Below are 276,019 nucleotides of genomic sequence, written 5' to 3' on the forward strand. Positions count from 1 at the left end.
TTTTTATCCGCTACTGGTTTGCAACATACACCTTAGACTTAGGGTCTCCCCACACAAAGTAATCGCATACTGAATGATCAGATGACATGGGTTGCCAACTAGGGCCATGCCCAGCCTGACCTCTGCCAACATCTCTGTCAGATATGGAGATGTAAATGTGCTACAAGGCTCGGCCAGCTGTATGGGCAGTTGTTCTAACCTGTTGGAAGTAACTGTAGGTCTTTTCTGCCTCTATTAATGCTCCCACAAATGGCTTCAATGGTTGTGTAACGCACCAAAGTCAGCGTCTGGTGGAAGTTGGGACCAATAACGTGGCATGCAGGCACTGCACATCAGACCCCAACCTTCTGATCCTGCAATGGTGTTTCTTGGAAGTTATGTGGATTCTCCACTGCCCAGAACCTGTGACTCTATGAGCTGACACAATCACTCAGATTTAAAGAACATATCGATGTCCAAGCTATTCATTGTTATCTCAGTGAATAGCCATTCACAAAACTAAAGGCCATTCACAAAACTGCAGGATCTGAGGAGCGCCTGCTAGTTTTAATGCATGAACAACATACATTCACTATGTACGCATATGCAGGTTCAGGTGGAATATTCATCTGTATGAGTGATGTGATATGCTATTCTCTCGTAACAGCCAAAGTTAATTTGGTATAACTCTGGAGAATTTTCTGGTGCTCTGAAGCACGTTTTCTAGTGTGTGGGCACGTTTCAGAGCACTTTTTGACTTGTTTGAAACAGTTCCTGCCTGATACCTTTTTCACATGAAGTGTTGCATGGCACTCTTTCTGGCACTTTGACACAATTAAACTTCTCAGAAAACAACTAACCACACCGTTTCCACGACATTGTTGTTATGTAACTTTCCACAACGTACACCCACTGTGCCACAATGAGTACCATCATCCTCCTTGCACTGCTCTGCCTCTCTCACATCGACACAGCCCACACTACCGTCTGACCCAGTGTGGATCATGAGGCGTGCGTACATGTGGTGTGAATGCCATGGTATGTGATTATATGCATATGTCCAATCGTATCCACTGATCCAGGTGACTTTTAGTTGCACCACCATGTATTTTATTGTTAGATAACGCATTGTAGAAATCTTTTAACACAGGAATCGACGTATTTTGCTACAATAACAAGCTGTGGTAATTTTTATAGCAATGTGTTCTACGTGTACATACGTGGATTTTTTCAACGTTATTTACGAGTCTTATAGTGACGTCACATATTAACAATGTAGGAGGCAGAAAGAGTTTATTTGTTTAAATACTATGTTGTGCTAGGTTAGTTGTAATTACGTGTCTCCTTACTCTTTCTTTATTCTGCCTGGGAACACTGACAGATTTCGAATGACACCACCCAAGATCAGCAAGCTTGCAGGTAGAACATGCAGAGATGTATTTATCGTTACATTTTTCCTGATACCCCTATTGCTGATAATATATTATTCACGTGTAGTATAATATGGTAGTTTCGTCTCTAGAACTGCACTATGCCACTTCTGCCCACGCTGAAGAAAACTGCTAGGTGTTCCTTCCAGGCTAACCTTATCAATGTTAAGGGCACACACTTCGCCTTGAGCAGTGCATTGACTAACATATTCCATCATGTTTGCAAAGACACCTAACAATTCATAAGAATCAAATTTAGAAACACTACCATGCTTGGTAATGTGTGTGTTTGAATCTTCCAACTTACTGGACAATTTTTTAAAAGTTTTCTCCGATTTTGCAGAATAAGCTGTGATGACATAACATTATGTAACTCAGCACATTGCATTGTCAAAGTTTCTTATATCGTTAATTATGTTGATGTTTACACCATTTTTCATAATATACCGTGATATCATTAATTTATAATGTCAAAGTATCTTACACTAACACTTACTACCATTTTTCCATAATATGCCGTGACATCTTTAATTTATATACACATGTAATATCAAAGTGTCTTACTTCATAATATTTACCACTTTTATCTACGATGGTGCTGCTTTTGGTGTTGATGGAGTACTCATTACATTGCAGAGAGCTCAAATGACGAACCTCGCGAAATTGGAATACTAATAAAATTAAATTGTTATTTATAACAAATAACCACAACCTGATCCTCTCACTACAAAGCACATACTTCGAATAGAGAGCAACAACTGAAGTGTAACACAACATTTTACAAAAAGTGATGGATTATGCTTTCTGTCCTTCTGAACGACGAAAGATAATCATGTTTAATAATTTTGTTATTAATAGCTATGTTCAGAGAGCGTATTACTGGAGAAATGGTCCATCCTTATGTGCAGATAATACAAGGCACATGGACATTGCATATCTGCAAGATGGGATGACGAGTTTAGGGACTCGACCTGCTAAGGGCCACTTCTTCTTAGACGTCACTGCTTGGAGGTGTGTGCCCACAGTAACAACAATGATGTTGTAGAAGCAAAACCAAAAGAAGGTTATTGACGATTTTACTGCATGCCTGTGGTTACCTGTAGCACGGTGAGCAATTTACAGGAAATATTTAGAAGATTGGAAGAGTTAATAGGCCAGAGCAATACAGACATGAAAAATGAATTAAGTACTAGCACAGAAACTAGTAAAGACTAGAAACAGCTATAAGTATGTATATTTAATAATTACCTAACAATTTATGTTGTACAAACTGCAACATTCGAATATATTTTCTACATAAGAGTTATCACAGTTGGATTGTATCGCTATCAATAAAACTTTGTGAATTGTTGAAATGTAATATCTCTGTTTCAATTTACGTTCTGCATTCGGGCTGGCTGGGTCGCAATGGTTGCTGCCAAACATCGGGCAAGAAATAATTTTATAGCTCATATGACGCGTTTTGGAATTTGTTCATCATTTTGATTGCATTGATTTAGAAGATAACGTTTATTATACTGCCAAGTGAATATACACCTTTGTACGTGACTTAAACTTCAACTTGATACATCTACGCGTTTCTGAGAGAAAGGGGTCTTAATAGACGAACGAACAGACAGACATTCAGATAAAAAATTACAAAAAAACTCGTGTGATGCAATTTCAGATTTACACTTTTCGGATTTTTTTCCCTTCAGTTGTTCTGTGAAACCTTACTTATTGCCAGACTTCATGATTCTAGGCCAACGGGAAGTACCCTATAAGTTTTGATGAGTGAATTTACGAGTATCAAAAAATGTGGCATAAACGACGTATCTGTTGACTGCATTGACTGAGATGCGTTCCTTTCTTACACCGCCAAGGGACCATAGACCTTAGCATGCTACATAAATGTCAACTTGCTACTTCCACCCGTTCCTGAGAAAAGGATCCTAAACAACGGGACAGGCAGACGAAAAGAAAGCGATCCTATAAGGGTTTTGGTTTTACCGACTGAGGCACGGAACCTTGAAAATTATTGAGGGTAAATAAAGCTTATCTGTAGCAAGCAGATTCAAACGGACGTAGGTTGCAATAGTTATGCAGAGACAACAACAACAGCTGTTGTTGTTGTATTAAATTTCATTTCATTTGCGACAAACCTGTTCGAAGTGCCATTATTTTTGCGTTTTTTTGCTTGATTCACAGAAACTGGAGAACACAATGTGGATTGCGAGCTGACGTAACATTTCTGTAAGGTTAGGACGACGCTACGAACCTGAGCCTGGCACGATTTTCTTCTAGCTGCTCCCTAGTGATCTGCCACAACGTTTGAAGTTTATCTCTTTCAAGCTGAAAGTAATTACGTTCTTCTCTCTCTCGCTCCATTTCTTCTCTTAATAAATGCACAAACTCTTCCAGTTTCTCTCTTGTCATTATTGTTATGTCAACCCCATTTATAATTATGGGATCTGGCTTTTTCTTAGGAGGCTGCAACAATTAGAAAACCAAATAAATGTTTGATAAAATATTACATGTAATAAGAGAATATAATGTAATTCTGAAATGCTGGCCGGAATAATGGAAACCGACAGCATGTGACAGCTAAAATAATACTATTAATAATAAAAACATTTAAAAATGTTACATTTTTGCAAGCGCGCCCGATTATTAAATTATTAACTGTTACCACGTAACATCCTGTCTCCTTTATAGCGTTACATCAGGAAACGAGATGGAGAGGAGCTTGGGTTATGCTCATAGAGGTATGATAGCATTTCATTACTTCGCTTAACTGTTACCACGTAACATCCTGTCTCCTTTATAGCGTTACATCAGGAAACGAGATGGAGAGGAGCTTGGGTTGTGCTCATAGAGGTATGATAGCATTTCATTACTTCGCTTGTTACGCTAGGCATAGTATTTACGTTGTGACATTCACGAGAGGTGCTATTGAAATTCGTACCTATGAGCAGAAATAACGAGAAAATACTCTTTATTTTACATAATTAATAGAACGCCGTATTCAAGTTCACACCATTTCCTCAACGAGAACGACCTGTTGTCTGCTCTTATGGACAGAAGCCCACCACTTGACTCAGAGGTGGGACACTGGTCAAGGCGGCAGACCTGTACCGAATGTGTGTGAGGTCTGTAGCGACCACGCCATGAAGGAAGTTAAACCCTGAGCTCCGTCCTTACTTTATCGGACACGGGATTCTGCACCTTAATAGATTGCTCAGTCTGGAGACAAGAGTTCCACTTGGTAATTTTTCAATCGACGAAGGACGAAGTTTTTTAGTTCGGCATCTGACAGTGGGAATTAGTTGCTCTAATAAAGGACTGCAGCTGCTTTGATGAAGCAAGAAAGGCTAACTGTTGTAGAAGATTCACTCACATCTTCCACCGGCTTTTCCGCTTTGCGGTAACTTAGTCGTTAGATTTTACATCGTCGGAGTGGTTTTCTTATAAAAAGTGATCCTTAATCTCCGCCCTCTCTCATGTTCAGAAGACATAACTGCCTCGGCGCTGTGTAAATCTGAATCAGCCTTCCAGACAGAGCTACAGACCATCATACATATCGCTTCCAGCAATGGCTGTAGCTCTGTCCTGATTGGTAAAACACTAGGAAAAAAAGAAAATACATAAAATTACACCACTTTTGTACGCAGACCAACGACAAACAATCAGTACATAAAAGCTTGGTGCAAAATGCCTTACATTGGCGACATTTCAGATAAAGCAAAGCACTCCGTCTTCAGGCCACAAGTGGCCCATCGGGACAATCCGAAAGCCGTGGCATCCTCAGTTGAGGATGCGGATAGGAGGGGCGTGTGGTCAGCATACCACTCTCCCGGTCGTTACGATGATTTTCTTTGACCGGAGCCGCTACTATTCGGTCGAGTAGCTCCTCAATTGGCATCACGAGGCTGAGTGCACCCCGAAAAATGGCAACAGCGCATGGCGGCCTGGATGGTCACTCATCCAAGTGCCAGCCACACCCGACAGCGCTTAACTTCGGTGATCTCACGGGAACTGGTGTATCCACTGCGGCAAGGCCGTTGCCCAACATTTCAGATAAGATTGCAGGAAAGTTAAAGTCTCACAGCTACAGACCTGCATTTTATAATACCAACAGCATATCAAAATTTTTATTCTATAGTAAAGAAAAAGTACTGTTCTTGGAACAGAGTGATGTGTCCTACATCATGTGAAATCAGTGTGAGAATGTATATATTAGTCAGTCAGGCACCGTTCTGGCCATCAGGTCATCTGGACATGAGAGAAGCTGGAGTTTCAGGAAGAAAGATTCAACCTTTGCTGACCATGCTTTAAAGGAAAACTATACATATGATGTAGGCCTTTGATGTAAAGTTTTACATTCAGCTAAGAGGGGTCAAACTGGAAATCCATGAACATGAGACAGAATGCCAGGTTAGTGTTAAATGATCAGACTCTACTTCCTTTATTCCGTTCGTTAAATTAAGATTTCATTACAAATACTAAATTCAGATTGTAAATTGATCTTATTTCTCGTCAGCTGTTAAACATATCTCCACATAAAAACTTTGTTTCCCCCATTTTTAGCTAACATAATTATTTCTATGTAATAAAAAATGAAATTTTTCTGTAAATACATCTAGGTCACTTCTGTATTTCTGGACAAATAACATATGTGTAAGTCACAAATCATTTTTATCTCTGTTCGTGACATTCAGTTGTCACATAAAGATGGTCTGGTCTAACTGTAAGAAGCACAAAGTTAGTTCACGTCCAAAGAAATATATTTTTGCTGAATATTAGAAGCTGTTTCCCTGTTTAAAATTATAATTTTATAATTTATTTATTTTGCCTGATCAGATTAAGGCCGTCACCACACCAGGATTTGATAAATATTAATCTTTTTCAATTACAGTTTAATTAAATTATGAAACAGAAGAGGAAGCACTTTAACAGATGTGTTTGTGAAGGGTGTGCACTCATTCGCGGTTTGAGATGTCTTGGTGATGGTTCCTATTTGCGCTAGAAACATGGGGTAAAAAGTTTTTGGCTTAGGCCGGACCAGCGCCAATTTGCATGGCCATTCGAACAGCTATCTGACTGCAGCTATGTCACAGTATATTAAGCAAGGTTTGAACGACGAACCAAAGCTGGTTCGCAGGCAGATTGTGCGAATTGATTAATTCCTTTTACAAAACATGTTAATTGTTCTGAAATTAGTGCTCAGCTAATGGCAACATTTGTGCGTGCACAGTTGGGATATTACGTGCAATTAACACGTTTTTCTGGGAGGTTTTTGAGGCACGCCACTTAACTTGTACAAATCGGCTCAAATTTTGCACTAAGGTAATTAAATAGGCAAAGTCAAAATTACATTTTTATCAATAATCTTTATCGGTTGTGTATTGTAATTAAGAGTAACTGCTCAAGTACTTGTTGGAATACAAAGTTAGCGTTTGCGACTTCTGGTTGGCTATTTTTCGTTAAAATGGGCTGTGATCTAGCACTGGTGACAGATTTTTTCGTGCTAAAATGTCATGATTAAGAAGGGGACACAGTATTCTCTAGTAAGACGTCGCTATTTCGTCACATACGTTTAGCATCGCTGATGATCATTTTATAGAAGATGATGTGAACATACCACAATTTCGGTACTTTAATTGGATGTGAATTTCGCACACAGTTGCTATTAACACTTTCGGGAATGTACAACTGGGTTGTGTCAGACAGAATCAATGTTGTATTTGGCGTCCAAAGTAGTAATTTCACCCTCTTAAAGTTAGCGGCCGTAGTGTCTGAAATTGTAATTTAGGTGTACGTTTAAGGACTGTTGTATGGCGTTAAAACACCATCGACATTTTCGTATTGAGTATCTTCTGCTCTACCACTTGCTCGCAGACATCAGATTCAGAAAAAAGACGAAAAAATGGTCTACCGATTCAAAAGTTGCACTGCTCGTCAGAAATGTGTATGCAAAATTCAACTTCCGACTTGTGGTTTCCGGTCTGTGGTAGAATTGTGAAAGCCTTACCGGGATAATACAATGGATGATATTGCTATATGCTAGAACTACACCTATGCCGTGAGTCTGAAATTATAGTAGAAATATAGAATGTACTGTGCGAAATATCACCGAGTTGATTCATGCAACCAAAGGTCTATATCACTAGTTCTAGCCGGCTGCTCAGGTTTGGAGAACGTCTTATGCCGTTTCTGGAGACAAACAACAACATGTATTCCTTCGCTTTCAGCCTATCAAGAGCTTGTTTAATCCATGTAATGCAGAATAGCAACACTGAAAAGAGTCCAAGACGTAACAAAATGAGGAAAACAAAGAATGCCTATGCGGGAATTTTAAATGAACTAATGAGCTCCTAGCAAATACCAAGCTGTTCTTAAAGGTGGGAGGATGATTCTGATCACTCACGACCCTGGATAGCGTCACTTTCGACACGTTATTTGTTGATTTTTACCATTAAATTTATATAAATATTCAATGACATATATGACACCTATCGCCATTTATAGATCCTATGCAAGCGGCTGATGTTATGTATGATCCATAAAAGTTCCGTGGCATGGCAGCAAATTCAAATGGCTGTTTCATCTTGGTGTGAGTGAGCTGGTCGTCAGCGCTACTGTTTGCTGGTTCGACCGTCTGTGGACCGAAGGTACACTATGTGATCTAAAGCATCTGGACATCCCCAAAAAGATACTTTTTCATATTAGGTGCACTGTGCTGCCACCTACTGCCAGGTACTCCATATCAGAGACCTCAACAGTCATTAGACATCGTGAGAGAGCAGAATGGGGTGTGCTGTGGAACTCACGGACTTCGAACGTGGTCATGTGATTGGGTGTCACTTGCGTCATACATCTGTATGCGAGATTTCCACGCTCCTAAACATCTTTGGTCCACTGTTTCCTATGTGATAGTGAAGTGAAAACGTAAAGGGACATGTACATCACAAAAGCATACAGGGCGACCTCGTCTGTTGACTGCCAGAGACTGCTGACAGTTGAAGAGGGTCGTAATGTATAATAAGCAGACATCTATCCAGACAATCATACAGTAATTCCAAACTGCATCAGGATCTAATGTAAATGCTATGACAGTTCTGGGGGGGTGGGGGTGTTAAGAAACTTGGATTTCATGGTCGAGCAGCTGCTCATAAGCCACACATAACGCCAGTAAATGCCAAACGAAGCCACGCTTGGTGTTAGGAGTGCATACATTGGACGATTGAACAGTAGATAAACGTTGTATGGAGTAGACGAATCACGATACACAATGTGGCAATCCGATGGCAGGGTGTGGGTATGACGAATACCTGCTGAACGTGAACTGCCAACGTGTGTAGTGCCGGCAGTAAAATTCAGAGGCGGTGGTGTTATGGTGTGGTCGGTTTTTTCATCGAGAGTGCTTGTACCCCTTGTTGTTTTGCGTGTCACAATCACAGTACAGGCCTACACTGATGCTTTAAGCACCTTGTTGCTTCCCACTGTTGAAGAGAAATTCGGAGATAGCGACTGCATCTTTCAACACGATCGAGCACCTGTTCATAATGCACGGCCTGTGGCGGAGTGGTTACATGACTGTAACATCCCTGTAATGGACTGGCCTGCACAGAGTCCTGACCTGAATCCTATAGGACATCTTTAGGATGTTTTGGAACGCCGATGTCGTGCCAAGCCTCACCGACCGCCATTGGTACCTTTCCTCAGTGCAGCACACCGTGAAGAATGGACTGACAATCCCCAAGAAGCCTTCCAGCACCCGATTGAACGTATGCCTTCGAGAGTGGAAACTGTCATCAAGGCTAAGGATAGGCCAATAACATTTTGAATTCTAGCATTATCGATGGAGGGCGCCACGAACTTGTAAGTCATTTTCAGCCAGGTGTCCGGATACGTTTGATCACTTAGTGCATTATAGAGCACTGTCGCTCAAAACGCTTACAGCATACTCGACTTATTGCGTTCATATTCGCTGCTTCCGATGTAGAGATCAAAATGTGTTGTGTCGCTGGGAGATGTTACAGTCATCTATCACCAATTGGTACTCACTCAGCTGTTGATGGCATTTCAGTTTCTCCTCATGAAATGTCATGCACGAGTATTACGTAAGCCATTACCCCCGAAAGTTGTCACTGTTTTCCTTTGCCTATATTTATCGCGTTTTTGATAGTATGATTCAAATTGTAATGTTTCACTCTCAAATGTCGATGGCTTCCATGTTTACTTTCGCGTGTTTGTCTTCTGTGTGATGTTGGTGATGTCATTACTGATAAATCGCCTCAGCCCACTTCACACCGAATTAATTTTTGGTGTGAATTTTACAACCACAGTACCCGAATCTTTTCTTTTCCACTTCAGAGCCTGTCTACTATGTCAGGAGACGAATGTGCATCTCTTGACGTTCAGTTTCCCTCTTGAATGTATATAAGTGTACAGAGTGCGGCGCTTCAATCCGTACAAATTTCAGTTTGAATTTCCCGCCGCATCATAATTCCACGGGAGGTCGCGATTGGAGTCCTTGAAAGCCATAGGCCCATAGGAAACAGGCAGAACCTCAAAGTCGCCGAGATGTTACGGACAAGTTCGGAGTACAACCAAAGAGTTGCTATTATCGCTAGTCTTCAAGTTGGGCATTCGCTCACTGAAATAGTTCGATTCTTCGGGTACCCGAGATCAACCTGCTTACGATATTGTGGGCAAGTATAAAGTTTCGGAGAAGTCTAGGGAAGGTTCCGCTAACCCGGCGAGAAACCCCATTCGAGGAAACTCTGGTCACGAACTGTGGCAGTCATCAAAAAGGCTCAGGCACTGATTTCCGAGGACCCGGGCCAATAGCTGAGGAAATTGGCGTCAATATTGAATGTCAGCAAGCGAACAATGTGTCGGATGGCAGAGGAGCACCTCATACGAGCCATTTTGTCCAAAACTGGCTCTTGGATATTAGTAGGACAAAGTTCGTACAGCACCACTCTGCACTGTTGTCAAATTTATTCAAGATAGCAAATCAATTATGGCGGCGATAGATGTGGCAACGTCGCAATGAAGCCATCGCAATGACGTCACAGCGGGAAATTCAAATTTTGGCGGGAAAACAGGTCAATTGGCCTACCTCCACTAACCTAACCCCCCCTCTTTCCACTCCTCCCATCCCAAAGAAAATGTCGGGACAATTTTGGCGGAAAGTTCAAATTTTGGCGGGAAAATGAGTCAATTGGGCTACCTTCACTAACCTAAGTCATCAAACCACCACCTCTTCCCTGGAATTGACAGGAAAAGAGCTCAGCCTGTACTGGGATGCTGGACAGGATGGACATAAGTCCTTATTTTGCAGACATTGTTAATTTAAACAATTTGAGTTGTCATAGACAGTAGCTCCATTCAGTGTGTTCACCATGAGCTCCGGAGTCCATCCAACCTAGTAGACAGTACCTCCACCAGGTGGCGCTGTCATCCCTCCCATGATATGATCCAAGATGGCGGTCTGGAAAAAATGTGAGGACCAATAGGAGCACTGAATCTGGTCATGTGTTAGATTTCAGCCAGTAGGATGGCAGTGCCTAGTAACATCATTGGAGGGAGTATTGGACAGGCTCAGCAGATCTGCAACGTCAGTCTCGCACAGTCAGCCAGCAGTAGCAGAAGAAGAAACATGAAGCATCAGCTGTTGTCACAATCCATAACAGCCCTGCAGAACAGGAATAAACAGAGAAGTAAGTGCCCCATATCACATTTTTGTCTGCTGATAGCAGTATTATTATTGGCTGTTTTCGTGTCTTGGTCTGTATGTAATATTTCCTCCTCTTTCTTCAGCAGTAGTCCTCGACACATCCACACCTGCAAGGGCCAGCACCAATATGCCGATATCTGCCACCTCTAGACCCGCAGCAACCTCAGCTGCCATCTTGTCGAAAACTGCACCGATCATTGGCCTGGGGCAGCGATGACGTCCAACATGTCTGAACCTGTAGCGACTGTGTGGAATCCTGTAGTGCACATAGCCCACTTGCTGGAGCAGGACAAGGAGCTGTTATTGTCTCTCCTGCTCATTGATTTGTGTGATGAGGACATGCTGTCTGCTCACAATATGTCGAACGCTGCTGGTGGTCTTAAACAACAGCAAGGTTGAGGACAGTATTGGACACCAACATACGACTCATCCCAGAAAACCATCCCTGAGCTAATGCAGGTGCAGAGTGTCAATGTTGTGGATAAGAAGGATCAAGTATACCCATGCATTTCAGTTTTACATACAATTTAACTCACGGTGGAACGAAACATGTAGACATGGGTATAGAAGCACTTCAGGACTGGGGCTTGCATGTGAGAATAGAAACTCAAAATGCATCGAACGGTGTTGAAGCGTCTATTTCTGAGTTCGACTGGAACACATATGTCGTGCAGAGTGCTACATCAATCAGCAGATGACTACAGTGTATTATCCGACTTCTATCCCCCTCCCCCCAGTCATTCGCCTTAATGGTGTGACACTATCTATTACAACAGTGCATGACGACTCTGCACTGTGTGTGAAATCAGGTGAGAAGTGTGTTTATCTATGGCACGCCTCAGTTATGAACTTATACGATCTGGATACTGTGCTACACTTTGCATTAGGGAGATTGAGTAGTTGGTTGCCGAGCATAGGCTCTGCATACAATCATGTGGTAAACCTCCAATGTGTGCATATTGTATATGTTGATGATTTGAAGCAGTATCTTTTTTTGAACATTAACACAGAATCAAACGAGAAATAGGTTAAATGTACTTGTGAAAAACTGAAGTACTGTGAGGCACCCACTGACTTGAAGTAGATACGTGTCCATGGGAAATACTGCACAACTGTGAAGAAGAAGATAAAGAAAGAGTCTTATGATTTTTTTGAAATATTGCATCCGATGTATGGTATTTAAATAAATAATGTATGTATATATAATCTCAATGTAATGTATGTATATATAATCTCAATTTCATATCTCCCGTTATGGTCCATAATATAATCTACACTGGTTGAAAATGTTAAAATTTTTATGTTCATTACTTCAAGATCTAATAAAGTCAGTAATTTTTTTATGGAGAAGGCTGTGGATTGCTGTTTTATAATAAAGGTTAAATTACATGTTTGTATTGGTAGCACTGTCAAAAACAACACTGAATCGTTTCATAGTATAAACACGCATTGTATGTCGAAGTACTAACGTTTTTTCAAGGAAAAGTGACGAATAGATTGGTAAATCTCTCAAGGAGTAAAGTATGACGTCAAAACGGAGTGTTTAAAAAAACGTGGCTTTCATGGTAATAGATTTTCGAATAAAGGGAAACATTGTGTTCAACATGTGGCATGTAAAGTTACAGACAATGAAATGCAGGCAAACTCATCAGTATCTGGAGAAACACCCATTAGTGCTTCGAAGATTAAAATAAAACGTTGTGGTACACAGTTTTCTCAAAACGTAAGTGATGTAAATGGTAGGCTCGGTTATATTATGATAGATTTACACATCCTAACGAGGGTGTTAGCTGAATGTGTGTGTTGCAAAATATGTGGAGGGCCAGTTAGTTTTCATGAAGACAGTGGAGTATCAAATGGATTAACCAGGAAAGTTACCATTAATTGTGCCAGTTGTAAATATACTCATTCATTTTGGAATTCTGATTAGTGTAAAGATAATCATTTTGAAGTAAATGTACCGTGGTTTTATGGATTGAGAGCTATTGGCAAAGAACACACTGTAGCAGAAACAATGTATGCCATGCCTACCTTGTAAAATCTACAAGTATCAAGGATTTATTGGAGCTGCTGTGGAATCTGTTGCATATGAGTCAATGAAGGGTGCTACAAACGAAGCTGTTGAAATAAATGATGGTATGACTGACATACCAGTAGCTTTTGATGGCACTAGGCAGCTGTAAAAATTCTGTTGCTATGGTGACCAATGTGGGTACTGGAAAGGTAATAGATTTCCAGATTTTACCAAACATTCTTATAAGTGTAAATCAGGGAACGAAGAAGGGCATATCTGTGGCAGAAATCATGAAGGAACAAGTGGTGGTATGGAAGCCTCTGCAGCTATTGAAATTTTGAGTCGAGCTGTGAATGAAAGGAGAGTGTGTTACACTAAGTTTTTAGAAGACTCAAAAGCATATAACAGTGCAGTAGCTGCTCAGCCTTATGGTGAGAAGATCATCAAAAAACTGGAATGTGTTGATCATGTCCAGAAGAGGATGGGCACCAGGTTGAAGAAGTTAACACACGGTTTCAGAGAGAAGAAACTTTCTGATGGTAAAACCATGAGAGGCAGGCTGACAGACAAAATGATTGATGAACTACAGCAGTATAATGGGATGCCCATTAGAAATAATACTGCGGATTTGTTGAAAATGAAGCACACAGTATGGGCTATCATCTTCCCCAGACTGTCAACTGATAAAAAATCAGTGCACCACCTTTACCCTCCTGGATCTGATTCGTGGTGCAATTACTGCAATGCCCAGTACTCAAACAGTTCATACAAGCATAAACATTCCATCCCAGCAGCAGTCATGGATATCATAAAATCTATTAATAGATACCTGGCACCTCCTGTGTTATTGAAGAAGTGTCCATATGGTCAGACTCAAAATCCCAATGAGTCATTCAGTAATCTTATATGGACTCATATACCAAAAAATGTTTTTGTTGGGATGAAGACACTAAAGTGGGGGGGGGGGAGTCAGTGATGCAGCTATTGCCTTTAATGATAGCAACATTAGTAGGATGAAATTGCTACAGCATATGGCAATTAATCCTGGAGGAAACTGCATCAGAGAACTTGAACAGATGGACTAGGTTTGCATTGATAAAGTAGATTATGCAGCACTGTTGTTCACTAAGGAGCCCAGAAAGAAGAAAAGAAGAAAAAATTTGGTAAAAGATCAAGAGGATGATATACAGTATGGTGCACAGTGCTTCTGAGTGACTAAAAATAAAAAAAAATAAGCATATATTGAGTTACAATGTTTTAAACTTCAGAAGCCATTCCTGAAAATTTACATTTTCTCTTGCATTTTTCCCTAAATCTCAGAAACCACTTCAGGTAGTGTATTCAAATTTTCAGGGAGTAATAACATACATATCCTGTGTCTACTGAGCTAAAAGAAGAACATAATGTTATGTATAATTAAAATGATTTAGGACAACATACAAAAAAGTACCCAAAATTTAACCAAGTAATTAAAAAATTGTATTTGAGAAAGCAGCGGCTGAAATGCAATTATTGTAGTTCAGTAGACTCAGAACATACAGTTAAATGTCCTGTAAAAGTTTCATGTCCATGGCTACAGTGGTTCCTGAAATACAGGGAAGCCAAGTCACTAAATTTAACATTGTCAGGATAGGTTGAGGCTATCGAGGGGAAAATAGATGTAGAGTTCCTTGTCGTTGAGAGGGGTGAGCAGGCGGATAATAACAGGAAGAAGAAGAGTGGATATTTAAAGCCTCATGCTACAGAGACGTCTGATTAGTATACACCGAGATGTCAATGAAGCAGAAAGTCATTCAAGCGCAGAAAGGGGTTCGAGAGAAATTATGGTTGCTAAGGTTAGTGCATAAGGATCAACGCTAAGAAAGACCTTTAAGCCAGTTACTGAATCTCTCAGGTAGCTCTCAGCAAAACCAAAACCACAGGATAATGGCGTTGCTGTTGACAAATCCATTATCTGTCACGCCCCTGGTCAGACAGATAGAACATTTGGTGTTATAGGGGGGGGGGGGGGGGGCTTTGAGTGCATGTTCAGTTTGCATCCCAGAAATGTAACTAAATGACCCAATACAGATTGGTGATATGCGGTTTGAGAGAACACCTGGCTTCATGAATCTTATTTTCCTAAGACCTACTTTAAAACAAATAAATCAGTGAGTTAATGATAGGGAAATGTACCGTGAAATACTACATTTGACTGATGCACATAAGTCGCAAAAATCCTGAGCAACAAGGAATATAAAATCGTCATAAAACCAATATTTGGAAGGCAAAAACAACACCAACAGCAGCAGCAGCGGCGATGGTATTGACTTTGAGCATAAAGCAGTGAACAACCGAATCCTGCAACATATACACTACGGGCCATTAAAATTGCTACACCAAGAAGAAATGCAGATGATAAATGGGTATTCATTGGACAAATATATTATACTAGAACGACATGTGATTACATTTTCAACAATTTGAGTGCATAGATCGTAAGAAATGAGTACCCAGAACAACCACCTCTGGCCGTAATAACGGTCTTGATATGCCTGGGCATTGATTGTGAGTCAAACAGAGCTTGGATGTCGTGTACAGGTATAGCTGCCCTTGCAGCTTCAACACGATACCGCAGTTCTTCAAGAATAGTGACTGGCATATTGTGACGAGCCAGTTGCTCAGCCACCATTGACCAGACGTTTTCAATTGGTGAGAGATCTGGAGAATGTGCTGGCCAGGGCAGCACATTTTCTATGTCCAGAAAGGCCCGTACAGGACCTGCAACATGCGGTCATGCATTATCCTGCTGAAATGTAGGGTTTCGCAGGGATCGAATGTAGGGTAGAGCCACGGGTCGTAACACATCTGAAATGTAACGTCCACTGTTCAAAGTGCCGTCAATGCGAAAAAGAGGTAACCGAGACGTGTAACCAATGGCACCCCAAACCATCATGCCGGGTGATACGCCAGAATGGTGATGACGAATACATGCTTCCAATGTGCGCTCAACACGCCAAACACAGATGCGACCATCATGATACTGTAAACGGAACCTGGATTCATCCGAAAAAATGTTTTGCTATTCGTGCACCCAAATTCGTCGTTGAGTACACCATCGCAGGCGCTCCTGTCTGTGATCCAGCGTCAAGGGTAACCGCAGCCATGGTCTCCGAGCTGATAGTCCAAGCTGCTGCAAACGTCGTCGAATCGTTCGTACAGATGGTTGTTGTCTTGCAAACGTCCCCATCTGTTGGCTCAGGGATCGGGACGTGGCTGCATGACACGTCACAGCCTTGCGGATAATATGATTGTCATCTCGACTGCTAGTGATACGAGGCCGTTGGTATCCAGCACGGCGTTCCGTATTACCCTCCCGAACCCATCGATTCAATATTCTGCTAACAGTCATTGGATCTCGACCAACGCGAGCAGCAATGTCGCGATACGATAAACCACAATCCCGATAGGCTACAATCCGACCTTCAACAAAGTCGAAAAGGTGATGGTACGCATTTCTCCTCGTTACATGAGGCATCACATCAACTTTTCACCAGGCAACGGCGGTCAACTGCTGTTTGTGTATGAAAAATCGGTTGGAAACGTTCCTCATGCCAGCATGTTGTAGGTGTCGCCACCGGCGCCAGCTTTGTGTGAATGTTCTGAAAAGGTAATCATTTCCATATCACAGCATCTTCTTTCTGCCGGTTAAATATCGCGTCTGCAGCACGTCATCTTCGTGGTGTAGCAATTTTAATGGCCAGTAATGTATATTATGACGACCGAACTGGTCAACTGAGATATTTACTGTTTCAAGGGTACAAAGAAAGAATACTAGAACTTACATCTTGAAGGATAGTAAAGGTGAAGAAATTGCAGGTCGCTGCTACACTGAGGACTTGCAGAAAAGCTCGTCACATTGCAGATAGGATTTTAGCTGTCAAGTCTGAGGCGATATGCAGAAGAATGGGTATTGGTATAGGTCAATGCATTCCAGCATTTACAGTTGATAAAACCATGCGTGGAAAAATTGAGTTGGGTTTAGGAGTGATGAATATCAAGTGAGTTATGAATGCTGCATGTTGTGCACTATACAAGAAGAAGGAGAATGGTGGGGAGCAGAGCCATTTGAAGAACTGTATCCTGTCACCGATGTATGCAACTGCAGCTGCTGGAAAGTTTCTTGGGGAATGGAAGCCCATTCTTCACGGAGTCCTGCACTGAGGAGAGGTACCGACGTCTGTCGGTGAGGCCTGGCACTATATCGGCTTTCCAAAACATCCCAAGGTATTCTATAGGATTCAGGTCGTGACTCTGTGCAGGTCAGTCCATTACAGGGATGTTATTGTGGTGTAACCAATCTGCCACAGGCCATGCATTATGAACAGGTGCTCGATTGTGTTGAAAGATGCAATCGTCATCCCAGAATTGCTCCTCAGCAGTGGGAAGCAAAAAGGTGCTTAAAACATTAGTGTAGGCCTTTGCTGTGATAGTGACACACAAAAATACGACCACATCATAGCACGACCGCCTCTGAATTTCACTGTTGGCCTACATATGCTGGCAGTTCATGTTCAGCGGACATTCGCCATATCCACACTCTGCCATCGGATTGCTACATTGTGTACCGTGATTCGCCACTCCATACAACGTTTATCCACTGTTCAATCGTCCAATGTTTACACTTCTTACACCAAGCGTGGCGTCGTTTGGCATTTACTGGCGTGATGTGTGGCTTATGAGCAGCTGCTCGACCATGAAATCCAAGTTTCTTAACACCCCCCCCCCCCCAGAACTGTCATAGCACTTGCATTAGATCCTGATGCAGTTTGGAGTTCCTGTATGATTGTCTGGATAGATGTCTGCTTATTATACATTACGACCCTCTTCAACTGTCAGCAGTCTCTGGCAGTCAACAGACGAGGTCGGCCTGTATGCTTTTGTGATGTACATGTCCCTTTACGTTTCCACTTCACTATCACATAGGAAACAGTGGACCAAGGATGTTTAGTAGCGTGGAAATCTCGCATACAGACGTATGACGCAAGTGACACCCAATCACATGACCACGTTCGAAGTCCGTGAGTTCCACAGCACACCCCATTCTGCTCTCTCACGATGTCTAATGACTGTTGAGGTCTCTGATACGGAGTACCTGGCAGTAGGTGGCAGCACAATGCACCTAATATGAAAAAGTATACTTTTGTGGATGTGTGGATACTTTTGATCACATAGTGTATGTCAAGAATACTTCTCTCATAAATCTTATGCTTCAACTACATTTAAGAACGATGATGAAATTAGGATTGTCATCCAGCACCAAGACGCACTGATACTTGCATACAAGTGTTTCATATACACTCCTGGAAATGGAAAAAAGAACACATTGACACCGGTGTGTCAGACCCACCATACTTGCTCCGGACACTGCGAGAGGGCTGTACAAGCAATGATCACACGCACGGCACAGCGGACACACCAGGAACCGCGGTGTTGGCCGTCGAATGGCGCTAGCTGCGCAGCATTTGTCCATCGCCGCCGTCAGTGTCAGCCAGTTTGCCGTGGCATACGGAGCTCCATCGCAGTCTTTAACACTGGTAGCATGCCGCGACAGCGTGGACGTGAACCATATGTGCAGTTGACGGACTTTGAGCGAGGGCGTATAGTGGGCATGCGGGAGGCCGGGTGGACGTACCGTCGAATTGCTCAACACGTGGGGCGTGAGGTCTCCACAGTACATCGATGTTGTCGCCAGTGGTTGGTGGAAGGTGCACGTGACCGTCGACCTGGAACCGGACCGCAGCGACGCACGGATGCAAGCCAAGACCGTAGGATCCTACGCAGTGCCGTAGGGGACCGCACCGCCACTTCCCAGCAAATTAGGGACACTGTTGCTCCTGGGGTATCGGCGAGGACCTTTCGCAACCGTCTCCATGAAGCTGGGCTACTGTCCCGCACACCGTTAGGACGTCTTCCGCTCACGCCCCAACATCGTGCAGCCCACCTCCAGTGGTGTCGCGACAGGCGTGAATGGAGGGACGAATGGAGACGTGTCGTCTTCAGCGATGAGAGTCGCTTCTGCCTTGGTGCCAATCATGGTCGTATGCGTGTTTGGCGCCGTGCAGGTGAGCGCCACAATCAGGACTGCATACGACCGAGGCACACAGGGCCAACACCCGGCATCATGGTGTGGGGAGCGATCTCCTACACTGGCCGTACACCTCTGGTGATCGTCGAGGGGACACTGAATAGTGCACGGTACATCCAAACCGTCATCGAACCCATCGTTCTACCATTCCTAGACCGGCAAGGGAACTTGCTGTTCCAACAGGACAATGCACGTCCGCATGTATCCCGTGCCACCCAACGTGCTCTAGAAGGTGTAAGTCAACTACCCTGGCCAGCAACATCTCCGGATCTGTCCCCCATTGAGCATGTTTGGGACTGGATGAAGTGTCGTCTCACGTGGTCTGCACTTCCAGCACGAACGCTGGTCCAACTGAGGCGCCAGGTGGAAATGGCATGGCAAGCCGTTCCACAGCACTACATCCAGCATCTCTGCGATCGTCTCCTTGGGAGAATAGCAGCGTGCATTGCTGCGAAAGGTGGATATACACTGTACTAGTGCCGACATTGTGCATGCTCTGTTGCCTGTGTCTATGTGCCTGTGGTTCTGTTAGTGTGATCATGTGGTGTATCTGACCCAAGGAATGTGTCAATAAAGTTTCCCCTTCCTGGGACAATGAATTCACGGTGTTCTTATTTCAATTTCCAGGAGTGTATTTCGAGCGGTCATTCAAGAAAACTGACTGCAGTGATACAATGGGATCCAAACTTACACGTCGGCTGGAGTGGCCCTGCGGTTCTAGGAGCTACAGTCTGGAGCCGAGCGTCCTCTACGGTCGCAGGTTTGAATCCTGCCTCGGGCATGGATGTGTGTGATGTCCTTAGGTTAGTTAGGTTTAATTAGTTCTAAGTTCTAGGCGACTGATGACCTCCGAAGTTAAGTCGCATAGTGCTCAGAGCCATTTGAACCAAACTTACATGTAATGCTGCAGCATTCCAGTTTCGAGAGATATGGTATGAAATCAATGGGTTTGAGATCGACCATACACGCAGTGTCAGCATAACATCAACCCTTAAAATATACGTCTCTGCATCACCCATGGATTTGAATGGTTTACGAAGTGTAGGATAGTTCATAGACGATCTGGAGGGTAGAACAGTTGCAGAGTACAAGCGATTTACTGCAAGCTTACCTCTAAAAATGCTTGTGTGCTACTTTGAGAACATGAGGCAGGTTATTATGAATACAAAATAGGAACTCATTCTGGTACAGAGTGCAATTTATAACAATTCATACATTTAAGGAGCTCAAGAGGAGAATATGATAACAATCAGCAAATTAATATGGAAAATGCCTCATGTCAGTGTATCAGATGAGGAGCATTTGAAGCTTTTAAAAGTCCTGAACTCTAGTATATTTCTATCACTAACATTTCGCTCATGGGATGTTTTCGAGTACCCAGTGGTACCGACTGCAATCAGACAAATATGGGCTTTGCAGTTAGACACACCTAGATTTGTCATACTTGCTCTTCAGACTGGTAGAAGAGGTAATATAGCAAATGATTCCATTGTGTTTGACAACTGCAAGTTAACTAAAACCAAAATCTACCTGAATTCAGTATTTTACCCCAATGACAATTTACACCTGCAGTGGGATAAAAATGGATACAGTCCAGTATATGACATGTATGCAAGGTTTCGTGCTTCATACTATGACTGTGCGGCAGATTAACAAAAAGGATGTCTACTCAGTCCACGGAAGTTCAAGAGGCTATCACCGACCATCGTAATAGACTGCTCAAAACAGAACGAGATAATTATGTCTGGACCCATAGATGTGCGAATTGAATCTGAAAATTCGACAAATTTCCCAGAACACACTGCCGTGTATGCTCTACTTCTACATGACCATGTGAGGAACTACTGCCTGCTCACTGGTGTTGTGCAACGAGCTGTATAAATGAACTAGTGCTGTGCTATACCTAGAGCATTCATCAATGGCATCTCATGGTGTGAAAATTATTGCAGACGCTCAGGGTTTCTATGATGGTGAGTGTAGACAGTTCATATTCAAAGATGTTGCATATGTAGTGTACATAGAAGATTCAGAAATAGTAGAGATATTCTCAGCGAACATTTCATCATCGAGGTCTTTAAAGTATGTGACATGTGCTAAGACACAGAAGAGTGCAAAGTGGTCAACACACTTCTACCATGGAATTCACTGGGATGATCCTAGCATACTCTATAAAGATATGGTGACTTTGCTTCCATTATTTGACCACACGGATACCACCATCTACATGAAGGGGAAGGAGAAGATCTCATGGATTCATCGAATCTTCAAGTTTGGTGCTATTCGAGACCTGGAATTCTACAGGTGTGCTGCTCTCCATCGACTCAAGAAGAACAAGAAGCTGTATGAAAATAGTGTTGTTGTGTCTGCTTATGAAAATGTAAAATTACTATTAAGTAGGATGAGAAATAAATGAATTTTTACCTCAAAACCTGTGTTCTTTCTCTCAGCCCTGTTCCTGCTTTGTCAGTGTCCAGTTTTCACCAGATACTACCTCTGTGGCTTTTTTTCAAGCACAGGAGATATACACTCCTGGAAATTGAAATAAGAACACCGTGAATTCATTGTCCCAAGAAGGGGAACTTTATTGACACATTCCTGGGGTCAGATACATCACATGATCACACTGACAGAACCACAGGCACATAGACACAGGCAACAGAGCATGCACAATGTCGGCACTAGTACAGTGTATATCCACCTTTCGCAGCAATGCACGCTGCTATTCTCCCATGGAGACGATCGTAGAGATGCTGGATGTAGTCCTGTGGAACGGCTTGCCATGCCATTTCCACCTGGCGCCTCAGTTGGACCAGCGTTCGTGCTGGACATGCAGACCACGTGAGACGACACTTCATCCAGTCCCAAACATGCTCAATGGGGGACAGATCCAGAGATGTTGCTGGCCAGGGCAGTTGACTTACACCTTCTAGAGCACGTTGGGTGGCACGGGATACATGCGGACGTGCATTGTCCTGTTGGAACAGCAAGTTCCCTTGCCGGTCTAGGAATGGTAGAACGATGGGTTCGATGACGGTTTGGATGTACCGTGCACTATTCAGTGTCCCCTCGACGATCACCAGAGGTGTACGGCCAGTGTAGGAGATCGCTCCCCACACCATGATGCCGGGTGTTGGCCCTGTGTGCCTCGGTCGTATGCAGTCCTGATTGTGGCGCTCACCTGCACGGCGCCAAACACGCATACGACCATGATTGGCACCAAGGCAGAAGCGACTCTCATCGCTGAAGACGACACGTCTCCATTCGTCCCTCCATTCACGCCTGTCGCGACACCACTGGAGGTGGGCTGCACGATGTTGGGGCGTGAGCGGAAGACGTCCTAACGGTGTGCGGGACAGTAGCCCAGCTTCATGGAGACGGTTGCGAAAGGTCCTCGCCGATACCCCAGGAGCAACAGTGTCCCTAATTTGCTGGGAAGTGGCGGTGCGGTCCCCTACGGCACTGCGTAGGATCCTATGGTCTTGGCGTGCATCCGTGCGTCGCTGCAGTCCGGTCCCAGGTCGACGGGCACGTGCACCTTCCGCCGACCACTGGCGACAACATCGATGTACTGTGGAGACCTCACGCCCCACGTGTTGAGCAATTCGACGGTACGTCCACCCGGCCTCCCGCATGCCCACTATACGCCCTCGCTCAAAGTCTGTCAACTGCACATATGGTTCACGTCCACGCTGTCGCGGCATGCAACCAGTGTTAAAGACTGCGATGGAGCTCCGTATGCCACGGCAAACTGGCCGACACTGACGGCGGCGGTGCACAAATGCTGCACAGCTAGCGCCATTCGACGGCCAACACCGCGGTTCCTGGTGTGTCCGCTGTGCCGTGCGTGTGATCATTGCCTGTACAGCCCTCTCGCAGTGTCCGGAGCAAGTATGGTGGGTCTATCACACCGGTGTCAATGTGTTCTTTTTTCCATTTCCAGGAGTGTAATTTGAGGCATGTCTGCTGTATATATTTGGAAGAGGACACTGCCATGCGCCTCCTGCTCCCATAACCCAATTTGTGCTGCACGGTAGGCGTAATTCCATGCAACCATTCTGTATACTTTGTTACTTTCCATCTTAAACTACCCCTCGTTAATGTCACATATCTTCAGCAAAACTAATGTCATTTGTGACCTTTCTCTGTTTGTGTGTGTGTGTGTGTGTGTGTGTGTGTGTGTGTGTGTGTGTGGCATAATTCTATTAACCATTCTATATACTTTGTTCCATCTTAAACTTCACCTTGTTAGTGGCACTCATCTTCAGTAAAACAAAAGTCATTTGTGTCCTGTGTGTGTGTGTGTGTGTGTGTGTGTGTGTGTGTGTGTGTGTGTGTGTGTGTACATAATGCATTAGAGGATAGGTTTTTTTTATAAATAACAACAACAAAGATGTATGGTGACAAATATTTTTTCTTCATTTATTCAGTTCACACAAATACAATATAGTCAATATAATTCTTGAGGTACAATGTGGTTTTTGAGGTACAAGAAGCCTTATAGACATATATACACTTAAAAACTATTCTGACTTGGATGGCTAGCAGCAGGTGAGAAATTACAAGCTACAAATACATTGCATATGAACAAATAAATAGATATACAATTTTTTCTGTTTGTGCTTTTTGATATTTTTTTGTTTATGCTTTATTAAACCTTTTTTCTTTCACACAGATGGTGTGCATATATAGACTTTTTTCTTTTTCTTATCCTGTTTTTCCACACATCCTCTATGTGTATGTGTATACATACATACACAGTACACAGTACACAAATATTTGCATCACACACACACACACACACACAAAATTACTTACACTATGATAAAAGAGTCATACTACTACTCTGCAGACACACTCTCTCTCCCTCTCTCTCTCATTCTCTCACTCTCACTCAGAGTACCTCACCCATTCCGTCCAGTCAGTACAAATGTCCCTTTTATCATCATGAAGCGACAGGTGATTTTAAGTTGCACCACAGTGTACACCTTATGTCCTCTCGATGGAATAACCATATGTGGTGGCTGCAGTGCAGCACCGTGAACACCACTGAACAGGCACCAGAAATAGCCTTGGATAGAGAGGGCTCTCAATGCCATACAATGCACACCTTTAGCCCACCTCTGGGTGGCACCTTCCAGTATGCGATACTCATACATTTTTGGTGGCAGACCTACAAACTCCACAATCAGAAATCCATTCAACTTATCTTTCATAAGAATGATAACCTTCTTGTTCTGTGGAACAATACCATAAGAATTATTGCCCATGTATGAGCATGTGTTGGAGTCATTAGTGTGGTACCTCATTACTTCATATGGATCACAGTTCTTCACCCAATAGATAAAGCTACAGTATCTGCATCTAAATAAAATAATTTAGGATCTGAGAAATGAGTGTTCGCAAACTCATAATGAAATTGGTACATGTGGAGCTTGGATAGGTCTACTATCCACATCCCCACATAAATAGGTTTCGTAAACTCTACTGCAGTCTAAGCCATCTCCACATCAACAAATTTCTTATTGAATATAGTGATCAATTAAAATTTGGTCTGAAAATGCATTTTCTTACGCCATAATGCCTATCCTATTGGCTTCTAATCAAAATTTCACGTCCTTTCCTCAAATTCTCCAGTGTTTTACCGAAAATTGAATTATTCAATAATTTGTAAAAATCTTTCACAAAGACGCACAACGTGGAAGCTCTTGCATTCAAATCAATATACTCCTTTAACCTGGGGACTGCTTGAAGGATATAGTGTGGGTGATTTTAACCAGCTCCAAACCCAAGCTGAGACACTGTTGGAGATTATGATAATGAGTAATGTATCTCTGCTTATTTCCCAGTACTGTCATCAGTTTCAGCATGGAGCCTCCTCGCAAAACTAGTTGCTCTGGACACAGTGGCAAATCGGTGTGCGCATCATAAAAACTAATAGGGTATGCTAGTTCTGCCTCCAGCACATAAGCTACATCAGAGTCAGCTGCTATGCCCTCCCTGATTTTTCCACCTAATCCCTTGCATTTTTCATCTGACACCATCGAAACTCACCAATCGGCAGTGATTGCTGCATTACATGCCCATATAAGTTATTTACATCCAGGTACATTATGTAACTCGAATCAAGGGATGCAATTAACCTGTCACCCATCCACGGGCTATTTACCTTCACATACCTATGGACACTTTGGCAAAGTCCCCCACGGATCCCTCACTCAAAGCAAAGATGTGTGTCAGTGTCAGTCAATATTTTAATGCTGCACATTGTTTTCTTGAGCACTGTATCCCAAGACAAGCCAGAAGCCATGTAATAAAAGGTGGGATCCAGAGAATACATGGCCATGCATAGACTGGAATTGCTCGAAAACATCCACAAGCAATCGCGAGTCTGTGTCCATGTAAAGAGGTGCATACTCTCCTAAAGTGGAGATGTTGAATTCCCACCAGACATTCAAGGCATGTTTATACTCTGCATCCATTATGGCATTGCCTGTAAGATTGCTGGAGAATGCAGTTATGTGGGGTAACCTGGTTTCATTGAGTTTTGCCATACTATCTACATACTCATTTAGGAAAACCCCCTCCCAGTCACAAATTGAAACTTCTCGTCATCGGGAAATACAACTCGAGTGATATGCATATCCCCCCGAGGTAGTGTTTCATTGGGTTTCTGGAGTGGTGTCTGCATAAAACGAAGTGTATCAAGGAAGCAGAACGTAATTCTTGGCACATTCGTTTGGAGAATGGAATGTATTTCTTGACTGAACTGATCTTTCTCCCAACCGAAATCAACAAACAGCTCAACTAGAAAGTGAGCATCATATCTACTTAAATTATGAAAGAAAACGGGTATGTGCCTTGGTAGCTGGTACTTCAAAGACACATATTGAGAACTGCGCCACAGAACTTCCTCATAAGATGACAGTGGTTCCTATGAGGGCTTTCTGCTTTGCTGTCTAATGGCAGCCCACAACTATGTCAGTCAACTGCGTTATTGTACAAATCTTCATTCTCCTTTGATTTGGTTGTGAGAATGTTGTCGTTGTAAAGCTTATCAACTTCCCACGAAAGTTTTTCGAATTCAGTGAGAAGCCAAACCACAGGATTATCTCCGACATAAGATTTGTAGCAGTTAAGACTGGAATCATCAGACAGCACAATTTGGTATGCTGCCATATGTGATACATGTTTTTCTGTAAAGTTGGTATGTTATGCCACAGGATCACCTTCACAGCGGATCACTGAAGCAAGAAAGCATTCAGAGTCGACATACACTACAAACGGGCTTTGCTCCTGGTGGTGAGCATTCTTAAACTTTATTAATCTGTTTTCCTAAGTAGGCATAATAACACATGCCGGGTCCTTGGAAGTACAGTTTACTAATTGCATCACTAGAAATTGTCTGAGGAGAAATAACTCCAGCACCTTAAGCAAATATGCTTTACACAATGATTAGTTGATAGTTGGGAGGTAAAGAGTCAGGATATGCCTTTGATCCAAACATAGTGATAACTATCACACTCAGAGGAGAGCAGCATGTTTAAATGCAACTCACACTCACCAACAAATTTTTAGAAATGAAGTCGGCTGACGACAATATGCTTTTCTTGCTCATCTGAATTGCTTTTCTGGGCTATAAGCGTGAACCAATATTCTGGTATTCTGCACCTCAAATTTAGGTATGTCCTGGATCTTGATGGGGAGCTCGATGCCATCAAAGCTATACACCCGCGAATATTATCACCTACATGGTATGTACTGGGATGCTCAGGATGATCCCTACGATTGTAATTTCTCTTGCAAGCCAAAACTGACCATGCAAAACAAGCCTAATAGTTTCTATTTTCGACATTAATGAATGCCTGCTTTTAGCTATATCTTTAGGGAGCTTGATATAGCTAGACCTTCCATTTACTGGATCACAGACATATGGATGAATGTCCAGGTGTAGTATTTGGCTGAGTGCTTTAGCTGACCCTCTGACCTGCATCTGAGAAAACAGGGCCTCTATAGCAGTCAAGGTGGATCTACGAAACCACTCGGAGATTGATGGTCTCCACGTTATCACGCCATCTTCCCCCCAAAGATAATGAAGAGATGTCTCTTCAACACCAGAATCAGCTTTGGCGGGGTGTGATAGTTTGATGCAGAGCACCACACTACTTTAAATAGCGGGATACCACAGACCACTGACTACTTAGAGAAACTCCGTTTCAACGACGGGAAGGTACAGCCTTAGAAAACTAGCAGGGTTGTGATACCCTCCTGCTGAGTTCTCGATTCACGTGAACAAGAATCGCTCCTCAAAGTCGTCTACAATCACTGAACATTCTAATTGTAGTATGGTATCACTGACCTGGTGTCCTTCACTAAAAGAATGGGAGCCAGAATTGCCACTAGCTGCAGGATCTTCTATATTACTATTAATGCTATTCTCCGTCCACCCCATTGATGATGGTGCTGGGGAGAAGCAAATCGGTATCCGCCGAGGCACATATACCTTGCATTTACAGCGATTCTGGTGAGGATGATATGATGACGATAGTTATGATGGAGGAGGATGCTGCGGTACTACTGGGTCAGACCTATGGGAATGGCTAGGCTGCAGTGATGGTTCCTTATGCTGTTGTTGTTGAAGCTGCTGCTGCTTCAGACCTGACCCAGTAACTTGAGGAGTGGTAGCTCATCACTCAGCCTTTAGACCCCAGAGCAGCGGTGACGGCGGCGGTGGTGGTGGCGGCGGCTGCTTCCCACATGGCAACTAGCGGCGTCATCATAGGTGATGCGTGCCTATCCAAGCACCGCTTGTTGAGGAAGAAGGTTTAGCCACCACCGATATGCACAACCACACTGTGTTGTGAGTCCATTGACGTGACCACTGTAGAAGAAGAAAGATAGTTAAGTACACTGCTTACCACTGCTGGCGCAGTGGAAGAAGGAATACTGATGATTACAAGGTTATAAGCAGAGTGAGTAATTACTTTTTTCACTCTGGCTCCCAGTCATTAACATTTCATAGAGCAACTCCAACACACCCTCAAATAAGTCATTATCATCATCATCATCATCATCATCAAACAGGGTCTATTTCAGTGGCCCTTTGTCTGATCCATTCAGGCATATCATTGTGCTCGTCAGAATCGACATATGGCAATTGGTCAGTATCGCCTACAACAACAACAAACAAGATACATAAACGGAAAAAGCAAGTATGAAGTAAGAAAATTTCGAATTGCTGCTATACAAGGACCAATTACAATGTGAACCCACCTCAGGAAGCTGCACTTTGAGAGTCTACCACAGTCCAGCCCCCTCCTATCTCTCCTCACACTCTAAGATAAGATCGTAGAGTTGTACTATAACAAGGAGACGGAATTAATAAGGCGAATTTAACATACACACGAAAATTTACACTCAAAGTACAAATTATTTACTCACTTGGTAATTCTGCCTTCAGAACTCTACACACCTCTTGCCACTATACTCTGAATCGTTGCTGCTGTTACCTCTCTTAATCTTGGACAGAAAAAAAGCACACACATACAGATAAAGATATGCACAACGAGGTGGACAGCAATGGACTGAGGACAATGGAGGTTGGTGGTGGGTTCACATATAGACTGAGACAACCAATGAGACAGCTTCATTTGAATGGACAGCCAATGAAAAGCCTGTATGGAACGTCACTATTTCCTAAAAGGGCTTGATGTGACCATCATCTCTCTTTCCAAATAAAAAGAATGCTTTCATGATTAATGGTGTTTTCATAAGCATGCACAGACACAATGAAGATTTTTAGCAGCGAGAATGTTTACCGTTTCTGAGATGTATGTTGATAGCAGGACTTTGTGATTTCCGGTAAGGGTAACAAGTGATGGATGGGATACTTCCTTAGGACCATCAGGAAGAATGCTTCCCATGTTATTCTGGGATATTTCCGCAAACGGGTCCTGTTAGGACAATAATTTCAATCCAGACAAGATGAGACATCACGAAAGCTTCTACAAAAGCGACTGTTAACTATTTCTGTAACACTTTAAGATTTCCAGGAAGGGACTGATATGTAATGGATGGGCTGTCCTATTAGGATCGCTAGGAAGAATGCATCCTATGTTATTCTGGGATACTTTCTACAGTGCATCCAGAGGGAGACTTAGCTGTAATTTACATAGATATGATGTGTCAGTATAACACTGACAACCTTTTAGCTGTGCCTGCTAGGTTGAGTCACAATGCAAATATCTCGTAGCTAACCATCAGCTACACTGGGCAGGTAAACTCGTGCACACGACCCAGCATATCTTGCATGTGGGACAGGCTTTCCCATTAGGATTGCTAGGAAGAATGCATCTTGTGTTATTCTGGGATGTTATCGTCAACAGCTTCTGAAAGCACTGGAACAGATTTCTATAGTGCATCCAGAGGGAGACTTGCTGTTATTTACATCTACATGAGATGTCAGTATACAATGACAACCTTTTAGCTGCACCTACGAGGGTGGGTCGCTAGGCAAACATCTTGCAGCTATGCATCAGCCACACTGGGGAGGTAAACACATGTGTGGCCAGACACTTTTTGCATGTGGGCCAGATTGGACCTGTGTACACACCTTGGGATCTCTGTAGGGAACAGTTTGCTGATACATCATGGTCGAATTGCTTAACGATAGTTCAAAAGTTTTTTGTATGGAGTAAGTGTTTGTGCGCTGCATTATTTTCGGCTGTTTAAGCGTTGTGAGTGTGTGTTCACAGAGCATTATACCAGCATTATTTTTTGACAGTTTTACATTTAGTGAATATATATGTACATCAGTGAACTGAATTATTTCAGTAATTTACGAGTAGTCTGCAGGTCTGTAGGCTGTGCAATGCATTATTTCAACATTTTACAATTAGTGACGGTCTTTGTAGAGCGTTATACATGCATCATTTTGCCAATTTTATGTGTAGTGAACGTGTCTGTACATCAGTGTACTGCATTATTTTGTTAAATTACGAGTAGTTTGCAGGTCTGTAGGCTACATATTATGACCCCAAGCACATCAGGCCAAGTGTTTTGTATCAGCACAACAAATAAACTATGTGAAGTCCATCCCTAAATAAATTGTTCCATCTTCCCACTGGAAATAAATAAAGTACACTCCTTCCTTTCTCCAGCAGCTAGACACAGCTAGACACAGACTGAGTCCTTTTCCCGCCATTTTCCCCAGACTGCCATTGGAATTATGTCATCGGATGACAGCGCCCTCTGTTGGTGGTACTGTGGTATACTAGGTTAGTTGGACTTTGGACTTCATGGTGAACACAATGGATGGAACTGCTGCCTATGACAACTCAAATTGTTTAAGTATACAATGCATGCAAATTAAAAGACTTACATCCATCCTATCCAGCATAGACTGAATCCTTTTCCCGCTAATCCCAAGGAAGAAGTCGTGGTTGGATGACTTAGGTTAGTGGAAGTAACCCAATTGACCTATTTTCCTGCTAAAACTTTCCTATCATATTCTTAGGTTAGTGGAGGTAGCCCAAGTAATATTTCTTCTCCACCAAAATTTCACACCATTTTCTTGGGAAGGGAAGAGGGAGGGGAGGGGGAGACGAGAGGGTTAGGCTAGTAGAGGTAGCACAATTGACAAATTTTCCCGCCAAAACTTGAACTTCGCGCCATGAAGTCATTGCGACATCGCCACATCTATCGCCGTAATCCTGGATCCGACATTTAGAACCAATCCTGCAACAACGCAGAGTGGTAGCATACGAACTTCGGATAATTTTGACATGTTCTGATCGAACGAGTTGTAGCCCCCGAATACCCCACATTTGAACCATCTCGACTATTATGTTTGGAGTGTAGTCGAAAGGGTTACCAGTATAATTCTTGCATCTCTACACACCGGTATCGAAGCAGCATTCATGAATATAGACAGCACTGTTTTAAAGAGTGTGCACGATCGCTCAGGACAAGATTAGAGGGCGTCACTGCGGCTGAAGGGGGTTACATTAAGTAATGTTACTCTTGAAAGATACCACTACTTACATGCAGAAGGATTTTCATTTTAACTGTATTTTGTTTTAATAAATTTTCTTCAAAAAAGTTTCATCTGTCCGAATTTAAGTGCTGCATCCTGTATGTATGTATGTTTGGGTTATAGATTTTTGGTCTACATTCCTACATTCCTCTCTCATTAACTATTGGACAAACTTGGCTGGAGCAACTTTTTAGCGCTTCTCAGTAGTAACCATCCCAACACATTCTCAATTGACTAAACTTGGCTGGACCAACTCTCTGTAGTGCTTCTCAATCTCAGCATTCCTCTCATTCCTACTGCTGTTACTCTTCAACTATCATTTGGGTTAAAGTATAAGTAAGGGATTTCTGTCAGAAAGCCCACTAGTCAGAAAATCACAATTTTGGGTAAATGAAAAACAACGCGTATCTTCACCCCATAAGTAGCTAATTTGTTTTTATTTTGTCTAAATACACTGTAGAAATAAGGGTTCAGAAATAAGGGTTCAGAAATAACTGAGGGATACCAAATAATATTTTCTGGGTGTGGAGGAGGAAAATGGATTGGACTACCGGAGTTCTTATGGAAACCAATAAAGATGCCACTAATGTTATGCATAACAGCATTATAGTTGTTCACTATATAGACGTTATTGTCTGAATGAAGTAATATCACACCGTTTTTATATTACTTAAACAATTATTTATTACAAAAAGAGGATGAAAAATGTAATTAACAGCATTACATTATTTTCACATCCATCACTGCCTGTCTCATAGTCACAACTGGTTGTAGTTGAATCCACTGATGCAGTTGTACCAAACAGTCTTGAGTAGTACTCTTTGCTTGCAGGATTTTCGAGGCATTTAGCAAGTTTTAATATGTTCTTAGCCTTCACAGGTCTCTCTCCAGGAGGGGACGTGGAAGCTCCTGGTAAGTTGATTGTGTCAGGAGTTTTGTACTTCAGAACTGTGATGATGTGACTGCGGTACATATGTTGTAAATATACAGCTTTGTTTTTCAAGTCAAACAGCATAGATTGAGGAATGCCTGAATGCTGTCTTTTTGAAATAAAAACTGTCGGTTGCTCTTTTGAAAACCTTGAAAACATGGTGGGTAAATATCTCAAAATCAAATAGACATGGACGTTTTCGCGCTTTCAGAATACTTTCATCCCAGGTTCTGGGAAGCTCAGCAATGGTAGTCATCCTGTGTTGGGCACACACAAGTAAAAAGTCCTCATCATTTGGTAGGTAGCTATGTCCACAAACGGGAACAAAGTGACGTATTTAAAACTTTTGAGAATGTAAACTAGAGAGAAGAGGAAATAAACCACTGTTTTAGTTTTGTTTTGCCCAGGACAACTGCCACTTATGAAATCCATCTCATCCAATAACTTCGAATGTGGGATGTAGTTTATGAAATGTAGCGCCAGTGACATAACCTCATTGGGCCATTTCATTCCCTCATTTTCTAAACATCTCTATATTTTGACATTCCCCTTTCCCAAATCGTGTATCCCATATATGAGGACTCGTTGGTAAATGAGAAGAGGTAAGTTCTGCATAAAATCGAGATGTAACTAACTTTTTCCTGTCTGGCATTCACAATTGATACTTTTCTTTCAACCCAGCAAGCCTGCAGGTTTCTGAGGTGAACAGCTTCCTGTATCCCAAAAGCTTTTCTCTCCGTATCTTCTTTAGCTGCATTTATTTTTTGCTAAAGCGAATGGTGTCCTTTGCAAGTGTTGTGACCAAGCAAGCTGGTAAAATTTTACTTCCCCTCTTGTTTTGCCATCTGCCTCTTTAAATTCGTTTTTTTTCAGTTTTAACTAATTACCATTGTTGTTGTTGTGGTCTTCAGTCCTGAGACTGGTTTCATGCAGCTCTCCATGCTACTCTATCCTGTGCAAGGTTCTTCACCTCCCAGTACCTACTGCAACCTACATCCTTCTGAATTTGCTTAGTGTATTCATCTCTTGGTCTCCCCATACGATTTTTACCCTCCACACTGCCCTCCAATACTAAATTGGTGATCCCTTCATGCCTCAGAACATGTCGTACCAACCGATCCCTTCTTCTAGTCAAGTTATGCCACGAATTTCTCTTCTCTCTAATTCTATTCAATACCTCCTCATTAGTTATGTTATCTACCCATCTAATCTTCAGCATTCTTCTGTAGCGCCATATTTCGAAAGTTTCTATTCTCTTCTTGTCTAAACTATTTATCGTCCATGTTTCACTTCCATACATGGCTGCACTCCATACAAATACTTTCAGAAACAAATTCCTGACACTTAAATCTATACTCGATGTTAGCAAATTTCTCTTCTTCAGAAACGCTTTCCTTGTCAGTGCCAGTCTACATTTTATATCCTCTCTACTTCGACCATCATCAGTTATTTTGCTCCCCTAATAGCAAAACTCATTTACTACTTTAAGTGTCTCATTTCCTAATCTAATTCCCTCAGCATCACCCGAGTTAACTCGACTACATTGCACTATCCTCGTTTTGCTTTTGTTGATGTTTATCTTATACCCTCCTTTCAAGACACTATCCATTCCATTCAGCTGCTCTTCCAAGTCCTTTGCTGTCTTTGACAGAACTACAATGTCATCGGCGAACCTCAAAGTTTTTATTTCTTCTCCATGGATTTTAATACCTACTCCGAATTTTTCTTTTGTTTCCTTCACCGCTTGCTCAATATACACATTGAATAACATCGGGGATAGGCTACAACCCTGTCTCACTCCCTTCCCAACCACTGCTTCCCTTTCATGTCCCTCGACTCTTATAACTGCCATTTGGCTCCTGTACAAATTGTAAATAGCCTTTCACTCCCTGTATTTTACCCCTGCCATCTTCAGAATTTGAAAGAGCGTATTCCAGTGAACATTGTCAAAAGCTTTCTCCAAGTCTACAAATGCTAGAAACGTAGGTTTGCCTTTTCTTTATCTAGCTTCTAAGATAAGTCGTAGGGTCAGTATTGCCTCACGTGTTCCAACATTTCTACGGAATCCAAACTGATCTTCCCCGAGGTCGGCTTCTACTAGTTTTTCCATTCGTTTGTAAAGAATCCGCGTTAGTATTTTGCAGCCGTGACTTATTAAACTTATAGTTCGGTAATTTTCGCATCTGTCAACACCTGCTTTCATTGGGATTGGAATTATTATATTCTTCTTGAAGTCTGTTGGTATTTCGCCTGTTACATACATCCTGCTCACCAGATGGTAGAGTTTCGTCAGGACTGGCTCTCCCAAGGCTGTCAGTAGTTCTAATGGAATGTTGTCTAGTCCCGGGGCCTTGTTTCGACTCAGGTCTTTCAGTGCTCTGTCAAACTCTTCACGCAATATTATATCTCCCATTTCATCTTCATCTACATCCTCTTCCATTTCCATAATATTGTCCTCAAGTACATCGCCCTTTCTGCCTTCCCTTCTTTGCTTAGAACTGAGTTTCCATCTGAGCTTCTGATATTCATACAAGTGGTTCTCTTTTCTCCAAAGGTCTCTTTAATTTTCCTGTAGGCAGTATATATCTTACACCTAGTGAGTAGAACCTCTACATCCTTACATTTGTCCTCTAGCCATCCCTGCTTAGCCATTTTGCACTTCCTGTCGATCTCATTTTTGAGACGTTTGCATTCCTTTTTGCCTGCTTCATTTACTGCATTTTTATATTTTCTCCTTTCATCAATTAAATTCAGTATTTCTTCTGTCACCAAAGGATTTCTCCTAGCCCTCGTCTTTTTACCTACTTGATGCTCTGCTGCCTTCACTACTTCATCCCTCAAAGCTACCCATTCTTCTTCTACTGTATTTCTTTCCCCCATTCCTGTCAATTGTTCCCTTATGCTCTCCCTGAAACTCTGCACAACCTCTGGTTTAGTCAGTTTATCCAGGTCCCATCTCCTTAAATTCCCACCTTTGAGCAGTTTCTTCAATTTTAATCTACAATAGATTGTGGTCAGAATCCACATCTGCCCCTGGAAATGTCTTACAATTTAAAACCTGGTTCCTAAATCTCTGTCTTACCATTATATAATCTATCTGAAATCTGTCAGTATCACCAGGCTTCTTTCATGTATACAACCTTCTTTCATGATTCTTGACGCAAGTGTTTGCTATGATTAAGTTGTGCTCTGTGCAAAATTCTACCAGGCGCCTTCCTCTTTCATTTCTTACCCCAAATCCATATTCACCTATTTTTCCTTCTCTCCCTTTTCCTACTGCCGAATTCCAGTCTATGACTATTAAATTTTCGTCTCCCTTCACAATCTGAATAATTTCTTTTAATTCATCATACATTTCTTCAATTTCTTCATCATCCGCAGAGCTAGTTGGCATATAAACTTGTACTACTGTAGTAGGCGTGGGCTTCGTACCTATCTTGGTCACAATAATGCGTTCACTATGCTGTTTGTAGTAGCTTACCCGCATTCCTATTTTCCTATTCATTATTAAACCTACTCCTACATTACCCCTATTTGATTTTGTGTTTATAACCCTGCAGTCACCTGACCAGAAGTCTTGTTCCTTCTTCCACTGAACTTCACTAATTTCCACAATATCTAACTTAAACCTATCCATTTCCCTTTTTAAATTTTCTAGCCTACCTGCTCGATTAAGGGATCTGACATTCCACGCTCCGATCCGTAGAACGCCAGTTTTCTTTCTCCTGATAACGACATCCTCTTGAGTAGTCCCCGCCCGGAGATCCGAATGGGGGACTATTTTACCTCCGGAATATTTTACCCAAGAGGACGCCATCATCATTTAACCATACATTAAAGCTGCACGCCTTCGGAAAAAATTACGGCCGTAGTTTCCCCTTGCTTTCAGCCTTTCGCAGTGCCAGCACAGCAAGGCCGTTTTGGTTAGTGTTACGAGGCCAGATCAGTCAATCATCCGGACTGTTACCCTTGCAACCTTGTTTTGACTATTTCTAGTTAGTATCTTTTGTTTTATGGTGAAATCAGTGATTGTTTCGTAACTTAAATTCGATTGTTGACGTATAAACAAATATAAATTCTGTACTAATTTGAGGGAACAACTAATAGTAATCTCAAAGGATCTATTTGGCTCTGTTCGAAAACATGTTAGAAAAGCCAGACCTTAATTAATTCCCAGGTAACTACCAGTTTTGTCAAAAGTGTTGTTTGCGTAACTATATATCTTAATTTCATTATTTAAACACATAATTCGGCCTAAAACCTTGTAGTAGAAGAAACTGTCAAAAAGACGGAATTTTTCGATGTATTCAGTTATTTTAATGGGTTAAGTTTTAATTGTAATTTCTGTAAATTAAACATCGAACAATGTGTAGTTTCAGCACCTATTACTGTGAGGACATATAAGGGCCCAATTTTTGGGCATGAGACAATCAGTCCACGACCGAATTTCAGACGAGGAACCTGTGTTGGTTAGAACGACAACAATGCATCAACTTAACAGTGTAATAAATGTTACACCAATTGGCTTTGTGTTAAAACAGTGACAGTGTCTGCTCCATACGTAACTTTCTATTCTTCTAGAACTGTGGACTTTGTGATTAGGCTTTTACTACTCGTAGATGTTCAACAGTAAACTATTGTAGCACTATATGAACGTTCGCCTGCAAAACCAGTAATGCAGCTTATCGAAGGTTGAACAACAGTGCACTGGCCATATATTAAATGTGTATATGGGGGGTGGGGTGAAAAGTGAAAGTAAATGACTGTGAAACGTAATTGCGCATCTGTCGGTTATATCATGTAAAGTAGTCCGCTTTTGGCTCCCACACCCCATTTTTCAGCCAGTACGTCGACACTGAGGGCAGTCAACAAACGATGAAACACAGTAGATGAACTGCTACTGTGTCAGGTCTGGGATATCCGAAATGGATGTTGAAAGTTTCGGAAATATGTGACTGAAGTTTGTAGGCCACACTTATTCGGCAGGCGTTTAGGAAATGGAAACGTAGTTCCTTGACAGTAAGGTCATCTGGCAAACAGCGCCTATTGGGACTTGTTTTGCAAACAAAAGCATCTTCTCCTACTAACCGCATTTTGCAGGTGAATGTCGCGGCCTGAGGTTTCATATCGTCTTCATCATTTGTTCATGGTCAAAAGTATGCGATACCTTGCATGCCTATCAAACCAGTGAGATGCCTATCTTGGGTGTCTTTCACATCATTTTGTTAAAATTTTCAGTGATACTGCGCCGGGCTTCTTCCCCCACTTTCTCAGAACAATGCAACCTCGAACACTCAGCCGAAAAAAAAGAAAAAACTTATCTTTTACAGATAAACTGATACTGCAGTTTCCTTAGATGTGGTACGTATACCACAATCAGAGAAATAATGGGAAGTAACAATAACAATTATTATAATTAAGGTGACCATTCATACTCATTGTACCAGTACAGTACTGTAGCTTTTCAAAATTAATTTTATAGTATAAATAAAAGTAGTACATTTCATGGCATTCTTTCTTTTAAATTTAAAAGAAAGATGAAGATAAAGAGATAAAACTGACTTCTGATCTATTTCAAATATGCTAGCTTTGCATTTTTAAAAATGGTCACCTTATGATAATGCATACGATATCAATCAGTAATGACAATACAATAAATACAAAAAAAACACGAAACTGCAGTCCTCTCCAGTCATTCAAGCCAGTAGGCCTACCAATTTCCCGCTGTGATTAACGTGTTCTTCACCGCGTACTTTGGCATCATGAATGTTACTCTCTTTTGTCTTTCTTGCTTTCTTTCACTCTGAGCCGTAAAAACTTGGAGAACAGGAGTATAACATAGAAGAAGGGGCTCGGCTTTAAACAAAGTGTAGCATATCAGTGGTTTCTTGGACGTTTAGCAGAGCACTCTCGAGGTAGCTGCCTGAAGCACCAGTGACTAGTGGTGTTCTTGCTAGCAACAATCCACATTTGTGGGGGTGTTGCTGAACTGACGTATTTTTACAGGCTTACACAGTACTACTTGAGGTGTTTTTGACAGGAGAAGAACTATAATCACTTGCGCAATGCTACCGAGCGAGGTGGCGCAGTGATTAGCACACTGGACTCGCATTTGGGAGGACGGCGGTTCAATCCCGTCTCCGGCCATCCTGATTTAGGTTTTCCGTGATTTCCCTAAATCGTTTCAGGCAAATGCCGGGATGGTTCCTTTGAAAGGGCACGGCCGATTTCCATCCCAATCCTTCCCTAACCCGAGCTTGCGCTCCGTCTTTAATGACCTCGTTGTCGACGGGACGTTAAACACTAATCACCATTGCGCAATGCTGAGCGCTACGTGATGGGGCATGTAGCTCATTTCCGATTTTTTGGCTAGTGTCGGTTTTGCCAGCAATCCTTCTAGTGTTTTCATGTTTCCCATCATTTTAGCTCGGGACCCACATGGCTTAGTCGGCACAGCGAGCACTGTGGCCCTGTTTTCTGGCTTCGGCCCTTAGTGGCCGTGGGCGGACTTCTCGATCACCAACTTTCCGATCGCGTAAACGGGACTTCTCCCCGGCCTGGCATTTGTTCGTTGTAACAAAGATCTATTGGTACTATCCTACTACCTGCAGTTGTTTTAAACATAGCACATGCGGGGTTAAACTTAGGAAAGGGGGTGTGGCTGCAGTAATATTATCTACTTCACTTGAGGTAATTGGACCAACAGCATGCATGTGGCGTCTCTGTGCACGGAACTGTCAACGGTGCGTCTCCAGGGTGAATTGAGGAAATGGAATTAAGAGAAGCAGTATGCAAGAATTCTATAATTAACCATATACCTCTGATTCAGAACCTTTTACTCCCGGTGAGCATACGAAGATGAAATCATGTATGTGGTCTGTTATTCCAGATATGTCTGTAGAAGAGACACCATATATATAATTAAGGTAAGGCTGGCCAATGAGCCCTTCAGTGCAGATGAACACAACGCTGTAGCTCTTACAAGATATGTCTGTAGAAGAGACACCATATATATAATTAAGGTAAGGCTGGCCAATGAGCCCTTCAGTGCAGATGAACACAACGCTGTAGCTCTTAGGAGAATCGGCGAAACGCCGCGAGTAATGAGGATAATGGACAAGGACACTATTTCAGTAGTGTGCGGATAAGATGGGAATTCGGGAGGCGTGCTAGGGAGTCCGTGTAGTTGCGATGACAACTGTGTCCGGAATGCTTAGTGTGAGAGCATCTGCCTAGTGAGCAGGAGACCCGGGTTCGAATCCTGGTAAGGAACGAATTTTCATCTTTCACCATTGATGTAAATCAATACCCACTAGCAGCTAAATTTCATTATTTCCTTTGTGTACTGAAGATTAAATAACTGACAAACGACAATACCTTGGATGACATGTTTCATTTGGGAACAATGTCAGAGCCTCATCTGTTCTTTAACTAAGAACAGGTTATAGTCAGTGGCGCAATACACAGCTGACTCAGAAGACGCAAGTAATTTGGAGCCACAGTTCACAGCAGATTTCTGTAAATAGGGTGCCATGTCAATCGCCACGTTAGAATACCCTGTGTTCAAGTGCAATGTCTGCTCTACATAAGCGCTATAAGTAAATAAAAATTTAAAAAAAAACATTCAGTGGAGATAGTGATATACACTACTGGTCATTAAAATTGCTACACCACGAAGATGACGTGCTACAGACGCGAAATATAACCGACAGGAAGAAGATGCTGTGATATGCAAATGATTAGCTTTTCAGAGCATTCACACAAGGTTGGCGCCGGTGACGACACCTACAACGTGCTGACATGAGGAAAGTTTCCAACCGATTTCTCATACACAATCAGCAATTGACGGGCGTTGCCTGGTTAAACGTTGTTGTGATGCCTCGTGTAAGGAGGAGAAATGCGTACCATCACGTTTCCGACTTTGTTGAAGGTCGGATTGTAGCCTATCGCGATTGCGGTTTATCGTATCGCGACATTGCTGCTCGCGTCGGTCGAGATCTAATGACTGTTAGCATAATATGGAAGCGGTGGGTTCAGGAGGGTAATACGGAACGCCGTGCTGGATCCCAACGGCCTCGTACCACTTGCAGTTGAGATGACAGGCATATTATCTGCATGGCTGTAACGGATCGTGCAGCCAAGTCTCGATCCCTGAGTCAACAGATGGGGACGTTTGCAAGACAACAACGAGACCATGGTTGCGGTTAGCCTTTACGCTGCATCACAGACAGGAGCGCCTGTGATCGTGTACTCAACGGCGAACCCGGGTGCACGAATGGCAAAACGTCATTTTTTCGGATGAATTCAGGTTCTGTTTACAGCATCATGATGGTCGCATCTGTGTTTGGCGACATCGCGGTGAACGCTCATTGGAAGCCTGTATTCGTCATTGCCATACTGGTGTATCACCCGGCGTGATGGTATTGGGTGCCATTGGTTACACGTCTCGGTCAGCTCTTGTTCGCTTTGACGGCACTTTGAGCAGTGGACGTTACATTTCAGATGTGTTACGACCCGTGGCTCTATCCTTCATTCGATCCCTGCGAAAGCCTACATTTCAGCAGGATTATACAGAACCGCATGTTGGAGGTCCTGTACGGGCCTTTCTGGATACAGAAAATGTTGGACTGCTGTCGTGGCCAGTGCATTCTCCAGATCTCTCACCACCTGAAAACGTCTGGTCAATGGTGTTCGAACAACTGGCTCATCACAATACGCCAGTCACTACTCTTGATGAACTGTGGTATCGTGTTGAAGATGCATGGGCAGCTGTACATGTACACGCCATCCAAGCTCTGTTTGACCCAATGCACAGGCGTATCAAGGCCGTTATTTTGGGTACTGATTTCTCAGGATCTATGCACCCAACTTGGTGAAAACGTAATCACATGTCAGTTCTAGTATAATATATTTGTCCAATGAATACCTGTTTATCATGTGCAATTCTTCTTGGTGTAGCAAGTTTAATGGCCAGTAGTGTAAAACACGAAGATACACTTAGACCTTCTTAGGATCTGTGGCTGTTACAGAATGCCCAATAGAAGATGTGAACTATACTGTTACTACTGAGCACTTGCCTCCATTTCTGATTTGTCCCCCTAACAGACCTGTCATTTTCTAAAGTAACGGTCGATTGCATAACTACGAGAAAATCGTACTAATGTGGAGTAATAAGGAATTCCAGTTGATATTGTGGTCATCACATCTGATACGTGTCTACAATAAAGAAGATATACATGATTTTATTAGCAGCTTAGAGCTCACAGACTATCATTTCACATTACATCGTACGTAGTACGTAAAGGCCTCTAGTCGCACCAAAGTTAGCGTCCAGTCACTCATGGATAAGGCAGTAACAGAAATTGATAGTACCAAAGCCAAAACAAAACTGCTTAATTCTGTTTTCAAAAGTTCCTTTACAAAGGAAGACCCAGAGTATTGCAACAATTCAATCCTAGTACCACTAAAAAGATGAGTGAATTTGATATTAGTGTCAGTGGCGTTGAGAAACAGCTGAATTCGCTAAAATTAAACAAACCCCTGCGGTCCATGGAATCCCTGTCAGATTCATCACCCAATATGCGGCTGAGTTAGCCCCTCCGTTAACTGTACTCTAAGCAGATCTCTCGAACAAAAACCCGTGCCAGTAGCTGGAAGAAAGCACAGGTTGCACCTGTCTACAAGAAGGGTAGTCGAAGTGATCCACAAAACTACCATTAAATTCCTTAACATCCTTTTGTTGCAGGGTCTTAGCAGATATTCCGAGCTCAAACATAATGACGTATCGCGAACAGAACGACCTCCTAAGTGCCAACCAACATGGATTTCAAAAACAGATCATGGCTAGGACTAGCTGGGGATATGGAACGTATACCTCAAGAAGCGCAGCACGAATGGTCACAGGTTTGCTTGACCCACAGTAGTGTGTCACAGATATGATGAAAGAAGTGAACTGCCAGATTCTTGAAGATGGTTTCCGTCTATGTCGATAAAGTCTACTACCAAGTTTCAAACTGAGCGAGGTGGCGCAGTGGTTAGCGCACTGGAGTCGCATTAGGGAGGACAACGGTTCAAACACGTCTCCCGCCATCCTGATTCAAGTTTTCCATGATTTCCCTAAATCGCTTCAGGCAAATGCCGGGATGGTTCCTTTGAGAGGGCACGGCCGACTTCTTTCCTTAACCCGATAGGACCAATGACCTCACTCTTTGGTCCCCCTCCCCCAAATCAGCCAACAAACCAAAGTTTCAAGAACTGGCCTTAAATAATAACTCTAGGAATGTAGTGCAACCCGCTACAAATCGCTCCCAAAGGGATCGTGAGGACAAGATTAGGTCAATTACAGCACGCATGGAAGCATTTAAACAGTCATTGCCCCTGTACTCTATATGTGAAAGGAATGTGAAGAAGCCCTGATAACTGACACAGTGGGTTGCACCCTCTGCAGTGCACTTCACAGCAGTTCTCAGACTACAGATGTAGGTGTAGGTACAGATGTAGATTTCTAGGAACTGTGTGTGGTTGTATGGTGCTAGCTACCTTTGGTCACTGAGAACTTAGCAAATTGCAATTTTTATCCTTAAAATTGAACAGAACATTATTATAAATGTGATCTTCGAGATATGTTTGTTCAGAAGTTCCTGCCAAATCTATGCATAGCAATTCCCAAAGTTTCGTTTAAGGCACAAATCCAACTTTCCCCCTGTCCCTCTACAGAGACAGACTTATCGCCTCGGCATAAGTAATAGACATTGTACCTAGGGTAATATGCCGTGACTACTCAAAAACATTTCGCCTTTCTCTGTACTCTCCTTGCAATTGAAAATGCCAAATGCTCTTGTTTCTAAGGGCTTCCATTGCGTCGTACATTCATTTCGCGATGTTTTTTTCGTTTTTGTTGATAATGTCAAGAACTACTGAAACCGTAAATACATAAATATTCTTATGGAGCGGAACACTATCTGTCCGTCAACAAAATTACATATTCAAACTGCATACAACCTATTTCATCTAACTTAAATAAGGTATGGTGAAGATAATAAGTGTATGTTAAGTGGTAGCGATAGTATGTTTGGCGGTTAATAAAAATAATTATTCAATAGTTTTGACTATTCGTTTGTAAGATAATGTGCACAGTTTGCTCCAACCCTTCCACGAAACTAATTATTATGCAAAAGAATATTTGAAAACTAAGTTCGGCATTTCTGGATTTGCTGTGCTTTAAATAGTTTCAGTTCCAGCGTCATTCGTTATGGGACAGTAACTTTGGTGTTACTGACAGTCTTTTATCTTCATTTCTTTTGGTTTTGTTCCAGGTCCGCGCGACCGCTGTGGTCGCAGGTTCGAATCCTGCCTCGGGCATGGGTGTGTGTTATGTCCTTAGGTTAGTTAGGTTTAAGTAGTTCTAAGTTCTAGGGGACTGATGACCTCAGAAGTTGAGTCTCATAGTGCTCAGAGCCATTTTGTTCCAGGTCTTTTGATAAGATTCCGCTGGGGTAGTCATTGAAAGCTTCATGCGATGTTCTTTTGACAGCCAAACGGATTTCCATATCCTTAGCCATAACCAATGTTTTACACTTATTGTTCAGCAGTTCTTTTAGAAGTTTCTTAACACAGATGTTCTCTCCTACCACGATCTGCTCTACTAGGTATTTATCAAGTGCTTCATCAAGTGTTCTAAAGTTGAGCCACAGTTTTACTAATTGCTAAAACTCAGAGTTACACATCTCAGGTTCATCCCATTTACTGAACATGCAAATCTTTCCACTTGTTAGCTTCCCTTTGCACACTGGTAATTGTCGTTGCTAGAACCACCTTATGATCACTGAAACCAGTTTCAGTGTGAACATCATCAAAGAGGCCAGCTCTACTTGTCATTAGATCTAATATATTTCTGTTTATATCTGTTCTAGGTAGTGTCCAAAAAGGCATTTAGTATTATTTTGTAAGATGTCAAAATTTAGGAGAGCGTAACAATTTCACTAATCTATTTGATTATTAATGTCTCCTTCAACGATGACATTTTGATTAGGGAACATAGGTAACCTTGTTCTAGAGTGATTAACTCCTTGTCCACACGCTTCAATCCGCACATTTTAATGGCAAGACAGTGACAACAATGGTGACAAGGCAACATGTTTCCCGCATATGTAACAATGTGGCAACTGAAACATGGCGTTAAAACTCATGTTAGTTCGCATGTGTGGACACGCTACTCTGCAGTCCTGCAGCGTGATGAAATATTGCGTGTGGTCAGTCCCATTAAACAGAAGAGCCATTTCAAACAAACCTGAAAAGAAAAAAAAATCTATCGCGTGGCTTGGACCTAAATAAACAATTCGATGCAATGAGTGAGAGCTCCAAGAACAGCAAGCCTGTTTCGTCCAAAAACAAGAGGATCGAAATAGACATCCTCAGCAGCAGGGGCTGATTCTCATTCTAACATAAACCTTACACGCTCAGCGACAAAAAGTTTGATGTTCTGTCGGAAGAACTAATCGTTGGCTAGACTCTACCTGTAAGGCTGAGGTTGTGCCAAATTCAGTGCGACATGTGGTTAATGCCAGTGCTGCAACTACCAACGAAATGCTGTCTTTCGTTGCCCTACTCAACATCAGCGGATCTATATTAATTCTTTAACACGTCGTATGATAGACCAAAAACAGAAGAAAAACGGGATTTAACATTTCGTAGACGTTGAGTTCATTAGAGATCAAGCAGGAGTTTCTATCTGGGAAGGAAACCAGCCATATTGCTTTAAAAGAAACTTTCACTTGATGTACCTCCAGCGACTTGGGAAAACCACCGAAAGCGTAAATCTTGATGTTCGAACAAGAATTTAAACCATTTTCCAAATGCGAATTCATTGTTTTAACCAATTAGCCACTTCACTCGACTACACTTGTGGGGCATTGGCACCTTATAGTAAGGATGTGATATAAATGCTTACTGACTGTTATTGGCCACTACTGAATGGGAAAGCTGTATTCTGCACTGTGGCCCATTATCTTACTGCTACATCTACAACAGTCGACGACGATACCTGACATAAACACTTTGTTGTACATGGGCATTATCTCTGGCAGTTTTCCCCAAATCCAAGCCTCAATGAGAACCCTTGAGATGGTATATGAAGGTGTATGACGAGCCGAGTGCCTACTCAACCCCAGATATGGAGTGTCCTATGTGCAGAGTATCCATTATCAAAGGAAGTGGTATCGTCCATTTTAGTCCTGCGCTTATCTTTCCCGCCGATTGTCAGTACAAGGTTTGAAGCAATTGTTTGCTGATGATGCCTTGGTGTACGGTAAGGTGTGGAAGATGAGTGACTGTAGGAAGATAAAAAAAAACAACTTAGACAAAATTTCCAGTTGCCGTGATGAATGGCAGCTAGTCCTAAACGTGGAAAAATTTAAGTTAATGTGAATGAGTAGGAAGAATAAACCTGTATCGTTCGGATACAGTATTACTAGTGTCCAGCTTGACACAATCAAGTCATTTAGATATCAGGGCATAACAATGCAAAGCGATATGAGGTGGAATGCGCATGTGAAAACTGTGGTAGGGAAGGCAAATGGACGACTTCAGTTTATTGGGAGAATTTGAGGAAAGAGTGGTTCACCTGTAAAGGAGACCACATACAGGAAGTTTGGGCGACCTATTCTCGAATACTGCTCGAGTATTTGGGATGCGTACCAAGTCGGATTGAAGGAAGACATCGACTAATTCAAGGGGGCTGCTAGATTTGTTATCTGTGGGTTCGAACAAAACCTAAGTGCTGCAGAGATGCTTTGCGAATTCAAATGGGAATCCCTGGAGAGTAGGCGGCGTTCTTTTCTGGAAACACTATTGAGAAAACTGCAGTGAAACATGTCTGGGACAAAAAGCAAAATTGTGTTTTGCTAAAGGCGGGCCCCACTCAAAACACATGCTATTATGGAAACCACATTAGTAGCTGACTGCCGAACGATTCTGCTGTCGCCAACATACATCGCGCATAAGGACCACGAAGATAGAGAAATTAGGGCTCATACTGAACGCGTCGATCGTTTCCCTGGCCCGTTTTGCTGTGAATGATGGAGCGTTATCATGGAGCAATATGAGTTTGTGTTGCCTTTTTCCATATTCCAGTCGTTTTTCGCGTAATATTTGATTTAAATCTATTATTTGCTGCTGGTAGCGTTCATTGTTAACGGTTTCGCCAGGTTTTAGCAGTTCATAATAGATGACACTCTTCTGATCCCACCGAACACAGAGCATTGTCTTTTTTTCAAAGCGATTTGGTCGTGTAGTGGATGTCGATGGTTTGCCTGGATTCCCCCATGATTACGACGCTTAGGATTCTCAAAATATATACATTTTTCATCACCTGTCCCTATTCCACGGAGATACGACTTTCGTTTGCATCTGGCAAGCAGCATTTCACAAGTGATCTTTCGATTTGCTTGCTGTCTTTCATTCAGTTAATGCGGAATCCATTTTCCCACTTTCTGCACCTTTCCCATAGCTTTCAACCGAACAGAAACGGCTTTCTGCATTACATTCCGCGAGTTCCTGTTGAGTTTGAGTATCATTTTCATCCAATAAGGCCTACAGTTCGTTGTCATCTTAACTTTTTCGATGGTTCCCCGCGCTCTTCGTTTCTCACGCCAGAATCACCGCCGAAAGCTTCGTCAAGCAGTCGATGCGATTCTGCAGCAGTTTCTTCAAATGGTAACAGAAAACAGTGCTGTGCGCAAATTGTAGGCACAAAAGTCGACATGTTTACGGGCTTGTAACAAGTATCAGTGTATGGAACTTGAGTTATTGTGTGTTGACAGTCGTCGTCAGCCGTTATAGGAAGCAGAAGGCGCTGCAGATATGGCCTCACGGGCCTACACTGACGGCTAGACCATGTATACGGAAATTTCCGTTTCATACTTCTGCACCTGGTACATGTAGAAGCCAACCCGGTAAAGTAACATATTGAATTATCGTGATTGTCCATGGGTGTAATGCATACTTGTGCGAGAAAAAGTATGGACAATGTTAAAAATATGCCAATGTCTGCTAAAGTTAACAATGAAGTGGAGCTGAATTCTCGTCACGGAGCGACTGTGGTCTGATTGGATCTAGTCCACAAAAGTGGATACATCATAAAATCAAATATATTGTATTCATTTCGATAGTACACTCTAATCAGCATTAAGAGGATATGATGAGACAAACGTATCAGAAAATGGATATATATATATATAGGGCGGTCCATTGATCGTGACCGGTCCAAATATCTCACGAAATAAGCGTCAAACGAAAAACCTACAAAGAACGAAACTTGTCTAACTTGAAGGGCGAAACCAGATGGCGTTATTGTTGGCCCGCTAGATGGCGCTGACATAGGTCAAACGGATATCAACTGCGTTTTTTTTAATAGGAACCCTCATTTTTATTACATATTCGTGTAGTATGTAAAGAAATATGAATGTTTTAGTTGGACCACTTTTTTCGCTTTGTGATAGATGGCGTTGTAAAAGACACAACATATGACTCACAATTGTAGACAAACAGTTGGTAACAGGTAGGTTTTTTAAATTAAATTACAGAACGTAGGTACGTTTGAACATTTTATTTTGGTTGTTCCAATGTGATACATGTACCTTTGTGAACTTATCGTTTCTGAGAACACATGCTGTTACAGCGCAATTACTTTTAAGTACCACATTAATGCAATAATTGCTCAAAATGATGTCCGTCAACCTCAATGCATTTGGCAATACGTGTAACGACATTCCTCTCAACAGCGAGTAGTTCGCCTTCCGTAATGTTCGCACATGCATTGACAATGCCGCTGACGCATGTCGTCAGGCGTTGTCGATGGATCACGATAGCAAATATCATTCAGCTTCCCCCACAGAAAGAGACCCGGGGACGTCAGATCTGGTGAACGCGCGGGCCATGGTATGGTGGTTCGACGACCAATCCACCAGTGATGAAATATGCTATTCAATATCGCTTCAAACCGCACGCGAGCTATGTGCCGGACATCCATCACGTTGGAAGTACATCGCCATTCTATCATGCAGTGAAACATCTTGTAGTAACATCGGTAGAACATTACGTAGGAAATCAGCATACGTTGCACCATTTAGATTGCCATCGATAAAATGGGGGCCAATTATCCTTCCTCCCATAATGCCGCACCATACATTAACCCGCCAACGTCGCTGATGTCCCACTTGTCGCAGCCATCGTGGATTTTCCGTAGCCCAATAATGCATATTATGCCGGTTTACGTTACCGCTGTTGGTGAATGACGCTTCGTCGCTACATAGAACACGTGCAAAAAATCTGTCATCGTCCCGTAATTTCTCTTGTGCCCAGTGGCAGAACTATACACGACGTTCAAAGTCGTCGCTATGCAATTCCTGGTGCATAGAAATATGGTACTGGTGCAATCGATGTTGATGTAGCATTCTCAACACCGACGTTTTTGAGATTCCCGATTCTCGCGCAATTTGTCTGCTACTGATGTGCGGATTAGCCGCGGCAGCACCTAAAACACCTACTTGGGCATCTTCATTTGTTGCAGGTCGTGGTTAACGTTTCTCATGTGGCTGAACACTTCCTGTTTCCTTAAATAACGTAACTGTTCGGCGAACGGTCCGGACACTTGGATGATGTCGTCCAGAATACCGAGCAGCATACATAGCACACGCCCGTTGGGCATTTTGATCACAATAGCTATATATCAAAACGATATCGACCTTTTCCGCAATTGGTAAACGGTCCATTTTAAAACGGGTAATGTATCACGAAGCAAATGCCGTCCGCACTGGCGGAATGTTACGTGATACCACGTACTTACACGTTTGTGACTATTACAGCGCCATCTATCACAAAGCGAAAAAAGTAGTCCAACTAAAACATTCTTACTTCTTTACGTACTACACGAATATGTAATAAAAAATGAGGGTTCCTATTTAAAAAAAAAAAACGCATTTCATATCCGTTTCACCTATGGCAGCGTCATTTTTTTTCTTTGCGGGTTGTTACATTTCAGTACGAGTTTGATTAACAATTGAAGAGTCATTTGTAATCACTATTAAATATACGTCTAAAACGATATGATGCTTTAGCGTACGTAGAACTGCATTACATTCTGTATTCGTCAAGAAGTTAAAGGCACAGACTACGTAGCGATAATAGCTGATAAACCAATATGTCGTCGTTCTATCAACCATAAACCTATTGAGAGAATATGGAAATTTATCAACGTAGACAGGCATGAAAACGAAGTCGTTTTCAAAAACCTAAATTAACAGCAAAAATACTTTGACTTTATTCATTGTTCAAAGTTATAAGGATGCAGCTTAATTATTCTATTACATAATCATGTGCACCAATAACTGCCACTGCTAAGAGGTAACAGGTACAAGTGCACTTACGATGTCAGTAGCTTTGCGTTGTGTGCTGCAGCTGGTCACTGTTTCTGCGGTGAATGATGGGAAGGCAAGGAATCAATGAGAGATTAATGTTCAATAAAAGTCGCCATGATGTGAAGCGTATGAAATTACGTGCCGGCATAATGGAACACATTGTGCAGAACGTTGTCATATAAAACAGAATACCGATATTCCATAAAATTTAAACTGTAATCCTAGGTTTCTGCGTAACAACGACCTCGGAAACCAAGAAATTTCGAAAATAACTCACGAAGTTTTTTAAAGGTTCAGTGGACCACACTGTCCGCAACCACAGTCCGCAACCACAGCCGGTTTTCCTCCAGTCACATTCGCTGTCATTCCCAACTCTCAGCCAAATAATAACACTGAACACGAAACATCATCCCAAGAAATCCTATCATATTTCGAGAAACATACAAGAAATTCATGCTAAAACCAATAACCAACGTTATAATCAACAAGAGCGTGATCAATAATTGTCAATCTCGCGCTATCAGTGTCGAAAACAAAAGACGTCAAATCATATTTTCCGTCGAAACAAGTCATGAGATTTAGCGATTCACATTGGCTGCTCTAAACTATCACCCGTATGGACTTGTAGATCACATTTCTCATGTATTCTACAAATTAAAAAAAAATGCAAAATAAGGCTACGGTACCTAAATTACAGAGCTCACTATTCCTGAACTTACCATTTTCAGCTATTTTAGACAGGTTGTTTCCTTTTTAACCTTGAAGATCCTGAAAAGGAGGCTGTATAATTCACACTATAGTAAAGTGTAGACTCGTCTGCAGTGTTTTGATTGACTGTGTACTTCTAAGAGTAAAACACACGGTTTTAAGGGACTTCTTTGACATCAGAGTGGCAATAACTGGTACTATTATGTGCTGCAACTGAGGGTTAAAATAGTTTCCGGAACACACAAAGTATTACACATTTAAAGGTAAACTAATATATTTCTTGGAGCAATTATTCGATTTGCAAATTAGTATAAGCGACGGAAGAAAAACAAAACGTAACCCATTTAAACCTACTGCACCTTCCATGAAAGTTATAATGTTCTCGATGTACCCGTTGTCTTTCTTCGAATGCAACCAAGTCCAAGCCACCGTCCCAAAATGATATGTCTTCTCTTATATGTCAGCTCTTAGGAAATATTACGTTTGTTGCATACCTTTGTGGCGTTTTTTGTTACTATCATATTACAGCATTGATTACATCTGTGTCACGTCATTTGTCGTATAACATGTGTTATGCTTTTAAATAAATCCTACGAGTGAGCTAAAAAGATGGAATTACAACAGAAGAAAGAGAGAAAAAGAATACCGACAGAACATTTTTGCCATAGTCTTCTTTTTGACTTGATTGGTAGAGCATTAGCAGGAGACGTGATACAAAACGTACCGTTTTGCCCCTCTGAGAGGAGAAGGATATTAGAGAAGCACAGTCTATCCGTGGGGTCATTCCGGCGTGAGAGTCCCAATACTGCTGAGAAGAGCTGAACTTTCATGAGCCTCATGCACACTTTAGTCCACGATTGTCTATGTCGGTCAAGTAGATTAATAAATTAACCGTTACTAGTCACATACTGTGCAACACATACAGCATATAGTGAACTTATATTTTCCGACTGATGGATATATTAAACTTGTTGAATACTAAACATCTCGTGGCAGGTGGCTATTCGTCCATCTATGGTCGCTCATTATATTAGCTAGTGAACAGCAATGAGTATTTCACGTACATGGTGACATACGCTCGGATATAGCGAGGCAAACAGACATTACGATTTACCTTAGAAAACAAAAAAACAAACATGTTTATAGCATTTGTGGATTTAGAGGAAGCTTTCGAGCATGTTGACAGGACTGCATTCTTTGAAAATCTGAAGGCAGCAGGGATAAACTACATGGAGCGAAAGTGCATATACTACTTGTACAGACTACATTTAAAGAAGCTGAAGGACGAGACTGGGTTGTAATCTGTCCCCAATGACAAGCAGTAAAGGAAATCAAGAAAGAATTTGGAAATCGAATTAAAGTTCCGGGAGAGCAAATGAAAACTTTGAGATACGCTGACAACATTTTAATTCTGTCGAAAGAAGCAAACGACTTGGAGAAGCAGTTAACCAGAATGGAAGTTACAAGATGAACACCAAAAAAGTAAAACAGGGTAACGGGATGTAGGCGAACTGAATCAAACGACGCTCAGCAAATGAGACACTACAAGTAATAGACGAGTTTTCCTATTTGGAAGCGAAATAACTGACGATGGCCGAACCAGAGAGGCTAGAGATCGGAAAGTACAAGAAAAGCATTTCTGAAAACAGTAATCTGTAAACATCTACATCTACATCCATACTCCGCAGGCCACCTGACGGTCTGTGGTGGAGGGTACTTTGAATATCTCTATCGGTTCTCCCTTCTATTCCAGTCTCGTATCGTTCGCGGAAAGTACGACCGTCGGTATGCCTCCGTGTAGGCTCTAATCTCTCTGATTTTATCCTCATGGTCTCTTCGCGAGATATACATAGGAGGGAGCAATATACTGCTTGACTCCTCGGTGAAGATATGTTCTCGAAGCTTCAACAAAAGCCCGTAGCGGGCTACTGAGCGTCTCTCCTGCAGAGTCTTCCACTGGAGTTTGTCTATCATCTCAGTAACGCTTTCGGGATTACTAAATGATCCTGTAACGAAGGGCGCTGCTCTCCGTTGGATCTTCTCTATCTCCTCTATCAACCCCACTTGTCGAATACAGGTTTAAGTGTTAGGAACTTTTTTTTAGCTATTTGAAGCGCAGCGTCTTTCGGAAAGAAACAACTCGGACACAAAAACAATAGAAGCACGTGAAATTTTGTGCTGCAATAAAATGCTGGAGATTATATGAGAAGACAGGATAACTAATGACGAGGTCGTCTTCCTCTTCACAGTATGGAATAGTCTTACAGTTTGGTCCTGTATCGCCCTATATCTTTTTTTGCATCCTTGCTCGGTTTTCTTTCATTTAACAGTACATATTGTGTTGTTCTCTTAGAATGTTGTTTTATGTTTTACATCTGTGTGCAGGTCCTCTAACATTCCTTAAAAATTTCGTTTCAGTCGACTGAGGTTCTACATCGAATAGGGGAAAAATGAAATTCATGGCACAAACTGACTAAAAGAAGGGATCATTTGATATGACACAACATGAAGCATCAAGCAGTTGTTAATTCGGCAGTGGTGGAAAGTGTGGGGAGAGGGAAAATAGTAGAGTGAGGGGGCCATCACTTGAACACAGTAAGCAAGTTCAAATGACTGTAGTTGTTCAGAGATGAAGAGGCTTGAACAGGGCAGACAAGTGTGGAGAGCTGCATCAAACCAGCCTTTGGAGTGGAGACCACAACAACAACAGATAACGCTTCTGTGGAATGTTGATTGAATCACTTATTTCAGAAAGAGTCAGTTTTTGGTGAAAATGAGCAGTTGCTGGAAACAGTTTCTATGATTGCAAACACATCGTTTGGTAATGAAGGTACCTAAAAAAAGTTCAAGTACCATGTAATGCCTGGAGACCACAGGCTGGAAGTGTGAAAAAAGCTTTTTTTTCAGTTGTACGCTGTGGCTTAACACAGAGCGAGGAGACGACAGACTTTATTATTGGTGGGAAAATCGCCTACTGACAGAACGAGGACAACAAGAAAACTGGGCAGTCCAAACAGAAGTTATGGATAAAATTAAAGAGCGCATACGTTCATTTCCCTCATACACCAGTCACTATACTTCAAGGGAAATTAAATATCTTCACTCAGCTCTGCGCATTACAAAGGTGTATTGTCTTTTCAAGGAAAAGATTCCAGGTTCACAGATGAAGTGCTCATACTGTTGCAAGATTCTCAAAGATTGCTTTCAGTTGGATTTTGATGAACGACGAGTTGGTACCCAAGTGTTTGTGTGCAGCTTTAGAAGCCTAATTCAACGTTAAATGACACTGCAATACTAGATTAGATAAGATTAGATTAATACTTGTTCCATAGATCATGAATACGACACTTCGTAATGATGTGGAACGTGTCAGGTTAATGAAATATGTCTGTACAAGATATTACACTACACAAAATATTGCATGACACTAATGCTTAAGTTAGTTTTTTTCCCTCCCTTAATTTATATCTAAAAATTCAGCCAATGAGTAGAAGGAGTTGTCATCTAGAAATTCTTTTAATTTATTTTTAAATGTTGGTTGACTATCTGTCAGGCTTTTGATGCTGTTCGGTAGGTGACCAAAGACTTTTGTGGCTGCATAATTAACCCCCTTCTGTGCCAAAGTCAGATTTAACCCTGCATAGTGAAGATCATTCTTTCTCCTGGTGTTATAGCTATGCACACTGCTATTACTTTTGAACTGGGCTGGATTATTAACAACAAATTTCATAAGTGAATATATATACTGTGAGGATCCCTAGATCCTTAAATAGATGTCTGCAAGATGGCCGTGGGTGGGCTCCAGCAATTATTCTGATTACACGTTTTTGAGCAATGAATACTTTTCTACTCAACGATGAATTACCCCAGAATATGATACCATACGAAAGCAGTGAATGAAAGTAGGCATAGTAAGCTAATTTACTGAGATTCTTATCACCAAAATTTGCAATAACCCTAATAGCATACGTAGCCGAACTCAGATGTTTCAGCAGACCATCAATGTGTTGCTTCCAGTTTAACCTCTCATCAATGGACACACCTAAAAATTTTGAAAATTCTACCTTAGCTACAGACCTCTGTTCAAAGTCTATATTTATTACTGGAGTTACTTGTAGCAGCTGCTAAATAAGCATTACATGAAAGAAAAACTAACAAGTTTTACAGTGGGTATGAGGGAATGAACAGCTATGTAAAAATAATGACAGCATTATTGCTCTCAATTCTGACAACATACAGAACTTATCCCTCCCATGCATTCCAATGCAATGGACGTATTATTACAGGCAGATTTTTGTTTACCAGTTTGCAGTACATAATCTCAGAACTGGAAGTGCCCATTCAATTTTGTGCGATGGAGGCCAAGGAATGAAAGGCAGAAATGAATCATCAGAGAACTTGCAAAACAAGAACCTATACATGATAAAATTGTTACTAGGCCGCACAGACAATGCCAAATTTGACATAACTTGTAGTCGCTTTCCAATCCGCAGTAGTTCATGCTTACTGCGTCACCACGATTTTAGTCTAGTGAAGCGAGTACTCAAAAAGAGAGAGACAGATACTATGATCCGTTAAAAATTTGTGAAAACATTTGCTCTTCTAGAATTCCTGGTAAATTTAATGTTCACATGGTAACACCAGAGGCTATACCAAATTTCAAAACAGGGTGGCCAAAACTGTACAAGCAAACGTCCTTTTCAGAAGAATTTAAATCCAGTGCAGCTCCACAATCCTAAAAACAAGATTTTCACCATTTCTAATTTCATGCAGTTTGAGTACACGTGCCACTAAAGGCATAGTTACTACTTCACAATACATGTGCTTTTAATAAAGGACACTTTTGTATTAACCCACAAAGTGCTATGATCCCCATTTGGGGAATTGTTTCTGCAACGGAGATTCTGCAATTCTAATAATGCTGGTAGTGCATCCTACCATTTTCCATTGTTGTCCAGACCTTGGTCGAGCACTTTCATTGAAGTTTCGTTAGTTGTTGTTAAACGAGTGAGTTGTACACTTATTTCTGTGGCGAAGCTACGTTTTTCAGCGTTACAAGAGTAACTCATTTTCAAAGCAACGTTGTTGTTGTTGTTGTTGTAGTCTTCAGTCCTGAGACTGGTTTGATGCAGCTCTCCATGCTACTCTATCCTGTGCAAGCCTCTTCATTTCCCAGTACTTACTGCAACCTACATCCTTCTGAATCTGCTTAGTGTATTCATCCTTTGGTCTCCCTCTACGATTTTTACTCTCCACGCTGCCCTCCAATACCAAATTTGTGATCCTGTGATGCCTCAGAACATGTCCTAGCAACCGGTCCCTTTTTCTTGTCAAGTTGTGCCACAAATTCCTGTTCTCCCCGATTCTGTTCAATACCACCTCATCAGTTATGTGATCTACCCATCTATTCCTCAGCATTCTTCTGTAGCACCACATTTCCAAAGCTTCTATTCTCTTCTTGTCTAAACTATTTATCGTCCATGTTTCACTTCCATACATGGCTACACTCCATACAAATACTTTCAGAAACGAATTCCTGACACTTAAATCTATACTCGATGTTAACAAATTTCTCTTCTTCAGAAACGCATTCCTTGCCATTGCCAGTCTACATTTTATATCCTCTCTACTTCGACCATCATCAGTTATTTTGCTCCCCAAATAGCCAAACTCCTTTACTACTTTAAGTGTCTCATTTTCTAATCTAATTCCCTCAGCATCGCCCAAATTAATTCGACAACATTCCATTGTCCTCGTTTTGCTTTTGTTGATGTTCATCTTATATCCTCCTTTCAAGACACTATCCATTCTGTTCTTCCAAGTCTATTGCTGTCTCCGACAGAATTACAATGTCATCGGCGAACCTCAAAGTTTTATTTCTTCTCCATGGATTTTAATACCTACTCCGAATTTTTCTTTTGTTTTCTTCACTGCTTGCTCAATATACAGATTGAATAACATCGGGGAGAGGCTACAACCCTGTCTCACTCCCTTCCCAACCACTGCTTCCCTTTCATGCCCCTCAACTCTTATAACTGCCATCTGGTTTCTGTAGAAATTGTAAATAGCCTTTCGCTCCCTGTATTTTATCCCTGCCACCTTAAGAATTTGAAAGAGAGTATTCCAGTCAACATTGTCAAAAGCTTTCTCTAAGTCTACAAAGCAGTATAAGCAGTGTGCGATTTGCAGGGGGGGATGGCGGGGGGGGGGATTTCCCCCCCTCTGCATCAGACCATCTCCTCCTCTGGTTTTAGTTTATGCATCCCAACCTGGGATGTTTGTTTCCCACGCACTGGAGTGAAACTTTACGTATAATTTAAATTTGTGGAGCCGAACACTGAAAGTTTTTGATACAGTCTTACTATTAATACTATTAATATCTTTACTTATTAATTTTGAAAAAGTGTTATGTAGTAGGTAAGCATTTCAAAACATTTAGAACTAAACAACAAGATGACGCATGCCACAATGTTGCAAGACGTCGCCCCAGCGTAAACGTGGCTTTAGAGCCAGTTCTGTATTGTATGGTGGATGTGATGTGCTGCGCACGAAACTAAAACCTGCAATCAGATCAAAACGTCGTGGAAAACTGTGAAGAGGTGTCATGCTGCAGCAAGATAACTCTCGCCCACATTCTGCCAAATGGACAACCGACGTAATAAAGGAGTTGAGACTCGAGGCGCTGGAACATCCACCATACAGTCCAGACCTGGCTCCAAGCTATTTCCAAATGTTTGGACCCTTAACGGAAGCACTACAGGGAAGAAGATTTGAAAGTGATGAAGACGTCATTGCTGCAGTACAAAACTGGTTACAGATGCAACCGATAAACGTATTTTCTTATGAAATAAAAAAAACTCATAAAACGTCAGGAAAACTGCATTGAAGTCCAGCGAGGTTTTCAGCAAAATAACGCATTTTTCAGATTTCTATCATCACAATAAGTACAGCTTTTCACAAATGTGCCTTTACTTTTTGAATTCCCCTCGTATACCTGTATGTAGATGATTTTGTAAATAAGCTTTACCTATAATGTACTTTTAAAAGATATAACAAGGGATGGCTTTTTTGATAGTGCTTACGCGTGAATAGGGAGTTTCGGCATGAACATCTATTTACAAATAACTGTTTAACCATGGATAAGGCGACGGTCCAAGCTAGTAACATACATAATTATACTAACTCCCTAAGACATCCCCCCCCCCTCCCACTGGTAAATGCACAAATCGAACACTGAGTATAAGTGATGTTATTATGTAAATTACTTCCGATATCTGTGTAGAGGCATGTTCTGTAATCGTTTGAGAAGATGTTTATCAATCATTTATTTCGAAGACCTATTTCCTTTCTATATGACACCTGCCTGACCTTCGATCCCCATTTGGGGCTCATGGCTGTTTGAATGTAAAACTTAATTTTGCTTTTATTCGCTCCTCAGGCATAATGAGGTGGTGTTAAGCAGGGTCAACCCAAATTAAGTGGTCCAATAAAAATTAAGTTGGTTGTTTGACCAGTTTTAAATATTTTAATTGAGAGGTGAAACAGTTTTTAACAAAATTTTACCTTTCATCTTTACTGAATGGCGGCCATTTTCGTTTGTAAACGCGCAAGGATGTATCAGTTTAGAAATGTTAGCAAAAATATGACTCTCTCTGCACTGGATTAAGTTACAACATTGCAATTGACATGATTATTTTTAGAAAAGTGTCCTCTACAACATTGTCTATTACAAAAAATACCCTAAATTCAAAAATAACCATTCAAAATGACCTCCAAAGTTTGGTATCCAAATTTTCAAAAATCCACTTTTGAGGCCCAAAAATAACAAACAAGGAGTTATTTATGAGAATCTATTTTTTTCCTATAGTTAGATATCATACATTACTAGCCTCATATAGAGCAAGATCACTTACAAATATTTCCTTAATTTTTTATGACTTTTTGAATTATGAAAATATTCATTTTTTGTAAAATTTGGGGTGGGACTGAATATAAAAATATGATTTTTGTACAGTTTGTACACCTACATGATAGCAAAAATTTCAACACTGATATCTGACTGTGACCAAAATTATGAATTTTTGAAAATGAGGAGATGATTCACATTACTCTACAAGTGATCTTATGCCTGTTGCCTACTCATGTGTGATATTGGGGGGATATAATCAATACTTACTGGAGTAAGATACTGAATTACATACAAAAAGTGGAAACATCACTGAAATTAATATTTATATTATTTTGACAAATAAATGTTTTCAATTAAATCCATCTAGATGCGACTGTTCCTAAACCTGGTGGTGAATGTTAAGAACACTTATTTCTTCAGACAGCTTCTGTGATATAGAATAAGACCTCCCAGTTGCTGTGGTAAGTTCAAGCACTGTTTCCTTAAAACATTATCCATTGGTATCCAAACTTTGTCACTAGTAGATTTCTTGAATGATGTTCTTACCCCTGCAGGATGGTAAAAATGCATAAGAACATCGTTTTCCAAACTTATTCTTTCAACCTCTGCAAGCCACCACTGTGCATCATACACACATGCCACTGTCTCATTCAGTGTTAAAGACAGAGATGTAATTTTACTGACACAATGATCCTCATAAATTTAGGTTCTGTTGTTACATAGCATCGAACTAAGTTTTCTGTAATGCCAAGGAATTTGTGGAGATGCATTGTTCCTTTTATTGCTATGCAGTTCTCAAATCTAGTTTGAAGTGTTGTTTTCATATGCAGAACTACTACTTCTTTCTTGATCAGAAAACAGGTAATGCCTTTAATATTATCCTTGCAAAAGACATACATGTCCTGTACTGTAAGAATTTGGTATGTGGTTGATCTATGTAGGCTGGCTTTACTTACTTCACGTTTTGTTGCACCTGCTACTCCATCACATGCATTTTTACCACGGCAAGATGCAAAAATGTGCCATTCAGCCTCCAACCGAAAGTCTGCTTTGTGGTTGCACAGATTTGAAAAATTCTTTTTGTTCTTATACTGACTACCACTTCCATATCAGCTTCTCAACCTTGAGAAAATTTTCTTTTATATAATTTATTACATACTTTTGGAACACATGTATAGCCGAAGTGTTGTGCTCCAAGTAGTCGCTTAGAATGCAAATTGAAGAACTGCAAACTTCATCTTTCTCATTTTTAAAGTAGAGAATAAATGGATGTATTGTTGCTGGTCGCTGACCCAGTGCCACCCTCATATTGCATCCTGAATCACAAATGTAAAATTTTCTGCAAAATCAGCTAGAACTATGTATTCAGTTTCATGAAGTTGAGCTTTTTCGTCCTTCAAAAACTCACTTTGGATTTTAGAAACGTGTGACCGAGTCATAGTATTCCATAATTCTCGTACGAAATCGCGCAGAATCGTACTCTCTCTACGAAACGTAGTTTATAAAACAAACTGTTAACTACGTACGTCTTTCCTTCTGCTGATTTTGTTTAAATAAATACATTTTCAGTGCACATAATAACGTTAGTTGTTCGCTGCTGAGTGAAAGTCCTGCGCCAGCTGTCTGGACGAAAGCGAACGCCCTTTGGAAGAGGGTAGCGGCCGCCCTTCATCTGACACCTAGTGGACACTGACACAAAAAATCTTAATGGTGTCTCTGCGGCGCGTTCCGCTGCTTTTCTCAAGCCACAATTCAGCCATTCACTGACCCCCGCTAACGTAAACTTTGCACTGAAAAATGTTACTGCAAATATTCAACAAAACCTATGACCGCGGTAACCTAATGGACTTTACACTGCATGGCGATCATTTAACGTGGGCTTCTACCCAAAGCACAATGTGGATGAAGGGGCTTGATGCGCAAATTCGGTGGGCACACAGGATTGTACAATGTCTGACTACCTGCTATCAGATCCATCCACACCGCAGTAGCACACCACAGCAGACTCGAAACGTTACCTTAGTTATGCCAATTGTCAGAAAAACTATTTCTAAAATTTTGAAATCGTTAAACGTTTTTCATTTACTTACTTTTAGTGGTGACAGTGCCTTTCAATGGCCCTAATTTGTATATTTATATATATTATTTCGCGAATTTACTTTGAAACAACATGGAAGCAAACTCAGACTGCCCAAGTGGCAGACATCTTTACTTTTGCAAAACTTGTCATGTAAATAATGAATTATCACGAAACGCAAATTTAAATTTAAATTTGTAGCAAAATTAATGTTATTCAATGGACTGTAGTTTATTTCTTTGGACAAAGCGAGCACATTTAAAGATGGTGTTATAAACCAAAGCAATTTCTTAGATTGAAAGTCTCCCTCTTTCTACTATGAAGCAGTTCGTAATAATAATGAATTTACTCATCGTACCTTTTACTCAATTATTAAACAAACAAGCAATTTAACTTTCAAACCGACATTATACAACAAACATGACCAAGAAACAGGACTGGTGGTGGATTGGACCAGAAATTTTCGGAGAATAAGTTTGCACATAATCTATTTTTTCGTTTCAAAGTAAGTTGACTGTAACCCCTTACATGTTCTGAGATCAAACAAACAACTCTATAAAATTAGTGCTTGCCTTGAGTTGCGTGCTGGAGGGCTCATAGTACTGTTGGTACAACAATTTTGGTCGGCTCTTCACGTCCCCAGTGATGGACTTCCTTACTGATAGCCACGTCACAAGCAGCATCCATCTTTACTCGTCGGAGCGTCGGCCGAATTCCATCATAAAATTATTCGGACAATCTTGCTTTCCGAATTGATACAAGCTGGAGACGACTTTGGGGCATAAAAGCCGCTGCCGTCCGAATATTTGGTTGCAATTCTTTCACAACTTTACTACCATATAAGCCTCACTTTAGCGGACCTATCACAGCCCGATACACGCGCTGTGAAGGCTCCCACGCAACTGTCTTTCTTTCCACCGTCTTTTCCCTTGGCGCTTCTCTCACCAAGGACACCTCCACAACATGTTACGTAGAACCCTTTGTACTTCCCATCACCTTATTCTGTACATTTGTTTAACACATTAACACTGAAAATTTGCCCTGAGGTGGTTACAGTTCACCACAATTTATTCATTGAATGGCAATAACATTTTCTTTTTGTTAATTAAGAACTGGGTATGAAGTAACTCTTTTATATCAAAGAGCTGTGCATACAAATATACCACTTTTACACATTCATTTGCTGTCTTCTTTTACATCTCTCTATCACACCTAATATCGATCTTTCAACATACCAATACCCTAAAGCGAAGTTAAAAAAAATTCTAAAAATTTATTTAATTTTTGACGGTGGCATCACAAACATAGTGGTGCCTTCTGAGTTTTTGCCAGTTACCAATTAAAGTTTCCAAGTACTCTTTCTGAGAATAACCACTGTTTCATTTCTGCCCTGTCATTTGTGACCCACTGTTTGAGTGTTATACTGTCTGGCATTTCATCATCATATTCATGAAACAATTCAATAACGGTTTCCTTACCAGGGCATTTATTACACAAACAGTCTTAACTGTTTGTGTCACAGACCATTAAATCTAGTAACTCTTTGTAGTTAATATCACTGAGTTTTGCACCTGCAATCATCAATTCGATATTTTGATAATATAAACAAATATACACAGAGTGTGTCCCTGAGGATCCAGCCAAAAATACACTATTAGGGCGGAGGTCACAAAATTTTGACCTTCCAATTTTCTATTTAGGATAAGAATTTTTGATAGCTACATAAAGTTCATTTAAATTTGACAGCACTAGTCGATTCTGCTTTTTTTCTTTAACTCCATTTATAACAACTCTTTTTCTATCATTGCATCCTGGGCAAATTCTACTGTTTTCATCATATTCAAAAAACAGCTGGGTGTTTTTAATTGTTTCTTCACTTATACCCACTCCTTTCTTCTTTCCTAAAACTGGAAGAATGCCTTGCTGTTTCGCTACTTTTCTGGTTAGTTTAACTAAACGATGAGAAATGTTGAATTCATGAGCTATTTTTTCAATATATTCCGTCAAAGCGAAGAAGATTTGGCATCAAATTTGTACGAAGTGAAAGCAGTTCCGGGTATGTATGGGGCTTTATTGTTTACACTCGAAAGGGCACTAATTATGGTAGCCACTATCCAGATGAAAAAATAACGTCTCGAATTGTTTTGGAGCTTGAACACGATCTACTCGGGAAAGGCCATTGTATTTATCTTGACAACTGACAACTGGTACACCAGTACAGATTTGGTGGACAAACTAACCAGCAGTAACACTGATGTTGTCGGGACAATGCGGCAAGACAGGAAGGGGTTCCCTGACTTCGTAAAAAAGGAAAAACTGAAGGAAGGGGAGTTTATAACAGGGTACAAAGGCAAGCAGATGGTAATGAAATGGAAAATAAAAAGAGACGTAGTTATGGCCAGCAACTTCAATGACGATACATTTGTAAATGTAAACTCGAAGAAGGGAATCGTTCAAAAGCCACAAGTTCTCGTTGACTACAACAAGTATATGGGGGGTGTGGATAGGTGCGATTCTCAGTTACAAAGCTACCAGATGGCCAGAAGCATGCTGAAAAAATACTATCAAAAGCTTTTCCGCCACTTGTTGGACATTGCATGCTACAATGCATACAGTGTGTAGAAGAAGCATGGTGGCGAACAAAATAGAATGAGCTTCCTGATAAGTCTTGGTGAATAGTTGACCACATCTTCACCACATCAAGGGACATCAGTAGGACGCCCACCTTGAACACCAAAAGCAACACGCCTTACAGCCAGGCATTTTCCAGACCTTCTGCCACTCACAACGAAGAAAAGACCAACAAGGAGATGTGTGGTGTGTACGAAAAAAGGCCTTCGCAAAGAGACTTCATACTGGTACCCAGAATGCGAAGTTTCCTTGTGTGCAGCACCTTGTTTTAAAATGTTTCACACTGAAAACGATATGTAATATTGTGAAAATATAGTTTTGTTAACGTCTGCAATATATTTTATTCATTTCCACCCAATATCAGTTTAAATTCAACAATGAAAACGCGAAGGAAAACGTGAGAACAGTGTGCAGCACCACTGCGAACGGGCGCTCTGGCATGTATTACCCACTGTGGAAGAGGCGTGTGTGCACAAACTGCTCACTTAACAGGTCTTTAACTCCATTTATAACAACTCTTTTTCTGTCTTTGCAACCTGGGCACATTCTACTGTTTTCATCATCTTCGAAAAACTGCTGGGTATTTTTAATTGTTTCTTCACTTATACCCACTCCTTTCTTCTTTCCTAAAACTGGAAGAATGCTTTGCTCTTTCACTACTTTTCTGGTTCTTGACCATGAGTCAAGGAGTAAACTTAAAATTTTAACTTTTTCCTCTTTAGATGTCACTGAACATTTAATTTTTAATTTCTCTATTAAGCTCAAATATTCAGTGTCAGATGAGGCTGGTAGGACGTTTTCTTCTTCTATAGAAATAGTATTGGTATCTATGTTATTGAAGCATGATTCCAAGTCTTTTCTAATTTTGCCTGTAATTTGTTTTACCTTATTTTCAATAGCTGGTTTTCCTTTTCTGCTACTTAATTTTATTATTTTCGAAGCAGGAGACACTTTTAACTTAGAACAAGCAAAATCCAATATGCTAACAGCTTCCTCACTAGGAGTATAAATGTCATTAACCAGGTTACATGATTCTGGATCTGGATTCACAACAAATATATTTGAGTAACAATTTGGACACAGGAAATTTCCAGGAATCACATTCCATTTCGCTTGGGAAGCTGTTTCACTCTCACATCACAAGGACAAATGTTGAATTTTTATTTCCCTCAAACCTTTAGTAATAGGCTTTTTATGAACTTGGATCACAGCACTTTCTTCCAAAATTGTGGTTGTACTTCAGAATATATTTCTTCTCGTGATACACACTGATGTTACATGTAGATGAGATGTCTGTCTGTGAAGACATCGACGAAAACATATCTGAAAATACTGTTCCATCTGATGTGCCAGGTTCCTTGGAAATTCATGCTAATAGAGAAGAGGAAAATGAGAAAACAGGCCAAAAATGAAAGGTACTGTCACTTGTAATTGGACAACAGAAGTTGCGACTTACTCTAAAACCTATCCTGATACAGCAGAAATTGAACAGCGAAAATTAAATTTGGTGACAGCACTAAAAGGAAAATCTGATGTTGAATACTTTGAAGTTTTTTTTATGAACAGGTACTGAAGTTGATTGTCAGTGAAAGTGTCCGATGTGCCACACACAACAATAATCACAGCTCTGAGTTATCCAATGGATGCATAAAAAAGTTCATAGGTATATTACTCTTCTCTGGATAGCATGCTCTTCCACAGTAAAAGCTATACTGGAATGAAGATGAGGACTTCGATGTAATGTGTGTACAACAGTGTATAAGTTGCAACAGATAACTGAAAATAAAGCGCCACCTTCATTTCAATGATGACATGTCTGAACAGAATCCCACAGAGGAAAGGGATAAACTTTTTAAAATTCGTCCGTTGTTGGGTACACTGAATAATAATTTCATGAAATTTCTAGTTTTTCCGACTGCCTGAGCATTGATGAGCAAATGGTATGGTATTATGGACACCATTACCCAAAACAGTTCGTTTGCGGGAAACCAGTCAGATTTCGATTAAAAAAATGGGCCATGTGCTGTTCTCAAACCAGTTTTTGTTACCATATGTCAGTCTACGAAGGAGAATCGAAGGATACAAGTGATGTTTCAGTTCTGGGACTTGGGGGATCAGTTGCGGTGAATATGATTTCTTTTCTGCAGACTACTGAACATCACAAAATATATTTTGATAACTTTTTCATGAGCTTCTGTTTGATGAAAGAGCTCTCAGAAATGAGAGTATCGGCAACTGGAACTACCCGTATCAACCGAATGAATAACTGTCCAATAGAACCTCAGAAAAGCAAGAATAAGAAACGAAGAGGAGCATATGTTCGTAGATATGACAAGTATATGGAGATAATGACAGTAATGTGGAAGAATAATAACTGTATCGCGCTCTTGTCAAACCATGAGACAGGTCATCCAGTAAGCCACATAAAGAGATGGAGCAAAGCTGAGAACAAAGGAGGGCAAGTTCCACAGCCAAAAATGATTTCATAATATAACAATCATATGGGAGGTGTGGACAAACTGGACGTAGACATATCGTGTGAGAATTCGAAGTAAGAAATGGTACTTCCCATTGCTCACCAATGCATCAAACATAGCATCGGTCAACGTGCACGTCACTACTGCCTCTCGAATGAAAATATTCCGCTGCTTCAATTCTGGAGGATGGTGGCAGGGGCATATCTTGTTCAATCATCTGCGGATTCTGCTCTGAAAAGGGCAGGACATCCACCATACCGCAATACCCAAAAATCATCCCTTTTACGTGTTCCAATTGCACTCAGGACTTCTAGAAACAGAAACATGATTGAACGCGCAACAGTGGGAAACCGAGAAAATGTGCAATTTGCAAGGAAATTGTGGGGAAACAGTGGTCTGTGTGCAATGTGGGACTCCATATTGATTGTATTGTCATCTGGCACAAAAAATAAAAGAAAATGTAAAAAGAGAGTGGCATGTTCCATGATTCAAATTTGGGGATCGATTAAAATAAATCATTTAATTCAAAGTTATTGCATTTTTTATTTTATATTGCTTTTCCTCATTTTTACATCAATCAGGCAATGCGGAAATAAATGCAGATCAATGAAAAAAATTTGTACTTACTTACTTAAGGCACACATTTCACGATCGAACAGCGGAGGAGTGGTACTCAGGCGTCAACTTTAGGTTACAATATCTCCTGATGTAATTAACATTTTACAATTCAACAAATGGCAATCATTACGTATTTGTTTATATGTTCACATGTGCTAACAAAACTAACAGGGTTCCATTACAAAAAGTAGGTTTGTGTAAAAAACATACTTCCGTGCATTTTTGTATGGTTTGTATTAACCAATTACACTAGCCCCTCTCCTCACGTTCGGTCTGTGGAATCAATTCGTCAGTATTTGATGTGGTTTACGAAATACATCCAGCGGTAATGTTAGGTGACTCACCCTGTATATATATTGTAATTACATTGCATTATTCAGGTACGAAACCTTCCCATGAAACCATCTTATATAAAAGGGCAAATAAATTAATGAACTACAGTTTGATTCAATAAGAGAAGAGTTAGTTTATTAAGTTCATTTTCAATTCCCAAAACTTTATTTCTCTGAATTAGGTCATTTGACAAATAAGCGATTTATTTGTAGCTCTAAAGATATTGGTGGACCATCCAGACGTTTTGTGATCATAATCTAAGGATTAAAAGACTGCATTAAATGTTGATGTCACATGATAATGTAAGCCTTCACACTGTTAGCATGATAAAAATTATTTTTTAAACCTGGCTCCAAATTGTTCGTCTGCATACCAGGAGTTTTCTTTATATGCAGACTCGAGAAATTATCGAAGACTGGAGGAATATCAAATATATTGATGATGGTTTACTACTTGCTATAAGCTCTAATAAAACTTATTATAACCACATTTTGTTAAAAACCATAGTGTAAGCCTGCTCTGGGGCGGTTTGTCGTCGCGCAGCAGGACAGCAATTTTTGTTTTGATCTTTAAAGCATTTTTTTTACTTCCATCCAAAATGTGAAAATAACGTCTTACACAATTTTATTTCACCAATTTAAGCACTAGCCTGCCTTTTATGACTATATATCTCCATCATAACACTGAATGAAATGTTTGGACCACTGCCTACTTAATCCATGGTACAGGGTGGCCAGGAACAGTCTGGAAAGTTTGTAAGGGTGTTCCAGAGAAGGTTGTGCTTGGTAATAACTGTGAAGAAAAAAATCGATATATCACGCCGTTTGAAACTTATTTAGCATTGCAGTCAACTAATCAGGTCGTCGCGCCCAAAATTCAAGCAGCCTGCCAGATACAGTGTTGCAAACATGTTCGTTTTATTTCTTCACACTGAGCAAATGTAGTTTTTGCGCATCTAGATTAAATTCATCACTTCCCAAAGAGGCACATTTTAATTGGTAATGTGCATTTGGAAAAGTGGTAACTCAATGACCCAATGATAAACGTGCATTACCGCATTTTCGCCCGTGCAGGTTCTTGAATTCTTGTTTGGGATGACTTTACTGGCTAACTTCAATGCTAAATGGCTCGGAAACGGCGCAAGGTATCGAATTTTTTTCCTTAATTATTTCTCATAAAACCCTCCCCTTACCTTAAAAGCTTTTTTAGACTGTTTCTTACCGTCTTGTATATATTGGTACTGTACCAAGTAAATTGATCAGTGTGTTCAGTTGTCCCCACAGTAAGTGGGGAGAGATGCAGATAGCCGTTTTTCCAGGTTTTTACCCCCTCTATAATTACCATAGGCGAACCAAAGATTTGCCATCCAGTGCAGGTGCTGACTTGAGCATGCATTTTTTTTTTTTTTTTTGTGAAATGCATTGGAACAATGTAGACAAATCTACTGAAAAGACACAGCTCAGCTTAAAATTAGTGACAAAAACGTAAAACATCCCCACAAAAACAGTACTGAGCTACATTGCCCACAAACCGTAATTCAAACAAATTCAGGTTGCCCCGTTGTTTCAGCCTACACCGTCTCTTGCGTGAGTTTACTGACAGACGATTTTTAAGAGCTTTGTTAACAATGTTGTACTGTCGACAATATTGTGATGCAAGTTCACAATAATTCTCAGCAGATCAGAAGGGAACAGAGCATAAAAAGAATCACTTACACAAATTTTAAAAACGTGCAGCTGCATTTAGACTTTCCTTTCATATACCACTGATGAAACTTTCTCGTGTGTCCAGCTAGGTGGCTGTTAGATTAGATTAATTATTCATTCCATAGACCTATAAAAGAAGGAAACCTCCTGGCCATGGAACATGTCAGATAAACACATTACAAAAATGTAATTACAAAAACTTTAGTTTAATTAATTTTAATGATCCTCAGTCAATAAACAGTAAAATTATGTACATGAATTAAATTTAAACTTCTAATATTTACAGATTTAATACTTACATATACTTTCATTAAATCCGTCATTCAGACAGTTGCTAGTTTCTTGGCTATTACAACCAAGTATTGTTAAAAATTAAAGTACATTTTTCATTTCAGTGATCCTCAGTTAAGAAGTCAGATTACGTACAAGAATTAAAATTAAACTTCCACTATTTACAGACTTAAGACCTACATCTGCTTTCCATACATACATCATTCACAAAGTAGGTAGTTACTTGGTTCTTACAACTGAGTATTTTCAAAAATTAAAGTATAATAAATTTTCATAAAAATGGTCTACTGCACTTGTTAAGAAACTCATGGATGGAATAGAGGGAGTTGACCACCAAATATTCTTTTAAATTATGTTTAAATTGTGCCTTGCCTGAAATTAAACTATTAATGTTTGCTGGTAACTTACTGAAAACATGCATTGCTGAATACTGGACTCCTTTCTGGGCAAGAGTAAGTGATTTTAAATCTTTATGTATATTGTTCTTATTCCTAGTATTGATATGTACTAAGCATATACACTCCTGGAAATTGAAATAAGAACACCGTGAATTCATTGTCCCAGGAAGGGGAAACTTTATTGACACATTCTTGGGGTCAGATACATCACATGATCACACTGACAGAACCACAGGCACATAGACACAGGCAACAGAGCATGCACAATGTCGGCACTAGTACAGTGTATATCCACCTTTCGCAGCAATCCAGGCTGCTATTCTCCCATGGAGACGATCGTAGAGATGCTGGGTGTAGTCCTGTGGAACGGCTTGCCATGCCATTTCCACCTGGCGCCTCAGTTGGACCAGCGTTCGTGCTGGACGTGCAGACCGCGTGAGACGACGCTTCATCCAGTCCCAAACATGCTCAATGGGGGACAGATCCAGAGATCTTGCTGGCCAGGGTAGTTGACTTACACCTTCTAGAGCACGTTGGGTGGCACGGGATACATGCGGACGTGCATTGTCCTGTTGGAACAGCAAGTTCCCTTGCCGGTCTAGGAATGGTAGAACGATGGTTTCGATGACGGTTTGGATGTACCATGCACTATTCAGTGTCCCCTCGACGATCACCAGAGGTGTACGGCCAGTGTAGGAGATCGCTCCCCACACCATGATGCCGGGTGTTGGCCCTGTGTGCCTCGGTCGTATGCAGTCCTGATTGTGGCGCTCACCTGCACGGCGCCAAACACGCATACGACCATCATTGGCACCAAGGCAGAAGCGACTCTCATCGCTGAAGACGACACATCTCCATTTGTCCCTCCATTCACGCCTTTCGCGACACCACTAGAGGCGGGCTTCACGATGTTGGGGCGAGAGCGGAAGACGGCCTAACGGTGTGCGGGACCGTAGCCCAGCTTCATCGAGACGGTTGCGAGTGGTCCTCGCCGATACCCCAGGAGCAACAGTGTCCCTAATTTGCTGGGAAGTGGCGGTGCGGTCCCCTACGGCACTGCGTAGGATCCTACGGTCTTGGCGTGCATCCGTGCGTCGCTCCGGTCCGGTCCCACGTCGACGGGCACGTGCATCTTCCGCCGACCACTGGCGACAACTTCGATGTACTGTGGAGACCTCACGCCCCACGTGTTGAGCAATTCGGCGGTACGTCCACCCGGCCTCCCGCATGCCCACTATACGCCCTCGCTCAAAGTCCGTCAACTGCACATACGGTTCACGTCCACGCTGTCGCGGCATGCTACCAGTGTTAAAGACTGCGATGGAGCTCCGTATGCCACGGCAAACTGGCTGACACTGACGGCGGCGGTGCACAAATGCTGCGCAGCTAGCGCCATTCGACGGCCAACACCGCGGTTCCTGGTGTGTCCGCTGTGCCGTGCGTGTGATCATTGCTTGTACAGCCCTCTCGCAGTGTCCGGAGCAAGTATGGTGGGTCTGACACACCGGTGTCAATGTGCTCTTTTTTCCATTTCCAGGAGTGTAGTTGGAAAAAAGAGATGTATAATTTACAACAAACTTCATCAACGAATAAATGTACTGAGAAGCTGTGGTTAATATGCCGAGTTCTTTGATTTAAACCACTCATTACTCTTATTATACGCTTCTGTACTCTAAACATTTTTTCTCTGTTTGTGGAAATACTCCGAAATATGATACCATATGACATAATGGAGTGAAAATAAGCAAAATATGACAGTTTTTTTATATTTATATCTCCTATGTCTGACATCATTCGCATTGCAAACACATACTTGTTTAGGCGCTTTAGCAGTACATTAGTATGTTGCTACCAACTAAATTTATTATCAAGTTGTAATCCCAAGAATTCAACACTCTCAACTTCTCCTATTTCCATGTCATCATATTTTATGCACACAACAAAAGGAAATCTCATGGAAGTTCTGAACTGCAAATAGTGCGTCTTTTCAAAGTTTAATGACAGTGAATTGGCTATGAACCACTTATTAATGTCAGTAAAAATTTGATTAGCTGCCCTTTCTAAACTTGTATTTGTATTTACTATTTATTGCAATGTTTGTATCATCTGCAAATAAGACAAACTTGGCATCTGGTAATTTAACAGATGACAGGTCATTAATATACACAAGAAACAGTATTGGACCTAGTATGGAACCTTGGGGAACACCACATGTGAAAATTTTTTTCCCCAGTCAGATAATGTCTGATTGCCTACTGCTGCAGTGTTACATAATGACACCCCTAGTTTTCTGTCAGTAAGATATCACTGAGACCACTTTGCAGCAATACCAGTAACCCCATAATATTTTAATTTACTTAAAAGAATGCTGTGATTTACACAGTCAAACGCCTTTGACAGGTCACAGAGTATGCCAGTTGCCTCTAATTTGTTGTCCAATGAATTACGGACATTTTTGCTGTAAGGGTAAATAGCTTTCTCAATGTCAGATCCCATAAGAAACCAAACTGTAGCTTTGACAGTATGTTATTTTCACAACGATTCTTAAGTAGACACTTGAAAATAGCCTTTTCAATTATGTTGACATAACCTGCTGGAAACCCTGAGAGCTTTTTGTCTTGTAAAATGTAATTTACATATTAAAGCATTTTCTTTGCCAATGACCAATTATTTACAATGCTGCACAATTATCTGCATATAATACTATAAAAACCCCATGAACCATGGACCTTGCTGTTGGTGGGGAGGCTTGCATGCCTCAGTGATACAGATGGCCATACCGTAGATGCAACCACAATGGAGGGGTATCTGTTGAGAGGCCAGACAAACGTGTGGTTCCTGAAGATGGGCAGCAGGCTTTTCAGTAGTTGCAAGGGCAACAGTCTGGATGATTGATCTGGCCTTGTAACACAAACCAAAACGGCCTTGCTGTGCTGGTACTGCGAAAGGCTGAAAGCAAGGGGAAACTATGGCCATAATTTTTCGCGAAGGCATGCAGCTTTAATGTATGGTTAAATGTTGATGGCGTCCTCTTGGGTAAAATATTCTGGAGGTAAAATAGTCCCCCATTCGGATCTCCGGGCGGGGACTACTCAAGAGGATGTCGTTATCAGGAGAAAGAAAACTGGTGTCCTATGGATCGGAGCATGCAATGTCAGATCCCTTAATCAGGCAAGTAGGTTAGAAAATTTAAAAAGGGAAATGGATAGGTTAAAATTAGATATAGTGGGAATTAGTGGAGTTCAGTGGCAGGACAAACAAGATATTTGGTGAGGAGAATACAGAGTTATAAATACAAAATCAAATGGGGTTAATGCAGGAGTAGGTTTAATAATGAATAAAAAAAAGGAGTGCGGGTAAGCTACTACAAACAGCGTAGTGAACGCATTATTGTGGCCAAGATACACACAAAGCCCATGCCTACTACAGTACTACGAGTTTAGATGCCAACTATCTCTGCAGATGATGAAGAAATTGATGAAATGTATGGTGAGGTAAGAGAAATTATTCAGGTAGTGAAGGAGACGAAAATTTAATAGTCGTGGGTGACTGGATTCGAGAGTAGGAAAAGGGAGAGAAGGAAACATAGTGGGTGAATATGGATTTGGGGTAAGAAATGAAAGAGGAAGCCGCCTAGTAGCATTTTGCACAGAGCATAACTTAATCATAGCTAACAATTGGTTCAAGAATCGTGAAAAAAGGTTATATACATGGAAGACTCCTGGAGATACTAGAAGCTATCATATAGATTATATAATGGTAAGACAGATTTAGGAACCAGATTTTAAATTATAAGACATTTCCAGGGGCAGATGTGGACTCTGACCACACTCTATTGGTTATGAACTGTAAATTAAAACTGAAGAAACTGCAAACAGGTGGGAATTTAAGGAGATGGGACCTGGATAAATTGACTAAACCAGAGGTTGTACAGAGTTTCAGGGAGAGCATAAGGGAGCAATTGACAGGAATGGGGGAAACAAATACAGTAGAAGAAGAATGGGTAGCTCTGAGAGATGAAGTAGTGAAGGCAGCAGAGGATCAAGTAGGTAAAAAGACGAGGGCTAGTAGATATCCTTGGGTAACAGAAGAAATGTTGAATTTAATTGATGAAAGGAGAAAATATAAAAATGCAGTAAATGAAGCAGGCAAAAAGGAATACAAACGTCTCAAAAATGAGATCGACAGGAGGTGCAAAATGGCTAAGCAGGGATGGCTAGAGGACAAATGTAAGGATGTAGAGGCTCATCTCACTAGACCTTTGGAATAAAGAGAGCCACTTGTATGAATATCAAGAGCTCAGATGGATACCCAGTTCTAAGCAAAAAAGGAAAAGCGGAAAGGTGGAAGGAGTATACAGAGGGTCTATACAAGGGCGATGTTCTTGAGGAAAATATTATAGAAATGGAAGAGATTGTAGATGAAGATGAAATAGGAGATACGATACTGCGTGAAGAATTTGACAGAGCACTGAATGACCTGAGTCGAATCAAGGCCCCGGGAGTAGATAACATTCCACTAGAACTACTGACAGCCTTGGGAGAACCAGTCATGACAAAACTCTGCCATCTGGTGAGCAAGATGTATGAGACAGGCGAAATACCTTCAGACTTCAAGAGGAATATAATAATTCCAAACCCAAAGAAAGCAGGTGTTGACAGATACGAAAATTACCGAACTATCAGTTTAATACAGGGTGTTTCAAAAACGACCGGTATATTTGAAACGGCAAAAAAACCAAACGAGCAGCGATAGAAATACACCGTTTGTTGCAATATGCTTGGGACAACAGTACATTTTCAGGCGGACAAACTTTTCGAAATTACAGTAGTTACAATTTTCAACAGCAGATGACGCTGCAAGTGATGTGAAAGATATAGAAGACAACGCAGTCTGTGAGTGCGCCATTCTGTACGTCGTCTTTCTGCTGTAAGCGTGTGCTTTTCACAACGTGCAAGTGTGCTGTGGACAACATGGTTTATTCCTTAGAAGAGAGGATTTTCTGTTGTTGGAATTCCACCGCCTAGAACACAGTGTTGTTGCAACAAGACGAAGTTTTCAACGGAGGTTTAATGTAACCAAAGGACCGAAAAGCGATATAATAAAGGATCTGTTTGAAAAATTTCAACGGAATGGGAATGTGACGGATGAACGTGCTGGAAAGGTAGGGCGACCGCGTACGGCAACCACAGATGGCAACTGCTAGTGCAGCAGGTGATCCAACAGCGGCCTCGGGTTTCCGTTCGCCGTGTTGCACCTGCGGTCCAAATGACGCCAACGTCCACGTATCGCCTCATGCGCCAGAGTTTACACCTCTATCCATACAAAATTCAAACGCGGCAACCCCTCAGCGCCGCTACCATTGCTGCACGAGAGACATTCGCTAACGATATAGCGCACAGGATTGATGACGGAGATATGCATGTGAGCAGCATTTGGTTTATTGACGAAGCTTATTTTTACCTGGACAGCTTCGTCAATAAACAGAACTGGCGCATATGGGGAACCGAAAAGCCTCATGTTGCAGTCCCATCGTCCCTGCATCCTCAAAAAGTACTGCTCTGGGCCGCCATTTCTTCCAAAGTAATCATTGGCCCATTTTTCAGATCCGAAACGATTACTGCATCACGCTAACTGGACATTCTTCGTGAATTTGTGGCGGTACAAACTGCCTTAGACGACACTGCGAACCCCTCGTGGTTTATGCAAGATGGTGCCCGGCCACATCGCACGGCCGACTTCTTTAATTTCCTGAATGAATATTTCGATAATGTGTGATTGCTTTGAGCTATCCGAAACATACAGGAGGCGGCGTGGATTGGCCTCCCTATTCGCCAGACATGAACCCCTGTGACTTCTTTCTGTGGGGACACTTGAAAGACCAGGTGTAACGCCAGAATCCAGAAACAATTGAACAGCTGAAGCAGTACATCTCATCTGCATCTGAAGTCATTCCGCCAGACACGTTGTCAAAGGTTTCGGGTAATTTCATTCAGAGACTACGCCATATTATTGCTACGCATGGTGGATATGTGGAAAATATCGTACTATAGAGTTTCCCAGACCGCAGCGCAATCTGTTGTTGACAATTGTAACTACCGTAATTTCGAAAGTTTGTCTGCCTGAAAATGCACTGTTGTCCCAAGCATATTGCAACAAACGGTGTATTTCTATCGCTGCTCGTTTAGTTTGTATTGCCGTTTCAAATATACCGGTCATTTTTCAAACACCCTGTAAGTCACAGCTGCAAAATACTAACGCGAATTCTTTGCATACGAATGGAAAAACTGGTAGAAGCCGACCTCGGGGAAGATCAGTTTGGATTCCGTAGAAATGTTTGAACACGTAAGACAATACTGACTCTACGACTTATCTTAGAAAATAGAATAAGGAAAGGCAAACCAACGATTCTAGAATTTGTAGAATTAGAGAAAATTTTTGACAATGTTCACTGCAATACTCTCTTTCAAATGCTGAAGGTGGCAGGGGTAAAATACAGGGATCGAAAGGCTATTTACAGTTTGTAAGAAACCAGATGGCAGTTATAACAGTCGAGGGACATGAAAGGGAAGCAGTGGTTGGGAAGGGAGTGAGACAGGGTTGTAGCCTCTCCCCAATGCTATTCCTCTGTATATTGAGCAAGCAGTAAAGAAAACAAAAGAAAAATTCGGAGTAGGAATTAAAATCCATGGAGAAGAAATAAAAACTTTGAGGTTCGCCGATGACATTGTAATTCTGTCAGAGACAGCAAAGGACTTGAGTAGTATGTGGGTGTATAGGGAGCAGCCCCTCTTCTAAGGTTCATTTTAACCATAACTTTAATTAACTTTTAAGGTCCCATTGAACCTTAAAAAATATTTTCCTTATCTGTTGGGTAATCTTGTTTAACCTTAAATAAGGTGCTAGTATACCTTAAACTCATTTTATTTTTAAATCTTTTTTAAGATTTTAACCAACCATACTCTGTCCAATGAGGTTTCTAAAAGTAAATCTTCTTTAAGGTGAAAACTAACCATAAAAATTTCTGGAGAATTATGAAACAATTCATGGTTCAAAGTAACCTTAAAACGTAATCTAAAGTTATCATTAAGATCAACCATAAAAAATTCACAAAGTTTTCTTGAAAAATATGAGTAAAATATGGTTCAAAGTCACCACAAAACATAATCAAAAGTGTTGAGAAAGATTATGATTAAACTTAATCTTAAAAAAGTATTAAATGTGTTGTGAGAACCATCCATTCTATTTAAATAAAGAGTCTCAATAAAAAGTGTTAAAAGATGTGGTTAATCTTAACCTTAAAATGTAATCGAAGATTTTTTCAAGAATTATTCCTATACTGAAAAAACCACCTTCTATGGTCCTATTAACCTTAAAAAATTATTTTACTTATCTTTACAGTGCGCTCTAAGTATACCTTAAAAATTATTTATAGTCTACCATTTTTCTTAATCTGTTTTAAGATTGTGTCTACCTTAAAAATTATTATACTTATCTTAATCTTGTTTAAGATTGTGGTTTGTGTCTACCTTATTTTCCTATTTATTTTTTATTCAATAACCCCAAGGATATGTTTCAATAATACCACCAGCCTCCGGCTCAATCATTCTAAGAACAACATGTAAAGTTGTTTTGAGGGAAGCTCTACCTATTTTGGAGTTGGAAGAGTGCGAGAAGTGTCATGATGAAACAGGTAACTTATTTGAAGTTGAAGTAAGAGGAGTCAGAGATGTAAATAAAATATATTTTAAAGCTATCGATATTGAAAAATTGTTTGAAATGGAAAACTTGGTTAATAGTATAAGATTACAACAAACTAATTATAAAGTGAAAGAAGATTATGTGTTATTTTTTGTGGCCCGTCTAAATACATCTTATTTAGTTGGGACAGAAGGAAAAAAACTAGTCAAACGAACATTTTTTACTTATAATGGTCTTTTAAAGGTTATATTTAGATCAAATTCAGGCATAGGATATCTATTTCGTGATTGGGCTACAAAAGTGATATATACAGCTCATCTCGGTACTGAAGAACAAAGATTTGAGCAAGCTTTAGATATAGCTGAAGTAAACGCAACTCTTGTAAAACCTGTTGTTTCCATAAATTTTAATGGCTTGTGAACCATTAAAATTAAAACTTCTCCATCAAAAGTTTTCAGTAATTAGTCCATGCTTAAGATCGTAAGTCAAGTTTCTTTTACCATACATAATTATGTATGCTAAAGTGTTTTCAGGAATAGGCACATTAAAAGTAGCTGACAATTTCATGGCAGTTTTTTGTGCAGTGAAAACATTCTTTCTCCTACTCATATTGATTACGTAAATAGGGTACGAGTTAATGAAATTGTATGCACTAATTTTATGGTCGCCTTTCAATTCAGTTATTCTCTTAAAGTCTGCAAATGCATTGTATGCCTTCAAACAAGTGTCTGGAGGATCTATGTTTCACAGTTCTTCAGGAAATATCTCATTTCTGCCATTCTTTAGATAAATGTTTTGGAGATGCACGTGATCATACACTGATGAATGAGCATCTTGGTTTCCTTTCCTATTGGTCTGAAACACCACAAACACAAAGTAAGGCATGTCGAACTCCATAGAGTTGTAGTAATTCGTTATATCTAGCTCAAAGTTTCTCTTACCACTAATTCCTGCTATTTCCTGCGTCTGAAGATCAAAAAATGAAATCGGAATCTTAGGGTCCTTTAGCATCTTTTCTCTTAGCTCTAGTTCATAATTAGGCTCATACTTAACAATGGGTACTCGAATCTCCATATTTGTAATGGTTACTTTACCCAACTCAGGTCGAGAGCCTTCAATATCTGCTCCACTATTATTTTTTGAAAACCATCTAAACAAGGCATCGCCAGCATTTGCGCTTCCCACAAATGTTACTGTTAAGTCACCTTCCCACATGATTTCTTTGTAATCCTTAAAAAATCCACCCAACATTTTTAACGGATACAACACCTCGTTTTCCTTTCTTCGTAACTTACCATTGTTAATGAAATTACCCTCGAATCTAATGTCATCGTCGAGAGAAGAAGTAAGATGATATAAAACCGTTGAAGAAATGCTTGGATACTCTAACCTGTAGATTATGTGACCTCTTTTCTTAACAATTACTGCACTCCATAACTGTGTCGGAAAGTTGTCAACGAGCTTAACATTCGATTTACCTTCGTAAGAAGTGTAATCTGATCCATTTGCGTGAGTAACATTATAGGTCATATACAAGTAAGCATTGTTGTCAAACCAACCATCACCAACTTTGATGTCTATTTCTACATCTTTGTTCGGTAGGTTTAAATTATTCCTAGTCTTCTCATTTACTGGAAAAGACTGCCACTGATAACTTTCTATTTTATTCATTTTATTTACTGCAAGATTTTAATTAAAACATTTCTAAAAGAACTGTTACCGACGCTCCTCCAAAATCTATCGCAGCATCATTTTCATCCGTTACACTTACTTCCAGGTTTTGAACTTTATCGTGCACAGGGAAAAATAACGGATAAAACGGTTCGTATATAATTGGACTGCCAAACTGTAAGTGACCACACATTTCCAACTTGGGTTTAAAACAAGCAATAATATTTGTCTCTCGATGAAAGTGATCAGAATCCTTTACAAACATACCATCAGCTAAGTTAAAATGCACTTCAATTTTTTCAAAAGGGATTATTTTCGGTAGCTCATTTGCTACAACTTTTGTTGCAGGTTCCACAATTTCGTCTCTAAAACCTAGCATCCTCCCAATACTACATTCCTTATTAAAATACAGCTTAAAGTCTAAGCTTTCTATCTCAACTCTATTTAGGATTTCGTTAGCCTTAATCTTTATATTACTAGCATTGAAAGGTTCCTGGCTCTGAATACACCTCTCTAAATTGTCTAGACTGTACTGCCCTGATGGAATATTTAAAGTATTAACCACACCATCTTTCTCATAGTGTAATCTGTTATTATCCTTTGTGACATTTGGAGTTATGAATGTAGAATAAAACCCGACCAAACCAACCTTTGTATACGTGTTTCTTATTGGTACATTTAGCCTCTTTTTTAAGTTTGAGGATGTACCACTAATTTCAAAAATTCTATTCATTTATTAATTAAGTAATAAGTAGTAAATAAAAAAGTAAAATGACTGATTGGGATCCAAAGATCAGAATTCGAGAAAAACGAATCAAAAGCAGACATGGGAAGTTATTACCTAGTTCAATTCGTTGCGCTATCGTTGGACCAAGTCGATGTGGTAAAACAACTTTAATGGTTGATAACCACCTTCTGTGCCCTGGATGGCTTAACTGGAACACCATTAAACACTTGTACATCTACTCGAAAAGCTTAGAACAGTTTAAGTACAAACATCTTATGGAAAAATGCGAAAGAATTGAAAAGGAACACAACGAGAAAGTAGCAACCTTTGTTAGTAACTGTGATGACGTTATACCATTAGATGAGTGTGAAGACCGCTCTGTTGTGGTGTTTGACGACTTTATATCAGAAAACCAAGATATTGTAAGAGAATACTTTACCAGAGGAAGACATAAGAACATTGACTGTTTCTACTTAGCGCAAACCTATTCTAAAATACCCAAGCAGTTGGTGAGAGACAACCTTAACTTTTTGAACATATTTAGACAAGATGACATTAATTTGAAGCACATCTACGACGAATTTGTAGGTGGAGACTTTAAATGGAATGACTTTAAAGAGCTTTGCAGTAAGGTGTGGAACGAGGACTTTGGATTCATAACTGTTGACATGACTCGAAAGCTGTATGATGGTAGGTACCGTAATAAAATTAAAACTTTTATCAGATTTTAATGGTTTTTTAACCATTAAAATACCACACTTTTTCTGTGTACCCAACTATTGTGTGAGCTATCAAAACCTAGCCACTTAACAAATACTTTTTCACCCTTTTTTCTTAAAACTTTTTCTACAAGATACACATCTGGATACTTTGTCTTTTGTAACTCCTGTTCGTAAAAACTTCCTTTAATTTCTTCTTCACTTGTATCTCTTAACTTGTATGTAGTCGGACTTGTGTTATTAATCTGAGTCACTTCAAATATTTCTGTCGACCAATTAGCAGTATAGCCTTTCTCGAACAAGCCTTTAAGTTTACTTATCCTAACTTTGTCACCTATCTTGAATTTGGGTGCATCTGTTTTGAGTTCCGCTGTAAAAGCGGCCTTCACCACCTTTTTTGCATTATTTTCATTTACGTCTACTGGTTTTATCCCTATTGTTCTGTGTTTCCTGTTGTTGTAATCATACACCAGTTTTGGAAGTAGCTCAACCCATTTTTGATTGCCCTGGAGTGCAAATTGTTTCCACATTCCTTCTTTTAACGTCCTGTTAAACCTTTCAACGATTGAAGCCTTAACTTCTGTAAACGTAGAATAATGATTTACACCTTCAAGCTTCATCAGCTCCTTGAAGTGTTTATTGTAGAATTCTTTATCATTATCTGTTTGTAAATGTTTCGGCTTCCTTTCTTGTAGTATACCTTTAAAAGCGCTGGTAATACTTTCATCTGATTTATCTTTAACAGGAATAGCCCAAGGATACTTTGAAAAGACGTCTATTACAGTCAGTAAATACTTCATACCGTTGTTGAATTTTGATATACCTTTAAGGTGACCAGAATCCATCTCAACCAAGTCAGCTTGCCACAAATCATCTATACCGTAAGCTATAACAGCTTTTCTTGGAAAATTCTTTCTCATTGGCTTGTGAAGCTCATGTATAATTTCTTCACGAATACTTTTACTTGTCTGAGACATTACTTTATTTTTATAAACTTACTTTTCTTGGTATTACACACCCCACAATAGCCCTCAATCCTATGACGGCCGTTTTTCGTGGCAACAGTGTGAGGCTGAAGTGTAGCAGTAAATCTCTTGCACCTTAGGCACCAAATATGTTTCTGTTCTATCATTTATTTAATTGAAAATTAAAAAATCAAGATTCTAAGCCCTCGTCAATAGCATCTTTAACTGATGCTAGTTCGCCAAATAGTAAGAGTCTTACGTCAACAGGGACTGTCTTCGCCGACTCTTTTAGACTTACGGTTAGGAAATTTCCTTTATGAATTAATATTGGGTTATGCTTATTCTCAATTACGTGTACTTTGTCATACATACTTACTGCAACATCAAAATCATTAAATGTTCAATCTTTGTTTATATCTTTTCCAATGACAATAACTTTTTTCAGTACAAAATCATACTCGAAGGTGTACGTTTGTTGTTCTAATCCAGTGATAAAAGTGAATTGAACTGTTTGTTTATCACATATTTTGTTCAGGCCTTGTTCCGTTTTGTTGATGTATTGAGATAAATCACCTTTTGTATAATAATCTGAGAAAACTTTTTGTAGGTCCTTTTTACTGTAAAAATGGTCGAGGTTGGTTTTACTTACATAATTATTAAGGGTTGTTAGTATACTTGTGTATTTGGCATTAGCAACATCATTAACAGCATCGAGCTGGCTTTTAGTGACTGCATCATATCCACCTATGGCATCTGCCACGTTTACAATGCGCCTTCCTTTCAATGATACCCAGTTCTCTGAAAATGAGAAATACTTCTTAATATTAAGTTTACTGATACTAGATTCTAGTCCGTTTGTAACTTCTCTGACATCGTCTAGTTGTTCAATACCCTTCTTTACCTTATTTCCAAAAATATCCATTTATTGTATCAAGAATTTTAATAAAACTCCATCCATCTGTAAATAGCTTCAGTACCATCACACACAAATGACCGCATATAAACTGATCGAAATTCTGAATTCTTTCTGAGTTGTAAAACAGATTGTCAGGACCCAGGTATTTCACTAAAGCTTGTGGTATACTGCCACCGAATGAGTCAAAAACGTATTTTTCATCACCCTTCTTGAAGTAGCATATCCAGTTAGTACCTATGTGATCAGATGTATCCAAGTTAACTACCCCTGATTCTACTTCTTTAGGTTCTAACGGTAACTCGTCGGCCACGAATACACCTCTAAAATTTTTGATTTTTAAAGACTTTGCTAACCTCTCGATATCATAGTTGCTCAACGGGTGATCATATTTTTGCACAATTTTTTCGACTTTTTTCTTTAAAAAAATACCATATCCCGCTTTCTTTTCCATTTCAAGATTATGCCTCTTTTGCTCCGCTAACTCTGCGTCTTCCTTTTGCTTCTTGTGCACAGCACTTGTTATTGCCGCAGCACCACCAGCTAAGGACCCGATTGCTCCCAACGCTGCAAGTATCAGTGGTAGAAATCCACCTACATGCTTATTCAATCCAGAACCTGCTTTCAATCTCTTAGAGTTTAGGTACTCGAGTATCTTCTTCACAACAGGTATAGAAAATGTTATCAGTAAGCTACCACCTTTTTAAGTTTATTAGCTTTCTGTTTCATTTGAGTCTCTGTAACATAAGCATCTAGAAAGCCATGATTTTTCAGGTCGTCATTGGACAGTTTTATTTTAATAGATTTCGCTCTCGGATTCCCACTGGAGGGAATGTTGTAGTCAATACTAAATCCTTTCATTTATTATCTCAAATAAATTAAATATTTTAGTGCAACACTCATATTAAATTTTAATGGGTTGTGACCCATTAAAATTACACTTCTTCATTCACATTCACAGTGCCCATCCATTATCATCTAAGCCTAGATCTAGCTTCCTTTTCCCAAACATTATTCCAGCTACAGCTGTTGAAGCTAATCTTTCTCCTAGGGAAGCATCTTTGCTGAACATCCTTTCCTTTGCGGCCTTCTGAAGTTTTTTATCAGCTTGGTGTCTTTGTTCCAAATCTTTATGGTCTCTGTAGGCAATATCATGCCTTTTACACGCTTCATCTAGAGGATTAACTCCTGCATCACCTCTAGCTAATCTTTCTTCTGGTTTGGTACCAAGGCCACAGTAATTGTATCCAGGTAAATGCATTTCAACAGGAAGATTATTAATTAACGTGTTCACTAAACCCTTTCCATAACTTTCTGCCTTCCAGAACGTATGAGGAAGATTATTCAGGAAACGAATTAGGTAGGGTATCCCCTTTGGATTATTTATTATGAAGTCATTAAATTTACTCGTAAGCATCTTGGTTATTCCGACTTTCTCATTGTGGTAGTTATAATTTCCTACATTCTCTTCACCATGAATAACCATTAGCCTATCAATTAAATCTCTGACATCATTCATCCACACGTACTCGACTGGTTTGTCTGTATACATCTTTACAAAACCCATACCACCCTTTGTGTTTGGCGAGTTACCACGTTCTTTCTTGAGTGACTGCAATATTGGTTTAATGATGTTGTTGTATTTTTCGCTACTGCTTGACTTGGGTTTATTCCCCTTTGGATCATTGTTCTGATATATCGCATTGGTAACCTTCAGCATAGTTGTATAGGTATCAAGATCGTCAGATGTGTACTCTTCAGGTGATACGGTTTTCTGAGTCAGGAGCTTCATAAACCCATTGGTGGCTTTAAAGGAGTTACCCTTCACCATAATATTATCGTTGTTGAATGTTACTTCGGAGTCACCCATGTAATGCCTTCCATTGTCAAAACGGAGACCAAAAATTGTGTCACCTAGAGCGCCTAAGTATTTTGAAACTTTTGGGCCCAGGTAAGTTGTTGAGTAGTCTGAAACAGCCTTCATCTTCTGCCGTTCCTTGTCTTCAATTTGTTCCAACATAGGCTCCAACCTCTTACGTGTCTTTGGTGTGATGGGGTCATCAACAAATAAGCTTCTCTCAAACGATGTTACCTCAGGAGTAGGTGGTATAGGGAACATATCGTCAAACCCCCCATCGTAAGGTAGTAGCTGCTTTTCAATCTCACGATTTTTTTCTATAGCGTCAATCACTTCTTTCCCTATCGCATCTAATTTGTCAATTACTGGTTGGTCCTCCTTTTTGTATTTTTCGTATTCAGTTATAGGCTTAATTTTCCATTCTTTAAATTGGTCTTTGATTTGTTCAAATTTCTTTGTTGTTTTTTGCTTGCTTAACAAGCTTTTCATCATATTTTGCAAACATTTATTTAAGGAAAAATAATAAAATTATTCGTTGGACGTTGACGTTGGGACGTTTGGACGTTGACGTTGGGACGTTGACGATTTTAAGGGTAAAAAGCCATTAAAATCAATTTAAAAGAACTCAATATCGTGTATCTTGTTGTCTTTGTTTGTTTCTTTGGTACCATTGTATAACATCTTTAATCCAACCAAAGTATTGCAATCATCCCAGCTTAATAATTTGGTGTATCTATCGGGTAATATAATCTTGTATTCACTGTCGAGTTGTAGAAAAATCTTTTGGCCATATTTTGTACTTATATTCTCAGCATTTGTAATGGTAGAAGTGTGTCCCTTTTCTAACTCATTCAGCTTCGTAAACGTTTTGTTGGCGCTGTTAAGTTTCAATAGCAGTTGATTTCGTTCCATTTATTTACTGCAATATTTTTTAAAAAAAATTCTCGTTAGGGTTTTAATGTTTCTAGCTGAATCACAGTATCTTTTAAACTCTTCACTAGTGCCGTAAAAGAAGATGACTTCTTGGGACAGTTTATGCCAAATAAAGAAAGATCGAATTTACCTGCTCTTACTAGTACGTTTGAGAATTCATTGTATTCATATAATATACCATCCTTGAAGAAGTACAGCAAACCGTTTATGTATCTAAAAACAGAATCAAAGGCTGAAGGTACTCCTGGGAAGCTTTTACTAATCACACCATAAGCTTTTGCTTTCAAGCTACATTCATCGATTTCTGCAAAATATATATGGTCATAAAAAATGAAGGTTCTACCAGAGTAAGTGTTCACAGCTCCATGTACAACAGAATTTTGTCGCAACCCTATATCAGATACTATTTTTGGGTAACCAGGTTGTAACGTTAAACTCGGTATCTGAACCATGTGTATCATGTTATTAATGATAAGAACGACTTCACCTGATGGTCTCTGATAAACAGCAGATACATTTTCGAATTGTTGAGGTAGAAATGTTAACCAGTCTGTGATTAGTTGTGGTTTTGAAAGCTCGTCATTACTATTATCCAAACCCACGTTCCATAAAAAATGTATAGAAACTCATTCACAATTACGGAACTTCCAAACTGCTTCAGTGTGCACAGTTCAGGCTCTTTTTTGGGTACTGCTTCAGGCGAGGTTGAAGCTGGAGTAGAAGTAGGGCGCTGTTCTGTATCGCTAGAAGCACGTTTCCCGTATAAACTTTGAATACCACGTATATCATCTTCAGATAGCTCAGGATAGTGTTATTGTAAAATGCGTACATCACCGATTCAGAGAAATCTGAATGTGCCATACCCAACATGTGACCAATCTCGTGAACTAGAACAACAAACAGGTTTGTCTGTGAAGAAGGTGTGTTACTGTCCATTTCCATGTACCAATATTCATCCTGATCAACGCGGATTTCAATGGGGTCATTGTACAAATTAGGAAAATCTGCATGAGCTAGCACGCTTCCTCTACCATCAAAACTTCGTAGACAGAACTGTAGGGCCGAGTTTTGACGTCGGTGTGCTCCCCTCTTAGTCGAAATGATAATATCAGGACTTTGGTTGCTGTTCTCAAAAGTAAGATCTGTGTGTTCTTGCCACATTTTAAATGCAGATTGTGCCACCTGTAACATTTTTCTAGTTGCGAGATAGTAATGCCATTTTATATTCTTCTTATTTCACTTGTAGATGTGCGTAGTAAAGCTTAAAACGTTATCTTCCACGCCACACCTCGGGTTCTTCATTAATTGTAAAGTTTCATCAGTCAGCTCACCATTAGCCACGAGATGATATTTCTGTTGGAATAATGTAAGTGCATCTTTGTACGCTTCTTCACTCAGTTGAAAAAGTTGATCTTCTTGATAGTCCAAGTACCCAAAGCTGTGCAAATATTTTACTGCTGCTTCATCGTAAGCAGATACAAATGATAATATTGATAATATAATTATTTTGTTCATTTATTTGAATGGAAATAATAAAAATGATTTTAAAAAGAAAATAAATAATTAAATGAAATCAGGGGTAGTATTTAAGCATTTTTGACACTCTGCCTATGTAAAAGAGATCTACCCACGGTACCTGTGTAACACTGGTATCAAAAACTTGTTTTACAAGAGTTGCGTTTACTCCAGCTATATCTAAAGCTTGCTCAAATCTTTGTTCTTCAGTACCAAGATGATCTGTATACACCACTTTAGTAGCCCAATCACGAAATCGATAAACTTTTGTTATTGATAGTCTAATCAATGATGAGTTGATGGATAACAGAAAAAATGGTTCACTTTTAACTGCAAAAGAAGTCTTTGAAGTTGTATTGATGGTCTTAAAGAATCTTAAAGAAAGGTTTGCTCTTTTCATTTACGCTAGAATGAAGTGACGTGTCTCGCCTCTTGCGACATCTTCACGGCCAAGGCTGCTCCGACTGCGATAGCCAGCTGGGAGGCCAGCGGTGAAGGTCGGTCAGCCGATGTCATGAGTGCCTGCATTAGTCACAACAGCGCTGCTCTAGCGTAATATTTTAACTCAAATGTATATTATTCACTTAAACGTAAATTTTCCGCTAATAAATTGTTGTTTTTGGGTGTTGTTGTGTATGTTACACTACGTAATGTAAGTAAAAATATACGGTAAGTCGGATGAAGCGCAATGCTGAGAGAGAGAGAGGGAGAGAGAGAGTAAGATTAATAGCTTACTTGAATGCATTTGTTTCGCCGGCGCGGTAGCTCAGCGCGTTCGGTCAGGAAGACTGGCCACCTTTCTGAAGAAGAAACTGAGTAAAGTTTTCATCGTGGAATTTTGAGTGACGTCATGAGACGTCCGCAATGATCTGCTCTCCCTCATCTGCTAAGAAGCATGGGACGAGAAGTGGTAACAAAGACGAAAAAAACCCTGTGGGGCAGAAGAACAAGGACGACGAAGAAATGATACAAACAAAAGACCCCACAGGGTTCCTCGGCGCCGAGGTTTTGCTGTTTTCGACAAAAATTATTTTTTAAATTAGATAATACATATAATAAATGTCTGTGAGCAATAAACTAATACCTCCTTGTAGCATGACGGCTATAATGAAAGGCGGCGACAAGTCAGCAGTACTTCCTTTTGATATAAATAAGGTGCCAGAAAATATGTTGTTTCCCGTTTTTAATTATCAGCGCAGCCTTCAGTATTTACAACTGATTATTATGGAACATATAGAAGACGAGAGAGAACTCAGTGCAATAGGTGAAGGTATGTCACAGCTAGAAAAACAATTTGAGAAGTTAATGGTTGAAATAATACCACATTATAATTAAATTAGATGAAGATATTATTTTTAAGGGCTACGAAACCTTAAAACTATTTGTTGAAGGTAAACGAACTGTACGTATGTACAAGTAGGAAGATATTTCGAAATCATCGATAATAGTAAGTACTTGCTTGTTATTGTACACTAGTTTGTTGTTTTGTATATCAGTAATTGCTTCCATTTATTATATACAAAAATTAAAAAAACTATTAGAGAACTAGACGTAAGTGATTGACTTGTATCTAAATATGGTCAAAATCAACCATAAAATATTTGAGTAGTTGTATCTAAAACTATGGTTAAATTAAGGTATAAATACCCAAATATTTAGGTATAAAAGAATATGAAAAGTATAATAAATGGATACTCAAACAAAGCGAGAAATTTTCTATGTCGCCTTATCAGAAGAATTGACTAAAGATGGTATAGATTATACCATTGAGGGGTTAATGGCATTTATAGATCAGTTGTCTGACGAACAGGTTCACAAGTTAATACAAACTAAAACTAAAGAAGAATGGCTTGCTCTCTCCACAGAAGACCGCAACAAATTCGAAATAGTTGCTATCCGATAGATTAATGGCTACCCTAATATATAATGGATTCTTTAATGGGTAATTACCCATTAAAGAAACTGGGAGTGTGTACTAATAATAAGTGAACAGTTTTGGTAAATTTATGTTTATACATTAAGCATAAAAAGTGTATTTGTTTATTTGTTGTTTTTACAAAATAAAGGTAAATTTAACCTTTAAAATTTTATTTTTTCGAGGTTATAAACATGATTTTTTTAAAAATAAAATAAATAAGTAAAAAAATAGCAACAATGAGTTTGTCACCTTAAGCACTTAGACTATGTGAGGAGTTTGGTGGGTTCTGGAAGCTGGTGGAGAGTCTGGAATTTAAGTTTTATGAAGCTAACGCAAAAGTTTTAGAGAACATACTACACGAATATAAAGAGTACAAGTTCTGTGAAGGCTTAGCAAAATAGAGATTTCTCGCGACCTCGTCCAGTAACGAGGAGAAGGTAAGCCCCCATTTACACACTTTGAAACAAGTTAAAGAGTACCTTAAGGAAAGGAAAATTAGATTCACTAAGAAGGATTGTGAAGATAAATTGAGAATACTAGCTTACGATGAAGCAAAAAGAGAACCGAGACAAAACTTTGATAAAACATTTTGATATGAAAGTTAGCTTTTACCTTAAAATTTTGGTATCTCTGAATATTCTTTAATGGTTAAATTGGACCATTAAAGGAAGATTTTTTCGAGTTTATAAAAATTGATTTTTTCAAAATAAAAAATACATATAATAAATGAATATGCCGGAAGGAAATAAATATAACTATGCAGATAAACACTGCAACAAGTGTGGGGTGGACATCACTTATAAGAACTGGTCCAGGCACTTGAAATCAAAGAGTCATCTTAAGAATGACCCAAACAATGAAGAGAAGAAGGAGCAATACAAGGCTAAAATATACCGCGAAGATCTTAGAAACATGGCTAAAGATTATAATCTTAACGGCCTTTCGAAAATGAAGAAATCGGAACTTAAAGAAGCTTTGGATAAGACTAAGGACATGTTGTACAAGAAGCAGGATTTGGAAAAGCTAAGGGTACCACAGCTTATAAACATCGGCAGAAGTAAAAACATTAAGGTGACTGTTAGGATGAGGAAGGCTGAAATAATCGAATCCATTTTGAAGACGCAAGACATTGTCTTTCGTAATAAGGTAGCTCAAGAGTTAGGCTTCCACGAGGACTTGATAGAACCACCTGAACGCAAGCCACCATACACCATCACAGAGACCAACTCGCGATTCATTAAGAAATTTAACGCGACTGAAGTAGATTACACCATAAAGGTAAGTAAGATAATGGAAGTTGAAAACGCCATCAACGCAATGATTAAACTGGCCAAAGAGAAAGGGAACTACAAAAAAAGAGACAAATTAACAGTAGTAGCAAGCAACCCAAATTTTCACCACGACATTTCGACTGTGGTTCAATCAGACATCAGTGCTAGAACATTCATGAGCCATATTGGCAGAATTCTATCTTCTAACGACAACTTAAATATCACACAAACCAGGTTCAATATTAAGATTCTGAATGTACCTAGAGGTCAGGGGAAAGTACAGAAAATTATAAATCTATCTGAAGATAAAGAACAAAGATAACTTGTGCTGCCCACGAGCCATTGTAACAGCCCTGACCTACCACACGAATGAAGTTCTCGATAGACCGCTTAGTGAAATGGAAATTAAATTAGTTAGGCAAGGTAGACCTATTCAAACTGAGCTAACCCTAGAGCTGTGCAAGAGACTAGGTAACTACAACGAAGAAGGCTTCACACTAGAGGACATAAAGAACGTAGAAGAATTGTTGGGTATTCAGATAAAGGTTGTGTGTGCTGAAAATTTTAATTCGGTTATATACTCGGGCCAGGAGAAGGATACTAAACTTTATTTATACAAAAACGGGAACCATTTTGATGTTGTAAACAGTATGAAAGCTTTCTTGGGTAGTGTATATTACTGCCAGGTTTGCGACTCACCTTACAACAACAAGGATAAGCACAAGTGTAAGAAGAATGTAAAGGTGTGTATTTTGTGTAAGAAACGGGCGCACTCCCCCGAAGGTAACGATAAGGTTTACTGTAATGAATGTAATAGGTATTGTTACTCTCAGGAATGCTTGAATCATCACTCTAATTTTTGTAAGGCTGTTTACAAGTGCAGAGGGTGTAACATGATTCTTAAGAGATCTAAGGAACACAAATGTGGATACTCCTTCTGCTTTAACTGCATGGAACCTTGCAAAACAGCCGAACATCAATGCTACATACAGAAGAAGCAACAGAAAGGTGGAAGGTGTGAAAGTCGGTGTATTTGTAAGGCTACCGATAAGGAGAGTTTTTTGGAACACTTTGTAGCTAAAAACAAGGATAAACTTGTCAAAAATGCAAAGCTCATTAGGCTTCAGAAGAAACTGGCGAACGGAGACATTTCAGAACAAGAGTATAAAGTACTCTACACTAACACACTGATGGAAATTGTAACGCTATTCAATGGTTGTAGGTATACAGAGAAGTATATTTGGTTCGATTATGAAGCTATGCAAGATACTGGAGTGCACACCCCTAACCTCGTAGTTGCACATTACATCGACGGAACCAAATTAAGCTTTAATACGAATGAAGAGTTCTGTAAGTGGTTGATTTCTAAGAACCATCAAGGTTACACCACCATCGCACACAACGCAAAAGGGTATGACTCACAATTTATCTTGAAATACTGTATAGAGAACACTTTGAAACCATATACTATATACAACAGAACCAAGTTAATGATGCTTGAGGTAAACAATTTGATTAAGGTTATCGATAGCCACAATTTTGTAGCTTCGCCTCTGAGCGAGTTTCCTAAAACATTCGGACTGAAAGAACTTAAGAAGGGCTACTTCCCACATTTCTTCAACACAAGAGACAATCAGACTTATGTAGGACCTATTGCTGAGACCAAATACTATGGCGTAGACACGATGAAGACAAAAGCTAGAAAAGAGTTTCTTGAGTGGTATCATCAAAAGGTTAAAGAAAATTATATATTTGACTTTCAAAAAGAATTTATGGACTACTGTAACTCTGACGTAGATATTCTGCGTAGGGGTTGCTTAGAGCTTAGAAAGCAGTTCTTGGAAATTGCTAACATAGATCCATTTCAGTACATAACTATTGCGAGTGTTTGTATGGGTATTTATAGGTCCAAGTACCTCCAGGAAAATACTATGGTTGTGATAAAAAGTGAAAGGAAAGAAATGTATAGTAAAGAGTCGATAGCGTGGCTCAGCAAATTCGGGGGTGTACAACATGCTTTGAATGGTGGTGAAGTCATGATTCGTGGGGCAAAGGTTGACGGGTTCAATAAGGACACTAATACCGTATACCAGTTCCACGGTTGCTTTTGGCATGGATGTCCTGATTGTTATCAAGAAGAGACTATTAACAATGTTAACCATGAGACCATGGGAGACTTGTACGAGAAAACAAAGCGAAGAAGTGACCAAATTAGGGAAGCAGGGTACAACCTTGTCGAAACGTGGGAATGCAAGTGGGCTAAGAGTAAAGGATACAACAATACTACTCCAATCGTTGAGCCCTTGAACCCTAGAGATGCTTTCTGTGGAGGGAGGACCAATGCAAGCAAGCTTAAAGTTCAGAATCAAAAGCTGAGATACATAAATGTATGCAGCCTCTGCCCTACAGTTCAGTATTTTGATTACTATCCTGTCGGTCACCCTATAAAATTATACAAACCTAAGAGGTACAACAGAAATTGGTACGGTTTGATTAAGTGCAAAGTATTACCACCGCGCAAGCTATATCATCCTGTTTTGCCTATTAAAAAGGATAAGTTGATATTTGGGTTGTGCGGAAAGTGTATTGAGGAGAAATGTGATGCTTGTCAGCACTCTGATGGTGAAAGGGTGATAATAGGAACGTGGACTACAGATGAAGTGAAGAAAGCTTTACAGAAGGGCTACAAGGTGGTAGAAGTATACGAGGTTTGGCACTTTGAAGAAAGAAGTAATGATCTATTTAAAGGATACGTTAAGGACTTTATGAAAATTAAGCTAGAAAAGAGTCCTTGGAAAGAAGACTTTGAAACTATTGAAGAGTACACCACAGCGGTTAAGGAACATCTTGATATCGATCTGAATCCCGAAGAAGTGGTTCCAAATCCTGGTAAGCGTGCCGTTTCAAAGATTTGCTTAAACTCATTGTGGGGTAAATTCGGTCAAAGACAGAACTTGACCCAAAGTGAATACATAGTGGATGTAGGGAGGTGGTACAAAATAATGTTAGATGATAGGGTTGATATAAGCAATATGATTTTTATTAATGATAATATTGTACAAGTCACCTATAAGTATAAAGACCATTTCATTGAAGACTCCTACTCAACCAATGTGTTTATAGCAGCATTTACAACTTCTAATGCGCGCCTACGGCTTTATGATATGCTAGACAGGCTAGGGTCAAATGTGGTCTACTACGATACTGATAGTATTGTTTATATTGATGATGGTACCAACACTGTTGAAACTGGTTGTATGTTGGGGGAGTGGACTGACGAACTGGGTAAGGATGATCATATCACAGGCTGGATTTCTACAGGACCTAAGAGTTACGGGCACGTGACATACAAAGGAAAGGAAACTATGAAGGTGAAAGGCTTCACGTTAACTTATGAAAATTCTAAAGCACTCAACATAAATAACATGAAAAATACTGTGGATAAGGAGATAGATAAGGTTAAATTAAACTACAAAATGATTACGAGAGATACAAAAACCAAAAGATTGATTAATAAGGAGTTAGTAAGGAATTCAAATTTGACTATGATAAGAGAATGATTGAGCCGGAGGCTGGCGGTATTATTGAAACATATCCTTGGGGGTTATTGAATAAAAAATAAATAGGAAAATAAGGTAGACACAAACCACAATCTTAAACAAGATTAAGATAAGTATAATAATTTTTAAGGTAGACACAATCTTAATTAAGATTAAGAAAAATGGTAGACTATAAATAATTTTTAAGGTATACTTAGAGCACACTGTAAAGATAAGTAAGATAATTTTTTAAGGTTAATAGGACCCTAGAAGGTGTTTGGTTCACTGTAGGAATAAGTTTTGAAAAAATCTTCGATTACATTTTATGGATAAGATTAGCCACATCTTTTTACACTTTTTATTGTTACTCTTTATTTAAATGAAGTGGATGATTTCACCATAATTTTTAATACTTGTTTAAGATGAAACTTAACCATAATCTTTCTCAACCCTTTTCAATGCGTTTTAATCTTTTTTAAGATTAGTTTGAATCATATTTTTTAAGAAAATCTTGTGACTTTTTCATGGTTGATTTTAATCACAGCTTTTGGTTACGTTTTATAGTGACTTTGAACCATAAATAATTTCACAAGTGTGAAAGAAATTGGGATTTAATTGTATGGTTAGTTTTCACCTTAAACAAAGATATACTTTTGGAAACCTCATTGGATAGGGTGTGGTTGGTTTTAATCTTAAAAAAGATTTAAAAATAAAATGAGTTTAAGGTATACTTGCACCTTATTTAAGGTTAAACAAGTTTACCCAACAGATAAGGAAAATATTTTTTAAGGTTCAATGGGACCTTAAAAGTTAATTAAAGTTATGGTTAAAATGAACCTTAGAAGAGGGGCTGCTCCCTATACACCCACATACTACTGACTTGGAAGAGCAGTTGAATGGAATGGACAGTGTCATGAAAGGAGGTTATAAGATGAACATCAACAAAAGCAAAACGAGGATAATGGAATGTAGTCGAATTAATTTGGGTGATGCTGAGGGAATTAGGTTAGAAAATGAGACTCTTAAAGTAGTAAAGGAGTTTTGTTATTTGGGGAGCAAAATAACTGATGATGGTCGAAGTAGACAGGATATAAAATGTAGACTGGCAATGGAAAGAAGAGCGTTTCTGAAAGTATTTGTATGGACCGTAACCATGTATGGAAGTGAAACAGAGACGATAAATAGTTTGGACAAGAAGAGAATAGAAGCTTTCGAAATGTGGTGCTATAGAAGAATGCTGCAGATTAGATGGGTAGATAATGTAACTAATGAGGTGTTGAATAGAATTGGGGAGAAGAAGAGTTTGTGGCACAACTTGACAAGAAGAAGGGACCGGTTGGTAGGACATATTCTGAGGCATCAAGGGATCACAAATTTAGCATTGGAGGGCAGCGTGGAGGGTAAAAATCGTAGAGGGAGACCAAGAGACGAATACACTAAACAGATTCAGAAGGGTGTAGGTTGCAGTAAGTACTGGGAGATGATGAAGCTTGCACAGGATAGAGTAGCATGGAGAGCTTTATCAAACCAGTCTCAGGACTGAAAACCACAACAGCAACAATACTAAAAAGTTTTATTACTTTCAATTCAAAACTTCTAACAGGTAATTTCCGACCGGAAAACTGGCCAACGCTGCTGAAGGACCCTGACCGTGAGGGGTCTGTTACCTCTAGCATGTGTTACATGGATAAACCGCCTCTGTGCTTTCCTTTCCCTCAGTAATCAATTCATTGCCCTGATGGTGGGCAGTGTAAAAGTTGAAGGGGCAGCAATATCAGTCACAAAATGTCATCTGTGTAGTTTCTGTCTGAGCCTCAGTGAAGTACAAGCCTGTGTAGCTGTGCATCCAAACTTAGTTATCCACTTACTCTCCTTGTATTATCATTGTTGGTTTTGTCCCCGCTGCTTCAGGGATTTTAGTTCCGAAGTACATGAGGACCTCCCATAGTGTTCCTGCACTGCACATGGCTTCTGTATGTGCAATTGTGGAAATTGGTAGATTGGGCCATCTTTTGATAAACGACCTGTGCCATCTGTCTATGTCTCACCTAGAGGGAAGGCATTGGGCTTATCCTAAATAGCTCTTCAGTTGGGAATTCATAAAGTAAGTGCAGGACAAGTCAGATCACCGTCTTTTGTAAGCTTTAGATATGTTGTCTCTCTGCAGGATTTCTCCCAACCAATGACTTCAAACTCGAAGGTGGGCATGTAGAGCCATGTAAATTGTGACTCCTAATTTGCGGAGGGAGTTCTGATTGTGGACTGTGGAAGGGATAGAGCACACACAGTCTTCCTGTCGTTTTCTTGTGCAGCTCATCCACTTGTTGACTCCATATAAGGCGATAGTCGATGGTGATGCCTACGTATTTAGTAGGGGCTTCCCCAAGGCACTGCTGTTCCCTAGACATTTACTTGCATAATGTATGCAGGAGATGACCTTCTAGCGAAGACCAAGGTGTGTCTCTTCAAACCATTGAGTTTCAGCCCCAACTTTGTTGCCTACTGTGTGGGGACATCACAGGCTCATTGTAGATGGCTTTGAAGATTGGGGACATTTGCACTACTAAAGTAGAGGACTGTATCATCAGTTTATAGGGCCAGCTGGAGTTGGGGGATTCTTGGCATGGCCATTGCATACAGCATTTTATATGTGGCAGGGACACTCCCATGGTGAGGACTTTACTGAAACAGCCCTTATGCCACATCATATCGATGGGGGACCGATGACTTTAGCAGTCTGGTCCCTTCGATCTTACAAACCATCCATATCGACGGCTCTTAAGACATTGAGCAATATTGGTCCAAATTATTTCTACCTCTCAATGACATCCACTGCCTCCTGACAGTGTACGAGCTAATGGGTCGTTTCATGTCCCTGGCGAAACTAAATTGCTCATGCAACAGCAGTCGTACCAAGGTAATGTTTTACAAGCTGATGGACCGATAGCTGCTTGCTATCGGGCATCCAAGAATTAGTGGCTGATGAAAGTGTTTCACTAGCAGAAATAGCTAGTACTAATGTTTCTGCAGAAGAAACCAGTGCAAGACAAGATCTCCAAGACGAAAGAAAATCATCTAAGGATCGTAACAGCTTTCAAATTGTCAATGATCTTAGCGATCCGGGAAGCTGACCATATATTATAAACTACAATTTTAGAATAAGAGCAATGAAGGAACGTCCACAAGACATTGGTGAAAAACGTCATTTCCTGTGGATAGTGAGACAAGAAAGTGCTTTACTGCTTTTCATGGCGTCTGTCAACTTAAAATGCTGAAAAAGTTGTATATTCTCAGACAAACGATGTTGCATATTACTTTTCTTGCAACTTGTTTTGAGTGCTGGTGCTATTACAAGAAATGGTTTCAGAAACTGGCTAAGCTTGTAAAAAGTTCTCTCTAACCATGAACTATACTGCAGTCATATTAATTAAATGTGCAAATGGAAAGTGCTTTCACAGATAATTAAAAACTCAAAAGTAATGTATCAGGCATCTCAAGATGAAACTGATCAGGAGGAAAAGAGGTGGAGATCAGTTACTTCCCATAACATATTTCCTTGGCGAAAGAAATCTTCCATTAAGAGGTGACGACGATGTGTAGGGAAAACCCAGTAATGGAAATATTTTAGGGCAAGTAGCATTAATGGCCAACTTCAGTCCTATATTAAATGATCATATTAATCATGTGGCTAAAACTGGAAGGCTGGTTAATTACTTAAGTAAGGACACACTAAACGCTACCATAATTTCTGCTGAGATGGTATCTATCAGTCTCAAAAATAAATATTATTCAATAACACTGGACTGTACCCCAGATTATTAAGTCACATGGAACAATCAATTGTGGTTTTAAGACTGGTAGATGTGTTTTCCAAACCAGTTTTAACTGGTTTTTTTTCTTTTTTTAAGCATGTGACACACTGGAAGAGGCCTTAAGTGATTGTTACTTCAGATGCTACATACTAGAGTGCTGCAACGCTCAATGTTTGACCGGTCACGGCTCGTCTGTTGACAGGGGGACCGAGCCGCTCGTGTCCGGCCCCACACGACTCGGCTCGGTGATGTACTCGCCCCATGTCTGTTGTCTGGATTCCGGACACGCGGATAACCGAGCATGACCGGTCACCGCTGACGTCTTGACGTCTCACCTCGCCTCGCCCCGGCTCGCTTCACTGTACTGTACAAATACAACGCCTCTCTCTCTCTCTCTCTCTCTCTCACACACACACACACACACACACACACACACACACACACACACACACACACAGTATTTATCTCTGTCTCTCTCTTTTAATACAAAAGTAACGTTTCCAAGGACAAGTACGTGACACAGCTTAAATCGTAGAGCACTTTCTTTTATAATATTTACTCCCGTCTTCCTAACGTCCGGGAATTTTGTTGTAAATAAAACACTGATCACAAGAGACCAATCTGTGTTAATGTATTGTGTTGTAAGCGTCAAATAGTGCACCTCATTATGCAGATCAGTCCACATATCAATTGTCGCAGCACGTTTTATTAATAACTTCCGCGATAACAGAAGGCATTATGCTGTTTTGTATTGCATCAGCCTGTTCTTTGACATGTCTACTTAGAGTAGAGGGACGTGGCATGACATCTGCCACGTTAACTTCTCCATAATGCGCATCTAGATGTATTAATTCTTGGCCTAGTTATCTGAAACCTTCACCGCAAAAACAGCATCAAACGGTCTCATATCTTTAGCACACATTGCAACACACTTTGCTCTAATACTATTTTTTATTACTGCCGGTATTCCTTAAGGAGCTGTATGTTTGTGAGGTTTCTTGCAACTGTGTTTCTTTAAATGAGTGGTTCCTGATTGGAAACACAATAATGTGGAACTGTTTAGACACACTGTTTCTTTGTCTGCAACCAACAGAAATGTACTCCATATTTGGATTTTTAGACCTTTCAGTTTCTTCAATGTGTAAACATTGGTTTCAGTCTTATGTCTTACTGCACTGGCTTCCTCGCGCTACTTGATTACAGAGAGAGAAGCCGGTAATGGCTGCAGCCTCACACTAATAATGACACGTGTAATGTGTTTGAAGTTACCTGCTACGTATTCGGTCACGGCATCTATGCTCGGCCACGAGAACTCGTGCGGGCAGCCTATCCAGTTAGGGTGTGCTTGCCCCATCTCGTATTTTATGCTCACTTACTTGGTCATGCAGGACTCTACTACATACCCTTGGCATACCACTTGTGGATTGTAGGGGACGATCTTACAGCAATGGGAGCAACATGAAGGACAAGACGAGCAGAAAGAAGCACATATCATTGAAGAAAATCCAGCAGCTCATTATATCCCTTCTATGCTGATAGCTTGAACTTCGTTGTTATCAATGCAGCTACATCGTCTTTTACTACGCTACACTATTTTGGTGTTGGTTCAAACGGCTCTGAGCATTATGCGACTTAACTTCTGAGGTCATCAGTCGCCTAGAACTTAGAACTTATTAAACCTAACTAACCTAAAGGTATCACACACATCCATGCCCGAGGCAGGATTCAAACCTGCGACCATAGTGGTCGCTCGGCTCCAGAGTGTAGCGCCTAGAACCACACGGCCACTCTGGCCGTCTTTGGTGTTGGTAGTTCAGGGATTGTTGACATTATTTTCGGCCTCTGTAAAGGACTAGGAAGCTCTCAAGCACCAGTATCCAGTCTCTTGAAGGAAATCTGGAGATTTAAGTTTTATTTGTGTGCTGTCATATGGCATAATGTCCTTTGCCATGTCAAGAGTGTCAATAAAACATTTCAGCAAGAATGTATGCAATCAGACACTACAGTAAAATTAATAAAATCAACACTTAGTGTTATTGAAAAATATAGAGCCAATAGTTTCAAAAATGGTAAGAAAGACGCAGAGGAATTGATTGCATCTTTAGAAAATGTTGCCGAGTTAACAGAAACTTCAGATCATAACATTTAGTCTTTCAGGGCCAGTGTCTTCCTTAATTAAGCTTCTGGGCTACGCGGCCAAGATGGAACAGTAGAAGTTCTTCCTCCTGATGTTTCGTTGCCAACTGCATGTAACATCTTCCGAGGTAAGTAACCAACTGTTGCTAGGGTGTGGAGCCTTATAATTAAGGCTTGATTCTGTAGACCTATTTTTCTACGATTTTATGACTATATAATAGATATTACGGCTCAGACAAAAGCTTACAAACAATCACTTCCTCTCGTAAATTTGCTATTGGAACAGGCTAGGGAATGGTTAGTTGTTTCAGCAAATACTGTCCTCCATGCATTTATCAGTGTATATAGATTTGAAAGACGGGAGACAGATAAATTCAATAGAGTGGGAGTCTGTAATTGTCTTCATATAATATGTGTGTCCAAATCTTTTTATTTACTATAAAGTTACAGTAGTAGACCATGTTAAGTGTGTCTATGACATGGAGCATGATTATGTGTGATTTATATTTTAGTTTCCCGAAGGATGAACAACGAGTAAAGATGTGGCTCCAGAAAATAAGGAATAATTTTGTCCTCACAAAATATTCCAAAGCATGTTAAAACACTTTGAACAGGAATGTTTAGAGAGAGAAAAATTTGGACATGTGGGGATGAAGGTAGACGCGATACCAACTATTTTTAATTTTCCACAGCACCTACTACCAGTTTCTGCATTCAGCTTAAATACATTATCTGCACAAAAAAATAAAAAACACAATAGTGTAGCTAATCAAAGTACACATTCATCTTTGGTATATTATGCCTTCAATTTATTTTCTTCGCCATTTGATTAAGAAGCGTGAAATATTAGTAAACATGTTCCCAAACTCTTTCATTTGTGTCACTTTCCACTTCCCTTAATGGAGTTTTTATGGGTTGACTGTTACATGATCAACTGTATTCACTTAACTATACTCTGATCGCCTTTTTTCCCCTTCTTACTCAGTCTACTACTTATTTAATAAACTAGGAGAAAGTACGTAAAATGCGTTAAAAAACACTTCAAAGTGTCATCAGTAAGAAAAATTGTGCGTTAGGTCGTAAAAACGAGAAAATAAATACGCAGAAAAAAGGGCGAATTAGCAGGGATATAATCGCTAATGTGAGGGAAATTCGGTGTTTTTCGGACACTTGAAAAAGTACTAGCGTACTGCCAAGTTGTTTTGGAAGACTGTCACTGCAAAAATGTATGTCAGGCTCTGTAATACTATAAAGTGCCGTATCATACCGAAAACTACCAAAAATCGAGTGCATCTGAACTGTGACACCTATCGCAAAGAAGCAGAATACCATACCACTTGCCCTTAAAATTTACGTAGCTGGTTTATTCCCAGTATCAAATCGATACTGTTAAAATGTCTGCGCAATATATATAAATAATCCACGATACGTACGAAAAGAATCTGTCTGTACTAGGGATGTAGTGACATTCGATATATACAGGGCGCTATACGGACAAACACACGACGTCCCGAGAACACGTGACCAGGCCGGCAATGCATGTGGACAATACAAAATCTGTTCTGCACATGTGAATGCTCACTCCAGAGATATTTACTCTATGTGGCGACGCAAGGATGTTAGTAAACATGATGTTAGTATCCATCATACTTTATTCCACTCGCTTTTACTCTCACACTCTCTAAATGTAATAGAGTCATTTGTTCTCAAATTTAAGTGCATACCCAGAAACTGAACATGTATATAAATAACAGTACTGCATTGCTTGCACAACCAATATGATATGAGAAGTATATCTTTAATAATGAATTATCAACAGTTCCACACTACACAAAATATCTCAGAAAAGCAGCAGCTGGGTAACTTCCAGTGGGCAGCACATCCGTCTCTGGCACGCCATAACCTCAAATTTCTCATCACACACCCAGTTCAGTGAGTACTTGTGTGTTCTCTGGATAGCGGAAAAATTAAAAATACGGCAAAATCCTATAACTATAATTGTGGTTTTTCATTCTGAACAATGGCTGAATTTATGTTACCTTATTGGAAATATTCATTAATTATAACACAGCAAACTGCTCTTCCAGGTGATGTATCATCACGATACATCTGCTGTCCAGGTAGCACAGGTTCGTTATCTTCGATGTTGCAGCCTCTCTCATTACGTAACTGATATAAAAGTCGAGAAATTTCTGGATCTTCTGGTGGTTCTTCACTGCTTGGACTACTCGCAATATTATGCAAGACAGCCGTACCCACAATTATTGACATTGCTTTCTGTGGATTACTTCTTATTCCTACAGATAATATTGGAAATCTCTTCACTTACCATATTTTCTCTCAACAGTGTTTCTAGTTTTAATATGATAACTGTTATATCGATGCTCTACTTCATTTTGCGGATTTAAAAGTACAGTTAACAAGTAGGATCTACAAGCATAACCACTATCTCCCAATAAGTGACCTTGTGCTATTTCTCCGTTTTCAAACTGAGCTCTGGGAGCACAGTTGAAAAATATGTTACTGTCGTACACAGAGCCCGGCCATTGAGCGACAGTATCTGTTTTTAACAAATTGTGATCACTAATGGTTTCGCAGCTAAAGGAAAAATATGATTTTCTATTGCGGAAAACATCTGCATTATGTCCTGCACGACACTGAATTCTTATATATGTACAACCCAAGGCACCAAGAACGGCAGGAAATCGGTCCAATTGACTAAAACCATAAATCACAGAGTGCACTACTTCTCTTGTAGGAAATTTTATAAAGCGAGGAGACGTTGATGCTATGTCTGATACATCACTGATGCTTCGTTGTGCTGTTGTAAAATGTACATTACTGTTGTCCCCAACGAGAATGTTGAATGCACCTGTTGCATATACCCTTAAAGTAATCAAAAGTCTGTTTATCGGCGAAATAGGGTTATTAAGATCAGTAGGAAATTCTATCCTATGATTAAGTTGGTTTAATAATCACCACACTGCTTTTTTTGACACAGGAAATCTCACTTCAAACTTCCTGTCACCACAATCTTCAAAAGGGTTTCCCCTTTCCACAATCACTCCAACACGGTTTCGGCCACGATTTAAAAGGTCAAGGTACAACAATTCCTCCTCGATGCCGTCCATAACATCAAAACGCGCCGCCATCTTAATAGTATGCTTCTAAAACCGCGGTTAACCCGAGACAACCGGGAAAGAGCCCCGGTTAAATATAACCGTGGTCGATTCCCTCGATTAACTTAGATCGATGTTGGTGCATCAGAATTTTGGGTTGAACAGGATTATATATCGACTTCAGCGCGGTTAACTGTTAATCAAGATTGGTGCACACGGCCATAAGTCTTCTTATTATCTGTTAAAATTATCGTGGTGTTTATAAATCTCTTGGCTTCTCTGTACATACATGCATAATAATATATCTTAGCTAACACAATTGTCTCACTAAATTTTATTTCATGATCACCGTCTTCAAAACCATGTTTTGCTACAGCCGATCTGTTGGTGTGCAATAGGCAATTCCATTAGAGCTCGGTTAGGCGGATATTAACACTTGTCTTTGTTGTTCCAATATAAACCTTGTCACAACTGCACAGTATTTTATACATCCCAGTGGTTGCGAAAGGGCGTTGTGCGTCTTTCGCCGATCTTAAACATTCACTGATTTTCTTGGTGGGTCTGAAGATTGTTTCTACTAGAGACTTGCCAGCACTTTCCCAATACGGTCCGCAATATTGTGGATAAATGGAAGAAAAGCTTTCCCCACTGATAGGCGTTGTTGTTGCATGTTCTGGGGTGGAGTGCTCGATCTATCTCATTATAAGTGTATGCATTTTCTGAAAAGCTGCTCATGAATGATTTAGTTCCTCTTGCAGATAAACTGGCTCACAGACAAATGTCAGGAGGAATAATTTCTACTATTCGACCACAACCTCTTCGCCCATAAGTTTTAACTAACATTAAAAGGCAGTTTTCGTACGAAAATAAGGATGAACCTGTTCCAGGGGAAGAGAATCGCTTACGGTAAACTACCATAGTGTTGTGGCTGACACCTCTATTATGTCTTTGATGAAAATGTTTTCGCAGCTGAGTAACTGTTGTAATGTGTTCATTGTTATTTCTAACATAAAGAACTCGGCAACAAAGAAATAAGTTCTCACCAGAGGATGTAGAAATCCTGCAGAAGCTTTGAGACACACTAAAATGCATTTAGGAAACATAAATTCGCAGGATCTCTCAAACAAAATGGAAATAGTGTTTCCTAAGCTTCCACAAACTGCGGACACACTTTTAGAAATACTTCCGTACGTCTTCGAATGAACTTTCAAGATGTTTACCCAAATTTAACAACTGTGCCCCCTCTATATGGTGAGTAGCAATCTACCCACTTTGTAAGTTGTAAAAATTGATTTTTCACAAGATATTTGAAAAAAGAGGAGCAATCTTGAAGAGCTAGTCACCAGGAATCTCAGAGAGGCTACAATCGTACAATAATCTTGTGAGGATGTTCTCTTCCGAAGAATAGGAGCAGTGGCAGTCTTAAAGAATCCTTTCAGATGTGGTGAATGTAAGGGAACACTTGGGAAAAACCCTAACCATCGATATTATTGAGTTCTTCACTAGAGCAGCTCAGTTCAGGAGTGACTAGAATGCAGATTCAGCTGACTACTCGATAAGCAAAACTGGTCTGTTAGTCCCCTAACGCTGGTCGTTGTGTCCGAGCGGTTCTAGGCGCTTCAGTCCGGAACCACGCTGCTGCTACGGTTGCAGGTTTGAATCCTGCCTCGGGCTTGGATGTGTGTGATGTCCTTAGGTCAGTTAGGTTTAAGTAGTTCTAAGTGTAGGGGACTGATGACCTCAGATGTTAAGTCCCATAGTGCTTAGAGCCATTTGAACCAAGTCCCCTAACAAGCCTACACATGTAATACTTGTTTGTCAGTCAGCTGATAAATTTAAGGATGTGTAAGGCCGTTAAGAGTACGACAATTTATGTGAGGTAAACTGATATAAAGTGGAGGTTGCTTTGAAGACGATCATGATATAATATCCCTAAAGGTACAATGAGTCCATTATGTTTGCAGGTAGTTGAAGTCTCGATACGAATTCCAGCAAACAGATGAACAAAATGAGCATTTAATGTATTAATATGATACTTTTAACTGTGGCTAACAATGAAGCCTGACTTGGATCAGGTACAGTATCCACCTGAACAGGAAGAAAGTTTCCTCTTACATTAATTTAATATGGAATATTCTTCACTTATATTTTTAAATACAAAATGTACGTCTCAATGAGCAGAAAATTTTCACTTTCATGCCATTGCACAAATTTGAGATGTGCTTTAATATGTTTAAGGTGTGCTCAAGTCTAAATCTGCAAATGGTTTCCTTGTGGCACAACAGATTTTTTACACAACAGAGATTAGTTCAACACTCAATATGCAAATGCAGTGGTTTTAAGACTAACTTCTTTTGTGATTTTTTAAGCGAAAATAATAATGCATTCACTGTTATAAATGACTAAATATTGTAAATTTTAGGTATCTCTTACAAGTCACATGTTTAGAATGAAAATTAACATGATAATTAATTGTGGTTGATGTACCTCTTTGGCGACAGCTGAAAATGTGTGCTCCGACCGGGACTCGAACCCGGGATCTTCTGCTTACATGGCAGAAGCTCTATCCATCTGAACCAGTAAGGACACAGACGACATTAGTCTGTGCAAACGCGCACAGGTTGCCCGAACTCTTATGGGAATCGTCACATTAGTGTGCATGAGTAATGAGTGGATGGGCAAATATCTATTTGGAGCACTACGTATGTAGATTGTGGACAGTTGGGAACGTGGGTATCGCGGGAAGCGTGCATGGGATAAGTCCCTGCAGTCGCGCTATTTGTCTGTGTCCTCGGTGGCTCAGATGGATAGAGCGTCTGCCATGTAAGCAGGAGATCTCAGGTTCAAGTCCCGGTCATGGCACACATTTTCAGCTGTCCCCATTGAGGTATACCAACAACATCTGTTGGTAGCTGAGGGTTTCAATTAAATTTCATTTATTCTAGAGAAGCTGCACATTCATCAATGGTATCTGTTCTTTTGAAAACAGTTACTGTCTTCATATATGAAAATTAACATGTTGTAAATTATAAGATTGTGCACCATGCCATCACAGCATACTTGTCACAGTACATACACTAAGGCTTTAGAAACAACTTATTTGTCACTAAACGCACAAATTAGGTAAGCAAAGTTGTAAAATATTTCTACTCCAAAGTGATCTTGTTATCTTGCATGTGAAGCTTCTGTTTGACCTCCTTTTATAAACACTTCTAGGTGTGTTCCTCTTCACCATCTAACAGTAGTTGGCAAGCTTTGTGGTTTAATTATTTACATGTCAAGTTCTTAGGACCAAATTGAGGAGCTAATCTCCAAGATCATGGAATGTGTCAGTACATGAAATTACAACATAAAAGTAATAACAGATAGATAAAATGTTCATGAACTCATAAAAAGTCAAGCCATCAGTTTAAGTAAACGCAATCAACAATACAACAAGAACAGCATAATTTTTCAAGGAACTCCTCGACAGAATAGGAGGAGTGACCCATGAGTAAACTCTTCAATTTTGATTTGAAAGTGCGTGGATTACTGCTATGATTTCTGAATTCTAGCGGTAGCTTATTGAAAATGGATGCAGCAGTATACTGCACACCACAAGAGCTAAGCAAGCCCAATCCAAATGCAGGTTTGCTTTTCTGCCGAGTATTTACTGAGTGAAATCTGCTTATTCTTGGGAATAAGCTGGTATTATTAACAAGAAATGGCAGTAAGGAATATATATATTGAGAGGCCAATGTTAAAGTACCCAGACTTGTGAACAAGGGTCGACAAGAGGTTCGTAAACTTACACCACTTATTGCCCTAATCGTCCATTTCTGAGCCAAAAATATCTTTTTAGAATGGGAAGAGTTACCCCAAAATATAATACCATAGAATATATGTGAATGAAAATAAGCAAAGTAGACTAATTTTCGTGTCGAATGGCATCATTAAGTCTTTGAACAAGATTGTCAACATGGACTCTCCACGACTGTCTACTATCTATTTGAACACTTAGAAATTTGAACTGTTCGGTTTCACTAATCATATGCCCATTGTGTGAAGTTAAAATGTCCGGTTTTGTTGAATTTTGTTTTAGAAACTGTAAAAACTGAGTCTTAATGTGATTTAGAGGTACTTTATTTTCTACAAGCCATGAACTTAGGTCATGAACTGCACTATTTGAAACCGAGCCAATGTTGCACACAACACCCTTTACTACCAAGCTAGTGTCATCAGCAAACAGAAATATTTTATGGTTACCTGTAATACTAGAGGTCATATCATTTATATAAACAAGGAACAGGAGTGGCCCCAACACTGATCTCTGCCCCCCCCCCCCCCCCCCCCCCACTTTACTGTACCCCACTCAGACCCCACATCACAGCCATTCTCAACATTGTGAATAATGACCTTTTAGCTGCCTGTTGCTAAAGTAAGAGGTGAACCAATTGTGAGCTGCTCCCTGTATTCCACAATGGTCCAACTTTTGGAGCAATATTTTTTGATCAACACGATCAAACATATTAGTTAAATCAAGAAATATGACTAGCGTTCATTTTGGTTAACCCATCCAGCACCTTAAAGAGAAAAGAGAATATAGTATTTTCAGTTGTTAAATGACTTCTAAGGCTGACCTGTACATTTGATAGCAAATCGTGTGATACAAAATGATCAATTATCCTTACATACACAGCCTTTCCAATAACTTTAGCAAACACTGATGGCATAGAAATAGGTCTAAAACTATCTACATTATCCCTTTCGATAAAGCGGCTTTACTACTGAGTAGTTTAATCATTCAGAAAACTAATCATATCTGAAGGAAAAATTACAAATATAGCTAAATACAGGGCTAACATGTGCAGCACAGTACTTCAATATTCTGCTAGGTACTCTTATCATATCCAAGAGAGTCCTCAGTCTTCAGTGATTTAATAATTGACTCAGTTGTCAGTGATTCAAAAATTGACTCAGTTGTCAGTGATTCAAAAATTGACTCAGTTGTCAGTGATTCAAAAATTGACTCAGTTGTCAGTGATTCAAAAATTGACTCAGTCGTCAGTGATTCAAAAATTGACTCAGTCGTCAGTGATTCAAAAATTGACTCAGTCGTCAGTGATTCAAAAATTGACTCAGTCGTCAGTGATTCAAAAATTGACTCAGTCGTCAGTGATTCAAAAATTGACTCAGTCGTCAGTGATTCAAAAATTGACTCAGTCGTCAGTGATTCAAAAATTGACTCAGTCGTCAGTGATTCAAAAATTGACTCAGTCGTCAGTGATTCAAAAATTGACTCAGTCGTCAGTGATTCAAAAATTGACTCAGTCGTCAGTGATTCAAAAATTGACTCAGTCGTCAGTGATTCAAAAATTGACTCAGTCGTCAGTGATTCAAAAATTGACTCAGTCGTCAGTGATTCAAAAATTGACTCAGTCGTCAGTGATTCAAAAATTGACTCAGTCGTCAGTGATTCAAAAATTGACTCAGTCGTCAGTGATTCAAAAATTGACTCAGTCGTCAGTGATTCAAAAATTGACTCAGTCGTCAGTGATTCAAAAATTGACTCAGTCGTCAGTGATTCAAAAATTGACTCAGTCGTCAGTGATTCAAAAATTGACTCAGTCGTCAGTGATTCAAAAATTGACTCAGTCGTCAGTGATTCAAAAATTGACTCAGTCGTCAGTGATTCAAAAATTGACTCACTCTCCTACTTGTCCGTATCACAGAGGAGTATTTCAGACATCAATCTTGGAAGGACATTTTCCAATAGAGTTATACGATTCCCTGCAAAAACTAAATTTTTATTTATTTGTTACTCCGATATACCAGTAATTTCAGAGTCAACATCTATAAGCAGTTCACTAACTTTATCTCTAATACCTCTTATATTTTGATGAAATATGCTAATTCCTTCCCTACTAGCAAACATGACGCCCTCTGAAGGTGAACCCTTAGTTAGAGGGACTTCTTTTAAGCAGGTATACCTATCAGTCAACTTCAATCTAAAAAAAGGTTCAACTCTACAGGAATTTTTCCATGTGTAATCCCACCACCACCACCACCACCACCACCACCACCACCACCACCACCGACTACACTGTCACCTACAAGCTTTGCCAGCCTCATCTTCCCCTTCCCTTGAGGTGCAGGCATGCCTAGTGAAACCCAACCTACTGATAGACTCAACTGGCACCACTGAAATGTGACTCATCCCCTCTGCCATCAGTGCCTTCTCCAGCTTCATGTCAACGCACCTAACAGCCACATTAAGATGAGGCTGATCATGACACTGAAACAGTTGCACAAAATGCACACTAGTGCCACCAGTTTGAGCAGCTATCTTTACCAGGTCACCACCTACATCATATTCCCTGCCCATATCAAGACTGTTCCCTGCTCCACTCACTATCACTACCTCATCTTACTTTGTAAAATTCCTACTTAAGTCCCCTATGCTGTAAGTCACCTGAGCCAACCCTGCACTAGGCTTCACAATGCTGGTGACCTGGTACTCACTCCCCAACACTTCCTGCAACTGCTGGCCAACATCTCTACTGTGCAAACTACCTAGCAGCAGAACCACCTCCTTTCTGTTAGACTTTGCAACTGGCTTGGCCTCCTAAATGCTGAGGGCTGCTCTACACTGACAGTTGATCAAATCTCTAGCAGATACACAAAGTGTAACTGTCTGAATACCACCTCCTCGTAGCTGCCTTCTTGCCAGCTGCCAGTTCCCATTCCCTAGCACCCCTCACCCTCCTCAACCTATCTAGTTCCTTGTTTGCATGTTGTGACTGTACCTGAAGGGCACAGATCTTACACTCCTGCTCCCCTATCAATTTATTTCTACTACAGATTCTGCATTCCCAGGAGAGGATCTTGCTAGAATGCCCACTGACTTCCCCACTGCATCCCCCTTCATCACCCAATGAAAATACTTTGAAAAATCGCTCACCATAACCCACTACTCACAAAACTACGACAGAGCCCACACTTATTACTCATGGTAAAATTTTACAGTTACTGAAAAAAACTATACGTCTACGTTATCTAATTTCAGTTACACCAGTAGAACTATTTATAGAACTAACAATAGCAGTCTTGAAATTCTCTCTCTACTTAGAAAGCAACTACTTTTATTAATACTACTAAATCACAAGTAATACCAACAAAACTTCACAAAATTACTAGCTAAAACCAAAATTCAAGTGGTCACTGGAACACTCAATGAAGTTAAAACACTAAATGAGAATTTTACTGAAATATTTCACTAGAAACAATTAGAAACATCAGTCGAAAACTAAAGCACAGAATTTACTAAATGACTTCAACGCACGCAAAACTCAAACACAATGAGCAAATGTTTCCAAAAGTTTATTAAATCGTTATTTCATCACAAACAGCACAAAACACCACTTAAAACTATTAAATTTAATATCTGTATAACAGTGCACAAATAACTTTGTCAGTACTTACCTTTATAACCGCTACAACCGCATCAGCTCCATCTGCCTTGGTATCTTGTCTCTAATTCCTTGAGATCTTGGTGGAATCTCTCCCAGTGTTCTTCACTGTAGTCCCCAAGATTCTCAGGAAAGTAGTCCGAGTGAGAATGTAGTACGATGACCTTGAATGCACTCAGTATTTGGTTTACCAAGTTTTTTTATTCTGGGTCCTTCGTATTACCTAGAAATTTTGTAACAGCATCTCGGAATGATTGCCGATGCTTACAACTCTTTTGAATTCATTTTATTTTCAAAGGTATCACCACCAAGCAGCTTCCCGATATCTGTGCATGTAAATATACCATCTTTCACTTCTACATTGCTCAAACCTCGGACCAGAGGCAATGCCCTTCCTTGTCCAATGCCTTGACAAATTGTTTTGTGAGCCTTAGTCAACTTAGTATGGAGGGGTGGCAAGAGATCTTGGTGGAATCAGATGCTGCAATAAGATTCACTTTCTCAATTGTGTGTGTGTGTGTGTTTTTTTTTTTTTTTTTTTTTTTACTAAAATTCCACTGTCTCCCAGATCATTCCTTCTTAATTCAACGCTGTGCAATTGCCCGACTGTCCCACTCGCAGATGAAACAGTGATATATAACCGGACTGTAGACTTAATATGAGTGAAATAACTTTGAAATAATTAAACAGTTGCCATTTATGTTCTTCATATTTCATCTTAGTCAACAGTAATTCCAAATTTTCATAAGATTCTCTGTGAATCACTGAGTAACCAACTTGAAGTGGGACACACAAATTTCCATTATGTAGGAGGACACTTCGAACTGTGTTTTGATGCATCAATAAAAAGTCTCCATTTGATAGGGTCATAATTAGGTAGTCTCATCTTAAGCATCACTAGCTGGATGTTGTTACAGAATACTTGTTTATTTTCTTCTGAATAACATGGAGCGAAGTTTAGTTCTCGTTCTCTGTCCAAGTGTATGAAATCTCTATGTTGAGCAAATTTTCTTTATTAAGCCTGGAGCACAGTATTTCTGCAGATTCCTTTGAGAGCCCAGGGTCAGGAACTAGATCATTCAATTTTGCTTGAGTTAAAAATCCAGGAATGCGTGAAGCATCATCTTGTTCGTAGTCACTACCTACTTCACTACTGCAGATTTCTGATTTCAGATGTTGATGCAGGATACTTGTATGATCACTTTCGGACAGAGCCATCTAGACCATTGAGCGTGGGAAAAACAGCAGACAGAATATTTAGGTATGTTATGTTGTGCCCGTTCCTTGCATTGCACCCTGTCAGATTTCAGGAGTACAAATAATTCTGTTCCATGGTTACTTTGTTCACGTCACATTATGGGCACCTCAAAAGTCAATGCTTTTCTTGTTCTGCCGATCTGGTGTTGAAATAGTATAAGAATATAGTCTTTTGTAATGGTACTGTCATATAAAACATTGTCAGACTTCTTGCTGTGTTAATTCACAGTAAAACCTTGACCTTTCGATGATTTTCACCATTGTCATCATCAGGAGCAACTGACTGTCAAAATCACTGCTTTGGTGGCCTCAGAGACCACAGACGGCTTCTGATTGGTCAGTAGTTACATCATGCTGTCACAGACTGTGTCAAAGTCTGCGCTGGTGGTGCCACCACTACCGACATAGTGTAAAAATTGTGACAAACATTTCTGGCTCTTCTCTGCATCGAGCTCACTTCCATGGATTGCTAAGATTGTATCCGCTGTCACAGTTGAAGATTTTCTCACACGTTCTTGTTTCTACAGCCTCTTTATAATTATAGAGTCCCAATATGTAGGAGCTTCAGACAAAATTTTGTTTCATCAAGCAGTATTTTATGTTTGTTTGTGAGCTGCAAATTTACCCAGCTCACAATTTTAAATATGCGGTTGATGTTCTGCACAGCAGTCAGAAACAGTGCACGTGGACTGACCAAAGTTGTTTGGTACATGTCCTGCATACTTTATTTTGATACCACGATTTGTCCTGGTCGCGAAGCTGTACGCCAAAATAAGCACAATATGCTTCCTTCAAAATGTAGTTATGTTCTGTACCGCGTCATAGAAATAAACTGTCTGCACACATAACAGAAAATGTCAGTACTGTTCTTGCACCCTTGATGTAACATTTTGAATTAATCACTGGAACTCACTACCCCAAGGTCAAAAAATGTATTGAATTTTCAGTCCATATTTTAATTTTGACCATGTGAGGATCATGTTATTTCACATGCTCTCATGTTCATGACGATTTTGCACTGGGTCTAATTCTGTTCTGGAAATCCATGACAGCCTGAATTTTTTATTTAAAAGTCACACTGTTGTAAATTTCTGCTTCCTGTATGTAGTTTTCTTCCAGGTCCCTTTCCCTTTGATCAAGTGCATTTTGGTTCTCTTGTTTAGAAGCAATTGCATAATCTAATGTGTCAATCTGTCTGGTCTGAAGAACATGGCTCCCCTCCTGATGTGGACTAAGATTCTTTCTGTCTGGGTACAGAGTTCTTCGTTCACTCGTCTTCTACATTGACCATCTCATGTTCTTCAAGGTCTTCTGAGACTCCGTCATTTAACAAATTCCATACACTGACCATAAATACCTGCTGCTAACAAGAAATCTGTTATGTTTGTGAGTCCAAAGAAGTTGACTAAAGCAAATCAGAAAGGCAAAGACCTTCCACAAATAAATAAATAACAGAATGACTGACCTTGCCATAACATGGATAGAAAAGATCGAAACAAACCACATTCACCCCATTTATAACCTTGTATAGCCACAGTCTGCAGATTTGTATTCACAATTACAATTGTAAGATAAATACAATTAGTGGCACTCCTTGATGTTTGATCATATAAATTAAGACTGTCACAATTTTTTTTTCTTTTAAATTAACTGTGTAACACATTTCAAGCATCCAGCATTGGGGAGACAAGTCCAAAAAGATGGGTGGTCAGTTAATCGCTGGTCGTTCAAATGTACAGTAAATAACTGTTTGCGTCACGGAAATGGCAGAAAGAGATAAGAAGTATCACATTGTTCACTTAGTGTGGGTGCCTGGAGGCTTCACTCAACATGCTAAAGAAGTATTCCACCTACTGAAGGAACAACCAACTGCAAATTACGGCACTTGTCGGAACAAACAATGCTATTATATGGGCTCCGAAGTCTTACTAGGGTCATTTCAATGATAGGTAGAGAAAGTTGAGAAGGCCAGCGACACTCATGGAATTTCAACAAAGTTCACAATTTGCTGCACTGTCTTAACTGATTATGACCCCCTGGTTCCAAGTTGAGATCATTAAAAATCCTGCTGATCAGCTGCAAAGGCATTCACAACAAAGTGCCATAGTTTGAAGCACTCCCAAAAAGAAGTGGAGCTCACACAATACTAGGTAAGAAAAAGCTAGCTAAAACCTAAAATTGATAGCTTTGCAAGTTTTGGGGTAATCTAACTATACAGAAAAGATAAGCTAGTCGAAAATAGAGGTGATGCATTTGTTGCAGTGGACAGATATTCAAATCTGCTGGTATAGAAACTGAAGCAGCTGCATGAGCAATTGTTTGAATATAAATTAGTATCAAGTGTGGGCATAAACTTATAATTGAATCTTTCTATTGACCAACGAACTCACTGTCAGAAATAAAACGAGAACTTCCATGAAAACCAGCAATGCACAGTGCTTGTTTCAGTCCACCCAGCCCATGTTTCGTGACCCGACCCATACGGGCCGTGGGTCGGTCCACCTGGCTGGTGAGCTGAGCACAGACCACCAGGCTGGAGCAAATGAGCTGATGGGCCAGCCTGTTGACTCGATACTCTGCCGTGCCGTGCACCCTGCTCGCGATACTGTTGCAGCCTCCCTGCCGGTGCTGTGGTGTGTCCTACATCTGTCTAAACCATATTAAGATATATGAGGAAAGAATGACTCATTCACATTTCAGGCTATGTGATTACTATTAAGAGTCTACTCATTATTACAATAACTGTGGTTATCAGGCACTCTTCTCTATGAGAATGCAATGCCTTTAATTCCGCCAATATATGTTTTATTTGCACTGTTTGAAAATTAAGACACATAAACATGAACATACCCACAGCAAAAGAATTCTCTAGTTGCTAGTAGTGTGAAAAAACTTTCTTCTAAAGTGTATAGTTACTGCAACAGACTGAAATTAAATAAAAGCTGTGATTACAAGGAAATACGGTGTTCCCCATGCTTTCACATTTTTTTCCATCGTAGGTTAGCCTTGTAGTTAAAGCTATTTCTTTCATGATTTTCTCTCATAAAATGAATAAATAAAATGCAGTAATCCAAGATGTCAGTTGATTAAATACACAACAATGAAAATCCAGTACTGGTATTCAATACTGTAGTACGGACTAGAAACGTAGAACTATATTTTAATGTTATGCTAGTCAGATTCTTCTTTCTCATGAAACTAAGGATATGTTTTAGTACAGATCATTAGACAAATAAATTTCTGTCTTGATCGCATATGTTATAAAACTCTCATCACTGGCTTGGGCTTATGGCAATCATCAGATCATAAAAACAGATACAAATATCATCATTGAATAATCTGTACACAACTTAATGAAAGTAATAAAGACTGGTTTTAATTAGTGGAATGAATGCTCAGTCAAATAAAACAGTTTCAGTTGAAAGAACAGAAACAAGTTCCAAATGATAGAAAAACTAAAGACTGGTTTCACTGGAGAAGAAGGAATGAATAATTCAGGGAATATTAGAAACTATAATGGACAGCGTTGATGGTTTCATTGACTTTCTCCAACAGTCAAAAGAATTAAGGATTTAATTCAACCTATGAACCTACAAGTGAATGAGTTCATTGTTTTCCAACAACTGACAGAATTGATTTTTATTTGGTTATTCCCATTACTAAAAGAGTCATGTTGCTTATCACTCCATGTCAGTGTGTATTCTGTCTAAGAGTGTAGCACAGCAGAGTTATTAAGAAACAGGCTGTGCCATGAGTAACCAAAAAGCACAGGCCTGTGGGCGGGGGAAGTGGCGGGCTGCTGGGTCATGTCCACTTGCTGATTCTGGCCCGGCAGTCTGCACTCAGTTCATGGGGCATGTGGGCTGGCCCACGGCCTGTACACGCCAGGCCACAAAACATGGGCTGCTCAGGCTGAAACCAGCACCATGCGTAACTCTAATAAAAACCCCAGTTCACTAGTATATATCATCCTCAATCACAACATCAGTATTGTACAAGACATTTATCATCCAACGACCAACTGAGTGGGAGTAAGTGATGGGCATGACAGACATCCTGACAGGACATGCTGTGAAACAATATTTAATGCCTTCTCTGAAAAATATCTAGAAGTCCTATAGTGATGGTAATTTTTAGAGCTAATGGCAGCAAAAAGACCAGGCCTCTTTTGACAACGTCCACACAAACTGGAACTGATGACCAGGAGGTGTCCGTGGCAGTAAATACTAACAAAGTGCAAGGGGAACTACAACAAGCAGAAAAACTTACACATTCAATGCAATAGATAAATAAGCAGAACCATCACATCAAGGCCGAATCTTAACTCCAGACACAATCAAGTAGACATACTGCGGTTGAAGTTTAGATGAACAGTGGACCAGCCACAGAGTGCATACGTACCTATACGAACAGACTGTGATGGCAGGGTATCCTCCATGGGAAACAATCTCGGTAAAAAAAATTCTATACAAAGAGTAACTACTGCACAATAGATAAACATAGGGCTTTAGATAGATATGTGCTAAATAAAACACATTTGATTGTCAAAAGAGCAAAGTGTGAAGTCTTCAATGACTTCCTTAGCAGAATATTATTGAAAGACTATCACAAACACCAAAGAAATTTCCAGTCATCTCTAAAGGCTGTAAGTACATCAAAATTAGCGCCCAGACACTCATTTATGGCACAGGAACTGAATTTGAATGTAACAAAGCAGAAGCAGAAGAGCTGAACTCCATTTTCAGATACTCTTTAAAAAACAAGATACAGGAGTATCGTCCCAATTTAATTCTTGCACCACTGTTAAAATGAGAGGAGTAGATACTATCACAGGTTTTGAGAAACAACTGAAACTGCTAAAATTTAACAATGCTCCAGGGCCCAAGTGAGTCCTGTCAGATTCCACACTGACCTTCCAGCTGGGTTAGCTGCTCTTTTAACCATAATGTAGCATAGATCCCTCGAACAAAAAACTGTTAAGTGGATGGAAGAAAGTCACATTTACATCCAACTGCAAGAATTGCAATTCAATATTCTTGATATCTACTTGCTGGAATAGCTCAGAAGATTTTCTGAGCTCAAACATAGTGACGTCTCTTTAACATAATGACCTCTTCCATGCCAACCAGAGTGGATTCTGGAAACGCTGGTAAGTGAAACACAACTCACGCTTTTTTCACTTGACATCCTGAAAGCCATAACATCAAGGCTGTCATGTAGTAGTGGTATTTTTGAGCCCTGAAAAGCATTTTACGCTAAACCAATGTTTATTAGCGAAACTGTACCATATGACATATCAAGTGGAAGTTATCACTGGCTTGAGGATTTCTTGATAGGGAGCTTACAGCATTTTATACCTGCTGGAGAATCATCAAAAAATACAGAAATAACTTAAGATGTGCAACATGTAAGTGTAATTGTTCATGTTGCATATTAAGAGCCTGGCACACAACATTAACAGTAACCTGGAAGTTTTGCCATTGCTGCACTTATTTGTAATGAAGTACAATCTGGAGAGAGAAAAAAGAAGCTCCACAAATATCCAGTCAGATCTTAATAAGATTTCAAAAGGATGTAAAGACTGGCGATTTGCTTTAAAGGTTCAGAAATGGAAAATTGTGTTCTTCACAAAATGAAAAAATAATAGATAGCAAAGGCGATACAACAAAAAGACTTACACATTGAGCTTTCAGTCAAAGCTTTCTTCAGAAAAGACACACACACACACACACACACAAACACACACACACACACACACACACACACACACACACAGTTTTCTTTTCTGTTGAAGGCTTTGTCCAAAACGTCAATGTGTAAAGTCCTTTAGTTGTGTTGCACCTGTCTGCAACTCAACATGTCGTCTTCATAGTGAGTAGCAATCTCTCCTTTTCATAGTAATGCTGACATTCCAACATGGACTTTCCACTGTTTAATTTTACAGTGTTAGTACGTTACAACTGCAGTCAGTTAACTCATTCAAATATCTGGATTTAACAATTTGTAGAGATACAAAATGGAATGATTACATAGGCTCAATTGTAAGTAAAGCATGTGGTAGACTTCAGTTCCTTGGCAGAATACTAGGGAAAAACAGTCAGTCAATAAAAGAGATTCGTTACGAAACATGCATGCAACATATCCTAGACTACTGCTTACGTGTATGAGATCCTAACCAAACAGAAGTAACATGGGATATATGGGGGCAACACGAATGGTCACAGGTTTGTTTGAACCACAGGATTTAAATTACCAATCACTCCACACACTTGTGACAACATGAATCACTACATCTACTTAAATATAATAAATAGTTACATATGTTGTGAGGGATATGTTTTACATTGCATTTGCATAATGAATGCACCCTCTGTAGCTGACAGATATTATGTCAGACAATTGGTATGGTACATAGCTTAGATCAAAGAGAAGGCACTCAAAGGCAAGTGGATAAAACAAAGGAGCCCAAATTTTGTGTATAAACTGGCGCTCACCTATCCTAACAGTTCTTAAAATATGCCTGACAGAGCTTGGCAGCAACTCAGTGAGAGAATACATTGCTGAAGGCATAGAAACACTTAACTACTACAGTGGCACCTGCATTCTTTTCAATAACTTTTGTCCAGTAATTAGCCCAAAGTCCAGTGTGATGGTCCCCATTAGAATAGCTTACTTAAAACGTCAACTAAGGAGACTGTAAAAAAAAGCTGTACAATTTGAGGAACACTCATTTAGTTATGGCAAATAAATGAGTCTACAATACTAGCTTCCTTCCGTTTCTCAACTCTCCCTCATCTTTGGCTAGACTCAAAATATTAGGAGACACGACAGCAGTTATGAACTTCAGCTGGTGCCTGATAAATTCAGATGTGTAAGCTGAAAGTGGTGTCAACATGCAATAAAGATAATATTGTACATCTTACAGCTTTTCAGTGATGCAGCATCCAAGCTTACCAGAGGTCAATAAGAAGCAAGTAAGTCACACTATGAAGAATTTATCACTATGTTATGTGCCAAATGCACATACCAGCAAGAATCATGATATCAAACAGCAGTAAAAACTTTAAATCTCCCCCATTTCATATATCTTGAGACCTTAAGTGCCATTGCACTTGTCTTTTTAACACAGACAGATCCCTGGTGAACCAGCAAACTCCTGGATTTCTGCACATCTCTGTAATGAGCACTGACTGACCACACACATTTCAAAATATATACCAGTGTTTCTCGTCATTCTCAGTCTTGTTAATATATGTTGGTAATTTATTTGGTACAACTTTGCTAATTAAAGTGGTAAAGTGCCCACTTTCTATATACCTGAGGCACTGAGCAGTCGACAAGCGTATGAACAAGACTGAAAACTTGACTGAGCTGTAACATTTACTCCTTGTCAGAGTGCTCTCTCTCTCTCTCTCTCTCTCTCTCTCTCTCTCTCTCTCTCAGACACACACACACACACACACACACACACACACACACACACACACACACACACTCCACTCAACCATACTGTCCTTGACCGCATTACACAATAGGAGATTTCGTGGGTGTTTCGTGTTGCTTATAATCCTTACAATTCCTTACAATTTACAAAACAGATTTTTTTCTCAAAATAATTTAATTATACTGTTCTCTTTTACATACTTTTCAAGCTCAACAAATGACTACAACTTAAGGGAACTGATGACATAGTCAATCTTTAACTAACAGTATACACACAGTTTAAAAATTGTGTGTGCCAACACATTATTATGATGAATAATGAGTTGAAGCAAACATATAAAGTAATAATGAAATAACAGTCAATAAATTAAAACAAAAAGTGTTCAACAGTCATAAACTGAAACTAATTCCCACATTTATCTACCATCTAATATGTTTTTTGTATTCTTCATTAATGCTCATCCTCTTAATACTTTCGTATCCCAGGATGATGGCAAAACTAAAACAGGCAGACTGTACAAGACGTGCCGATAATCCTTTTGTAAATATTCTCAGTCGTTCTTCAGCCCATAATATACTGAAAGTTTGTTGAATAGAGTCTATTCTCTGGACCTGTAACAGAAAAGCTGTGAAAAACATTTATTCTGTGCACACCGACACACAAACATACACACAAAATTCAAGCTTTCGCAAACAACGGTTGCTTCGCCAGGAAAGAGGGAAGGAGAGGGAAAGACGAAAGGATGTGGGTTTTAAGGGAGAGGGTAAGGAAAGACTTACCTTGGGGGGGGGGGGGGGGGGAAAGGACAGGTGCACACGCGCGCATGCACGCACGCACGCACGCACGCACGCACGCGCACACACACACACACACACACACACACACACACACACACACACACACAAAAGCAGACATTTGTAAAGGCAAAGAGTTTGGGCAGAGATGTCAGTCGAGGCGGAAGTACATAGGCAAAGATGTTGTTGAATGACAGGTGAGGTATGAGCGGCGGCAACTTGAAATTAGCGGAGGTTGAGGCCTGGTGGGTAATGAGAAGAGAGGATATACTGAAGGGCAAGTTCCCATCTCCGGAGTTCTGACAGGTTGGTGTTAGTGGGGAGTATCCAGATAACCCGGATGGTGCAACACTGTGCCAAGATAAGCTGGCCGTGGACCAAGCATGTTTACCCACAGGGTGATCCTCATTACCAACAAACACTGTCTGCCTGTGTCCATTCATGCGAATGGACAGTTTGTTGCTGGTCATTCCCACATAGAAAGCTTCACAGTGTAGGCAGGTCAGTTGGTAAATCATGTGAGTGCTTTCCCACGTGGCTTTGCCTTTGATCGTGTACATCTTCCGTGTTACAGGACTGGAGGAGGTGCTGGTGGGAGGGTGCATGGCACAGGTTTTACTCTGGGGGCAGTTACAAGGGTAGGAGCCAGAGGGTAGGGAAGGTGGTTTGGGGATTTCATAGGGATGAACCAAGAGGTGACGAAGGTTAGGTGGACGGCGGAAAGACACTCTTGGTGGAGCGGGGAGGATTTCAAGAAGGATGGATCTAATTTCAGGGCAGGATGTGACGAAGTCTTATCCTGCCGTAGAGCAACATTCAGAGTCTAATCCAGTCCTGGAAAGTATCCTGTCACAAGTGGGGCAATTTTGGGGTTCTTCTGTGGGAGGTTCTGAGTTTGAGGGGATGAGGAAGTGGCTCTGGTAATTTGCTTCTGTACTAGGTCGGGAGGGTAGTTGTGGGATGCGAAAGCTGTTTTCAAGTTGTTGGTGTAATGGTTCAGGGATTCTGGACTGGAGCAGATTCATTTGCCACGAAGACCTAGGCTGTAGGGAAGGGACCGTTTGATGTGGAATGGGTGGCAGCTTTCATAATGGAGGTACTGTTGCTTGTTGGTGGGTTTGATGTGGACGGACATGTGAAGCTGGCCATTGGACAGATGGAGGTCAACGTCAAGGAAAGTGGCATGGGATTTGGAGTAGGACCAGGTGAATCTGATGGAACCAAATTGAGGTTGGAGAGGAAACACCAAGAGTTCTTCTTCACTGTGAGACCAGATCATGAAGATGTCATCAATAAATCTGTACCAAACTTTGGGTTGGCAGACCTGGGTAACCTTGAAGCTCCACCTGGACATCAGGAATTTGATTACCTTGGCAAACTATGTATGTAGTGTTGTCTGAAAGCAGACTCAGTCCCTCAGCCACATACTCCCGACAATCAAGTACCACGGTCGTGGAACCCTTGTCTGCCGGACGAATGACGATGGATCGGTCAGCCTTCAGATCACGGATAGCCTGGGCTTCAGCGGTGGTATGTTGGGAGTAGGATTAAGGTTTTTTTTAAGAAGGATTGAGAGGCAAGGCTGGAAGTCAGAAATGCCTGGTAGGTTTGGAGAGGGTGATTTTGAGGAAGAGGAGATGGGTCCCGCTGTGACGGAGGACGGAACTGTTCCATGCGGGGTTCAGTTTGGATAGTGTCTTGGGGAGTTGGATCATTAGGAGTATGATTAGGATCATTTTTCTTCCTGGCAAAGTGATATTTCCAGCGAAGAGTACGAGTGTAGGACAGTAAATCTTTGATAAGGGCTGTTTGGTTGAATCTGGGAGTGTGGCTGTAGGTGAGGCCTTTGGATGGGACACAGGTTTCGGATTGGGAGAGAAGTTTGGAGGAGAGGTTAAGGACCAAATTAGGGTGTTGTGGTTCCAGATTGGGTTGATTAGAATTTTGAGGTTTTGGGGGGAGTGGAGCTGGAAGTGGGAGATTGAGTAGATGGAAGAGACTGGGTCTGTGTGCAATGAGAGGAGGTTGAGGTTTGCTGGAAAGGTTGTGAAGGGTGAGTTGCCTTTCCAGAGGTGGGAAACCAGGAGATTGATAGTTTCTGAGGTGGAGGGTGGCATGCTGTTCTAATTTACAGTTGGCCTGTAGGAGGATGCTCTGAACAGCCAGTGTGGATGTGGGAGAGGAAAGATTGAGGACTTTTATTAAGGATAGGAGTTGCCGGGTGTGTTCATTGGCTGAGTTGATGTGTAGGTGAAGGATTAGGTGGGTGAGGGCAATGGATTGTTCAGTTTGGAACTGGTATAGGGACTGATGGAAAGAAGGGTTACAGCCAGAGATGGGAACTTTAGGTGTGAGGCCTTTGGGGGTAATGCCAAATGTCAGACAAGCCTGAGTAAATAAAATAGGGAGCATAATATGGCTAGGGAGAAGGCATGTTTGCGGAGGGAATGTAAATAAAATTTAATGGGGTCGTTGTAGGGATGTTGTGAGGGTGACATGGTATTAGATGGTGGAAAGTGTAACATGAGGCTGAAATGAAAACAAAAGTAAAAATATATGGGGAGAGATGTAGGTGAACTAGAAAGGAACTGTAGATCTGGTGTGAAAAAAGACGAAAAAGTGTTGGTTAAAGCTGAGCTATGTTGATCTTGTGGTGAACTTGGGTTGGCAAACAACGATGTGCACAAAGGTTAGCTCAGCTTTAACCAACACTACTCCCAACATCACCACTGCTGAAGCCCACGCTATCCGTGATCTGAAGGCTGACCGACCCATTGTCATTCTCCCAGCAGACAAGGGTTCCACGACCGTGGTACTTGATCGTCGGGAGTATGTGGCTGAGGGACTGCGTCAGCTTTCAGACAACACTACAAACAAAGTTTGCCAAGGTAATCCCATTCCTGATGTCCAGGAGGAGCTTCAAGAAATCCTCAGAACCTTAGGCCTCCTACAAACCCTTTCACCTGACTCCATCAACCTCCTGACCCCACCGACACCCCGCACCGCTACCTTCTACCTTCTTCCTAAAATTCACAAACCCAATCATCCCGGCTGCCCCATTGTAGCTGGTTACCAACCCCCACAGAACGTATCTCTGCCTACGTAGATCAACACCTTCAACCCATTACATGCAGTCTCCCATCTTTCTTCAAGGACACCAATCACTTTCTTGAATGCCTGGAGTCCTTACCCAATCTGTTACCCCCGGAAACCATCCTTGTAACCATTGATGCCACTGCCTTATACACAAATATTCCACATGTCCTGGGCCTCAATGTGATGGAGCACTTCCTTTCACGCTGATCACCTGCCACCCTACCTAAAACCTCTTTCCTCATCACCTAGCCAGCTTCATCCTGACCCGCAACTTCTTCACTTTTGAAGGCCAGACATACCAACAATTAAAGGGAACAGCCATGAGTACCAGGATGGCCCCCTCGTATGCCAACCTATTTATGGGTCGCTTAGAGGAAGTCTTCTTGGTTACCCAGGCCTGCCAACCCAAAGTTTGGTACAGATTTATTGATGACATCTTCATGATCTGGATTCACAGTGAAGAACAACTCCAGAATTTCCTCTCCAACCTCAACTCCTTTGGCTCCATCAGATTCACTTGGTCCTACTCCAAATCCCATGCCACTTTCCTTGACGTTGACCTCCATCTGTCCAATGGCCAGCTTCACATGTCCGTCCACATCAAATCCACCAACAAGCAACAGTACCTCCATTATGACAGCTGCCACCCATTCCACATCAAACAGTCCCTTCCCTACAGCCTAGGTCTTCATGGCAAATGAATCTGCTCCAGTCCAGAATCCCTGAACCATTACACCAACAACCTGAAAACAACTTTCGCATCCCACAACTACCCCCCCAACCTAGTACAGAAGCAAATTACCAGAGCCCCTTCCTCATCCCCTCAAACTCAGACCCTCCTACAGAAAAACCCCAAAAGTGCCCCACTTGTGACAGGATACTTTCTGGGACTGGATCAGACTCTAAATGTGGCTCTCCGGCAGGATAAGACTTCCTCACATCCTGCCCTGAAATTAGATCCATCCTTCTTGAAATCCTCCCCACTCCACCAAGAGTGTCTTTCCGCCGTCCACCTAACCTTCGTCACCTCTTGGTTCATCCCTATGAAATCCCCAAACCACCTTCCCTACCCTCTGGCTCCTACCCTTGTAACCGTCCCCGGAGTAAAACCTGTGCCATGCACCCTCCCACCAGCACCTACTCCAGTCCTGTAACCCGGAAAATGTACACGATCAAAGGCAAAGCCACGTGGGAAAGCACCCACATGATTTACCAACTGACCTGCCTACACTGTGAAGCTTTCTATGTGGGAATGACCAGCAACAAACTGTCCATTCGCATGAATGGACACAGGCAGACAGTGTTTGTTGGTAATGAGGATCACCCTGTGGCTAAACATGCCTGGTCCACGGCCAGCTTATCTTGGCACAGTGTTACACCATCCGGGTTATCTGGATACTCCCCACTAACACCAACCTGTCAGAACTCCGGAGATGGGAACTTGCCCTTCAGTATATCCTCTCTTCTCATTACCCACCAGGCCTCAACCTCCGCTAATTTCAAGTTGCCGCCGCTCATACCTCACCTGTCATTCAACAACATCTTTGCCTATGTACTTCCACCTCGACTGTCATCTCTGCCCAAACTCTTTGCCTTTACAAATGTCTGCTTGTGTGTGTGTGTGTGTGTGTGTGTGTGTGTGTGTGTGTGTGTGTGTGTGTGTGTGTGTGTGTAACTGTCCTTTTTTTCCTTTAAGTTAAGTCTTTCCGCTCCCAGGATTGGAATGACTCCTTACCCTCTTCCCCTAAAACCCACCTCCTTTCGTCTTTCCCTCTCCTTCCCTCTTTCCTGATGAAGCAACCGTTGTTTGCGAAAGCTTGAATTTTGTGTGTATGTTTGTGTTTTTTTGTGTGTCTATCAAGATGCCACCTCTTTTGTTTGGTAAATCACATATCTTTGTCTTTAGATATATTTTTCCCATGTGGAATGTTTCCCTCTATTATATTCTTTTCGTATATTTGTCTTTATATAAAGAAAACTGAACAGACTTGAACAAAGGAGGATACTGGAATACTAGATGAAAGTGACTTTAACCTACCTAGTATAGGTTGGATTCACTACAGGTGATACGAGCAGATAGTCTAGTGTTGTAAACCTGAAAACTTTTTCAAAAATTATCTTGGGCAGTTAAAAACCGAGTGGAGATATTTTACACTTTGTACCTACAAACAGATCTGACATTATGAGTGTCAGTGTAGAGACAGGGATGAGTGCCCACAATGCCATCACAGCGACAACGGTTACTGAAGTTAATAAATCCATCAATAAGGCTAGGAGAGTTTCATGCAGACATGAAAGGTAAGCAGGTGTTAGCATCCTACTTACACAATGATTGAGCATCAATTAGTTTCGATATGATTGACTTAGAGGAATTATGGGCAATCTATAAAAAGATTGATGCAAGAAGCGTGCAATTTCCATCGTCATACTTAAGTAAAAGATCTTGAAGTGTTGCTGCTGATGTTTGTTTTATGGGTGTTAGGCTCGGATCCAAGGCATAATTCTGTGCCTAACATTTCATCTTCAAGTACTGGTGGCATCATCAGAAGCTTTATTTAATAAAGCAGTTAGTCTCCAACAAGCTCATCAAGCCAAACTGTATATGTATCCACACAACAGTTGGTTCATGATGTCATCAGACCATTGCCTAAGATTGCAGAGTCTCATCAACATATGTTATGGAATTTTTGGTACGGATGAGTTGATGCTGTTTGTTTTATTTAGCACTAGAGTCCACAACTTGTCTAGTTTCAATCCTCCTCCTCTTCGGTTACAGTTGTTTTTGTGCTTTCAAATTTCTATGGCCTCTCTGTACATCCTAGCACATTAATGAAAATATCCTGATAAAACCAGTGTCATAGAAATGAATTTGGTGCTTCCCTGGTCACAGTGCATTATCTGATAAGGTGGTCACTCCAAAAGAAATGCACACTAGTTTTGTAAAAATACAGTTTTCATTCTGCATGGGTGGAAGTTTTACTGTGTGTAGATACATCCTTCCCACTTGTTTTCAAACTTAGTTCAACCTGTTCCCGTGAGTGGCACCATCACAGCATGTCTTCAAGACGGCTGCTACACTTGATGTTCGTCAGAAGCAACGTGCTGCCATGGAAATCCAGTGCTGTGAAAATGAGACAGTGGGAAACATCCACAAGAGATTGAAAAAAGTCTATGGAGATGCTGCTGTCGATTGCAGTACAGTTAGTCAGTGGGCAAGCAGGTTACATGATGAAAGCGGGCACGGCAATATTGAGGATTGTCCTCGCAGTGGCAGGCCTTGTACTGCATACACTCCAGACAATGTGCAGAGAGTTAACGAACTGGTGACTGCTGACAGACGCATTACAGTGAACGAATTGTCACACTACGTTGGGACAGGGGAAGGAAGTGTTTGCAGAATACTGAAAGTGTTGGCGTTAAAAAAGGTTTGTGCCAGGTGGGTTCCCAGAATGTTGACAGTGGCTCACAAGAAAAATGGTATACAGCAAACTTTTGGAACAGTACGAGAATGGTGGAGATGAATTTCTTGGAAGAATTGTACAGGTGGTGAAACAGGGCTGCTTAATTTTTCTCCAGAGACAAAAGAGGCAACCAATGGAGTGGCATCATGCAAATTCACACAAGGGGAAAAAAATCAAAATCACACCTTCTGCTGGAAAAGTTATGGCTACGGTGTTTTTTGATTCTAAAGGACTCTTGCTTGTGGACATCATGCAAAGTGGAACCACCATAAATTCTGATGCATATGTGACAATACTGAAGAAACTTCAAGCTTGACTGAGTCGTGTTTGACCACATCAGCAAAAGCAGGACGTTTTGTTGTTGTACGACAATGCATAGCCACATGTCAGTCAAAAAACCATGGAAGCAATCATAAAACTCGGATGGACAACACTGAAACACCCGCCTTACAGTCCTGACCTGGATCTATGTGACTATCATCTCTTTGGGAAACTGAAAGACTCTCTTTGTGGAACAAGGTTTGGAGATGATGACTCCCTTGTGCACGCTGCCAAACAGTGGCTCCAACAGGTTGGTCCAGAATTTTACCATGTGGGTATACAGGCGCTGGTTCCAAGATGGTGTAAGGCAGTTGAGAGAGATGGAAATTATGTGGAGAAATGAAAATATTGTTCCTGAAGGATGTAGCTACACACTGTAAACTTTCAAACATGTAGAATAAAAGATGGATTTTTTAAAAAAAATTTGTGTTCATTTTGTTTGGAGTGACCCTCGTACTTTTTATTTATCTGCCTTGTCCAGGCGACAACTGTTCATGTTCCTTAAGCTGGGTGTTAAAGCTCTTCTTTCTGTAGTTCCTCTGTAAACATGACGTCAAGTGCAGGCACTGGGTGTAGGTTCTTTGCAGTGTTAAAATATGCATGCATCTTTCTTGTTTGTTTATGCACTGTCTCAATACCATGTTTTCTGAGAAAACTGCAACTGCTACCTGTGACAATTTTTACAAATGGTAGGAAAACTTTCCCTTTAGTTGGTTCTTTCTCATCAGAAGCTCTAAACCTATTACACTCTATGATCCTATTTATATCTTTGTTGGAGAAGTCCTTTCACCTGAAGGCAGATCTTACATGACTGAACTCGTCCACCAAGTGCTCTGGTTCACAGATTCTTTTAGCTCAGTCCACCAATGTTTTGATAACTCCTCTTTCTCTGTGGTATGATGATGGGAATTTTTGCGAGGGTACCTATCTTCATACATCGTCTTTCTGTAGAATTTATGCCCTAGTTGTGTCAGGTTTCCTAAGTATCTGTACATCCAAAAATGAAATACGACTTCTTTTCTCTTTTTCCATTTTTCCATAGTGAACTTTACATTATAATTTATATCATCCAAAAAATTTACGCATTTTTAGAGTTCTTTTTTTACATGGGTCTATATAATGAAAGTATCATCTACATACCACAGCCAACATGAGGGTTTCTTCTTTGCCATCGACAGGTTTGCTCGTTCAAATTTTTCCATATAAAAATTTCCTAATGACATCACGAACAGACTGTTGCATGGATACATGTAAACAGATCGGCTTGCTGAGACCGTTTGAGACCAATTGTTTTCTAAGTCATTAAAACCTTTGTTGATGTCCCCAGCATTGGAATATGAAATGTTACACAGAGCATTCTGCCTTGAACTGCAGCCTAATGCACATAAAATAAATATCAACAATAGCACAAATACTGACTGTGTAAGCCTCCTTTTTACGTGCTCAGAATCTGAGAAAATTCTGGTCCTACAAAAATCACTAAGCAAGCAGCTTCTATCCACTATCTCACTGACCAGTCTGGTGTAGCAATAGAAGACAGCAAAAGGAAAACTGAACTTTTAAAATTCAGATTTAAGAAGTCAGTCACATTGGAGGTTCATACTGGCACACCACCATTTGACTGTGACACAGACTTCCATATCAAGGACACAGAAATAGGTATTCCTGGTATATAGAAACAATGGAAAAAGTTGAAAACAAATAATCACCTGGTCTAGATGGAGTGCCAATTTGGTTTTACAGGCAGTACGAAAGTGGTTCCTGATTTAGCTTGCATTTATTGTGAATCTCTCAACCACCATGACATCCCAAGTAATTGGAAATAAGCACAGCTAATTCCTGAATACAAGGATAAAAGAATAGATCCGCAAAATTACAGACTAATATCTTTAATTTCAGATTTCTGCAGAATTCCTGAGCATATTCTAAGTTCAGATATAATGAATTTCTTGAGGCAGAAAAGCTTCTGTCCACAAATCACCAATGATTTAGAAAGCATTGCTCTTGTGAAACTGAGCTTCCCTTTCTCACATGATCTCCTAGAAACCATGGATGACAGGCAACAGGCAGAGTCCATATTCCTAGACTTCCAGAAACCATTTTATATGTTGCCCCACTGCAGACTGTTGATGGAGGTCCAAGCAAATGGATTAGATTCCCACATATGTGAGGGACTCCAGGACTTCTTACATAACAGAACTCTGAATGTTGTCCTGGATGGTGAGTGTTCATCAGAGACAAGGTTGTTTTCAGCAATGCTCCAAGAAAATCTCATAGAACTGCTGTTGTTCTCTGTAGGGTGTACCATGTAAAACTTCCACCATAAACATTGCAGAAAAGAAAAGTGCTATTAATTGCAGTTTTCAATGAGTGGATTGGTAGTCAGGGGCTCGTACTGTCATTCAATCTTTGTTGTTGCTAGGTATAATGTTGTTATGTTTGGTTACAGTGTGCTTGTGTGTTCTCCGAGCGCATTGCGACCTGATAGCAAGTGTGTGACAGCCCAAACAGTAAATCATGAATGTACAATGGGATTTCCCAATGCAGGAAAAGCCAACATGCTCATGGTGTACGGAGAGTATAGGAAAAAGTAGTTCGTTCTTGTGTGGTGTATGAAGCCAAATATCCCAATAGATGTCAATCATCTCAGCAATTATTTATTAACTTCTTCACACACTTATGTGAAAGTTTTAGTGCAAGACCTAGACAACAAAAAAGAAGGAAACAACTTACAACAGAAGAGGAGAAAATTGAGGCTCTTGTTGCTGTTGCAGCTGATCCGCACATTAACTCCCACGTGTTTGCATGAGGAAGTGGCACGAGTCATGTTTATTGATGAAGCCATATTTACCAATCATGACCAGGTTAACCACTGAAACAGCCACTAGTGGTCTGTTGATAACGCCCGTTGGCTTCCTCAGGTGGAACTTCAGCATCCACAAAATGTAAACATGTGGTGTGGGATAGTGAACAATCAGCTCATAGGCCCATTATTCATAGACAGAACACTGAACATGCACAAGTATCGCAGCCTCCTAAAAGATCATCATCTACTGATTCTAGATGATGTTCCTCTGCAGTCTAGGAGGATCCAACATGATGGCTGTCCATCCCACAGTGCATGAAGAACTAAAGAATGTCTTCATGAATTGTTTCCAAATCACTGAATTGGATGCAGAGGGCCTGTACCTCAGTTGGCCCATTCCCCAGATTTGATGTCCTATAGACTTTTTTTCTCTGGGAAAAGCTGAAAGATGCTGTCTACAAGAACATACCAACAACCAATGATATGCAGCAATGTATTACAGCAGCCTGCTCGGACATCACTGAAATGTGTGCAGCAGTTGTTCCACACCAGACTGGAAACATGTATTGCTGCTGTCAGTGGTCATTTTGTACACTACCTGTGATGGTCAATTGTCTCATTACTGGTCAGAACCCACATAATTAGTGTATATAATTGGGTTGTGTTTTAGTGTGTGCTACCAAGGGTATTGCACAAATGTCGGTGTGGAAACTTTTCAAAATATGGTATCTCGTAAACAACTCTCACTAGAATCCTGCAACAAACACCACTGATACTCTAATTTACCTACTTTTTATTTGTTGATGTCAACAGGCACTGTTCCATTTAAAAGTGTGTGTGTTTGCATAAAAATACACTTTTTAAGTATTTTTACAACCTGTCGATTGATTACAAAATACAAGCCCCTGACTACCAATCCATTCCGTGGAAACCCCAGATCAATAGCACTTCCAGTTTCCACAGTATTTGCAATGCTAGTTTTAGGTCATTCACATTCTATATACATAAATTATCTGACTGACAGGAAGAGCAGCAATCTGCAACTGTTTGTTTGCTGATTATGTTGTAGTGTCTGGCAAATTATCATCATTGAGTGATTGTACAAGAAAACAGGATGATTTAAACACAATTTCTATTTGACTTGATGAATGGCAGCTTCTTCTACAGATAGAAAAATTGTAGTTAAAGTAGAAGAGTAGGAGAAAAAGGACCCTATAATTTTCAATATAGTATTAGTGGTGTGCAGCTTGACACAGTGATTTTGATTAAATTCTAGACTTACCACTGTGAAGTGGTATGAAGTTGAACAAGCATGTAAGGTCGGTAGTTGGGAAAACCTCATCTATAAAGGAGACCATGTATAAAACGCTAGTTTGACCGTTTTTCATTCCTGCTCAAGTGTGTTGGATCCCCACCAGATCAGATTATCTGGCAGACATCAAAAGCAATTCAGAGGCGTGCTGCTGAATTTGTTACCAATAGGTTCCATCACCATGCATGAATTACAGGTATGCTTTGTGAATTCAATTGGGAATCCCTGGATGGAAGACAACATTCTTTTCATAAACACTATTGAGAAAATTTAGAAATTTGCAGTTGACTGCAGAACAATTCTACCATTGTCAATATACAGAGAAATTAGGGTGTTACATGGAGGCGTGTAGACTGTCACTTTTCACTTTCTTCATTTACAAGTGGAACAGGAAAGGGAACGACGGCTAGAAACGGTACAAGGCACCCTCCACCATGCACTACATGGTGGCTTGTGGAGTGAGTATTTAGATGTAGAAATTGATTAAACTTTTACTACCTAAGGGTTCACTGTCAAGGAAAAGAGGAATGTGACAATTCAATGATTATGCATTAAAGTCTTGCCAGTTCAAAGGCTGCACGAGGTCAAATTAGGAGGAAATCAACAATGAAATGGTGGGGACATATGAGTGCTGGAAACATAAGTAGTTAGAACTTGGCAGAGACTGTAATGCAGCAGAGAAAAGAGAAAAACAGATTAAGAAGAGCATGGACAAGAAAAACAGACTGTGGCAGAAAATATGATACAAAGTTTGGCAAAGAAAAGGAACAGGAAATGAGAAGCGATTCGTGGAAAATAAGGAACCAGATGAAAGAAAATTATAAATGGCAGAAAAACACAGGATAATAGCAGCTGCAGAAAAGGAGGCGGCAAAGTGGAAAGGATGCTATAAAAAAAAGGACTGATTAAGAATATGCAAAGTGGATGATGGGAACCACTGATAAGCTCCTCAGTTTCCTTCTGCAATTATGCGGTACTGGCACACCAAAGAAGAATTCGTATTATATGCCCCAACCTCACAACAACAAATGTTGTGATTGTTGTTTCAAAAACACACTGTCATGACAGCTCATCTTCAGGGGCATTGAAAACATGTTAGGCATGGCAACAATGCTGTCAACAACATACAAAATTGAACTAATGCTGTGTTGCAATATAAGGTTTGTACTGGTGCTACTTTGGATTGCCAATAGAGACAGTGTTCACTCATTCTAAATGACATTTGGTGTCCTCACATGGTCCTCTTCATTTGATTAAGAAGGTTACAAATAAGAGGGAGCATTCAAAAAGTTTTACAGCAGGTGCAGGCACTAGAGGAATAATTATAAGGGATGGAGGAAATAATTTGACCCAAGACATTAGGTACAACCAGACTACCAAAGAGACTGACAGGTAATGAATGATTATTATGGGTTTGCGTAGGATGAGCTTAACTTTTTGGACGCAACTCAAAGATCTAAATCCTAGTGTGGAAGTTTGTTGATACATTCCAGATAAAGATAACAATGTGCAACAAGAGGTACATGGGCTTGTATTTGGTTCCTATTTTTAAAAAATCTGTGCTCCTATGGCTGAGGATGGTGGAAATCTGTATCTATATCAGGTTAACTTGTTTGCTGTTCACCGTGAAGGCAGCTATGGCTCTGCCTGTGTATTTATGTGGCAATCAGTGCCTAGACACAAAAATTAGAAGATCTGCACATTTTGAACATTCTTTCCCTCCACATTTGCGGCACTTTGCCAAACAGAGATTTCTTTTTTATTTACTCCATTTTACATATCCTCTCCTTAATTATATTCTTCAAGTTACACAGTTCTATGAACGATAAAACTGGTTAGAAGTAAATGGATACTGACAGACAGTCATCCAAGTAAGATTTGGCAAGCACACTTTTACTGTTCTAATTTGGCCCCACACACAGCCATACCATTAATACATGTGCAAATAAGTATTAACTTAACTATCTTCTAATTGAAAAACAACAACATAGTTAGTACTCCAAACTAGACAATGTGAAACATATAAATACTAAAATAAAAAATGAGGCAATTCCAAAGAATCAGTACATAGCTTTTAGAAACTAATACGGAAATGCTTTTGACAAAGACCACAGATACAGTATTTAATGGGATATACTCAAACAGCATCTTGACCTGCAACATAGCAAAGACTGATGATGAATAAGTTTGAGCTGTGTCACACCACAGACACACTATGTTTTTGTGCTGCCTTCACTTACTGATTCAGCATCTGGAAATATGGTTCACACATAAGGGAAAGGTGGAAGGGGCAGGGGGGGGGGGGGGGAAGAGACCATGTAAAAGTTTTCTTATCTGAGTGTCTTACTTGTTCTGCAGATGCCATAAATGTCAGAATCGGTACACCAAGCTCAAAGCATTGCCACAGTGCTCTACAACCAGTCACCACGAGGTCCAGAGAATTTGTCTACCACAAGAGATGGCCACTGACAATGCACCTGACAGGCTTCAACAATAATATTAAGATTGTTAATAAGTACATCAGCCTGAAATAATGGTTCCAATCTTTTTTTCCTTTGTCCAGATGGGCAGCTCCATTTTAACCAAGCTGGTGACTGGTATGGGTCTTCAAGGGAAATATTCTTGGTTAAGATCGTTATCAGAAGCAAGCTATTGGGTTCAGTACCAATGATATTTATAGTGTCACACATCCTCCCAAGATAAAAATGATAAGGAACAGATTAACAGAGACAGGATCCACCTATTTAATAATTCATGAGGTAAATAAAGATCTTATGCAGCAAATTATGTTTAATGGGTCTGAATAATTATTTCTTGTAACAGTCTGTTTATGGGGCTGTATAGAGCAAGTATTAATGACTGCAACTGTGATTTGCTGATTGGTGATAAGGTGACTGGTATCTTTTTTTTCTCCATGGAATATTGCTTGAGGTCGACAGGCCACATTTCGTTCGTTAAAACACCCAATAGCTCAGACGGCAAACATGAATGAGAATGTGTATTTTAAAAACAAAAAAAAGGGGGGAGGGGGGGCATTCCTTCAGGAAATGGCAAACTGTCAAAGATTGAGGGCAATGAGCACCAAGTGGTGGGAGAGCACCACTTAACAAGTGGTGATGGCTAAAACGACAGTGCCGAATACACAACCTAGCTAAAATGATCTCCTCATGGTGACAGGGCCAAAGAGGTGGTCGTCCAAGCTGCTGGGAGAGGTTTAATTCCATGGAGTTTGTTCCCATCAAGGGAAGATCAGTGGTGATACCAAAGTCACACCACATACTGACAATGGTAACACACAGATCATTGGAGGAATGGAAAACCTGGCGGGCCAAGGTATGAGAACTGCAGCCCTGGCAGCAGCCTCGTTTCCCATCAGACAGACGTGACCAGGAACCCACAAAACATCACAGTGGCTCCGTCAAGAGTGAGCAAGTAACAGCTTTCCTGGACCTGTTGCACTAAGGGATGGACTGTGTATAAAACATACAGAAGCTCTGAAGGGCACTGGCGGAGTCTGAGCAGATAACACAATTGGAAAGCCTGTGTCACCAGATGGCCTGATACAGGGCGAAGAGCTCTGCTGTAAATACTAAGCAGCATTCTGGAAGCCAACATTGAAATACATTGGTGCCAATGACAAAGGCATATTTGGCGCCATGGTCAGTCCGAGAGCCATCAGTGTACACTAAGGTACTACCATGAAGGTCCGTGCAAAGATCGTGGTACTTATGGCAATAGAGTGAGGCTAGAGTAGTGTCCTTAGGACGAAATGAAGGCCAAAGTGAATGCAAGCAGCTGCACGAAGCCAAGGTGGTGAAGGGTTTACACCTGTCAGGTAAGTGGCAGGCAGCACGAAGTTAAGCTGCCGGAGCAGGAGCCAAAAGTGAACTCCAGGAGCTAACAGAGAAGAGGAACAAGCCCCATATTGGTAGTCAAACAAGTTAACAAAGAAGGAGGCATAGGATGGGTAACCAGGCATGGCAGACAAGCAGTATACGTATCTGTTGAGGAGAAAGTCATGGCAGTACGACAGCGCAGTTTGGCAGCTTGTGCATACAGACTCTCAAATGGGCTAGTGTAATAAGGGGCCGGTGGTCAAACGGATGCCATGGTGGTGGATAGTTTTGAGATGGCGTAAGAGGGATGGACATGGAGATGCACGAACAAAACAGCCATAGACTAGTTTCAAACGGACAAGGGACCTGTACAAACAGAGAAAGGTGGTCCTATCCGCTCCCCAGGAACTACCATTAAGGACACATACAACATTGAGGGACATTATACAGTGGGCAGCCAGGTAAAAGACATGGGAGAACCAAGAAAATATCCTATCAAGCATGACCCCAAGGAATTTCACTGTTTCAACAAACGGAAGAGCAACAGGGCTAAGGAGTAAAGACAGTGGAAGAAACCTACTGCACCACCAGAAATCCATAAAAACAGTTTTGTCAGCGCAAAAGTGAAAGCCATTGCAATGTTCCATGAGTCAAGATGACAGAGACATCACTGTAGACACTGCTTAAGGAGAACTGCAATAGATGGCTCGATTGTCAACAAAAAGGGAGCCAGAGATGCCTGGAGAGAGAGAGAGAGAGAGAGAGAGAGAGAGAGAGAGAGAGAGAGAGAGAGAGAGATAGGTCATTACAGGGTTAATGGCAACAGCAAAGATGATGAGGCTCAGGACAGAACCCTGAGGCAAACTGTAGTCCTGAATAAAGGTATCTGACCAGGCAGTATACTCACATACCTTGAAAACGCAGTCTTTTAAAAATTCCTGAAGGAAACAGGGCTGGTGGCCACAGAAGCCCCACATGTAGAGAGTATGGAGGATACCAGTCCTCCAGCAGGTGTGACAAGATGGCCAAATTCAGAATGGTGCACTCGACATCCACACTGTACAGTTGTCAGTAAATTGCAAGACCCGAGCCACCATAAAAGCCGGGCATGAATCATATGTTCTATCACCTTGCAAATATAGCTGGTGGGAGAAATGGGGGACACCTGGAAGGAAGTTGTTTGTCCTTACTGAGCTTGGGAATGGGTATGACAATGGCTTCAGGCCAGTGTCTGGGAAACGTGCCCTCTGCCCAAATGCGATTGTAATATTAAGGAGAAAGGACTTGCTTGCAAGAGAAAGGTTCTGCAACATCTGAATGTGATCATCACCCAGCCCTGGGGCAGATGACTGGGATGAAGTGAGAGCATGATCTAGCTCCATCAGAGTAAAGGCAGCATTGTAGCACTCACAATTCTGGGAAGAGAAGGGTATCGCCCAAGCCTCCTCCACTCATTTCCGCTGAAGAAAGGCAAGGTGATACTGGGTGGAGCTCAAAATCTCCAGAAAGTATGGGCCCAAGGTGTCAGAGATATCAATAGTATCCACTATGACACCATCTGCTACTCTCAGGCAAGAAAATGGGGAATGGACCTGGGTCCCAGAGAGACCTCGGAGGTTGGCACACAAGGCAGAAGAGGGAGTGGAACTGTTAAAAGAACTAGTAAAGGAAATCCAGCTAGCTTTTATGCTATCCTGAAAAATCCAATGAGACTGTTTGTATCAAATGCAGTTTGCCATCATAAGATGACAGTTAAAAATGCAGAGAGCACATCTCCGTGCACGAACTGTGTCACGGCATGCCTCAGTCCACCAAGGGACCAGGACACAGCACGGTAAACGGAAGTGCGGCACCTAGAATAATGTTTGTAAGGTATCCTACCTGATCATCACAACTGAGGAAATGTTTGTCAAAAATCACCAGGGAGAGGTAAAGCCTCCAGTTGGCCTTAGAAAGCTGCCATTTGGGTGTGCACATAGGTAGGGCAGGAGTCAAACTGATGGCACACAGGAAATGGTCACTCGAGTGTATGTCAGAAATAACAGAACACTTGAGATGATGGGCAAGCTGAACAGTGCCAAAGGAGAGGTTCAAATGGGAATAGGTGTATAGAGTTGTGTGTGTGTGTGTGTGTGTGTGTGTGTGTGTGAAAATATGGACTGCAACAGCTTGATGCTGGGTAGTCAGGGAGATGGGTTGACTATGAGTATCATCTCATATGAGCAGCACGACTTCCCCATAAAATGGAATGCTATCCCCAGGGGGAAGGTCAAAGTGGACCAGGAAGAAATGTAAGCACTCAAAGTGGTTATAAGGACACAGTTTTGTTTCCTGGGGGCAGAGAACAGGTGAACGCCTCAATTCCAAGAGCAGCTCTTTGATGGATCGAATGCCATGAATGTTCCATTGGCGTAGAGACATGACGAGAAAAGGGGAGGAGGAAAGAAGTTAATTGGTGTCACCTCAGCAGCTGCCAAGTGCCAGCCTTCGAAGATTCACTACTCCACAGTGGCTGGAGGATCCTGTTCCTTGAGATCTGCACAGGCATCAGCATTTTCCTTCTGTCGGTCTGCAGAATCCAGGGCATAAAAACAGTTGGCAGAGCACAACGGCGACAGAGGTCAGCTGGGCGAGGGTATAATGTGGAGACACCATCGAAGAGGATCTCGGGGTCAGCGAAGGAGAAGACCTTTTGCCTTTGTTTGATTTCTTGAAGCCTTTCCTGTTAGATGGGTGGAAGGATGTAAGATGTCTTCCCGAGAGTATTCCTCCTGTCCTTTCTGGCCTTCTGGTTGTGTAGCAGGCGACCTCATCCCTTGAGGCGAAAGTTTGCTGGCTTTTTTCCACTGCTGGAGGAGGAGATACGGATGCTACCGTGACACTGGGTGATTTTACAATGGTGTTGTAGAATTTGAGGTTGCATATCTAGGTGGCCATGTCCTTCGTGGAGCGACATGTAACAAGAACAGTACTAGTAAATGCCATATGGTAGAACGCATGGTTTCTGACTAGCCAACAACCCGTGAGTGACCAGGCAAGGCACTTTTCCCTTCACCAGGGCCTCCTGAACAGCCCACTCATCAAGATAAATGGGACAATCGCGAGAGGAGGCAACATGGTCACCACAACAATTGATACAGTGGGGTGGAGGTGGCAGACAATCGCCCTCATGAGCATCCCTATCACAGGTTTCACATTTGGCCGGGTGTTGACAGAATATTTGAGTGTGGTCATAACGATGGCGCTGGTGGCAGTGCATCAGGTTCTAAATATATGGTAAGCCTGTAATAACTTCACAGCCAGCTTTGATCTAAGACAGAAGCACCACTCTATCAAAAGTGAGAAAAATAGTACATGTGGGCACTAAGGATGCATCTATTTTTTATCACCACCCAATGGGCCACAATGAAACCCCGATCAGACAGGTATGTTTGGATTTCTGCCTCAGTCAGATCATTGAGCAGCCTAGTATAAATAACACCACGGGAAGGACTCAGAACTTGATAGGCTTAAACACAAACAGGATACCTATGGAGGAGCGAAGCTGAAAGCAGTTGTTGCACTTGAGAATCAGAAGTAGTTTCCAAACACGAAGGGTCATTGTGTAAACGAGAGCAGGATTTCACAGGGCTAGCAATTGCATCAAAACCTTTCTGAATAATATATGGATTTGCTGCAGCAAAGGACTGACCGTATTCGGTATGTGAAACAATGAGGAACGTGGTGCAGCTGAGAAGGTCTTTGAATTGTTAGCCTCATTCCATTTATGTTTAGTAGATGTTGACTGTGGAGAAGATGGTTGGCTCATTGAAAGAAAATCCCTCTGACTGCCAGCGTCTCCTATGGCACACTACTTCTAACCTGCCTGTGGTGATTGTTCACACCTCTCTAACATCTGACAGAGGGACTAATCAGCAATTTGGGAAGGTAGTAGCTGAGGCAATCACCTGGGCCCAGTCCGGTACGTGCAAACCCTACCTATTGACCTGAGACTTGGAATTATGAATTACCCACTCACCTGTTATGCGTCAGATATGTGGGCCACCCTTCAGGAGTGCAAAGGGAGGAAGAAGAAAAAAGCAACCTCAAACACCAAAGCAGAGGAGGGAAGGGAAACGGGAATGAAGAAAGAAAAAAGAAACAAATACATAGGAGATACTGTTGTGATATAGACTACTGAAAGTGCATACCACATTCCCAAAAACATCCCAGACATGTTTCCCAAGGGAGCAGGAAAAGAATAGCAAGTGGATAGACATGCAGCACAAAAGGGCAGAGATGCTGCAAACGCTGGGGTCCCGAGGTAGCGAAGCACGAATCCGTAAGATGACAGATCCTAGCATTGGATAGCAAAAACTTATGTTGTACTTACAGTGTAAATTTTCTCATGAGTTTATGAATATCTGCTCTGAAATAGTTAAAAAGAGACCACCATTTTCAGGGAACTGTAATTGAAGGCACCCGTACATCAACTATTACTTCTAATTTACCAGTATTGAGCAATATTTTCAGTTAGAGGTTAATAGTGAGGCATGCGTCCTTAACACCTGAAGAAGGTTTAACTTCAGTTAAATTGTTTAATTGTGTAGATCAAAGTGGTGGTGGCATGTAGACGAGATAGGGGGCATGGAGAGAGGGGGCACGGAGAGAGGTGGTCATAAATTTTACTGAGCAAAAGGAGGTTATTTTCGCTTGATGGAAATAATATTTATAAATAAGTTTACATAAGTAGTTTTGGCTGCTGATATTGATTTAATACACCTGAGGAGGAGATGTTACAGTCAGGATTCCCCCTTCTCTCTAATTTTGAATGACTTGTGTACAAATTTACAGACAAATAGTCTCACTGAAATATATTTATGTATCTATCAATGAATACAATAATTACATTCCAAGTATTCACTAATACTTATAAGCTATCAATTAAGAACTGAGGAACTCTGAATGTACGAAGTTAAGTCAATAATTATCCACAATTTAGTTATATTTTTGTTTATTTTGGCAGTACTGTCATTTTATGTTGATGATGCATGCTTTGTTTATTTGTTGTTATATCTTTACAATTTTCAAGCTGCTAGGTTAGTTTCATTATCGTTGCCATGCTGTTAATCATAGCTACTCTGCTGTCTATTTGTACCAAAGAAGAGCAATGTTCAGTGATCCATTTTTTGTGGTTGAAAGGCATATCAGGAGCCAAAATTCGTCAAAGACTTTTGGTACAGTGCAGGAACAGTGTTTTGCCACAACGGAGTGTCAACAAATGGAGTGAAATATTCTAAAATGGTCGCACAAGTGTTGTTAATGATGGAGCCGTATGACCATTTACTGCCACAAATGAAGAAACCATTGAGCATTCACATTAAATGATTATCTTAGACAATTAACTATTGATGAAGTGGCACATCAACTGCAAATTAGTCACAGTTCTGCCTACGAAATCATCCACAACATACTTGGGTTTCATAAAGTTTGTACAAGATAGGTCCGAAAACAACTCACACAGTTGCATAAACAAACACACTTGGACATCTGCAAAAAACATCTGGATCACTATGGTAACGAAGGGGACAACTTCTTAGACAGGATCATTACTGGTGACGAAACATGGATCCATCATTACGAGCCAGAGAGTAAACAGCATAGTATGGAATGGAAACACATTCAATTCGCCATGCAAGAAAAAGTTCAAGACGCAACCATCTGCAGGAAAACTGATTCTTGCAGGTTTTTGGAACACACAAGGTCCAGTACTGAAACATTATGGGGAAAGGGGGCACAGCAATAAACAGTGTATGTTACAGTGAGATGCTTATTGCCAGGCTAAAGCCTGCAATTTTAAGCAAATGCCGAGGATTTCTGTCAAAAGGTGTTGTGTTGTTGCGCGACAATGCCCGTCTGCATGTTGCATCATAAAGCTTGTCAATAAATGATGTTCTTGTAAGTTTCCTATTCGATTACAATAAAATTTTATAATTACTTTGCAGACAATAACTGACTTACCCTTGTATAGTAAGTCAGATGTATGGAAACTAATTGCTTTTAATTGCTTGTATGTGTACTACTGAGTTTGTACTGGAAAATCCAAGTTCAAGTGTGATAAGCGGAAATAATATCAGAGAGAGAGAGAGAGAGAGAGAGAGAGAGAGAGAGAGAGAGAGAGAGAGATAGAGTATTTAAGTAAATCCGTAGATAGTAAAACAGGTAAACCACAGCTAAGGTAGTGGAAAAGATAAGGCACGTGCATACACTTTTGTCAGAAGTTAGTTGTTCAGAAAGAGGAAGTAGAGCATGTGAGCATACAAACCAGAAATGAGAATGTCAAACTCAGCTACCAAACTAGATCAAAAACTGGAACATACAGATTCCAAAGGGATAACAGGAATTATCCTAGTGATCATGGGAATTATAATAACCGCAGTGATATAAATATGGGAGGAGAGAGAGAAAGAAGCATTGCGGATGGCATGGCCCGAAATAGGAATAATACCCATCTGCAGAAGAGTACTAATTGTAGTCATAATGGTGAACTGTCTACTTCAAGAAAAAAAGGCAGAATCAATAGTAATTTTGTCCAAACTAGCAATGGTATGACTAATCAAAACCATGACAGAGTAGTGATACAGGAAGTCACAGACAACAATCAAGTCATTTCCATGTCTAGTAGCTAATACCATAACAGTCATCAATATAAAAATGTTTTTTTGAGGTATCCTGACCAGCAACCTCTGAATGAAGAGTCATTATTAGAAAAAGGGGAACATAAGAGAAGTGTGTCACCTTTGATAGTGCAGGGAGTAGTTGAAATCAGCTAATCAACTTTATGTTAGATAGAGGATGTCAGGTATGTCTATCATCAAAAGACATTTGGGAAAGACAAAGATATAGAGGAAAATATCCATCCTTCCCTGTGATCAATGTTCAAGTAGTCGGTTTAACCGGTTTAAAAAAAGTGGAAAAGAGAGTGTTGTTAACACTTATTCTTTCACACATAATATTACAACAGTCTTTGCTGGTAGTAGCTGACAATTTACCAGTGCTTTTGGATATGGATTGGCTGGTTACACAGGGAGTATTGTTACATTTATCAATGAAAGAACGAGAGTAAATGTTGGAAGTAATCATCTGTGGGTTAAATTCAACACAGATCTTTGACAAACGATCATGAGAGGAACTTTAATAATTATAATATTAAATTTGATAAAGGGATAGGAACAAAGGAAGAGAGAGAGAGATTTAACAGCAGATAACAGTAGCAATGTCGATATAGATTGGGAAAATCAAGTCGAGGGAAAAGTGCTTAGAGACATCCAGCTCGACAATGGAGGAAAAGCATGAACTAGAAAAGATGTTGCTAAGGAATACACTAGTGTTCAATTATAAACCAGGAATTATTCAGGGAGATGGGTGCAACCTGATGATAAAAAAGCATGTAACATTTTTCAAATCACACTATCCCATTGCCTAAAGCAGGGGTGGGCAAATAGCAGCGGGCCACATGTGGTCTGCGGAGGGGTTTTGTATGGCCCGTCAAAACATTTACAAAAATCATAGGAAAACAAAATTTCACTTTCCTGCACGACTAAAAAAATCCGTGAGAATCTACGCTAGTTGGTAGTGCGTACTACCGACAGATGTCTCTACAGTCACGCAACCAACCTAGCTGCATGTGGGCGCAGTCGGTTATGGAAGCACTACTGTCAATCAACACGAGCACGGAAAAAAGCACTGTGCATCCTGCTATTGGCGCAAATTTATGCTCCACACAGTGGCTGATGGGAGTGCTGTATTTCTCACGCGCCGAGTGAATAGTACGACGTTCAGACCAATTTTCTTCTTTTTCAAGTGGTTTATTTGTGTTTTGTCCATGCAGTAAAGCCATTCCAATCCCGGTAGTGGAAAGACTTACCTTAGGGGGAAGAAAGGATAAGTATATACTCGCACACACAAACACACATATATAAGCCATTCCAGTCCCGGTAGCGGAAAGACTTACCTTAGGGGGAAAAAAAGGTATACACACACACACACACACACACACACACACACACACACACACACACAGACGCAGACGCAAGCAGACACATTTAAAGGCAAAGAGTTTGGGCAGAGATGTCAGTCGAGGCGGATGTGCAGAGGCAAAGATGATGTTGAATGACAGATCAGGTATGAGTGGCGGCAACTTGAAATTAGCGGAGATTGAGGCCTGGTGGATAACGAGAAGAGAGGATATATTGAAGGGCAAGTTCCCATCTCCGGAGATCGGATAGGTTGGTGTTGGTGGGAAGTATCCAGATAACCCGGATGGTGTAACACTGTGCCAAGATAAGCTGGCTGTGGACCAGGCATGTTTAGCCACAGGGTGATCCTCATTACCAACAAACACTGTCTGCCTGTGTCCATTCATGCGAATGGACAGTTTGTTGCTGGTCATTCCCACATAGAAAGCTTCACAGTGTAGGCAGGTCAGTTGGTAAATCATGTGAGTGCTTTCCCACGTGGCTTTGCCTTTGATCGTGTACATCTTCCGTGTTACAGGACTGGAGGAGGTGCTGGTGGGAGGGTGCATGGCACAGGTTTTACTCTGGGGGCAGTTACAAGGGTAGGAGCCAGAGGGTAGGGAAGGTGGTTTGGGGATTTCATAGGGATGAACCAAGAGGTGACGAAGGTTAGGTGGACGGCGGAAAGACACTCTTGGTGGAGTGGGGAGGATTTCATGAAGGATGGATCTCATTTCGGGGCAGGATTTTAGGAAGTCGTATCACTGCTGGAGAGCCACATTTAGAGTCTGATCCAGTCCCGGAAAGTATCCTGTCACAAGTGGGGCACTTTTGGGGTGGTTCTGTAGGAGGGTCTGAGTTTGAGGAGATGAGGGAGTGGCTCTGGTTATTTGCTTCTGTACCAGGTCGGGAGGGTAGTGTCGGGATGCGGAAGCTGTTTTCAGGTTGTTGGTGTAATGGTTCAGGGATTCTGGACTGGAGCAGATTCATTTGCCACGAAGACCTAGGCTGTAGGGAAGGGACCGTTTGATGTGGAATGGGTGGCAGCTGTCATAATGGAGGTACTGTTGCTTGTTGGTGGGTTTGATGTGGACGGATGTGTGAAGCTGGCCATTGGACAGATGGAGGTCAACGTCAAGGAAAGTGGCATGGGATTTGGAGTAGGACCAGGTGAATCTGATGGAACCAAAGGAGTTGAGGTTGGAGAGGAAATTCTGGAGTTGTTCTTCACTGTGAATCCAGATCATGAAGATGTCATCAATAAATCTGTACCAAACTTTGGGTTGGCAGGCCTGGGTAACCAAGAAGGCTTCCTCTAAGCGACCCATAAATAGGTTGGCATACGAGGGGGCCATCCTGGTACTCATGGCTGTTCCCTTTAATTGTTGGTATGTCTGGCCTTCAAAAGTGAAGAAGTTGCGGGTCAGGATGAAGCTGGCTAGGTGATGAGGAAAGAGGTTTTAGGTAGGGTGGCAGGTGATCGGCGTGAAACGAAGTGCTCCATCACATTGAGGCCCAGGACATGTGGAATATTTGTGTATAAGGCAGTGGCATCAATGGTTACAAGGATGGTTTCCGGGGGTAACAGATTGGGTAAGGATTCCAGGCATTCAAGAAAGTGGTTGGTGTCCTTGAAGAAAGATGGGAGACTGCATGTAATGGGTTGAAGGTGTTGATCTACGTAGGCAGAGATACGTTCTGTGGGGGTTGGTAACCAGCTACAATGGGGCAGCCGGGATGAGTGGGTTTGTGAATTTTAGGAAGTAGGTAGAAGGTAGGGGGGTGCGGGGTGTCGGTGGGGTCAGGAGGTTGATGGAGTCAGGTGAAACATTTTGTAGGGGGCCTACGGTTCTGAGGATTCCTTGAAGCTCCACCTGGACATCAGGAATGGGATTACCCTGGCAAACTTTGTATGTAGAGTTGTCTGAAAGCTGACGCAGTCCCTCAGCCACATACTCCCGACGATCAAGTACCACGGTTGTGGAACCCTTGTCAGCCGGAAGAACGATGATGGATCAGTCAGCTTTCAGATCACGGATTGCCTGGGCTTCGGCTGTGTTGATGTTGGGAGTAGGATTAAGGTTTTTAATGAAAGATTGAGAGGCAAGGCTGGAAGTCAAAAATGCCTGGAAGGTTTGGAGAGGGTGATTTTGAGGAAGAGGATGTGGATCCCGCTGTGACGGAGGACGGAACTGTTCCAGGCAGGGTTCAATTTGGATAGTGTCTTGGGGAGTTGGATCATTAGGAGTGGGATCAGGATTATTTTTCTTCGTGGCAAAGTGATATTTCCAGCATAGACTACGAGTGTAGGACAGTAAATCTTTGACAAGGGCAGTTTGGTTGAATCTGGGAGTGGGGCTGAAGGTGAGGCCTTTGGATAGGACAGAGGTTTCGGATTGGGAGAGAGGTTTGGAGGAAAGGTTAAGTACTGAATTGGGGTGTTGTGGTTCCAGATTGTGTTGACTAGAATTTTGAGGTTTTGGGGGGACAGGATCTGGAAGTGAGAGATTGAGTAGATGGGAGAGACTGGGTGTGTACAATGAGAGGAGGTTGAGGTTTGTTGGAAAGGTTGTGGAGGTTGAGTGAGTTGCCTTTCCGGAGGTGGGAAACCAGGAGATTGGATAGTTTTTTGAGGTGGAGGGTGGCATGCTGTTCTAATTTGCAGTTGGCCTGTAGGAAGATGCTATGAACAGCCGGTGTGGATGTGGGAGAGGAAAGACTGAGGACTTTGATTTGGGATGGGAGTTGACGGGTGTGTTCATTGGGCGAGTCGATGTATAGGTGAAGGATTAGGCGAGTGAGGGCTATGGATTGTGCAGTATGCAAATGGTATAAGGACTGATGGAAAGAAGGATTGCAGCCAGAGATGGGAACTTTACGTGTGAGGCCTTTGGGGGTAATGCCAAATGTCAGACAAGCCTGAGTAAATAAAATAGGGAGCATAATATGGCTAGGGTGAAGGCATGTTTGCGGAGGGAATGTAAATAAAATTTAATGGGGTCGTTGTAGGGATGTTGTGAGGTTGACGTGGTATTAGGAGGTGGAAAGGGTAACATCAGGTTAAATTGAAAATATATATATATAGGGAGAGATAAAGGTGTGAAAAAAGTCGAAAAAGTGTTGGTTTGAGATGAGCTATGTTGATCCTGTGCTGAACTTAGGTTGGTGTGAAGGTTAGGTAGTTGAGTTGTCTCCAAAACACGTTAAAGGGTGGGGAAATTCAGGAAAATTTCGAAAAATCTGTGTGTGAATGTATTCAAAGGACTGGTTATGTACTGGCAGATTATGAAAATGAGGCTAACAATTGTTTGACGAAGAAATAACGTTCAAACCTGTGGGAAGCTGCTAAAAAATGATCGGTTATGTGGGAAAAATGGGAATGCAAATACAATGAAAGTTGTTGGAAATAGCTGAGATGGTTGTTTAATGGGAGAAAGGAACTGAAGCTGTGAAATAGTATTCACGAGTTTACACGAAATGTTTGTAAACTTGGAACAGTGGATTTTATAGCAGCGGTAATGTTGAAAGCGTTAAAAGTTTTTAGGTTATGGTTTGGAAGTAAATTACGTATTATTATAGTTAGGCAGGATAAAATGTATGGTAGATTACGAAAATGGGAAGATGAATACAAAGTGAAACTACTTGTACAAACAAAAAGAGAAAGTAAGATGATAGAAAAGGTTTCGAAATGCAACAGAGACAATAACAAACGTAATTGTTGGGTTCAAATTAATGATGTAAATAAAACAGAAAGAAACTTCCACATGAGAAAAATATATTAAAAACAAAGATTCCAAGACTTACCAAGCGGGAAAGCGCTGGTAGACAGGCACAATAAAATAATGCACAAACACACACACACAAAAGAGGGAAGGAAAAGGGAAGATGAAAGGATGTGGGTTTTAAGGGAGAGGGTAAGGACACACTCTGTGTGCGTGTGTGTGTATGTATGAAACATTCCACGTGCGAAACATATATCTAAAAACAAAGATGATGTGACTTACCAAACAAAAGCACTGGCAGGTCGATAGATACACAAACACAAACATACACACAAAATTCAAGCTTTCGCAACCAACGGTTGCTTCATCGGGAAAGAGGGAAGGAGAGGGAAAGATGAAAGGATGTGGGTTTTAAGGGAGAGTGTAAGGAGTCATTCCAATCCCAGGAGTGGAAAGACTTACCTTAGGGGGAAAGAGGACAGGTATACAGTCGCACACCCCCCCCCCCCCCCCTCCCCACACACATACAAACGCCGCCAGTATATATACGGCATTAGAAGTGAAAGGTTTATAAGGTGCAGCCCTCCGCTAACCTCTGTGTCTATAATGTGGCCCCCGAGCCAAAACAATTGCCCACCGCTGGCCTAAAGTACACATGAAGCAGTTAGAAGTGAAAGAAACAGAATGGTAAGCTGGGGTATAATAGGAAAAACTAATAACCCAAACAACGACCCAACTGATGCTGTTAACAAATCTAAAGGCGATATTCAATTGGTCTTGGATGCTAGAACAGTGAATAAAATAATGGAAATTGAGAGAGGGGCGACTTGTTATGGAAGAAATGTTAGTTCAGTTCTGTAGTGTGACATTCTTAAGTTCAATTGATTTAATTATAGGTTATTGGCAGATTCCCCTCGCAGAAGAATCTAAATTATACTGCTCTTCTGCTTAGTGGTAGGTTTTACTAATTCAAAGTTCTGCCACTTGGCTTGAACATTTCTGTGGCTGAATTTACCCAAGCTTAGATGTAGGACACAATCTATTAAATAAGGTTTTCATATATATGTGGACAATGTGTCAGTGGTTCCCAAAATGTGTGAAGAACATATTACATTGATACATGAAGTTTTACGAAGATTAACTAAGAGAGGAGTAGCTGTTAAGTTTGCCAAGGCTCATTTTGAATGTAGTGAGATCAAATTCCTGGGGCAACTTGTAAGCCAACAGAGTGTTAGACCTGATCAAGAAAAAAATTAGAGGCTATTAAAGGTTGTCCTCCACCCAGAAACAAACAGTTTAGGCCTTTACTTGGTCTTGTGGAATTCTACTGGATATATAATATATGTCAAATAATGAATTGTGTTAATTTAAATATCCCCTTGAAACTAAAATCCCAGCGGTTGTTGAGTGATAAATGTCACGCTGAATGCAAAGCTTCAAAAAGGAACTGTGTAATTCCCAGGTACTAGGGTATACTGGTCCTAGTAGAGTTGTGTGTAGCAGTAGATGCCTCAGTGTACGGAATTACGTGTCAGCTGTTTCAATAACATAATGATAATTGAATCATACAACATTTACCCTTGCTTTCACTAGTAGAATGCTCACTGCTAGAGAGGGAAGTTATTCTACAACAGGAAAGGAAACATTAGCAGTTATTTGTATGTAAAGAAATGTAAATTTTGTTTTATGGACCTAAGGTAGTGGTTTATTCAGACGACAGAGCTTTAAAATTTTTAATAATGAGCGAACTGTTACACATTAGGTTGATACATTGACTGGGTCTTATTTTTTCAAGAGTACAATACAGAAATCATCAAGATAAAAGAAGAAGGAGAGGAAAGTAAGGTCCCAAATGCTTTGTGCATTTTATCTTTAGGGACAGTGACATGAGTTGTTTAAGAGATGAACGAGGAGTTTACAGTTTACAAAGTCAGCTTTATGGAATACAAAATATGAATTCCAACTGATAAAGAATTTGACTAGGGAACAACAGAGGGATCCTTGGCTGAATAAAGTAAACAGTAGACTGTTAGCAAGAGATGTTGGTAGGCCTAGAAAGAGACACTGAGCTTGTCATTTTAAAAAATACTACTTAACAACAGTAATCCTAATCTTATTAGGCGGTGAGCCTATGTACCTACGGAATAAACTTGCAAATTAGTATGGTACGCACACAGAATTTATGGTCACTTTGGTGTCAAAACATGTTTAGCACACACCCAAAATTATTACTTTTGTAAGAGGTTTAACAGAATAGTGCAAAAAGAGTTACAAATGTGATGGGTAAATCAGCACACACAAGCCAGCCAGGACCAAAAGAGTAAAAGCCAGTCATACCTTATAAAAGCCTTGTGTATGTAGGATTTATCAGCTATAGGTACTATTGGCCTTTGTCCTGAAAAACTGGTGGTACAGTATATGGTATACGCAGTGGTGACTTTGAAAGTGTGTTCTAAATTTGTAAAATTGTACCCAATTAAGATGGTAAGTTAGAATAAGGATACTGGACAAGGAGTATTTCCCTAAGGTGGGGAAACTCAGAAGATTAATTTCCAATACTGGTGTTCAATTTGTTGCACAAGATTCTAAAGTGTTTTTGAAAGCACACAGTGTACAGACTTACTAGTTGCAAAGTTCCACCTGCAAGTGAATCTGGTGGTGAGAGTAATGAAAGAACTAGGTCAGCTGGTTAGGACAATGTGGTAAAAAAAGCATACTGCTGGCAGGCTGTGGCAGTGTAGTACGAGGCTAAGCTGTGGATGCTGAAGCGAAGTGACCACTACGTAGTGAACGTCGTATTTCAAGAACCGGAAAATGCAGAGTGAATCAAGGAAATGGAGAAGTGGAGATTTGATATCTTTTAAAAAGGAATGGGAGAATCATTTTTTCTTTGTGCAAAAATGTGAAAATTCAAAATGTATAATATGTGACAGTATTCTCGCTGGTCAGCGGAGGTTTAATATTGAATGCCATTATAATAAATTTCAATATTTTCCCATACTTAGTGCAATAAAAGAGGAATTTCTCAAGCAATTTGGGGATATATCATACTTATCCAAAGGTTTTGAATAGTTCTCGAGACAATTTGCTGTTTCTGTAGATGATATTCATCCCAGTTTGCAAATGGGATTAATAGATCTACACTGTAGATTCTACAGCGTAATTTTTGTATGAGAGACAAGTTCATTTTGGCAATATGTGTAATAGATTTTTATCACGACTTTCCACAGCAAGAGTTTCCTCGTCTCCATCGTGAAGCCGCAAAGATAATATGTTAAACTCGACATAAGTTTGCGAGAGATTTTTTTCTGTTATGAAAATTAATAAGTTAAGAGCAAACATCAGTAACGAAAATATACGTTACTGTTTGCATTTGTCTGTATGTAGAAATTTTGTTCCACACGTAAACTCCACCTGTGATAATTAAATACAACGTATCGTGGGTATAGGTACTCTTTCAAACCACGATTTCTTTCAAGCACTCCTACTAACCTTATTCCTTCATTCAATAAAGCAGGCCAGGAAACAAAACTTATTACAGAGGAAGAAGCAGAGAGATGGTATGGTGAGGAGGGGAGAGGAGAGAAGCGGGTGGCCAGCTTGCCCCTGTGTGCACGCAGAATGCCTGTTTACTGCACATGTGCAGCTGCACCGCACACGTGCAGGATTCCTGCCCGCCCCTGGTCTATACAGAGGCGATGTTCTTGAGGACAATATTAAGGAAATGGAAGAGGAGGTAGATGAAGATAAACTGGGAGATACGATACTGCGTGAAGAGTTTGACAGAGCACTGAAAGACCCAATTCGAAACAAGGCCTCCGGAATAGACAACATTCCATTGGAACTACTGACAGACTTGGGAGAGCCAGGCCTAACAAAACTCTACCACCTGGTGAGCAAGATGTATGAGACAGGTGAAATACCCTCAGACTTCAAGAAGAATATAATAATTCCAAACCCAAAGACAGCAGGTGTTGGCAGGTGTGAAAATTACCGAGCTATCAGTTTAATAAGATAAGGATGCAAAATACTAACACGAATTATTCACAGATGGATGGAAAAACTGGTAGAAGCCGATCTCAGGGAGGATCAGTTTGGATTCTGTAGAAATGTTGGAACACGTGAGGCAATACTGACCCTACGACTTATCTTAGAAGCTAGATTGAGGAATGGCAAACCTACGTTTCTAGCATTTGTATCCTTAGAGGAAGCTTTTGACAATGTTGACTAGAATACTCTCTTTCAAATTCTGAAGGTGGCAAGGGTAAAATACAGGGAGCGAAAGGCTATTTACAATTTGTACAGATATAAGAGTCAAGGGACATGAAAGGGAAGCAGTAGTTGAGAAGGGAGTGAGACAGGGTTGTAGCCTCTCCCCGATGCTATTCATCTGTATATTGAGCAAGCAGTAAAGGAAACAAAAGAAAAGTTCGGAGTAGGTATTAAAATCCATGGAGAAGAAATAAAAACATTGGGGTTTGCCGATGACATTGTAATTCTGTCAGAGACAGCAAAGGACTTGGAAGAGCAGTTGAATGGAATGGACAGTGTCTTGAAAGGGGGTTATAAGATGAACATCAACAAAAGCAAAACGAGGATAATGGAATGTAGTCAAATTAAATCGGGTGATGCTGAGGGAATTAGATTAGGAAATGAGACACTTAAACTAGTTAAGGAGTTTTGCTGTTTGGGGAGCAAAATAACTTATGATGGTCAAAGTAGAGAGGATATAATATGTAGACTGGCAATGGCAAGGGAAGAGTTTCTGAAGAGGAGAAATTTGTTAACATCGAGTATTGATTTAAGTGTCAGGAAGTCATTACTGAAAGTATTTGTATGGAGTGTAGCCATGTATGGAAGTGAAACATGAACGATAAATAGTTTAGACAAGAAGAGAATAGAAGCTTTCGTGCTACAGAAGAATGCTGAAGATTAGATGGGTAGATCACATAACTAATGACGAAGTATTGAATAGGGTTGGGGAGAAGAGAAGTTTGTGACACAACTTGACCAGAAGAAGGGATCGGTTGGTAGGACATGTTCTGAGGCATCAAGGAATCACCAATTTAGTATTGGAGGGCAGCGTGGAGAGTATAAATCGTAGAGGGAGACCAAGCGATGAATACACTAAGCAGATTCAGAAGGATGTAGGCTGCAGTAGGTACTGGGAGATAAAGAAGCTTGCACAGGATAGAGTAGCATGGAGAGCTTCATCAAACCAGTCTCAGGACTGAAGACCACAACATCATCACCTCTGTTTTTGACAGTGTTTTGTTGTTATCCATGGAAGCCCTCTCTCCCAGAGTAGTCACTACTGCTGCATTAAAGTGCGAGGTACTATACCTCTCCAACAGGGTCACTGGGGATTTTCACGCACTGAACTTTTAACTAGGAATCATGTTTTTAGGCCACAGACTGATGGCAAAAATGTCCATTTTGTCACAGCTTGTGACCAGTGTACCTGACAACACTTAGCTTCCAGGGCACTCCTGTCCCCCCTGGCCTGCTCCCCGTCAGCCATGGGAATGCATTGTCGTCAACTTTGCGGGTCCCTTCTTGTATTCCTGCTCGCTCTCAGTTGTGTTTGTATTTTCGCAGTTCTTTTACATTCACTGGTGTGCATCAATATTGGCTGAAGTCACAATTCATATGCTTTTAAGGATCTTTTCTACTGAAGGGTTGCCTTGAACTTCAGTTTCCTGTAATGGGACTCAGTGAGAAATCACACCTTTCAAATGTTTTGTTTCCGTAACGGCATCTACCATGTTATTGCTACGCCATCCCACCCTCAATCAAATTGCAAGGCAGAATGACTAGTGTGTACATTCAAGTACCAAACAAAAATGTGTGCCGTGGATTCTTCAACTAACGATGCCCTTCTCCATTTTCTGTTCACCTTTGGCTTCATGCCTTGGGGGGACTTGGGGGGAGCGGAGCCCAGCTGAGTTGCTACGTAGTCAGCAGCAATGCATGCTCCTACACCTTCTACAGCCAGCACCGCACCTGCCATGGTCGAGTTCAACCAGCTGCTTCGCATCCTGTTCGCCAGTGTGGTCACGAGGACTTAAGTCACAAGCCCAAGTGAATACTGGCCACTCTTGCCTGTCAGCAGGGGCACCATCTTTGTGACGTCCATGTAGCCACTGGGCTGGTGGCATGCCACTTTGATCAGTTGCACCTCGCTCGACATCAGAAGCTAGCAGTTTGTGGGTGCTGCCCCAATCACCACAACCCATCCTGCCGCCTCGAGCCCGTCATTGCCTGCTGTGAGGGTGACCTGGTCCCATAGGCTGCCTCCTCCATGTGCGGTACCCTAGAGTTCCAGTTTTCTGGCCCCAGGTGCTAGTCCATCTCTGGTCTCAGGTTTGCTGCTGCAACCTGCTATTCTGATTGGGCCACCCCCACTGGCCCCCTCACCATCATCACTGCAGCCATCACCACCAGTGGGTCCAGCCTCCGCTCCTCCATTCTGAGACCTACTGCTGATAACAGCGCAGAGATGGCGATAACACCCTTCTCTCTAGTGCTGTCAGATGTGCTCATGTCCCCAAGTTTTCCCCTCCTATGCTCTGATGCCTGCCCAGCCCATTGTCCCACTCCTCCATTGGCAGAGGCTACTACCACTCCAGATCTAATGGATGTCTCATTGGGTTGCTGGTGTCTTCTCTGTCGCCTGGCCATCCACTTCACACAAGGGAGAGCTGTGCTGTATCCTGCTACTAGTGCATGTAAGTGTGAGTGCACCGAGTGTGGCGCCACCACGAGTGTACGTTTGATTTGGCCGCCAACTATATTAGCGTGGTCCAGACATTGGAGGCTGCGTGTGGTAGGCATGTGCACAGCACAGTCTCTGCTGGGCCATCTGCCAGCAACATGCACATATATATGCTCGAAGCAGCCCTGACTGACCCTCTCTAAGTTATCAGTTGCTCTACATCTTGAGGAGTCCCGAGAGACTATTTCTGTTATTGTTCAGAGGTTATGCACAAATCTATACTTATTTGATTTGGTTCGATTTAGTGTATTACTTGGTTACTACAAGCCTGAGTTAACTTCTCTCGAGATTGCCTTTTGCTTGTATATGACATGAATCTCATAAAAAGCAGTAGCCATCTTCTCTTGCCGGCTGTTGCTAGCTTCTTTTTTGCTAGATTTCATCTGCATAATGCCACAAAGGTATCTGAAACTCTCCATTTTCTGTTTTACTGTACTCCATTGTTAGGTTATGAGATGCTGTTTGTATATTGGTTACGTACATTGTTTTCCCAAAGAAAATCTGGAGACCAGCTTTTCCTGCCTATTCCTTCAGCACATTTATCTGTTTCTTGATGGGATTGCAATGTCACTGGTGAAGGCAAGGTACTGAACTAACACCATTCTTTCATCCTTCACTGTGAACTGCGTTCAGTAGCCCTTTCCTGGCAAATTACTTTTCAAATTCTCTGACAGCCTTCTCTAACATGCATTTAAAGAGAAAGGGGGATAGTCCATCGCCCTGCCAGACTCCAGTTTTAATTAAAAACTCTCCAAGAAGGTCTCCATGAATTTTACTTTTGAATGCGGTTGTGGCATTGTTTGCTTGATAATTTCGAACTTTAAGATCCACTTCATTCTATCAAGATCCCAAACAATACTTTCAGATTGACTGTTTCATATGTTTTCTTGAAGTTGGTGGAGGCCATTACCAGATCCTGAGAGATGTAATTTTCTAATACTTTTTCAGCCACCTAACATGCTGAATACATGACCTCCCTCCCAGAATTCACCTTGATATTCATCAAATTGATCATCTACTTGCACAACCAGCCTGCAATGCTTTGGTGAGCACCATTAAAGCTTAAGGTAAAACATAAATGCTGTGAGACTTGTTGATTCCAGCTCTGCCACCCTCTTTGCATAGAGGGGAATCAGTTCAGTCTTCCATCCACTAAGTATTATTCCAGTTTCCTAGATCCTTTCCATCTCCTGACTTATGGCATTAATAGTGATTTCTCCTCCACTTTACAACATTTCTGCTGTGTTGGAGTCTTCTCTGGTGGCTCTGTTGTTCTTCAGTTCTGCAACACTGTTCCCAAGTTCATCAAGAATAAGAAAAACTAAACTTTTGTTTCTTTGCTCTAGGATTACTTTTGACCGGTTATTTCTTGGTTCTTCACAGTTAATCAGAGTTACAAGTTAAATGAATAGAATCACACAGTTTTCTTTATTGTTCACTGCTAGATTCCCATCGTCTTGCTTGAAATTCGAACTAGGCATATTATAGCCATCCATGCACTGCTTAAAGCTCCTGTGAAAGTTCCTGCTGTTAAGTTCAATCTTTATGATTTTATTCTGAGGAAGTTATTTCTCATTTAATGGAAGAAGTCTAACCTTTATGAAGGGCAGGAAGCGATCTGAGTCAAGAGTGGCTCCTTTCCTTGCCTCTACATTAAAAATTTCCCTAATGTTCCATTTCAATATTACAATGTTGTTTATTTATTATTATAATGATTGTTCCCCTTTAGGAGAGTGATTGAACTTGAATTCATAATTTCATCTTCGGATGTTTTTCTTCTTTGCTTCCCCAAACCACCTCATCCTCTCAGAATGCTCCTTCTTCCGTTCCTCTGTCCATTTTTTACCAGGCTGACGTGATGTTCTTTCCCCAAACTTCACACTTCTGATTTTATGCCAGCACTCGGTGCGATCTTCGAGATTTTTTATGTTGATCTGTGCTGTAGATCCCTCTGGACTTCTTTCAGCCATTCTGTGCCACATTTACTCCTTGTTATAATATTGAATAATTTCTTTGCTGTTCTGGAGTCTTCCATCCTGTAGATGTGTGTATAAAATTTGCCTCAGCACTTTCTGATTTCATTTGTTACTATGTTGATCTTCCTATAGAGTTCGTTTTGTGGTCTCTTCATCCAAATGCCACTTTTTGTTGATTGGACCATAAATCTTCCTCAGAATTTTTCTTTCCTGCTTTTCTGTTTCCTTAATTTTTGAATGACCATCAATCACCATTGTTTCAGCTGCATAGATTGCTTCTGGAATAATCACTGTTGTATAGTGCCTTAATTTTGCGTCTGTCGAAATGCACTTCTTGTTGTAATGCGTCCATGTTAGCTTGTAGGCCTTCTGGAGCTTGGTGATTCTTTGTTCATTGGCAATTCAGTTTAATCCTGAGGACTGTATAGTTCCACCGAGGTATTTAAAATGGCAGACTTGTGCAATTTTACCATATTTTGTTATTAAAGGGGATTTATTTTCTGGTTGCCTTTCAGTATATTGGGTTTTTTCGTAAGATATCTGTAGTCCTGTTTTTGTGAACTTTCATGTAGTTTTTCCACTGCATGAATCGCTTCTGTTCTGTTATTGGTGATAATTGCAATATCGTCAGCGAAAGCAAGGCACTTGACTTTAATTCGGTTCTCTTTCTTGATACCAATTTTGATACCCTTTACGTGAGGTTCCCATTCCCTGATTATGTTTTCTAGAACAATATTGAAAAGGATTGGGGATAGTCCATCCCAATGTCGGACTCCAGATTTGATTTTGAAGGGTTCTGATACTTCGCCCATGAATTTCACTTTGGCCGTTGTTCCTGTAAGTGTCTGTTCTGTGATTTTTCGTGTCGTCGTCGTCGTCGCTGTCAATACAGCAAATGAATTCACTATGCTGGATTTCATATTTTATCACATGTCCAATATTTCCCTAGCATCTAGGATTGCTGCTGTTTTGGCAGGTAATTCATGCAGATCCCAGTGAAACGTTGTTTTGTCGTTGGGAGAGGGATATTTTTACCAGTGCCAATGGCTTCCAAGTGTCCGCTGAGATCTTTTGGGACTGCCGAGAACCATTGGATCCCTTTTTACTTGTTTATACCAAAGTAGCTATAGTATGATTTTCATGTCACTGTTTCTCATTAAACCTGCTGTCACCTGTGATGGCAATGTCAGAGATCCATACTTTTGTTTCCTACACAGTCATGATGCTCGGTGTATTGTAGTGCAGCATTCCATTTTGTTTGAAATCTAAAATACCACAGTAATTCTGCACATCTGTATTCAACAAGTTTTTCTGACTTGTGGTTCCACCAGTTCCTCGTCAAAGGCAGATCATAATTTTGGCATAACTTCCAGTCGATATTTTGTGTCACATCATTGTGCTTTTGCTTGTAATCAATGTGAACAATCTTTTAGCAAGAGCTCAAGATGTGGTCAACTGTTTTGTTAGCGCCTTTGCAGAGTCTGCACTTCTGAGGCTACTGCTAATTCCTCAATCCTGGCTTCGATAGCATCAGCTCAGATGCAGCATGTGCCTGTGCAGCAAAAACCAGTCTTTCAGTTTCCTTCTTTAGGGTTCCACTGGTATGTCAAGACCAGTCTTTTCTTTATTTACTTTGTCTTCAATCTTTTCCAAAAAATGTCCATGCAATGCTTTATTGCACAGGCTGTCAGTAAGGCATTGGAGTACAGATTTCCAGTACTGGTTCTTGGTTTGCTGTACCTTGAGAAGCCTTCTGCTTTTGAATTCAATTGAGCTGATTCTTTGCTGTCTTTCATATAGTCTGCCAATGTATGTTATTCTTCTTCCACTATCTGCCTCACTTGCACAAGTCCTCTACTGCTTGCTTTTATGGACAAGTACAGCCCATGGATGTCAAAGCAAGGGTGGAGAGTGCAGTAAATCATAAGTTGTCTTGTTCTCCTGTTCAGATTATCAAACACTGTTTATGTCCAGTTCACAAATTGAGTGTCTTAGTGGTGTTGCTGCCATTCTGAATATAATCTAAGGTGACCACTTTTTTTTTTACCTGTCTGTGTGTGATAATGACCAGCAGCAAGATGCCTATGTATTTGTACATTTCTGGCAGGTGGGAATTAATGGTTTGTCCATTTAGCATTTCAGTGCCTTCATTTTCTGATCTTTTGCCCTCCATTGCTGCCAGTATGTTGTACTTTTCTTACCCAAATTTCATGCTGATTTCTTTCAGAAGGTTCAGACTGTATTCATCAGAGACTGTAATTCACTTTCATATTTTCCGTAATGTTCCAGGTCATCAATGTGAGGATATGTTCTGAGGATTTCTCACTGGCAGCCCAAGTTTGTTGTCTGTAAAATGGTTGGCTGGGGAATAAGGGTAATGGTGAGCAGCAGCAGAGAACAGGTTCCCTCAGAAAATGCCTTTCTTGATGCTAATTAGTCCACAGCTTTCTTTTCCAACATATAGTTCTGATTTACAGTGTTCCATCGCATTTTCTGTGAATTTCTTGATGTTTCTGCTGAGCCTGATGGTTTCCAGGCACTTTATAATCCAACTAAGTGGCGGGGGATTTGTTTTCAGGTTTTTGCAGTTTTCCAGAATTATTCTGTCAATCAGAAGCTGGACTTTTATGCTACTATTTCTAATCTTGTCATCTTCTTGTTCTTACTGGTATGATGTCTTACTATGCCAGAAGGTTCTGAATTCTGTCTACTATAACATCTGCCAGCAACTTTGACAGGCTAGGTAAACATGTTATTGGCGTGTAATTTTGAGTTATTGCCCCTTCTGTTGGGTTCTTCTGTATTAAATGTGTTTTTTCAGTTGGTCACCATTACTGATTTTTCCTATCTGTAGCATCAAATCAAAAATTTTCGCAATTGTCACACAAAACTTAGCAGGTATTTATTGTTGTTGTTAATATCACGATTAGTATTGTCGTCTTTGGTCTGAAGAATGGTTTGTGCAAATCTCCATGCTACTCTATACTGTGCCAGTCTCTTCATCTGCAACTATTGCCAATTACATTAACATGAACCTGCTGACTGTAGTCAAGTTCTGGTTTCCTTTATAATGTCTATCTCCATCACTTTCCTCCATTAATTAACTATTCTTGGCTACTTCAGGATGTATCTTTTCAACCTGTCACTTCATTTAGACAAGTTTTGCTGCAATCCTCTTTTCCCTCCTACTGGAAAAGCTTCATTAGTATCTAATCTCTAGCATTCTTCTGTAGTAGCACATTTCAAAAGCTTCTATTTCCTTTATGTCTGAACTGTTTATTGGCCATGTTTCTCTTCCACACAAAGCTATACTCCAGACAAATACTTTCAGAAAATACTTCCTCTCATTTAAGCTTATATTTGATGTCAAGAATTTTTTTCTTTTTCTCTTTCTTTTCAGAAATGTTTCTCTTGTTACTGTAAGTCTGCATTTTGTATTTTCTACTTTAGCCATCATCAGCTATTTTAATGCACACATAGCAAACATCATCCATTAATTTATTGTCATTTTCTGATCTAATTTCAAATCATTGCCTGATTTAATTCAATTACATTCCATTATCTCTGTTTTACTTTCACTGTGTTCGTATTATAACATGTTTGCTTAACACTGCTCATGTTGTTTAACTAATTTTACATCTCAGGTGGAATTAAAATGGACTGGTAAACCACAAGATTTTTTAGTCTTCTCCTTTTCTGAAGTTCCCCTTGGTTTCCTTTACTCTTGTTGTATGAACGGGTTGAACAACATAGGCAATATGTTGCAAACTTGTCTAACTCCCTTCTGAACTATTACCTTTCTTTTATGTCATTTGACTCATTACTGCAGGCTGGTATCTGTACTAAGTGTAGGTAGCTTTTCACTACCTGTATTTCTTCCCTGGTATCTTTACAATTTCCAAGAGTGCACAGCCCATACCACCACATTTTACAGCTGCTGTTAAGTCCGCCTCCATAGCATAGCGGTAACATTACTGCCTACCACGCAAGGGGACCCGGTTTCAATTCCCAGCAGGGGACTGAGTGTTGTGTGTCATCATTTTCATCATCATTGACTTGCAAGTCGCTGAAGTGTTGTCAACTAAAAAGACTTGCAATACGGCGGCCGAATCCCGAAGGGGATATCCCGGACAATAAATGCCATATGATCATTTCATTTCATTTCATTTCTGCTGTTAAAACAGATTGAGCTCTTACACTTTTAAGACTGTGGTAACTAATTTTTATCCGGTGAGCTTATTTTCAGCAGAATGCATCTAGAGCTGCAAAAAATGTGCCTCTGTATTGAAATGAATGTGACTGATCATATAGTGAAAATTAAGACTGAGCTATAACAAAGGTGTTGCAAAATAGAAGTAATCTGGAATATTTTTATTGGAAGTACTCAAAAACATTTCTAATGGATAAATTTTTACAAAATATTAAGTTAATGTGTACAATTAATGGATTTAATCTATAACGAAAGTTTGTTACAAGAATCAAGGTTTTTCAGCTCAACTATATCTTCCCTGCTGAAAACACCTATAAATTACAGATCTGCATTCTAATTTCTAGTTCACATTTCCTAATCATATCTCATACTTTTGTTTTAATTATTTAAAAAGAGATTCATGTAATGCCCATCCCCCCTCCCAAAAATAAACACTGTCATTGCTATGTAATTAGGACTGGCTCTTGAGGAACACACACACACACACACACACACACACACACACACACACACTACCACTGTCTCTGGCCACAGCTGCCAGAGACAGTGCTCATGTGTGAGTGGTAAACGTCTCCACTATTTGGTGAGTAGCAATCTATCCTATTCATAATATTACCATTATTCAATCCTGGATTTTCCATTGTTCATAGATAAATATAACTGTTGTAATAATTGAATAAGATAGTTACTCTTTTAGACATGCCATCACTATGTTTTTTGCTGACTCCATAATAACATAATAATAATGATAATAGTAATAATAATGATATTAATAATAATAATACACACTAATTACGTATCACATGAAATACATGAATAGACTGTAGTTTGGTGGTGTACCTGGAGACGAGCTCTAACTATGTCAAGAGGATTTGTTAACAAAGTAGTTGTAAAGCCTCCAAGAGTTCCAGACACACACTGTATGAACAAGTGTGAAACCCAAGCAGGAAACACAGAATGTAATTTATCTGAAACAGAACAGTTAGAATTGGACTGTTAATGATTAATTCACTGACAGGCAATATGTTTACACGATTTTAACCAACACAGTAAGGAGGTAACAACAATCTGTTCTTGACGATCAATTGGGGAAATAGCCAAGATGGCAAAATATTTCATATTTCAGATTATGAGCACTGTGTGGCTGGAGCGAGCAGCCGTTGTGTCCACACGCAGCCATTTACCAAGCTGCCAACTACAGCCAAACGGTGCTCATAATCTGAAGGTGGCTGTTTAAACTTGCCGAAACTGATCATTCTAATAATGAGATATTCTATGGTCTTCACAGTTTTTCTAATTGGTAATGTTTTCAATCAATATTTTTCTAATGTATTTTGTGAGAAAAGAAATGTAACTCATTGAATAGCAAAAAAAGGTCTTATGCCTACTTAAGAAGTGTGGTCACTGCATATCAGTTTCACTGAGATCACACAGGTTCAGTGCAAAGAGGAAACCACTATAACTTGGCAAAAACTGCACCTTGATATACACTACTGGCTATTAAAATCTCTACACCAAGAAGAAATGCAGATGATAAATGGGTATTCATTGGACAAATATATGATACTGGAACTGACATGTGATTACATTTTTATGAAATTTGGGTGCATAGATCCTGAGAAATCAGTACCCAGAACAACCACCTCTGGCCATAATAACAGCCTTGATACACCTGGACATTGAGTCAAACAGAGCTTGGATGGCGTGTACAGGTACAGCTGCCCAAGCGGCTTGAACACGATGCCACAGTTCATCAAGAGTAGTGACTGGCGTATTGTGACGAGCCAGTTTCTCAGCCACCACTGACCAGACGTTTTCAATTGATGAGAGATCTGGAGAATGTGCTGGCCAGGACAGCAGTCGAACATTTTCTGTATCCAGAAAGGCCCGTACAGGACCTGCAACATGTGGTCATGCATTATCCTGCTGAAATGTAGAGTTTTGCAGAGTTCGAATGAAGGGTAGAGCCAAGGGTCGTAGCACATCTGAAATGTAACGTCCACTGTTCAAAGTGCTGTCAATGCGAACAAGAGGTGACCGAGATGTGTAACCAACGGCACCCCATATCATCACACCAGGTGATACGCCAGTATGGCGATGTGTATGAGAAATCGGTTGGAAACTTTCCTCATGTCAGCATGATGCAGGCGTTGCCACTAGCGGCAACCTTGTGTAAATGCTCTTGAAAGCTGATCATTTGAATATCACAGCATCTTCTTCCTGTCGGTTAAATTTCATGTCTGTAGCGCATCATCTTCTTGGTGTAGCAATTTTAATGGCCAGTAGTGTATTTATTTATTTTGGATATATTTGGTGTGGGTTGCCTTAGCTACATAAGGCTGCAATGTGAATTTTTTTCCTTTAGTTTTTAACAGAGACATCACTTGCAAAATTCTAGTCAACAATTCTTTTAAAAATATCTTCTGCTGCTTTATGTCTACTGGAATTTATTATAGTAATTGTGTGTCCACTCCAAAGAGAAATCAAAGTTCATTTGTGACTTTACACAGTAAAATGGCCAGTGGTCACAAAAAAATTACCATGTTATATTTTTGTTATATAATTATGATTAAAAGTAAATTTGTGATTTACTAAGAATTTTATTATTAACAAGTTAAAATACTACTCTACAGAACATAACTTTCTGAATTTTTTTAAAAAAATATTATTAATGGGACTGGGGATAATGACTTACAGCTCTAATTCACTTTTCACCTTTTTTATAGAGATTTAGTAACTGAAAAATGGCCCCTGCTAGTGATGCATTGCATATTTCAAAAAAGGCTACCCTTGGAAATACAACACACTACATGAGCTTGTGTTTTTGTAAGAATTAATTTTTGTAATTTCAAAACACAAATTTTTTTGGAAGTTGTTCTTACAATTTCCTGCCTTGACTGTTTTGCCTGCCTGTTACTCAACATTTCCTCTATACATTGAGTCGCAATCCAACCTTTCCAGGATTTTGTCATTATTCCATCCTAAATTTTCCATTATTTCTTGTTAAATCTGACTTGATGAAGAATTTTCACAAAAACAGTTGAAAAACAAAGTGAGGCTTTCAATTGTCTGAAAGAAGTATTTCTGAAGATCAGTGAAAGTAGGTTGAATGAAGGTGTGTTCATCAAACCACAAATCAGAAAATTGATTGACTGATAAAACCACTGAAGCTGATATCACAAAACGTCAAGTTTCATGCTTAAACGTCTTTCAGAGCCATTTTTCATGGTTTTTTGGGGCACTGGAAGATAAGAGAATTAAGTTTCTATAGTGACTGTACAACTGGATAATTACAAAGAAATGGGACACACACACACACACAGTGCAGCTAATTGGGATTGGGGGGGGGGCAGGGGGGGGGGCAGAGGGGGGGGGGGGGGTTATGTGTACAAGGAAAAGTAGATGGGAAGCTTCCAGAGCACTTCGGGAGGTTTAACTAAGGGCTCTGAGACAGGCAGCAGACAGCAGGGAAGGATTCACAGGCACCATGGCCATTTCATGAGGCATGTGATGATAATGACAAGGAGGTGTGGGCTGGGAAAAGACGACAGGAAAGAGGAAATGAAGCCTGTTGGATACAGGTTAGAGTGCAATGGACCAGCAGAGATTGATGCCATGAGGATTACAAAAGCTAAGAATGTGGTACAAGGATAACTTCCATTTACATAGTTCAGAAAAGTTGGTGCTAGGCACAAGTATACAGATGGAGGCCCTTGAACTTGAGTATGTTGTACACTCAGCTGTGTATTCTACCACTAGGTGATCAACCCTACTTTTGGTACAGCTGAGCATGATAATTTGTCCTGATCAACTTCTGGTTGGTGGTCACACCCCATAAAATGCTGTGCAGAAATTGCAGCTTTCTAAGGTGGCTCTGTCTCTGATGTGACAGGTTAAGTCTGTGAGAGGACTAGAGTACGATGAGCTGGGTGAGTGATTGGGCAGGCATTGCACCTTCATCTTCCACACAGTTATGACCCCGGAGGTAAGAGGTTACGAGTGGGAGTGGCATGAGGATAGACCAGGGTCTTGTGTAGGTTGAGTGGGCAGCAGAATACCAGTTTACAAGTGGTGGGAAGAACGAGGTGTAGGATGTCCCTCATTTCTGGGCATCACCATCTCTTAACGAAGATTTATTCAGAACCTGCACATACAAGAGTGCAGAGCAAACTGCCTCCAGCCAGAACACATATGGTATATATACAGCTACAGAACATTCCAGTACAATGATTCTTGCAATATGTGGATACTTCTAGAATGTACTCGAACCAAATACAGAAATTAAAATGTTTCAGATCAGGTGAGTTTTGAACTCACAACCCTCTATGCAACAATCTACTATCATAACCACTAAACTACGGTGACTGCTCTACTCAGGTTCTTCTGCGACATTGCTCCCTCCTTAAGAGAACAGCGTCTTGGTGCTACATTCTTCTAGTCCGGGAACAAGTCATCGGTCCTGCATACTCTGACTCCTGATGACTGATGTTCGCCCCTAGCAGTGATCTTCTTAGAATTTCCCTTGCCGCTACATTCTTCATTACCTTTACACTTGCTGCCTGTCACTGGAGCTTCAAATTTACCCTGTGTTGCAGGATCCTTATAGTGCTTCATTCGAAGGATGTGGACCGTATCTCTGATCTTTTGTCATCTTGTGTTGGGATCGAAATCTTCAACTTCATAAGTAACATCAGATAACTGTCTCGCAACCTTATAAGGTCCAAAGTAGTGCCTGAGGAGCTTCTCAGAGAGACGAACCATCCGAACTAGATTGAAGATCCAGACGAAGTCACCAGGCTGGTAGACAACAGGACAGTGTCTCGTGTCATACTTTCGGTGATCGTCAAGCTAACTGCTGAGCTTCCTCAGCTCTGGTTAACACCTGGCCAATGTAGTCGTCATCCATGCCATCAGGATGTAACGGAAACACAGTGTCCGCCATCATCATCGCCTCACGCCCATGCACCATGAAAAATGGCTTAAATCCTGTGGTGTCTTGTTTGGCGGTGTTGTAGGCAAATGTCACGAAAGGTAGCACCTCATCCCAGCTGCTCTGCACAACACTGATGAACATTGATAGCATGTCAGCCAAGGTCTTATTAAGGCGTTCAGTAAGCCTGTTAGTTTGCGGATGGTATGCAGTCGTCATGTGATGAGTAATGTTGCACCAACGGTTTATCACTGTTACAAGATTTGATTGAAAAATTTTCCCTCAATCTGTAATTAATGACCTTGCGGCACAATGTTTTAATACAATGTCTTCTATGATGAATCTGGCTGCCTTGAATGCTTCAGCTGGTTTCACAGCTTTTGTAATGGCATAGCGCATCACATAATCAGTGCAAACAACGATCCATCTACTGCCACTAGCAGACGTTTGAAATTGTTGGAGGAGGTCAATCCCAACACGCGTTTTGGCTGATGGAATTGGTATGAGTCAACCAGGTGGTTTCTGAGGAACTGCCTTTCTCCTCTGACACTTTCAACAGTGAAACACATAGTGAAGGGCACTCCTAAATAAACCTGGCCGCAAAAATCTCTTATGGATCCTGTTGTATGTCTTAATAAACCTTAAATGTCCTGCTTCAGATGTGTCATGGAATTTCTGTGGAACATCTAAGCGCATGTGTTCAGGAATCACTGGCAGCCACTTCTTTCCAATCAGATCAAAGTTTTTCTTGCAAAGTATTCCATTGACTACCTTAAATTGTCTTTTCACATCCTCTGACCGATTTAAGGCAAGCATAATTTGAGATATCTTGGTATCCTACTTCTGCTCAGCAGAGAGATCCTGGAGTGCAGCAGGACAGTCACTATCTTCATCAAAGTTTTGATGGTCTTTCACAGGTTTTCTTGAGAGACAGTCGGCATCTTGGTGTTTTCTTCCGCTTTTGTACACTATGGTAATGTCATACTCTTTAAGATGTAGTGCCCACATTGTGAGTCGTCCTGTTGGATCCTTAAGACCTGTCAACCATCAAAGTGAATGATGGTCTGTAACAACTGTGAATGGCCTTCCATAGGGATACTGTCAAAATTTGCACATGGCCCACATCACAGCAAGACATTCTCTTTCGGTAGTTGAGTAGTTCCTCTCAGCTTTTGTACGTGTCCTAGAAGCACAGGCTATAACCTTCTCTTTTCCATCCAAAATCTGCACCAGAACAGCACCGATCCCATATCCACTGGCATCTGTGTGTAGTTCTGTAGGTGCACACTCATCATACAAAGTACAGGGCCAGTCGTCAGAGTTTTTCGCAGCACATCAAAAGAATCTTGTTCAGCACCACCCAAGATAAATTTAGCGCCAGCTCTTAACAACTTTTGGAGTGGCCTACCTTTGAAACAAAAGTCTTTGATAAAACAACGATAATATGAACACAGTTCGAGGAAGCTTCCCACATCTCTGATACTTTGAGGAACAGGAAATTCCATTACAACTCTCACCTTTTCTGGGCCTGGCTGCACAAGATGCCCAAGTATTTTGATTTCTTTTGCTCCAAAGAGACACTTTCTTGGATTAAGTTCCAGTCTGATTTGTAGGAGACACTTAAGAATGACCCTCAGTCTTTTTGTGTGCTCATCAAATGTCTCTAAGAACACTATAATGTCATCTAAATAACAAAGACACATAGTCCACTTCAGGTACCTTAGAAGATATCCATCATTCGTTAAAAAGATGCTGGTGCATTACACAAACCAAACAGCATTACGTTAAACTCATACAGGCCCTCAGGGGTGAAGGATGCACTTTTCTCAAAATCAGTCTCATCTACTTCAATTTGCCAGTATCCCAAGTATATGTCCATGGTTGCAAAAATCTTAGCCCCCTTCAGACAATCTAGTGTATCATCAATTCGTGAAAGAGGGTAAATGTCCTTTTTAGTTATCTTATTAAGCTTTGTGTAATCAACACAAAAGTGCCAACTGCCATCCTCCTTCCTGATGAGAACCACTGGTGATGACCATGGGCTCTCGTAGGCTGAATGTCATTCTTCTTCATTTTCTCTACCTTGTCGCAAATTATTCGACGTTCCATTGCTGACACACAGTGTGCTCTCTGGCTTATTGGTTGATGGTCTCCAGTGCTAATCCGGTGCTCCACCATCAATACGTCTAATTTGCTCTTCACCTGTAGATTGAAGCGTTCAGAGAACTCTTGAAGAATGGCAAGTAGCTTTTTCTGCTGTTCCTTAGTGAGATGTGGTGATAATCGAGATGGAAGATCTTGTCTCGTAGTGGTAGCGCTAATTTCACCCACTGATTCAGCACGGGAGGTTTCTCTGATGGTCAGCTGTTCTGCAATTAATGGCTCAGCGTTTGCTACACACGTGTCTTGGAAGGATCTGCAGTTCTCAGCAACAAATAACTATCCACAATTCACTGAATCCATTCTTAAACGAGATGACAGAAGCTGGGATGACCAAGTTATTCTTCAGTGGTATGCTTCTCTTACATTCTGCTACAAGATCCATGGGTTGATGCATGGCATGACACACGACAGCTACCTTTCTAGCACTGACCGCAGGAATGATCACTTCATCCAACACACAGTCTCCACACACTCAGATGCGAATCTTCCTGTCCACAGTATCTCATCTCGTCTAGCATAATCTTCAAGCGACCACAAACTATAATACCTTGAGAAGCTTTTTCCGACAATGACGTCATGACTACTCTCTTGTAAGACGATGAATTCTAAGGGCTGTGTATTGCCACTTACACCCACATGAATGAGGCATCTTCCTGTAGGTTTCATGTATTTCCCATTAGCCACCTTCAGCAGAAATGTTTTGTTGTCGACGAATACAGTTTTCTGCAACTGGCGAAGATACATCTCCGAAATGACTGAATATGATACTCCAGAGTCCACAAGAGCTTGGGCATCCATGAGGATATTGACGTAGTATCGTATCATTTTTGTAGTGATTGACGGCAGAGGATTTTTCTCTTTGGCGGCCTCACCTCCAAGGAAGGTTGCACCCTTTAGTTTCCCAGGTTGCGGCAGCTAGGTGATCGGCAGGAGCTTCTAAACAGCGATGGTGGCCTTGGCTGGCATGTTGGAGAGCATCCTCTCCAGCACCTAGCTTGTGGCGATGGTGACCTATTTCGTCCTGTACCCACCTCTTCTTGTTCATCTTCATTGTCCTGGAGTTGGCGTCTTCAAAGATCATTCTGTTGTCTTCTGGCATGGGCGTCATCAAATATCCACCACCTTTCTCGACAATAGTGCACCACATGTCCCGGTTGTCCGCAGCGGAAACATATTGGTTGATTATCCTGGGTTCTCCAGACATCAGTCTTTCTTGGTGCCCAAACAGGTCCCTCATGTAAGAACGTAACTTTGCCTGGGTTCTCGACTTTTTCACTGTTTTAATGGGAAATGAAGGACGAGAGATTGGGTTCAATGTCTGTTCCACTTCCTTATGACCTCTTAGTTTTTTGCTCAGCGTGCAATCCAAGTGCCTTCTGAACTTCCTCTATCACTATCTGACAAAGAACACTTGTGAAATCAGTTTCTTCCTCCATCACAGACATCAATACGACGTCTGGAAGCATTCAAACTTCTTGCATGTAATTCTTTTTTGATGCATTGTCTCGATATACTGGCACAATATTATGAAGCCTGCTGTCCAAACCTCCTTTAGGAGTAGGGCTTGATACGAGGGTCACTCCAAAAGGAATGTACACTATTTTTTTTTAATCCATCTTTTATTCTACATGTATGAAAATTTTACAGTGTGTAGATACATCATTTAGGAACAATATTTTTATTTCTCCACATAATTTTCATCCCTCTCAACTGCCTTACGCCATCTTGGCACCAGCGCCTGTATACCCACATGGTAAAATTCTAGACCAACCTACTGGAGTCACTGTTTGGCAGTGTGCACAAGGTAGTCCCCATCTTCAAACCTTGTTCGATGAAGAGAGTCTTTCAGTTTCCCAAAGAGATGATAGTCACATAGACCCAGGTCAGGACTGTAAGGCGGGTGTTTCAGTGTTGTCCATCCGAGTTTTATGATTGCTTCCATGGTTTTTTGACTAACATGTGGCCGTGCATTGTCGTACAACAACAAAACATCCTGCTTTTGCCAATGTGGTTGAACACGACTCAGTCGAACTTGAAGTTTCTTCAGTGTTGTCACATATGCATTAGAATTTATGGTGGTTCCAATTGGCATGATGTCCACAAGCAAGAGTCTTTAGGAATCGAAAAACACCGTAGCCATAACTTTTCCAGCAGAAGGTGTGGTTTTGAATTTTTTTTCTTGGGTGAATTTGCATGACGCCACTCCATTGATTGCCTCTGTCTCTGGTGAAAAATGATGGAGCCATGTTTCATCACCTGTCACAATTCTTCCAAGGAATATTCTCCACCATTCTCGTACTGTTCCAAAAGTTTGCTGCACACCATTTTTCTTGTTTCTTTGTGAGCCACTGTCAACATCCTGGGAATCCACCTGGCACAAACCCTTTTTAACGCCAACACTTTCAGTATTCTGCAAACACTTCCTTCCCCTGTCCCAAAGTAGCATGACAATTCGTTCACTGTAATGCGTCTGTCAGCAGTCACCAGTTCGTTAACTCTCTGCACATTGTCTGGAGTGTATGCAGTACAAGGCCTGCCACTGCGAGGACAATCCTCAATATTGCCGTGCCCACTTTCATCATGTAACCTGCTTGCCCATTGACTAACTGTACTGCAATCGACAGCAGCATCTCCATAGACTTTTTTCAATCTCTTGTGGATGTTTCCCACTGTCTCATTTTCACAGCACTGGAATTCCATGGCAGCACGTTGCTTCTGACGAACATCAAGTGTAGCAGCCATCTTGAAGACACGCTGTGACGGCGCCACTCACGGGAACAGGTTGAACTAAGTTTGGAAACAAGTGGGAAGCATGTATCTACACACTGTAGAACTTTCACACATGCAGAATAAAAACTATATTTTTACAAAAATAGTGTGCATTTGTTTTGGCGTGACCCTCGTACATGACCTCAGCAACACCCTTCATCAGATGTGCAACCTTATCTTCCTCCTCCATTCGATGATCCACTATTTTACACAGTTCCAAGATGTCTTGAATGTAGGATGCTGTTGATTCTCCTGGATGCTGTACCCTGCACTTTAATTTACCTTCAGCCTTGCACTTCTGTCACGTGCCGCCGAAATACTACAGTTCTGCTTGGAATACTTCCCAGCTTGTGGACTTCTTCACATTGTTCTCATACCATAGCTTTGCAGTGCCCTCCAAGTAGAAAAATATTTTAGCCAAACACATGGTGTCATCTCTTTTGTTAAATTTGGCTAAACGCTAATATACCTTCAGACACTTGTTTGTATCTTGGCCATCGTCACCAGAGAACCTGGAAGGATGTCTCATGTGGTGGCACACTACGTCCTCTACTTCTTCCGTCTCAGGTGGATTGCAATCTGTTGAATATGGCTCGAACTTGGGTTTCTCGCCACGTAAACAGTGGCTCCTTCGTGGCCTGATGGGAGCCACTGTGTCGTCTATAATGTGCGGTATGATAAGTTCCAATACTGAGTGTCTCCACCAGAATAATGTTGTGTAGAGGAAGGTGTAAATAGATGAATGACTAACACAAACTTCACTTAATGAAAGTTTATACAGCACTTGCATATACAAGAGCGCAGAGCTAACTGCCTACGGCCAGAACACATGTGGTATATATACACCTACAGATCATTCCGGTACAATGATTCTTGCCATTTGTGGATACTTCTAGAATGTACTCGAACCAAAGATAGAAATTAAAATGCTTCATTCCAGGTGAATTTTGAACTCGTGACCCTTCGTGCAACCATCTAGTATCCTAACCACTACACTATAGTGACTGCTCTACTTCGCTGCTTCTGCAACAATATTATTACATGCATCGAATTATTTTTACAATTAATTTCTTTCTGGGACTTGATTCTGTAAACTGGCTCGCCTATCTTTGTTTAATATTGGTAAACATTTTTGGAATACAGTGATCAATAGATTATTATATTTTGACTAAAGTACAGTCTTGATCACACCATTTATGTCTCAATGACATAGGTAACCAGTTTCGGTTATTTTTACATGACCATAATCACACCCATGGCTTCCTTAGGATGGTAGGCAGAGCTCTCCTCAGCTGCTACGAAGTCAACTGATTTGACATTCCGAAAGATTCTAGAGGTAAAAGCACTGACTGGCACCAATGTGTACTCAAATTTGGAGATTTCTCGAAGACTAGGCATGTCATAATCATTTGTAAGCATGTAAAGAAGAAAAATTATTTTGGAGAAGACATAGTCCCTCAAAGGAAGGATTGGAGTGGCAGAAAACCAGTATTTTCACCAAGATCTGAGTGCACATTGGAAAAGATACGCAGTGAGAACCAATTTGCTTGCCAAAAGAAATTAAAATGAAATTAGAACACAGTGGCACTACTGCATCTGAAAGAACTGTAGGACACAAACTTTCACAAATGAACTACAAGGCTCACAGTACCTACCCAAAAGTCTAAATTAACAGCTATGATGACAAAATGTCCGGCATGGGCAAAGGAGGGCAAGCCTAGAGATCTGGACTTCTGGAAATCGGGAAGTATCATTACATTGGGCAGAACTTGCCTTCATACAGTAGTGATGCATAAATTTTTCTGAGTACGAGGCTAATCCTAAATCAAATCTTTATAGTTTTTTTCATTTAGTTTCAGGTTTGGTTTAGTGATGAGTCAAACTTTGACATTTTGGTAGATAAATTGCAGTATGCATAAAAAAGCCCTGGTGAAAAGTACTATCCCAATATGTTGTTGTTGTTGTTGTTGTTGTTGTTCTTATCTTCAGTCCTGAGATTGGTTTGATGCAGCTCTCCATGCTACTCTATCCTGTGCAAGCTACTTCATCTCCCAGTACCTACTGCAACCCACATCCTTCTGAATCTGCTTAGTGTATTCATCTCTTGGTCTCCCTCTACGATTTTTACCCTCCACGCTGCCCTCCAATACTAAATTGGTGATGCCTTGATGCTTCAGAACATGTCCTACCAACCGATCCCTTCTTCTGGTCAAGTTGTGCCACAAACTCCTCTTCTCCCCAATCCTATTCAATACCTTCTCATTAGTTACATGATCTATCCACCTTATCTTCAGCATTCTTCTGTAACACCACATTTCGAAAGCTTCTATTCTCTTCTCGTCCAAACTATTTATCGTCCCTGTTTCACTTCCATATATGGCTACACTCCATACGACTTCCTGACATTTAAATCTATACTCGATGTTAACAAATTTCTCTTCTTCAGAAACGCTTTCCTCGCCATTGCCAGTCTACATTTTATATCCTCTCTACTTCGACCATCATCAGTTATTTTGCTCCCCAAATAGCAAAACTCCTTCACTACTTTAAGAGTCTCATTTCCTCATCTAATTCCCTCAGCATCACCTGACTTAATTCGACTATATTCCATTATTCTCATTTTGCTTTTGTTGATGTTCATCTTATATCCTCCTTTCAAGACACTTTCCTTTCCATTCAACTGCTCTTCCAAGTCCTTTGCTATCTCTGACAGAATTACAATGCCATTGACGAATCTCAAAGTTTTTATTTCTTATCCATGGATTTTAATACCTACTCCAAATTTTTCTTTTGCTTCCTTTACTGCTTGCTCAATATACAGATTAAATAACATTGGGGAGAGGCTACAACCCTGCCTCACTCCCTTCCCAACCACTGCTTCCCTTTCATGTCCCTCGACTCTTATAACTGCCATCTGGTTTCTGTACAAATTGTAAATAGCCTTTCACTCCCAGTATTTTACCCCTGCTACCTTTAGAATTTGAAAGAGAGTATTCCAGTCAACATTGTCAAAAGCTTTATCTAAGTCTACAAATCCTAGAAACGTAGGTTTGCCTTTCCTTAATCTTTCTTCTAAGATAAGTCGTAAGGTCAGTATTGCCTCATGTGTTCCAGTATTTCTACGGAATCCTAACTGATCTTCCCCGAGGTCGGCTTCTACTAATTTTTCCATTCCTCTGTAAAGAATTCGTGTTAGTATTTTGCAGCTGTGGCTTACTAAACTGATTGTTCGGTAATTTTCACATCTGTCAACACCTGCTTTCTTTGGGATTGGAATTATTATATTCTTCTTGAAGTCTGAGGGTATTTCGCCTGTTTCATACATCTTGCTCACCAGATGGTACAGTTTCGTCAGGACTGGCTCTCCCAAGGCTGTCAGTAGTTCTAATGGAATGTTGTCTATTCCGGGGGCCTTGTTTCGACTCGGGTCTTTCAGTGCTCTGTCATACTCTACACGCAGTATTGTATCTCCCATTTCATCTTCATCTACATCCTCTTCCATTTCCATAATATTGTCCTCAAGTACATCGCCCTTGTATAGACCCTCTATATACTCCTTCCACCTTTCTGCTTTCCCCTCTTAGCTTAGAACTGGGTTTCCATCTGAGCTCTTGATGTTCATACAAGTGGTTCTCTAATCTTGAAAGGTCTCTTTAATTTTCCTGTAGACAGTATCTATATTACCCCTAGTGAGATAAGCCTCTACATCCTTACATTTGTCCTCTAGCCATCCCTGCTTAGCCATTTTGCACTTCCTGTCGATCTCATTTCTGAGACGTTTGTATTCCTTTTTGCCTGCTTCATTTACTGCATTTTTATACTTTCTCCTTTCTTCAATTAAATTCAATATTTCTTCTGTTACCCAAGGATTTCTAGCAGCCCTCATCTTTTTACCTACTTGATCCTCTGCTACTTCACTATTTCATCCCTCAGAGCTACCCATTCTTCTTCTTCTGCATTTCTTTCCCCCATTTCTGTCAATTGTTCCCTTATGCTCTCCCTGAAACTCTGTACAACCTCTGGTTTGGTCAGTTTATCCAGGTCCCATCTCCTTAATTTCCCACCTTTTTGAAGTTTCTTCAGTTTTAATCTACAGTTCGTAACCAATAAATTGTGGTCAGAGTCCACATCTGCCCCTCAGAAATGCCTTACAATTTAAAACCTGGTTCCTAAATCTCTGTCTTACCATTATATAATCTATCTGATACCTTTAGTATCTCCAGGGTTCTTCCATGTATACAACCTTCTTTTATGATTCTTGAACCAAGTGTTAGCTATAATTAAGTTATGCTCTGTGAAAAATACTACCAGACGGCTTCCTATTTCATTTCTTAGCCCCAATCCATATTCACCTACTACATTTCCTTCTCTCTCTTTTCCTACTACCAAATTCCAGTCACCCATGACTATTAAATTTTCGTCTCTCTTCACTACCTGAATAATTTCTTTCATCTCATCATACATTTCTTCAATTTCTTCGTCATCTGCAGAGCTAGTTGGCATATAAACTTGTACTACTGTAGTAGGCATGGGCTTCGTGTCTATCTTGGCCACAATAATACGTTCACTATGCTGTTTGTAGTAGCTTACCCGCACTCCTATCTTTTTATTCAGTATTAAACCTACTCCTGCATTACCCCTATTTGATTTTGTATTTATAACCCTGTATTCACCTGTCACCGAATTTCACGAATTCCCTCTATATCTAACTTAACCTATCCATTTCCCTTTTTAAATTTTCTAACCTACCTGCCCGATTAAGGGATCTGACTTCCACACTCCGATCCGTAGAACGCCAGTTTTCTTTCTCCTGATAACGGCATCCTCTTGAGTAGTCCCCACCCGGAGATCCGAATGGGGGACTATTTTACCTCCAGAATATTTTACCCAAGAGGATGCCATCATCATTTAATCATACAGTAAAGCTACAGGCCCTCGGGAAAAATTACGGCCGTAGTTTCCCCTTGCTTTCAGCCGTTCACAGTACGAGCACAGCAAGGCCGTTTTGGTTATTGTTACAAGGCCATATCAGTCAATCATCCAGACTGTTGCCCTTGCAACTACTGAGAAGGCTGCTGCCCCTCTTCAGGAACCACACGTTTGTCTGGCCTCTCAACAGATACCCCTCCATTGTGGTTGTACCTATGGTACGGCTATCTGTATCGCTGAGGCGCTTAAGCCTCCCACCAACGACAGGGTCCATGGTTCATGATTGGGGAGGGGGGGGGGGCAATATATCAATATATGTGCAGATTGTAAAACGTATCACTGAAGCCATTACATGGTCCGTCATCAGTACCAAAGGCACAAGACGTCTGTACTTCGTTTAGGCAACAACACGGCAATACCAGTACAAGGATGTGCTAAGAAGAACGTTACCACTTTAAAAAAAAAGTTCGCTAAAAGCAGCTGGATTGATGAGGTTAAAGGCACCAAACCAGAAGACCATCTGTCACTTAATCCTTTGTGTGTCAATACAAGACTAGTCCCCAGAAGAGGAAGTATTCAAAAGAGAAATCCCAACAGACTTGAATGTATCAAAGAATCAAGAAAGCCAACAGACAGAATCAAGCAGAAACAAGATGGATAAAAGGGTGAAGGTGGGGAAGTTACCCCATTTAGAAAGCAGCTGGAGGTCCTCAGGACAAATTATGCAGCCAGAGACATGCTCTCTCCATGTGACCAGTGCTTCCACATTCTCTATTTCCACAAGAAAACTAGCTACACAAACAAGATAAAATCTCAGGAAAGATAACAATGACTATGGGTCTGTCAACTAATGACAGAGGTAAAAGAATAACAAGAATTAGGAAGGTTGGTAGAGCAGGAGCCAGACCGGACCATCAAGCAAGCAAGCTATGTGCCTCTCGGGGTCAGAGCAGGTGATGGGGCACCCCACCAATCCCTTAATCGGCCAACAAGGGTAATGTATCATACATCACAGAGAGGAATGAAAACCACTTTCACAGGTAAAAATGGAAAACCAAATCAGTCACTTTGGCGTCAACCGTTAGCACCGGAGGTAGCATGTCAGCAAGTTTAAGGTTTCGTTGTAAGGTGGCCAAATTAGAGCAATCCAAAAGGACGAAGGCCACTGTGAGACACACATCACACTGACAGTATGGTGGATCCTCACATTGGAGGACGTGGCCTTAGGTCACCGAAGTGTGGCCAATGTGACGCTGAAAGAACAGTACATTCCCATTAAGAACCCTGGAGGAAAGACTGCCACAAGATCGTGGCCTCCTCTACGCTTGGAGGAACAGAGGTACACCAATTTGCATTCCAAGCCTCCAACAAAAAAATGTCAGCTTAGAGTTGATAGAAGGTCAGATTTAAATACCTCCATCTCCAAAGTTGGCATCCTAGTAGCTAACTTGGCTAACCGGTCAGCATGTTCATTCCCTGGGACCGCAATGTGACCAGGGGTCCATACAAAGATGATCAACAGTCCAGTGTAAGTGGAGGTCACACAGGATATCCAAGATAATCACAACGACCATGTGTCAAGAGTAGCACTGGTTACAGCCTGAAGACTACTCTAGGAATCAATGTCAATTAAGAACAACTTGCCACTGCAAGAACGAAGGTGGCTGAGTACTCAAACAATGGTCACCAATTCTGCAGTGAATACACTGCATCCACTCAGCAGGAAGTGTAGTTCATTGTATCTTGCAAACATGTAGGCAAAACTGGGTTCATCTGTTGGTCACAGAACCATTAGCATATACCATGTCTGAGCCAGGAAATGCATCAAGGACATCCAGGAAAAGACAGTGAGATACCATAGAGTCTCCGAGTCTTTTGGTCCAAACGAGAAGTCGAGGTAGAGCCAAGGACGGGGTACACACCATAGCGGCGCACATGGTTTCTTCCTGATAAGTGGGGAAAAATAGAATTCAGATCACAGACACTATGCAAACTGTGATCACGATGTCAGACCTTGGCTTCTGTTGTGAGAGATAGATCTCCCTACCAGGAAAAAGGGTACAGTACTTCAGATGCTGAGGGGAGCTGCAAACAAGTACAGCACAATTGAGTAACTGTTGTTGGCACCTGATCTGTAGTGGTGGGACCCCAGCCTCTGGGAATAGGCTGTTCACAGAGCTAGCTCAAAAGCCTCTTGTGGAAAGTCAGACCACACCGTGTTGTATCGGGTCCAGTGATCACAATGCTGAGGCAAGAGCTGAACCATATGCCCGACCTGCATAATCAAGACAAGACAGGATCAGGGCTTTGTAAAGCCGTAGAAGGGTAGAGTTGTTTGAACTCCAGCTGATGTTAAGGAGGCAGCACAGTGTGTCCAGCACCTTTCATTAAAGTGGCAAAGATGGGGAAGCCACAACAACTGGGCATAGAGGACGAGTCCCAAACAGCAGTTAAGTCTCCACCCCATTAAGTAAGTGGTCATTGAAGTAAAATTATTGTTGTGGATTAACAGTACAATCTCTACATAAGTGCAAGAAACAAGTCCTGGGGGCTGAAAACAGAGCTGTGGGTGAGGGCCTTTTGAATGGCACCCTGCAGTCGGTGCTACCAAGAACCCCACTAGAGAAGCACCAACAACCCCACCAGAGAAGCACTAGTGAAAGCAAAAATTGTCAGTGTACAAGAATGGTGATAATGAAGACCCCTCAGCTGCTGCAATACCACTTATGGCCACTAGAAAGAGAAGGACACTCTTGGATATTGGGGAGTACTATGGGAAGCACCAACTTGAACCCAGAAAGCATGGCATGACAAGAAGTTCTGAACAAAAATCTGAAGAAGCCTCAGAGTCATCACTCGTGAAACGTGGCGAGGATGTGGTGTGGTAAGCCTCCTGCAGGTCGAAGGAGACAGCAATAACATGTTGATGTTGGTCAAAAGCTGTCTCAGTGGTAGACTCCAAGCAAACCAACTTATCAGCAGTGAAATGGCTTTGGCAAATACAGCCCTGGGATGGAACCAGAAGGCCCTGAAGCTCAAAGAGCCAGCACAGCTGCCATTTCACCATGGATTTGAGTAACTTACAGAGAACATTGGTCAGATTAACTGGTAGATAGCTGCTCACCTGTAGGGGGTGTTTACAAAGTTTCAGTACCAGGAAGATGATGCTGTCTCACCATTGAAATAGATCTCACTCTTGCTCTAGATAGTACTGAAGATGGTAAAGAGATGATGCTGGCAATCCACTGATAGGTATTTGAGCATTTAGTTGTGGATGCGGTCTGGCTCTGGAGCTGTATCAGTGGAAAGGGCTGGTGTACTGAAAAATTCCCACTCTATAAATGGAGTATTGTGTGGCTCCAGGTGGCATGTAGTGGAAGACAAATGCACTGCACCCACTGTTGAGGGCATGAGAGGCAGGATGACAGTTCTCAGAGTGGCTTGAGCATAACGCAGAGCGAAATGTTCTGCAGCAGTATCTGGACCAGTGAAGACAGCACCATCAAGCAAAAACCAGGTACACCTGCAAGGGACTGGTATCCGTACATGCATCTGATCTTTGTCCAAATCTGCCAACGAGGAGTACGTGGTCCAATAATTGAAACATACCATCTCACCATTCTTGCTTCCATCATTTTATTATGTGGCAGACCTGGGCACGGAGCCATGTAAAGGCACTGATTGATGTTATGGTGTTGGAAAGCCCGCCTGTGACATCTAACGGCCTCGATGACTTCTGATGTCCACCAAGGTACTGTCTTCTGATGAGGGAATCCCAAATAATAGGGGATCACTAAGTCGGCTGCCGATAAAATGGCTGCTGTTCCACTCTGGACATCCAGCGGCATTACCTCCATGTAGCGTGGACATTGTAAGCCAACACATTGCCCTCAAAGATCAAGATGAAGGCCTCAGCAGAAATGCTGTAGTCCTTTGGCCCCTATGGACACAATGGACAAAACATACACCCTGTTGCTCCAAGTTGGCACGATGCTCATCCTCAGACTGTAGAAGATCACAATGGAAAACGATGCCTGGTACCCTACTTAAGACTATTATTACGAACGGCAGTCACAGGAATATCACCCAGCTTATCACAAGTGAGCAATGCCCTTGTCTGGGCAGGGAATGCTGTTTTAATCAAAACTGAGCCTATCTTCATTTTGGAGATGGCTGCAACTTCCCCAATCGTGTCCTCTATATTCTCTATAAAGATAAAGGCTTTGTGGTCAAAAAGAATCACCATATGTCCTCTATATTCCCTAGAAAGATAAAGGCTTTGTGGTCAAAAAGAATCCCCATCTGTCCTTTAACAAACCAGGTATTGGGGGAAGTATTTCTCGGCTTGTCACTTAGCCCTACATTCGTCCCACAGTGTAGACCAGGAAGGGAACATTCTGGGGTCATCTCTCTCTTTGTTTAATGAATTATTCCCTTCTGAAAAGACTTCTGGGGCCATATGAAAACTAGTGGGAGAAAGCTTCATCTGCTTCATTGCAAGCCATCCACTATTGTGCCACTCACTCCAAATGGGGGCTCTCCCCATGGGTGCCACCCAGCCTCAGCAACTGCTACGAGGCCAGTAAACTGTTGTTCGGAGTCCCCATGATTCAGTTACAATGGGCACATACTCTTTGGCATCCAGGGGGAGTTTGCAGTTCAGAGGAGGGCATTAAACAGACATGGGAGATGGGCAAATGGAAGCATAAGTGGTTGTTCAGGGAACTAAGGATAATAGGGTGAACATTTGGGGAATAAAAAGACTGGAAGAAATAATGGTGAGGGATGTAGGATAGTACTGCACAGTGAGAAAAATCTATCACACATTATATCATTGTGCAAGGGAGAAAGAAAAAAGAACAGATGTAAGGTTATGATGGGAGCAATGTGTGTGGTGAGGTGGGTTGATCTGAAGAAGAAATGTAGTAATTTGTTGCTTGGATAACGTTTAACTGCAATCTGGCCTTCAGGTAGTTTGTAGAACAGAATTCACTACAGTCAAAGCAACCGCAGGTGGTGTTGCAAAAGTCACACATGACCACACTGGACATTGATCTCCACTAATCTGACAGCTCCATCCATATCTCTGTCCATAGCAAGCCCACTAACAACCATTACTTGCATTTTGACAGCTGTCAACCTTTCCACGCCATAAATTAGCTCCCCATCAGCTTGGTCAACCTTTGACTGCAAACTTGCAGTAAGGAATTGACTTTCCCAGTAGGCTGAACATCTCACAAAGGGCTTTATGGAAAAGATGCTTTCCCCAAAATGTAGCGTGCAAACAAACTTCCCGCACCATATCTTCAATATCCTAAATCCTTGCACCACCCACAAGAACCAACTACAAAAGAGAGGCCCCTCTCATGATCTAGTATCATCTCAGACCTAAGCAACTGAACCACATCCTCTGCCAGGGCTACGACTATCTATGATAATGCCCAGAAATGAGGGAGATCCTACCCATTGTTCTTCCCACCCCTCCTAAAATGGTATTTTGCTACCCACCCAAATGACACATCATCTTGGTGGATCCCTATGCCACCCAGAGTGGAAGACCCAGATGCAAGGGCACCCCATTTACCCATCCAGCACATCCCACTATCATCCTGTTACAGGCTTATCCTATCCTATCACATGCAGGGCCACCTGTGAAAGCAGACATGTCATGTACCAGCTGTGCTGCAATTTCTGCACAGTATTTCATGCAAACATGTTCACAGACCAGCTGCCATTCCGAATGAATGGCCACTATCAAATTTTGGCCAAAAACTGACTACCCAGTGGCAGAACACAAGATCGAGTTCAACGGCTGCTTCACAATCCATGCCATCTGGATCCTTCCCCACAGCACCAGCTTTTCTGAACTATGCATATGGGAATTATCCTTGCAATATATACTTCACTCCCATAACCCTCCTGATCTTAACCTCTGCTAACACCACAAGAGTCTTCCCTTTGTCTGTCCTGTCACCCCAATGCAACCGACAAATCCAAGTCATTGTCAGAGTACACCAGAAGAACTCATTGCAAACTGCTACTACCTGCTACCTACATTACATCTGAAAGCAGTCTCAGTCTTCCCATCAACTCATACAGTTACTGTTCTCTCTCGAATCTGAAGGCTGTAAATGATCATTTTCTTTACAATGTACCATGGTGGTATGAAGACACTCAAAACGAGTTTTATACGGGATACTTGTTGTACTAAGTCAGTGAAGTACCGCAACTTGGTCTATAAAAACCACCTAAGCTACAGCATGTAGCACCCTTTGCACAAGGTTTTCAATATTCTCTTGGCAATCTACTCATATGTTCAAATTAGTCATGTTGTTGTGGTCTTCAGTCCAGAGACTGGTTTGATGCAGCTCTCCATGCTACTCTATCCTGTGCAAGCTGCTTCATCTCCCAGTACCTACTGCAAACTACATCCTTCTGAATCTGTTTAGTGTATTCTTCTCTTGGTCTACCTCTACGATTTTTACCCTCCACGCTGCCCTCCCATACTAAATTGGTGATCCCTCGATGTCTCAGATCATATCCTACCAACCGATCCCTTCTTCTAGTCAAGTTGTGCCACAAGCTCCTCTTCTCCCCAATTCTATTCAATACCTCCTTATCTTCAGCATTCTTCTGCAGCACCACATTTCGAAAGCTTCTATGCTCTTCTTGTCTAAGCTATTTATCGTCCACATTTCACTTCCATACATGGTCATAGAGAAACAAAGAAAAGGATATTTTTGTAGGAAATTTTATTTATTTTAATCTTGTACTGGGATTCATTTCACTAGAGGGTGTGGTTTTTGAATATTCAAGAAATAGTACAAAAGCGAACTGCAAACACACACACACCCCACATTCAGCCACTACAGGTCAGGATTTTTAGTATCTTGTACAAAGCACTGTAAAAAAATTTGTAGCTACACGAGTTATTTCCCATGTTTGACCTCTTTTGGTCTTCAAATCTGGGCTTATTTCACAATCAGCTTAGTCGTTCACTTACAAATTGTAGAACTGATGTTTGTATATATTTTTAAAAAATGATTTTGTGGTATTTAACTGCATAAAATTAACAATAAATTATTTTGTTTGCCTGGCCTTCTGACTATAAAACTACAGTGTTTGCAAGAGTTAACTCTGGATCAAATTGGAACTGTAATTAGTTTTTGCCCAGTATTTACAAAAATTATTTTTCATCCATTATCCTCACAGGCACATTTAATTATTAATGTTAACGAAATAGCTGATTAAGTCAATGGCATAAGACCGAAACAGGTTGAATACTGAAAATAATTCATATAGTTGCAACGTTTTGCACAGTGGTTTGAGGGAGTGCCATGAGCAACATACCAAAAATCCTGACCAGTGGGTCATTAAGCATGGAATGAGAGGACATTTGACGGCCGCTTGTATGTTTCTTTTGAATAACTGAAAAACAATGGCCACGAGCAAAAACATATCTTAGGGCAAAATTAAACCAAAATAAATTTCCTACAAAGGAGGTGCTATTCATTTTGCTCTAGAAATAATAGTTTGTGCATAGAGAAATGACAATAGCAAAATCTGTTACTAAACAGATGCACCACAACTTGGTGTTTTTTGTAGGCTGATTTGAGGTACTTTACAATTTGTTCATCTTGACTTCATCCACACCACTATGGTACGATGTAAACTGTTATTGTTTACACCTTGTATATACCCTTCAATCAAATTTCCCTTTCCTGTCTGATAAACATCTTCAGCTGACAGCTTCACTCTACCAGTTACACTGCAGCATTGGCAGTACAATTACCAGTAAGCACAAACAACCTCTCTGGAGAGTAGTGGACATTGAAAAGACCAGTTAATATTTCTTGTCCTATTTATGTTTACCACTCAGCACAGCATACTGAAAAACTGAGTACAGGTTTTTTCTCTGAACATGCAGAATACATATACACGGTTCATCCTCCTGATGGAATTCATTATAAAAAGGTCAACATAATAATAATCCTTGGACTGCCACTTATTTTCTGTACACTGACGCACATTTCAAAGGGTTTGATGACAATGAAAGCCATTTCTGTCACATGGGGTCAGTTCACCTTACAATGAAGACATTTACTACTGGGTGATCTAACAGAGTCTTAGATAATTTTGTAATCATATAACTTACCTTGATAGAAATGGTAGAATCCCCACCACATAGCACTATTTGGCACATAAGTAAATAGTGATGCAACATAGCCTCTATAGAATCCCTTGAAACCATCCTGTATGTACACTTGTCGTACTATATCAATGGTTACTTCAAGACGAGATCGGCCAGGTTTTAAAGAAATGCCCAATGGATTCAGAAGCATCTAGAGAAACAAATGTCATAATACATTAGTTTCAAAGTAGCTATACAAATAAATAAGAGTGACACAAGTAGGAAATATTTTCTATCTGCTATAGTTCCTGGTAACCTACGAGCTACTGATCTAACTGAATGGTGTTATCTGAATGTGAAAACTTAAAAAACAGGATTGCACAGCCAGCTGAACTAAAGAAAACAAACATGATGGAACCTACAGTAAAAAACATAAAAAGAATATAAATAACTCCTTACTAAATCAAAAGGTTGGTTGGCTTATGTGGGGTAAGGGTTCAACAGTGAGGTCATCAGTCCCAATATACATTAGGGAAGGATGGGGAAGGAAGTCAGTTGTGTCCTTTCAAAGGAACCGCCCCGACATTTGCCTGAAGTGATTTAGGAAAATCACAGGAAACCTAAATCAGGGTGGCTGGACACAGGTTTGAACCATTGTCATCCTGAATGCGAGTCCAGTGTGCTAACCACTGCACCACCTAGCTTGGTACTAAATATTTGCATTTCAAAGAATGAAGAGCAAATGGAAATAAATCTGGCAATGGTAACTCCAGATGAGAATATTAACACTGTAGGAAAAGATACATAGCAGATGATGACATACTACATTGCAAACAGGTACAATTATAAGACACTTACACAAAGCTTTCAGTCGCAGGTTTCTTCAGAAAGAGAGAGAGAGAAACCACCCATTCACACAAGCAAGCACACCTTACATACACAACCGCCAACTCCGCAACTCGGGCCAGAATCATTCGGGCCAAAGCTGCTGGAGTTGGTGGTAATGTGCTTGTGAGGTGTGCGTGCTTGTGTGAATGAGTAGTATGTGTCTCTCTTTTTCTGATGAAGGCTGGGGCTGAAAGCTTTATGTAAGCATCTTAATTGTGCCTGTCTGCAACATAATGTCTTATCTTTACAGTAAGTAGTAGTCTATCTTTTCCTACATTGTTGAAAATAATTCTGGACTGTTACACGATGGACACACTAAAAATTGCACACAAAATGAATAGTGCAATCATCTAGTTACTGTGATAGTGGCAAGCAATAACTCCTCACAACACACAAAAATTCATGTGGTAACAGACAAGAATCTGTTGTCTGGTAAATTTTGGGGGGTGGGTCCAAACAGCAGGGCATCCGTCCCACAATCCAAGGTTCCAGAAACTAAGTGAGGAAAGACACCCAAGAGCACAGTCCAGTTGATGGGAGACAAAAATGGGCAATCACAGAGGCAGAAAGAATGTCAGGCTAGCAGGAAGAGTAAAGAACAGGAAGGGGGGAGGGGGGGGGGGGACAGGGTGCATCCTGCAGGTGCTATGAGCAACTATGTGCTATGAGCAACAGCACCTCCACGGACCCATCCAGATTCCCTCACCATACCATGATTTTGACAGGATGGAGATAACACCAGGGAAGAAGACAAGAAAAGAGGAGAACAAAAATGCACAGATCAGACAAAATGTAGTGAAAGGGGGTGGGGGAATCTGGCCAACATGGAGGCAATACCGAAAGGCCTCCAAAACCAATGCTAACTAAGGAAGTCCAATTCTGAAGGAAATTCAGATACTTAAATCTGGGGGATCAAACCACTTCTGCAAAGGAAACCAAGCACAGATGTAACCATGAGAGAACCATCCACCAACACACATGACAAGGAGACGGGGAGGGTAAATTTAATGTGAAGGCCAAAAGGTAGGAAAAATCTAACAGAATATGGATCATTGTGAGGTGGCCCCACAACTACAATGAGATGTGGCTCATTATGGAGTAAAAAGCCAAGGGTCAACCTGGTATGGCTGATACAAAGACGGCAGAGGATGGTACATTACCGCCACAAGAGGCAGAAGGAAGAATGTGGTTGGAGCCCCTTAATTGCGTGAAGTTTATTAGGCAGTCACTATCCTTTCAAATAGCTTGCTGGGAATGTTGGTCAGAGTGATAAATCGGTAACTATCAAGGAAAAACAGATCCTTTCCAGGCTTAAGGACAGGAACCACAATATTGCCCCTCAATTGAAAGGGGAAAACGCCATGGAGCCAAATACCGTTAAACACCCAGAGGAGATATTGACATGTAGGATCAAGGTTTTGAAGCACTTGGATGGAATTAGGGGTCAAGGGCCGAATTGTAGGAAAAGGAGATGACCAGTTCCCACTCAGTAAAAGGTTAATTGTAGGATTCCACCTGATGAGGGATAAAACGTAAGAGAGCAGCTTTGGCCCCTGTTCCTGGAGGAGGAAGGTGGCTGGATACAAAGCTGATGCCAATATGTCAAGTATGAATGTTTGGGGCAGAAAAAAATGTGTCACATACTCTTAGTCCACAATGTAAGCAGTTTTTGCATTGCATTCTTCAGTTGGAAGCTTAGTCTGTGAGGGATGTTTCTAGAATTCCATTGAAATACTACTGCTGCTGCTGCTGCTGCAGCTGCAGCAGCTGCTGCTGCTGCTGCTGCTGCTGCTGCAGCAGCAGCAGCAGCAGACTGTGTTCAAAATTTTGTTCTAGCAAACAGTTAACTTTTGATGCTCTTTCAATGCACCGAATAGTCTGTTACGAGTAATATGTTTTATAGTTATGTAGGAAACGTCTTTTTCCACTCTGGACTCATTTTAGGATCAATACAAATAAGAATCTTCACTTAAATATTTCAGAGCATAGACCAGCAAGAAAAAAGAAGATGCACCAATATTTGCAGTGAACTCTATGATGAAAACATCAGATCCATTCACCTTTCTGAATAAATAAAACATGTGGCTATCCTTTTTTGCAATAATGTTTTATTGGCAGCTGATATGAAGTAATATGCATTCAAACTGATCCACCAATCTAAAGAATGTCCTACAATTATTGATCAATATTTTTAGACAAATTACAATTGTCAAAGTAACCTAAAGTAAAGTTTGATCTAAACAAATATTTCTGAATATTTTAACAATTTTGTTACCCTAGTGTTTCACATACAAAACTGATGTTTGGTACCAAGTGATTTTTTTTTTTTTTTTTTTTTTTTTTTTTTTTTTTCAGTGTCTGTTAGCAAGCAGCTTTCTACAACAGCTAATCCACTGGAGATATAACCTTCATTTTAAAGATTTCAACAGAATTAATTATCAGCATCACATGTATCCCAGTTGTGTCTACCAGAGGACAATATGCTTTTTCATTCCTCTTCTGGTATTTCTAAGTGATAACACATTCAATTACGAACAACCATAAATAAGTCACGCATTATTTAAAAAATGTTTCAGAGACTGACATTAAAGTAATAAGAATGAATAAGTAACTTTGAAACACTGACTTACTAATATCAGTTTCACAAGATACTTCAATACAGTTCAGAAAGCAGAAACAAATTTTTTATCCTTGGAATGAACATTAACAATGCTACAACAAAATGGAATTCTGTCATTGAAATTATCATGAGATGTTTTACTTATAAGCTAAAGATATGTAATTTAGAGTCTGCCAGAAAAACTTATACACTCTTTGTCAGGCTCTGTCGAGATATCGATATTGTTGTTCGATTTGAGCAATGAGTGTGTTGTTGTATGGTCTTTGGCTCAACAGATGTTAGTACTTTCATCTCGGTATTGAGAAAACAAGATGGCTGCAGCACGCTTGACATTCAAATAACTAAAATGTATTGTGAAGTGGTTTTACAAGTTTGATAATCTCGTTAAAGTGCAACATCTGTGGAGGCTGGAATTTGAAACAGAACCACCAACCCACTTAACAATTAAACATATCATTGACAAGTTTGAATTGTATGGAACAATTTGTGATATTCAAAAATGAAAATCAGGAAGACGGTGTACAGCTGTAAGTCCTGCTTCGTCAGCTCTCATGTTGGAAATGTTTGTTAATTGTCCACAGAAGTCTGCTATGCAATGTCCATGTGAAGTAGGGGTTAGCAGTACAAGTGTACGAAGAATTCTGAAAGCTGCAAAGTGGAAAGTTCACATTCCACAATTACTGCACATCATTAATGATGACGATCCTGATCACTGAATGCAATTTTGTGAATGATATCAGCAAGTGGTAACTGATGACAAACAATTTGTGACTAAGGTAGTGAGGTGCAATGAGTGACAATTTAAAATTAATGGAAGTGTGAATCAGCATAACAGTGTGTAGTGGACACCCGAAAATCCGCATGTTTATGTGGATAAAGTGCTCAATCTACCAGGGGTTCATGTGTGTTGTGGACTATCATCTAGGGGCTTAGTAGGACCCTTTTTATATGCTACTGTCACTGGAGAAGTATACCTGGAAATGTTACACTCATCAATTTTGCCAGGTATACATGCGCTTCATGGAGGTGATGAAGAGGTCTTCTATCAACAGGACAAGGCGCCTCCACACTACCACCTAGCCGTAAGAGCTTTCCTGGATGGCAAATTTCCTGGGCATTGGATTGGACGAATAGGTCTCATTGAATTCTCTCCACGGTCACCAGAGCTAACAGCTACGGAGTTTTACTGTGAAATATAATGTCAATCGACATAAGCCATGCACACTGGAGGAACTTCGCCAGGAGATTACAGTTACATGTGCAGCAATCTCCACTGTAACATTGGCTGATGTAGTTGCTGCGACCGCTCGTTGTTCTGTTACGTGTATAGCTGCCAACGGTGAACACTTTGAACATTTAAAGTAACCGTATGCTAAACTTAAGGTTTTACAACATGTGTGATCAATTATTAAATGTAAAATAAACACATAAGTGATACTTTTCATTCCTTAAAGTGTGTATACATTTTTTTCTGGCAGGCTCTGTATAACCAAAAAGTAAAACACTTAGAGGAGTACTGTGAAGTTAACAAGAGAAGAAAGAATGTAGTTACCTCTTTCTTTGTGTTTCCACTCACAATACCCAGTACCATCAAGTGTTGACTAAGAACATCAAATGGAACTATGATTGTCTGCCCAACTAGTGATGCACAACCTCCTGCAACCAGGGCTTTAACACGAGAGTCCACTTCACAGCGGCTCAGGACATGTCGCATTCCTTCATATGTTGATATGTAAAAAACACCAGACACAATCTGAAAGGAACTAACCCAGAAGCCCCTATACAGGCCTGCTATTCCTTCATGGCGATATATTTTAGTCCAAGCATCAAACAAACCTGAAAATAAGAGTACAAACTATGTATTTATTTATTTAAATATTACCTATCATTCTGAGACATCATAATGTGTCATCAGTTCTACAAAGGATTTACACTTAAGCTCCTTGCAATGTTTCATTACATTCCTGCACAGAGGTGACACATACAATTTTTCAGTTGATGAAAGTATAAACACTGTATTTTTACACTATTGCATTTTAGTCATAAAATTCTTATGTTACATGCATAAGGAAGCTTAGGGCCACGTGTAATGGATATCTTGCATTCTATTGTCAAATGGGATCCATCAATTTATTATGAGAGTCTGACACACAGCCTATACAAACTCTTACATTAACTTGTGTAATTTAAACATTTTTACGAAGCGAAGGCACATTCTGCATTCCTAGAGGTAATAAGAAATTTCAAATGTAGAAACAGTTATTTTGAAAATGAAGGTTAATTTAAATTAAAATAATGATATGCAAAGTTTTGGTCTATTATTGTCACTCATCCGTGGGAGACTGAGGCACCAACTGACTCATAATTCTGGGCAGCTAATCTCTTCTAGGTTACATGGCCAGCAGAAAATATTTGAGTGTGCTAGCAAGACTCCGTTTCTTCAGTACTGTGAAAGTGTTGTGAGCCAACTGTTCTGCTCGTTTACAACCATAAATCCTGGATAGTGGAGCCTGCACTCCCCCACTGAGTGGAGGTCTTGAGATAGAGGATAGAAAAAGTTTTAATTAGCCTCTCAAAAAAAGTTCAATAGTTTCTTTTGTTAAATTCTGGGACATAACTGCTAGTTAAAACTTAACTTCAGGAGTAAAATGTTTAGAACTATCAACAAAAAGATAAAAATAAAGGTGACAAACTACCCTAGCTTTCCAAACATTAGTTCCTTCCTTGAAGAGAAAAGGGGAGTACGTTGGGGAGGGTTAAAAAGGAAAGACAGGTCATTCGGATCCCAGGATATGAGAGAATCATTTGCAGTGATGACAAAGTTAGGTATAGGTGGGTCCCTTTCATACTGGTGTCAGAGGGACGGGATCAGTCGCACCTTTTTAACCTTATCCAACCTATCTTCCTCCTTCCCCCTCCCCCCCCCCCCCCCCAAAGGAAGGAGCTAATAGTTTTTCACAAGCTAGAATAGTTTGTCACTTTTATATTTCTATTGGGAATACTATGCATTTGACTGAGTGAAGCACTGGCCAACTATTCTGGCTCATAATTTAGTTTTGATTAAGTTTTCCTCTGTTGGACATAATTTGTTTGTAGTTATACATCTACAGTCTAAATACACATTGAAATCCCAATGCCGCTGTAGAGCATCATCTTGCTAGAGGACCCAAAACAAAATTGTAAAGCCCATCTCCACTCTATCAATGGGCTGTGCTATTCTGTTTCACCTTCTTTAGTGACATGCTACATCACCTGGGGCACAGGAATTTCAATTTATACCAGGACTACATAAATATACCTAAAAACAAACAAAAAATTAACTACGCAATTTTTTACACTTTATAATTAAAACTTTTGACTACCCTTCATAGGAAAACTTTAAATTTAAATTCCATATCTAGCTTATCTGACTACTATTGTGTAAAAAACTTATTTCACAGCTGTGACACCTACAACAAATATTGAGATATCACAGCAGCTTAAATTGTTTTGATGTTGATCTGTAACAATCTCTCTCAGTTAAGAATCATTCACCAATCTGAAAAGTCTTCACCACATTCGAGGTATTTAATCCGAAATCAGCTATAAAGCAAATGTTGCAACAAATCTGGGATTCACAAAGCAACTATTGTAAGCTGGATTATCTGACATCTGTATTAGTCATGTGTTTCATGTTCTGCTGTCTACGCTGCTACTTTCTCCTTCCACCTCAAGTGCTTCCACCTAAAGTACTATAATCAATATGACAGGAGAAGGGTAAGAACCGAAATGTGTGGTTTGAAAACAAGTGTGAAGATTACCACAAACTATCCTATAACCTGCAAGACATTTGACGATATTCTCATGGGGGAGCGGCGGGGGGTGGGGGTGGGGGGACGAGGGGGGGGGGGGGGGGAGGGAGAGAGAGAGAGATGTGAAGAGTACACAAAAACAGATAGTGTATCAGATAACGTTCAGCCTTCTAAACTCTGATACACATTCCAGACCATCCTGAACATGTCATACATGAATCCATTTGGAATAATAAGTTCAAATGATACTTGCTTCAATTTCCAGCACCAATATGTAGTTATTCCATATATTGTTGCAAATTGTAATTGCACTACAAGCAAAAATACTGCTTTACAGAATAAATTGTGACAGATCAGCCACTAATTTATTATTTCTCCCTTAAACTAAGAGGGAAACAGCTCCCAAAAGAAAACAACACACCAACCTGTCAGTATGCTGCAGTCAGAAGAATATGAAGTTTCCTGTAGAGACAGACAGCTGCCTGTTGGATTAGTATTAGGATGATTTGTAAATTCACCCCGAGTTCCCTACCATACTTTAAAACATCTGTGTTATCACTATTTTAATTCACATTTATCAAATTTCAAATGCAACTTGTAAAGAGGCAGAAAGTGCAAAATGTTTCATAAGCTTATAATACAGCAGCACCAGAAAACTATCCTTGGACATCAAACCATAACTCAGTTCCAGGTTGCCTATATAATGGCTCCCAGGGGCAACAAAAATTTGATTTTCAGTATCTCATATAACCTTTTCACACTCATTTTGAAAAATTATCATCTTGGCTTGTTTTCCTTCTCTGGCTCATACCAACTTGTGTCAGTCATGTGGGTCCCATCCTGCTGGCACTACTGCATCTCAGGTTCCAATGATGCAGTATGCCCTACAAAGAAAATGGGATGGCAAGTGTTGTCCCTACAGCAAGGCAAGATATTTCTTCAATTTCCATTACGTTATTTAAATGAATGACTATATGAATGTCTTCTTATCAAAAAAGGTGTAATAATCTTAACTGTACACTGTTTTTATATTTCTTTCCAAATTGTGATTTTTATTGCAGAACAAATAACAACTATCACCATTGTGCAGATTCGTATTTCATTTAAATTTCACTTGCACATTAAAAAGTATTTATTACACATGGGATTTAATGCTTTTGCTTCTCAGATGCCAGCTGGTTGGTTGGTTGGATTAAAAGAGGGGGTAGGGACCAGACGACGAGATCATCAGTCCCTTGCTCCCAAAAAAACAATGCCACAAGGGTGAGAATAAAACAAACAAGACCGACAGCACAAAACGGAATGGAAGGAAAACTCACAAGAACAATGAAGGGCAACAAACATGTAAATGGACAAAAGGGGGACAAGAAAACCACAGAAACACAAGAAATGGGATGAATAAAGTAAAACAAAGCAGATGACCATGGTCAGCTACCCATGAGAATAAAAAAGGAGAAGCCAACCACTCTGCAACACATTAAAACCTCCACCCTAAAAGCACTAGGGTGGAGGACACAGGGGAAAAAGGACATGTGCTAAAATTTAGATCAAATGATAAAACCCCTACCCTCACAAATAAAATGTAAAACTAAATCAGCCAATGAGGCATTGTCAGATAAAATTAGTGGCAACGAATCCGATAACCCAAGATTCCATCGCTGGGCAGTCAAAGTGCGACAGTGCACCAGAATATGTGTCATTGTCAACCGGGCACTGCATCGACACTGAGGTGGGTCTTCACAGCGCAGGATGTAGCCGTGGGTCACCCAAGAGTGGCCAATGTAGAGCCGGCAGAGGACAACTGATTCCCTGCAAGAGGCCCGCATGAAAGACTTCCACACATTCGTAGTCTCCTTAATGACATGCAGTTTGTTGTGCATATTGAGACTATACCATTCCATCTCCCTAAGCCGAAAAACCTGGTGACGTAAAAACGAACGCAGGTCAGTTACTGGAATGCCGAGTTCCATAAGCAGTTTCCGTATAGTCTGTTTAACCAGCCTGTCAGCAAGTTCGTTACCTGGGATTCCGGCATGTCCTGGGGTCCACACAAACACCACTGAATGAACGGACCGTTCCAGTGCATAGATGGACTCCTGGATGGTCACTAGCAAAGGATGACAGGGGTAGCACTGGTCGATAGCTTGTAGGCTGCTCAAGGAGTCAGTACACAGAACAAACGATTCCTCGGGGCATGAACAGATATACTGAAATGCACGGGATATGGCCACCAGCTAGCTATGTAGTGAATACACTGCAGCCATCGGACACTGTTCAATATGGCCTCTGTGGGCAAAGGCAAAGCCAACATTACCATCAGCCATCTAACAGTCAGTGTAAACTACTTCAGAGGCCCGCAACACTTCAAGAATCGAAAGGAAGTGACAGCAGAGAGCCACAGGGTTAACTGAGTCCTTAGGGCCATGGTCCAGAGAAGCTTCGGACTACAGCTCCACCACAGAGGTGTATGTGAATGGACCTCAAGGAGAGGTAGCGAAGGGAAAACTCCAGACAGAAGAGATCGCACGCAAATCGCAATCGTTAGCCCTGATCTGGGCCGCCTACGCAGGAGGTGAACTGCTGTGGTTGGGAAAGAAGACGGTCGTTAGGACGTTCAGGAGACCTATGAATGTGTGCAGCGTAACTGGTGAGCAGTTGTGCACGTCTGATCTTCAATAGAGGGACTCCAGCCTCCACTAGTACACTTGTCACTGGACTTGTCCTAAAAGCTCCTGGCGGTAGTCGAACCCCGCAATGGTACAATGGGTCGAGCAAACGCAATGCTGAGGGCGCAGCCCAACCATAAACAACTCTCTCATAGTCAAGGCGGGATTGAACGAGGGGTCTGTAGAGCTGCAGTAGCGTAGAGTGATCTGCACCCAAGTTGTGTTGCTCAGGCAGTGGAGGGAATTGAGGTGCTGCCAGCATTTCTGGTTAGGTCTACGAAGGTGAGGTAGCCAAGTCAATCAGGCATTGAAAACCAGTCCTAAGAATCACTATGCCTCCACTACAGTGATTGGATTGCCGGTAAGAAAGCTCTAGTTCTGGATGAACGGTACGATACCAACAGAAGTGCATGACACACGACTCCGCAGCTGAAAACTGGAAGCCGTGGGCTAGAGCCCAAGACTCCACCTTGTGAATGGCTCCCTGTAGGCGCCGTTCAGCAACACCAGTACTGGAGGAGCAGTAAGAAATGCAGGAGTCATCCACATACAGAGAAGGCAAGACAGATAACCTACAGCTGCCGATAGACTGTTAATGGCCACTAAAGATAGTGATACACTCAATATGGAGCACTGCGGAACTCCCATTCTCCCGGATATGGATGGAACTATATCTGGATGGAACTATGTGAGGCACCAACTTGAACATGGAAAGTATGAAGCGACAGGAAATTTTTGATAAAAATTAGAAGCAGGACTCTGAGACCCCACTCGTATAATGTGGCAAGGATATGATGTCAGCAGGTCGTGTCATACGATTTTCGTAAATCAAAAAAGAGGGCGACCAAGTGTTGGCATCTGGAAAAGGGTGTGTGGATGGCAGACTCCAGGGACACAAGATCGTCAGTGGTAGAGCGTATCTCTCCGAAGACTCCTGCTTCCGTCATATGATAGGATGGCAAATGCGGGCACAGAGCCGTTTAAAGGCGATGAGATGCTCCAGAGAAGGGTGATGCTTATGCCACTGTAGAGCTTGCCGATGGTCCTCAATTGCTTCAGCAACTTCCAGTGACCACCATGGGACTACCTTTCACCACGGGCACCCAACAGAGCGAGGGATCGTGTTTCCTGCTGCAGGTTGGTTGGTTGGTTGGTTTGTGGGATTAAAGGGAAAAGACTACTATGGTCATCGGACCCTTGTTCCATAAAAACTAAAACCACCCGAAGAGAATAAAAAACGAACGACAGGAAAGACAGCAGACGAAACAGGACATAAAATACTCTGACAGAGACCAGACAAAACAAATTAAAACATACAGTGTGACGGTGGTTGGCCGACCGTAGAGAAAAAAAGGAAAAGCCAACCACCAAGAACACTTTAAAAACTCAGTTTAAAATCAGAGGCTAAAAGCCAGAATCAACACTAAAAAACTCAGATTAAAGGATAAAAACCCCCTGCCCGAATAAAATACAAAACCAAGTCCACCATGGCAGAGTCATTTGATAAAAGAGCAGAGAGCGTGTCAGGCATTGCAAAAGTCTGCCTGAGCACGGTCAATAGGGCGCACTCCGACAGAATATGGACCACCGTCAAGGACGCCCCACAACGACAAAGAGGGGGATCCTCACGACAAAGTAAATAACTGTGCGTGAGTCGGGTGTGGCCAATGCGGAGCCGACAAAGAACGATTGAGTCCCTGCGGTTGGCTCGCATGGATGACCGTCACACAGCCGTCGTGTCCTTGACGGCGCGGAGTTTGTTAGGGGTGGTCAGACCGCGCCATTCAGCATCCCAAAACGAGAGAACTTTGCGGCGTAAGACTGCCCACAAATCAGCCACCAGGAGGCCAATCTCCAGAGATGGTGCACTGGTGGCCTCTTTCGCCAGGCGGTCAACAGTTTCATTGCCGGGTATACCAACATGGCCTGGGGTCCAAACAAAGACCACAGACCTGCCGCTATGGGCGAGAGTATGCAGGGACTCCTGGATAGCCATCACCAGACGAGAACGAGGGAAATACTGGTCGAGAGCTCGTAAACCGCTCAGGGAATCGCTACAGATAACGAAGGACTCACCTGAGCAGGAGCGGATATACTCTAGGGCACGAAAGATGGCGACCAGCTCAGCAGTGTAAACACTGCAGCCAGCCGGCAACGAACGTTGTTCAGAATGGTCCCCTAGAGTTAGTGCATAACCGACTAGACCAGCAACGGCATCATAAGGCCTCCGGAGGGACTGAGTCCTTCGGTCCATGTGCCAAGTCGAGCCGAAGGCAAGGGCGAGGCACACACAACGAGGGTGTACGCAGAGGGGCCCAGAAAGGAGGTGGAACAGGGAAACACCCAAGCCAGGAAAGAAGCTGTTTGACACGTACGGCGATCGGACAACTCAACCGGGGCCGACGTTCTGGCAGATGAACGACTGACTGCGGGAAGAGGACACGATAATTTGGATGCCCGGGCAAGCTAAAAACATGGGCAGCATAAGCAGCCAGTAATTGTTGGCGTCGTAACCGCAGTGGAGGCACACCTGCCTCCACAAGTATGCTGTCCACAGGGCTGGTTCGGAAAGTACCAGTGGCAAGGCGTATCCCGCTGTGGAGGATTGGGTCCAGCACCCGCAATGCAGATGGGGATGCTGAGCCATAAGCCAGACTCCCGTAGTCCAGACGGGACTGGATTAACGCCTGGTAAAGCCGTAGGAGAGTAGATCGGTCGGCGCCCCACCTGGTGTGGCTCAGGCATCGATGTGACTCCACCACTTTAAGAAGCTCGCCGTCAAGATAAAGCCGCGGCTCCAGGTGAACAGTGCGTCGCTGGCAGAAATGCATAACGCAGGTCTTGGCTGCGGAAAACTGAAAACCATGCGCTACAGCCCAAGACTGCGCCTTGGGGATTGCGCCCTGTAGCCGACGTTCAGCAGCTGCAATGCCAATAGAGCTGTAGTAAAGGCAGAAGTCGTCAGCACACAGGGAAGCGGAGACACTGTTTCCCACGGCCGCAGCGAGCCCGTTAATAGCTATTAAAAACAGACACACATTGAGAACAGAACCCTGTGGCACACCGTTCTCCTGGACTTGGGAGGAACTATATGAGGCTGCGATGTGCACACGGAAGGTACGATACGACAGAAAATTGCGGATATAGATTGGCAGAGGGCCCCAAAGACCCCATCCATGAAGCGTAGAAAGGATGTGATGACGCCATGTCGTATCATACACCTTCCGCATGTCGAAAAAGACAGCAACCAGATGCTGACGGCGGGCAAAGGCAGTACGGATGGCCGACTCCAGGCTCACCAGATTGTCGGCGGGGGAGCGGCCTTTACGGAACCCACCCTGAGACGGAGCCAGAAGGCCTCGAGACTCCAGTACCCAATTCAAGCGCCAGCTCACCATCCATTCAAGCAACTTGCAAAGAACGTTGGTGAGGCCAATGGGACGGTAGATGTCCACCTCCAAAGGGTTCTTCCCTGGTTTCAGAATGGGGACAACAAGACTTCCCCGCCATTGCGACGGAAACTCACCCTCGACCCAAATGCGGTTGTAAAGATCGAGGAGGCGTCGATGGCAGTTCACTGAAAGGTGTTTCAGCATCTGAGAGTGGATGCTATCTGGCCCAGGTGCGGTATCAGGACAAGCGGCGAGGACACTTCGAAATTCCCACTCACTGAATGGAACATTGTACAATTCAGAGTGGTGAGTGCGAAAAGAAAGACTCCGACGTTCTATCCGCTCCTTAATGAAGCGGAAGCCCAAGGGGTAGTTGGCAGAAGCGGAAGTCATAGCAAAGTGCTCTGCCAAGCGGTTTGCAATGACGTCAGAGTCAGTACAAACTGCTCCATTCAGTGAGAGCGCAGGGACACTGACGGGTCCGATAGCCATAGAGGCGGCGAATCTTGGCCCAGACCTGTGATGGAGTGATATGGAGGCCAATGGTGGACACATACCGCTCCCAGCACTCCTGCTTGCGTTGGCGGATAATGCAGAGGGCTCACGCACACAGCCGTTTGAAGGCGATAAGGTGGTCGATTGAGGGATGTTGCTTGTGACTCTGGAGCACCCGCCAGTGAGCTTTAATCGCTTCAGCGATCTCAGGCGACCACCAAGGCACAGTCTGCCGCCGAAGGGACCCAGAAGAACGGGAATGGCAGATTCGGCGGCAGTAACGATGCCGGTGGTGACCGATTGAACCACTGCATCAATGGCGTCGTTAGAGAGAGGCTCAATAGCGGCAGTGGAGGAGAACAAGTCCCAGTCAGCCTGATTCAAAGCCCATCTGCTAGGGCGCCGCCCAGAAGACTGACGCTGTGGCGGTGACAGAAAGATCGGAAAGTGGTCACTGCCACAAAGGTCTTCATGCACTCTCCATTGTACAGACGGCAAGAGGCTAGGGCTACAGATGGAAAAGTCAATGGCAGAGTATGTGCCATGTGCCACACTGAAGTGTGTGAAGGCACCATCATTTAAGATCGAGAGATCAAGCTGCGCCAATAAATGCTCAACGATGGCGCCTCAACCTGTTGCCACTGCTCCATTCCATTGGTTATGGGCGTTAAAGTCGCCCAGTAACAGGAAAGGTGAAGGCAACTGAGCTATCAGAGCAGCCAGGACATGCTGCACGACATCACCATCCGGTGGAAGGTAAAGACTGCAGACGGTAACAGCCTGTGGCGTCCACACCCGAACAGCGACAGCCTCTAAAGGTGTGTGGAGAGGTACAGACTCGCTGTGAAGAGAGTTCAGGACATAGATGCAGACGCCACCAGACACCCTTTCATAAGCTGCCCGGTTCTTATAATAACCCCGATAGCCACGGAGGGCGGGGGTTCGCATTGCCGGAAACCAAGTTTCCTGCAGAGCAATGCAGAGGAAAGGGTGAAGGCTGATAAGTTGGCGGAGCTCAGCTAGATGGTGGAAAAAACCGCTGCAGTTCCACTGGAGGAGGGTGTTGTCCATGGCTGAGAAAGACTTAAACAGGACTGGGAAGGGAGATTACGCCACTGGGTCACCTGCTGCCTCCGATTTAGCACCTGTGATAGTGCTTTCCATGGCGTCTGATGGACCGGCGAGATCGAGGTCCTCAGCGGACGCCAGAATCTCCACCGCATCCTCAGACGCAGAGCTGGAAGGTTGCCACCGTGAGTTCCTTGGGCTGAGAGCTCTTCTTGGGTTTCTCACGCCGATCCTTGGGTCGCACCGGCTGGGAGGGCTTCACCGATTCAGTCTCCGGGACGGAGGAGGATCGTGAAGCCCTACGACCAGCTGATTGCGGGCACTTATGCCATTGTCGGTCGTCAGGCTTCTCGCTGGCGGAAACCTGGGAAGGGAGGGACCCAAGGGACCCCTTGCGAGCGTGAGAAGCCGAAGAAGTTGGACACTTCTCCGGCTTAGAAGTGGGGACAGATGTCCCCGATGGGTGGGATGGTGTTGCTCCTGAGGTAGGTGGCGCATGAACAACCCGGTGGGTAGAGCCCCCCACTGGAGAGGGGGCAGGAGGAGTTGTACTACTCGTCCACCCGGCCACAATTGGAGAAACAGACGGGGCTAGCACAGGTGTTGTAGCAGCAGCGTAGGAAGATGTCATTCTCACAGGATGGAGTCGGTCGTATTTCCTCTTGGCCTCAGTATAGGTTAGTCGGTCCAGGGTCTTGTATTCCATGATTTTACGCTCTTTCTGGAAAATTCGGCAGTCTGGCGAGCAAGGTGAATGGTGCTCCCCGCAGTTGACACAGATGGGAGGCAGGGCACATGGAGTATTGGGATGTGATGGGTGTCCGCAATCTCGACATGTGAGGCTGTTAGTGCAGCGAGAAGACATATGGCCGAACTTCCAGCACTTAAAGCATCGCATCGGGGGAGGGATATAGGGCTTAACGTCACATCGGTAGACCATCACCTTGTCTTTTTCCAGTAATGTATCGCCTTCGAAGGCCAAGATGAAGGCACTGGTAGCAATCTGATTTTCCTTCGGACCCCGATGAACGCACCGGACGAAATGTACACCTCGGTGCTCTAAATTGGCGCGCAGCTCTTCATCAGACTGCAAAAGAAGATCCCTATGGTAAATAACTCCCTGGACCATATTTAAACTCTTATGGGGTGTGATTGTAACGGCAACATCCCCCAACTTGTCACAAGCGAGTAACCATCGTGACTGGGCAGAGGATGCCATTTGTATCAGGACTGACCCAGAGTGCATTTTTGACAAGCCCTCCACCTCCCCAAACTTGTACCCTAAATGCTCGACGAAGAACTGAGGCTTTGTGGAGAGAAAAGACTCCCCATCAACCCTTGTACAAACTACGAAGCGGGGCGAATAACTCCTACTGCCATCCTGAGACTTACGTTCCTCCCACGGTGTGGCCAGGGAGGGGAACGTTTTCGGATCGTATTTCTGAGCATTAAACTGAGTCCGAGAACGCTTAGAGACTGCTGGCGGCTGGCCACCAGCGAGACGATGTACCACACTTCAATGCGGGTCATCTGCCCTGATGCCACCTACTCTGACCAAGGGCCCTCCCCACGGGCGCCACACAGCCACGGCAAGAGCCACCTGGCAGGATGGCCGTTGCCGGGAGTCCCGATACCCCAGGAGGATAGGCATCTACTCCTTGGCATACGTGGGGCGCAGGCATCAGTAGAGCGATCCCTGTGTTGTCAGGGGGCTACAACCAACAGGGTACATGGCGGCCCCACCACAACGGGCTGGCTATCGTGCTGGATGTTAGGTAACATGTGGTCCATGGTCGCCGTCGGTGCGGAAAGAGGCACTGCACAGTGCAAGGTGTTATCTGCACACAGAAAAAGAGTCATGCCCAAGAGATGGAGAGCGGGCAGGACTGCAGTTCAACGGTGTATAAGCTGGCGAAAGGTCTGATCGCAAGATGGACACAATGCACCAAGTAAGGCGTCCTTCCCCAATCGGCTCGCTCTTCGGAAAATTTTGAGAGATGGAGATCAAACCCAACAGGGGACCATCATATAAGGCCGAAAAGTTTGAGACTCCTTTTAGTCACCTCTTACGACAGACAGGAATACCGTGGGCCTATTCTAACCCCCGAACCCGCAGGGGGCTTCTGCTGCAGAAATAATAGTTGTAGTGACCTGCTCAACCATCACATCAATGTTACCGTGGAAGGGAGATTCAATGGTGACAGCAGAGGTGAAAGTTTCCCAGTCCACCTTGTTTAAAGCCCATCTGGGCAGGCATCCATGTGCCTAATGCCGGGGCAGTGACAGGAAGAGGGGGAAGTGGTCACTACGAAACAGCTCATCATATGCATCTCCAGTGGATAGATGAGAGAAGGCCAAAACTGCTAAACGAGAGATCAATGGCCAAATATGTGCTATGTGCCACACTGAAATGTGTAGGGGCACCTGTATTTAAGAGGCAGAGGTCGAGTTGTGCCAATAAATTTTCAACATCTGTGCCTCGGCCACTAAGCACGCTGCCACCCCACAAGGGGTTACGAGAGTTAAAATCTCCCATAAGTAGGAAAGGTTTAAGGAGTTGATCAATCAGTGCAGCCAATACGTTCAGGGGTACTGCGCCATCTGGAGAAAGATATACATTGCAGACAGTTATTTCCTGTCACGTCCTTATCCTGACAGCCACAGCTTCAAGAAGGGTTTGAAGGGGCACAAGTTCACTGAATACCAAGTTCAGGACATAGATGCAAACTCCACTCGACACTCAATTATAGTCACTATGGTTCCTGTAATATCCCTTACAGCTGCAGAGGGCAGGGTTCTGCATTGTCAGGAACCAGGTTTCTTGGAGGGCAATGCAGAAAGCAGGTGTAAAGCTCGACCGTTGCTGTAGCTCATCCAGGCAGCAGAAAAAACTGCCACAATTCCACTGGAGGATGACATGATCGTGATGCTGGGAAGGTATGGAACATTCAGTGAGGCAGTTTATGCTTCAGGGTCACCTGCTGCCACCGATTTATTTCCTGAGCAGTCTGCATCCACGGTGTCTGAGGATCTGGTGAGATCTAGGTCCTCAATGGATGCCAGAATCTCCACCTCATCCACAGAAGCGAAGCCTGTAGGTAGTGGTGGTGAAGGTACCATCGCAAGTACCTTGGTCTTGGGGATCTTCTTTTTGGATCTCTCTCACTGCTCCTTGGGTTTCTCTGGTTGGGAGGGCTTGACTAAATCAGTCTCTGGGACTGAGGATTATTGTGAAGCCCTATGACTGACTACTTTTGGGCACTTCAGCCACTGACAGGTGTCACCTTTCCTACTAGCAGAAACGTTATTTCTACTGTCTTTGTTGCAGTCATTTCTTTTCACTTTCATTGTTGCAGACATTTCTTACGCTTTGTTGTAGTTTCTTGGTCATGGTTGTTCATTGCAGGTTTCGTACTGTAGTTGTTCAGTGCTAATTTGTTTACTAAAGAGGCTTCTTGAAATCTGAGACCATCCAGTGAGTTCTGTGTTTTTGTGAATAATTTGCCAGTTGACATAGTTGCAGTGCGTTTTGAGAAAAGGACTGTTTGAAATGTCTTCTGACTGGGGCTACAGGAGAATGAAGTGGGCTGACTATCTGCATATCCATAAAAGAGTGAGATATAAGACAAACAAAACAAAAAACAGACTTTGTGCAGGTCGAGAATAAGTGTTCTCATTTGAAGACATTGTTTCAAAGTGGAGATGTTTCCAGTGAGGACTTTTTGTGTTTTCAATGTTTTGACAGAACAACAATGATGATAGTATCTGAGCAAAGTGAAGCCTCCCATGGTGCAGATGCTGCAGATTTTGCATCAATAGAGGAAGAATTAAATACCCTGAATCAGTCAATTACAGAGGTAGGTGTTAGTCCTGTTAAGAAACCGCAGTCAGTGAAGTCGAGTCATAAGCTCTATGCATCAAGAAAGCAGAAGGAAGCTACTAAGGCTATGGATGAATAGACTACAGAAAAACTGACCACACACTTCAAAGTAGAAATTCCATCTTCAGAAGAAAATGAAGCAAAGCACTCTTGCACCTCTTGCCAGGAATTTTTGACAAATATCAATTCAGCTGTTGAATACTGTGCTTCTTAAAACAAAAAGATGCTAGTTTTAACTATTATTCCAGAGACACAAAGAAAACAATTTTGAATCGCATTCAATCAGTATCAAAATACATGGTAGACAAATCAAGAAATGTGAGGTCAGTAAAAGGAGTCTTTTGAAGACCAGATCCCTATCATGGTCATCCTTTACAAGCAGCTCAAATTCAAATAGTGCAGTCATTTTATCTGGAAGATAAATGGGACTGTTCTCAACAGAGTGAGAAAAAAGGACAGTATAACTGTAACAGTCGAAGGTGAAAAAGTTGTGAAAGGGAAGAGGTACATGACTCGCAGTATCAAAGAAACTTTGGCAATTTATAAGAGCAACTATACAACTCCAAATATTGGAAGATTAGAATTTTATACACTACGACCTAAGTGGGTAATTTCTCACCCACCTAGAGATGTCTGTTTATATATGCGTACAGCACAAATTTTGAACTTTTTGAGGTAACTTTGAAGAATTAACTGGAGCACGTGACATATGACACCTTGGTTGGGCATATGAAGTCATTAGTTGTCTGTGACAAAGCGAGTGACTTTTTTGTTTCAAGAATGTGGTGACTGCCCTGGAAAGGGAGGACTGTCTTTACAAACACTTGGCCTGGAAGACATAGCAGATAACTCTGAAGAAATTACATACAGGACATTAGAGGAAAATAAATTAATTAAGAATACTGCTGCCTTTGACAGTTTCATTGATGAACTTGGTAAATGGTCAGTAAAAGCTGTAACACCCCAGCATATGAAGAAATTTCAGTAACAACACATTGCAGAAGTTAAAGGGTGTGTACAGGCTGAAGAACTACATTTAGTGCTCCACTGTGATTTTGCTGAGAACTTGTCTGTAATTCTCCCACAAAAACTATAAGGATACCATTGGAGTAATGACCAGGTTTAAATTTTCACAGGAGTGACCTTTTTCCAAAGCAAGACTTGTAAGTGATAACACAGGATATGACTCAGCACATGCTTTGCTGGCAATGCACAAAATTCAACTGCAAACAGAGGCAAAGAAGATGATCATTATTTCTGATGTCGCTCCTAGTCATTTTAAAAATCATTACCAACTGTTTGAATTGAGTAAGTTCGCTCGTGCCAATTGACTGGGTATACAGTGCTAGTGGTCACAAGAAGGGGTCCTGTGATGGTGTAGGAGGCCTACTGAAGCACCATGCTACAAAACAATCTTTCCAGACCAAATACAGCTGTGATTCAGAATGCTGAGGTCTTTACAAGAGTTGTGAAATCTTACACACCCACAGCCCTCATTCTTTTCTCCAAAGAGTAAATAAATCAAAGAATTCTGTGAGCAGAAAAAAGAACAATGGTCCAAACAAACTACTCCTGTGAAATGAATTCAAAGATACATTTTTGGACTCAAAGTGATGGGCGAATTCATACTGCAAGTACTTTAAAGAGCAAGAAAGAAGAAATTTTGATCGTTTGGCCAACACCTCAGAAACAGTAGGATAATATTCGGATTCACAACCTGAGAAGGGGATGTTTGTGGCATGTATGTATGATTGTGACTGGTGGATTGCAAAGATTGTAGAAATCACTTATGAGTTAAACGAAATTGTAATAAACTTTATGCTACCACATATGGACCAGCTGCTGTATGTGTGTTTCCAGCTGAAAGACAGTAACAATGCCATCAATGCTCACTTCCTGTTAACAATGTTTTGAAGATTGTAAGTGCTCCAGTTCCTATGTTCAATAGGAAGGCATCACTTTATATCAAAGAAAGATACGGAAGCAGTGGAACACATTTTTAGTTCATTGACTGGCTAATTTCAGTAAAAAAAAACGTAGTGCACAGAAGTTGTATAAACTAAAACCTTTAAGTCTTTTGACCTTTCACATACATCATGAACCATTTAAAATGCTTGAAAAATGAGGTTTCATGTATGGCAAAAATTTCAACTGCTTACAAAACCTGATCAACCTGAAAGTGGAAGCTCTTCGTTTCAGGGAATGTAGAACTGTAAGGTACTAAACAACAGAAAAAAATCAAAATTTTATGGATTGGCATTTTTGAAAAAAAAATCCAGAAACTATAAAAAAGTTCAGAATGCTGTAGTAAAAGAACTAGGAAAAAACACCATTGGTGGAATGACAAATGTGATAAAACAGCATGGTTAAGGTATCAGAGTCAAAAAACAGAAGAATCTTACTTGGAACTCACAAAACAAAGAAAGATGACTAAAAAAGATATAATCCCCAACACTAATTCTGAAAGATAAAAACAGTAAGATGGACCATAGTGATAAAAAAGAAATTCAGAAATTTTAGCAGAAACATTTAACGAACTACTAAATTCCAAGGATTCTCCTGAGCTTCTTGAAATAAACACAGAAACTTCAATAAAAAAAAGCCCACCAGAAAATATAAACCTACCGACAATTCAGGAAGTTTACAAAGCTTTGGGTGAGCTCCAGAACTACAAAGCAAGTGGAGAAGATCAAACATTTGCACAACTCTGGAAATATGCAGCAGAAACTGTGAAGATATCATTACATAGTTAAAATCTGGATTGGAGAAGAGCTACCAGAACATTGGACTACAGCTATCATATACCCATTACACAGAAAAAGGAGAAAAATCAAATCTGGACAACTACAGAGGGATTTCCGTATTGGATTGCACATATAAAATATTTTCAAGAATTCTTTACAACTGTTGTAAAGATCAACTTGAAAAGGAACTAGGAGAATGTCAAGGAGGATTTACACCCTAGGGAAGCTGCCCAGAACAGATCATCACATTAAAATTAATAATGGATGCCTACAAAAGGAAACAGAAGCAACTAGTCATAACCTTTGTAGATTTCTAAAAGTTTATGATTGCATCCACAAATCTTCTATGCAAGACGTAATGAGAAATTTTGGACTTCATCCCAAATTAATAAAAATGATAAAATTAACCCTTACAAACAGCAAGTCCAAAGTAAAATTTAGAGGAGAGCTATCTGAGCCACTTGTGATTAAAACAGGGTTAATACAAGGAGATGATCTATCACCACTGCTTTTCATTGTTTGGGATTCGCAGATAACTTGGCATTATTAGCTAATAATGACAACAGAAAAATTAAGCAATTTAAATATCTTAGAGAGATTGTAACACATGACTTGGATGAAAAACCTGTATGGCAAGAAAGAACCAATAAAATGATAAAAGCTCAAAAACTAACATGGTCCACATACAATAAGAAATGTCTATCAATTCAAACAAAATTAAAACACTACAAGACGGTGGTTCAGCCAGAGGTAACATACGCAAGCGAGACACTTTTTTTTAAATCACTCAGAGAAACAGAGTCAACAAAAAACTAAAAGCAGAGAGAAGTAACGCTAGAATGTGCATAAATAAAAAATACCGTAAGGAAGGACAATGGCAGATAGTGCCAAATGAAGTTAACTGTTCAGGGAACTGGAGCCCATCACAGATACTATACGTAAAAAGAGGATTTCTTTCTTTGGCCACGTAATGAGGACAACGGAAACCAGATTAGCAAGAAAAATGATGCAGAAACTGTGGAATCTGAAGCAACAAGTAGGACAGATCAAGGAAATTAAAGAGGATATGGGAGAACTAGATATAAAGTTGAATGATCTGCAAAATAAGACAGAAAATCTCAAGAAACTGAAAGACAAGAAGATAAGATTTAAAGCAAAATAGACAAACAACACACAATGAAAAGGGTATTTACAGATTAGGAAAGACAGGAAAGATCAGAACAAATGAAAAAATACTGGGCAGTTAAGGAAGAATGAAACATGCACTTACTGAAGAAGAGGACCAGGAAATGATTGACTAAAATGGTCCAATGAGGCCGTAAAAGATGATGATGATAATAATAATAATAATAATAATAATAATAATAATAATAATAGAAGAAGAACTTTGACATAAGTCCAAATGGAGGATTTCCTTGCAATCATAAAGCAATTATCTTTCAAATAAAAGAAGAACCAACAAAATATCTAAAATTTAAAATTTTTTTCAAAATTTGCATCTTCAAAATGGTATGCACAGTGTCATCTTTGGAGGGCTGTATCTTGGAGTAATTTTTTTTTTTTTTTTTTTTTTTTAAGAGAAAACAAAAATGTGTTCCTTACTTAGTCCTTCATGTTACCATATACTAAATTCAATTACATCTGATACTATGAAGGCAAGATTTTTTCCTAGCCTGCCTGAATTGATATGGACTATGCCAAAAACAGGAGACTGCATAGCTTTGAAATCTTTATGTACGGTACATATCTCTTGACTTGCAACTTCCTGAATTTTCCTTTCCTCATTGTAAACCTCTCATTTTCTGCTCCACGCTAGGTGATACCCGCCACAGTTTACACATTTCAGAGGAAGTGTACAAGAACTGCCTGATTCGTGAGCTGAGCCTCCACAATTTCCACCTCTGCCCCATTACAACAGCCCATAGTGGTATGGCCAAAGCTTTCACATCTGAATCATCACATTGGGTTAAGAACAAATGGAGGAACCTTGGAACAGATATTGCCTACAAGGGCGTGTTCATGTAATTCTGGAGTACTAAACATTAGAATAAATGTTGCAGATTTTTCCATTGTGCCTCTGACTCTCCTCATATAGTTCTGCACTTCTGCAATACCAATATTTTTCCATTCTTTACAATGCTCTGCAGGGACTTTCTCCATTATAATGAAGCAGGTAACCAAGCCTTTACTAAAGTTGAGTGTGTTATGCAAAACAGCCTCAACGGGGTAGTCACTTAAGGCCATTCACCTCATCAGTACATAGCACACTTTGAGGTTGAGGTTTTCTTTTACAGAGGTGCATATCTTCCTCGTGGTCCAGGTGGAGAAGCCAAGGCCCTCATCTCCGAAACACACAACATTCCACCGCTGCACCACACAGAGGTCGCTGAAAAGTGCTTACAATAACAAAGGACTAATGGTGCTTACCAGCAGGGTCACTAAGCCCGTACCCAGCAACCAAATGCCAAGCCCATGTGAGGGTCATATAAAAGGGAAAGGAATACATGTGCTGGGTCAAGGAGCAAAACGTAGTAGTACACATCAGTTCAGTGACAGAATGAAATTAAGGATCTATCAGAACTAGAGTACCAGCAAATGGTACCACCTCTGTGCTCGCTCCCCAACCTACGGCAATGAGTACTGGCTTCAGATTTCACTGTAGGATCCACACTCTACAAACATATAATGTGCTCACAGCTGTTGCATTGTTGGCTAGCATCTGAGATAGGGGTATGCCCAATTTCATTTTACTTCTTAGGTCAGTTAGGATTCCTTGATTATCACAGCTTGCTGATGAATGCAGCATTTTGTCACTCCGTGTCCCAGGTCCTCAAACTATGAGGTCTGAGATGTTATTGAACGTAAGTGCCTGGTGCTTTCATGTTACAATGTTTCTATTTGCAGTTATGTCCTTGGCCAGTTTGCCAACCAGTTCAAAGTTTGAAATATCTTTATCATACAGCATCCAAAGAAAGGTTATGAGACTACTACCCTACAGAGATCATGAATTCTGAAGGCCGGCATGATTCATGGAAGCATTTGACTAATGCTTCCAATCTGCTCAATTCCAGTATGTTGGAGAGCTGGAAATAATAGCTGTCAGCTGCACATATTCATTAGCATGTGTTGTCTCAAACTTTCACTTTCAAATGGGAAAACCTCATTTTTATTGCAGATTCTAATTCTGCCCCCCAAAAATACCTAGGATTTAACTAAATAATTTTTTTCCATTCATGATAAATGACGCTGTAATCTATAAAATTAAGTTTTTCCAGTCACTCCAATCAAGAATAGACACATTTGAGTTTACATTACATTTGCAATAAAAATTTGAAGTTTTATGTTCCAAACATTGCACATTTTAAAAAAAAATTAATTTAGTTTTGAAAATTTGATTGTGCAGTAAAACTTTTACAGTTACACATTAATTGTCTGGTTAATAAACTACACTGGTGCCTAAAATTAAAGCAACAAACAGAAATTTTGCAATGTTGTGTTTACTTAGCAACAAACCCGTATAAACAGGTGATGGTGAAGTAAAAACAATGTAAGGAATACACAACATAAACAACTGCAATGTGCATAATGGTAGACAAAAATGTTCTTCATTTTTTCCACCTTAACAGATTTGCACACACATTCCAACAACCGGTTAATGTGCTCAGTACGCAATGAGATGACCTCAGACAGCAATAGAGGCCTGACAACAATGAACATGCTGTGAATGATATCATCAATCTCATGTTGAGGCAATAGTGCCCATTATTCCTGGAGAGCTGCTCACATGTCTTGGAGAGTGGTTGATGGACACTGAAGTGATGCAATCCATCTTCCTGGTGCACCCCAGACATACTCTATGGGATTCAAATCTGAAGAGCAAGCAGGCCATGCCATGCATGCACTATCTTCCATTTCCAAGAAAAAATCAACTGCTCTTGCTCTATGAGGTCAATCATTATTGTCCATCAATACAAAGTCTGGGTCCTCACCACCTCACAACAACACAACAAAATGTGAGGTCCCAAGATCTCGCCATGATACCTGGAAGCAGTTAAACCTTACAGATTCACCAATACAATTTCATGCAGAGGTGTTCAGGTGGTCAACATAATCCCTGCCCTCAATATTAGGGATCTCCTTGATATCAGTCGTTTTCCACAATGATTGGATCATGAAATCATGTTTCACATTCTCTCCAGATGCGACTGCACCAAGAATCACTCTCAAGACCAAATTGAGACTCATCTGTGAAAAGAACATTGGCCACCTGTTCAACTGCCCAGTTGGCATTTTGAAGACTCCAGTTTAGATGTTCCCTTCTGTGGAAAGGCATCAGAGGTACACATACAGGCCAACAATAAAGGCCATTCTGCCGAAGCCTTCTGGACAACATTGGTCTCGATACAAAATGTCTAGTGGATGCTGTAAAGTCCGATCCCAGTTGCTGTGCAGCGCTAAGGCAGTACCATCGTGCCCTTACATCCAAATAACGGTTTACTCTCTCTGATATCAAAAGTGCTCGGCCATGGTCTTGTCTTTGGGTACTGTTATAGTCTCCACAAATTGTTGCCACATCCAAGAAACAACAGACAATCCACATTAAGCCATTGGGCCTCATCAGTATGTGACTGTCCTGCTACCATTCTTCTTATGGGCCTCCACCGCGGAGAGTCTGGTAGGCATGGTATTTGTGCCATACTGCACTGTCAGTGATTGTAACACAGTGATTATGGATGTAGAACTATCCAGAAAATACTACGGCGCTTGATAGGTGCCCTGACATCATCATAAATGTGGTTGTCCATTGACAAAAATGCCTTTTTCCATGCAGATGACGATTGTACGGATACCTGTTGTTGACAGTTTGTATGATTATGTGGTGCATTAGACACAAGACAGCCAATCCAACAACCGCTGAAATAGTGATTTAATGTTTCTTGGGCTACAGCATAGCTGTGCCAGACAACCATCATGTTGAAATTACATGTTCTGTCATGTCTTGCGAAAACTTACGGTATCTCCGGGAGTAGACAACATTCCATTAGAACTACTGACGGCCTTGGGAGAGCCAGTCCTGACAAAACTCTACCATCTGGTGAGCAAGGTGTATAAGACAGACAAAATTCCCTTAGACTTCAAGAAGAATATAATAATTCCAATCCCAAAGAAAGCAGGTGTTGACACATGTGAAAATTACTGAACTATCAGTTTAATAAGCCACACCTGCAAAATACTAACGTGAATTCTTTACAGACGAATGGAGAAACTAGTAGAGGCCAACCTTGGGGAAATCAGTTTGGATTCCATAGAAATATTGGAACACGTGAGGCAATACTGACCTTACGATTTATCTTAGAAGAAATATTAAGGAAAGGCAAATGTAGACTGGCAATGGCGAGGAAAGCGTTTCTGAAGAAGAGAAATTTGTTAACATTGAGCATAGATTTAAGTGTCAGGAAGTTGTTTCTGAAAGTATTTGTATGGGGTGTAGCCATGTATGGAAGTGAAACAGGGACGATAAATAGTTTGGACAAGAAGAGAATAGAAGCTTTCGAAATGTGGTGCTACAGAAGAATGCTGAAGATTGGATGGGTAGATCACGTAACTAATGAGGAGGTATTGAATAGAATCGGGGAGAAGAGGAGTTTGTGGCACCACTTGACAAGAAGAAGGGATCGGTTGGTAGGACATGTTCCGAGGCATTAAGAGATCACAAATTTAGCATTGGAGGGCAGCGTGGAGGGTAAAAATCATAGAGGGAGACCAAGAGACAAATACACTAAGCAGATTCAGAAGGACATAGGTTGCAGTAAGTACTGGGAGATGATGAAGCTTGCACAGGATAGAGTAGCATGGAGAGCTGCATCAAACCAGTCTCAGGACTGAAGACCAAGACCACCACCACCACCACGACAACAACAACAACAACAACAACAACAACTCTCTCCTTTCATGGCTTCCAAAAATAAAGGGCCAATTACTTTGTCACCTATGATATCACATCAAACATTAACAGACTAAGGACGCTGATGATCAACTTCGCGTACCCAGTGAAGGTTTTCCACATCGCAATAATTCACATTATGATTATTAACTTTGCTATCATTTGTAAAAGCTGACTTATCTGAGAACACTACTTGCAAAACCCCATTCAATTCTGATGGCAATCATTCCCATGAAGTTCTTGATGCTTGGAGACATGGTAGAATTGCCCAAACACTTGTGCAAGCAATTCCTACCTGGTGAGTGATTTCTTGGGTATGTGGATTATGAACCACTGGAGCTAGTACTGAAATTTCATTATTGCTGTTCCCCGTACCAGTTGCTCTATGACTTTTTGTTTTTAGGCATTACACTTCCTTCGGTAGTAAAGTATTTTACAGCATGAGATCATGGCCCATCAACAAAAATTAAAATTATTAGGATTTTCACTTGTGCAACAAAACATCCATTACTTCAGATGTGCTAGAAAAAGCTCCAGAGTTGAGTGGTGCTGACTTGTCCAGTGTTCGAGTTTATAAAGGCTCCAGCATTGCAGTGGAGCGAATGTGTGTTCACTCAGTATGTGTTTCTCCATGGCAGGTGCAGCTATCACTATTTTCCTTACAATGGTTGTGTATTGTGTTCTGCCAGTAGCCACGTAGTGAACAGTGTGAGAATTATGGAAGTTGGACACAAGACCACACTGTAATCAGTCCCCATGACGGTGACATTTGAGGGGACTCACTGAAATCAAATCTGAATGGAACAGAAAACTGGGTTTCATTGAAAGCAGTGTATTCCCCAAAGTTTAAATGTCGAACAATAAATGATCCACTCCAAAAATAAATTTGCAAACCAAATTGAAAAAAAAAAGATCTATTTATATGTGAAACACACTGAAGACCCAAAGAAACTCTTACACTTGCCTAATATCGTGTAGGGCGCCAATTGGCATGCAGAAGGGCCACAACACGGTGTGGCATGGATTGGTTGCTTTAAAAGGGGCAGGAGGGGGGGGGGGGGGGGGGGAGGAAAGGGACCAAACTGCGAACTACAGAGAGACGCAAGAAACAGGGAGATGAGATTAAAAACAAGAAAGCAGATTTCCATGGCTGGCGGATCATGAGAATAAAAAAGGAGAGGCCAGCCACTCTGCAACACATTAAAACCTCCAACCTAAAAGCCCTTGGGTGGAGGACACACAGGAACAAAGGACATGCGTTGAAACTCAGATCAAATGATAAAACCCACTCTCGCGAATAAAACGTAAAACTAAAGCTGCTGTTAAGGCATTAAGGTAGGGTGCTGGTAAATTTAAAAGTCTGCCACACAGCAGCTAAAAGTGGGCAGTCCAGCAAGAGGTCGAGCCACTGGGGTTGGATACTCGCAACGGAGGAGGTAACCATGTGTGAGCCACGTATGGCTAATGTGGAGTCGACAAAGGACAACTGATTCCCTGCGACGTGCCTGCAGGGAAGACTTCCACACAACTTAATGAGATGCAGTTTGTTGTGCATACTGTTATGCCACTCCATCTCCCAAAGGCGAAAAACATTGCAGCATAAGACAGAACACAGGTCAGTTTCAGAGATGCTTATCTTCAGGAGTGGTTTCCCGATAGCCTGTTTGGCCAGCCTGTCAGCAAGTTCGTTGCCTGAGATTCCAACATCTCCTGGGGGTCCACACAGACACCTCTGAACGACTGGACCACTCCAGGGCAATGATGGACTCCTGAATGTTCGCTACCAAAGGATGGCAAGGATAGCACTGGTTGATAGCTTGTAAGCTGATCAGGGAGTCAGAACAGAGAAGAAATTACTCACCAGAACAGGAATTGATGTATTGAAGTGCATGAGATATGGCCACAAGCTCTTCAGTGAATACACTGCAGCCAGCAGGCAAGAAATGCTGTTCAGTATGGCCTCTGTGGACATAGGCGAAGCCAACATTACCATCAACCATCGAGCCGTCAGTGTAAACAACTTCAGAGCCCCAGAACACGACAAGAACCAAGAGGAAGTGACAGAGGAGAGCTGCGGGGTTAACGGAGTCCTTAGAACCATGCAAAAGGTCCAGACGAATCTTCTGCCGAGGTGGACACCATGGAGGTGTACGTAAATTGACCTCAAGTAGAGGTGAAAAAGGGAAGGACTGCAGTTCGGAGAGAAGGGATCGCACACGAACCACAATCGTGAGCCCTGATCTAGGCCACCGATGCACTGCCTTGGGTGGGACAGCAGACAGTAATTCAGATTATCAGGAGAACTACGAATGTGTGCAAAATAATTGGCGAGAAGTTGTGCATGTTGTATCCGCAATGGAGGGACTCCAGCCTCCACCAGGACACTGGTCACCGGACTTGTTCTAAAAGCACACGTCGCTAAGCGAAAGCCACAGTGGTGCAGTGCACTGGGTCGAGGACACTCAACACTGAGGACGCCACTGAACCTTAAACCAGACTTAGTCAAGGCAGGATTGAACAAGGCATCTGTAGAGCTGCAGCAGCGTAGAGAGATCTGGACCCCAGTTGGTGTCGCTTGTAGTCAGACAAGAGATGTTTGATCATCTGACTGTGGATCTGATCCAGCCCAGGAGCTACGTCAGGGCAATGTTCTGAGGAACTCCCACTCTGTAAATGGGGCATTGTAGGGTTCACTGAGGCATGTAGTGAACGAGAGAACTTTACTTTCCATCCGGTGTTTGAGCGTGCAAAAGGCTGTGGGGTAGTTCTACGACACAGAGGCTCAAGCATAGTGCTCACCAATCACGTTTGTGTCGGTAGGGAACATGCCATTTATGTTAATGACAGGGACGCCTGTTGGGCTCTGGTACCCAAAAAGATGTCTGATCTTAGTCCAGACTTAGGAAGGTGATGTAAGGCACCCAATGGTCGATACGTACCTCTCCCAACACTCCTGTTTCCATCGTTTTATAAGCAGGCGAACGCGGGCATGGAGCTGTTTGAAAGCTCTAGGGAAGGCTGCTGCTTATGTTCCTGTAGAGCTCACCGATACTTTTTAATTGCCTCAGCGACTTCCAGCGACCACCAAGGAACTGTCTTTCGCCAGAGGCACCCTAGAGAATGAGGATCATGTTTTCTGCCGCAGAAATTATCATTGTAGTGACCTGCTCAATAACAACATCAATGGCACCATGTGGGCGTGATTTAACGGTGACAGCAAAGGTGAAGGTTACCCAGTCTGCCTTGTTTAAAACCCATCTGGGTAGGCATCCATGGGCATGAACCCGCTCGAGCGACAGGAAGTTGGGGAAGTCATCACTACCAGACAGGTCGTCATGTGCTATCCAGTGGACAGATGGGAAGAGTCCTGGGCTGCAAATTGATAAATAAATGGCCGAGTAACTGCCATGAGCCACAATGAAATGTGTGGCAGCTCCAGTATTTAAGTGGCAGAGGTCGACGTTGAGTTGGGACAGTAAATTTTTGAAATCTCTGACACGGCCATTAAGCACAGTGCTACCCCACAAGGGGTTATGGGTGTTAAAATCTCCCAAAAGTAGAGAAGGTTTACGGAGTTGGTCAATCAGAGCAGCCAATACGTTCAGGGGTAGTGCACCATCTGGAGGGAGATATACATTGCAGACAGTTATTTCCTGCATTGTCCGTATCCTGACTGCCACAGATTCAAGAGGAGTTTGAAGGGGCACAGGTTCATTACATACTGAGTTCAGGACATAGCTGCAAACTCCACTGAACACTCTTCGTTATGGTTCTTGAAATATCCCCTGAAGCCACGAAGGGCAGGAGTCCGCATTGCCGGGAACCAGGTTTCCTGGAGGGCAATGCAGAAAGCAGGTGTAAAGCTTAACATTTGCCATGGCTCAGCCAGGTGGTGGAAAAAACCGCCAAAATTCCACTGGAGGATGACGTGATAGTGAGACTGGGGAGGCATAAAACACTCAATGAAGTAGTGTACGTCTCAGGGTCACCTGCTGCCACTGACTTGTTTCTTGAACAGGCTAATCCATTGTGTCTGAGGGTCTGGCGAGATCTAAGTCCTAAGCAGACGCCAGAATCTTCGCCTCATCCTCAGGCCCAGAGCTTGTAGGCAGCAGTGGTGTGGGTGCCACCACAATTCCCTTGGTCTTGGGGGTGTTCTTTCTGAATTTCTCTCGCTGATCCTTGGGTTTCTCTGGCTGGGAGGGCTCCACTGATTCAGGCTCCAGGATTGAGGATTGTCATGAAGCCCTATGACCAGCTGCTTTTGGGCACTTCATCGAATGGCGGGTGTCATCTTTCCATGAGCAGAAACCTGGGAAGCCCCTTCCTAATGAGAGGAGCCGAAGAAGACTTACGCTTCTCGGGCTGAGAAGTGGGGACTGGTGTCCCCGTTGGTTGGCAGGACAGTGCTTCTGAGGTAGGCGGTGTGGGAGCAACAGGGGGGGAAGTGCCCCCCACCATCAAGGGGGCAGGTGTAGTCTTCCGGCTCAGAGCCAACAGGAACTCGCGGAACTGATGGGGCTACAACTTTTCTCGTAGCAGCGGCATAAGAGGAGGTCATAGCCACAGGATGTAGGTGCTCAAATTTCCTCTTGGCCTCAGTGTAGGTCAGTCAGTCCAGGGTCTTGTATTCCATGATTTTCGTGTCTCGCTGTAAAATCCTGCAGTCTGGCGAGCAATGGGAATGATGCTCTCCGCAGTGGACACAGATGGTAAGCGGGGCACATGGAGTATTGGGATGGGACAGACGTCCACAATCTCGACATGTAATGCTCAAAGAACAGTGGGAAGACATATGGCCGAACTTCCAGCACTTAAAGCACCGCAATGGGGGACGGATATATGGCTTTACATCACAATGGAAGACCATCACCCTGACCTTCTCGGATAATGTGTCACCCTCGAAGGCCAAGATGAAGGCAATGGTTGCAACCTCAATATCCCTTGGACCCCGATGGATGTGCTGGACATAATTAACTCCTTGTCACTCAAGATGGTGCACTGCTCGTTGTCAGACTGCAGAAGGGCCCTGTGGAATATAATACCCTGGACCATATTTAAGCTCTTATGAGGCGTGATGGTAATGAAAACACCCCCCAGCTTGTCACAAGCAAGTAATGCCCATGACTGGGCAGAGGATGCGATTTTTATCAAGACTGACCCTGACTGCATTTTTGACATGCCCTCCACCTCCCCAAACTTGTCCTCTAATTGCTCTACAAAAAACTGAGGCTTCATTGAGGCAAAGGAGTCCCCATCAGTTCTCATACATACGAGGTACCGGGGTGAATAAGGTTATAAAGTTCGCTGCCATCCTTAGTCTGGCATTCCCCCCGCTGGTGTGGCCAGGGAGGGGAACGATTTAGGATCATACTTCCTTGCATTGTACTGAGACTTGGAAAGCTTAGAGACTGCTGGTGTTTGATGACCAGAAAGTGACGATGTGGCACGCTTCATCATGCGTGATCCGCCCTGATGCCATCCACTCCGACTAGGGGACCTTCCCACAGGCGCCACCCAGCCGCAGCAAAGGCCACCTGGTAGGATGGCCATTGCTGGGAGTCCCGATGCCCCTGGGTGACAGGCATCTACTCCTTGGCATACGTGGGGAGTTAACAGCGCAGGCATCAGCAGAGTGATCCATGTGTTGTCAGGGGGCTACAACCAACAGGCTACATGGCAGCCCCACCACAACAGACTGGCTACCGTGCTGGATATAAGGTGCAAGGAATTCCATAGTCCTTGTCGGTGCACACTGCATAGCGGGTGGAGGAAAATGCATCCAGGATGGTGTCCTTGCTCACGAGTTGGAGGATGAGTGGGACTGCAATGCCACGACGAGAAAGTGGGCTAAAGATCTCAATGCACAATGGACACGATGCACCATGTAAGGCACCCTTCCCTAAATGGCTCACTCTTTGGAAAAATTTTGATGAATGGAGGTCAAACCGTGCAGGTGACCGTCACATGAAGGCTGAAACGTGAGAGACTCCTTTTAGTCACCTCTTAAGGCAAGCAGAAATAGCTCCGGCATATTCTAACCCCTGTGCCCACAAAGCGGCAATGTGGCATGGACTCTACTAACATCTGAAGTAGTGTTGGAGGGTACTGACACCATTAAGGTGTAAGAGTACAAGGGGGTGGAGATCTCTTCTGAATAGCATGTTGCAAGGCAACCCAGGTATGCTCTATAATGTTTATGTCTGGGGAGATTGACGGCCAGTAGAGAAGTTTGAACTCTGAAGAGTTTTCCTGGAGCCACTCTGTAGCAAGGCTGGACATGTGGGGTGCCACATTGTCCTGCTGTAATTTCCCAAGTCTGTCAGAATGACAATGTACATGTATGGAAGCAAGTGATCAGACAGGATGCTTATGTACGTGTCACTTGTCAGAGTCATATCTAGATGTGTCACTCCAATTGCATAAGCCCCACACCATTAAAGAGCCTCGACCAACTTGAGCTGTTCCCTGCTGACATGCAGGCTCCATACCCATATAAGTCCACCCGCTAGATACAATTTGAAACGAGACTCGTCCGAACAGGCAACGTGTTTCCAGTCATCAACAGTGCAATGTCAGTGTTGTCAGTCCCAGACGAGGCATAAAGCTTTGTGTCAGAGTCATCAAGGGTACACAAGCGGACCTTTGCTTTGAAAGCCCATATCAATGCTGTTTTGTTGAATGGTTCACATGGTGACACTTGTTGATGGCCCACCATTGAAATCTGCAGCAATTCGCAGAAGGGCTGCCCTTATGCTTCAAATGATTCTACTATTCTCTTCAGCGATCGTTGGTCCTGTTCTTGCATGATCTTTTTCTGGTCGCAACGATGTCAGAGAATTGATGTTTTACTGGATTCCTGATATTCACTGTACACTCATACCATTACTCGTATTGCTACCTTGGATAAGCTGTGTCCCATTGCTCACGCACCGACTGTAAAACAACACTCAGACTCGCTTAAATCTTTATAACCTGCCATTGTAGCAGCAGTAACCGAGCTAACAACTGTGCCAGACACTTGTTGCCTTACATAGGCATCACTGACCACAGCGTCGTATTCTGTCTGTGTATATATCTCTGTATTTGAATACGCTTGCCTATACCAGTTTCTTTGGCATTTCAGTGTATTTGAAGTTGTGAATATAGACAACCATAAGCTGTATAATGGAGTGATGACAATCAATAAATGTGCTGGACTGGGAATCTAACCCGGATTTCCCACTTCTTGTGGTGAACAGCATGCAGCAGTGGAATTCTGCTTTTCGCCTGGAAAAATTGGAACAGAAACTCTTGAAATTTTAAAAACGGCGTACAAGAACAATGCTATGGAGAAATTAAACTGTGAGTGGTTTTCCCATTTCAAAACTGGTGAAATGTCAGTTGATAACAACCCTCATTCTGTCTTCCTTCCACTGGCCGAACACATGAAAATGCTGAAAACATTCATTCATGCAATCATCAATAAAGATCGACGGCGGACCACTGAAGAAATTGTGGAGCTGTCAAGAGTGACTTGGGAGTAGTCCACTCAAGAGTTTGTTCCACAGGGTCTGACAGTTAACCAGGCTTTTTACTCAGAAGTTTTGAAAAGATTCAACAACAATGTGCAATAGAAGTGGCCTGATTTGTGGCAGTTAGGTGACTGGTTTTTTTATCATGACAACGTCCTTACTCAAATACCCTTGACCAAAAATTGTTTGACCCCTGTTTCCTCACCCTCCTACTCACCCAACCTTGCCCTGTATGACTATTTTTTTGTTTTCTTGAATGAAAAGAGACATGAAAGGAAAGTGTTTTGCTGATGTTGCTAAGGTGAAGGACAAAATTGAGGTGCTGTCAAGAATCACAAAAGATGAATTTTAACAGTGTTCTCAAAATGGAATTAAAGATTAGACAAGTGTATTAGTGCAAGTGGAGAAAATTTTAAAGGGGACTGAACACTTGTGCTTAAAATGTGAATAAGTAAGTTTAAAACAGTTCAGTTTCTTTTGAGTAACCCTCATATTCCTGTACAGGAGAGACATGCAGCGTTTCTTCGGAGAAGTATTCATGTCTGAAGGAACATTGCATCGTACTTCTGAACAACACAGGCATAACACTATCTTAATTATCTATTTAGAACCAAAAAGTTCACATTTTTATCAAAAATGTCATATGAAATCAAAGGCGCTGGTTCTTGGTTGGAATAACCAGAAAAAATTGAATTTGGCTATTACAGTGCCATCTATCACAAATGGAAAAGAATTTTTCAGATAAAATTTAAATATTTTTGGGATTCTAAGCCGAATCTGCAATAAAAATTTGGGGTGAAGTGCCCAATTGAAAATAAAAAGTCAAACCCCCATGGGGCAGGAAAGGAAAAAGGGGGGGGGGGGGGGGATTTTAGGAGGTGGCCAGTTTTAGCATAAACACGCCTCCTTTGACAATGTTAACTTCTCATCTGGAACACTGTTTTTTTGTTATGCAGATTTTTGGAGATATTTAATTTCTCCAAGTTAAAGCAAATGCTCTGCACGCATGTACATAGTCCACGCGAGATAAAGTAAGCATTTTATAAAATCGTAATAAAACCGCTCAATTCCATAAGAGGCATTGCTGAGGAAACAGAGAACATTTCGTTTTCTAATTCTATTATCCGTTAGTTGCCATCTGTGTGGTGTCCATGTTAATTTACTGTTAAATAATAAATCTTAAAATTTGTATTGGTTAACCACTTCTAGCAGCTCATCTCCTAAGTAAATACCAGTGTGGGAATAGCAAATCCTGAAAAAAGCACAACACAAGATTTTGTAGAAACAAAACAGTACCAATTTCCATGCCACAGTGTGGAGTGATGATAATATATACAGAAGTAATCTGCATGCAATTTTACAATATTGATTTCAACATCAAAGAGGGTAGCACTCAGCAATGATCCATGTGGGACTTTGTTCTCCTGGACGTAATGGGTGCTAGGAGTTGTGCCAAGTCATACCCAAAACAAATCAGTGATAAAAAAGTTCTATAGACAAATGGGTAGGTAGCCCAAAAAAATGCCACTCATGCAATGTAAACAAAATGCGACAGCACTATAAAATGCTTTTTGTAAATCAAAGTGTATGGTAATTAGGTATCATCAGTATGCAAAGGCATCTCTGCCTGTATACTAGTCTCAGGAGATTGTAAGCTGCATATCAAGATTCTCTTAAGCTGTATCAGAATTGAGAAAGTAGTCATAGGATTCCTAGCACCACCAGAATCACCTATTAACTAATCTTCCTAACAAATTAGGTAAAATAGTCTGGTTGAGTTTTTTGTCAAAAATTGGGGATGCACTCTTTGGAATCCATGTTAAACCATATACATCCCCCAATAACTGGCTGGGTAAGTCAGTTCAAATGTCGGAGGAAAGCAACAGCATACCACGTCCATCAGGACCATGCACAGCAACGCACTGTGCTGTACAAAACAGTCTACAGACTGATCATGCTTTGATTTACTAATGTGCACATACTGTCGTTAACATTGCTTTTTAAAATTAAAAACTGTCCTTTGTTCCAAGTTGTTTGTATTGAGACAAAACCTGCTGGAAACTCTCGATCTGTTAGGTCTTCCACTTTCGTCAATAAGCAGATCCTTGCCCAATTTGTCATTCTATTTTCAATACAACTACACACACAAAATATTTAATATATTCTAGAATATTTCAAACTATTATTTAGGCAAAGTTCCTTTTAAATTTATTACTCGGTTGTTATATTGAACATGTTGATTTCAATGATGCAACTAGTCTTAGTAGAAGCTTAATTAATTAAAAGTTATGCCTATTTGAAAGTTCTACTACAATATATGATACGACAAATTTTGAGCCACTTGGCAGAATCTGAAGATGTTAGCATTCATCCCAATCTTTCTGAGGTCATACTTTGAATTATCTAAAACTCATTAACTTACGAGATAACTGACCCTGAAGGTTCACACATTAAAAATTTTCATTGCTAGTTTTGCTCTTTTGCTTGTTTGATTCTGCACTTTTGACACCATTTTTGTTGCTATATTTTTCTTAATCATTTCATGTCCCTCACTAATTAATTAAGCCACTAAATAAATTTTGCATAATTTAGTCCAATGTAAAACCAATCTCAAGTTAGATTCCATATTCCTAAGTATAATAATACTCCCAACTTGGAAGCAGAAGATAGTTCCGTGTACTTCTTTAATTTACTAACATTTAGTACTTTCCATAAACCGAACAACTGTTGAAGTTCATAGTTTATTGAAAACAGCTAAATCTAACTTACCCAGTAGAGGATGTACTTTCTGAGATTAAAAAATATCTGTACACCAGTCTCTAAATAGCCCAAAATAGCCAGTCTGCAGGAGAGAGCCATAATGTTATCATCTCACGTCAAAGTTCAGGGTGTGCTATCCAACACAACACCTTTATGTCACATTGATTAAAAAGCCTGTGCACAGATAGCAACTGCTTAACATTTTTGTTTAACACACTTATAAAAGTCTGCAAATGCCAAGTAACCATGTAACATCTATGCACCTTCAAATAACTGCAGTTAAAGTAATCACGCAGTATTGAAGTGCGATTGTTTAATAAAACCTACTTATTGGACGTTTTAATTACATTATCGAATATCTACATGACAATAACATGTGCACTATATTTACTTCGATGATGAGGATGATGTCTGGTTTGTGGGGCACTCAATGTGCGGTCATCAGCATCCATAAAAAGTCCCAATTTTTACACAGTCCAATTTTTTTTATACAGGCCAACCTAGCCAACATCACAAATAATGATGATGATGATTATGGCTACGATGGCGACAACACAAATACCCAGTCCCCGGGCGGAGAATATCCCCAACCTGGCTGGGAATCAACCCGGGACCCCATGATCCATGTGTTTACTACAATGATATATTACCACTGTGTGAATTATCGTGTGGATAAGATCATAAAAGAATAAGTGCAATTCTCTCTACTTGTATAAACTGTACTGAACAACTGGAACTAACCATCAACATCTTCAAAGTTCAGATGAAGTGAAAAGGAACCACTGTAATTTAACTACTGTGCAGCATGTGTCATTTGGCACTAAACTTTCTACATTCAGTTTTCAGCATATTTCAGGATGTTCAGATGAGAGATTTCAAAATAAATAACTGAGTGCTGTACAGGTACTGGGAATGTCACAAGACTTAATTAAGCTCCTCATAGAGGAAGGGTGTCTGTGGCATTGTAGCACTCTTCAATGTTCTCTAATAGCTACCGCTACTTCATCAGAACAGCAAAGTACAGGCTGCCACTTAGGATGACCAGTAGAAAATCTACTAATGCTTCTGCACACCTGTAATTGCAGGAGACAAATCCTGCACCATCTCGTCAGTGTCTTTTCTGAGTGACTTGAAGGCATAGGCAGGCCAGTAAACTCTTCAAAGGGACGAGCACAATAAAAATTCATTGATATTCAATTCCACATGGACAATTTGATACAAAAGTGAAACTACGACAAGTCTCGTGGAAATTCCACTAGATCACAGTGGCGAGTCTCATTCAGCATACTGAGAGGACTACCGAGGAGAAGGTACCACAGGTGGCACTAAAATGTGCTTGTACACCCATGGTGGTGGTGATTGCAGATTTGAAAGGATTAAACTACTTGGTTGTCAGCCTCTCAATTCACAGAAAAGTAACATAAAGAAGCTATGAAACGAGACAAGGTTTGTCAGCTCTAGGATTTATGAGCTTATCATTGTTGTTGAACATGTACCTGACAGTAACTTTAGCCAGACAAAAGTGATAAAAAACCCAGGCAGCTAAAAACTGTTGCTAGTCACTGAAGAATACATCAAGAAGGATCATCATATCCAGTAAAACTAAAATGGCATGTGAAACTAAAATAGGGTTAGAAAATGCAGACTGTATAAGCTAGGCAGCTAGTTAGCTTAAACAATTAGATAAATAAAATACTAACACAGAAGTTTTAAAATGCATGATAGTGGAAAGGGAGAAAGTAGCCTGAGACTATATATGACACAATCCCAGGGCAAGGCATATTGCCTACAAAACCACCATTGACACTGAACATGGAGGTGAATTAAGTTTTGTTATAAATTCACTGTCTTGGCATCCTTACCACTATGCTACCTCTTAAGCCATTGTCCGGAAGTATCTGAGATAGTAAGGTTGACGAGTTGATTGCTCATCTCAGATGAGCCAGCAGGGCACACACAATGTGAGAATATGGGCAATCTTGAGATGATTACCACAATTGCATTCAGGGGAGGCCTCGACACAAAGGAACTCATGGGTAAGCTTAATGTGCCGAATTATCAGTCAGCACAGTACAAGGGCAATTTTCCAAGAGGCTGGGAGAGAAGTATGCCATGCCTTAGTTTCTTCTCGATAGCTCTGAGCTTGTTGAAGGTCATGGTAGCCTGCCATTCCATATTCCAGGTTTTCAAAATCTGATGTCACAGTTGCAATCATAAGTCTGTGCCTGGTACTCCAAATTCAAGTTTGTCTCCTGTTGACATTTCCTTAGCAATTTGACAGCAAGTTCACTTCCCATAATATCCACATGACTTGGGTAAATGTTACTGCTGTTCTGGACTGCAGAGGTCAATTAATGGGTCTAGGATGTTAATGATCACAAAGTTTTGAGGTAGCACTGAGATATGCCTTGTAAGCAACTCGTGGAGTACTATGAAACAGGAAGTCCTTTGTGATGAGAGTTTTAATGCACTGCAGAGCCTGTGAGATGGCTAACAACTCTGCAGTTTATACACTTCATGCACTCTGCAGAGAATACTTCTCGTGCCCACTTGAGTGTGTAAAAACAACACTGACCCTATCATTGACTTTCAGTCCGTCCGTGTAAATGCTTGTTGAATTTGGGTAGTTAGGCAGAACAAAACAAAAGAGCTGCCTGAGACTGGTGGAATCAGCATTTTTCTTAGGTCTGTTCAAATCTTAGGACTGGGCATATCCCATGAGGGATGCCGAGAGGGATCTCCATGAATACAGAGAAGAGGGAGCAGTTGGAAGTCCTTGCATAGAGCTGTCAATCATATCAAAGTTGGTCTACCTATTTTTGGGTGATTCGTAAACAGTCTGAACTATTGGTGTGAAACAGATTTGAGTAGCACAGATGTGTAGACACCTTACAGACTGACGACATACTTCACCAAGAGTTGCTGGTGTCTGCCCCTAAGCAGTGCAACACCAGCTTCCAGCAGGAGACTACCTACAAGGCCTGTACAGAAGGCTCCAGTTGCCAAACACAGTATTGTGGTGGAACAGGCCGAACAAGCTCAGTATTGATGGTGGTGCCAACCTGTAAGCAGCACATACGTACTCTGGTCAGGATAAAATCAAAGCTTCGTAACATAGAAGAACTGTGTGGTCTGAGCCTGAGTAGGTGCTGCTGAGAACCGAAAGGGTATTAAGTTTCCTTTCACAATTTGCCTTGAGCTGACAGGTATGATGGTAACCATGTTAATTTACAGTAAAAAATAAGTCTTAAAAATCTGAAGGATCCAATGACTTCTAATAACCAAGATAAAGTTCTAACAGCTGATGCACAGTGCCGCGTCGACAAACATGCAGAACATGAATTTTCAAATAAAACCGATACCCGTGCTTCAGGGCCCAATTAAATATTTTCTGTAAGGCCCCCTGAATTTGGTACTATGCAGTCCACAATTCATCTACATGACTACTCTGCAATTCACATTTAAGTGCTTGGCAGAGGGTTCATCGAACCACAATCATACTATCTCTCTACTATTCCACTCCCGAACAGTGAGCGGGAAAAACGAACACCTAAACCTTTCTGTTCGAGCTCTGATTTCTCTTATTTTATTTTGATGATCATTCCTACCTATGTAGGTTGGGCTCAACAAAATATTTTCGCATTCGGAAGAGAAAGTTGGTGACTGAAATTTCGTAAAAAGCTCTCGCCGCGACGAAAAACGTCTATGCTGTAATGACTTCCATCCCAACTCGTGTATCATATCTGCCACACTCTCTCCCCTATAACGCGATAATACAAAACGAGCTGCCCTTCTTTGCACCCTCTCGATGTCCTCCGTCAATCCCACCTGGTAAGGATCCCACACCGCGCAGCAATATTCTAACAGAGGACGAACGAGTGTAGTGTAAGCTGTCTCTTTAGTGGACTTGTTGCATCTTCTAAGTGTCCTGCCAATGAAACGCAACCTTTGGCTCGCCTTCCCGACAATATTATCTATGTGGTCCTTCCAACTGAAGTTGTTCGTAATTTTAACACCCAGGTACTTAGTTGAATTGACAGCCTTGAGAATTGTACTATTTATCGAGTAATCGAATTCCAACGGATTTCTTTTCGAACTCATGTGGATCATCTCACACTTTTCGTTATTTAGCGTCAACTGCCACCTGACACACCATACAGCAATCTTTTCTAAATCGCTTTGCAGCTGATACTGGTCTTCGGATGACCTTACTAGACGGTAAATTACAGCATCATCTGCGAACAACCTAAGAGAACTGCTCAGATTGTCACCCAGGTCATTTATATAGATCAGGAACAGTAGAGGTCCCAGGACGCTTCCCTGGGGAACACCTGATATCACTTCAGTTTTACTCGATGATTTGCCGTCTATTACTACGAACTGCGACCTTCCTGACAGGAAATCACGAATCCAGTCGCACAACTGAGACGATACCCCATAGCTCCGCAGCTTGATTAGAAGTCGCTTGTGAGGAACGGTGTCAAAAGCTTTCCGGAAATCTAGAAATACGGAATCAACTTGAGATCCCCTGTCGATAGCGGCCATTACTTCGTGCGAATAAAGAGCTAGCTGCGTTGCACAAGAGCGATGTTTTCTGAAGCCATGCTGATTACGTGTCAATAGATTGTTCCCTTCGAGGTGATTCATAATGTTTGAATACAGTATATGCTCCAAAACCCTACTGCAAACCGACGTCAATGATATAGGTCTGTAGTTAAATGGATTACTCCTACTACCCTTCTTGAACACTGGTGCGACCTGCGCAATTTTCCAATCTGTAGGTACAGATCTATCGGTGAGCGAGCGGTTGTATATGAGTGCTAAGTAGGGAGCTATAGTATCAGCGTAATCTGAAAGGAACCTAATCGGTATACAATCTGGACCTGAAGACTTGCCCGTATCAAGCGATTTGAGTTGCTTCGCAACCCCTAAGGTATCTACTTCTAAGAAACTCATGCTAGCAGATGTTCGTGTTTCAAATTCTGGAATATTCCATTCGTCTTCCCTGGTGAAGGAATTTCGGAAAACTGCGTTCAATAACTCCGCTTTAGCGGCACAGTCGTCGATAACAGTACCATCGGCACTGCGCAGCGAAGGTATTGACTGCGTCTTGCCGCTTGTGTACTTTACATACGACCAGAATTTCTTCGGATTTTCTACCAAATTTCGAGACAATGTTTCGTTGTGGAACCTATTAAAGGCATCTCGCATCGAAGTACGTGCCAAATTTCGCACGTCTGTAAATTTTAGCCCATCTTCAGGATTTCGCGTTCTTCTGAACTTCGCATGCTTTTTCCGTTGCCTCTGCAACAGCGTTCGGACCTTTTTTGTGTACCACGGGGGATCCGTTCCATCTCTTACCAATTTATGAGGTATGAATATCTCAATTGCTGTTGCTACTATATCTTTGAATTTGAGCCACATCTCATCTACATTCGCATAGTCAGTTCGGAAGGAATGGAAATTGTCTTTTAGGAAGGCTTCTAGTGGCACTTTATCCGCTTTTTTAAATAAAATTATTTTGCGTTTGTTTCTGATGGATTTGGAAGAAATGGTATTGAGCCTAGCTACAATGACCTTGTGATCACTAATCCCGGTATCAGTCATGATGCTCTCTATCAGCTCTGGATTGTTTGTGGCCAAGAGGTCAAGTGTGTTTTCACAACCATCCACAATTCGCGTGGGTTCGTGGACTAACTGCTCTAAATAATTTTCGGAGAATGCATTTAGGACAATCTCGGAAGACGTTTTCTGCCTACCACCGGTTTTGAACAAGTATTTTTGCCAACATACCGAGGGTAGGTTGAAGTCCCCACCAACTATAATCGTATGAGTGGGGTATTTATTTGTTACGAGACTCAAACTTTCTCTGAACTGTTCCGCAACTGTATCATCGGAGTCTGGGGGTCGGTAGAAGGAGCCAATTATTAACTTAATTCGGCTGTTAAGTATAACCTCCACCCACACCAATTCGCACGGAGTATCTACTTCGACTTCACTACAAGATAAACCACTACTGACAGACACCAACACTCCACCACCAATTCTGCCTAATCTATCTTTCCTGAACACCGTCTGAGACTTCGTAAAAATTTCTGCAGAACTTATTTCAGGCTTTAGCCAGCTTTCTGTACCTATAACGATATCAGCTTCTGTGCTTTCTATTAGCGCTTGAAGCTCAGGGACTTTTCCAGCGCAACTACAACAGTTTACAACTATAATTCCGACTGTTCCTTGATCCAAGCACGTCCTGTAATTGCCAAGCACCCTTTGACATTGCAGCCCATCCCGCACTTTCCCGAGGCCTTCTAACCTAAAAAACCGCCCAGTCCATGCCACACAGCCTCCGCTACACGTGTAGCCGCCAGCTGAGTGTAGTGAACTCCTGACCTATTCAGCGGAACCTGAAACCCCACCACCCTATGGCGCAAGTCAAGGAATCTGCAGCCAATACGGTCGCAAAACTGTCTGAGCCTCTGATTCAGACCCTCCACCCGGCTCTGCACCAAAGGTCCGCAGTCGGTTCTGTCAACGATGCTGCAGATGGTGAGCTCTGCCTTCATCTCGTAAGCAAGACCGGCAGCCTTCACCAAATCAGATAGCCGCTGGAATCCAGAGAGAAATTCCTCAGATCCAAAGCGACACACGTCATTAGTGCCGACATGTGCCACCACCTGCAGCTGGCTGCACCCTGTGCTCTTCATGGCATCCGGAAGGACCCTTTCCACATCAGGAATGACTCCTCCCGGAATGCACACGGAGTGCACACTGGATTTCTTCCCCTCCTTAGCCGCCATATCCCTAAGGGGCCCCATTACGTGCCTAACATTGGAGCTCCCAACTATTATGGAAAGCTAATGCAGGCAAAGGTTGTCCACATACAGTGACACCATTGGTCCCTCTGCACTCATAATACTGCTGACTGCAGAGCCGATCACTGAGGGACCCTAATTTCCTGTGTATATTGGTTGCTGAGGCTCGATTCTATCCAGATTTGAAATCATTGGAGGGATAGAAAATTCTGGAGAAAAGCCCCACTCCCGTAGCTCAGACAGAACATTTTGAGGCCAGGTCGTAATGTGCGCCTTCTGTAGGTCAAAGAACACAGCAGTCAGTTGTTAACAATGTGGGAAAGCACTGCACATTGCAGGTTCCAGATGAATCAGTTGGTCTCTGGTGTAACCAAATGCCCAAAAGGCACTTGAAATTGCAATGTATATCCTCTGACTCATCATGCGCCAACACAGTTGTTGGTTGACCATTCTTTCAAATAATTTACGCAGCTCATCCATTATTGAGATTAACCAATAATTAGTCAAAACTTGAGGGTCTTCTCTCAATTTCAGGATAGAAATAACAACACTCTGCTACCACTGAGAGGAAATTCCTCTTCCTGCTAAATACAATTGTAAAACCTGAAGATGCAATTCACACTCATTGTTAATGTGTTTGAGCACTTTATTATGAATTTTATCAGGTACATGAGCCATGTCTCGACCCTCTGCTAAAGAGCTGCAGCACTTGCTTTCGCTAAAATGGAACATTGTACAATTTAAAGCCTTGTGCATGGCCAGGTAAAAAGTCCTGATCCGCTAGGCATTTCCAGGCCAGGAAATTAGGATGGTAGGTCCTGCGTGCAGACACTATGGCCAAGTGTGCCATGGAACATTCAGTAATGATTGTGGGATCAGCACAGTTGTCGTCAGAGAGAGAGATGCCATGAACTACAGTGGCTGCAAATGTGTGGAGCTTCGCCCATAATTCTACATCTACATCCATACTCCGCAAGCCACCTGACGGTGTGTGGTGGAGGGTACCCTGAGTACCTCTATCGGTTCTCCCTTCTATTCCAGTCTCGTATTGTTCGTGGAAAGAAAGATTGTCGGTATGCTTCTGTGTGGGCTCTGATCTCTCTGATTTTATCCTCATGGTCTCTTCGCGAGGTATACGTAGGAGGGAGCAATATACTGCTTGACTCTTCGGTGAAGGTATGTTCTCGAAACTTTAACAAAAGCCCGTACCGAGCTACTGAGCGTCTCTCCTGCAGAGTCTTCCACTGGAGTTTATCCATCATCCCCGTAACGCTTTCGCGACTACTAAATGATCCTGTAACTAAGCGCGCTGCTCTCCGTTGGATCTTCTCTATCTCTTCTATCAACCCTATCTGGTACGGATCCTACACTGTTGAGCAGTATTCAAGCAGTGGGCGAACAAGCGTACTGTAACCTACTTCCTTTGTTTTCAGATTGCATTTCCTTAGGATTCTTCCAAAATAATCTCAGTCTGGCATCTGCTTTACAGACGATCAACTTAATATGATCATTCCATTTTAAATCACTCCGAATGCGTACTCCCAGATAATTTATGGAATTAACTGCTTCCAGTTGCTGACCTGCTATTTTGTAACTAAATGATAAGGGATCTATCTTTCTATGTATTCGCAGCACATTACACTTGTCTACATTGAGATTCAATTGCCATTCCCTGCACCATGCGTCAATTCGCTGCAGATCCTCCTGCATTTCAGTACAATTTTTCATTGTTGCAACCTCTCAATACACCACAGCATCATCTGCAAAAAGCCTCAGTGAACTTCCGATGTCATCCACCAGGTCATTTATGTATATTGTGAATAGCAACGGTCCTATGACACTCCCCTGCGGCACACCTGAAATCATTCTTACTTAGGAAGACTTCTTTCCATTGAGAATGACATGCTGCGTTCTGTTATCTAGGAACTCTTCAATCCAATCACACAATTGGTCTGATAGTCCATATGCTCTTACTTTGTTCATTAAACGACTGTGGGGAACTGTATCGAACGCCTTACGGAAGTCAAGAAACATGGCATCTACCTGTGAACCCGTGTCTATGGCCCTCTGAGTCTCGTGGACGAATAGCGCGAGCTGGGTTTCACACGACCGTCTCTTTCGAAACCCATGCTGATTCCTACAGAGTAGATTTCTAGTCTCCAGAAAAGTCATTATACTCGAATATAATACGTGTTCCAAAATTCTACAACTGATTGACGTTAGAGATATAGGTCTATAGTTCTGCACATCAGTTTGACGTCCCTTCTTGAAAACGGGATGACCTGTGCCCTTTTCCAATCCTTTGGAACACTTCGCTCTTCTAGAGACCTACGATACACTGCTGCAAGAAGGGGGGCAAGTTCCTTCGCGTACTCTGTGTAAAATCGAACTGGTATCCCATCAGGTCCAGCGGCCTTTCCTCTTTTGAGCGATTTTAATTGTTTCTCTATCCCTCTGTCATCTATTTCGATATCTACCATTTTGTCATTTGTGGTGGTGGTGGTTAGTGTTTAACGTCCCGTCGACAACGAGGTCATTAGAGACGGAGCGCAAGCTCGGGTTAGGGAAGGATTGGGAAGGAAATCGGCCGTGCCCTTTCAAAGGAACCATCCCGGCATTTACCTGAAACGATTTAGGGAAATCACGGAAAACCTAAATCAGGATGGCCGGAGACGGGATTGAACCGTCGTCCTCCCGAATGCGAGTCCAGTGTGCTAACCACTGCGCCACCTCGCTCGGTTTTGTCATTTGTGCGACAATCTATAGAAGGAACTAAAGTGCAGTCTTCCTCTGTGAAACAGCTTTGGAAAAAGACATTTAGTATTTCGGCCTTTAGTCTGTCATCCTCTGTTTCAGTACCGTTTTGTTCAAAAAGTGTCTGGACATTTTGTTTTGATCCACCTACCGCTTTGACATCAGACCAAAATTTCTTAGGATTTTCTGCCAAGTCAGTACATAGAACTTTACTTTCGAATTCATTGAACGCCTCTCGCATAGCCCTCCTCACACTACATTTCGCTTCGCGTAATTTTTGTTTGTCTGCAAGGCTTTGGCTATGTTTATGTTTGCTGTGAAGTACCCTTTGCTTCCGCAGCAGTTTTCTAACTCGGTTGTTGTACCACGGTGGCTCTTTTCCATCTCTTACGATCTTGCTTGGCACATACTCATCTGACGCATATGTGACAATATGATGTGTGGACCCAACACTTCTGTTCTTGTGCACTCTTGACTGGTTTCGAAAGTAGCTTTGGATGTAAAGGCTTGTCAGTATGCTTTCTGAAGTGGCCAACATGGTGCAGGTTGTATTGGTCTATAGGTTACATTTATATCTATGATCAAAACACCTTATTCTCTCATTGCAGGCTGATACTGTCAAGTTTTTAATATGTTTGAAGGCTTTATTATCAAGAACATTCCCAGTCCAAAAACCCCTGTTTCCAGTGAGTGCTACTTGTTTAGCAAATTTTGCGTTTTCAGGTTAGTGATGTCAACTGTTGTCACTTCTGAAGGTATGTATCTCTGCCACATCAACGACATCAGTCTATAGGTGTGGTATCGCAATGTTAACTTATCCCTTTCTTCAACCTAAAACCACCATGCTGATATGAACCTACAATCAAGGCAAAATTTATTTGCCTTCACCCAAAATTGATGCAGATTGCTTGACAACACTGAAAGAAGCAGAGATGATGCTGCCACCATTTGTTCTGTCTGTTAAAAAGGCCAACCAAAGGGTCTGATTCCACCTGTGTGCTTGGATCTGTGAGACAAATATGTTGTGTGACATCACTGAGGCACAGCATGTACGAAATAGGTTGTGTCTGCAGAGTGTGTGTTGGAACAGGTGGTGGTGTTGGTGCACTCTAGTGTGGGGCGTTCATGCTTCTAAACTGATTGTGAGTGGTGTTAGTACAGCACTGGAGTTAGTGCTGTGTGTTAATGTTTCAAGGGTTTGTTTTTGTTGCCTTGACAGTGAGTTATTTTAATGTCATTCGTTATTGGTTACTGATTTGTTTTATGCTTTTAAATTGTTAATTTCTCATTTCTCTCTCTCTTTTTGTTGCACTTTAGAAAAATAACATTTTTGCAATTTTTATTATTAGACGGCAAAGTCAGACTTAAAAAGATCCTTAGTTTATAAAACCAAACTAACCTCCTTCCTCCTCCTCCCTCTTTGTCATCATCATTGCCCTCTTCACAGATGCTACTACTTTCAATTTATAGTCCATATCATATGAGTACCTTTTATTTTTTCCATTATAAAACTACCTGCTAACAACAGTGTTTTACTTTTACCAATAACCCGAATCACCTTCAGTTCACGTTCAGTGGCACAGCAGACTGCAGTGATGCATCATAGTCTAGACAGTGTTCTGGATTTGTGAAGGTAGGGTGACAGGAAGACAGTGTTAGCAAGCTTGTGAATCCCTGCAAATTCATGTTTGTGGCATTGGTGCACTGCTGCTCCCAGTTGAATCTATTGTTGCCAGATAGAAATAGGTTTCCCACCCCGCAGCATCAAATATACGGCCGTTTCTAAGACTGGTGGGAATTTTAAAGCAAACACTCGACATTTTCATATTAATTTTGAGTATAAGATGCACTTGAATTTTGGAGGCAATGTTTCAAAGAAAAAGGTATGTTTTATAGTCTGTAAAATACAGTGTAAAATTCACTAGTTGTTCATGATTGGGTGGAGGGGACGGTCACTGAACATGCATTTAGAGAGCGGATAAAGTGTCTGGTACGACAGTTTTTGTTTGAGCTACATAGGTCAAATTACATATTCAATTCCCACTGTGGGTTTTTGTATTTTTTGTTAAGTTTCTTTTAGAGGATTTTCTTTTTTTATGGTGACATTCTTCTTCTTGTATATTTATGTTGTCCCTGGCTGAAACCTCCTACTTCCCATGGTCATACCATTAGTTTCATTTTATTGCTGGAGTGAAATCTTTCGCATCATTTGTATCTTTGTTAGCGGGTGTATTTACTGATGTCGTTGCCATACTGTCATATTGTTTAGCTTCCTCATAGCAAAAGCTGTCTGACAAGGATCCACAATACATAAAAGAAGTAATTAACCCATACACTGCTGAACTATCATGGTCCCAACATGAAGAAACCAGTAAAAATGATAGTAGAGGCCAGGAAGTCATGACTGACAACATGACGTAAAAAAAAAGGAAAAAAAAAAGAAAAAGAAAAAAAGAAATATTAAATAATTCCAAGACTTTCATAATAGTATAGACAGTTAATTGCTAAGTGATACAACAGCTGATGCAAGGGAATTTATGGCAGCTGATAAGCCTCCAAATCTTCATTACACTACATAATGTTGTACTCTGAAAGATTACTTGAAAGATTTTCTTTTAAATCAAGCTTTAACTCTTTAACAAAGAAACTCTCTACTTTTGAGAGTCTTAGAACATGCACCCGAATCCGCTAGAGGACAAGATCCATGTTTGATGCAAAGATTTTGTTCCCGTAACAACCATACATTGCTCATACAACTTACCTACAAATTAGCAGAAATCTTAGTAACTTCAAAACGAAAAATCATGGAACACAACAGCATTCTTTAGAAGAACCAACCATAGATTAACACTCATAGCACGCATTTTATAAAACGCTCTTCAGCCATAACCTACTAATTCCATTACGTTATAGATACAATATTCACAGAAACTTAAAAAATAACATGGAAGCTATACATTGTTAGCCTGTCACAAAGAGGGCAAAAAGAGATGCACTTTAACTTCATAAAAATATATATATCACAATCAACACAGATTGTAACTAGCATTTATTGTACCAATCATTTTTATGTAATTATTTCAAGCTGGTGAAAGATTTAGTAGCAAAACATCTGCTCTATATTTTTCCCACTTCACTTATAACGATGTTGCATATGATGACAGTTAACAGTTCAGACTGCATATACCAGGCAGAAATATTTCTTGGGCCAAGACAGAAACTCTGTACTAAGAAACTCATAACATATGTAACATAACAGTGATGCTTTGTAAGGATTACTGAGTAGTAAAGAGATTACCAATAGTACCAATAAAAAATTCTACACATTGTGATAGCATTGAAACAGCATGGAAATTCCTCTCCAGTGTTGTAGACTAAAAACGTTGTTGCTCTCACCTGTGTACATCTGATCGTGTCGTTGGACCTGAAGTCTAGTTTTGATTACTGTTAGTGGGTACAGGAAGCATCTAATGGAGAATGAACTCAACATACTCAAAGGGACAAACTTCTTTTTGTCCATCATTTCCCACTCAATCGTCCTTATGAATTGTTGTGACTCCATCGATACCATTTTACGCCTATCCGTTTTCATATTCTCCTAACATGACAGTATCACAATAGTGTTTCACCGTTCTTCACACTCGCTAGTCAATACACCACGAAGTGCCGGTTCCATCTCATCTGAAATATCAACAACGAAAAATTTTCACTAGATATTTCTCCACTTATGTTCTAATTTAAACACCACTTCCAATAATGTCTGACAATCCTTAACTTTAATGAGGTACGTATAGAACTTACGTTCTACGATTTAAAGGTCACGAGAGTTTTGTTTATCAGAGTCTTTTTCTTAAACGCGGCATCAGTTACAAATTTGTTATCATGGTCTTAATTTCACGTTATAAATCGCACATTTTGACTGCTCATAGCCGGACCTCCACAAATTATTATCACCTGTCAAGGCCAACAATACACTTGCACTTTCTCGTGAAATTCCATGTTTTGACTTGCGACCAGATGATCGGCAAGTCAAAGATGGCATATATCTCAGCAAAGAAATACTTTTTAATGGAATAGACGAGGATCTCTGAACTTTAAGGTGGACCACCTCATGCTTTAAAAACTTGCACATGCAGCCTCATCTTTTTTTTTTTTTCAGCGAACGCCATTATATCGCAAGTCAGCTGAAGATTCTGTTGTCAACATTCATAATTGTCCTATAAATTGCGAATGATGTAAGGATTTATTAGATTATACGAACGTGTCTAAAAGATACAGACGTCAATATTTTATTACATTCGACTCGAATGGTCATCACTACACACACGTCTACCGTACCGTATTAATATATACTTTCACGATTTCATCTTATTTGGTTTGATTTGTATTTGGAACTGTAAAATTACAATTTTTGCAAAGAATGTACTGTAATGTAGGATAAGTCTATGAATACACTATTACATGGGCAAAAAGAGAAGAGAAACAAATAATAGTGTAAACAAAATAAATACAGAGAGAGAGAGAGAGCACTCCGTCTCAGGCCACAATTGGCCCATCGGGACCATCCAACAGCCGTGTCGTCCTCAGGTGAGGATGCGGATAGGAGGGGCGTGTGGTCAGCACACCGCTCTCCCGGTCGTTATGATGGTTTTCTTTGACCGGAGCCGCTACTGTTCGGTCGAGTAGCTCCTAAATTGGCATCACGCCACTGAGTGCACCCAGAAAAATGGCAACAGCGAATAGCAGTTGGATGGTCACCCATCCAAGCGCCGGCCGCGCCCGACAATGCTTAACTTCGAAAATAAATACAAGACATAAAATATTACATTCAAAGCTTCAAAGAAAATAAGAAAACAATAGCACTGCAGACAATAGACATACAATATGTACAATATTACACACATTTCTTCTCGGATACATGAGGGCTGTCAATGTCCTTTTTAATACATATTTTAAAGACTATAAGACGCTATGGACTATAACCATTTTCTTAAAGTAACATTTTTACGATTTTTATTATTAGACTACAAAGCCAAACTAAAAAATTCTTAGTTTATAAAACCGAACTTATCTTTAAAATCCCTGAAAATCATCATCAGAACTTTCTTCTTTTTTTCTTCTTCCACTTCGTCGTCATCTTTGTCCTCTTCATACCTAATATGTTCTTCACTGCCATCAGGAGTTTTACGTATGCCACACTTCTTGAAAGATTTAATAATAATGTATCTTCCCATTCTAGACCACGACTGTTTTATCCAATGACACACTTGTTTGATTGTAAACCATTTTAAAGTTACCTGTGGTTTTCATCCATCATCCATTTCTTCCATTCCTCTCTCATATACACAATAAATGGTATATTTATCGAGATATTAAGAGGTTTCAATTGAGAGGTAAGTCCTCCTGGAATAACAGCAAATTATGTATTTCCCTGTCTCAATTTCTCTTTCATGGGATTTTTCAGATGGCTGCTAAACTGAGCTTGAGCAAGAAGAGAACTCTTCTGTAATAAAACACCTTTCCTTCCCTTCCACACTTTGTTAATTCATAATTTCGTACCTGGCTCGGCCATCTAACCTTTGACATGTACGTGAACAACAACACCTGGCATTGTTTGTTGAATGATAATGGTGGAGGACATGAAGACGGGACATTTAGCAGTATGTGAAGAATTGTTTGTCATCTGCACAATGTTCCAATTAGAACAACAAACAATTACCGCTTTAATGATTACCAGAGACATCCAAGCCATTTGGAATGGTAGAAATAAACATTTGGATCAGTTTAACCAAACACCAGTGGATAACCACTATATGATAACCATTTTACTTTGTTACATTTTGATAGCTGCCATCCTGAATGAGCAAGTGGTTACAATAACACAAACAATTATAATAACTGTATACTGAAGTTCAGTGTCCCCAACACAATAATAATGGATCAGGGCACCAAATTCATATTCAAACTAAAATTAAGCAACTTTCCCACCTGTTATGAATCTAGAATTCCCTGCACTGCAAAAACAAAAAATTAAAAAATAGAAGGCCTGAGTTCATTCACAATACCATTGCCAAAAATTTAAGCTATTTTGTAAATAGATGCAACAATGACTCAGACACATAGCTATCCTATGTTGTGGCTAAGTACAATGCATTAGTTCATGATAGCATTGGGCTCTTGCGATACAAAGTGGTGTATGGTAGGAAGACACTATCTCCTTTTGGGGTTATTAAACCTAATATTGGGGAAAATGGAGAGCTGGTACGAAATTTTGCAAAAACGTTGAGAGACTTGTGGAAGCGAACAGAAACAGGAAATACTAAGGCACTCAAGCGTCAAGAGAATATTGGATGATTACTGCCAATTTTCCAGGATTAACCAATGTGTAATGTTAGGAAGCCCCTATAAACCAGAGGGCACAGCAAAAAATTTCTTATGCGTTATGAAGGTCCATACCAAGTCATAGAGATGATATCATCTGTAAACGTCAAATTACAGTGCCAACGTGAGTCACCCTTGTCCACTTGGGGTGCATCAAACGTTTTATAGGTGCTCTGGATATTCTACCACAGGTTTCATTGCTGCTACCTGCAAAGAAGGTAAAGGGAAAAACAGGTAGGGAGGAAGCAGAAATTCATGCACAGGATATGCACAAGGTGTCTTTTGCTTTCAGGTTTTGCCAATAATAGACAAGGCTTGCAGAATATCTATAGGAACGCTTTAGTAAGTTGTATCATGTATGTATCTTTGTCTTATTTTTACGAAGTTATTACATTGTGTTAAGTAGCAAAATTTGTGTTTTCATTTGATAATATGTTTTTGGTGTAGGGGTTGGTAGATAACATAGTGTTCATAGAGGGATGGAGGGAGAGTGACAAGGATTCCTTTCTCTCAGCTCGCATAACCACTGAGGCGTAAATGGGAAGCTCTGCATAAATATGTGCAATTAAAGACGTGAGAAATAATTTTGGGGGGGGGGGGGAGATATTTTCCCTCAAATGTTACCAATAAGGTAAAAATCAGAAGCTCTGGATAAATACATACAAATAAAAATTTGAGAAATAAAGTTGGTCTCTGAGGACAGGGATTGAGGTCAATGGATGACCTCCAACAATGTCAAGTGGAAAGACTCAATATTTACGAAGCAGGATGGTTCTGATTGACTTGAAGCAAATGGATCACAGTTATTCTTAGATGAAATGGATGCTGAATGATTTACAGGCATGTCCTCATGCCAAAGGGTCGATATGCATTGGTTTTACCCCATGTTCACACTAGAAGTAGTAATTAAAACAGGTCGACTCAAGGGAATTGCAAGGTAGTGTTTTATTGCTTAATGGTACTACCTGTGGCATAGCAAGAACTACCTTTCATCTCCCAGCTATTGTCACTGGGATCCTTGTAATAAATTTGGCACAGCCCTCATTATATTAGACAGAAAACCCATTGCCAACGTGTTGCCAACTCAGAACCTCGTCTACCTAAGAAACACCTTAAAACCTAGCATCTTCCATTCGCTAGATGGACTTATACAATTGGAGAAAGGTCGTATTAACGTTCAGCAGTTGATCTAGCTTGTATGACATTATCGTGATAAACACTGTGATAAAATCCTAACCATGAGTGTCCTAGTTTCTGGTGCAATTGTGCTTCTAACTCTCTTTTGTGCAAACTTTATCTACTTTACATGGAAAACTGACTTCCTGTTGAGTTCCCATTGCATGGGCTCCCAACAGACTAGTTTAATTTCAGGCAAAATCCTTTCGTTTAATAGAACCCCAGTTAACTACATAGTTTATGTTAAATTAGAGTAAGGAAAATTCGAGAACATTGTATTTTTTACTTCAGCTTGTGAAACACTGTTAAGATTCTTTTATGCAAGAATGTAAACAGGTGACAATCTGGTATTGGATTTCTCAAAGGAGGGAGAAATATTGCTCCATGGGTTCACCATGTGCAGTGAGCTATTCCTGCCACAATACACAGTCATAGAGAGGGCAGTGCAGTCTTCCTGAAGACCAAATGCCATTGAGCAAGAGAGTATATACAAGGAAAAAGAACACTGATTTAGTAGGCTGATGGCATGAACTATGCTAGCCAGCATTCCAGGAAACCAAGCTTACGCCATCTTGTGCGTCCACTAGCGCTTCTGGAGGAGCTGACTAAACAACAGATTAAGTCACCACTACCCGGTGACAATGCCCGGCAGCTCCAACTTCTGTGTTGAGAGTGCTGCTGTTAGAGAAGTGCTAACCAGCTGATTCACATATATAAACACCTGCCCCCCAAATAAGACCCTCATTCACATTTGTTTATTACATCTAGTAGTACTTTGACCTTAACATTTCACACCATTTTATATTTATTTAGTCCTTCAAATCCCATATGTATAGAATATATACAAGGATATTGGACATGGTTAGGCAGTTACAAGATAAAATACAGTTTGTATTGCAATCGTAAGGACTAGATATTGAAGTAATTTAGCAACGATTCATAAATACAACAAACATTACAGGCAACATACAAAGTAGAATACTAATAATGCATCTTTATTTTTGTTGTTTGGCTTTTATATATTCTGTCAGACTGTAAAAGCAATGGTCAATGAAATATGCCTTTACTTCAGCCTTTAAACTACAGAATTTACCTATTTATTTAATATGGTTAGGTAGATTATTGAAAATCTTTATCTCAGTATGTAGTGTGCCTTTTTGGCACAATGATGTTCTCACCTGTTTCATATGAAGGTCAGATTTTTGCTTTGTATTGTGTGCATGTATATCTTCATTTTTAATAAGATATCTGGGTGTCTATCGATATATTGTTTGATGAAAACTGATGTTTTGTAGATAAAAATGCATGGAAGAAGAAGAACTGACAGTTTTTTTAAATATGGGTCTGCATGATTTTGTATTGTTGACCCCTTCAATAATTCTTAATATTCTCTTTTGCATCCTGAAAAGTTTAATATTTGTTGTTGTATTGCCCCAGAAGAGTATGAGATATTTAATTACAGAATGCACATGGGAGTAGTATACATTTAACAGGCTGGCTTTGCTGCAACAAGTTTTTAAGATCCATATCATGTAACAGATTTTGCTAAGTTTTCTTTGCAAATATTCAATGTGTAAATTTAGTGTTGTCAAAACTTTCAAGAACTCTGTCACTAATTTCTATTTCTATGTTTGGGTGGTGTCTTCCTTTTACATTATAGAAGTTCAGTGCTACTGTCTTTTCTTTGTTTATAATTAGCATGTTGTAGCTGAACCACTGTTCTACACTATTCATTGTTTGGATAGTGGAGTCTTACAGTTTGTCTTCTGTTTTACCACTAATAAGAAAGCTTGTATCGTCTGCAAATTGGAGGGTGGTTTGGCAATACTTGTTGTACATAAGATCGTTGACATAGAGGAGAAACAGAATGGGTCCTAATACTGATCCTTGAGGGACGCCATGTTTCACATTTTCATATCCTGAATAGTAGTAGCTGATTTTGTTATGGTCAGAATATTGCACTTCAGCCACCTGTTTGTGACCACATAGGTATTTTTGAAAATACAGGCAGTAGGACTGTTGGTCTATAATTTGAAACACATTCTGAATTTCCATTTTTGAAAAGTGGCTTCAGTTTTGCTGTTTTTAAGCGTAAAGGGAGGTTTCCTGATGCCAGTGGGCTATTGCACAATTGTGTCCAGGGTTCAGCTAAGGCAAGAAAGCATTTTTTAATAATTGCATCTGGTATTCCATCAATTCCACATGAGTACCCTGTTTTCAAGGTTTTTATAATTGATAAAATTTCTTCAGTATTGTGGGTGAAATAAACAAAGATGTAGACACATTTCTCACACTATTGCATGATGGAGGTGATATTTTGTTGTGTTCTTACAGTCCACTCACCAACTGTTCACTTACGTTTGCAAAATATTTGTTGAAGCTCCCTGCAATTTCTGTTGGGCAAGAAATCATTTGTCCTTCACAACGTAAGTTCATATTTTTGTATTGTTTAGTTTCACTTGTTATTTGACTTTTTGTAACTTCCCATATAGATCTAGATTTGGTTTTTTGAATTTTCAATGTATTTGTCATTTGCCATTGTTTTAGCTTTCCTTACAACATTTTTGAGGATCCTCTTTTAATTCTTCAGGTACAAATGAAATTCATGAGGCATGTGCTGTGTCTTTGCTATATCGTGTAATCTTCTTTTCTCTGCACAAGATACTCTAATACCTGTTGTAATCCATTTGTTCTCTTTGAAGTTAGGTTGTCATTTTTGCTTTTTTAATGGAAATGCAGCTTCAAAGTATGACATGAAGATTTCCATGAATTTTTCAAACTTTTTGTTAGTATTTTCACAATTATACAGTTCATACCAAGTTTCTTCACTTAGTCTCTGTACAAAAAGGTTTATTTGTTTGTTAGTGAATTTCCTTGCTTCTTTTACAAGTTTCTCTTTCTCAGTTGTTTCACTTTGGGTGTGCAAAGCAATAAACTGTGAATAGTGATCACTGAAACCAGTATTAAGAATTCCGACACAGAAATTGTGATTTACATTTGTGTTTCTTAATATCTGTTCAATTGTTGAGCTAGTTGTTGGTGTAACTCTTGTAGGAGAGTCTATGGTGGCTTTTATGTTATATGTTTCCAGTACCGTTATCAAGCTTTGCTGGTCTTTTGAAATTTCTTGAAAATCAATATTAAAATCTCCACATATGATCACTGTTTTGTTGAAGTTTTTTATAGTATTGAAAGCTGCTTCTAGTTGATGACAGAAATCATTTAAGTTCCCATCAGGGCTCCTATATACACAGGCGATTATCAATTTTAATTCAGATAGTTCAACTGCGGATGCTTCAAAAACTTTCTCTTCAGCTAACAGTTCAATGGGTTTTATGTTACAATACTCAATGCCGCTTTTAACAAATATACATGACCCTCCATGTCTGGATGTAATTCTAGAAAATGATGATGAAGTATTGAAGTCCGCAAGTTTTGTGACTGACATTGCATTTTTAGGCAGCCAGTGTTCAGTTATACACATTACAGAAACGTTTTTTTACCTCATCAGTACATAAAATTTGTTTAGCAATGATTGGACATTTTGATGAATCAGCATGAAATTAAAGGATTTGTTAGGCTTTGGCATATTTAATTGATCACTTACCTTTAGCTTGTCAATAAAAAATCATTCAGGTGTGCTGGAAGTACTGCTTTTCTTTTCCCAACTGCACTTATTCTTCTATTATCATCTGCAGCAGAATTTTCTTCTGTGTCTGGCTCCCCTGGTAGCTGTTCAGCTGCTGCTCCTACTGTTGATAATATTGCTGCTGGTGTTAGAGCTGGGTCTGCAATTGGTACAGCTGTTACTGCATTCTTTGTTGTTGCTGTGCCTGAATATTGGAGGCACCTAGTTCCTTCTTTTGTTGTTGATGTTGGTGAGTGAGGTCTTGCTGGCGTTGTTTCCTTCGAATATTTGGGGGGCCGATCCAGAATGATTTTGGTTTTGAGTGTTTGATGCCTCTTGATGATAATTTCTTCAATTTTTCCTACGAGCAGTTTCTTCCCCATGTTGTTAACGTGCAATCCATGTAATGTGGGGAATCTGCGCCCAGTATTGTTAACATTTACGAGTTCTACTTTTCTGAAATGTTTGCAAAGTATTGAAATTTGTGGTTGGCATTTCTTTATTTACGCATGGCCAAGACGGTAAGCCATGCCGATGTGAGACGTTCAGCATTAAAACATTTGTATGTGTCAACTGTCCTAAGCACCTTATTAGTTCTTGTTTTGCGTTGTGGGTTTCGTTTTTACATGCGTCATTTGACCCACCAATTAGCACAACAAAGTCTTCAGAGGTTAAGTCACCAACGTCTGTGGATCGTACATGATTGCAAACTTCCGACATAGAAGCACCAGGCTTTATGTAAGCAATTGTTTGTAAACTGGACTGACTATTCAGAAGGCGAGCAAATCCACGACCGTGATTGTCTGCCATCAAAACTACTTTTCTTTGTTTAGGTTTCTCTGCATGTTTAAAAGGCCCACCGTCGTTATGGTCAAACAATTTTGTATCAGCGCTGGACAAATACTTGATATTTGGGCCACGCAAGTGTTCAGGTCTTTCAGTTTCATTTCCTTTCATAACAGTAGTTGAGCTGATAGGCGTTCTTTTGAATATATCACTCCGTATATTTGTAGTTTCATATTCAGGTCGGAAGGCCTGTGTGAATAGTATCATTTAAAATGTATTGTGGGACGTTTTGATGTTCTGTCCCATTCCATTCCACCAAGTGCGAATCGACCTTAATGCGAGCTTCCCTGTCACCTCACATTCGCTTATGCAACTTTTAGATGAAGGGCTTATTTCGATAGTGGTTCAAGTCCATTACCTCCACTTCTCTGTTTATAATGCTTCTGAAATTAATGGTCGAAACAACAGAAAGAAAGGTTCATCTCTTGCAAGATGTCGTATGCTTGAATATTTCTGGTATGTCAACTGCAGATTTTTCAGCGCTCATTTAACTTTAGGACTCTGTATCTCAGAATGAACAAAAATGGATTTGTACCACTACTGAAATAAGCCCTTCACATGTGGGGAGACATAAGCTGAAAAGACTTTAAAATTATTTTTAATAATTGTACAATGATTTTAGAATTACACTCTGTCTTCTTGCAGGCGATTTCGTTTAATTATCATCGCTGTTAGCCCCTGAGCTAGAACCTGCATAGCTACATACACCAACATGAATCACATTAGTTCATGCCAACATGAAAACTATATGAGCAGAAATTCTGACTGAACATGTGCAAGTGCTTTCTGGCCCACAAACCTGAGGCTGCTAACTATTAACGGTTTTAGACAGTATCCATCTATCAACGAAGCACTTCTGTTTATACGTAATGTGCACTTTTGAGATTCACAGGTTACATATTCTGTTATAATCATCTACAAAAAGTTAAACAAATGTTTCTAGGACATAGTCTATCATAAACTCTCTCAAAAACAAATTTAATGCAAATAACAAGCTTCAAGTCCTTGAAATAGAAATGTTGTCGTGAAAACTAAATTGTTAAGGCTTTCGTGGCCACTTGTTGACACACTGCCTGTTGGCTTCTGCCTCGGGTTCTTCGGCCGACGTTCATCTAATGATTTTACTGACGTTTCGCCAGCACGAGTGGCTGGCATTGTCAAAGCTTCACGCTCCATTGCCGGTGGTGAACTGGAGCCGAGCTGGCGGCCGCAGACTATATGTACCCTGCGCGCCAACGTCCGACGGGTTCTCCTCGGTCATTTCCGGTGCGGTTCTCCTTTTGCTTCCATAGAGTAAATATCTCTGGAGTGAGCGTTCATTGCACAGAACAGATTTTGTGTTGTCAACATACATTGCTGGCCTGGTCACATGTTCTCGGGACGTCGTGTGTTTGTCCGTATAGCACCCTGTATATTTAGAATGTCACTAAATCCCTAGTACAGACGGATCCTTTGGTACGTGTCGTGGATTATTTATATATGTTGCGCAGACATATTAACAATATCCATTTGATACCGGGAATAAACCAGCTACGTAACTTTAAGGGCAAGTGACATTACATCCTGATCCTTGCGATAGGTGTCACAGTTCAGATGCACTCGATTTTTGGCAGTTTTCGGCATGATACGGCACTTTATAGTATTACAGAGCCTGACGTACTTTTTTGCAGTGATAGTGTTGCAAAACGACTTGACAGTACGCTAGTACTTTTGTAAGTGTCCGAAAAACCCGGATTTTCAAACACATTAGCGATTATATCCCTGCTAATTCGTCATTTTCTTCTGCTATTTCTGCATATTTATTTTCTCAATTTTGCGACCTAAATTACAATTTTTCTTACTGGCGACATGTTGAAGTATTTATTTACCGCATTTTACTTGCTTGCTCCCAGTTTATTAAATAAATAGTAGTAGACTGAGAAATCTATATTCATAATCGACAAGTCACTGATAAATGCGTGGAGGATAGTATTTGCTGAAACAACTAACAATTCCCTTTCACTAGCAAATTTACGAGAGAAAGGGATTGTTTGTAAGCTTTCGTACGAGCTGTAATAACTATAATATAGTCATAAAATCATATAAAAATAGGCCTACAGAGTCAAGCCTTAATTATAATGCATCTTGAAATATACAGTGTCTCTTAGTAATATGATAACTATAATTAGAGGTACATGGTATGTACCCATGAAAAGATACTATCCCTTGTTTCACATATTTTTCTTTGCATCCGTAGCAACAACAGTAATTCACCATCGCTATTATACTACCAACAAAAGGTGAAACACAACAAAAACTCATGATATAATAAACTTCAAGTGCTGCACAAAGCACACACGCACAGCGAAATCCCGAAAACAAGTGACAATCCTGGTTTAATGTTGACAACATGCGCAAAACGGAATGCTCACTCCAGAGATATTTGCTCTATGCTTGCTACCTGCGACGGTCGTTCGCTGCAGTATGGGAAGCCAGGATCCGTTTACCTTAAGGCTTTCCTCTTTCTTTTTGAAATTGTTCATGTGTTTTTGTATTTCTCCTGCTTCTCTGAACAAGTGTTTGTGATAGTGCTTCTCTACAGCCAGAACTTCCGTGTCAGCGAATTTTATTACGTGGTCGGTCTCACTAAACGCGTGCTCTGCCACGGCAGATTTCTCCACCTGCCCCAACCTGCAATGTCACTTATGTTCTTTGATCATGGTGTTGATTGATAGTCCAGTCATTCCGGTATAAACTTTTCCGCATGTGCATGGTATACGGTATATTTCTGACATTGCAAGTGGGTCCCTTTTCTCCTTTGCCGATCTAAGACATTCTTTGATCTTCCTTGTAGGTTTGAAAATCGTCTTTACGCCATGTTTGCCCAATATACGAACGATTCTGTCAGTCACTCTGGGAATATATAGCAGAAAGGCCGTACCCTACATTTCTTTTTCTGATTCCTTACTTCGCCGAGTGTTTGGCTCTGTTACACTTCTAATATGACTTGTGGAGTACCCATTTCTCCTCAGAACACTTGCCAGGTGTCGCATTTCGCATCTGAGGTGCTGCAGCTCACATATTTGTCCTGCCAGCATTACGAGCGTATTAATCATGCCTCTTTTCTGGCTCGAGTAGTGATTTGATAGTTTGTGCAGTTATCGGTCCGTGTGTGTCGGCGATATACGCTGTGTCCCAGGATTTCACCATCCCTTGTGACCAGCACATCTAGAAATGGCAGTTTTTTGTCCTTCTCTACTTCCATGGTAAATTTTATGTTAGCATGGAGACTGTTCAAGTGTCTTTGGAAGTTATCGAGCTGCTCTTCACCATGGCTCCGCACAACGAAAGTATCATCGACGTACCTGTACCACACCTTAAGTTTGCAAGTCACCAAGAATTGTTCCATGAAGAAGTTGGCCACCACTCGACTAAGAGGACTACCCATGGCGACGCCTTCCAGCTGTTCGTAGAAATCGCCATTCCACGTGAAATAGCTCGTGGAGAGACATGCATGGAAGAGCTTTGTGATGTCTTGCGGGAAAATGGAACCGATGTGCTACAGAGCGTCACTGAGTGGCATTTTCGTAAACAAAGAAACAACATCGAAACTGACCAGGATGCCGTTTGGTGCAATTTCAGATTCTTCAGCTTCTCAATGAAATGTCCTGAGTCCTTTATGTATGGATCGGTCTTCCCCACATGTGGCTAGAGCAGAGAGGCCAAGTGTTTTGCCAGTTTATATGTTGGTGAAGCAGGAGCTCTAACAATCGATCTTAGTGGAACGGTGTTCTTATGTATCTTGGGTAATCCATACAGCAGAGGTGGTAGGGCTTCTGTGTTGCGCAGGTTTCTCTGTATATCCGCCGGCAGAGAAGACGCTTTGATTAATCGATTCTATTCCGTGTGATACGCTGCGTCGGATCTGCGCTTAGTTTTCGGTACGTGGTCGGATCTAATAGGTCTCGGATCTTTTGCTCATAATCTTCGGTCTTCATTGTGACGGTCGCATTCCCCTTATCGGCAGGCAGTACCAATATACTCTTGTCGGCGTTGAGATTCTTAATGGCTTGTAGCTCTCCTTTCTTCAGGTTGCAAGCTGGTGGTTTTGCTCGGCTCAGTATCCTGGCTGTTTCAGTGCGTATTTCCTCTGCCCTTTCACAAGGAAGGGTCCGAATGGTCGCTTCGGTGTTGACAATGATGTCCTCCATAGGTACAGTTCTCGGGATGATAGCGAAAGTCCCTCCTTTTTGAAGAACAGACACTTCCTCTTTGGTCAATTGTCGTTCAGTGAGGCTGACCATAGTGTGTGACATATCGGGAATCGCCTTGTCGGTCTGCTTCCGGCATCTTTCAAACTTTTTCTTCTGTCGCTCGGTGCAGCTCTCGATTTCGTTCTGCATGCTCCTGTTGACTGATGCTGTCGATCTTGTCCCAGTCGTCTTGATGCATTCTGCTACTTAGTTGATAGAAAATGTCCAAATATTCCTGATCCGTTCCTGCCAAGTCTCTCCATGTTGTATGAATTCGCTCATGAAGAAAAGCTCGTTCTATTCTGTCGTAGAGGCGACCTGCGTGGGCAGCGCTGAATAGGCGCTTACATTTCAAGAACTTCGCTGTAGCACCTTCATGCCGGCACCGTGACGGAAAGGCGATAGAGGACATCAATCGCGCTTTCTTCTTCCGTCGTTGGGCAAGGCGTCGGCACAATCTCCTCCCCGTAGAGGCGTAATACAAAATTGTTAAGGCTTTCGTGGCCACTTCTTGACACACGGCCAGCTGGCTTCTGTCTCGGGTTCTTCGGCCGACGTTCATTTAATGATATTACTGATGTTACGCCAGTACGAGTGGCTGGCAGTGTCAAAGCTTCACCCCCCATTGCCGGTGGTGAACTGGAGCCGAGCTCGCGGCCGCAAACTACACTCCTGGAAATTGAAATAAGAACATTGTGAATTCATTGTCCCAGGAAGGGGAAACTTTATTGACACATTCCTGGGGTCAGATACATCACATGATCACACTGACAGAAGCACAGGCACATAGACACAGGCAACAGAGCATGCACAATGTCGGCACTAGTACAGTGTATATCCACCTTTCGCAGCAATGCAGGCTGCTAATCTCCCATGGAGACGATCGTAGAGATGCTGGATGTAGTCCTGTGGAACGGCTTGCCATGCCATTTCCACCTGGCGCCTCAGCTGGACCAGCGTTCGTGCTGCACTTGCAGACCGCGTGAGACGACGCTTCATCCAGTCCCAAACATGCTCAATGGGGGACAGATCCGGAGATCTTGCTGGCCAGGGTTGTTGACTTACACCTTCTAGAGCACGTTGGGTGGCACGGAATACATGCGGACGTGCATTGTCCTGTTGGAGCAGCAAGTTCCCTTGCCGGTCTAGGAATGGTAGAACGATGGGTTCGACGACGGTTTGGATGTACCGTGCACTATTCAGTGTACCCTCGACAATCACCAGAGGTGTACGGCCAGTGTAGGAGATCGCTCCCCATACCAAGATGCCGGGTGTTGGCCCTGTGTGCCTCAGTCGTATGCAGTCCTGATTGTGGCGCTCACCTGCACGGCGCCAAATACGCATACGACCATCATTGGCACCAAGGCAGAAGCGACTCTCATCGCTGAAGACGACACGTCTCCATTCGTCCCTCCATTCACGCCTGTCGCGACACGACTGGAGGCGGACTGCACGATGTTGGGGCGTGAGCGGAAGACGGCCTAACGGTGTGCGGGACCATAGCCCAGCTTCATGGAGACGGTTGCGAATGGTCGTCGCCGATACCCCAGGAGCAACAGTGTCCCTAATTTGCTGGGAAGTGGCGGTGCGGTCCCCTATGGCACTGCGTAGGATCCTACGGTCTTGGCGTGCATCCATGCGTCGCTGCGGTCCGGTCCCAGGTCGACGGGCACGTGCACCCTCCGCCGACCACTCGCGACAACATCGATGTACTGTGGAGACCTCACGCCCCACGTGTTGAGCAATTCGGCGGTACGTCCACCCAGCCTCCCGCATGCCCACTATACGCCCTCGCTCGAAGTCCGTCAACTGCACATACGGTTCACGTCCACGCTGTCGCGGCATGCTACCAGTGTTAAAGACTGCGATGGAGCTCCGTATGCCACGGCAAACTGGCTGACACTGACGGGGGCGGTGCACAAATGGTGCGCGGCTAGCGCCATTCGACGGCCAACACCGCGGTTCCTGGTGTGTCCGCTGTGCCATGCGTGTGATCATTGCTTGTACAGCCCTCACGCAGTGTCCGGAGCAAGTATGGTGGGTCTGACACACCGGTGTCAATGTGTTCTTTTTTCCATTTCCAGGAGTGTATATGTACCTCTCGCGCCAACGTCCGAGGGCTTCTCCTCGGTCATTTCAGGTGCGGTTCTCCTCTTGCTACCTGCGACGGTCGTTCGCTGCAGCACGTGAAGCCTTGTTGAAACACCTGGAAAGTGTTCTGAGGAGCAATGGGTACTCCACAAGTTATATTAGAAGTGTAACAGAGCTCTGTTACAATTGTCGATTGTAAGTATCAATTTTCTACCATATAGGTAACACCAAAAGTAAGTGAATTCATTTGTTAAGTTCAACATATCCTTCTCTACAGCTGAGTAAATTTCCTCAGCTTCATTTAACTGTCTTGGTGCATGTACTATTTCATATTCTTTCCCATTTACTGCCTGACTTAAAACGGATCTGACTGCCTGGTTGCTCACATCGCAGGACAGGATAAGTCCTTCTCCACAATTTGGAAGAATTATTACATGGCTAGTTAATAGTACCTTCTTTAATTTCTTGAACACAGCTTGACACTCAGCAATTCACATGACCTTTATACCTTTTTTAACAAACAGTAACGACCCTGCGGAAAAAGGGGCAAGTCCATTTAATTAGGAAATGAATCTATAGTACTTCTCATGACCAACCATATGAGTTACAAAGTAGTTAAAATGACTTTCGAATAACCTGCAAAGTCAGTGTGATGCGAAGATTTTCAGTGCTAGCAGTGACGGAAAGAATGTTTTAAGCTTATCTTCTCACAGAAATAATGGGGCACGCCCAAAATTTGCTTCCACCGTTTACTTTGCACCTGTTAGGTTAGTTGGATGCGATTGAAAACGTGATCAAATGGTTCAAATGGCTCTGAGCACTATGGGACTTAACATCTGTGGTCATCAGTCCCCTAGAACTTAGAACTACTTAAACCTAACTAACCTAAGAACATCACACACATCCATGCCAAAGGCAAGATTCGAACCTGCGACCGTAGCGATCACGCGTTCCAAATTGAAGCGCCTAGAGCCACATGGCCACACCGGCCAGCCAAACGTGATCAGTTGAGTTTCTTACTCTGTGTTGTTTCCTTATAGTGATAGTGTATAGTATGAACTGTGATAGTAATGACATACGCTTACGATCATGTTTGAGGGACAGATAATGCTCTTACTAATTTATCCAGATCTGCTATCACTATCACGAACGTATCTGGGCGAAGGTGCATGCCTTGTAGGAGATAAGAGGTCCATCTGTGATTTCTATTTGGTGACAAACTACCCTAATTGCTGTAGTGGCTTAAAGGCTGGGTCGTACTAAATGCACACAAGAGGCAGTCAGTGTCATTGACTGCACTGTCACAAATTCCAATGTCACTAATGTATATGCGATACGTCGTTACAGAAAGGAAGCGGTGGGAAGCAGAGTTGACTGCGATGATATTAACATTTTCATGCAGTGCTGAATGGTGTTCACAGCATCTCTCTGGAAGCAGTAAGTTTTCACACTCTTAGAAGTGTCTATCAAGTTCCAATTCAGTAAAGTCTGGGCCAGTAACTCATAAAGGGAATCATATTTGCTGTTATCCCCAGGATTAAGAATAGAGTACTGTACTTCGATTTGCATGTCATCTACGTTACGTTAAACGTCTGTGAGGTTTGAAGTCCTGTGAAATTAGGCTCTCCAGGTTGGCGGCTTGTAAAGATAACAATGATAGGAGTTCGCTTTTGGCATCTGCTAGTTAAGTGTATCACTCGTGTCGTGATGCCTTTAATGATGTAGTCTGTTCTTGTAACACAATACACTCAACTCTGGCAGCACAGCACAATTTATTGGTTGTCTCTAGCTGCTCATTGAGTGAAGAACGTAACTGCTGAACAGATAAAAGTAGCAAAAAAAGAATCCAACTGTGGTGCACTCACGTCCACCTCAATGAATGTCCACTTGAACATCTGTCCATTGCCAAAATCAATGTTATGTTCAGTAGTACTATGTGTTGTGTGGATCTATCCGTTCGCCACCTTGAAGTGAAATAAAATATCTGGGTAGGTTGAATAGTAAGAGGAGGACCAGAATAGTGCTGAGTACACAGCCAGTGTCTACCAGGAAATGGTGGCTGGCATGCCGGTCAAGTAAACAGATTCAACCACTGCCATTGATGGCCAGTGGGACCAAACTCGTTTGTTTTACACTGATGGTTCTATGGTGTGATTTAACAGCGTCGCATTCTCTTTTGCCTAGTGAAGGTCATGGGTCGCATAGCGGAAAACATTTACTCACAATTGCGCAGAACTGTGCCTGGAATAAACAGCTGTGCGTGATCTCTTGGCCACTGTCTGTATTCTGAGAGGTGGGTGGTGTCCTGCAGCTTGTTGTCAGCTGGGTACAGTGTATCATAGGCCCCACAGGGTGATGACCTGCATTGGTAGTGTCAGGTATTTTTCTGCTGCTGCTCCATGTATGGTGTATTGGTAAGCATTGGAAGTTATCATGTGTATTCAGTAATCGTCAGACAGTCGCCAAGCATAAGTACTGTTTGTGGATGCCGGGTACTGTGTGTGGCCATCTTGCAACATGAAAACACGATCTGCTAACTGCAACTTAACTTATTGTGGGAGTCCTTCGTCACTATCAAAAATGTTTGAATTTCATGAAGTAGTTTGCATGTCTATATTGTCCATAGTGTGTGGTCAGGTATTAATAAAGGGTCCACTAATGTTCAAAAGAGGCACCAAAACCGTGAGGGCGTCCTACCATTCAGCTGTTCATGGCAGATAGCTTTTTGGATTTGCTGCTCATGTGATTCACCAGGTCTTTGAAGCAATACAGCCTTGGCAGCTTCAAACTTGTTGAAGGATAGTAGTGAGAAAATAACAAAACTGATGGTATTTGCATATTCACCCACGTGAAACACTAAGTTGTGCCCTTGTAGCATCGTCGAAAATAAGTTAGTAGCGAGCACTTGTTGGACAATCGCAAACCAAGGACATGATTGACTTGATAAGAAGCATGGAAGCTTTAGAGGAGAGCAGTGCGCAGTGTAACTACTAGGAAAGTTTGTGTAAGGCACGATTATTGTTAATCTGGGGGTACTGGCGAGCAGAATCCTCTCAATTGGCCACAGCGTGATAGCAACCCCAGAAATTCCAATAGCCAGCTAAACTCCACCACTGTTTAAACATGGATTTGCCACCCAAATGTCCAGCATGGTAGCACACGTCACAATGGGAGGAGTAAGACATTGCTGTCCAGCTCATGTACTGGTACCGAGCACAGGTTGTAGAATAAACAGGTATAAACCTCTGATGTTTTTCCATCGCAGAAAAGTCAATCAAGCCAGTGGAAGGTGGTACTGAACTTTGCCATGTGGTATCAGCCCATCCAAGAATATATGCAGGAAGCTGTTGACAGTCATTTACACTCGAATTTTCGGAGTTACGTGGTTCCACACAGTCCAATGCTGTATACAATCATTGGGACATGCCTTTTTTACTGGCGAAAGACCCTAAGAGCTTCTGATATACTTCAGTATCCATTGTCTCAGCGATAAATCACGTGGTGTGTTCACTGAGTTCACACAAAACAAATTATCGCCAGGGTCACCCATGTAGGAATTTTGGTGGCAGTGAGTATGAATGATATTCAAGTATGGAAGTCACAAAACATACGCGTTTTAACTCCTGTGTACACTGTTTTATCAGTGTACACTTTATATCATAGCTACAGACACGAGGACAGTAGTGGACAGGACAACAAAGAAAATAATTTTCAAAGCAGAACACTACTTCTTTGTTTCTTGTGTCAATGCTGGTGACTGTTGTCGATTTCAGCAATCGATGCTTCCATACCACATTTTGTAAGATAATTCAACACTGTTTTGCAAATAACTAATCATATGGTATATATTCATAGTCCCTGCCAATATCTTATAAAAAGTGCAGACATCTACATCTACATCTACATCACTACTCTGCAATTCACATTTAAGTGCTTGGCAGAGGGTTCATCGAACCACAATCATACTATCTCTCTACTATTCCACTCCCGAACAGCGAGCGGGAAAAACGAACACCTAAACCTTTCTGTTCGAGCTCTGATTTCTCTTATTTTATTTTGATGATCATTCCTACCTATGTAGGTTGGGCTCAACAAAATATTTTCGCATTCGGAAGAGAAAGTTGGTGACTGAAATTTCGTAAAAAGCTCTCGCCGCGACGAAAAACGTCTATGCTGTAATGACTTCCATCCCAACTCGTGTATCATATCTGCCACACTCTCTCCCCTATAACGTGATAATACAAAACGAGCTGCCCTTTTTTGCACCCTTTTGATGTCCTCTGTCAATCCCACCTGGTAAGGATCCCACACCGCGCAGCAATATTCTAACAGAGGACGAACGAGTGTAGTGTAAGCTGTCTCTTTAGTGGACTTGTTATATCTTCTAAGTGTCCTGCCAATGAAACGCAACCTTCGGCTCGCCTTCCCGACAATATTATCTATGTGGTCCTTCCAACTGAAGTTGTTCGTAATTTTAACACCCAGGTACTTAGTTGAATTGACAGCCTTGAGAATTGTACTATTTATCGAGTAATCGAATTCCAACGGATTTCTTTTGGAACTCATGTGGATCATCTCACACTTTTCGTTATTTAGCGTCAACTGCCACCTGACACACCATACAGCAATCTTTTCTAAATCGCTTTGCAACTGATACTGGTCTTCGGATGACCTTACTAGACGGTAAATTACAGCATCATCTGCGAACAGTCTAAGAGAACTGCTCAGATTGTCACCCAGGTCATTTATATAGATTAGGAACAGTAGAGATCCCAGGACGCTTCCCTGGGGAACACCTGATATCACTTCAGTTTTACTCGATGATTTGCCGTCTATTACTATGAACTGCATTCAAGAACTTAAACAATTATGTGGTGAACATGCAAGAAATTTATATTCCAATTTACCACATAATGAACCAACATCCAAGTAAAAAAAATAAAAATAAAATAAAAAATTTAAAAAAACCTGAAGAAACCTCCATTGCTAAACATCCTGAGGAAGGGACAAAAATGTACTAAAAAGTGATGGACTTACCATGTACTTTTCATGGTAAAGATGTACTTTCTTTGCATGATCTGTCATTTCATCATATAATTTCAGTCATCATTTTCTTCTACAGTACTTCCTAACAATCATTAAATTTGGCGTCATTACTATATTGGTCACACTCGTTTTGAGGTTTTGAAGTATTTCTTGTAGTATTGAAAGTTTAAATGCCCTTACCTTAAAAATGAAGGGGTCAGAGAAATATACTCATAAGACATATTCAACTAGTTTTGAGATACAACGGTTCTAAAGTTTCATGGAAATATTGTAATATCCATGCCATTATTTTATTCAGAATAATATTCATGACAGCATTGAGTGTGGAATGTGAATGAACATTCTCATGCTATTAATAAAAAGAAGTTCATCATTAACAAAATAATAAATAGTTATTGTAAAAGACATAATTTAATATTTTGTAAAAATGTATGTCTCAAACAATACACAATGAAAAAGGTAATGCAATTCTCAATCTTTTGTTCTCTATGATGCTTCTAGATTAATCCTTCTTCTTGTTCGAACTGTTGTACTGATGGGATGTGACTGATGTCTCCTAACACAGAGATCTGTAAAAATTTGTATTATGTTGCTAATTTAATATTTGAAAAATAGTGTTTATGTGTCATTAAAATGAATCTTCTTTGTTTGGACTTTTATTTCATTATGATTCCCGACCTATATAAATTTTAAAGTTTTCTGATCAGCTACAAAGGAGTGCAGCCATTAGCACTATGTGGTTTATTGGTAAATGCTGAATAATAATAATAATAATAAGTGATTGACATCGAGAAATATTTACATATGTGAATGACGATAGTGAAGGTACATAAAGATTCAATATATATTATTTGTTAATAGTAAAATAGGGGTTGAAGTAGAATCGATAAATGATTGCCTTATGTTAGCTGCCATCTTAGTGAAATATTGCAGCAGCAGTTTTAAATTGATTTTCTACACAGACATAAATGTTGTTGGTCGTAATTGCGATAATAATTGTGTATTGGTGGTCCAGAACCCAATCTGAGGTAATAAATTTCAGTTAGACTGTGAATAATCTCTAAATATAGTGAACTTCTATGAATGCAAACAGCATTTTTACGCTGTAAATGTGAAATCACATTATTTCCAGCATGTGACCAAAAAAAGCTTTGATATGATAAAGGTACGTATTGCGTAAAGACAGTATGTCATCAAAACATTTTATGATGAATTTGAAGCGGTTTTCTATATTTTATTGGCAGCTGAAATAGATGTGGTTCTGCAGGTCTTCCTTTACTAGTGCTATGTGGATACACTGACATGAAGGTTCCTATATCTCAGTAGCAGTGCTATACACTTAGCAGGAAGGGATCTGTATACTCAAACTTAAAATGAGTCGCTTCACTAAAACGAATAGGATTCCAGATTTGAATAGTGTGAGATTAATGACATCAGATCGCCCAAGCTTCTGAAGTCTTGTCTGTGCATTTTCGTCACAATGAAATACTTTGGACTAGTAGATTTGACTACGTGTGCCCATTCATCTAGCGTGTATACTGTTGGACCTCTGTTTCTCACATAAATTTCAATGCAGCTGAAATCATGATTGCAAGGAAGTCTAGTATGACTACCGTGGGGAAATAATGCTGCACAGGTTCAAATCTTTTGGTGGCAGCAAGAGTCCTTTCCAGGGGAATAAGAGACGAATTATTTGCCTCGCCCTTACAGTTATGTGTGATTATATGGAAATTTTTGGCTTGAGTGTTAGTTATCTCCAAGTATTTTAATAAACAGCTCCCAACTTCATCTGAACCCCTTCCTCTGTCCTCCTCACTCCACAGTAAAATGTATCCCTTATTTGACCGACGATCGTGGATACTGTAGTTGTATGTCCATGTTTTTCTCTTGTAGAATGCTGGGCCAACTGTTAGTTTTGGCGTGGGTAACGTTTATTGAACGTCCATTGCTATTATGTGTGCTTTTCCACATTCTCTTTAGCCAGAAAAGTTAAAGACAAGATTATATTTTGCCTGCTATCAGCCTTTCTTAGATGAAGCTCATGTTGCTTTTTCCTGTGTGCAATTTCTTCTAGCATTTGTAGACTTAGAGAAAGCTTTTGACAATGTTGACTGGAATACTCTCTTTCAAATTCTAAATGTGGCAGGGGTAAAATACACGGAGCGAAAGGCTATTTCCAATTTGTACAGAAACCAGATGGTAGCTGTAAGAGTCAAGGGGCATGAAAGGGAAGCAGTGGTTGGGAAGGGAGTGAGGCAGGGTTGTAGCCTCTCCCCAATGTTATTCAATCTGTATATTGAGCAAGCAGTAAAGGAAGCAAAAGAAAAATTCGTTGTAGGTATTAAAATCCACGGAGAAGAAATAAAAACTTTGAGGTTCGCCAATGACATTGTAATTCTGTCAGAGACAGCAAAGAACTTGGAAAAGTAGTTGAACGGAATGGACAGTGTCTTGAAAGGAGGACATAAGATGAACATCAACAAAATCAAAACGAGGATAATGGAATGTAGTCGAATTAAATCGGGTGATGCTGTAGGAATTAGATTAGGAAATGAAATGCTGAAAGTAGTACATTAGTTTTGCTATTTGGGGAGCAAAATAACTCCTGATGGTCGAAGTAGGGAGGATATAAAATGTAGACTGACAATGGCAAGGAAAGCGTTTCTGAAGAAGAGAAATTTGTTAACATCGAGTATAGATTTAAGCGTCAGGAAGTCGCTTCTGAAAGTATTTGTATGGAGTGTAGCCATGTATGGAAGTGAAACATGGACGATAAATAGTTTGGACAGGAAGAGAATAGAAGCTTTCGAAATGTGGTGCTACAGAAGAATGCTGAAGATTATATGGGTAGATTACGTAACTAATGAGGAGGTATTGAATAGTATTGGGGAGAAGAGGAGTTTGTGGCACAACTTGACGAGAAGAAGACACTGGTTGGTAGGACATGTTCTGAGGCTTCAAGGGATCATAAATTTAGCATTGGAGGGCAGCGTGGAGGTCAAAAATCGTAGGATAGGATAGCACAGAGAGCTGCATCAAACCAGTCTCAGGACTGAAGGCCACAACAACAATTTCTTCTGCATATAATTCTGGGTTACTCGTTGCTGTTAGAAAGACATCAAATGTCGTACAGGTGTCGCTTTTTTGCAGTTTGAAGCCTATGTTAAAAACGGACAGAAAAATTGCCCTGAATTTGCTTTGTGATACAATAGGGACACCTTTTTCCTTGCAGTATTCGGAGTATTTGTCCAGAAATAAGGAAGCGGTTGTGAGATCACATCCAAAATATACTTCGTTGGGGTTCTGCTGCCTACTATACTGACTGTTATATTTTGGTATAGCATTGAGGAAATCTCCGACACCATGCACAGCTTCAACTTGAAATTTATGTGAATGATTGCCATGTTTGCCTGAAAGAAAAGAGCATGTGCGTTGACACGTTACTTCGTGCTATTATTAAACTTCAACACTATTTTATTTTGTTAAAATGGATACCTTATAGTAAAATCTAATATACAAAACACTTCCTTCTTCTTTTGGAACAGCGCGACCCAACTTCATTTGCTGTTGCAAATTCCTCTCTCTTGTTGTGTGGTTCTGTAAGCCATGAACCCTGCGGAAGGCTTGCTTCCAAATCATGAGTTCCATTCCATTTAGTTTCACATTGTATGAAACTGTCACAGCTCTGTATGAAATTTGCTTTGTAGTCGTTTTTGGATAGCTGTGAAAGAAAAAAAAAATGTGAAACAGAACAAGGTAAAGTAAATTTGTGATAATTGGCCCATTCGTGTTTAAAAATTTTGTTTTAATAAAGCTTTGCTTTTTTGCTACCATTTTCATACAACACATTAGGTAAGTATTCTGGGCATTAAAGTTACCTATGTCTCAAACCGAGTGGAAAATATTTTCTTCTTCTTCAGGTAGTTTCGTAGAGCACTTATTTGATCGACCACAGGGACTTCCCAAATATGCTGCCTGAACAGCCTTGTTGCTTTTAGAAGACACATACTGCTGACATGCATTACTTCGACGTTTGCCCTAATTTTTTACACTGCTCAATATTACGCTTTCTTTTTCTTGAAGAGCTTGGTTTCTGGGGCGATATTTCATTTGGCCTACTTATTTAAAGCTTTAAAATGAATAGAAAAATAGTCACATAACTTCTGCGAGATATAAGCCACACAAATCATTACATGCCGCTGAAATGGCAGTGATAATAAAAATATTCTTACAAGTTTGTAGCCATGAAAACTATATTATTACCACAATCAGTGGTCATTAAAATTAGGTTCTACAGGTTTCTCATGCACACAAAAGTCGACGATCAACTGTGACAGCAATGTTATGAGAAGCAAAGTCACAAGCCACGAAACAATGATCACCAGTAAAAAATATTTTTGTATACTTACCACAACACCTTCTGAGCTAGTACTGTTGCTTGATGGACACCTAGACTCATCACCAGAATGAGATTTTCACTCTGCAACGGAGTGTGCGCTGATATGAAACTTCCTGGCAGATTAAAACTGTGTGCCCGACTGAGACTCGAATTCGGGACCTTTGCCTTTCGCGGGCAACTACTCTACCATCTGAGCTACCGAAGCACGACTCACGCCCGGTACTCACAGCTTTACTTCTGCCAGTATCTCGTCTCCTACCTTCCAAACTTTACAGAAGCTCTCCTGCGAAACTTGCAGAACTAGCACTCCTGAAAGAAAGGATATTGCGGAGTCATGGCTTAGGCACAGCCTGGGGGATGTTTCCAGAATGAGATTTTCACTCTGCAGCAGAGTGTGCGCTGATATGAAACTTCCTAGCAGATTAAAACTGTGTGCCCGACCGAGACTCGAACTCGGGACCTTTGCCTTTTGCGGGCAAGTGCTCTACCATCAGAGCTACCGAAGCACGACTCACGCCCGGTACTCACAGCTTTACTTCTGGCAGTATCTCGTCTCCTACCTTCCAAACTTTACAGAAGTGCTCATGCGAAACTTGCAGAACTAGCACTCCTGAAAGAAAGGATATTGCGGAGACATGGCTTAGCCACAGCCTGGGGGATGTTTCCAGAATGAGATTTTCACTCTGCAGCAGAGTGTGCGCTGATATGAAACTTCCTGGCAGATTAAAACTGTGTGCCCGACCAAGACTCGAACTCGGGACCTTTGCCTTTTGCGGGCAAGTGCTCTACCATCTGAGCAACCGAAGCACGACTCACGCCCGGTACTCACAGATTTACCTGAAATGGTACAGTAGGACTGATGAAAGCCATGAACTTTGCCAACAGTTTTTTCGTAGCCACCCAATATTCAGATGTGAGCTGAGTTGGTGATCCTTAGCTCACATTTCCTATGTGGTGTTGGCTTCAGTCATGCACTTTGATGTTCTTGTCAGTGGATGTCACTGTGGTGGGCCAGACAGGGAGATCGAAAGGATATCCAGCACAGCCCACATGTCCTCCCGATCAGTCCACTACTGTGACTGCACCGCACTGAGTTTGATCCATCACTCAAGGTCGAGTGGCATATCGTTACAAGGCGTGACCGACAGAGAAAGACTTTCTGAGGGGCCAGTCAGAATGCCTCCCTGGTTCGTCTGACAACAGGTTTCAGGTGCTATTTGTGGCTGACGAAGTTCCCGGTCACCCTGTTCCAGAGGAATCCTCTTGGACTGCAAGCTCTGGGCATTCACAGATGGTGGGATTACTGATATAGGGTGTTTCAACGTTAGGCGCATAATTGGGCCCCTTACAGATATAGCTGTGAAAAAGGGGAGTGAAAACCAATGTGCACTCCTTGTGCATACTGGGAGGAGTCATTTCAAACGTGGAATGGATGGTTCAGGATGTCATAATAATCACATGTTGCAGCCAACTGCAGGTGGTAGCTAACGTTGGTACCAACGATGTGTGTCGCTTTGGATCCGAAGCGATTCCCTCCGGTTTCGGCTAGCTAGCTGAAGCAGTGAAGAGTGTCAGTCCTGCTTGCGAAATGATGGTGAAGCTCACTATCTGTAGCATCGTTGACAGAACGAACTGTGGTCCTTTGGTACAGAAAGAAGTGAAGGGTCTGAATCAGAAGCTCAGACGGTTCTGCAATAGTGTAGGTTGCACATTCCTCGGCTTGAGGCATAGGGTGGTGGGTTTCTGGGTTCCACTAAATAGGTCAGGAGTCAACTACATGCAGAAAGCGACTACAAAGGCAGTGGCGACTTCGTGGAGGCAAATGGGTAGTTTTGTTTAGGTTAAAGGGTCTCCAGAAAGTGCAGAAAGAGCTTCAGTTTCGAAGAGTGCAGGACGAACACACGAAGAGAGTAGACATAGGAATAATCGATATTGTGGTTGTAAGAAAAGAATCAGATCTCCAAGCGTTAATAGAAAGCACCGAATCTCAAATTGTTATAGGTGCAGAAAGCTAGCTAAAGCCATAAATAAGTTCAGTGGAAATTTTTACAAACGATCTAATTGTATTCATAAAAGGGGAGACTAAATACAATTGGCAGTGGAGTGTTTGTTGCTGTCAGAAGTAGTTTACCTCGTAGTGAAACTGAAGTAGATAGTTCCTGTGAGTTAGTATGGGTAGAGGTTATACTTAACAACGAGAATAAATTAGTAACTGATTCCTTTTACTGACCCTCTGAATCAGACGATACAGTTGCTGAACAGTTCAAAGAAAACTTGAGTGTCATTTCAAAGCAGGCACCCTACTCATGCAACTATAGACGATGGTGACCTCAATCTTACCTCGATGTGTTGGCGAAAATATATGTTTGACGTCGCTGGTAGTCATTAAACGTCGTACAAAATCGCACTGAGTATCTTCTCAGAAAATTATTTTCAACAAATAGTTCAGGGGCCCACTCAAAGCGTAAATGGTTGCGAAAACACACTTGATCTAGCAACAAATAATCTTGGCAAAATAAGAAGCATCATTTCAGGTAAGGTATTAGTGGCCACAACTACACTGAATACCGTAACATCCAAACCCACTAAAAATAAAAACAAAATAGATCTATTTTAAAAAGCTGATAAAAATTCACTTGACAGTCTCCACTCCTTCCATCCTGACTCTTTAAGCACAGACCAGATATGATTCAAATTCAACGAAATAGTATAGACAGCAATTGATAGGGGGCATAACAGATAAATTAACAAGATGTGGTACAGTACTGATCCCCCTTGGTACATAAAACGGGTCAGAACACTATTGCAGAGGTAATGAAAAACGCATGCAAAATTTAAAAGAACGCAGAATCCTCAAGTTGACGAAATTTTACAGAAGCTCGAAATTTAGCGCGAATTTCAATGCGTGATGCTTTTAATTGTTTACATAGCGAAACTGTCTGGAAATGTGGTAGAAAACCCAAAGAAATTCGGTCATAGGTATAGCACACCAGTGGCAAGAAGCAATCAATACCTTCACTTCGCAGTAACAATGGTGATGTCACTGATGACAGTGCTACTAAAGCAGAGTTACTCAACACGGTTTTCCGAAATTCCTTTACAGAAGAAGACAAGTAAATACTTCACTGCTCAACATCTGTGTCTTTTAGCTACCTTGGGCCAACGTTTTTTAAGTGAAGCAGAAAATAAAGTACCATACATAATAAATTTACTAAAAGCATCATCAATACTTAGACAGAGAGTATTGCAGTTTAGTCCTGTTATCAGCAACATTTATGTCATTAATTGTCTTGATTTGTTCATTCCGATTACTACGAGATTTAATATTATTAACCATAAGTTTGAGTAAGATGCCTTTATCAAAGAACTTTATCTTCAAATTGTATTTATCTCTATCAGTCATGACATTATCGAGATAGAAGTGCTGCCTTGTTACGTTGTATTAACACAGAACATTCATGTAACCTTAACGTATTAAGGAAGTTGAGATGTTTTGATGCCCTGGTTCTGATTTCAGTGTTTAAATCCCCTAAGATAAAAAATTATTGTTATTTTTTTTCTAAAATTATGGTAAGTTTTTCTAGTTTTTCAATGAATAATTCACTACTACTATTTGGGTTATGATGCAGTGATAAGTTTTAGAGACAGTAGTATTATAGCAGCCTCTTCAAAAATATTTCTTTCACAAATATCATTAATATCAAGTACATTACATTGTACATCTAAGCTATAACATAAATTGAAGCACCACCAAAATTCTGGGCTTGTCTGCACCAGCCAACAAATAGACCGAAACCAGATGGAAAGTACAACTGTTGTTGCTCCTCACTTAGTCAGTGTTCACTGATATCTAACACGTATTCCTTTCCTTCCAAGAGAACAGAAAAGTCATCAACTTTTTAAAGACCTAATGTTTATACGAAAGATAAATATAGAATTTGCAACAGAGACTGAAGTATTAACATTAGCTAGATTTTTTATTACTTCCAACGCTCTGTTCAATTGTATTCTTGCTTGTCAGAAATATTTGGCTGTTTCTTCCAAATAACCTTCGAAAATCACAATCTACGAGGGTGGCTTGAAAATTTCTCGGAATCATTACGAGAGGCCAGCGCTAGCGCAACGAGTTGTTCACGTGATATTCATTGAACTGTTGCCTGTAAACACGTGCCACGTCAGTGCTCCTGGGAAAGAGCTGTGGCGGTGGCGTGGTCTGTTGTTGTTGTTCCCGCATAGTGATTAGCAAAGAAGGAAAAAAATCAAGATTCGATACTTTGTAAAGAAAGGTCTGAAAGCAAAGGACATTCATGTTGCTAAGTGGACAAATGAATTTAAATTTGGTAGGAAGAGCTTAGATGATGATCCGCGCTGTGGTCGGCCGAGATATGTCATTACTCCAGAAATCATTGCAAAAGTGCACAAAATGGTCATGGAGGATCGCCAATTGAAAGTTCGTGAAACTGTTCATGCTTGCCAGATGTCATCTGAAACGGTGTATCACGTTTTAACTGAAGAATTAGGAATGAAAAAATTATTTGCAAGTTGGGTGCCGCGACTCTTAACGCTGAATCAAAAACGCACGGGAATGGACATATAGGAACAATATTTGGCCCGTTTTAGGAGACACAAACAAGATTTTTTGCTCTGGTTTGTGACCACAGATGAAACTTGGGTGCACTGCTATACCCCAGAGACAAAACAACAGTCAAAGCCGTGGAAACATGCTGATTCTCTGCCAACAAAGAAAGCAAAGACAGTTCCTTCGGCAGGAAAGGTCATGGCATCAGTGTCATGGGATGCGAAGGGGATTCTGTTTGTAGATTATCTCCCCACTGGGCAAACAATTACTGGAGAATACTATACTAAATTGCAACAGAAAACACACAGAAAAGGCCAGTTTTAGGAAGGAAGAAAGTCATCTTCCATGAAGACAATGCGTGCACGCAGACACGTGCTGTCGCCATAGCAAAATTACACAAACTAAGGTATGAATTGTTGCCACACCCGCCTTATTCACCTGATATGGCTCCGTCAGACCTCCATCTCTTCTCAAAATTGAAAGTTTTCCTTGGTGGTCGAAGATTCACTTCAAACAAAGAATTGATAGCCAAACTTGACAACTATTTTGCAGGCCTGGAGGAAATTCATTTTCGAGATGGGATCAAGGCACTTGAACATTGTTTGACCATGTGCATTAATGTACAAGGAGACTACATTGAAAAATAGAAAAAAGTAAGTACTTTTTTCCAGTCTTTTGCGAGAACTGTTCAAACCACCCTCAGATTTGGAAGATCCATATACCTTTCTGGACATAACAATCTAGATTTAAATGTGATTCGTCAGAACATTTAAGTTAAATGCTGGAATATTTCCTTCAGCAAGACTGCAGCTGAACACACGAATACAGTCTGAATTGCTACAAGTGAAACTAGCAGCAATGTCATTTATATTCTTGTTTGTCACAAATATTTGGCAGTGTATTGCTGAATATGTCACAATTTCCGAAGGTGTGGTAAGTTAGGGACCTAAGATCAGAGCTGGTGCTTACACTCACAGCTTACTGGGTCAATTGCCGTCGAGTTTCATTGTCACATTGAATCACATCAATCTGATGCCACCTCTAAAAAACTGAGTGCGAAACTAACTTTTCCCCTAAGTGAACACCTCATGGAAAACTCAGTCAGCTGGTGGTTCTTGCACTGCTAATCGCCAAGATCATATTCTCCAGGTGTAGCCATCTATCAGGACAGATCCAAATGAAACATAAAATCCCTACCTCATTAAAATCTGGTGTAAATAATAGCTCCTCTGAACAATGGTCCCTCCAGGCTGAGAATGCTATGTCACACAAACTGTATTTTTTAAATACTTTAGGATACTGCAGTATCACTTTGGTTTAAGGTAAGCAAATAATGGTGTGATTACTGGGGCTCTAAAGAATGAATTTCATGAGCATGAGTAAGAATTCATTATTCATTGTACAGGAGAGTCCCGTTAATCCGAACTAATTGGAACCGGACCTTGTTCGGATTAACCGGAATTATGATGAAGACTTTCTAGAATGAAGTATACCAAGCAGATAAGTAGGTATGCCATGATAACAAATGGAACAAGTGTGGGAACAATGGCTCACTCTCACTCCTGCCCTTGTTGTTGTGCATTGTTGAGACCTTTGTAGTGGCTAGGGTCAGTGCACTGCTTGTTGGCTCACTAAGCAATTGGTTATATTAGTTATCGATTGCTGGCACGCGTAACAGTTGTATTGTATTCGTTCAGGTGTAGTGGTGTACGTATTTTCGTCATGAGCTGCCTTTAATGATGATCGGCAAATCTGCTAGGCCCAGAGCTTTTAAAAACTGCAGTATGAAGTTCCTGCCCAGATATTGTCACAACCAGAAAAAAGCATGGATGGATGGTAAGCTGTTCAAAGAATGGTTTCATGGCCAGTTTGTTCCCTCTGTTCGATGGTTTTCAAAGGAACTGATAACGCACTGTCTCAGCCCAGCACTGAGGAATTATGCTATGCAGAAATTGTGGCTAAGTTTTTGCCGCGGAATGTTACACCATTTCTACAGCTGATGGACCAGGGCATACTGCAAACATTAAAAGTGATTTACAGAATTTTTTTTAAGAATGCTGATCCAAGATTCCTTTAGTGGACAGAATAAAAAAGACCAATGTGAAGGATGTTGTTTATTGGGGCGCTGAGGCATGGCAGAATATTCCAGGAAATACTCTTGAGAGAATCATGGAGAAAACTGAGGACATCTCTTGAATTTCAGGACAACCTAGTTGAAAATGAAGAGGAAAATCTCCTACAAATGATACAAACAATCCCTGGATGTGGAGAAGCTAGTGAAGGAGACGCAGATGAGTGGATGACAGTGCATGGGGCACTGGAGCACATGGAGAACCTTACTGATGATAATTTAGTTGCTGCTGTGACTCAAGACCAAGAAAAAGTGGACTGCTGTGATGGAAGTGACAATGAGCCCGAAAGCGACAAATGAGAGCTGGTACCACACAGTGAAGCAGAAGCCCTTGACCTCGCGCTACGTTATTTGGAGCAACAGCCCACTGCTAAACCTGCTGATTTGATGTTTATGAGATGATGGCATACCTATGCATCATGTAACAGACTGTCTTCATTACGCAAAAAAAAGAAAAAAAAATTGACTTTTTGTCATCTAAAATGTAGGCATAAAAGTCCACTGTATTTTAGTAAGTTTGACAGCTTTTCTTTCATTGTTATACATTGTTTAAACCTAATGTTTTCTTGCCAATTTTTTCTAATACATGTTTACTGTTCTACGTAAATTAAAATAGTGAGTATGTACAGCAGTTTACCACACATTTTCCATACTTAGACTCACATTTTTCATGTTCGGTTATCCGAACATTCCAATTACCAGGGTTTGGATTAGCAGAACTCTACTATATTAATCTAAGGAAGTGATAATATTGTAAGATATGCAGCTGGCTTACCAGACCTCCTTGTGGATAGTCCACTTGTATAAAAATAGAGACAACATAAAAATGACATTTCATGACATAAACTATAGTCAAAAATTTCAGTTCATATTGAGTCAGTCACTATTTTGTGAAGATGTTCGTGTAACCTTGAAGTACTTTGAGATCAAGTACTTTGAGATCAAGTACATTTCAAAGATCATCAGTTATATGTGGGAAATCCACACTTAATATTTTTTAAAAAAAACTTTGTACCATGTCATGATTAAGGATGTTTTAAAATGGAATTAAATGGAATAATACTTACCAGAAGAACCATACATTAATAGTTTCCACAAAAAGGTGATTATATCAAAGAGATGAACTGTCGCTGTTTTAGTTTGGTGAATGTCGAAACTTTATTCATGATTATGAATATTCTTTGTTTACTTTTGTAGTAAGAGTGGGAAATATGTGGTATAACACATCACTTTGGGGAAAGTGAAGTGTTATCCAGCTTCTGCTTGTCCAATGAAAGATGGTTGTGACATTTGAAAGTATTTGCTTTATTATAATTCGTCAATGTTTGTGTTCTAACCCAAGAACACTGTAATTTATTGCTCGAACAGTACACATGCATGGAAGACAAGGTACAATACAATTAGCTTATGTAACAAGTAGAAAAACTGTGAAATCTCACGGGCAGAGGGAAGGCTTTAAGGTTTGGGGGCTACAGGACCCACAAAGTATCAGTAAAGTGTGTATAGATGGACACAGTCCTGTCATGATGTCACTATTCCTTGTATGGTTCCCGTATGTTGCTGTCAAATACAAATGTATTGTACATCATCATCTTACATTGCAGATGGATCCAAAAGTCATTATGGCTGACTTGGTCTCCTGATTCGGAACAAGCAATCAGTCTCCAAACACCCAGAAATATGAGTTGATAAAACACACAACAACTCTCCTGGAAAATGGTACTGAGGTTGTGAAAGAGATACGGACATTAGGATTTGCTGGAAGTGATAGGCAAGAATAAGATGAGAAAATGGACTTTGCAGATGATGGTGTTAATAAGGAACAGCAATGCTTGTTGCGAGTCACCTCCCCCTACTTTGAGATCATTGGCATCTGAGTATGTGCCTTTGCCCAAAAGGCGATAGCTTGATGGTCCTGTAGATATAACAAAAGAGGACTAGAGTACCTACAAGCAGCACGCTTTAGTGCACTGAACCTTAGACAAAACATTTATCACATGCATCAGTAACAAATCAGATGGAGAAAACATTCTATACAATTTGGAGAAAAAATTGAGTACTCTATTGATTCAAAAAATCAGTCAGGCTGTCTTGCAGAAATTCAAAGAGAAGGAAACAGAAGGAGCAATTATTCATGACTGGACATTATGACTGTGGGCCATGCAACTTAAGATAGCAATGGATCTGCAAAATACAATCAATTTTAAAGCCTCTGATTCCTGGGTATATCGCTTCAAGATGCATAATAACATTGTTGACAGAGCAATAACCCTCACAGTCATCAGGAACTGGGGGGGGAGGGAGGGTGTAAGGAGGCAATTTTGTAACAGACATGCCTTGATTTTGTTGCGCAGATTTGCTACCTCATTGTTACAGTAAACTTTCCACCAACACATGCCTTCTATGCTACCCAGAGCAGATTTGACAAGGAATTACATGGCCATTGAACCCTGTGAACAGAGGAAGAACAGTTGTTTCCACTGTTGTTCGATCAGTCTCTGCAACACAGCAGAGTTTAATGATGGAAGGCGAAATACTGCAGCCAACATATGTGCTTGTATCCAAGCCATCTGGAACCTTCCCACAGTCAAAGCCCACAGATCCTCTGAATATAAGATCACATGTTGAAAAAAACAGTGAACATGTCGAAATCAGAGTTGAAACGGTTCTATCATGACATATTTTGGCCAGGTATGCCTGATGATAGGAAGATAATTCTACTTTTAGTGGATTCATGGTGTTCTAACAAACATCATGCATTGTCTGCTTCCGAAGTACCTGATGGTAAAGTGTTACAAAAAGAACTGGTATCTGAAGGATGTACAGGGAAGATCCAGCCTCTGAATATTCATTTTTTCAGACACTACAAATATATATATTTTTTTGTTACATAATGGACACAATTATTATCGAGACACAGGAGCACATTTGGCATCATGATAGTTTTCTGACCCGGCAGGCCTTTTTCCTGTATCAGTTCAGTGCTCCTCATTACAAAAACTTGATTAAGTATGCTTTTTATCAGGGCAGATACTTGGATGATCTAGAATGTGGATGGCGCCAATGGATTACTGCTTTGATTCATTGACAAATGATGGCTGAGCAGGGTGTGAGGCTATCGCTTGTGAAAAATGTGCCCACTGCGAACTGTCTCTCCTCATCTCACTGTTTACCTGATGAACTGCACACTGATTGTCTCTTGTAATAGATTTTGTTTGAAGTCAATAACAATTCACATTTTCAACATCCCAACATATATCATTTCTTCTAAACAAGTTGTTTTCTCCTTTATATTGAGATCTCCAACTTTTTACCATCTCATTAGTTCATATAAATATGTGAAACAAGCATTTAAGCAATTTTTGGTGTCATGTTTCCAACATTTACTGATACGCTGTGGGTCTTATAGCTCTTATAAATGCTTGTCCCTCTGCCCCGATGATTTCATAGTTTTTCTACTTGTGACATAAGCTTTCAGAAAATATATGGGTTCTGGCAAATCGGTATCATAGGAGAGAAGGTTAACTTGTGAGATATAGACTGGGGGTCATTGTCTGTTAACTACTGTATACAGAAGATCTTCCATGGCAAAATTTTTTGACAAAGCTGATATAGTTGCTGCTGCAGAGGCTGACAGACAACACAACACATATAGAAATTTAGAAAAAGCATCAATTACAACAAACCAGTAGAAATTCAAATAAGATCCTGCAAAATCTACATGAATTTATTCGCAAGGATGCTGTGGACCTGGCAACGGTGAAAAAGAAGCAAGGGGAGCTGCCTGGTGGGTAGCATACTGTGGGCAGCATGCAACAACTTGCACTATTTTCTCAACAATGCCTGGCCAAAAAACATGTCTTTGTGTTGTTGCTTTTGAACATGACACATGCTAGTGGTCTAAATGTAATAAACACATAACCTCACCCAAAGGGAGGACAGGACGACAAGCTGGGAAGCAGTGTCCTCTGTAGCTAACAGCGGCACTCCATCCCAAACAGAAAGAGGATTTTTTAATTTAAAATAATTTCTCAAAGGATCAGAAGCAAGTCCCACAGGTTTGTCCGGCCAGCTGTATTGCCCAAAAGAAACAACTTCACTTGAAACAGGAACTGCAGCTGCAATTTTAGTGATAGTGGTAGGAAAACCATCAACAACATTCTGAGCTTCCACATCTAAATGAAGACAAAGTAAATATATTAAAAACAAAGATTCCAAGACTTACCAAGCGGGAAAGCGCCCGTAGATAATTCATGTCTAGAATGAAATTTTCAATCTACAGCAGAGTGTGCACTAATATGGAACTTCCTGGCACATTAAAACTGTGTGCTGGACGGAAACTCGAACTCGGGACCTTTGTCTTTTGTGGGCAAGTGCTCTACCAACTGAGCTACCCAAGCACGACTCAGTCCCCATCCTCACACCTTTAATTCTGCCAGTACCTCGTCTCCTACCTTCCCAACTTCACAGAAGCTCTCCTGTGAACCTTGCAGAACTGCTGTGAGGACGGGGCGTGAGTCGTGCTTGGGTAGCTCAGTTGGTAGAGCACTTGCCCGCAAAAGGCAAAGGTCCCGAGTTCAAGTCTTGGTCCGGCACACAGTTTTAATCTGCCAGGAAGTTTTATATCAGCACACACTCCGCTGTAGAGTGAAAATTTCATTGTAGAAACAGCCCCCAGGCTGTGGCTAAGCCATGTCTCTGCATTATCCTTTCTTCCAGGAGTGCTAGTTCTGCAACGTTCGCAGGAGAGCTTGTGTGAAGTTTGGAAGGTAGGAGATGAGGTACTGATGGAATTATAGCTGTGAGGATGGGGGCATAAGTCGTGCTTGGGTAGCTCAGTTGGTAGAGCACTTGCCCGCGACAGGCAAAGGTCCCGAGTTCGAGTCTTGGTCAGGCACACAGTTTTAATCTGCCAGGAAGATTCAAAGCAATTCGTCTCTATCAAAGCCTGGATCTGGGCCATTCAGCAACCTTGATAAGGCATCAGCATTTGCATGTTGCACTGTAGATAAAAAATGTATCTCATAATAGTATTGTGGCAGGAAAAGAGCCCACCACTTTAAGCAATGTGCGGCTTTTCTGGCAAAGACATGAAAGGGTTAAAAATGGACACTAGTGGTGTGTGCTCTTTGATCACATGAAACGTAGATCTGTACAGAAAAATATGAAATTGTTTTGAAACATGATTGCAAAGCCTCTTTTTCTGTCTGATAATAACACTGTTGCATTGAATTTAAGAATTTAAACGCATATGCAACATGGCGTTCAGATCCATCTGCATACTTATGAGCAAGGATGGTGCCAAGGCCAAACTGAGATACGTCTAATGAAATCTTCTTGGGCTTCCATTCAGATAGCTACATCGAAAATCCATGGCGTTTCCATGAGTGTCATTATCATCATCTTCTGGTGAACTCTTTGCCAGAAGATGATGAGAATGACACTCACGGAAACATCGCGGATTTTCAGTGCAGCTACCCAGATGGAAGCCCGAGAAGATTTCATCAGGAGTATACAGGAAAGCCTACATTCACCTATGAGATATGTCTGTTGCTAACATCAGGTGCTGGCCTGGCTGAAAAGTGACATGCAGCTTAGATTTGAACAACTTGGATCCCGGTCATGAGCAGGGGACTAGTGGATAGGAACATCTTTATGCAATTATGTGTGGAGCAGTTGTGCCACAGTAGCATTGTCCATTATAAATTTGTGGTAGTACACAGTTTTACCTAAAAATGTCCATAATTCCTTGACCGATGTGGGGTGTGCCAACACTGGTGCAATGGTTTAATGCCAGCACAGGATACTTACAGGATACTTCAAAACCCAAATAAATGATCTTTGTACATCCATAATTGAAGTGGAGGACAGTGGGACATCAGCTGGTATAAATTTATGTTAAAAATGAAGAAAGTCCTCCAGATGTATTGAAGGTGTCGATTTTATTTAGGCAACTTCCTTACGGAGCATGTCCATTTTTCACCACTGACTTCTAGTATCAGGTGCACGCAGTTGATGACAAGTGTATGGGCCTCAAGATGACGTTGTTACAATGTTGAAACTAGTTGCCAAAATAAAATCGACACCTTAAATACAGCTGGAGGAATTTCTTCATTTTTAATATAAATTTTAATACAAATAAATGATGGATGGTTGTAAAAACTTGTCTTCCCCAAATTTCACATTACCCCTGCAAACTGTAAAACAGAAAAATGGAGCACGAAGGTTCTGAAAATGTTCCTCTGTAGAGGCATCAGACACTAATATGTCATCTAAATAGTTGATTCATGCTGGAACTGAAAAGTTGCTGTAAAAACTGTTGAAAAATAGCTGATGAGTTTGCCACAAAGACAAATCCTGGTACTGATAAAGCCCAAATGGGGTGTTGATAACTAAAAGGCATTTAGATTCCTCATTGAGCGCTAGCTGTAAGTATGCCTCTGCCAGATCAATCTTTGAAAAATAATGGCCTCCTGATAACAGCTTGCCAGGACACGGCAGAGGCATCTGTGAGTGACTGTGCATTAATATATTTTTTAAAATCATTGCATAATTGTAATTTACTGGTAAGTTTTTTCACTATCACCAGTGGTGTGGACCATTAACTGGAAGAAATATGTCAAGTGACATCAAGGGATTGACGACAATCTAATTCTGCTTTTAGTGAATCCCATAAAGTTCACTGGGCATGCTCAAAAAAAATGAGGGCAGCATATTTTTTCAGTGTAATATGAACCAGAGCATCTAACTGTTAATATTGAGCTTGACTGGAAACTAAACACACTTTACCACTGATGGAGAATCCAAATAGTCTAAAAGTGACTAAACCAAACATTTTCTGTGGAAGCATTGTCCACAGGTAGGAATGTTAATGGACAAACCACAGCCTTAAAGTCACAAGTGTAGGGAACTGTCCAAGAATGGGAATCTTGTTGTTTGTTATAGCTCATCAGCCTCCATGACACTTGAGCCAGAGTGGAAGAACCCAAATCCACATAAGCCTGAGAAATCATCAATGATGTTGCTGCTGCACATGTGTCTACCTACATTCTCAATAGTGTGCTAAACACATGCACTTCTCTGCACAACTTGCTTTGAGCACTGTCACTGCTGACACACTGTTCACATCCATGTTCATTTCATCCTCACTCACATTTGGAAAGAAGTTACATATAGAACCAACGTGTTCTTTCCTATGGCACCCATTACACATTGTCCAGAACTTAGGATGCACAGTCTGCTCATATTGAACAAATTGGTATGAGCATGAAGGTAACAGAGCATGAGGTTATCACTACTGTGATGTGGACTACCGCTGTTGCAAATGACGATTACCTATATGGTGTTGAGACATCTGCTGGGCTGCTGAAATAGCATTTGTGTTCGCGTATGAGCTGACTGAAGGCTGGGAAGTATGAGAGGAACCGATTTCTGAAACTTTGTCTGACTACCTGCAGCCTGTGAAGCTTCAAATGACTGAGCTATGTTCAATACTTCTATAAGCATAGGATTTTCACACTGTAGAGCTCACTCTCTAACTTGCCTGTCAGGAGCAAAATGTATCATTGCATCACAAACCATTTGATCTGCATAGAATTAATTATGACAATGGCTAAGTCCACGTAGTTCTGCTGGCCATACCCTGTATGACTGTCTTGGCCACTTTGGGCAGTGGTAAAATTTCAAGCCGAGCTGCAATAACTTGAGTATGTTTCCAGTGATAGGTGAAAAGTAACTTGCCCATCTGGTCAAAAGAAAGACTTTAAGATTCTTGTAAGGGAGAAAGTCCAATCTCATAACACGTGGAGAAATGTTGGCAACACATGCCTTTGCTTTATCGGCATGAGAAATGTTTTGCACTACTACTTCCAGAGTTGCAACCAATGAACATAGTTGCAAATGGGCATTGTAAACGAAACTGGCAACATGTAAGAATATTGTTTATGACTGAGGGCATGCACATTTGAAAGTACAAAATCCGCGTGTGTTTGATGAGCACTTGTGTGCTGTAAAAATACTACTCTTGTGTACTGCAATACTTCTGTGAATAGCAATATTTTTTCTCTATTTTTATTGTCCTCTGTCTTGTCAGAAACTTCAAATATGTTGGATAGATTTACAAACAAAAAATTGGTTGGTTGGTTGGTTGGTTTGTGGGGGGTTAAAGGGACCAGACTACTTAGGTCATCGGTCCCTTGTTCCACGACCATAATAATACACGAAGAAAAGTCCAACAAGCAATAAACACATAACGGAGACGACAAGGGACGACACAGTACAAGAAAGACATAGACGAAGACCAGAGAAAAGAGATTAAAAGACACACAGAGTGCGACGGTCATTGGCCGACCATGAAAATAAAACTGGAAAGGCCAACAACCAAGGGACACATTAAAACACCACAAACTAAAACCCCAGGCCAAAAGCCACAGTCGACACTAAAAAATAAAATAAAAAGGGACTCTCATATTGAATGATAAAAACCCCCTGCTCGAATAAAACGGAGAACTAAGTCAGCCATAGTAGAGTCATCGGTTAAAAGAGCAGGGAGTGTATCAGGCAGCGCGAACGTCTGCCTGAGGGCAGTTAAAAGTGGGCAGTCTAGTAAGACGTGTACCACGGTCAGGGCCAATCCGCAGCGACAGAGAGGCGGGTCGTCACGGCACAAGAGATACGCGTGCGTGAGCCGGGTATGTCCTATGCGGAGCCGGCAGAGGACGACAGCGTCCTTGCGAGACCCCCACATGGAGGAGCGCCACACACTGGTTGTCTCCTTGACTGCCCGAAGTTTGTTGGGAGAGGGCAGGGTGCGCCACTCATCACGCCAAGCAGCAAGGACCTTCTGCCGCAATACGGATCGGACGTCACTCTCTAAAAGACCGATCTCCATGGCCGGGGAACTGACCGCCTGTTTCGCCAGTTCGTCAACCCGCTCGTTACCCGGGATGCCGACGTGACCCGGGGACCAAACAAAGGTGACAGAGCGGCCGCAACGGACGAGAGTATGGAGGGACTCCTGGATGGCCATCACCAGACGGGAACGAGGGAAACACTGGTCAAGAGCTCGTAAACCGCTCAGGGAGTCACTACAGATGACAAAGGACTCACCTGAGCGGGAGCGGAGAAACTCTAGGGCACGATAGATGGCAACCAACTCGGCAGTGTATACACTGGAGCCAGCTGCCAATGACCGTTGCTCACAATAATCCCGTAGAGTGAGAGCGTAACCAGTGTGACCAGAGACCACCGAACCGTCGGTGTAGGCCACCGCCGCGTTCGGAAACTCGGCCAGGATGGAAAGAAAGCGGCGGCGGAGGGCCTCCGGAGGCACTGAGACCTTCGGACCCTGTGCCAAGTCGAGCCGAAGGCACGGTCGGGGCACACTCCACGGGGGCAGACGGAGATTGGCCCGGAAAACAGGCGGCAGAGGAAAAAAGTCAAGGCCACGGAGAAGGTCCCGGAGGCGAACCGCAATGGGACACCCTGACCGGGGCCGCCTGTCTGGAACATGGACGATCGAGCGCGGGAACAGGAGACGGTAGTTTGGATGCCCTGGCATGCTATAAACGTGCGCGGCATAGGCGGCCAGAAGGCGGTCACGCCGGAACCGCAATGGAGGGACACCAGCCTCCACAAGTATGCTGTCGACGGGGCTTGTCCGGAACGCTCCCGTGGCGAGGCGGATCCCGCAGTGGTGTATGGGATCCAGCAATCGCAATGCTGAAGGCGAGGCAGAACCGTACGCCACACACCCATAATCAAGGCGGGACTGGATCAGCGCTTGATATAGGTGGAGGAGGGTGGACCGGTCGGCACCCCACCTGGTGTGGCTTAAGCAACGGAGAGCGTTTAAGTGCCGCCAGCATGTTTGCTTCAGCTGCCTAATATGGGGCAGCCAAGTCAACCGGGTATCGAACACCAGTCCCAAGAACCGATGCGTCGCGACCACAGCAAGAGGTTCACCGTCAAGGTAAAGGCGCGGCTCAGGGTGAACCGTGCGACGCCGGCAGAAATGCATAACGCAGGTCTTCGCGGCCGAAAACTGGAAGCCGTGCGCTACAGCCCATGACTGCGCCTTGCGGATGGCACCTTGCAGCTGCCGTTCAGCAGCGGCGATGCCACTGGAGCTGTAATATAGGCAGAAGTCGTCCGCATATAAAGAAGCCGCGACGGACGACCCCACCGCCTCAACGAGCCCATTGATGGCAATTAAAAACAGGGACACACTGAGGACAGACCCCTGTGGGACCCCGTTCTCCTGGACCCGGGAGGAACTATGCGACGCAGCTACTTGCACGCGGAAGGAATGATACGAAAGAAAATTCTGAATAAAAATCGGGAGCGGGCCCCTAAGGCCCCACCCATGAAGTGTGGCCAGGATGTGATGGCGCCAAGTCGTATCGTATGCCTTCCGCATGTCGAAGAAGACGGCAACCAGATGTTGGCGGCGCGCAAAGGCTGTACGGATGGCAGACTCCAGGGAGACCAGATTATCGACGGCAGAGCGGCCTTTACGGAACCCACCCTGAGACGGAGCCAGAAGGCCCCGAGACTCGAGGAGCCAACTCAACCTCCGGCTCACCATACGTTCCAGCAACTTGCAAGGAACGTTGGTGAGGCTTATGGGGCGATAGCTGTCCACCTCCAGCGGGTTCTTTCCAGGTTTCAATACGGGGAGGACTATGCTTTCCCGCCATTGAGACGGGAAAACACCCTCGACCCAGACGCGATTGAAAAGATCTAGGAGGCGTCGCTGGCAAGGCACCGAGAGGTGTTTCAGCATCTGGCTGTGAATGCGGTCTGGTCCAGGAGCCGTATCAGGGCAAGCAGAAAGTGCGCTCTGGAATTCCCATTCGCTGAAAGGAGCATTGTACGACTCCGCGTGGCGCGTGTGAAAGGAAAGCCTCCGACTTTCCAACCGCTCTTTCCGGGAGCGGAAGGCCAACGGGTAGTTCGTTGACGCGGAACACTGAGCAAAATGCTCTGCTAACCGGTCCGCAATCGTGTCGGAGTCGGTGCACACTGCTCCATTCAGCGAAAGCCCAGGGACAGAGACAGGTGGCCGATAGCCTTGGAGTCGCCGAATCTTGGCCCAAACCTGCGATGCAGAGGTACGGACGCCAATGGTGGAAACATAACGTTCCCAGCACTCCTGCTTCCGTTGGCGAATAAGGCGTCGGGCTCGGGCGCGGAACTGTTTAAAAGCAATGAGGGTCTCCAACGATGGGTGCCGCTTATGGCGCTGAAGAGCCCGCCGGCGATCTCGAATCGCCTCTGTGATCTCGGGCGACCACCACGGCACAGTCCTCCGCCGAGGTGACCCGGATGTACAGGGAATCGCAGATGCCGCCGCAGAAACGATGCTGGTGGTGACCGACTGAACCACCGCATCAATCGGATCAGTGGAAGGAGGTGCGATCACTGCGACAGATGTAAATAAGTCCCAATCAGCCTTATTCAGAGCCCATCTGGAGGGGCGTTCAGAAGAGTGACGCTGTGGCAGTGACAGAAAGATGGGGAAATGGTCACTACCACATAAGTCGTCATGGACCCTCCAGTGGATGGATGGCGAAAGTCCGGGGCTGCAAATAGAAAGGCCGAAAACGAGCCATGGACCGCACTAAAGTGGGTCGCCTCTCCCGTGTTTAAAAGGCAGAGGTCAAGCTGTGACAGAAGAGTCTCGACATATCTGCCCCGGCCAGTAATCGCGGCGCTACCCCACAAGGGGTTATGGGCGTTAAAGTCGCCCAGCAACACAAAGGGAGGCGGCAGTTGTCCTATCAATGCAGCCAACACATGACGAGAGACATCACCATCCGGCGGAAGGTACAAACTGCAGACAGTAATAGGCTGAGGCGTCCACATCCTTACAGCGACAGCCTCTAAGGGTGTATGAAGAGGCACACACTCGCTGTAGATAGAGTTAAGGACGTAGACGCAGACTCCACCAGACACCCTCTCATAAGCTGCCCGGTTCTTATAATAACCCCGATACCCTCGTAGGGCAGGGGTCCGCATTGCCGGAAACCACGTTTCCTGGAGGGCAATGCAGAAGAAAGGGTGACTGCTGACGAGTTGGCGGAGCTCAGCAAGGTGGTGGAAAAAACCGCTGCAGTTCCACTGGAGAATCACTTTGTCCATGGGCGAAATAGGCGTGAAGGGACCGAGGAGGCAGATCACGTCACTGGGTCACCTGCTGTCACCGATCGAGGACCAGTACAATCGGCGTCCTTGGCGTCTGAGGGTATGGCGAGATCCAGGTCCTCAGCGGACGCCAGGATCTCCACCTCATCCCCAGACGCAGAGCCTGTATGGAGCGGTGGGGTGGATGCCACCGCGCGTTCCTTGGCCTTAGAGGCCTTCTTCTTCTTCATCTTCTCTCTCTGCTCCTTGGGCTTTACTGGCTGGGAGGGCTCCACCGAGTCAGTCTCCGGGACGGAGGAGGAGCGGGAAGCCCTGCGACCAGCCGCTGGCCTGCTTTTCAGCCATTGGCTGACGTCACCCTTCCCAGAGGTGGAAACCTGGGAAGGGAGGGACCCGAGGGATCCCTTGCGAGAGAGAGTCGCCGAAGAAGTCGGACGCTTCTCCGGCTTAGAGTTGGGGACTTGTGTCCCCGATGGTTGGGGGGTCGTTGCTCCTGAGGTAGGTGGTGCAGGAGCAACAGATGGGGAAGTGCCCCCCACCATCAAGGGGGCAGGTGTAGTATTCCGGCTCAGAGTGTTCAGTGGAATCGGTGCAGCAGATGACAAAACTACTGTTTTGGCAGCGGTGGCATAGGAGCTGGTCAGAGCCACAGGATGTAGCCTCTCGTATTTCCGCTTAGCCTCAGTATAGGTCATGCGGTCCAGGGCCTTATATTCCATGATCCTTCGTTCTTTCAGTAGAACCTTGCAGTCTGGCGAGCAAGGGGAATGGTGTTCGCCGCAGTTCACACAGATGGGAGGCGGCGCACATGCAGTATTAGGATGTGAAGGGCGTCCACAATCTCTGCATGTCATGCTGGAAGTACACCGAGATGACATGTGGCCGAACTTCCAGCATTTGAAACACCTCATCGGGGGAGGGATATAGGGCTTCACATCACATCGGTAGACCATCACCTTGACCTTTTCGGGTAGGACGTCACCCTCGAAGGCCAAGATGAAGGCACCGGTGGCTACCTGATTATCCCTCGGACCCCGATGGACGCGCCGGACGAAGTGAACACCCC

At 41.4% G+C, this 276,019-nt stretch overlaps 1 protein-coding gene across 1 annotated transcript; it reads right to left on the reverse strand.

The window, feature by feature from the left end:
• Window positions 1-117,899: 117,899 nt before the first annotated feature.
• Window positions 117,900-232,359, reverse strand: LOC126365940 (solute carrier family 25 member 44). The gene is made up of 6 exons (XM_050008714.1): window positions 232,102-232,359; window positions 231,697-231,981; window positions 186,033-186,316; window positions 180,997-181,183; window positions 158,891-159,018; window positions 117,900-118,355 (listed from the first exon to the last, which is right to left on the reverse strand). Exons 2-6 carry the CDS (start codon window positions 231,890-231,892, stop codon window positions 118,164-118,166), a joined length of 987 nt encoding a protein of 328 aa, XP_049864671.1. The 5' UTR covers window positions 231,893-231,981; window positions 232,102-232,359; the 3' UTR covers window positions 117,900-118,163.
• Window positions 232,360-276,019: the final 43,660 nt, after the last annotated feature.

Source organism: Schistocerca gregaria, chromosome 4 (assembly GCF_023897955.1).
Source record: "Schistocerca gregaria isolate iqSchGreg1 chromosome 4, iqSchGreg1.2, whole genome shotgun sequence".
NCBI classification, from domain to species: domain Eukaryota; kingdom Metazoa; phylum Arthropoda; class Insecta; order Orthoptera; family Acrididae; genus Schistocerca; species Schistocerca gregaria.

Bases quoted from the DNA above. Each gene is read 5' to 3' on its own strand.
- LOC126365940 (XM_050008714.1), bottom strand. From the start codon at position 231,892: ATGAAAACGGATAGGCGTAAAATGGTATCGATGGAGTCACAACAATTC. The intron at 181,184-186,032 runs GTAACTACATTC...TTGTTTCTCTAG, and splicing joins GTGGAAACACAAAGAAAGAG to ATGCTTCTGAATCCATTGGG. The intron at 118,356-158,890 runs GTACACCACCAA...TTTCTGTTACAG, and splicing joins TAGTTAGAGCTCGTCTCCAG to GTCCAGAGAATAGACTCTAT.